This window comes from Dendropsophus ebraccatus, chromosome 1, assembly GCF_027789765.1.
Source record: "Dendropsophus ebraccatus isolate aDenEbr1 chromosome 1, aDenEbr1.pat, whole genome shotgun sequence".
NCBI lineage: Eukaryota > Metazoa > Chordata > Amphibia > Anura > Hylidae > Dendropsophus > Dendropsophus ebraccatus.
Window position 1 is genome coordinate 110,823,601 of NC_091454.1, and position 248,927 is coordinate 111,072,527.

The following is a 248,927-nucleotide window of genomic DNA, read 5'->3' on the forward strand; positions in this document are numbered from 1 at the left end:
GCAGCCGACAAATCTGCGGCAACTGTGTGATGCCATCATGTCAATATGGACCAAAATCTCTGAGGAATGCTTCCAGCACCTTGTTGAATCTATGCCACAAAGAATTGAGGCAGTTCTGAAGGCAAAAGGGGGTCCAACCCGTTACTAGCATGGTGTACCTAATAAAGTGGCCAGTGAGTGTATATCATCCTCAATACTCTTTCATATGCCTCATCCAAGAGATGATAGACCCTACATGACATAGCCACAATAAAAATCAGAACACCTATCCATCCCATTCACAGGTAAGTATGTATCCAAATGTTCATAAGGTATTCATATGTAAGTATGCATCCACCCTATTCACAGGTAGGAATACATCCTCTATTATTTAATGTGTCCTGTCCGACCTGTCAGACCACTTGTTTGGTGGCCCCACAATCTGCATTTGTTGATATTACATCTATTCTAGGTCAATACCTAGTAAGCAGACAGATGTCCCCACAAATAGCTAATATTCTTTAGTTCATCACTGTATAAACTCACATTTCTACAGTGAATATAACCAAAAGGTCTATGTGTAGGCTCACAATATGTGCATCCTTACAGGCTTTAATAGTAATACTACCTGCATAAATAATAACATATAGAGAATAAAAGAAAAAGAAAGAAATGAGGATAAATTAATCAATTATTGAAATTGTAACAATATCTACAAAAAAGCCAAGAAGGAAAAACCTTCATTGAGTCCCTTTGGGCTCATGCTAGTTAGCCTATGGATCCATCTAGCCTCCTCACGCAGTAACAGCTTGTCCAAGCAGCCCTTCCTTGGCCCCAATCTTGGTTGGGAAATACCCATAAACCGTAGGGATTCACATTTCGAATCATGAAAAGCTCGCATATGTCTGCAAATGGGTGCTTCATTTTTACTCACAAATTCACCCTAGTTTGCTGTAAAATAGAAGAATGGTTTTTGGTAAGCAGTGATCAACAAGCCAATGAATTATCTTTAAAGTATTTGGGGTTTGACCTTTGGGATCCCCAGGATCATAAACCAACTTTTTCTCAATCTTTATGTAATTCAACCCTTACATGTTTCCTGCTGTGGAATGCTTGCTTTTTGTTCTTTCTGATCACTTTTCCTGATAAAATGCAAAATATCAACAAAACATTTTTTTTTAATATCAAAGGACATAAAACAAATATTTGTGTGCAACGATAAAGATCATAAACTCATTCTATTACAGAACAACTGTATAATCTCCAGAACAGATCTAGGTCTCTTTCCAAGATTTCTGGAACTGGATTGCTATGTATTTTATTGCTAAAGAAAAAACATGGATTTTTTTAATTAACAGAATTCGAAATGTCATATTCATAATGAAACACCATGAGTTCATATTCAAATCAATGGGTGGCTCAAGCTATGCGCGAATGTGTCAGGTGACTTAGAATTAAAAACTGTCTGGGCCATGATTACTCTGCTGTGACTAATGGATAAACAATTATCTAAAATGGGATCCTCCATCTATTTAACCCCTTAGCATCCTATGACGTACCTGATACGTCATGGTGCCGCGGGGGGTGTTCAGAGCGGCACCGATCCCGGCTGCAATCTGCAGCCGAGCAGTACCTCTATTAGCCAGCGTGGGTCCCGTTGCCGCGCCGGCTAATTAAGCACTTCAATGCAGCTGTCAAACCTGACAGCTGCATTGAAGTGCTTTGTACTGCACGTCCCTGGTGTCTAGTGGCACGGATCTCCCCCCCCGCGATGCGATCGCGGGGGGGAGATCCGTTCTTCTGGCCGGCCCGGGTCTCAGCGTCGGAATGACGCTGATCCCGGCTCGGCAATAGATTGCTATGGCCTGCATCACCGATTACAATGATCTTTGCTGTGTATATACACAGCATTGATCTCTATGAGAGATCAGTGCTGTTTATATACAAGTCCCCCAGGGGGGCTTCTAGTTTATGTAAAAAAAAAAAAGTAAAAATGTGTTTTAATTAATAAAAAATCCTCTCCCCTAATAAAAGTCCAAATCACCCCCCTTTTCCCATTTTATAAATATAAATTAATAAATAAACAAATAAATAAACATATTTGGTATCACCGCGCATGTAATCGCCCGAACTATTAACTAATCACATTCCTGATCTCGCACGGTAAACGGCGTCAGCGCAAAAAAATTCCAAAGTGCAAAATTGCGCATTTCTGGTCGCATCAAATCCAGAAAAAATTAATAAAAAGCGATCAAAAAGTCGTATTTGCGCAATCAAGGTACCGGTAGAAAGAACGCATCATGGTACAAAAAATTACACCTGACACAGCTCCATAGACCAAAGGATAAAAGTGCTATAAGCCTGGGAATGGAGCGATTTTAAGGAACATATATTTTTTAACAATGGTTTGAATTTTTTACAGGCCATCACATAATATAAAAGTTATACATGTTACATAACGTTGTAATCGTAACAACTTGAGGAACATGCATAACAAGTCAGTTTTACCATAGGGCGAACGGCGTAAATGCAAAACTCCCTGAAATCAAAACAAATTCGTTTTTTTTTTTCAATTTGACAGCGCAAATGATTTTTTTCCGGTTTCGCAGCATATGTTATGGAAAAATAATGCCTGTCATTACAAAGTACAATTGGTTTTGCAAAAAATAAGCGCTCATATAAGTTTCTAGGTGAAAAAATGCAAGCGCTATGAAAATTGGCTTTGACCTTAAGGGGTTAATCAGAAATCCCTAATAGGAAATTTGAAAATAAACCAGACAATGCATTTGACTCCTTTGTATTGTCCTGCTGGGGTCTAGTTGCTAAAACTCCTGGGGAGACATTTATGAATGATACGCCTGAGGCATACGCCAGGGAGAAGGTGCAGATTCGTCCCTTCTCCTTGGCGTACGCCTTCTGTATGCCCAGCTCGCCTGATGGGCGGGCTCGGGGAGCTTGGGGGGGCATGACGAGGTGGGGAGGAGGCGTGGCCCCGTTCTGCACCTCATTTATCATGTTTTACGTCGCAGGCGTAAATCATGATCCAAATGTACACCTGCTTGGAAGCAGGTGTAGATTTAGTACGCTGGGCGCAGGTTCGGGCGTCCGGCCAGCCGGAATCGCTAACAGGCGTGCCAGAGCCCATTGCTCTGGTAAAATGAAAGCAGGTCCAGTCTCCTGAAGGCAGCTTTTTAGTCTTGTGCTGGTTGGAAAAAAAGAGACTAAACACATCGGAGGAGATTTATCAAACTGATGTAAAGTAGAATTGCCCCAGTTGCCCCTAGCAACCAATCAGATTCTACCTCCAAGTAATCTGTGAAGAAGGAAGAGTGGCATGTGATTGGTTGCTAATGACAAGTGAGCCAGTTCTACTTTACACCCCTTTGATAAAACTTCCTCATTAAGTTTGGCCATTGCAAAGTGTCACGGCTCAATGTGTCCATCAATCACATGACTGTCTTCTCTGTAAGCTCAGATGGCCTGGAAAACATGGGACTTCCTGTGTTTAGACTCTTTGAAAAAAATAAAATGTCAGAAAACAGGAAATGCTGTGTATTCCATGATAACTAAATAAAAATAATGAATGTAAATTTCAAATTTTATATCACATCTATTGTTAATTTAGGTTTTAAAAGTTATAACTAAAGTGATACTTTAAGACTGGCATTTCACATGCTGACCATTAGTAAAATCCTGCTCTCATTGGATTTGGCAGTATTGTATGCAGGGGCACAGTGTGTGGAGCTGGTATAGCTTTATGAGGATCTTATCTTCGTACAGAGGATGAAGATCTGCTGCAACAGGTGAGGAACCAACAATGTGTTGTCCTAAAACTTGCAAAGGCAAGATGTAACTGGAAGAGGTCATGGTGGTCTGGACCTGATGGAGAAGAAAGTAAGAAGTACAGAGAAGAGATCAGCTGTAGGTCACTGGTGTCATTGTGTTTCCATATACATCCAAGAATAGAAGAAGCACTCCAAGCATACACTTACCACTGTTTAGGTCTTACTGGCAGCTGTAGTTTGAAAATGTAAAAAAACAGCTATAGTATGTTGAACTGACTGCAGTTTCCATATTTGATTATTATAGTAGAAATGATTGTCTCCAATGCTTGGCACTGCATACATTCATCATGCCAAGTAGGCAACTTGTTGTTAGAAATGTTAATCTCACCCTTGTAACATGGTGGGAGTCTTAAGCACAGCAAAGAACTGTTGGCAACACGGCCCATGCTATCAAACAACAGCAGCTGTCTTTTTAACCCCTTGGACAGAGCCAAGTTTCATTTTTGCATTTTCATTTTTTTCTCCTCTTCTTTTAAGGGCCAAACTGCTTCTATTTTTATCTAAAGGGCCAAGGAAGGACTTGTTATTTTTAGGAACAATTCTTCTTTGTAATGGCACCTTTAAATATACCATAAAATTTATGAAGAAACCCCAAAAATATTATTTATTGGGTTAAAAAAAAATAAAAAAAAGCATGTTTGCAGCCTTTTGGGGAGCTTTATGTTTACAGAATGCACTTTACTGTAAAACTGACATATTATGTTTAATTCATAGGTCAGTGAAATTACAATGATACCCATGTTTAAACAGCTTTTCTAATATTTTACTATTTTTAAAACAATAAAAGGGTAATTTTTTTGTTTTTTAGAATTAGTTAAAATAAAATGGCCCTATTGTGACTTCTATTATGGTTTTATTTTTTTACCTTTATTTAGGTTCCTAATTTTTGAGGACCCAGCTGCTGATAGCAGCCAGTCATTACCCGCTTTGAAGCAAGCTCAGCTCGTTTCATAGTCTCATAGCAAAAGCATGACCTACATTTACGCCATGATGCTTGAAAGCCCATGCACCCGTAGCATAAATGTTATTAGATGTTGAGAGGTTACAAAGAAAAGTGGCAAAATATTTTTATAAATCAGTTGCACTGAAACTACAAACTGCTTTTGCTCACACAAATGAAAAGCAGTAGTGGTCTTGGGCACCAAGCATCCCACGCAATTGCTCTGGTGCCCAAGACCGCTTTCCCGCTGCTGCGATCTTAACTGTAACTATGTGCGCTCATAAAGAGCACACATAGTTACAGGCAGCAGCGGCACTGACAGGGTGAGAGCCATTGGCTCCCTCCCTGTCTGTCACTCTTGTGGCCGCAGGAAGTGTTTTCCCTTCCGTCACAAGACGCCGCTCTGTGTCCCTGGTGCCGGCGCTCGTGGCGTCACTGGAGCGCCGGTGCCATTACAACGGGAGAGCGGCCTCTTGTGACCGCAGGGAAAACACTTCCTGCGGCCACAAGAGTGAAGAGAAGAGGAGACGCCCGGACCCAGGTGAGTATGTGTGGTTTTTTTTTTTTGTTATACACTATATAGGAGGGGGAGCACACAGCGGGGGTCTATATAAATGGGGGGAAACGCACAGGGGGTCTGTATACTTATGGGAGCGCACAGGGAGGCTATATAAACGGAGGGGGGGAGCGCACAGGGGGTCTGTATACTTATGGGAGAGCACAGGGGGGTCTATATAAACGGGGTGGGGGGTAGCGCACAGGGGGTCTATATAAATGGGGGAAGCACACAGGGGGTCTGTATAAACGGGGAGCACACAGGGAGCTATATATAACTCGGGCAGCACACAGGGGTCTATATATAACTGGGGGAGCACACAGGGGGTCTATATAAATGGGGTGGGGGGAAGCGCACAGGGGGTCTATATATTTATGGGACAGCACAGGGGGTCTATATAAATGGGGGTAAGCACACGGGGTCTGTATAAATGGGGGAGCACACGGGGGGCTATATAAATGGGGGGAGCACACAGGGGGCTATATGCAAGTGGGGGAGCACACAGGGGGGCTATATACTAGTGGGGGAGCACACAAGGGGTATATACAACTGGGGGGAGCACACAGGGGGTATATACAATTGGGGCAGCGCACAGGGGGTATATAAGACTGGGAGAGCACACAGGGGGTCTATATAGTATACTGGGGAAAACACAGGGGGTCTATATATAACTGGGGCAGCACACAGGGGGTCTATATATAACTGGGGGAGCACACAGGGGGTCTATATAACTGGGGGAGCACACAGGGGGTCTATATAATACTGGGGGCAGCACAGAAGGGGTATATATTACTTGGGGCAGCACACAGGGGTCTATATATAACTGGGGGAGCACACAGGAGTCTATACTACTGGGGGCAGCACACAAGGAGTATATAATACTTGGGGCAGCACACAATCGGTATATACTACTGGCGGCAGCACACAAGGAGTATATACTACTGAGGGCAGCAAAGTGGTCTATATTACATTGGGACTGCACAGAGGTGCCTATATACCTTGCTACTATACTGGGGCACAGAAGATGCCTAATTATTAAGTGGGGGCACAGGAACACCTTAAATCTGTAGGAGCACTGAGCGGTGTAACTACTATATAGGGGCACAGAGGGGTGTAACTACTATTTAGGGGTACAGGGGACCTAACTACTGAATGTGTTGGAGCCTAAAATGTTTCTCTGACAGATTCTGGAGAGAAGATTTACAGCTGGGAGAAGATTTCAAGGTGGCCCACGCTGGATGGAAAGAGAAAGAAAAAGAAGTAAAAGACGCTGATCAGAGAAGACGCCTCCTGTAAATAACTAGATGTAACCGCACTCTGTTATAGGGTCTGTAGTGATAGGGGTCATGGTGTGGCATTATTATGTAATGGTATCATTGGTAATATCTTCCTGTTTTGTTCAGAGCAGTTTTGAGGCAAAAACTGGTAGTAGGGTTGTAAGAGGACTACTGGAGGGGGGGGAGCGCATGTCGAGGGGGGGGAGCCCGGACATGACTTTGCTTGGGGCCCCAGAAATGCCAAGACCGCCCCCGATGAAAAGTTTATGCAGTAAAAATTGTCAAGGGACCTTACACACATGGCAAGTGAGCCCAAAGAACATTTTTTCATGAACGTATTATAGTATTAATGCATGATCCACATAAACTATCTAAAGTCCACCAAAATATGGTACAAATTGATATAGTTCGCTTCTGTACTGTACCACTGATAATAACATCGAACTAGATCATGGAAACTATGCTAAAAAAATGAGGCAAAAGCCTCATTAATTTACAATCTGCTCAGATGCTTGCAAAATGCTACATTGTGCATTCTTAACTCAAACTGCATACACGAGATCAGCTGAAAATGTCCCTGGTGAGAGCTGTGGAAACAGCATAGAGGAATTTATATTTATCCACACCTGGTCGACCGTGTCAAGGTTATGAAACTATGGAAACATGATGGAAATGTGAACTGAGTACAAATAAACAGCAATATCTGTATTTGTCTGCTTATTTGGCATCTAAAACAAGAAATTTACAATGTAATTGTCAGCATTGTGCAGTAACCTGGTGTAAACTGGGCCTGGTTTTTGCATTTATGCGACACACCCGATTCCTTCTCTGCATCCAGCAATGCAGGAGTTAACTAAAGCTCTGCACAACCTGATTACTGCAGCTGAGCATGCTTCTTGACTGACTTGTTCCTCTGCCTGCCTGGAGCCTGGGAGATCAGAGCGCCAGTCCAATGAGGATCCGGACTGGCTCTTGGTCAGCATAAAATAAGCTGAAGGAGTCTCTCAGAGCTGGCAATTAGGTTAATACCTTGGTCCCAGCTCCCCCCTGTCTATTCCTGCGTTTCCCATCCTAACTCCCTTTGCTTGCTTGTTTGTTACCTGACCTCTGGCTTTGACTTTAGACTATCCAACTAATACTTGTTTTTGTACTGCCCTGCCCGTCTGGTTTTGACCCTTGCTATTTTACTATCCGTTATTGTGTTTGTCTGTCTGTCTCGTTCTGTGTGCACATACCCAATGTAGGGAACTTCATCATGGTTGTCCGCGGCTGCCTAGGGCCGTGTGAGGCAAGTAGGTAGGGACAGTTGGTGGGTTCAGTTTCAGGGCTCACTGTCATGCCATGTCCTGCATGCCCGTCTCTGAGAAATGGAGAACTGACATGATGGCATTATAGCATCGAAACACCCACACTTTTACTAAACTGCACATAGAAAACCATAAAAACCTATGGTTAAATAATTTAGCGATGTGTCATTTCCTATAGCTCTACATTTTTGCAGCAAATTCTCATTTCACTACGAGAATGCAGCTCTGGCCCACTTAACCCACCATTACCAGACTAATACATTATCTGCCCACACTCCTGCCTGTTTCTATGGCTCCCTGATGCAGTAGTGGATTATAATAGGCTCAATTCTGGCGGTAGCCCCTGGCCCTGAGCTCCTGGTGGGCCCATGGCCACCAAAAAAGACTTATGTTTTCAGTGGTGTAATGTCTCCTGACTACAGTTTTTTGCAAAAAATTGCTGCAGTCTTACAGCAATTTTGCACAATTCAGAGATTAATGACATTATCTATCCTGTACTATGAACACTACGTTTGTGCTGCCATAGTTACAGTTAGTTGGGGGGTCCAGGCTTGGTGAATAGCCCGGGCCTATTGGTAAAGTCAAACCGCCCCTGCCCTGATGTCCCACTCAGCGCAGGGCAGCACACTGATTGGCCGAGCAAGACGCCAGGGAGCCGGGAGCCAGAGAAGCAGGCGGAAGCAGAGGCAGGTAATGTATTACCCTAACAGTGGCGGGTTAAGTGGGTAGGGGTTACATTGTAAAGCCATAGAAATGAAACTACAGAGTATTACAGCGGATTTTGCTGGAGAACTCGCAGCGTGAAATCTGCTATGATGCGGTGCGTGTGAAACTGGCTTTAAAGGAATTTCCCAGGCATAACATACTGGCATAACTCAACAGTCACTGATCTGTGGGGTGTCGACACCTTGCAAACCTGAGGATCAGTTGTTTGGTGCCTACAATACACTGCAAACTGGTCTTGAAGCTCCTGAAGTCCTGGTCTGGAAGCTCCTGAAGTCCATGTGGCTTGTGCGCCAGAGAACTCCATAACAGTCGGGAGGCCAGTAGTTGGCATAGTCATCTATGTTTGCTTCTTGGGGCACTTAATCAGCAGCAGCATGTCCTTAGTCCTAGTTTACATATATAAGATGCATCCGTTTCTTTAAAACTGATTGCAACTGATATCATAACTGATGGCAAAAAGGTCATCAGTTGTCATCAGGTTTTATATCATTTTTTAATATAAAACCATCAGTTGCCATCAGTTAATATCAGTTGCAATCAGTTTGTTCCTTTAGTTGTCATCAGTTTTTTTTAAATACAGTATATAGGGGGCCATCTATATAGGGGGGCAGCACCAGAACAGGAGATAAAATATCGTGGACAACATTTACATGGGAGTCCTCTAGAGCAGGGGTAGGGAACCTTGGCTCTCCAGCTGTTGCAAAACTACAACTCCCATCATGCCTGGATATCCCAGGTATGATGAGAGTTGTAGTTGTGCAACAGCTGGAGAGGCAAGGCTTCTACCCCTGTCCTAAATGTTGCTGCACTATATAGAAGAGCTGGGGGGGCCAGGGGTCACAAGAGTTTAATGTCGGGGCATTGACAGAGACTTCTCTATGGAGCGCCGGAGGATGCATAATGCATGCGTCTGCACACAGCATGCCTCCGGCGCTCCATAGACTTTAGTGGATGCGGTGCCGGATAGCTGATCGGGCCATACGTCAGAAAGCTGCATGCGGCGTTCTGCTGTACGGCCGGTCCGGCAGCATCAGTTGTAGAACGGATCATCCGAACTGTCCCATTGAAAACAATGGGATCAGTTCAGAGATGTGCTTCTCTACTGCAACGGAGGGAAATGCCACCGGATTGCCGGATTTACAGTATGTAAACTCGGCCTTACCTGCTAAAGATGGTACTACTGTTACCTTTGAGCAGGTGATTGGCCTCTGGTTGTTATACTAACATCCTGTTCCTATATCACTTATTAGATTAGCGTGTCCAGTCTTTATTTCATAGGCTTTACTTGGTCGTTGTGTCTGTCATTTCTTTTTGCTTTTGGTTATATAAAGGTAAATCTAGGCCAAAAATGAATGAGATGAAAAACATGGCAATAATTGTTTCAAAATTAATCTATTATGAAGAAGAAGACAGATCTAGCAAATGTAGAAAATAGTGACTAGCTCACTAAGCTTCCTGCTGATGGCTTAAATGTATATATAAGCGCTAAGATAAAATAATGATATGAAGAATGTTTCCTATGAGACACGACTGTTTCTTCTATAATTCAATTTTCTTAGAAGCTAATGACAAGCCATACACATCTCTTCAATCAAACAGAAAATCAAACATGACTGTGAAATTATTTGTGCCACTGGGAATGAATATTGTTTTAAAAAGAAGTTACTAGCAGCAAGTGACATTTTCTACATGCCAGCAGAAAAAAATGAAAGTTACTGTATGCTAAAAAGGGCAATATTATTATACACTAAAAGAATTTGACTTGTTTAAATAGTGTAGAAACAAACAAGCATTTAAAAAAAGAGAAAAGCTATTGCATTTGCTGCTAGTTATAATTAAATATATTTAAAATTTAATGATGTTTAAAGGGGTAGTTAACAAAAAAAAATCTTTCAAATCACCTGATGCAAGAGATTTGTAATTGTTTTCTATTAGAAAATCTCAAGTCTTCCAGTACTTATCAACTGTATTATGTCCTGCGAGAAGTGATATATCCTTTCTACTCTGACACAGGGCTCTCTGCTGACACTTCTGTTAATGACAGGAACTGTCCAAAGCAGTAGCAAATTCCCATAGAAAACCTCTTCTGCTCTCCTACAACTTCCTTCAGGACATACATCAGCTGTTAAGTACTGGAAGACTTGAGTTTTTTAATAGAAGTAAATTATAAATCTCTGGCACTAGTTGATTTGAAAGATTTTTTTTTTTATGCTGAACTACCCATTAACACATTAAGGACTCATGCCGTACGTCAGGGTTGCGGAACGTCCAGCCCGCGGGGTCCTTCAGTCCGGCCCCCGAGTTAATAGTAAAATGGGCCTGCTGACTTCTTTACTGCGCTCCCTGACTGCTAAGGAGCACGGTGAAAAAGTCAGCAAGTAGAGGTGGGCGGGCGCAACGCCGTCTTCACGCACTGCCAGGCCGCATCAGTCAGTCTCTATGATTGGTTGCGTATGCCGCAGCGGACGGCTGCTGCTGCGTATGCAACCAATCATAGGGAGTGACTGATGCGGCCTGGTGGTGCGTGAAGATGCACGGGTCCACCTCCTCACACCCTCGACTAGCTTATATGTCTGAGTGGGTTTCCTCCCACATTGCATAAACATACTGACAGAATAACTGGAAATTAAAATAAAAGGGGACAGGGACCAATGTGAGTGATGAGAATCTCTGTACATTGTTGTGGAATATGTGAGCACTATATATTGTCTATTCTGTATTTTGGTGATTTATGTGTTAGTGTTAGGAAAGTGCTATAGATTATACATACACTGTTAATTTAAAGCTATAGGACCTTAAAGTAAATGGGTCCCTTATGGGAAACAGATTACTTGGGCCCCCTTAGACAAGGGCTCAGTTGTGATTGCTACCTCTGCATCCCCTGTAGCTATCCTTCTGACAGACACTGAATATATTTCCCTGATTTATCCCTCTACAGTGCTTCACTGCTTCTCTTACATCCTACCAGCAGCACAAGATTGGGATCCAGCAGAAAGTGGGCCTATTAGGAGTGTCTCCCCGCAGAGTTCCTTTGAAAAGTAACTGGACAGTGTTGAAATCATCAGAGGAAACAAGTGCAAGTACCTCAGGAGGACACTTTCCAGTAGGAAGAACATGTAAGGTTCTTGAGCTGAGAAGAATTCACATACATATCACCCAATAGAGGTGTGTTGTTTAGTGTCATGTACATGAGAATTTTGAACAGTAGTAAAGAATCACGTTTAAAATATAACTTTAAATAAATACTACTGTAGTTAAATAAACATACCAAAAGTTCTGGTTTCCAAAGCATTTGAGGGTACCTAAAGTATTAGGCAGCTCTCAACTATCATCAGGATGAACTGTAGTCACCAGTTGGAGATAATGGGTATACAGATAGTATATCTTATATGTAATATCTGATTTATTATCCTAGACTGCCTTTGTTTCTTCCATTAAGTAGCATGAGATGCTCAGGGGGACTCAATATATACCAAACGATATTGGGTGATAAGATACAAAGAGAGTCTGAGGATAATGCTGCTAACAGCACTGGAACGGCATACATAGCTTCCTCCTCTGCGCCCTGTGCGCAATAGGGACAGATTGGTAGGTTAGATTTGTCTAACCTGCCTATAGTTCCCCTGTAACACCCTTAAAACATGGCATGGCAGACAGGAAAGACAGGAGCACCAATTCACCTCCATAGTGAATGTATAAGCCATGGAAGGCCTGGTGGAAATATATGGAAATGAAAAATGAAAATAAATAAAAATGAGAACACCTGAAGTGCAATCTGCTTTTTTTAAGAGCACATGATAAGATTAAGGCTATGTTCACACTACGTATATGTCCGGCCGGACATATACGTATGAAACTCCGGCCGGGACTTTACGCAAGTTGCGGCCGGATACGTACGGAACGCAAACTTACGCCCGTAGTGTACTTACGCTTCCTGAGTGCTCTTCGTAGCGATCTGACAGCGGTCTTTTACTTGGAAATCTTCGCCTAGCCCCGGACACCCCACAGAACCTTTTGGATCGGCACAAAAAGCTTGAAAAATGAAGAAATCACCACTACGTACGGGACCGCATGTTACGCTACGGGCATAAGTTACGGCATTTCCGTCCTGAAACAATGGTCTGGTTCATTTTTTACGGCGCCGCATACGATCCGGGCGTAAGTTCGTACGTAGTGTGAACTGTGCGGCCGTAGATCGTATACTTTACATTGTACGCAAACTACGTAAGTTTCCGGCCGCTTATTCACGGAACGCGCTATGGCCGTAAACTTACGTAGTGTGAACCCAGCCATAACCTGTAAAGACATAGCTCCAGATCACTACACAGTTTGATACAACTACAAGATTGTGGAGCCTGTTACCTGTTTACTGATGTCAAGACTGCACCAGCAATGCTAGACATTACTGGCATAACTGACATTACTGACATCTTCTGAAGATCCCACACTACTTAAAGGACAACTCCGGCTGGACCTAAAAAAAAAAAAACACAGACACACACACAGATCATACTCACCATCCCTCCAGTGACGATCGGCACTTGAATCCCCTGCCGCCTAACACTCCATCACCTCCGGCCGGCGTCTTCGGAATTCCCTCACTTCTGGGTCCGTGTGAAGTGAATGGGAGAAAAAAGGCTTTTCATTGGCTGGAGAGCATCACATGGCTTCAAGCAAGCTCAGCCAATCAGGGCTGAGCAAGCTGGAAGCCATGTGATGCGGTCCAGCCAATAAAAAGGCTGCTGAAGTGAATGTCCCATTCACTTCACCAGAAGAAGGCGAGGAGGATGAAGACCTAGCCCTCCCCCTGCTCTGACGACATCGTCACAAAATGGCGCCCGGGAGAAGAGGACAGGGTCAACCGTAATCAGGTATGTACTTTATTTAACTTCTGGGGGGGGGTCGGGGGCCGGAAGGGGGGGGGATCGGAGCCAGACCGCTTATTTAGACAAATTACAAACTTACAAACTATATAACTTTGTAATGTGTGTTAAAAAAGCTAAAAAAAAGAAAAGCGCTGGAGTTGCCCTTTAATGGGAGAAACTCGTAGAGACAGTATAGAACAATAAATTGTATATTACAAATAGGATATACTATCTACATACCCATTATCTCCAACTGGTAAATACAGTTCATCCTGGTGCTAGCAGGGAGCTTCCTGATACTTTAGGTGACCTCAGTGCTTTTGAAGCCCACATTTTTTAAAATGTTTATTTGTTTAAACTAGTATTTATTTAAAGTTTTCTTTTATATTTTAAACGAGGCTGAGCACTTCTGAGACTTAAAGGGATGGTGTCAGGAAACAAAGAAGGTATCATCAGATGTGCACCACATAAATATGTGTACAGGAGAACAAATGTGCTGTTTTTAGTAAAGTAACTTACATCCCTGTACCATTTATCTTCCCCATGTATCTATTCATTCCCTGGTTTCCTCTCTTAACTGTGACCCTGCTGTTGTCATGCAATAGTGCAGACACTTTCCCTCAATCCCTCTTGCTTGCATTTAGGGTGCCTTCACACGTACCATATTGCAGCGGATTTCCCGCACAAAATCCGCATGGTACAAATAAACGCACATAATATGCTGCTACGGAAATACATTGCCATTGAGTTACATAGTAATCATTATCTCAGCGGATTTCAATGCGATAAACTCGCAGCGTGAAATCCACTGCGATACAGTACGAGTATAGGCACCCTTAAAGGGCAACTCCGGCGTTTTTTTTCTAAGACAATTGAACTGACCATGTGTGACAGAAGTGGATGCCCAGTGGACTTTAACCAAGGGCAACAGATAATGGAACAAAAAAGCGCGTGGGGGGTTTAGTGAGTCTATATCTTTCATATGATACATTTTAGGAAATGCTTGTACATTGGAAATATGTTTTATTTTACATAATATGACTATGTTTACACAAAGTTTTTCAACTGCTGTTATTTAATACTCAAAACCACAGCTGCTTTTTTGAGTGTTAAACCATGGCCGTTGTTTAACATACTATGGCAGCATGTCTGGACAACATTAAATAATGGCTGCTGTTCACTCACTTAATGACAGATGCGAACAGCGGACGTTATTCTGCACATTGTGTGAACTTATGGCTATTGTTTACACAGTGTTTAATGAAAATCATTGAAGACTGAAAACAACGGCCAATATTTTCAATTAAAATGGTTGCCCTTATTTTACAGTGTGTGAACATGGCCTGTGTCAGTAAGGACCCAGTTTTCTTTGTAACACTCTCCCTTTAGCTACAATTTACACTTAGATGCAGGTATTAGGCATTAATACCAATGCACTACACAATGGCTCTCCTTCTGTTCACTTGCGACTTTCTCTGGTCTATGTTAGACGCAGCCTTTGACAAATTTCTGCTCTTTTTTTTTTTTTACTCTATGGACTTTACTGTGTGATCTTCTGTTTGTTTAGCATGCTGCAATACTCCTATATTAAAGGGTTTTATTGCCTGTCAACCAAAAGATAGGTACACAAATGATGACGGCACTTAGCACCAATGTAACAAACTCTAGTTTAGTTCAAAGTGGCTATCGTTACAGAGGCAATGAACAGGGCAACAGCCATTTCAAGGTACGCCTGCTTCTAAAATGGTTAAACCTATAGCATACGTGAATTGATGAAAATAGTTGGCGGGAAGGTGGTGACAAATTAGGGTGAGGGCCTGCTGTAGAATGATTGAATTGGGGGGTCTGGCAGACAAAGATGCCTGCAGATGGACAGTGGTAAATTATATATATATAGGAGGGCTTCTCCATGATATATAGGGTAGGCGCACCTAGAGTGAATAAAGGCAGTGGTAATGATGACACTCGCTCAATCTGAGGGTTAGGAATCATAGACCGAATACCGCTGGAATTGGTTGTGACGAACAGCAGGCCAAAGAAGGTGTATCCTAGGGACCAGAATAGGGTCCATGTAGAGGAAACAACTGGCCTGAAGTTCTGGTGGTATATGTTAGGTACTCTTAATATAAGGATTGTTAGTGTGTAATTAGGTGCCCATGGTCAGACGGGTCAAGTGGGACTCGGGGCAGTAGTGGATTAGGTTGAGATGCTTAGCTAAGTTTGGGGAGGATTAGGAGATTGGGTAACATGAGTACAAGCAGTGGACACGGGACAGCCAGAAGGAACTAATGATGGTGTAAGGGGGCAAGTATGGTAAAACATAAAGGGGGGAATTTATGAAGACCAGTGTACTCGTATGCCGATTTTTAATTAGGCTGCTGAACAGGTTCGCTTTAACCCCCTGCCTCTGCAGCCGATTTTGGCCTTAATGACCAGGCCATTTTTCATTTTTGTGTTTTTTTCTCCTCGCCTTCTAAGATCAATAGCGCTTTTATTTTTTCACCTACACGGATGATTGTGGGAATCCTTTTTGTACCATGAGCTCTCGTTTTTCTTAATAACACATTTGTGTTGATAGGAGATTTTGATTGCTTTTTATTAAAAAAGAAAAATTATAGATAATGTAACAAAAATTCAACAATCCCAGTGTTTTGGTTCTGTTAGGCTAGGTTCACACTGCGTTTTTGCAGTCCGTTTTTTGCAAAAAACGGATGCATTTGTGTGCATCCGTTTTGATCCGTTTTTCTATTGACTTCCATTGTAAGAAAAACAGATCAAAACGGATCGTGTTTTTTTTGACAGACACAAAAGTAGTGTCAGCTACGTTTTTGTGTCCGTCCAAAAAATACGGATCTGTTTTGATCCGTTTTTTTCTTACAATGGAAGTTAATGGAAAAACAGATGCACACGAATGCATCCGTTTTTTTCATCCGTTTTTGGAGAAAACAGATGAAAAAAATGGATTGCAAAAACACAGTGTAAACCTAGCCTTACCGTTTATGCCGATCATTGTATGGGAATAGAAATGTTATAGCTTAAAAGGTTAGACAATTGCAAAGGCTACGATATATATAATGTGTAACAGCACACTGTCCACCTCTATTTGTAAGCTCAGCCCACAGGCTACAGAGACTTCTGGCATGTTCTCCTGAGGGTATATATAGTCTCTACCTCCTCAACTCTTTTCTTAGTTCTTTGTAAGTCAGCAAATATGTCTGTGCTGCTATTTGCTATTTCCTAGCAATCTTCTAGCTATTTGGATCTTAGTCCATTCCTAGTTCCACCTCAACTTCAGACTGAACTATGTCCTAACATTGCATCTGCACTTCTACCATGGAGGAAGTGTTCCTATTCCCGGACTCCAGCACTCCTTCAATTCTTCAGTTGGTGGTCACCAAGATCCTTTCCTGAGGGTAGCGACCTGGGAGTTTCCAACCAGCCTTGCGCCAGGTGCAGTTGAAAACCACACTCCATTCCTCGGTAAAGGTATACCAGCACTCCTCGATGATCCAGGGGATCCACCTTCTCTTGCTTGGACCATCCATTACTGTACAACTGAGCCATGGATCTAATCAATGCTGCCCTTCCCAACTTTCCTGATTTAGCTGCAGAGGTTGCCTGCCAAGATGCTCGCCAGGAATAATTGTTCCAGATGCTCCAGAACATTTCAAGCCATCGCCTGCCACTGCACACAATCTCTCGGGATGCAGGTGGGGGTTTTACATCAAGACGACATTTCTTTTTTTGGCTCTCCTGGGCTCCATTAACACCATACTTCTGTGTAAGCCATGGCTACGGAAACATGAACCACATTCAACTGGAGTACCAGAGAGGTGACACGCTGGGGACAGCAATGCCATGTTTCCTGTCTTCTGCTACTGTAATCACCTCTTTTAGTGGGAGCCTCTAATCTTCAGCCAACTGGCTGGTACCCTCGTCTCTGCCTGCACCCTATCATGACTTTGCACATGTATTCTATAAGAAGCAGACAGAGACTCTTCCACTGCATCGGCTATATTACTGCCCCAACGACTTGATGCCCGGTACTACCCCTCCTCATTGCAGAGTTTACCCACTCTCATGGCCCGAGACAAAGGCAACATCAGCCTATATCAAGGAAAACCTTGAGAGGGGTTTCATTCGCAAGTCGTCATCTCCAACTCGGACAGGTTTCTTTTTCATGGAGAAAAATAGGATGGTTCTTGACTGTATTGACTAAAGGGGACTGAATAATATCACTGTCAAGAACCGATGTCTGCTCACATTCATTTCAGAGCTTTTTGATCAGATCCAGGATGCCTGCAGGTCTCCTGTTGCCACTACCTGTGTCGGAGATTCCATGGTAGCATATTGCCATAGCTTTTATCATTGATCTTTCTCTCTCCTCAGGCTTCTCTGTAATCTGGGTCCCGGTGTACCGATTTTCCAATATGGCACATTTTTCTCCTCTTCTAGGCCTGCCTTCGGCAACCAAACTAGCTTCCCTATTTATCACCATCCATGTGCATAGTGTGCCAACCCATACGGTTCAATTCACCACCAAGTTCCAAATCAAGCTGAATCTGCCTTCGGCCTACCATCCTCAATCCAACGGCCAGGTAGAATTGGTACATCACACTCTGGGCAATTATCTTTGCCTCCTTATGTAAATTTGTCTATTGGGTCCCTCTGCTTCCATGGGCCAAGTTCACTATTAAAATTCCAGCCATTGAGAGACAAGTTTGTGACTTTGCCCAGATTTGGCTTCAAGCTCGTCAAAGCCTTCTCTGAGAATCTGCTAACATCAAAAAGCAATCCGACAAGAAACCCAAGTTTCAACCTGGAGACAAAGTCTGTCTGTCTTCTAAGAATATCCTCTTACGGGTCCTTAGTTTAAAGTTGGAACCTTATTACTTAGGGCAGACCCTTCACCATACTAATGGTCCGTTTACACGGAGCGATAATTCGCCCAATCAAACTATTAACGATTTCGAAGTAACGATGTGTTTTTTATAACGATCAGTGTTTAGACAGACTGATATATCGTTTGAAAAAATCATTATTGCGATCGTTTTAAGATCGCTTGAGCCCATCTCACACATAGGGTGAATCGGTGAAAGACTGTTTACACAAAGCGATCTACGAATTTTCAGTGAGCGACTAATGACGATTTGAGAACTTGTTGAAAGATCATGATGAACGATTTTTCGTTCATCGATTGATTGTTCGTTGTGTTTACACAAGCCAATTATTGCTCAATTCCGATTGTTATCACGAAAATTCAAATGATAATCGTTTTATGTAAATGCACCATAAGACATATGAATCACGTTTCTTACAAGCCCTGTTTGCCTCCATCTCTGTGTATTCCCAACTCATTTTACACATCTCTCCCCAAGGTATTTATCCTTTACTGGTACTCAAAATCACTTCTCCTACCCCAGTGTCTGACACTGAAGATGTCTACGAGGTTAAAGAGATCTTTGATATCAAGCACTCGAGGCAGAGTTTACTATTTAGTGGATTGGAAAGCCAGCACTCCACGGTGATAGAGGGGAACCACCAAATTGTGCTTAGACCATCCATTACAATATGAGGGGTTGTTATTTTTTTATATTAAATGTACACTTTCTTTTAACATTTTTTAAGTCACCCTAGGGTACTATTACAAGCAATCGTTAGATTACATACACTCGTCAATGCTATGCCATTGCATAGCATTAATCAGTGTTATCTGCGATTTTCCCATAGAAGAATGCCGAACTGACTGCACAGAGGTAAGTATTAGACCTCTGTCAGTCAGGGGAGATGATCAGGACTCCTGCAATCACACTGCGAGTATCCCAATCGAACAGTAACAAGAGCGCAGCTCTTGTCACTGTCACTTAAATGCTTCTGCATTTAAGGGGTTAATGGCTTGCTTAAGCGTGATCGCCGTGTCTCGTCATTAATGGTAAGGCGCCGACTGCTGATAGCAGCCAATCCTCACTCTCTATGAAGCAAGCTCACCTCTTGAGCTTACTTCAAAACTATGGAGGAGCGAAGCGAATCTGATGAATTCCAATTTCCAGCGAATCAGGCATTTAATTTGCCTCATTGCGATTCACCAATTTGCTTCACAAATTTGTGAAACATGGCGGCCACAGTAAATTCACATGCTCGCTTACAGTACTGTCATTTTGGCAGGAGCAAGGGATTATCCATAATCCCTTTCACCCTTCCAATTACCAGTAAGCCCCACTGTGATGTCAGCAACCCCCCTCACCCTCTATATAAGGTGATTGGCTTTCTGGAGTCGGGCAGTCGGCTGTGGTTGTAGCTCATGGATCCTCATTTACCAATGTCCACTGCTGTCCTTGGAGAAATTGAGTTTACACTGCTGATCCACCAACGTCCACTGCTGTCCATGGCGGAAATTGAATGACAAGCTAATTGACATTTTTTTAAAACCTACATTTTCCCTTGGTCATTCACTGTACCTATGCATGTAACACACTATGGGGGACATTTATTAAGTCCGGCGTTTTTTACGCCGGACTTATAAATGTCCCCGCATCTCCGGCGCTATAGAGATTTATGTAGAGGCGGACTGCCTCTACATAAATCCCGTGCGCGACGGTGCGCACAGCCGAAAACTTACGCCACCTGAAAGGTGGAGTAGGTTTTCGGCGTATCTTTGTGCGGAAAAAATGATAAATCGCGCAGACTCTGAGTTCGCGCCCCCTGTAACGCCCCCTCCACACCCCTTCCCCGCCCCCGGCGTACTCGGCGGAAAGTGCCGATATGCGAATATTTTATTCGCAAATCGGCCATTTGCGAATAAAAAAATATGCAAATCGGCACTTTCTGCCGAAAATCATCCGTACGCCGGATGATACATGTCGCCCTATGTGTATTTTATGTATATTGTTGAAAACCTAAAACATTGAATTGGGATAGAGATATAGGAGATTTATCAAAGGGTGTAAAGTATACACTGGTGTAAACTGCTGAAAGCTGAGCTGTAATTGGTTGCTGTGGTCCGTTCACACCAGTGAATATTTTACACCCTTTGATAAATCTCCCCCATAGAGTTGACAGAACCTTTAGAAATTGTGTTAATTTCAAACCTATGATTTGGTGACAACTAGCATGGTGCTTTCATATTCTGATAAGTATAACATCTTTTGCAGACTTAAGAAACACTATACACCATAGACAATTTTAAATATGTATCACAGCACCTATAAGCTTATAGTGCTGCACTGAGAAGCAATCACATTTTATATTTTGACCCTTTATTTTTCTGGCTGTAAAGGATAGAATATACCCTACAGCTCACTTACATCTAGGATCGGTTCATTTTTCTTTTCCAATAAATAACCTAATAGGTATGCTGTGCAAAGAAAGTTGTAAAAAACCTCTGGTATTATAGGCACAGGCCTTCTGTACCTGATGATTCATTTCGCTTTGGCGTCTCACATTGTCAGTTTCCACTGGCAGAAAATGAGCTTATTTGAACAGAGATGTGTCACCTTTTACAATGAAAGCTCTTATCTTTCCAAAACAGACTTTCCAGCCCATATCCTATAATATACATATATATATATATATATATATATATATATATATATATATATATATATACTTTCTTACCTTTTACTGTCATTGATATGCAAAAGATTTGAAAAATGTAATGTACTGTAGTTATTTTCACTGAATAACTGTGAGGTTGGATCCATCACATTAAATATTTGTTACTAGTACAGCTATACTATAATATACTATTATCCAAGACCATGCTAAAAATACTTAAAGTTTGAGAAGTTCCTTTTGGCAGAAAAATTAGAGGTCTTATTGTTAAACGACAGATGGTCCAGGTTTTTAGCCAGCTGGGGTTGCTGTGCATGAAATATATATAGTTCCTGTAATTAACTTGGAAATATCACCTACCAAGTTGCCAGCAACACAGCAATTTTATCACTGATTATGGGCTGCTGTGAAATTTTGTAAATTATACCTCAAAGAGGATTTCCCCAAAACCTACAACTTGTCATATATTATCAAATGGTGTCCATGTCTGATTTACTATGTCTATCTTTTTTATTTACTGAAACCTTTTTATTGTCATATGCAGCTGATATTTTTGAAAGAGTGACAGGAACTGCAGCCATATTGGTTGTCAATACTAAATTGTCTTCTCGGGAACTGATGATAAATATACCACTTCTGGTAGAGTATTCTGACAGGATAACAGCTTGTAATTGGTTTCTGAGAAGTTAATTTAGCTGAAACAATCATTATGACTGTACTCCCTATCAGGCCAAAACAGAAAAATGGCAATGTTGCAGGTGCTAAGGGTGTGCTGGAAGTTGGGGTTGAAGATTACTGGTGTGTTGTCTTCAACCAATGCTGTATGCAATGGGCTAGTGAGAGAAGACAGTGTATAAACAGCATTCCAGTCAGAGAGAGAGTTGGAATTGAAAAATTAATTTGGTGCCATGTGAAAGGTTGATATCTTATGTAAGGCCATGTTCACACAACGTATATTTTCGTAAAGGTATGGCCGTTGTTGCCGATTGCAACAACGGCCATGATTAATACGAAAATATACAGAGCGCCAGAATGTGTACACATAGTATACACCCCTGCCGGGATCTCTAGCGGCGCCGCAAAAAAAACTGACATGTCAGTTTTCTGCGGCCACTATTCATTGAGTAGCGGCCGGAGAGAACCTGTCAGGGCACACAATGAAGCGCGCGGCTCTCAGAACTCAGCGGCGCTAAAGATCATCTGGCCGGTACTGCAGTACCATCCGGGATGATCTTATCTGACACCGGCCGTTACGTGACCCAGCCTGGTCACGAAACGGGCGGTGTCATACAATGTGTGAACATAGCTTAACTGTGCAAATATCATATGTATACAAATCATATATCTATTTTTAATTTCTGGTAGAAACTGAGATGACAGAGGCACAAGCTTGTTGCCGCATCTGTTGAGGTTTCTAGGCACCAACTGTGGGGGTTAATCTTTAGCGATGAAATGCGCAGTCTTGAAACAAGAAGCCCAGGTTTTGACAGTACTGTAGCAAATGAAATAGAAGATACACACCAAAAATACTTTTCAGTTTCTTTATCCAAACAATGTATCAGGATAACAATGCACATAAGGTATATCACCCAACACTCGTGCTCATATGGTTCCGATGCTGTCTGAGAGACAAAAAGTCCTTTTACGGCTCAATCAGAGCACTGCCGTCCTCATGGAGATGATGGGCGTCGCGGGAGCAGACGTCGGATATTGCGACGTTTCGTGGAAGCACTCCACTTTGTCATGCATGCTTTGTCAAGCAGCGCATTATTGTGTACATAGTACTGTAGCAAATACACTTCTTCCCTACTGTTTTTAACAGTTTGAGTGTTCTTTGCAACTTTCCCTTGAGAAACAAAAACTTCATGACGACCCGTAAATACAGACACGAAACTTGCTTTTGCCTCTGCCATCTCAAGTTCTACCTTAAATTAAAAATAGTTATAAAAATAATAAGCATCTGATATTCGCACAGTTACACAACAAGCTATCATGCTTTCATATGGTACCAAAGTCATTTTATAATTCCAGCTGGAAGGGGGGAAAGCCAGGAACTTCTCCCCCCCCCCCCCCCCCCTCATAATTGCTTAAGAGCTTTAAGACCAATATCTTTAAGTACAGTATTTTCCTGCATATAGGACTACTTTTTAGCCCAGGAAAGTCTTCTTAAATGTCAGGGGTCGTCTTATACGCCCAGTGTTGTCTTATAGAATGGGAGCTGAAAATCCTCTGAATTAGACTGGAGAATCTGCAGTCGCTGCATATGGTTGGGGGAGCTCAAAAACGGCCACATCCCTGCCGTATGCAGCAATTGTATGAATGGCAGAGCAAGCTGCAGGTGTCAGGGGGAGGGAAAAAAGAGATACAGTGGTGCTGTGCCCAGAAAAACACACCTCTTTCACCCGCCTGGCCTCCCTTGTATCCTATCGGTATTACAGTACCTCCTTCTCTGCCTCTCAGATCTCGCTGCTTTTATTTGGTGTGCATTGGAGGAGGGGTAGTCTTATACAGCCAGTATATCCCAAAAGTTGGGGGTTGTCTTATATGTCCAGTCGTTTAATATATACCAGTATTAAAGCATAGGGTAAAAAGAAGATTTTTTTACTGTCAGAATACTTTAAATTTAGTTTCTCTCATTTACTTTAACGACTTGCTGAAATCCGATTCATCTTTTTGTAAAAAAAAAAAATGAATAGAAAAACCAACAAGGCACAGTTTCTTCTTTCAGGCTTTGCCTTTTCTTCAGCATGCTGATTAAGTCCCATGTGAATAAAAAGAGTGATTATGTATTTAAGGAGACAAAGCTTTCTATCCCAGCTGTCTGTACAAACCCTTACCTTATTCACCACTTTTCACTCCACCTATTGATTACAAATCTTGTGCCCTTCTGAATTTCCAGCCAATTTACAAATTGTAAAATCAAAGATGTTGCATTTTCAGAATAAGTGTTTTGTCACCATTCCTGCCACCTGCCGTCCCTTTAAGAGGGCTGTAATTCAATGGCAATTACTATTTCTGAAATCTCAGCAATGAAGCTTTAGGGTATAAACCCACACACCGTATATGCAGCGTATTTACTGCTGCGATATGCAGCAAATACGCAGCAAATACGCAGCAGATTAGATCTAAATAACTGAACACAGCATCAAATTTGCACCATCAAATCTGCTGCGTATTTGTTGCGTATCTGCTGCGTATACGGTGTGTGGGTTTGTACCCTAAGTCTTTTTGTCTTATTTTTATTTTGTCTTATTTTATTATTCATATTAAATTCTTGTCACCACCACCACATCTAAATACATTCTACGGCTTGTAATGAGAAGTACTATATGCCTTTAAGGAGGGGAACGATCTCCATCTGCAGCACACTTGATTTGAGATCTGAAAGCATCTCAAGTGAAAAATTTTACATTCATTCTGACCCACTAAAAAAGCAGCCAGTCACCTGGAGGTGAACTCAGAATCTGGATTCCAGACATAGCTTCACAGAGCTTTTTACTGACATGCAACAGCAGTCTCCTGGTGGAAGAATTGCCCAGGACTTAATCTTGCTCTTATTTTTACTAATAGTGACTGTTGGCACCCTTTATTATTTTAGCTGACTTATTTTACAAAAAGAAAGTTAACTTGAGTATGGTAACTAGATTATGAATGTGTAAGTGTTACTAAATAATGGAATATTGAAAAAATATCAGAACACATGTACTGCTCTACAGCAGTACCTTTCAAACACTACATACTATACCCTTTATATGCTTCTATTCCCACTTCTTCTGGTGCCAACTCTGCACTGGACTGGAACAATTACATTTCTCCACAAGTCAATAGATCATAAATTAGTAAAGAAGAAAAGTGTGCATCTTTAATAGGATGGCTCAATGAAATTGCCCGCTATGATACAGCTGAGAGCTGCACATCATTCTTGAGTAACAAAAATGTAGTTAACATGTTTACACAACTTATTTAACATCACCCATCTTAACTTCATCCTTTATCTGTTCAGAACAGATGATATGATGGATGAACTTGGTAATAGAGTAACATCAATATAGGTGGAGCTTCAGACAGAAATAGACAATGTCATTACTGGAATATGTTATAAATGTCCTAACACAGATGAGATGGCTGAGGCTGAACTGTACAAGAAGAAGGAACAGGCTGCCTACAAGGGAAGTCTAGTCATTGTAGGGGATTTCAACCGTCCTGATGTAGACTAAAAATAATTATGCTAGTACAGAAAATGTTTTACTAGTATAGCCTAAGGAAGAAAGTTCCTAAATCTGCTGAAGCACTACCACTCCTCCCATCCTAACAGACCCTGCCATTTGTATCTGCTTGTTGTATTTGGTATGTCGGCAATTGCACTACCACTCCTCCCATCCTAACAGACCCTGCCATTTGTATCTGCTTGTTGTATTTGGTATGTCAGTCATTGAGTTACTATCGCCCTCATCAAATTTTTCTTTGCTGTTTTGTATCTGTTTTGTGTCTAGTATGGCTTCACTGATTTTTATTACCCCTCATTTAGCCTTGTTTGTAACATCCCACTAGCCCTGTGCCCTCTGATAGCCCCACTCTCACCACTAATCACCCCTCCTAAATTGACACCTGGGCCTGACCTCAGCCTTTATGAGTCATTTAATCATAGCCATACAACTATAAGAGTGGGCACACTGGTCTTTTGAATACTCCATCGTTCGTTCCATCGCAAGTGACCTCATAAGTGAACACTTTAGAATTAGACCAGAAGGAAACCATAAGAAACCTGTGAGTACTGCACCTGTATTCCATAGACCTACTAACCACTTAATACATTTTTACTACCTTCATCATGCTGTTTATCTCTCTATACCTGCTAATCCTATGTCTACAGACCTATCCCCCACCCATTCCCCCTGTGGACTCGGTCCACTTCAGCCCCTCTCTCCTTCCGTCACCTATGTACTGCTCACACTCATTTTTTACCTTTCTGAACAGAAACCGTCCTCATAAGTCACTAAATCATCTACTGTCTCTTACAATTCTCCTCCTTCTTGCAGCAGGAGACATTTCTCCTAACCCTGGTCCTCCCTCTTTCACTAACAGCTTCTCTTCACCTACCTCCTTCAGAAACCCCCGTAACCTGGTCAGGATCCGTTGCTTGCCGGATCCTATCAGCATCAACTGTGCTCTCTGGAACGCCCGGTCTGTCTGTAACAAACTTACAGAAGTTCATGATATGTTTATCAATAAATCACTCGACTTGCTGGCTCTCACGGAAACATGGCTACAAGAGTCAGACACAGCCTCACCCGCCGCTCTGACCCATGGTGGCTTACACCTTTCCCATACCCCTAGACCTGATAACAGGCATGGTGGAGCAGTGGGTGTACTTCTCTCCCCAGACTGCACTTACCAGGTCATTCCCCCTCTCATTCTCCTCTTTTGAAGTTCACACCGTATGACTCTTCCGTCCATTTTCCCTGAGAGTCGCAGTCATTTACCGCCCCCCTGGCTCACCTACTAAGTTTCTTGATCACTTCTCTACCTGGCTTCCTTACTTTCTATCTTCCGATATTCCTGCTTTAATCATGGGCGATTTTAACATCCCAATTAACAACCCAATCTCCCCATCAGCCGCTCAGTTTCTTTCTCTAACCTCCTCCCTTGGCCTCTTTCAGCATTCTAACTCTCCCACCCACAAGGGTGGGAATACCCTGGACCTGGTCTTCTCCAGACTTTGCCCAGTTTCCCACTTTACTAACTTAACCACTGACCTCTCTGACCACAACTTCCTCTCCTTTATCATAACAAATTCTCGTCCTCCTCTTGACACCCCGACCTCACTCACATATAGGAACTTACGTGCTATAGACACCCAACAACTGCTAGATACCGTACAGTCATCATTGCCCCCCACCTCTTCCCTCTCTTGTCCTAATCTTGCTGCCAAACAATACCACAACACCCTCAAAACCACCCTGTACAAACTAGCACCGCCTATACCCCAAACAGCCCGACACAGACAGCCACAACCCTGGCACACATCCAGAACTTGTTTTCTTAGACGGTGTTCTAGGTGTGCCAAACGTCTGTGGAGGAAATCCAAGACAACAGCCAACCTTCTACATTACAAGTTTATGCTTAAAAGCTACTACTCTGCTCTTCACTCTGCTAAGCAATCCTACTTCACCACTCTGATCTCTTCTCTTTACCATAACCCAAAACGCCTCTTTGATACCCTCAATTCTCTCCTTAAACCCAAACCTCAGACACCCATCACTAACCTCTGTGCTGAAGACTTAGCCAACTACTTCAAGGATAAAATAGACACAATCCGCCAGGAGATCATCTCCCATTCCCCAGGTAATATTAATCCTATTTCCTCTCACTGTTCCTCCTCATCCCTCTCAGCCTTTGAGCCAGTGACAGACTCCTCTCCTCCTCTCGCCCCAACACCTGCCCTAGTGACCCTATTCCCTCACACCTTGTCCAGTCTCTCTCTCCTGTTGTCATTACTTACCTTATTTAAATCTTCAACCTCTCCCTCTCCTCTGGCATCTTCCCCTCGACTTTCAAACACTCCACCATCACTCCATTACTTAAAAAACCTCCCTAGACCCCTCCTGTGCTGCCAACTATCGACCTGTCTCTAATCTTCCTTTTATCTCTAAACTCTTGGAACTTCTGGTCTATTCCCGCCTAACCCGCTACCTCTCTGACAACTCTCTTCTTGACCCCCCTCAGTCCGGTTTCCGTCCTCACCACTCTACAGAAACTGCTCTTACTAAAGTCTGTAATGATCTCCTCACTGCCAAATCTAAAGGTGACCATTCACTTCTCATTCTCCTAGACCTATCTGCAGCTTTTGACACTGTAGACCACCAGCTCCTCCTCTCCACACTCCACTCTATTGGCCTCAAGGACTCTGCTCTTTCCTGGTTTTCCTCCTATCTCTCTGACCGCTCCTTTAGCGTATCACTTTCTGGCTCCACCTCATCTTCTCTCCCCCTTACAGTCGGGGTTCCTCAGGGATCAGTCCTGGGTCCTCTCCTTTTCTCACTTTACACTTAACCCATCGGACAAATCATCAGCAAGTTTGGTTTTCAGTACCATCTCTATGCTGATGATACCCAGCTGTATACCTCCTCCCGTGATATCACCCCCGCTCTTCTACAGAACACCAGTAACTGTCTGTCTGCCGTCTCTAACGCTATGTCCTCCCTATTCCTAAAACTAAACCTTGCTAAGACTGAGCTTCGTGTCTTCCCTCCCTCTGCTAAACACCCTCCACCTGACATCTCCATCTCTGTCTGTGGTGCGACCATAACCCCTACACAGTAAGCCCGCTGCCTTGGGGTTATGTTTGACTCAGATCTTTCCTTCACTCCTCACATTAAATCTCTTTCACGTTCCTGTAATCTGCATCTAAAAAACATCTCTAAAATCCGTTCCTTCCTTCCTGTCGAATCTGCTAAAACTCTCATTGTCGCTCTGATCCATTCCCGTCTTGACTACTGCAATTCCTTACTAATCGGCCTCCCTTCCCTAAACTCTTCTCTCTCCAGTCCATTCTCAATACAGCGGCCAGGCTCATCTCCATGTCCAGCCGCTATACAGATGCCTCCCCCCTGTGCCAGTCACTACACTGGCTCCCTATTAAACACAGGATTCAATAGAAACTCCTCCTGCTCACCCATAAAGCCCTCCACAGTGCTGCACCTCCCTATATCTCCTCCCTCATCTCTGTCTACCGTCCTACGCTCCTCTAATGACTTAAGACTAACATCCACCTTAATCCGCACCTCTCACTCCCGTCTCCAGGACTTCACCCGAGCTGCACCAGTTCTATAGAATGCATTACCCAAGACTGTCAGACTTACCTCCAATACACAAAGCTTCAAACGTGCCCTCAAAACTCATCTATTCAAGCAGGCTTACCAGGTTCTCTAATTTTGACTGCTACCCCCCCCCCCCCACACACACACACCTACCTACCTCCACCACGCACACATACATACATACATACATACATGCACACATACATACATACATGCACACATACATGCACACACACACCAAGCATTTAAGCACTTAGACCTGTGCATGCAGGCATTGGCTGGTGACAGGCTCACCCACCCTTACCTGCACTGCCTTATTTATAATGATGGCCGGACCATAAGAACAATGAAGCACTTTGCCCCTCTGCCATTTTGTCTCGCACCCCCTCCTGATAGTGTGTAAGCTCATGCATGCGAGCAGGGACCTCACTCCTCATGTATGGATAATTACTTGTTTATCTCTGTAATGTCTATTTTTTGTCTATGTATGTACCCCAGAATTGTAAAGTGCTGCGGAATCTGTTGGCGCTATATAAATAAAAATTAATTATTATTAAGGATAATTTCCCAGGATTGTTGGTAGAGGATACAACTACATAATATAAAATAAAATCTACGCCTACATGGCTTACAAGAAGAAGAAAAAAAAATTTATTTCTTTATCATTGAATAATTTTTTATCATTTAAAATCAATTACATGTCTAAAGATCTAGGAGTTGTATTTATAAACTATGAAGTTAGTAGTAGAAAGTTGAAAGAACATCATTAGGCTAGCTAAAACAGAAAATGAGGAGCACCTGGAGGAAAAATAAGAAAGAAATCCCAATAGATCCAAATATATTAATGGTAAAAAAAAAAAAAAAAATGTCTAGTAAAAATGTTACAACTCAAAAGAAAATGTGCCTTTCAAATCGGGGATTCCAGGCTATTTAAGTTATAAACATGGCAACACAGGGGGCCGAGAGCCCAGATAATCCAGGATATCCCCGAAAAAATATAAAACTTAACTTTTAATATATAACAAATAAGAAAATTGTATGAGAACGTGATGTTAAAACCGCTACACCACAGTCCAACACAGTATATTGTCTGTGTCCACTATACAGTGGTACTGAAATAAACTCAGGATAGCTGCAGACTACCTAAGCTACACAGGACTGTGGTAGTAGAATTTGTAGAAGTGGTGGGGGTGTTCAGATTTTAAATTCTACTACCACAGTCCTGTATAGCTTAGGTAGTCTGCAGCTATCCTGAGTTTATTTCAGTACCACTGTATAGTGGACACAGACAATATACTGTGTTGGACTGTGGTGTAGTGGTTTTAACATCACATTCTCATACAATTTATTATATATTAAAAGTTACATTTTCTACGTTTACGTTTTATAAGTTACGTTTTATAATTTTCCGGGGATATCCTGGCTTATCTGGGCTTTCGGCCCGCTGTGTTGCCATGTTTATAGTAAAAATGTTGGCCCCAATGGGGTGGCATTGCAGGCAGAGCTATTAAAATCTTTTTGTGTTCAAGGAACAGACTGTTTAGAAAAAGCTGCTAGTGACATAACTATTGACTATTACTGTCCTTAAAGGCAGTGTGTCAGTACAGTAGCGCAACAGCTTCCAAGCTCTGGGCATCATAACGAATGATGATACTGGGAGTTCCGAAGTCAGGTCCTGTCTGTATATGTGGACCGTGCAAAAAACGTCTGAATGTAGCCTTAGAAAATGTGAATTAAGCTCCAGTGCCTAATGGGTTACACCCTATTAAAAGCTTTGGTGATTGTAAAGTAATTTTTATTGGAATGAAAGACTCGAAAAAATGTTTAAAGAAATCAACAGGGGTTGTGACTGCAAACAGTTTTGCAATATATTCTCATATACAGACATGGCTTGATATTGATTTACAGCCATTTCTGAGCTCACATGGAGTGGGACAAGTCTTCATGGTGCATGTATACAACTGCTGCGCATCCACATTCAGTAGCAGAGAATCCTGGGGGTGCTCCTATTATATGGTCAGCTCTCCTGTCACACAGCATCAAAACCTCTGTAACCACGCAGTAACATTATACCTACATGCAGGCCCGTTTCTGCCACGAGGCAGAATGAGGATGCCGCCTCAGGCGGCAGATTTTGAGAGCCTGCAGGGGGCGGCAGAATCTTCCCTGCTGCTGTCATTTGCAGCCCAGACCTCCTAACAGTGTGCTGTGTCCCTGTCTCAGCTTCCTCCCCAAGCAGTGTCCAACATCTGTGTAATCTGTGGCAGAGCAGATAGCGTTTTGCAGCAGACAGGGCACCTCCCCGGCTGCAGGGGGCAGTATTCTGAGAGCAGACAGCTGCTCATACAGGCCATCGATCTGTTCCTGGCATGCAGCACTGGTGGGCAAAGTTAAAAGCTAAGGTGAGTGTAATCCCTGACACTGATCTATGTTACAGGGCAACCAGGAGATAAGTCTTGCAAAGAGCAGGAATGCCTGGCAGTAGAGATACAGCTGCCCTGCACTACTGTTCTTTGTTGTCAGTGTCATCCAAGGGTTAACCCCCCCCTCCCTCCCTTCCTCCTAGTTGTATAGAAGGGCTCTGCGTCTCCCATGCAGTTAGTGTGTCCTGGCTCCTATAACATGTTCTCAGCAGTCGGGGATAAAAGAGTAAGAGTGGAGAGTCTGTCCATAGTGACAGGCTGCTCAGTTCTTACAGGGCAGACAGAAAACACAGGCTTAGGACCATAACAATCTGTCCTGTCCTGATCCTCTTAGAAGATCTCCAGCACTTCCCTCACTGCTCCCCTGATTTGTACACAGACCCTTCATCATGGCAGAGACCTCATATGTACAGTGTGTATACCAGTGCATGCACACAAGCTTCAGCTGCTCTATATTTCATATTTGCTGCAGTTTTTTTAAAAGTTTTTTTCTGCTGTAAACTTGCAGTTGTCCTGCTGTCTCCAGAGGGCCAGGCTGCCACTTCATGCACAACAGGTAGCTTATCATTTATTATGTCAGAATCCAGCTCTCAGCTCCTCTGTGCTGTATGCTATGAGGTTCTGTGGCATCTGAGATGTATAATGAGGTTCTGCAGCAGCCGAGGTGTATTACAATAATCTATGTGCATTATGATATCTGTATAGCACTGCTCACCTTTAAAAGTAATGGCCTCTTACTTTATAAAGACATTATCTTTTAGCTGCAATTGTTGTACTACAAGTGCCAGCATACAGCACAGCTGCTGCAGAACATCATAATACAGCACAACATCTACAGACCCTCATAATACAAATTTAATACAATTTAATACAAATTAAAATTTTTGCCTCAGACAGCAGACAAGCTAGAATCGGCCCTGCCTACATGATACACTAGTGAAAGGAAAAATACAACATAATGCTGAGAAAAATTGGTTGGTGAAGACCTTGGTAGGTAATTACAAATGTGGACATTGTAGTTACTGTAACCTACTCAACAATATGAAGTGGATATGATTAGGAGGTCATGAATCTAGGATTAATAAATTGTAGATCAGTGTATGTGGTATATGTCATTGTTTGGGATTGTGGTATGTTTTTTTAGGCAAAACCGATGTTTAACCCATAGCTGCACCAGGACGTTACTGAACGTCCTCGTGCCGCTATGGGAGTTCAGAGGGGGGTCGCGCGGCGACCCCCCTCTGAACTGCCGCGATCCCGGGTGCCGCATGTAGCCCGGGATCACGGCTATTAGCGGGCACGGTCCGATCGCCGTGCCCGCTAATTAAGTACTTAGAAGCAGCTGTCAAAGTTGACAGCTGCTTCTAAATACTTGCTTTTATTCATCCCTGGTGGTCTAGTGGGGGGATCGCCCCCCTGCAGAGCGATTGCGGGGGGGGGGCGATCCCCGCATCCATCCCGGGCCGGGGTCTGCGCCCCCAGGGGGGCTTCTAGTATATGTGTAAAGTAAAAGAAAAATGTATTTTTAATAACACAAAATCCCCTCCCCTAATAAAAGTCTGAATCACCCCCCTTTCCCCATTTTATAAATAAAAATAAATAAATTAATTAATAAACAAACATGTTTGCTATCGCCGCATGCGTAATCGCCCGAACTATTAATTAATTACATTCCTGATCTCACACGGTAAACGGCGTCAGCGCAAAAAAAATCCCAAAGTGCAAAATTGCGCATTTTTGGTCGCATCAAATCCAGAATAATTGTAATAAAAAGCGATCAAAAAGTCATATATGCGCAATCAAGATACCGATAGAAAGAACACATTATGGCGCAAAGAATGACACCTCACACAGAACCATAGACCAAAGGATAAAAGCGCTATAAGCCTGGGAATGGAGCGATTTTAAGGAACATATATTTTCTTTAAAAGGTTTTAATTTTTTACAAGCCATCAAATCAAATAAAAATTATACATGTTACATATCGTTGTAATCGTAACAACTTAAGGAACATATATAACGAGTCAGTTTTACCCCAGGGTGAAAGGAGTAAAAACAACCCCCCCCAAATAAAAAAAAATAAAATTTCTGGTTTCCCGGCACATTTTAGGCAAAAATTACATCTGCCATAGCAAAGTACAATTAGTTGCGCAAAAAATAAGGGCTCATTTGGGTCTCTAGGTGGAAAAATGCAGGCGCTATGGCCTTATATACACGAGGAGGGAAAAACGAAAACGCAAAAATGAAAACTGGCTGTGTCCCCTAAGGGTTAAGAGATGTGAAGAACGTTTGATCTATTAGTAATGGCATGGGATGCCCAGGACTGATTAAACATATACCATATTTTCCGGCGTATAAGGCAACTGAGCGTATAAGGCGACCCCTGACTTTTAAGAAGATTGTCAGGGGTTCGCCTTATACGCTGGAAAATGGTAATCCCTGCAGGCAGGCAGGGGTTAATCGCAGCTAAAGAAAAAAAACAAAACAAAACAGTTCTGGCAGCCGCGCGTCTCCTGTCTTGTTCCCAGCGCAGGCAGTGTGACGTACATGCCTGCACAGAGATCCCTAAAGCTCTCCTGGGCAGCCGAGCGCCTCATCGGAGAACCTTGGAGACGCTCGGCTGCTGGGAGAGCTTGGGGAGAATGACAGAGGCTTCGGGAACTTCTGGCACCTCTGTTATTCTCCTGAAGCTCTCCCAGCAGCCGAGCGTCTCTGAGTTTCTCCGATGAGATGCTTGGCTGCCTGGGAGAGCTTTGGGGATCTCCGACACAGGCAGTGTACATCACACTGCCTGTGCCAGGAACGGGACCGGAGATGCCCGGCTGCCGGAAAGGGTCACAGGTGAGTTAACTGTTTTTTTTTTATAGTGTTCTCCCCATACGGTGGGGATGCGTCCATTTTTAAGCTCCCTCACCATATGTGGCGACTATACTTGGCGTATAAGACAACTCCCGACTTTTAAGAAGATTTTTCGAGGTTAAACGGTAGATACAGAACGCAGGGCAGACACCAATTGTATGAAATTCATGGGCTTAATTCAAGTGAAGAACCCCTCCTCTGGAGGTGATAGACACAAGTAAATGTCAGGGTAGCTTCACACGTACCGGATCCGCAGCTGATTTCACGCTGCAAATTTGCAGCGAAATCAGTTGCGAAACCTGGTAGTGTGAAGTTGAATGGGTCACATACCCGCTGCAAAATTTTCATTCCACTGCCTGTATGTGACCCGGCCCATTTAACCCCCCGCAGCCCGCAGCCCACTGAGCATACATTACCTGCTCAGCGCAACTGCTGTGTGTGAGGCTCCCAGCTCCCCTCGGGCCAATCAGCCAATCAGTGCAATTACAGCTTCTAATGGTGCGTTTACATGTAATGATTATCGTGCGAATTTGCGTGATAACGATCGAATTCGAACGATAATCGTACGTGTAAACGCAGCGAACGATCAAACGACAAACGAGAAATCGTTCATTTTGATCTCTCAACAAGTTATCAAATCGTCGTTCGTCGTTCGCAGATCGTTCCATGTGAACAGTCGTTCGCCGATTTAACCAATGTGTGAGATAGGCTTAAGGATCGCAAAACGATCGCAAAACAAATTTTCCGCACGATATATCGTACCGTATAAACGCTGATCGTTATGAAAAAAAATCGTTACTCCGACATCGTTAATCGTACAATCGGGCCAATTATCGTTTCGTGTAAACGCACCATTAGCTTCTTGTGTTATATCTTGGCTTTGTATTAACCCCTTCCAGAGTGTGGTGCAGGTACAGTGCAATAACAGTGAACATAAAGACACATTTAAACATACAAAACAAAGTTCAATAATACATAACAGTACAAAAGTGCACAACAGAACAACACAGTGCAAGTTAACCCTTTAAAGTACAATAAAGTGACATGGTGATGGCATTCCATTAAAGCAAATGTCCACAATTGTCCATGATCAAAGGTACCCTTAACCCCTTAAGGACAGAGCCTGAAATGGCCTTAATGACAGAGACAAATTTTATGAATATGACCAGTGTCACTTTATTCATTAATAACTTCGGGATGCTTTTACCTATCCGGCTGATTCTGAGATTGTTTTCTCGTGACATATTGTACTTTACATTTCTGGTAAATTGGAGTCGATACTCATAACGAATCTTTATGAAAAAATCCCAAATAACGTGAAAAAATGTGAAAAAATGCATTTTTCCAACTTTGAAACTTTTTTGCTTATACAGAAAGTGGTTATACCACATAAATTATACGTTGAATAGCATTAGCAACATGTCTACTTTATGTTGGCGGCATTTATTAAACGATCTTTCATTTTTTTAGACAATAGGAAGCTTAGCAGCAACATTAGCAGCAAATTTCCAAATTTTCAGTAAAATTTCAAAATCAGATATTTTTAGGGACGGGGGCTGGCTTCACACTATGTATATTTCAGGCTGTATTTGGTCCTCATGTCAGGTCCTCATAGCAACCAAAACCAGGAGTGGATTGAAAACCCAGAAAGGATCTGTTCACACAATGTTGAAATTGAGTGGATGGCCGCCATATAACGGTAAATAACTGCCATTATTTCAATATAACAGCCGTTGTTTTAAAATAACAGCAAATATTTGCCATTAAATGACGGCCATCCACTCAATTACAACATTATGTGAACATAGCCTTTCTGTGTTTTCAATCCACTCCTTGTTTTGGTTGCTATACAGCCTCAAACATACAGCCTCAAATATACGTAGTGTGAACCCAGCCGTATTTGAGGGGCCTGTATGTTAGAAAGCCCCACAAAGCACCCCATTTCAGAAACTGCACCCACCAAACTCTGCAAAAGCATATCCAGAAAGTTTTTTAACCCTTTAGGGGAGTCACAGAAATAAAAGCTAAGTGTGTAAGAAATTTGAAAATTTTAATTTTCTGTGCAGTGTAATCCAATATTTTTCATAATTATAAACCTATTACCAGAGAAATGCACCCCAATATTGATTGCTCCGTTTCTGCAGTTTATAGAAATACCCCATATGTGGCCCTATTGCGCTATTTGACGCAACCACAAGCCTCAGATATAAGGGAGCGCCTAGTGAATTTCAACGCCTCCGTTATATTTGGTCATTTTTGACCGTACCACTTCAGGTTGGCAGAGGCTCTGTGGTGCCAAAACCTAAAAAACACCCCTAAAGGGACACCATTTAGAAAACTACACCCCTCAAGGAATGTAACAAGGGGTGTGGTGAGCATCTGGACCCCACAGGTGCTTCACAGATTTTCCGAACAATATGGCGTGAAAAAAGAAAAATTTATTTTTTACACTAAAACGTTGTTCTAGCCTTCAATTTTTCATTTTATTAAAGGGATAGGAGGAAAAAAAAAGACACAAAATGTGTAGCGCAGTTTCTCCTGAGTACGGAAATACCCCACATGTGGCGATAAAGCGCCAAGGGGGCGCAGGACGAGCCTCCAAAGGGAAGAAGTGCCAATTGGCTTTTGGAAGCTGAATTTCACTGGAAAGGATTTCAAGGGCCATGTTGCATTTACAGAGCCCTCGTGCTGCCAAGACACTGGAAACCCCCCACAAGTGACCCCATTATGGAAACTACACCCCTCAAGGAATCTAACAAGGGGTTCAGTGAGCATATCGACCCCACTGGTGACGGGCACAAATGTGGAACAATGTGACGTGAAAGGGAATATTTTCATTTTTTCACTTTCATGGCACAAATGTGCCCGTCATCAAGGGGTCAAAATCCTCACTGCACCCCTTGTTAGATTCCTTGAGGGGTGTAATTTTCAGAATAGGGTCACTTGTGGGGGGTTTCCAGTGTTTTGGCAGCACGACGGCTCTGTAAATGCGACATGACGTTCATCATCCATTCTAGCCAAATCCAACCTCCAAAATCCAAATGGCGCTCCTTCCCTTCGGAGGCTTGCCCTGCGCCCACATGGCGCTTTATGTCCACATGTGGGGTATTTATGGACTCAGGGGGAATTGCTCTACACATTTAGTTTTTTTTCCCTCTTTTAACCCCTTGTGAAAATGATAAATTCAAGGCTAAACCAACATTATAGTGTAAAAAATTTAATATTTCATTTTCACGCCACATTGTTCCACATTTGTGCCCGTCACCAGTGGGGTCCATATGCTTACTACACCCCTTGTTACATTCCCTGAAGCGTGTAGTTTCCATAATGGTGTCACTTGTGGGGGATTTCAACTGTCTTGGCAACACAGGGGCCTTTTGAATGCAACATGGCCCCTCGAAATCCATTTCATACAAATCCAGCCTTCAAAAACCAAATGGCGCTCCTTCCCTTCGGAGGCTTACCCTGCACCCGCATGGCGCTTTATGTCCACATGTGGGGTATTTCCGTACTCAGGGGAAATTGCGCTACACATTTAGTGTTTTTTTTTTTATCTTTTAGCCCCTTCTGAAAATGAAAAAATCATGACAAGATTAATTATTTAGAGTAAAAATTATACAAAAATTACACTAAATGTTGGTCTAGCCTTGATTTTTTACATTTCCACAAGGGGTTAAAAAAGAAAATGAACACAAAACGTGTAGGGTAGTTTCCCCTGAGTACGAAAATACCCCACATGTGGATATAATTTGCCATATGGGCACAGGGCAAGCCACCAAAGGGACAGAGCGCCATTTAGAGGCCGGAATGGAGGATGGAGGCCATGTCGCAATTACAAAGCTCCTGTGCTGCCAGGACAGTAGAAACCCCCGACAAGTGACCACATTCTGGAAACTACACCCCATAAGGAATCTAACAAGGGGTGCAGTGAGCATATGGACCCCACTGGTGACGGGCACTTACGTAGAACATGTGCAGAGAAAATAAAAGATACAATTTTTTTCATTTTCACCAGGGGGCCAAATCCCCGCTGCCCCCCTTGTTAGATTCCTTATGGCGTGTAGTTTCCAGAATGGGGTCACTTGTGGGGAGTTTCTACTGTCCTGGCAGCACAGAGGCTTTGTAATTGCATCATGTTATCCTCTAATGGCAATGGCGGCCATACCTATTTAGCTGGGGAAAAGGGACAAATCTAATTTATTTGGGGGTATTAGGCCAATTATTAGTTTATAAGGTTGAAAATGACAGGTGTCCATCAAACTCAATCTGTGTTGATCCAGAGGAAAGCAAAAAATCCTCGTGAGGCAGACGACAGTAGCCTCATCACAGGTGAAAAATTTCTTCCCGACTCCATATTGGCAATCAGAATAATCCCTGGATCAACGTGACCCCTGAAATAGGAATAAGGTACAGAATTTAGATAATGTAGAACTCCGATGACGTGTGGTGCGCCTTGAAGCGATCCAGTATGCAGAGGCCGGGGGGATCAAGACAGGTGTCACACTGGAAAATGGTGTCCTTCCTGATCCCCTGTTACCCCACACTCTGCACTTCTTCTGGGGTCTCCCGTTCTCCAGTGTGGGGGACGTCACCTGGAAAATGTTGTCCTGGTGCGATCCGGGGTCCTTCATATCCAGAAGCGCTGGGTCCGCTCCATGGCTGCTAAATATTAGGGCTCTATTACTGCCTCTGATATTTTCGGATTGTGCCGCAAGCTATAGTAGCTCGGGCAGCGAGGGACCGGAAGAGGGGGGTGCTGGTATAAAAGTTATCCCCGTACAGGTGGTAACCTTTATCCAGCAGTGGGAAGATCAGTTCCTGAATGATCTCCCCACTAACTCCGAGGATGGGGGGGGGTTCATCTGGGGGCATCTGGGGGTGGATTTGGGTGTCCCTTCCTTCATACACTGTAAGGGTACGTGCACACTGCGGAATCGCGACAGATAACCCTTTGTGCATTCCACAGCTGGCACCCATCGGCGGAGTGATGCAGGCGCACGTCTCCATCCGTGTCATAGACTCCATTCTATGCACGGGCGGATTCCGCTCTCCGTCCAACGTGCTGATTCTTTGGATGGACGATGGAATCCGCCCATGCATAGATTGGAGTCTATGACACGGGTGGAGACGAGCGCCCGCATCAGTCCGCCGGCGGGTGCCAGCTGCGGAATGCACAAAGGGTTATCCTTCGCCATTCCGCAGTGTGCACGTACCCTAAATCTGTAAGTGTACCCTGAGGTACTCTCACAGAGTTTGGAGAATTTTATACCGTCATCTCTTATTGGGACGGTACTGGCAGAAAACTACGCTACGCTACCCCCAGAAACGTCACTGGATGATGAGGATGAATGAAGGAAAGAAGGATCCCCCCATTCATCCTCACTGGCTGTTTCGGTGTCAGAGGCAATAATAACGTATGCGCCCGACACCGAAAACACCCTGGGGGCCATCTTTATACGGGGATTGGTATATGGGGTATGTAGTGGTGTAGTGTCAAACTTTATTCAATGTAGTGTGGTGTAATGTAGTGTTTTTTACGTGTTTTTTTACAGTAAGTATAAAAAAAAAAACCTACGCCAACAAAGGAGTTGCTGATAAATGCCGCACTTATGCGCAGCACTTATCAGCAGACCGTGGCAGTAGAATATAGAAAAAAAACACCCTACGCCAAAAAGGAGGAGTTGCTGATTAGCAGCGCACTTTCGTGCGATGCTGATCAACACTCAGCGGCGATAGGGTGCGGAAAATAGAAAAAAATTAATTTGGGGAAGAAAAAAAAAACTTTTTCTACATTCTGAACATCCCTGTAGCTGCTGATAAGTGTATTACACATATCAGCCGCTAGAGGGCAGCAGAGCGCAAAATCCGGAAAAAGACGAGGCTGGAGCCGAAAAAAGCCGATGGGGACCGCCGGAAATAGCCAAAGACCCGACAGAAAGACGAGGACGCCGCAAACCCGGAAGACGCCGATCAGGACCCCGGGACAGGTGAGTAATGTACAAATACCTGCTCTGGACCCCTCAGCTACCTAGCTGAGGGGTCCAGAGCAGGTATTTACTATTTTTGTGGACTCTGATCGCCGTGCCACCGGCCCGATCGCCGTGAACGGCGATCGGGCGGTGGCACCGTGACCACCATTACTTTTTACAGTAATGGCGGTCGGTGCCGTCTTCGGATAGCACCGACCGCCATTTTTTCCGGGTCATCGGGTCACCGATGACCCGGAAAGGTTCCGATCGCCGCTATTGGCTGATCTGAATTGATCAGCCAATAGCGGCGATCGTAAGCACGGGGGGTGTTAACCACCCCCCGTGCCGAGAAGCTAAGATGGCCTGCTATGATTTATAGCAGGCCATCTTCCCCGATCGCTGTGTGCGAACACACAGCGATCGGGGAAACATCGGGCGTAAATTTACGCCCTGATGCATTAAGTACCAGGGCCCGAGGGCGTAAATTTACGCCCGATGTCGTTAAGGGGTTAATACTGGTCACTAAAGTAACAAGAGAGATATTTTACTTGTAAAACAATAAATATAGGGATAGCGGTATTAGTTTAGAATGTTCATTAAAGGGGTTAGCCAGCTAAAATCTTTTTCTTTCAAATCAATTGGTTTCAGAAATTTAGATAGATTTGTAATTTATTATATTAAAAATCTCAAGTCTTCTCATACTTATCAGCTGCTGTATCTCCTGCAGGAAATGTTGTTTTCTTTTCAGACTGACACAGTGCTCTCTGCTGAAATCTTTGCCCAAGATCACCAGACTTTGCTTTTATCCTTACTTTTTTGAAGAATGAACACCAGAACAGAATAATACAGAGAATAGTGACTAATTAAGTATTTTGGTTTATTATTACATATTAGTTTGTCCACAATACTGTTATTAGAGCATCAAATTTGTAGGTTCCTTCGAAACAGCCACTGTTTGTTTTTATAACATGAGTAATAACTTGTCCTGGTCATACAGTGTCACTAAGTAAAGAGTTGACCAATTGTCATTCCCAGCTATAAAATTGCTTCCCTTACTCCTACAGATACCTTATAGGTGAGGTCATATGCACATAATAGAAAATACTGTAATATTGATTTTCATTAATTTCCTTGTAAACTAGAATAAACAGTTCTAGAATAAACAGTATCTGTGTACCTCATAGAGCTAATATCAGACTCCCCTCCTCCAGGCTGTGCTGCCCTGCTCTGTGGTGATTCCGTCCATAAGATGGCCAGCATGGAGGAGCATATGACAATGCCCCTCCTTCAGTGTCCCCGAAGAAAATATTCTGGCTCAGTGATAGACACTGAGGGCGGGGCATGGTTACATGCTCCTCCATGTCTGCTATCTTATGGACAGAATCACCACAGAGCAGGACAGCACAGCCTGGAGGAGGGGAGTCTGATATTAGCTCTATGAGGTACACAGGGAGCTGCTGTCAGTAAGTGCAATGAGTACAGTTACTAATACTGTACAATGAACAATTACTTGAATTCCATTGGCAATAATATTCCTGTGAGGAGGGACTGACCAAGGTAGGGAACAGGACACAACAGTAAGACCTAAAGCTAAACCCACCTCCTGTACCTACCTACTTGCCTCAAGACAGTCCTATGCTATACCAAGTGAGACACAAAACGGAGACAGACAAACAATACACAAAGGCCAAGGTCTTCAGTCCGGGTCAGTAATAGCGGGCAGCAAAAGTACAAAATCGTAAGACAGAGAATGGTCAGATACAGGCAGTAAGGTCAGGGCGGGAAGCAGGCAGGTCAGAGAAAAGAACAGGCAGAAGGTCAGAAGACACGGTACAGGGAAAACAAGGAACGCTTAGCTTATTAATAAACTGATAGCCAGCGACTTTCTGCTGACTATGCTGCCTATTTATGAGGTGAAGGAGTCCGGTCCAGATCCACATTGGACCGGCGCTCAGATAACAAATACCCTAACTTGTAGAGGCACCTGCCCTGTCAAGGAACATACAAGACTGCTCAGCTGCAGGAATCAGCTAGCAGAGACAGAGTAAGGGCCCTATTCCACCAGACGATTATTGTTCAGATTATCGTTAAATCGTCTGAATCTAAACGATAATCGTTCGGTTGAAATGCAGTTAACGATTAACGACCAAACAAGAAATCGTTGATTGCTATATAGGACCTGGACCTATTTTTACCGTTGCTCGTTCGCAGAACGTTCGCAAATCGTTCACATTGAATAAGACATCGTTCGGTCGTTCGCAATAGATGCGAACGCATTAGTGAATAAATAGCGAAGAAAAAACAATCGCAATTACGATCATAAGTAACGATTATCGCTCCATGGAAATGAGTAAACGTTTTCAGGTCTTTCGCAATAGTGGTCGTTTGAGATCGTTAATCGTTAACGATTATGCAAACGATAATCGTCCGGTGGAATAGGGCCCTTACCCTATCCTTGCCGGAGGCTGAGAGGCAAGGCGGGTGTGGCTAAACAAATAAAAGCAGAGCCCTGTTCACACCGGGTTCAGTGCCTTCTGCACCCTTAACAGAGGAGTGCAAAGGCACATTCCTGACAATTCCCCTTTAAACTACAGAGCTGTATGTGACTTGATGTGATAGCGTTTAGCCTGTATGGCATGCCCATAGGCCTAAGGCTTAAATATAGTGTTCTTCTAGCAATTTATTTGAGCTAGTTTATGCCTGCTACCTTCAAAGACACAAAACCATGATATATATATATATATATATATATATATATATTGTAATTGCAAAATAACAATATAGGATGCCTGTTCAAAGAGCGCAAAGGACTGAGTATGTTGAAATCCAAAATGTCCATGTGTCCCTCTGACAGCTAGCCCATACACATTTGAGCACCAGCTGGATCTACTGGCGTTTACCCAGAATGTAAAGCCAGATTTAGCAACTGCTAATTTATTCTGTCACAGTTGGCAATAGAAACAGTGCCGATGTAAAGGGCTAGTCCATACATTCCATATTAGATGAGATTTTGTGAACCAGATTCTGACAGAATTCATATTGGATCCACTCACAATCCGTCTCTTATGGCGCCCCTCCCAATCATAAAAAATGTAATTAATACAACAAAGGCATACTGTTCCCGCTTTTAAATAGTGTACTGTGGGGTAGGTCATGGTATGAAGAGTTGTAGTGTCATCCAGGGCCTACCTTAGGTTAGATAGCACCCTTTGAGACTATTTCTGCCCTCCCCAAATGAAAAATGTTAAGATTTTGAACTGTTTGGTCAGTTACTAGAAAAACTCCATGGTTTTTAAATATGCTAATGAGTGGCGCAAGTAGTAAACCCATTTTGCAAAGACTTGCCAGGAAAGACTGCGGACAGTGCTTCCTCCTGTAGCTTCCATCCTTTAGTGCAGCAAAATCTCAAGCATTAAAAGCAGTTTTTCAGCATGCTGCAAAGGAGCAAGAGAGAACTTAAAAACTGTTTAAAAGAATGGCGAGAGCGGCCGGGCAGTGACCCCTTTCTGCCAGGAGGGCTCAGCACCCTGTGTGGCTGTATAGGTCGCACACATGGAATTTCAGTAACATTCTGATGCATCACATGCTTCAGGGAAAATTCAAGTGGATTTTTGTCTGCACTGCAGAAACAATTATCCACATTGAGAAAAATTGCATGTTCATTCTTCCCATGGATTTTGCACATGAAAACTGCAAAATGGCCCTTGAGTATGGGGCTAATCCTTGAGTGAATCTGCTGGCACATCTGCAGCACATCCATAGAAGAAATACAAGTATCAGCCTTGGATTTCTGCCATGGATCCTCTTGTAAAGATTTGCCATAAGCAAACGTGTGATGTGTGAACATACCCTAAAAGGGTCACTTTCATATATCAGGTTTAATACTGTCTCTATTGATCTAATGCCAATTACATCTTGAGTAATAATCATAGGTCTTGCTGCCAGAATGAACGTTTCTTTGCCAACAAAGCAAACACTCCCAATGAATGCGAGTGTTTCCAGTGACTGCATATAGCTTGTTACAAAGGTCTAAATGGTTATTCGATGGTTATTCAATTCTATGATATGCTTTAAGAACTGAAGCTCAGTACATGGCAAACTGTGTGACTAAGACCAAATAAAGTGCATTCATTTTCCTGAGATGGGCAGCTAGATAATTCATCTTTACTCTCACATTTAGAAGTAACCATCAAAAAGCATATGAATAATAGAGATCATGTAAAACACTAAGCTCAGTTTATTTTGGAAAAAAAACAGTCACTAGGCAGCAGAAGCAAACATGATTATGAATTCTTCATAATCTAAGAGCAAAATGAGGAAGTTATATTGAGGGAGACTTTATATAGTTTTGAGTCATACTTGGGATGTAAGATACATGATTATAGCTACAGTATCCATACCAGAAGACTATATTTCAAATTCAAATGTTGCTAAGTCAACAAGAGGGTCATCTCTAGGCAGAACATCATTTCAGTTTATATACATTGCTTTACATAGAGAAAGCACTAATGAGAAGAAGCAGATATGTTGGCATTAGTGCAGTCTTTAGGTTTCTAATTATAATAAGACCATTCCTATACAGCAGCATATGGGTCAATGTCTGCAAAACTGTTGGGATTTTTCACTTGACTGCATGTCAGTAGTCTGCAAGCAATATATCTGACATCTGTAGAGATGTGAACAATCCAGAGACAAAGTCAAATAGAGGTTAGCTATAAATCACAAGCTTGACTGCAAATTATAGTTTACTAACATTTCTCTGTTTAAAATTGTATACTTATCACATCGAACATCTTCTATATAATTTTATGGCATGAAATATAGTGTATTTGCTATTTTAGAAAGTGATCTAATAGTACTCTCTTAGTCTTGCTTTATCTTTAGTCTTTCATTACGACATATGATATGTGATAGCACAGTGTGCACAAAGAAAAATATTTCCTAAAACACCTACAATTGTGAAGCGTATTATGATTCTTGTGTGTCTCTTGGTTTATCCTGACTTTGTGATACACAGTAGGATTTGCATAAAAACATGGGTAATCTCCTTGTAAGAAGTAGGTCATGGGGGATTTGTTACAGTTATTGCAAGATGCTCAGTTCTTTTCTATTCAATACATGGTATTTTCTAAACATCTAATGCATATGTTTGACACTGTCTACAGGAGTGCAGGCTACGCTTTATAGATTATATTTTTAAGGCTATATTAAAAGTAGTCTAATGTTCTTTGGTAACATTAGCTGCTATAAATTATTGTTGACTTTTAGACATTATTAACACCATATAGCAATAAATAAGTGAATGTACAACAAAACATAAAATCTATGGAAATCTTCTTGAAATATTTATTAATGCCGCCATTAATTGACTGTTATTGTTTGAATACAGCAAAGTCTGATTAAGAGAAACTACCGCACAGTGTACACAGTGGATGGGCAAGCTAACATTATAATATTTTATTAGTTTATAAAATGTCCTCAGCGCTATTATTTGCATGCATCCTAATGCTTTACTTCATGAAATAATAACTATTACCAGGGCAAGCCACAGAAACAAAAACAAGCTATGCTGCAAAAATTATTACTTGTCTTCCCTTCATTTACATACTTCTATCTTGTTTGTTTATGTTTATTTTCTTTCATTTACGTAGTTTTTGTTATGCATTACTTATCCATTTCTTTTTATTGCTATGTTCATTGTCTTAAGTAGAAGTAAGCATTCACAATACTGTAATATGTCAGAGTTTTATACAAAAAACTGAAGTAAGATATTTAGCGCTATATTAGTAATATACTGCATATGTGTATAGAATATAGAGAGTACAATAGGTACTCAAAAACTGTTATACTGAATGGGTTTTTGTGGTTCACCCCTTTTCTATGTGGTATAGCATAAAGTGACAGCTATTTTGTCTAAGCACACTAGGGACACTAGAGAACTTACACGGTTTCAAATTTTCTCTGATAATGTTTCAGGCCATGTCAGAACAGATAAGAAGATTAAGTACATGATGACACTGCTTCTGTAAGGTTGGCTTCATTCTTCTTTATAGCTTTTACAGCTGTTCCCCACAGGTATCAATCAGATGTCATTCTGTCACTCTGACACTCAGAAAGAAATTCTCTGATAAAAGTCAGGTATGCCTATAGGAGAGAAAGCACAAAACATAACATAGCAGCCTTCAATGATCAAATTGGTTACCACTGTAATTCTATGAGGAGATTAAACAGACATCCACGTGCTATACACCGCTCCTTTGCTTCTCAGCACAATCAATACTAACATCAGGAGCTAGATTACAATTTGATCAAAGTGTATAAGCCTACACACCATTTCACGGTTCCTGATTAACGAAGCATTGCCGCACAGCGACCGACACAACTACAGTGCCGGCAGAGGGACTGACCTAGTGGTCCAGCAACACAACAACACCACTGCTGCTAGACTCAAACCCCTCATCTTCCCGTGCTCTACGTCTTACCAGCCAACAGCCACCGCACCAAGGTGAAGCAGATTGATAACCTCACATTACGTTCTCAGCCATTTAGGTTAGGGACTCACATGAATCAGAAACCATGAAGTGGTGTTTGGGCTTATATACTTTGATCAAATTGTAAACTTACTCCTTATGTTAGTATTGACTGTGTGAAAAGGCAGAAGATCAGTGTTTACCATGTAATTCTGAGAAGAAAAGAAACAGAAATGGCCACACATCCACATTTGTCATTTGTATATTCTGTCCCCTCTTTTTTTTTGCCTTGGTCACAGCACTCCTCCTACACCCAGGTGTTTTTATTTAGCAAGTATGTGTATGGGTCTGTACCTAGCTCCCTTCAGTCCTCTGGCTGAGATCATAAGGTGAGCTTGTCTGGTTCCATATCAACCAAAAACAAAATTGCAGAACTAATACGTGAATAAAACATATTTCTTTATTTAAATCAATAATATATTACATAATTATCACCATGAGATACACAGAAGTACAAAACTGGAGAGGGGAATGGATGTCAGTGGGGTATATGTGGCTAAGGACAAAGGGTCCCTAACCTAATTGGTGTAGCGCTGGGTGGCTACCAGTGGTGCATCAAAACCAATGCTGCAAGATCCAGCACCTACCCCCCTCCCCCAGGCTCTGGGCCTCACCACTAGAGATGAACGAACCGAGTTCGAACGATCAGCATTTTATTAGTGGCGGCTGCTGAACTTGGATAAAGCTCTAAGGTTGTCTGGAAAACATGGATACAGCCAATGGCTATAACTATGTTTTCCACATAGCCTTAGGGCTTTATCCTACTTCAGCAGCCACCGTTAATCAAATGCCAAAAGTTTGGGTTCGGATGGACTCGAGCATGCTCCAGGTTCGCTCATCTCTAATCACCACCCTACAGCCACCATGCTGCAGCAATAATGGCCATCGCACAGCACCACACAAGTGGAACCAGACAAGAACCCCCAAAAAAGTCTGCCACAAAATAATACGTTTGCAATTCAAATATTAAATCTCAACCAAAGAAAAAATTGCAGAACTAATACGTGAATAAAACATATTTCTTAATTTAAATCAATAATAAATTACATAATTATCACCATGAGATACACAGAAGTACAAAACTGGAGAGGGGAATGGATGTCAGTGGGGTATATGTGACTAAGGACAAATGATAAATAAACAGTATAAAGGGGAATACCCCGTGTAAGGAACAGCTATATAAACAGTATAAAGGGGAACACCCCGTGTAAGGCACAGCTATATATATATAGATTAGATGACCTCCTGTATGTGCAGGGCCAACACTCCTGATGAAGTGAGCGAAACGTACGTCGGGCTGTCTGTGCTGGAGAGTGGTAAGATGTCAGTGTGGTAGCTGGTGCTCACCCCCTTCCTTTCTGTGTTTGGCTATTTTATTTCTCATTCCTTCCGTCTATAATTTGGGCTTGTACTGATTGTTTGCTGGGCAGATTAGTGGATTTACTTTGTTCCACTAAATACACTTGTGTTTGCCCTGTGTGTTGGCCCTGCGCATACAGGAGGTAGAGCACGGGAAGATGAGGGGTTTGAGTCTAGCATCAGTGGTGTTGTTGTGTTGCTGGACCACTGTTGCTGTTCCCCTTTATATTGTTTATTTATCATTTGTCCTTAGTCACATATACCCCACTGACATCCATTCCTCTCTCCAGTTTTGTACTTCTGTGTATCTCATGGTGATAATTATGTAATGTATTATTGATTTAAATAAAGAAATATCTTTTATCCACGTATTAGTTTCGCAATTTTTTCTTTGGTTGATATTTAATATTTGAATTGCAAACGTATTATTTTGTGGCCGACTTTTTGGGGGGTTCTTGTCTGGTTCCACTTGTGTGGTGCTGTGTGATGGACATTATTGCTGCAGCATGGTGGCTGTAGGGTGGTGAGGCCCAGAGCCCGGGGGAGGGGGGTAGGTGCTGGATCTTGCAGCATTGGATTTGCTGCACCACTGGTAGCCACCCAGCGCTACACCAATTAGGTTAGGATACACACGTATCAGGAACCGTGAAGTGGTGTGTCGGCTTATAGATTTGTAAACTAACTCCTGATGTTGTATTGATTGTGCTGAGCAGCAAAGGATCAGTGTTTAGCATGAGGATGTGCGGCCATGTCTGTTTTTTTCTCCTTGTGGTTACTATTGTAAGACATACATGTCTTGGAATATGAAATAAAACAACATAAGTATGTTATTACTAATTGTCATTAGAGAAGAATGAACTTTTTAAAAGTTCGGTTTGACAAATATGCTGAACTTTGAAGCAAATTTTGGGTTTGTCCGAACCAAACCTCATATGAACCTCATTAAAACAGTGAACCAATTTCTGAGACAGCGCAGTAGCTCTCATCTCGGGAGTCACAAGCCACTAAGCCAATCACTGGCCGCGGCGCTGTCCCATCAGTCAACCCTAAACTGAAGCTAGCCCACTTTCCTAGCCTACTGTATGATGGTGATGGTTCCTGCTCTAACTAGGTTCAGGGCCTGTCAGGGGTAGCAATGTCACCAGTCTGGCTTACCGAAAAAAATATATCAAAATGTAAGCTTTCCAGACTATCTAGGTCACTTGATGAGACATTAGACATCAGTATCATGTTATTTATCCCATAAAGTATAAACTGTAAAAAAAAAACAATAAAAAAAAAACATTTTTTGCTCATCCTGCCTTCCCCCAAGAATGAATAAAAAACCACAAAGCCACAGGTACAGTACCCCACAATGGTACCAATTAAAACTGCAGCTTGCCCTACGAAAAACAAGCTCTACATCAAACCAGTTAATAGAAAAATACTTTGAATCACTTAGACCCCTAATACACCAAGAGATGTCTGACAGATTTTTACAACCAAAGCCAGGAATGGATTTGAAAAAGGAAAAATCTCAGTCTTTCTTTTGTCACCTGTTCTCTGTTTATAGTCTGTTCCTGGCTTTGGCTATAAAGAGAAATGAAGCCAACCTTTTATCTGTCACATAATCTGTCAGATATCTGTGTAATAGGGCTCTGCTAGGATAAGCATTTTCTCGCTATTACTTGTAGTGCTCCTGACCCTTTTCCTTATTCTCCGACTTCTCTGTTTTCCCACCTGCCTTGACCTTTCTGCTTGACCTTGACTACCCAATTGCCTCTGTTTTAGTACCTTTGCTGCCTGCCATTTCCGACCAGAACTGTTTACCCCAACAAATTGTGTTTGTTTGTCTGTCTCTGTTTTGTGTCACACCTTATGTTGAACCGCCCTTGTTGTTGTTCGCAGCTTGGGGCTGTCCGTGGCAAGTTTTGTCTGACTGCCCGTGCCACTACCTGTGCTAACACATTCCTGATCTTGCACGTTAAACCACGTAAGTGTAGAAAAATGCCAAATCTCAAAATTGCTGATTTTTAGTCACATCAAATCCAGAAAAATAAGGATCATGTGGGTCTGTAGGTGACAAAATGCAAGGGCTATGGCCTTTTAAACACGAGAGGGGCAAAGCGAAAGCGCAAACATGAAATTTGGCCTGGTCTTAAAAGCTATGATAGCGGTGTCCAGGAAATTACAGGGCTGGTGGGGAAGACCTGGTATGTTTTCACTTGTGTTTTGTCTCCTTCTGACATCCCACATGTCTCCATGGCTTAGATTCTCCCTGGAGGTACGTGAAATCCCCCAACGCCAAACCAGGAAGTGAGAGCAGGGCTTAGCAGAGTTTAGGGAGATAGGACAACCCTTTAAGCCTTAAAGTGTAGAATTCTAAAGGTTATTTTCAAAAAGATATATATCGAAAAATCTTTGAATAGACAACTACAGTATAAAAATAAATTGTAAAATAGTTGAAAAATTAATTCACAGGCGAAGTATATCTTGCACTAGCTCTTCTTGTGGTGTCATTTCTTGGAAATATATGATGTTAAATTTTGTTATTGTATCTACATTTATCGTTTGAAATGACATGTTTTGCTGAAAACAGCAGTTTTTGATGTAGTTAGTGATTATTATTTGACTGCTTACAGATTCTAACAAGCAATCTTGTAGGACAGTTATTACCTCAGCATTAAAATTTATATGTAATGTCTGCAACACTTTAAAAAGAGAATTGTTATGCACTGTATTTCTTATATACCAGAAAATTGCATACTACACTGCAGCTAAATTCCTTTTCATGTAGAAAGATAGCAGACACTCACTTGTGGCTTCATCACACCTGCAATTATAGGGACACAGTCACACAGTACAGAAATTCATATTGTGTGAACATACCCTAGAGGTGTCATCTGCCTGGAAAAAATCTCAGTCCAGTTGCCACCATGGAGCTCACTGTTAAAGGGGTACCCCAGTGGAATTTTTTCTTTTTCCTATTATCTGGTGTCAGGAAGTTAAAAAGATTTGTAAATTACATATTTTTAAAATTCTCATGTTTTTTAGTACTTATCAGCTGCTATATGTCCTACATGAAGTGGTGTTTTCTTTTCAGCCAGACACAATTCAGTGCAATTCAGAGGAGGTTTTTCATGGGGATTTTCTACTGATCTGGACAGTTCCTGTCAGGGAAAAAGTGGCAGCAGAGAGCAGCATGTCAGACTGGGAAAAAAACATACAATCTGTCAGCTGTAATTAATGTTCCAAACTGCTGACACTGTTAAATAGCTGTTAGATCAAAAAGAGACATGGTACTTTTTATATATCAGTCTGTTTTTCCAGAACTTAGAAAAATGCTTTTATTCTTTACTACAAAGCATCAAAGAGGCATTCCTAAGTGTTGCAATCTGTAACTACTCCTCATTCCCCCAACCCATAACTGGCCCTTCTTGGGACTTCCAGGTGTCAATCAAGCAGGGAGGAGGAGAGAGGAGGCATTACAGCTTGCAGGAGAGCAGGGAGTTGGGAAAGCCCCTTTCACTCTGTGTACCAGAGAATAAAAGCATTAAAGTGGAAACCCACATACAGTATCAGCGTTTGATTTCACGCTGCGAGTTTGCAACAAAATCCGCTGCAGGTACCATTACTGTCATTTTGAAAGTCATTCCATACTCGCAGCGGGATTGTCTCCCTGCTGTATGTAAATACCGGCCCCCTTAACCCCCGCCGCTTGGACCATACTTTACCTGATCAACACTCTGGCTGCATCTGAGGCTCTCGGTGGCCCCGCCCAGACAATCAGTGACTGCGGAGGGGCCGTGCAGCCAGAGTGTGAATCAGGTAAAGTATGTTAAGGGGGCTGGCATGTACATACTCACAGCGGGATGGAAATCTTGCTGAGAGTATGGAATCACATTGAAAATGAAAGTGTAAGATTTACTACGGATACTGTATGTGTGAATCTAGCCTTATGCTACATTCTGAAAGCACAGCTGTATATATGAAAGGTAACATGTGTCTTCCTGCCCTAACAACTATTTAACAGTGTCACAGTTTGGAACATGAATTACAGCCGACAGATTTTCTTTAAGAGTTCATCCTCCAGAAAGTAAAAGTCTAAAGCTCAGTGCTGCCAAATGATTTAGCTGTACAGATTAAGGTGAGAATAGCGGAGAAAACACAATGCAGTTCTAGAAAAGAATTGGGCACAAGACAGGCTATAAATCAGCAACTTTGCAAATATTCAAAAAATACCCATACATATTACATTAAGGCTAGGTTCACACTATGTAACTGTGCGGCTGTATTGCGGGCGGTAAATCATCGGCCGGATTTTTCCGGTTCATGCGTACGCTGGAAAGTATACGATATACGGCTGCACAGTGTACACTATGTATGAATCTACGACCCTACCATAAACGGAGCCGTAAACAATGAACAAGACCATTGTTTGCGGCTGGAAATGCGGCCGTGGATTGACAGGCGGTCCGTACGAAGTACTTCAAAAATAGCCGGCAATGATGCCGAATGCCTCTAATAGTTAATATATTAAATTAATAAAACACATTTTCTTTGTGATAAAGTCCCTTTCGTTGTTCAATAATTTAATTCTAACGAATCCATTATTGTGCAATTAAATATACTGTTAAAATAAATATATATATATATATATAAATAAATGTATATTTATATATATATTTATTTTTTGACAGTATATTTAATTGCACAATGATGGATTTGTTTAAATTAAATTATTGAACAACAAAACTGATTTTATTACAACGAAAATGTGTTTTATTAATTAAATATTAATTAGTACAGGAAGCTCCAGTAAGCCGTTAATTCATATTGCCGGCAATAGAGCATTCTGTACTAATCATCACTTTACTTTAATGAAAACATCAAATGTTTCTTCTAATTATGTTATCACAATAGCATTATTAGAAGAAACATTTAGAATTATATGTGCGCTCAGCTGATTGGCTGATCGGCTGAGCGCACATATAATTAGCGGGTCCGCAGCACAGTGACTTCATTGCGCTGCGGACCAGCGAAGAGGCAACATCGGGGTGAGTATAGAGCTCTCCCCACCCCCTCCCCTGCACCCCTCCCAGCAAGGAAGGGGTGTCACTTAACCCCTTCCTTGCTGGGATGGGTACAGTCTGACATCAGTCTGGCCCCCAAGGGGTTAAGGGGGATGCAATACATCCTCCCTTTACCCCTTGGGGGCCAGACTGTAAGCAGCGATCTGTAAAGATGCTGCATACTGTAAGGAGCACAACACCGCTCACAATGATGGGTGTTGTGCTCCTGTTTGTGTGTTTTTTGTGTGTTTCTCCCTTTTTGTTTTTCAGATATCGGTATCCTGTGGATTACTTCGGATTCCGTGGACTACGTCAATGACCAGCGGTTGTTTGGTGTTTTTTTTAATAAAATGGTCAATGAGGGGTGTGGGGGTGTTTTTATTTGAATAAAAAAAAATGTTCACTTGTGTGTTGTCTTTATTTCTTTACTTTATAGACTTAGTAGTGGAAGCCGTCTAATAGACGGAATCCATTACTAAGTCGGGGCCTAGTGTTAGCCGGTATAAAATGGCTAACACTAACCCCCCATTATTACCCCAGTACCCAATGCCACCAGGGGTACTGGGAAGAGCCGGGTGCCAGTGGTCCCGGAACGTCAAAATTGGCACTCCTGGACCGGGCAGCAGCAGGCTGGTAATATTTAGGCTGGGGAGGGCCTAAACCAATGGCTCTTCCCACCCTGGTGTTACCAGGCTGCTGTCGCTTGGTTTTTAACCCGGCTGGTTATAAAAATAGGGGGGGCCCTATGCGTTTTTTTAAATTATTTATTTTAAAAAAAAACCCGCATAGGGTTCCCCCTATTTTTATAACCAGCCGGGTTAAAAACCAAACGACAGCAGCCTGGTAACACCAGGGTGGGAAGAGCCATTGGTTTAGGCCCTCCCCAGCCTAAATCTTACCAGCCTGCTGCCGCCCGATCCAGAAGCGCCAATTTTGAGGCTCCGGGACCACTGGCACCCGGCTCTTCCCAGTACCCCTGGTGGCATTGGGTACTGGGGTAATAATAGGGGGTTAGTGTTAGCCATTTTATACTGGCTAACACTAGGCCCCAACTTAGTAATGGATTCCGTCTATTAGACGGCTTCCACTACTAAGTCTATAAAGTAAAGAAATAAAGACAACACACAAGTGAAAAAATTTTTTTATTCAAATAAAAACACCCCTACGCCCCTCATTGACCATTTTATTTAAAAAAAACAAAAAAAACAACCGCTGGTCATCGACGTAGTCCACGTAATCCGACGTAATCCACAGGATACCGATATCTGAAAAACAAAAAGGGAGAAACACACAAAAAACACACAAACAGGAGCACAACACCCATCATTGTGAGTGGTGTTGTGCTCCTTACATATCGCTCCTTACAGTCTGGCCCCCAAGGGGTTAAGGGAGGATGTATTGCATCCCCCTTAACCCCTTGGGGGCCAGACTGATGTCAGACTGCACCCATCCCAGCAAGGAAGGGGTTAAGTGACCCCCCTTCCTTACTGGGATGGGTGCAGTGCAGGGGAGGGGGTGGGGAGAGCTCTATACTCACCCCGATGTTGTCTCTTCGCTGGTCCGCAGCACAATGAAGTCACTGTGCTGCGGACCCGCTAATTATATGTGCGCTGAGCCAAACAGCCAATCAGCTGAGCGCACATATAATTCTAAATGTTTCTTCTAATAATGCTATTGTGATAACATAATTAGAAGAAACATTTGATGTTTTCATTAAAGTAAAGTGATGATTAGTACAGAATGCTCTATTACCGGGAATATGAATTAACGGCTTACTGGAGCTTCCTGTACTAATTAATATTTAATTAATAAAACACATTTTCGTTGTAATGAAATCAGTTTAGTTGTTCAATAATTTAATTTAAACGAATCCATTATTGTGCAATTAAATATACTGTCAAAAAATAAATATATATATAAATATACATTTATTTATATATATATTTATTTTAACAGTATATTTAATTGCAAAATGATGGATTCGTTTAAATTTAATTATTGAACAATGAAAGGGACTTTATTACAACGAAAATGTGTTTTATTAATTAAATATATTAACCATGAGAGACATCGGCATTACTGCAGAGGATCGCAAACCCCGGTAATAGCAATTCATGTAAACTGTGTTCCCTGCTTTCCCAGATGCATCCAGAGGTGTTTGCATCACTTTCTAAAGATTTTATTTGTTATTTTTAGTTGAACCAGATTTCCAAGTAAATGACCGTATGTTTTCAGCCGCATGTCTATTTTTTCCCATGGCCGTAGTTTCAGCCGCACATTTCCAGCTGCATAAAAAATACAGCCGCACACATACATAGTGTGAACATAGCCTAAAGGAGCAATAGTTGGCCAACATATCTTTTGTTTGGAAATGATCTTTCATAAAGGAATGTTCTTCCCAAAACATTCCCACATTCTTGGATCTTCACCAGGTATTATAAATCATTAGATGTATATAGCTGTCTCAATGAAATGATTGTTAACTTCTGTTGAATGTACAGTATATGGCCACCTTAAGTTGTTCTAAGTTGTAGTGTAGTTCTTTCCACATGAGACTAGAGGCTGGTCTGAAAATGTCGGTGAAGTAGGAGGTTGTCTAAAGTAACATTGAGGGAGGAGACCAAAATTAATCGATATCTTTTTTGAAGGAGCAACATTCTGCCCTTAAACTTCTAACCACTTCAGGCCCTATTACACCAAACGATGTTAAAAAACCCTCATCAGTCGACATACACAATAATGGCTGATCATGGTCTTTAAACATGCTAAAAAAGCAGTGACTGTTTTCTGCGCGGCGCTCCGTGTGATAGGAGTGCAGAAGCAGACTGCCGCTGACTAAAATTATCTTAAGGATCGTCTGGGCAGCCCCTTCCACTGCTCCCCATGGCCCCTTCTGCTGTTCCCCGTTTGCTGTCTGTGCATGTTATAGCACACTCAGTGAGCAGGGAATGAAGGGCAAACGAGTACTAACCTGACAGGCCTGCACTCGCTTCCCTCTTGTATTATGTTGGGTAATACGGCCTTCAGTGTTTCCCTGTATAAAAAAAAAAATAATTGGTGTGGATAAACAACAGGAGTCTTGGGTAAGACAGGGAATTCTAAAGCCACTGCTTTAGTCACCAATAGAGCTTGCCCCATCCCTGACTGGGGGATTACTGCAGTGAATAGAATAGCATTCATATGAGCAATAAAAATATTTAAATAGTAATATTAATAAGAAAAAATCAGTTCCTATCTGTATGCTGCATTTCTGTAGTCTATGAAAAAATGTTTTACATGCGAATACGGACTTGTTGATCTAGTCTTCTTCAGATATCTTGAGATGTTCCTCTTATAAACCCCAGCCTGGCCACAGATATGAAATGTCATTGAGCTTATTTATCTGCTATCAGTGCAAACCTTTCCATTCTCATACAAAATCCTCTGACAAATAGCCGGAGAAAGCTTGTTATTGGAGATAACATTAAACAGGAAAATGAAGTACAAAGAGTAAATAGGATTAAATACTTCTAAATTCTGCCCTGGTAGTGTTTATTTTAGATTACCACAATCACCATAAAAGAATAAATGTAGTATCTTAATCTTTTTTTTACCTACAGTATATTTTATTGCTAGATCCTTATCCAGAAAAAAAAATATATTTTTCTATTATATTTCACAGGTTCCTGGGCAAATAGTACAATTAAAACAAAATAAAGAAACCTATTGAAATATGTGCTGAAAGTTTTTGAGCTGTATAAAGGCAACATAGATAATGATACACTGACTTGTCATACTGATAGAGAGGCAGACATTTTAGTACTATTTCTGACATAAGGGCCAATTTTCCAAGATGAGATCTACCTCACGAGGCGCAGAATGTCAGTGTACAACAGTAAGCAGCTGTCATAAAGGGCCTCTTGTGCAACATATCCTTCTCCTAGTGTATTTCTATTCTGTAAATATGTTGCACAGATGGTTTGCAAACATTATGATGGAAATGGGATTTTTCAGAAACTCCAATTCCTAATGACTTTAAATGGGTTGTGTCATGAAACAAAGGTACAATCAGATGTGTACCAAATAAATATATGAAAAGGAGAACACATTCTATTTTTGGTAAAGTAACTCACATTATTATACTGTTTTTCTCTCCCATGGATGTATTTACTTCCTGGCTTACCTATCTAAACTGTGACCCTGCTGTTACCATGCTACACTGCACACACTTTCCTGCAATCCCCCTTGCTTTCACCACTTACCAGTACTAATGGGACAGATCAGAAGACTTAAGAACTGAGCATGTGTGACCCAGCTTAGTCAATGCTTAGTGTGCCATAATAAAGGCAATAGGTTATCAAAACAAAGCAGGCACATGGGGGATTAGTGAGTTTTTAGCTTTCAAATTAAACATTTTAAGAAATGCTTGTGCATCTATATAATAAAAATGAATGTCCATCTATCCATTCGTCTGTCCTCTATAGACTTCCAAACGCCTGAACCATTTGACCTCAAATTCGGCACGCAGATACCTTGAGTGCCCGGGAAGGTTACAGCGAAGGTTCCATCCTTGCCGGATACACAGCAGAGGAAGAGGATAGGGAAGACTGCCCCATAGATAAAATAAATGGTAGAATGTTCTGGTGATCAGATTTTATCCTTACAAAGATGATGTCAGTGTTTTACCACACCCATCCTCTCACACACTATAAGGCCATGTTCACACTGCGTATGAGACCGGCCGTTCCGTGACTCCGGGCCACGAAACGGACGGTCTTAGCCTGGATCATCACGGCAGGTACTTAATAATGCTATGTTCCACCCTGCAAATCTACGGCTGTAGTTCTGCGGCGAGAACTACGGCCGTAGATTTACGTAGTGTGAACATAGCCTAATGGTAGTTAGAAAGGTATACTGAAGTCTTAGCAGCCTGCACTATTCACTATGGCATCTATGCACCTGGCAATACAACTGACAATGTTGTATACTTTGTTTGTTTTTTTTATTATGAGAAAATAAAATATCTTTAAATTAAAAAACAAAACAAAAGCTGTACCTTTTACATATTTCTGGTGACATAGCCATATGAGGTCTTGTTTTTGAGAGATGGGGTGTCATTTATGGAACCATAACTTTTACTATTTTTACAGGGGAAATGGGGGGAAAATATATACATGATTTAGTCATTTCTTTTTTTGAAAGAAAACAAAAAAGAAAAAAAACTGACAATGTTGTTTATAAACAGGAACAGGCTCTGTTATAAAGGTATTTAGGATGTTTAAAGTTACAATTTCTATAAACAGTGCAGAACTGTCAGGGTATATAGTGTATAGAGGGCTCCTGGTGATTTCCCCATTAACAAAAAAAAAAAACAAGGGCATAGATTGGCCTCCTGGACACCCTTGGAGCAAATCTAGTTAACATACTGACACTTTCTACCTGGGCAGCGTTGGGTACGTTTCCTAGTTTGAAATATATTTCATTTAACATTAAGCATCAGTATAGTCCAGGTTTTCTTTGTGACACAAGCCTTTAGTGATCAATTTAATGGGGCGTTTACACAGACAGATTTATCTGACAGATCTTTGAAGCCAAAACCAGGAACAGACCATAAACAGGGACCAGGTCATAAAGGAAAGACTCGGATCTATTCTCTTTTCAAATCCATTCCTGGCTTTGGCTTCCAAAATCTGTCAGATAAATCTGTCTGTGTAAACGCACCATTAGCCCAACTGATGTTTATTTAACTAATCAATAAAGTGTGATTTCTCTTCCATCATACTTCTGGACATTCCACAGATATGCTTTCTCCTACTCTCATTTTTGTTGCTATTCTCATACAACCATGTTGTGCAGCACTGCAAATTAATATGTTACAGGCTGTGAGATATTTTTCACTTCGACAATCATTGTAGGTACTTTCAACATGTGACCCTTCAGAAACAAGCATTCAGATGTGAAATACAGTGGTGCCTTGGATTACGAGCATAATTCGTTCCAGGACCGTGCTTGTAATCCAAATCCACTCTTAAACCAAAGCAAAACTTCCCATTAGAAATCACTGAAATACAGACAATTGGTTTCACACCCCAAAAATAATGATTTTTCATTCAGAATAACATGTAAAACAAAAGAAACAAAGACCACCCTGTTCAGGCCATGCCCCTGCCCTTCTCCGACTCCCACCCAGTACAGGGAGCTCATAAACCAAAGCAATGCTCTTAAACCAAGTCACAATTTTGAAAAACTGTGAGCTCTTAATGCTCTTAATCCAAATTACTCTTAAACCAAGGTACCACTGTATTGGTTTGCTGGGTGGAATGAAGGAAATCAATGTATGATATAAAGCTAGCTTGATTTACATTCAGTGATCCAAATTTACTATAACCTGATGCACAAGAATTGTGGCTTCAGGTATAGAAAAGGAAAGTATATACGAGTGCTAGAAAAACAAGATCTTAGCAAGCATGAAATGGACTGCAGTAATATTAATAAATAGTAGTATTTATTACAGAAATATTTTCAAGACCAAGAATTTATAAACAATTAACCCCTTCAGGACGGGGCTAATTTTTGTTGTTGCACTTTTGCTTTTTCCTCAGGTTTAAAAGGCCATAGCGCTTCCATTTTTTCCCTAAAGACCCACATGAGCCCTTATTTTTTGCGCCACTAATTGTACTTTGCAATGCCAGGATTAATTTTTGCATAAAGTACACTGCGAAACCAGAAAATGTGTGGTGAAATTGAAAAAAATAAACACATTTTTTAATTTGGGGAGGTTTTGTGTTAACGCTGTTTGCCCTGGGGTAAAACTGACTTCTTATATATGTTCTTCAAGTTGTTACTATTACAACGATATGTAACTTGTGTAACTTTTATTTTATTTGATGGCTTTTAAAAAATTAAAACCTTTTTAAAAAAAAAGAAATGCTCCTTAAAATCGCTCTATTCCCATGCTTATAGTGCTTTTATCCTTTGGTCTATGCGGCTGTGTGAGGTGTCAATTTTTGCGCCATGATCTTTACTTTCTATTGGTACCTTGATTGCGCATTTACGACTTTTTGATCTCTTTTTATTACAATTTTTCTGGATTTGATGCGACCAAAAATGTGCAATTTTGCACTTTGGAATTTTTTACGCTTACGATATTTACCGTGAAAGATCAGGAATGAAATAAATTAATAATTGGGGCGATAACACATGCGGCGATACCAAACATGTTTATTTATTTATTTTTATTTATAAAATGGGGAAAGGAGGGGTGATTAAAACTTTTATTAGGGGAGGGGATTTTTTTTTATTATTCATTACACACATACTAGAAGTCCCCCTGGGAGACTTCTATTATCGCCGCTCTGATCTTTTATGGAGATCTATGCAGTATAGATATACTGCATAGATCAATGAGATAGGCATTCTACTGCTTTCGGCTGCTGCAATAGATTGCTGAGCCAGGATCAGCGCCATTACGGCGCAGACCCTGGCTGGGTGAAGATGCGGGGATTGCTCCTCCGCGACCACATAGCGGGGGGCGATCCCCCCGCTAGACCACCAGGGAAGGGAAAAGCAGCATTTTAAATGCAGATGTCAACTTTGACAGCTGCATTTAAAAGGCTAATTAGCGGGCACGGCGATCAGACCGTGTCTGCTAATTGCCGCGGTCCCGGGCTGCAGATAGCACCCGAGATTGCGGTGGTTCAGATCGGGGTCTCCGCGCAACCCCACTCTGAACACCCCCACCCGCATGAGGACGTATCGTTACGCCCTCATGCGGGAAGGAGTTAAAGTGTACCTGTCGTTATAACTTTCAAAATTTAAATCAACAGTAGATGTCATATAAAGCAAGTTTGCAATATACATTTATTATTTTTTTTGTTATGCTGTAAAACAAAGCTATACTTACCCAAAATCCTGGTCCAGTCTCCTAAAGGCGACTTTTTAGTCTTCTTTTGGTTGAAAAAAAGGAGACTAAATACAGGAAGTCCCGGCCATCTGAGTGCTCACAGAGAGAAGGCAGTCATGTGATTGATGGACACATTAAGCTGTGACTCTCTGTATTGGCCAGAATTCCTGTGTTTGATCTCTTATTTTCAACCAGCAACCAGCCGCCTTCAGGAGACTGACTTTATATCACTGTTGATTTACATTTATAAGCTACAGTGACACCTTAATATATTTGTCATATCTTTGACTATCTGTGCTCCCCTCACTGAAATTGTCAGGAGCTCACATACATTAGAGCTATAACATATCCCAATTTTCTGCAGCTTTGTATAGTCCATTCCTGGCTTTGGCTCGAAAAAATCTGTCAGATCACCTGTTGGTGTAATAATAGGGCCCTAAGTGTAAAACTGACAGGTATAGCACATAGCAGTACTGATTTGCTGCTATGTGCTATACTAGCGATTTAACCATTGCAGTGCTAGGTCACCCAGGGGAACAAAAAAACAAAGTGAAAAAAAATAAATCACATAAAATAAACAATGTGTACAAACATAAATAAAATAATAAAGTGTAAAAACATAAAAAGTGATTCTTCCTGCAGGCATGTGTTATTATAAAAAGCTGGAAAAAAAACAACACATACATATTTGGTATGGCCCCGTTCATAACAACCTGTACTATAAAACCATATTAAGTTTTATTGTGCTTGGTGAACGTCGGGAAAAAAAAAAAAAAAAAAGTCACCAGAATTGCTAATTTTTGTCATCTTAAACACCCAAAAAGTAGAGTACAAATGATCAAAAGATCGACGTATCACAAGTTTGGTATTAACAAAAAGTACAGCTTTTCCCATAAGAAAACAAGACCTCATACAACTATATCAGCCAAAAAATAAAACAGTTATAGCTTTCAGAATATGACGACCCAAAAACGTTTTGTTTAGTTTTTTACAGAATTTTCCAAAACTTATCATTTTACATTTTTAAAGATCAGATGACAAATGACAGGTGGGGGTGCAACCACTAAGACCCTGACTGATCATGTAAGTGGGGGTCCTGAGTGCCCCCTTGAATGGAGCAGCATATAACATCAAGGCTTTATTCACACACTATGAAACTGCTCAAGATAGCTGGACACTGCTCCACTCGTACTTGTTATCAGTGGGCTTCCAGCAATCAGATCCCACTAATCAATTCTCACCTATCCTAAACATGGGTGGTAAGTTGTAGTCTTAGGATAACCCTTTTAAATGTTTTCATTTTGCAAAAAAAAAGTAATACAATTACAGAAAACAATATAAATTTAGCATCTCAAAATAGTCCTAAATTTATGGAGTGCACACATCTCTGGTGGTAAAATTGCGGTGCAATATATGAATTTTATTGTCAAAAATGAAGATTTTAATTTTTATGGCAAAAAGATACTTTCCTCTAACACCTGTGAGGTCTTAATGCTCATTACACTCCTAGGCTATGTTCAGACCTCGTATGAGACCGGCCGTGCCATGACCCGGACAGTCTCTGAAAAGAGACCGCATCAGAACTCCCCACGGCACGCTATGGAGCATGCGGCCTAAGAAGCTCGCTCCATAGTGTGCACTTACAGGGTTTTCTGCGACCGCTATTCACATGTCAGTTTTGTACGGTGCCGCGGGAGATTCCGCCAGGAGTGTATACCCTGTGTATACACTCTGGCCGGGTTCCCTCGGAAGGCAGCACTACGTAAGTTCCGTGGGAATTACGGCCATTGTAACAACGGCCATGATTCCCATGGAACTTACGTTGTGTGAACATAGCCCTAGATGAATTCTATGTGATGTCCAGTTTCCAAAATGGGGTCATTTCTGGGAAGTTCTGCAAACGCACATGGTTCCCAAAAATGATTCCAACAAAATCTGTACTAAATATGTGAGAAGGACATGTTTCCATTCAGAGCCCTGCTGTATGCTCAGTTTGTGTCCCCATATGGGGTACTGCCGTACTCAGGAGAAATTGGGTAACACATTTTTGGTTGTTTATTTCCCTGTCTTTCTTGTGAAAATAAGAAATTTCAAGCCAAAAATTAACTTTACTGGAAAAAATTACTGCTAAATACTTTCCTCAAACACTTGAGTCCTTTTATCCACTACACCCCTGGATGATTACTTTGAGGGGTGTAGTTTCCAAAATGGGGTCGGTCCACTCTGCTGGTACTATAGGCACTGCAAGCGCACATAGAAACTGCTACATCAAAATCTGCACTAAAGTGCTAAAGTACACTCCTTCCCTTAGGAGCCCTACCATGTGACCAAACATCCATTTATGCCCACATATGGGGTACTTTTGTACTCAGGAGAATTTGTGTTACAAATTTTGGGGTGCATTTTTTTTTCTTTTGTTCCTTGTGAAAATATGAAATTTTAAAGTAAAAGAAAATATTAATGGATTTTTTTTTTTTTTAATTTTTAAATCCTACTGAGAAATAATTTCCTCAAACACTTGTAAGGTTAAAATGCTAACTACACCTCTCGATTAAATCTTTGAGGGGTGCAGTTTTCACTATTGGGTGACTTATGGGGGTTTCTAACATACAAGCTGCTCCAATTCACTATGTGGCATGACTAACTTTTTTAGAAGCAGAAATTTTCAGTCATACTTTTATAATTTTTCATAAAATGTTACAATTCCCCCCCCCCACAAAAAAAACACCTTATATATTGACCAATTGAATACATAATGTAACATAATAAAACATTGAATACATAATATAACGTACAATGTGTCATGGGAAAACAGTCTCAGAATAGTGAGCATACGTTAAAGCATTGCAGAGTTACAATGAAAAAAAAAGAGACAGGTTAGGTTATGAAAAATGAGCTCGGTCATTAAGGCCAAAACAGGGTGCAGAGGCAAGGGGTTAAACATATAAATTAAACGGACAGCCTTAAGAAGGTTGACAACCAATATATATCTCTGAGAATAAGAAGTGATAGGACAATGTATGGAGATATCAGACACTTATGTTTGTGATGCTTCAAGTGTTTTATCGGAGGTCATAATCAGTGGTGTTACCCATGTTCTGTACCTAACACGTTTCTCACCATGACCCCTTAATTTAAATTGGTTACCTCACTGTTATCATTATCATATTTATACTGTATTGTTTTGACAAGTATTGTTTTGATAAGTCTCCTGATGATCCCAACTTGAAATATTGGGTGAAACGCATCGAGACGAGACTAAAGAATAGGATTTGTACCATCTTAATACCTACGTTTTGATAGGTGGATATCTATGAGGTTACATTAATCTGGGTGTGCCTTCTTTTGTAGTATTCTATTCATTTTTCGTTTTTAAACATATATATTAAAGGTTAAATTTTAATACGTGGTTCTGTGAAATAGTGCTCAATATTTCCCAAGGAAATTCTCACAAACATCCTAGAAGGATTCACAAGCAATTTTCTCAGACCCCAGTTGTCGTGAGGCTAACCAAACATATCAGTGTTGTTTCCATTTCTGACCCAAGGACTGCAACATCTTCATCGGCTGCCTCCTCTAGGCTATCATGTGGTAGTGGTCTCATAGCTGATGGCAGATTGGGATATTGGTTAGACAGAAGAAACAGCTGGTCACATGATCCTTCTGTTCCAGCCATATCATTGGGACAGCAAAGGGTATTGAAGGGGTACTCCGGGCAAAATGTATATATATTTTTTTATGTATTTTATTACATATGGAAAGTAATCACTAATGTACACTATTTATGGGAAATGCACATAAAGTGCTATTTCCCTCAATTGAGTAGATCAGGAGCGCTCACCTTGATGGGACTGAGAGGCGGGATGAGCGCTGAGGCACAGCGGGGCACGGGGCTTCAGGGGCTGAATGACAAGATGGATTAGGAGAACAGAGGGGACAAGAGGAGGTGCCAGAGCGCTCACCCCGAACAGGACCAAGAGGCCGGGGTGAGCGCTGAGGTGTAGAGGGGATCGCAGGGGCACACGGCAGACGGGAGGAGGCGCAGGAGCTCTAACCCCAATGGGACCGGGTGGTGGGGTGAGTGCTCCTGTACGGGACCGGGGTGCGGGGTACGGAGCCGGAGGGGGTCATAGAGGATAGGAGGGCACAGCAGCGTCTTGGAAGGAGGTGCAGCAGGGTGAGCGCAGATATGCATCGCTCAGCCCCTCAGGGAGACAGAGAGATGGGAGGGAGGAGGGACATTGCTAGCAGGAGAAGGGAGGGACGGAGGGAGAGAGCACTGCACTTCTACATAGACGTCTATACTTCTACATGGGCCCCCTGCTGGACCCTGCCGGAAGACATGCACTTGAGACGTGACATCACATTTTTTTTGAGGAAGTGAGCCTACCTGATCTACTCAATTGAGGGAAATAGCACTTTATGTGCATTTCCCATAAATAGTGTATATTAGTGATTTGTATAACTTTCCATATGTAATAAAATGTTAAAAAATACATTTTGCCCGGAGTACCCCTTTTACTTTCAAGAACCTCCGAGCCAACCTTTAAGATTAACAGCACATCTTCTATTACAGATGTGGGGAGCCCAGGAGAAATAAAACTAGTTCTTCTCCAAAATACCGGCACCAGGAGAAAGGCCATGTCAGGGCCCCAGAGGGCAAAAGACAGACAGGACAAGTGGGCCTTATGGCTAGCAACGCCCCCCCACACACACACGCTGTTCCTACCTACTTGCAGAGCAGGTCCTAAATGACCATCCACAACTGAGTGTCAGTCCCTGCTTTGAAATAAGTGCAAAACACAGAGACAAAATACAGGACACAAAATATATAGCACAAAAGGGCCGAGGAGAATATCAAACAAGCAAGGTACGAAATCAGAGATGGTAACAGAGAGGGCAAACAAGTTACAAAAGCAGTAGACAAGGCAAAGTCACAAAGACACACAGAAGGACAGGACCAAGAAGGCAGCAAGGAACGAAGGACCAAACAAATGGAGGTCCAAAGCCAGAGATACAACAAGGTAAATGGTGAAGCAAAAGCCAGAGAAAGTAGCAAGATGAACTGAGGACAAAGCAAGGAACACTGAGGACGAAGTGAGGCACACAGAGGACTAAGCAAGACAGAGAGTGGAAAGAAAAAGGCAAAGGGATCAGGAAACCAGAAATACAGACTACAAGGCAAAAAGGCTGGATCTAGCTGAATAGACAAGCTGCACAAGACTATAAAGAGAACAGACTGAAAGGAGAGTGATGCTTATAGGGGGAGACCAAGTCCCGGACACAAGAGAAACACAGAAAGCCAGAGGTGAAGAGACCTGTCCATCAGAACACAGAAGAGACGAGACAATCAGTGAGGTAAGTGCAGGGAGAACTATGAAACATGGACCGGATCACAGAAGACATAAGCAAAGAACAGAATAAAACCAGGAATGTACTTAAGGCCATAAGCACAGTCTATGGCGCAGAGGTTGAATCTTCGCCGCAGAGGGTGGCACTGATGCCTTTTTAGGCATGATCATTACAGGCCAACCCCAAACCCAGACATGGCGTGAGGACCTGTACAACATGGTAGCGGCGGTTTAGGGGTGGCTACATGCGGGTACAGATTAGCTTCAAGCATGTACTCTCCACAAACGTAACACAGTATTGTGACTGTTCCAACACTGCTGTGTCATTTTAGCTATATCAGATCGTACTTAAGTAGCTTATGGTTGCTTAAAGTGGTTATCCAGTGCTATAAAAACATGGCCACTTTCTTCCAGACAGCCCCACTCTTGCCTCCAGGTTGGGCGGGGTTTTGCTGCTCAGTTTTATTGAAGTGAATGGAGCTTAATTGCAAACTACACCTGAACTCGTGTTGTCTCTGAAAGAAAGTGGCCATGTTTTCATGTTTTTCTAGCACTGGATAACCCCTTTAACCCCTTAACGACATCGGGCGTAAATTTACGCCCTGATGCCGGTAAGGGAGTTCAGAGCGGGGCCGCGCGGCGGCCCCGCTCTGAACCGCGCCGGTCCCGGGTGCCGCGTGTAGCCCGGGACCGTAGGTATTAGCGGGCACGGTCCGATCGCCGTGCCCGCTAATACAGTAATCGGATGCAGCTGTCAAAGTTGACAGCTGCATCCGATTACCGGACGCAGCGTCATCCCTGGTGTCTAGTGGGGAGATCGCTCCTCCGGGATGTTGTCCCGGAGGAGCGATCTCCGCAAATGAAGCCGGCCGGGGACCGCTCCAAGATGGCGCCGTCCCCGGCTCGGCACTCGTTTACTTCCGGCTGCAGCAGCCGGAAGTAAACGAGTGCCTATCTCATGGATCTCTGCAGCATATCTATGCTGCAGAGATCTCTATGAGAGATCAAAGCACTTATACTAGAAGTCCCCCAGGGGGGCTTCTAGTATAAGTGTAAAAGTAAAAAAAAAAGTGTTGTTAATAGTAAAAAGCCCCCTCCCCTAATAAAAGTCTGAATCACCCCCCTTTTCCCAGGTTATAAATAAAAGTAAATAAATAAATACATAAACAAACATGTTTGCTATCGCCGCGTGCGTAATCGCCCGAACTATTAATTAATCACATTCCTGATCTCGCACGGTAAACGGCGTCAGCGCAAAAAAATCCCAAAGTGCAAAATTGCGCATTTTTGGTCGCATCAAATCCAGAAAAATTGTAATAAAAAGCGATCAAAAAGTCGTATATGGGCAATCAAGGTACCGATAGAAAGAACACATCATGGCGCAAAAAATGACACCTCGCACAGCCCCATAGACCAAAGGATAAAAGCGCTATAAGCCTGGGAATGGAGCGATTTTAAGTGTTGTATATTTGTTGACAATGGTTTAAATTTTTTACAGGCCATCAGATACAATATAAGTTATACATGTTACATATCGTTTTAATCGTAACGACTTGAGGAACATATATAACAAGTCAGTTTTACCCCAGGGCGAATGGCGTAAAAACACATTTCCCCCAAATAAACAAAATGCGTTTTTTTTTTCAATTTCACCACACTTAAAATTTTTTTCTGGTTTCGCAGTGTACTTTATGGAAAAATTCAGCCTGTAATTGCAAAGTACAATTAGTGACGCAAAAAATAAGGGCTCATGTGGGTCTCTAGGTGGAAAAATGCAAGTGCTATGACCTTTTATGCACAAGGAGGAAAAACCGAAAACGCAAAAATCGAAATTTGCTCTGTCCTTAAAGGGTTAAGCCCCTATTACATCGGCTGCCGGGGGGCTGTCGGCTGATTGTTGTCTTCTATTACACTAGATGATTATCAGCCGCAATGGTCAATATCAGCCAAATGCGGCCTATAATAATTTCGTGTTATAGGGCATTTAGGTTTTAACTAACTTGCAGAATCTTTGCAAGCACATTTTACAGCCTCTGCAGGCAGCGTCCAGACATGTCTAGGTGCCTAGTCTGTACCAATTGCAAAGGAAGTCAGTCAAATCCACTGTGATCCTGTGTTCTGTCCTTTTCTAATGCTGCGTTTACACGGAACGATTATTGTTCAAATTTTCGCAATAACAATTGCATTTGAGCGATAATCGTTCCATCTAAACACAGCAAACGATCAAGTGACAAGCGAGAAATCGTTCATTTTGATCTTTCAACATGTTCTCAAATCACTGTTCGTCGTTCACTAAAAATTCGCAGATTGCTTAGTGTAAACAGTCTTTCAAAGATTCCCCCTATGTAAAAGATCGGCTTAAGTGATCTTAAAAACGATTACAATAACGATTTTTCTTACTAATTTTCTAACGATTTATTAGTTTAAACGCTGATCGTTATGAAAAAACAAATCGTTGCTTCAAAATGGTTAAACAATCGATTTGGCGAATTATCGATTTGTGTAAACGCAGCATAAGGCTTTTCATACTCTCAGTGGATTTTTCCACTTAACTTGGCAGCTGCCGTGCTAATATGTTACCTACCCGCACTCCTGCTTGCTTCTCAGGGAGCCAGGAGCCCGAGAAGCAAGTGGGAGCTTGGGCAGGTGCCAGGTTAAATGTAAAGAGGCTTTACATTCTCGCAGCCTAATTTTCACACTGAGCAAATACAGCGGGATTCTGCGGTGGATCTCTCCGCCGTGCTCAGTGTCCCAATGTGAGTGAATGAGAGGGTGCACGCTCCTTCGCTGCCACTGCTCTCCGCTGACAAGGGACAAAAAGCGCTCTCCCATAGATAGGCTATAGCACATTGAGGCAAGTGGGATTCCGCCTGATTTACCTATTTGTGAACATACCCTAAGGCAGTGATTTTCAACCTTTTTTGAGCCGCGGCACACTTTTTATACTTAAAAAATCCCGGGGCACACCACCAACTAAAATGGCACAAAATGACACTAAAACAGTACATATTATACATATAGTTAATAATATAGATTCTAAATGTATTTATACTCATGCCTGTTTTCTTCTCCCCCCCTGTGCTTCTCTCCACCATACTTCTCCCCCCTACTTCTCTCCTGTGCTTCTCTCCACCATACTTCTCCCCCCTGCTTCTCTCCTGTGCTTCTCTCCACCATACTTCTCCCCCCTGCTTCTCTCCTGTGCTTCTCTCCACCATACTTCTCCCCCCTGCTTCTCTCCACCATACTTCTCCCCCCTGCTTCTTTCCTGTGCTTCTCTCCCCCATGCTTCTCTCCCCCCTGCTTCTCTCCACCAAACTTCTCTCCCCCCTGCTTCTCTCCCCCCTGCTTCTCTCCCCCATCCCCATGTTTCTCTCCCGTTTTACAGGGGCATCATAGTTTGGGGAACTTTCCCCGCGGCACACCTGACCATGTGTCGCGGCACACTAGTGTGCCACGGCACACTGGTTGAAAATCACTGCCCTAAGGCATGGGTCTCCAAACTGCGGCCCTCCAGCTGTTGCGAAACTACAACTCCCATCATACAACTGTCCAGGCATGATGGGAAATATAGTTTTGCAACAGCTGGAGGGCCGCAGTTTGGAGACCCATGCCCTAAGGGTATGTTCACACTGAGCATATACGGTGGATTCCCGCCGTGCTCAGTGTCCCGATGTGAGTGAATGCTCCGACATGTCACTTCTTTGAGCGGAGAGCGTCGGATGCGGAGGAGCGCACACTCTCCCATAGACAGGCCATGGCACATTGAGGCAGGCGGGATTCTGTTTGATTTACTTATGTGTGAACATACCCTAACCGCTGCACACCACTGGCACCTCACTGGAGTCATGCGGACTGCAGTTGTTGCTCTATAGTAAAAACTGATGAGTGTCCCTACAAAAATGTCTCACGTATCAAATATCATAGATTGAGTGAGACATTTCATGACATATCCTATCAGGGATAGAGCACCACGGCCATGCACTGTACAGAGAATTCAGCCTCAATCCCGTCATGAGGTAATCGCTGTACAGACGGCCGGGGTGGATAGAACAATGCGTCCCACCCCGTGTGTAGGTGATAATACCCCAGTGAGGGGCAGTAAGTGGCGGCTCTTTTGTTATGGATGGTGCAGGCAGTGAGGGAGAGCACTGAGGGCGCCCCCTATCTCTTTCCCGCCCCCCACCATTCCTCCGCACGGACAGGCTGTAACCCGATCCTGAGCCGAGGGGAGGAGGAGGAGGAGGACTCGTCTCTCCCTCGCTCCCTCTCTCTTTTCTCCGCTGGATTTTTTTTTTCTGTTTCCTGTCTGGTATTGTGCTGGGGAGCGGATGTGTGCATCGCCCACAGGTGTGTCTGTGCCTGGCTCCTCTCATCCACCAGAAGGGAATCGCCGCACACAGCTCTCCGCTGAGCTATGGGCGCCGCCGGCTGACTGAGGCTGCACTACGGGGACACGGCTGTGAGGCGGGTGAGTGAGGCTGCTGTCACCTGTTGGAGCTGCGGGCAGCCGTGTTGGGGGAGCTGCTCCCGCTTTCCTTTCTGGACTTTGACATGAACTTATAGTGAGCAGCCCCGGGCTCGGGCGGGGGAGGAGGAGGAGGTGGGCGCCCACTCTGCAGCCATGTAAGTTCTTGTTGTGGCTCCAGTGACTACTTACCTGCTCAGTACATGGGGACATGTATAAAGTGTCTGGGTGTGGGCGGCTGCTGGCGACCTTTGCTCACCTATACTGAGCCATGCTGAGTGGTGCCCGGCTCCGTGCCCGGCCATTGTGCCCTTATCTGGCGCACAACTTACACTCTGTCTGCATGTGAGGAGAAGTTCCCGTGTGAACTAAGACTTGTCACCATGCTGCATACATGTAGCACTTACAGGCTGTAGAATTGGATTGTTATACAGTATCTGATGTATCATGTATTCCTGTCTGATCATATTGCTCAGGATCAGCATTATAGGGGATTTATTGGGGGGAATGGTGACCTTAGGGGGCTGTGCTATATGGAATGATGGGGTGTGCTGCTACTAGGTGTCAGACTGAGGGTGCATGGGCTGTGAACATGGGGGTGGGTGTTGTCAGATTGAGAAGACCTGTGATTAGTGATTGATGGGCACACTATTGTAAGGGCTGCCTAATGAAACATTATTGGCAGCATCTAGTCTGCCCTTTTAGTGTTTCCTCTCATTGTCTCAGGATAGATATGTGTTTATGACATTGTATTATTCAGTTATTGTAGATTTACCTACCACATCTGCTGGAAGTTTGTTCCAAGCATCTACTACTTTTTCAGTAACTGTTCCATGTTGCTTATAATCTTTTCCCCAACTCACCTCAGACTTTGGCCTCTTGTTTGTGTTCAGTTTCTTATTAAAAACACTTCCCTCCTTAACACTAACATATCTATAGGTTTTGATCATGCCTGCCTATACAGATTTATCTTCTTAATAAAGAGATATAGGGGAAGAAAGGTATACAGTGACAAGGAAGGGGTACGGTTAGAAGTGGTTGCTAGAAAGATGGCTGAGCATTCTCTCTCCATACTGTAAAGTTATGTTCACACAGGACAGAAATGTTGCATATTTTTGAATTCCCTATTACAATTAGTGTGAGAAATCGGCAGCATTTCAGTTATGTGTGAACATATCCTAAAAGGAAAAAGCCGACTAATAATGAAGGTTTGTGATCTGTCTCCTTGCAGTATTTGTTTTGGAGGGCAGGGGAGAGGACATCTGTGGCTGATCTGTGTAGACATGTTGGGTCCTATTTGTTTTTCACCATAGCTGACGTTTGACCAGCCCTCTCCATTCTAACTTTGCGGTGTGATGAGAACAGGTAAATGAAGGTGTGAACACACCCAGGGTCACCTCACTGTGGCGGAGCCGGCAGCTCCAGGAAGAAGAATCTCTTCTGCTGTTTCTTGCTTTGGAATGTTAGAATGTTCTGGAGCCGGCAGTGTCTACAATGTAGCCAGGCTCTGGATCTCTAAGAATGAGAGCTCTAGATTAATACCAGATTTTATCCCCTCTAAAAGGTGGTCTCATGAAAACAACTCCTTTCCGCATGGTTTAGACCACGTCTTGAGAAGGCTGTCATATACTGTGACTGTAGCCAAGGTTGTGGTGTACTAGTGGTCAGTGTGTATTTCCAAAGGCTAGTCTCATAATTTATCATTCTGTCTATGCAATGCTTATTAGTTTCATTGATTTTACTTGTAAAGTAAGTTTGGAGACTCTAAATGCTTACAGTGTGTTTGTACTTTGTATTTACTTGATACTGTGCAATCTAATCTGCTACTAAATTCCACCCAGCTTTGTTTGTGTTTTCCCTTGTCTTATTGGGGGATACATTACATTACACAGGAGATACACTAACCACAGTGACTTTCAATTAACCTTTTTTTGCTGTAGTCTTCTCAATGTGGTAAGTAATTCAGGGTGTAGAAAAGGTTTATAGGTAGTATGAAATAAGGAAAGGTTGTCAGATTATACTAATGTCTCACAATTCTTTAATTTAGCAGTGTTGTGTCTCATCCTCATGTATTCACCCTGATATTCTAAAGCTATTTTCACCTCCACTATTTATTACCACAGAAACCCCCTCTGTTCTTAAGAGCAAAAGCTTCAGGGTAGGTACATACACCACCGAGTTATGGTATGTTTACACAGAGAGATTTATCTGACAGATATTTGAAGCCGAAGCCATGAACAGACTATAAACAGAGAACAGGTCATAGAGGAAAGACTGAGATTTCTCCTCTTCTCACATCCATTCCTTACTTTGGCTTAAAAACTGTCAGATAAATGTGTAAACGCACCATTAGCTACAAATCTTTGGTGATTCCACTGTAAATGTTTTACATGCAGGTATCCCTGCTACATTACAAAGGGTAAGAGCCACTGTAAAGCAAATGGCTGAGATTGGTAAAACACTTTGTGGAAAAAATCCACACAAACATCAGAGCATGCTGTAGATTTTCAGATTCCTGTCCAGAAAAGCTGTTGATTTTCACAGTGCATTTCACCCTTTAAAAGCATACAATCTAATGTCTTCCCAGTGCAAAATCCATGTCTGATTTGCATCCACAAATTTCTCTGCTGCATGTAAACTTACGCTTAGTTGAAATCACAAACCCAATTAAAAATTTACAGCGTGCTTTGTTTTTTTTCGGTACGTGTTTATAATGTAAATTGCTGCAGAATAGAATCTACACCACATGTCCACCATGTCTGAACCTGACCTTATGGCCCATCTACACAGGCCAATGGGTGCATGATGAAAAGCACTGACTTTTATGATCATTGCCGTTTTACATGACCCGATATCGAAGATAAGCAAGATAGGCGCTCGCTTGCAGGGCCTTTACCAGGCACAATTATGCGGCCAGGCTGCACAACGTTCTCTGTATCTGCAGCTTGTTTGGTGGACAGCAAGCAATGATTTTTGTTTTTAAACTATGGGTACTTTGATGAGAAAATAAATTACTATGAAACGTCATTATTGCGATTGTAGTTTACATTTGTGTATATACTGTGTTCGTAATTGTTTTCGTATCTATATACTTTGAACAGCGAGTGTTCACACTAAAAGACTTGAACGGTTTTGTGATTTTGAGGTCAGTTGAAAAGATGCGATCGACATATGAACTGATTTTCATTTGTTGTTTGTTGCCATGTTTACACCAAAAGATTATCACTTAAATTTTTGCATGATAATCGGCCTGTGTAAAGGGCCTTTTAGACAGAGGTGCGTCCGATGATGATTTTACTGCTGCCCAAAGGTTTAAATCAACCAACAAGCGAGATCTGCTTGCTCGTCAACTAATCGCTGACCCTTTTACATGGGCGTTCTTAGGAACGCTTGTTAGCAATAATTGGCTTATGTAAAGCCTTCACACATTGGCCACACATCACCAGTATAGACAGGGTGATGTGCGACTGATAATGATCGCTAACCCTTTTAGGCCTTATTCACACGTTCCGCAAAGTTGTCTGTAATGGCGCATCCGGAATCACAGTTCAACTTTAGTATTCATTTATTTTTTTCATAGGGCTATTCATACAGTTCGTTTACATTTTGATGTGCAGTCCGTTCCGTAAAAAAATAGGACATTCTAGTGCGGATTGTGGTAGTGGTTATCAATAGAAGTCTGTGGGATCTGTGTTTTTAGCGGACGTCCGTTAAAAATGCGGATCAGATCTAAGAATACTAGAGCACACTAGTCCCTTTTTTTTTTTTTTTTTTTTTTTTTAACCAGTTCAACATTTTACAAAAAAAGATTTTATGGATGCAAATACAGATGATTTTCCACAGATCACGGAGAAAAAATAGGGTATTTTGTGGACCTGAAAAATCGCTGATTGTGTGAATGAGGCCTTACACAACCTAGATATCAGGAATAAGCTTTCCTATAAACGCTCGCTCAGCCAATAATTTGCCAGTGTAAATGGGCCATTATTATGGTCCTGAATGCAAATGTACACAAATCAACATTTGAGCTCAGGGCCTCTTTGTCTTTTTTTTTTTTTTTTTTAATTTTTAATTCTCCACTCTGTTGTTGTTTTCACTGTGGTGGTACTCTGCTTTACTTTGCAGTTCAAATGAGACACAGGCTATGAAGTTTGTGAGTTTTATTGAAGCGCTGTGTTGCATGCATTATATATAACCCCTGCTTCTTCTTTATAGTCACAGGACCACTGACAGAGGCATTTCATAGTATTTTTTTTATTTGCCTTGAGGGTCTGCCTGGTCTTTCTTCATAAGTAATAAATAATTCTGTTTCCAAGATCATAATGTAACATTTGAGATGTTGCACATGTCTAACTTTTATAGTTGTAAACGTGTACTTATTTTTGATTTTCAACCTATGTAGGAAAGTTAAGTGATATGAAGGCTGCTTTCATCTAGAGGGGCTCCCAATATACAATCTGTTCCCTTTGCATAAGTTTTTATTTTACTTGCTGGTTTTACAAAAACATAAGACACACCCCTATTACAGTGGCCAAATCAGGCTTCACGGTGGTCCTATACATCCATATGATTCCAGGGATTAGACCTGTAAACAGGCCAGGACTGGCAGATACAACATTGTCAATAAATGGTGAAATGATGCTAAATCATATATACATTTTGTTAGGACAATAGGACATAAAATTAAAGGGGTTAACTGTTTGGGGAAAACTCAGTTTATCAATTGGCAGTATATATGAAAAAAAAAAAGAGGGCTTATACTTACCTCTCTGTTCTTAACCCCAACCCCACCCCAATGTCCTTCTAAAGGGCTCTGGATGAGACGATTCCGCCTTTACTTTTGAGACAGACTTGTCTTGGGACTGAAAGTCCCCTCAGCCAATTACTGGCCACAATGCTGTCTCGTCTCAAAAGGGGGGAAAAAAAAAAGTCAGTCTCTGAAGTAGAGGCGAGAACATCCATCCTGGCGGACATCAGGGGAGCGCAGACAGATAAGTATGGGCTCTCTGTTGTTTTTTAAATACTTGCCAAGGTATAAACTGAGTTTTCAGAAAAAGCTGTTGGTCCTCTAGTTAGAAATGCAATATAGTGTTAAAAATTTAAAGTTTATGTAAGATTTAATATAAATGTAACAAAAATGTAACAAAATAAAAGATATAGATACAATTCATACGGTCCTAAAATGACACATAGTTAAAATATGCATCGAGTTGTAACAATGAAAAAATTAAGAATTGAAACCGCTTGGACACACATCACATAAGAAACTGCATTAGTTATCAGAAATGCTCTCTTCAGCAACGGGAACATTTTTAACATTATCCTGAGCATCATGGGGACTGCCGGGATCTAAAAAATGCTTATGCACCAATAGGAAGGAATGAGATCTCACTAGTTATACATAGGATGTTTAAATGCAGATGTGTGCCCATTCATATTTTTTTATATTTCAAAGCACTGTACATATAAGGAGTAAATGTTAAAATTGTAAAGTAAAATAAAGTATACATTACATGAATAAAGTAAATGACAGACTGGTACGTAAGGAGAGTGGTCTACTAAAGTTACAGTTATAGTATACCTATGCCTTCCAAATTTTATTTGTCACTTGTGTCACTGTTGTTTCAAAAAACTTTTTGACATGTCATGGAGACGTTTCAAAAGTTTTGATCGCTCAGAACACTCAGACCCGGACCAGTTGTTAGAACGAGCGCTGCAGCACGGTCCGCTCCCCTCTTTGTGTCAGTAAAAGAGTTGGGCTCCATAGACTTACATTATGAGCCTGACTCACTATGCTAAGTGCGGTCTTCTCCTGGCTTGTTCTCACAATCGGTATGGGTCTAAGCACACATTTGAAACAGTGACACTTTGTCTTTTTTTCTGGCTGTTATTTTAAAACCGTGGACGTTATTCCACAAATAATGGGCGTTATTTTGAAAGAACGGAAGTTATTTGGGCTTGAAATGATGGCTGTAAAAAAAAGCAAAAAAAAAAACTGCCATCAAACATGCAAAAAAAGACGGGTGGTCGTAAGGTGCTATTCTCCCCCAGAAGCATGGAACACTATATAAGCTATGAATCTATAGTACAGAACGACAAAGACTCTTGGTCCCACCTTCTAGCCTCCTGCACTTGGCTCTGCACTCTGCGTGAGGTCTAAGGGAGTACGTAAATTGCCCAGTGCTGGCAAGTTTCCTTTTTAGCATTTCTGCTACATTTCTATATAGTCATTTATCTTGGATATGAATGGCTCCTCTGCCAGTGTTGCTTATATTTGATTAATCCGCAAGGAAACTTTGTTTTGATGCATTCACAATCTGATCCATTATTGGCTTCCTGACAGTATAATTTGTAAACCTTTGCACTTGTTCAGCTCCGTGGGAGCCTTTTAACCCAAGGTTTAATTGTCCTGTGAATTAAGTGCATTCACATTACTATTGTATGAAGCTGGCCGAATCAATACATAGTGTGCATTCCAAAAGCTTTTTATTCCTTGCTGTGCAAACTAGCTGAGAAAAAAAACAAAGTTCTTATTAGAGTGAATGTATTTGTGTTTGTTTTCTGTTTAAATCACATCCGTCGTCATTTGATCATGAAGAGAAACATGATTATATTATAAACTGGCCAAAAAAGTCAAACTCACTGGTGCCTGGATGTATCTAGTTTATAGATACTGTATATCAGCTTGTTGCTTATTCTTACTAAAGTTAAGAAGAACTGTGGAAAAGTCATAATTTTCTTTAATTAGCCAATCAGTGTCTGCAGCGGTGTCCCACCCCAGCAACTGACTGGCTAAGTGGGCAATCCATCAGCCGAGTCATGACATCCCTTTAGAAGCAGCTCCAGGAGCCTGGTAGGAGTTCCTCCCCACCTCTGTCTCCACTGGAAAATTATGAATTTCTCCAGACTTCTCGTTTACATTAGGGTTATGCAGTGGCTTGTGACTATGCTACATAAAGTCATAAACACATGGGCAGTATATAATGTAAGTCCTAACCGTTACTGTAATTTCTCTGTTTACTTAAAAGTAAACCTATTTATATTCAGAATGAATGAAACAAGCATGCCGGTCTTATATTAGGCCCCGCACCCTTTTCCCCCGAATCTGCGCCGGCAATCTAAATCTACACCTGCTTCCAGCAAGTGTAGATTTGGATCATGATTTATTAATGATAAATGAGGCACGGGAGGAGGCCACGTCTCCTCCCCGCCTTGTCACGCTCCCCAGCCAGCCCATCGGGCGAGCGGGGCGTATGGCAGGGAGAAGGGGCGAATCTGCACCTTCCCTCTGGCCTACGCCTCGGGCGGGCCATTCATAAATGTCCCCCTTTAAGTTTGAATTTGATATTTTAAAGCACTAAAGCAATGTTTAAGCCCATAAGAGCTGCCCTGCTATTGGTTACAGTATGTCATCACTTTAATTTCAGCTGCCTACATGCTCCTCTATTAGGGCCCTTGCACACTTACGTGGGCGAAATTTATGAGCAGATTCTGCTTGTCATTCTTCCTGTCCTATTGCTTCAATGGGATTTCTGTTGCACCTCTGCTTCTCTTTTTCAAATATTTTCAAAAGGAATATATACAGTATAAACAATACATCCATCACATCAGCATGTAGGAAAAAGTACACCTTCAACATAGGTGTACTTTGTTACTGTACGTGTGACTACAGCCTTAGGATTACATGGGATTTGAAAGTCCCCTTCTGGACATAGGTGGGACCCGTATCTATCAAACAGTTATGGCATATTCTATAGACATGACATAGTTGGCAGATATGGGAATGCCTCTTTTAAATGCTGTACTGATATAAGTGCATGTACTGAACATTTGTTGTGAGTTCAGCATATAGAAATTTACAGAAAAAACTTCTAGAACCTGAGGTTGGAATAGAATGGTCTAGAATTTCCTCTCCACCCACATTCCTTCTCATGCTTTATTTCCCAACACTGAATCAAGGACGGGCTATCATGCGAATAAAGGCAAACAACCAAGAATTCACTTTCATTTTCTAATCTGCCATTACCCAGGTAAAAGTTCATGGCTTACTATGCTTCTATGATAAGTTGCCTCTTTTAATCAGTTTTCTGTGTGAGTGTAGTTGCACCCTTCAAGAAGCTCTAAACTAATCATAAATTGTATGAGTAAGAAATTATGAATATCTAAAACTCCGAGAGCTGCTGCAGTATTCAGAAACATTGACATGGATACAGGTAAAAATCACTTTCTCCTAGGTTGGATCTATATGGCAAGATTCAATTGTGTGTTTTGTCTTTATTTACCATGCAGCCACAGCAAAATCACAACATTTTTGTCCTATTTTATAACTTAATGGGAAAAAAAACAACCCAACTTTGCTGCACTGTGTACTTACCGTTCTGTGTGTTGATCGGCTTACTTTACAGATGTCTAGACTAGGTCCCTTGTCAGACTACTCGCGTTACCCACAGAGAATTTCATTTACTTAACAGTAACATCACTTGTTTTGTAATGACAAAAGGCCTCACTTTTTAGCTGTTAATTAAAAATGGCCTTGTTCATTTAGATGGGTTTGAAACCCAGTGTGGGGAATAAAAAAAAAAAGTGAAATGTTTTATAAAAACAAAATGATTTAACCTTTTCGCAATTCACTAATAAATGTTTCAAATGAACAAAATATTCAAATCGGGAATCTTTTCATTGAAATCTTATTTATTCACTGTAGTGAGACAAGGGAAACTGAGTGGACTTCATAAACTTTTGGCTTATGCACCTGCACCAGGTAACATATGTGTGCACTGTAATATTTATGAATAATCTGCATGCAAGTGTGATACCTCCATAAAACCAATGAGAAAACAGATTCGTCCAGTCTTCTGACAAGATGGCTTTGCGCCATACAAAAATATCAGTTCTGTTCTGTGTCATGTAAAACGAGGTTTGGGTTCCACTGTTAACTCTAACATGTTCTATTGTTAGTTTTCTATGTGTTCAGAAATTTCACCATTTAATTTAAAGCGACTCTGTACCCGCAATCTGACACCCCCCTCCCGCTAAACCGCTTGTACCTTCAGATAGCTGCTTTTAATCCAAGATCTGTCCTGGGGGCCGTTTGGCAGGTGATGCAGTTATTGTGCTAAAAAACAACTTTTAAACTGGCAGCCCTGTGCCCTACGGGAGTGGCCTATATTGTGTATGCATTAGGCTGGTACACCCTCTGTCCCTCCGCCCCGCCCTCCTCATCATTAGGAATGCTCCAGGCAGATTGCCTCCTATTCGTCAGCTGTGAGAGGACGACACATGGGCTGGATCGTTAAGACACCTGTGCAAATGTTCAGCATGGAGAAAATGTTCCAGTGGCATTCCTAATGATGAAGAGGGTGGGGAGGAGGGACGGAGGGGTGGTGCAAAGTAAGGGGAACAAAAACTCCCGGGGCTGCCAGTTTAAAAGTAGTTTTTTAGCACAATTACTGCATCACCTGCCAAACGGACCGCAGGACAGATCTTTAAGCTGCAGTGTGTACTTGGGTGAAGAACTTGTATTTATTCGGTATTTGTAAGAAAACTTTTGGATAAAGATTTGAATTGCAAGAAGAGACCTTTGAGGGTGTGCATTTGTTATTCTTGTGATCAGTTTGGGTCTTAGTGGTCTGATTTCCCTCCACCTTTAAAAAAAAAAAAAAAAGTAGCCCTATAAAAATTGTACCACCTTTTTAAAAATGTAAAAACTTTGCTTAAAACACAGGGGGACATTCAGCTAAATGAAGGAGCCCCCTCCCTTTGACTCGTAAATTACAGTCATGGCCAAAAGTTTTGAGAATGATACAGATATTAATTTTTATAAAGTCTACTGCTTCAGTTTTTAAAATGGCAATTTGCATTCACTCTAGAATGTTATAAAGAGGGATCAGCTTAATAACACCACAATGAAAAAACAGTGATCGGCACTATTGCAGTATAAATGAAGTCCTTTGGGAATATCCCGTAGGTGTTTTTGCCCACAAAAAAGGAGTTAGGGGTGCTCCTCCCCGTGAGATACAGTTCCAATATTATAGTATAGGTACAAAAGATGATAGGGGGGGCACTCACCATAAAACTTGACTTTTATTTTAATTCCATTAAAATGAATCCATTCTATCCGGGCGACTAGGATGCCAGCACCATGTGGTAAACATATGTGACGGTCTGGAGAAGCATGCTGACGAATGCGAAACAGCTGTCGCATATCTTTACCACATGGTGCTGGCGTCCTAGTCGCCCCAATAGAATGGATTGATTTTAATGGAATTAAAATAAAAGTCAAGTTTTATGGTGAGTGCCCCCCTATCATCTTTTGTACCTATACTATAATATCAGCTTAACAGCAATTACTTGCAAAGTCAATATTTGCCTAGAAAATGAACTTTATCCCCCAAAACACATTTCAACATCCATTGCAGCCCTGCCTTAAAGGGGTAGTGCGGCGGTAAGAAATTATTCACAGAATAACACACATTACAAAGTTATACAACTTTGTAAAGTATGTTATGGATGTGAGTGGACCCGGAAGTGTAGTGCATTATACATACCTGATTCGTGTCGACCCCCGCCCGCCGTCTTCTGACAGTGATGTAATCTTCGGGAGGCCGGCCGACCCGCTCCTGCCGTCCCTCATGCCGACCCCCCTCTGCCGCGTCATAACTATGCTCAGCCGCGAATCAGGGTCGACACAAATCAGGTATGTATAATGCACTACACTTCCAGGTACACGGCAGGGGTCGGGGAACACGGGGAAGGGGGCCATTCACATAACATACATTACAAAGTTGTATAACTTTGTAATGTGTGTTATTCTGTGAATAATTTCTTACCGCCGCACTACCCCTTTAAAAGGACTAGCTAAGGGTGCGTTTACACAGACAGATTTATCTGACAGATTTTGGAAGCCAAAGCCAGGAATGGATTTGAAAAGAGGATAGATCCCAGTCTTTCCTTTATGACCCGTTCCCTGTTTATAGTCTGTTCCGGGTTTGGGCTTCAAAGATCTGTCAGATAAATCTGTCTGTGTAAACGCACCATTACATTGTTTCAGTGATTGCTCCATTAACACAGGTGTGGGTGTTGATGAGGACAGGGCTGGAGATCAATCTGTCATGATTAAGTAAGAATGACACCACTGGACACTTTAAAAGGAGGCTGGTGCTTGGCATCTTTTCTCTTATGTTAACCATGGTTATCTCTAAAGAAACACGTGCAGTGATCATTGCACTGTACAAAAATGGCCTAACAGGGAAGAGTATCGCAGCTAAAAAGATTGCATCTCAGTCAGCATCTCAGTCAACAATCTATCGCATCATCAAGAACTTTAAGGAGAGAGGTTCCATTGTTGCGAAAAAGGCTCCAGGGCGCCCGAGAGAGACCAGCAAGCGCCAGGACTTTTAAAAGTGTTTCAGCTGCGGAATCGGGCTACCAGCAGCGCAGAGCTTGCTCAGGAATAGCAGCAGGCAGGTGTGAGTGCATCTGCACGCACTGTGAGCCGAAGACTCTTGAAGCAAGGCCTGGTCTCAAGGAGGGCACCAAAGAAGCCACTTCTCTCCAGAAAACACATCAGGGACAGACTGATATTCTGCAAAAGGTACAGGGAGTGGACTGCTGAAGACTGGGGTAAAGTCATTTTCTCTGATGAATCCCCTTTCCGATTGTTTGGGACATCTGGAAAACAGCTTATTCGGAAAAGATGAGGTGAGCGCTGCCAACTGTAAAGCATCCTGAAACCATTCATGTGTGGGGTTGCTTCTCAGCCTAGGGAATCGGCTCTCTCACAGTCTTGCCTAAAAACACAGCCATGAATAAAGAATGGTACCAGAATGTCCTCCAAGAGCAACTTCTCCCAACCATCCAAGAGCAGTTTGGCACCTTGCCATAAAGCAAAGGTGGTAACTACATGGCTACGGGAACAAAACATAGAGATTTTGGGTCCATGGCCTGGAAACTCCCCAGATCTTAATCTCATTGAGAACTTGTGGTTTATCATCAAGAGACGGGTGGACAAACAAAATCCAACAAATTCTGACAAAATGCCAGCATTGATTGTGGAGGAATGGACTGCTATCAGTCAGGATTTGGTCCAGAAGTTGATTGAGAGCATGCCAGGGAGAATTGTCAATATAAGCTTTTGTTACTCATAATATGATTGCAATTATATTTCTGTATGTGATAAAAACATCTGACAAACACACATAAAAACCAGAGGGCAGCAGATCATGTGAAAATATAATTATTTTTGAAAATATATTTGTGTCATTCTCAAAACTTTTGACCATGACTTTAGATTCCATGGTTGCTTTTGACCATAGTCAGGGGTGTCGCTAGGCATAAATGGGCATTTTCAAGCCTGGTGTAAAAAAACTCTGGACTTAAATGTCCACTAATTACTCTTTTCCACTCACCATAGTGGAAAAGTGAGAAAGTTATGTCTCTTGAATTGCAAAAATTTGGTCATTAGGAATTAGAATAGCTAGTTCACTAAGGGGTTAATCATGTGCATCTTAGTTTCTGACTACTTTTAGCTGTTTTTTTTTTTATATAGGCTTGTTTCTGTAGGAGTGTCTTTAAACTGGATTCCTTAACAGAATGCCAGACAAGGCAGGGGATTTCCAGATGGAATGCACTTACTGGGTTATATTATGAAATAGCCATTCTTGTACTTGGGTAGGGCGAGATATGAGACGACAGGCCTGTAAGGACATGCCTGCATTTTGTATTCCTAATTCATCATGCAGTTCTAGGATTTTATAGTATTTTTAACCATCCTGAGATTTTTACAATCTAAACAAATTATTTATTGCCTTATCTAATTATTGCTAAATGATGGAACGCTTTATCAGATATTAGGGAAAAATATTAAGTCTGTATTGATTTTTTTTGTATTTGATTTTTTTTTTGATTGGTATCCTGACATGTTGCTGTGGATTGTACAAATGAGCAGTGCGGCTAGAGTTTGCACACTCTTGGGAAATTGCTGAACCAAATATGACCCTTTGTGTGTATACATACCCCATTCAGTTACTGGATCTTTGTCTGTGCAAGTTCTGAGCAGTAGGAAGAAAACGGTCTCATGGTACATGCAGCTACCTATCCTATAAACCAACAATTAACCTCGTATGCAGCCTTAAACCAGGGATTTAGGACACCCCAGCACTTGGTCCTGGCAGCCACTTGAGATCCAGCATTGTAAACGTGACCTGAACTTTAATGAAATGTGCCTTTACACAGAGAGATTTATCTGTCAGATATTTTTTTAAACCAAAGCCAGCAACAGACTATAGACGGGGAACAGGTCATAAAGGAAAGACTGAGATTTCTCCTCTTTTCAAATACATTCCTGGCTTTAGCTTCAAAAATCTGTCAGATAAATCTGTGTAAAGACACCCAATGGTAAGTCCAGGTGCTGTCTGCAATTATCGGTGGAGTTTGTAGGAAAACACCCAACGGACATAAGAGATGGTAAGCCCAGTTGCCAATTTAATCATACATTTCCATGAGGGATTACTGAGAATATGGTATTCTATATAGTATGGAGTTCTAAGGAAAGATGTTAAGCAGATATTTCAGTCAATAGCTTATAAAGACTGAGAACAAATTGAAAAGGTTTCAAGGTGATTCATTCATGAAACTATAAACTCTTATGTAGTAAATTGAAGGGGTAAATTCCAGTGCTATAAAATGTTGCACTTCCTCCAGAAGGCCACTAATGTCTAATCAACTGTTCCAATGAGTCTTGGCTCTGACACATTCTCAAAGAACAGGGCGGGAAGCCATGCGCCAATAACTGTAGTGGTGGAGCAGGGTTACTGGAGCTCTGCTCCCATTGAAGTAAAGTAAAGACAACACTGTGTTACCTCAAACCACTGGCAATTGACATACCACTATGACAATTGCCAGGATAAGCTGCAATAAACATTGAGGCTACAGAGCACCATGGCCCCTTGAAATGACTGACCAGCAGGGGTGCTGGGAATTAGAACCAATGCCTCAACTCAATGGCTATCATGAGGATAAGCTTTTAATTTTAGGGCCAGATATTCCCTTTAATGTCATGTTTTTGGTGTTGCCCTTTAGTCAGCCTGATCATTTCTCCATTCTTGTGCTTATTTAAATAAGCACTGTCATAAAATAATTGAAACTTCACATCTGAAGTTTTAGACCCCTGTACCTATTGTGTAGTTGTGGCATGAGTTCCTGCAGCTCAACTCCTGTTCAGTTAAAGGGGTTATCCAGCGCTACAAAACATGGCCACTTTTCCCCCTCTCTTGTCCCAAGTTAAGGTGTGCAATTAGGTTCCAAACCCTGCCCAATCTGGAGAGAAGAGAGGGGATAAAGTGGCCATTTTTTGTAGCGTTGGATAACCCCTATAAATAGGAACTGAACTGCATTAACCTGTGCCACCACTACGCAGTAGAACGCTCAGAGCTTCCGGCACCATTTACTCCGCCAAACAGCTGATCGGCTGCGGTGCTAGGTGTTAGCACCCCGTGGATCTGACATTGATCACCTCATAAATATTATAGACCTGAACAACCCTTTTAAGTCTGTGTTTCCACATATGTGTTTGGAATTTGTTATTCCCAGCAACACCATGCAGCTATTTGAGGGAGAACTGGGATTGTGGTTTCCACAGCATTCAAAACGCATCCAAAAGGATATGTGGAAATCGAACCTCAGGCTGCATTCACACGTTCATTTTTTTTTTTCCTGTTTTGTGATTCTGGTCTGCTAGCTGTCTCCGTGATCCGTGCAAAATGTCTGTGACTGCCTTTTTTTCATGGATCTGTTTAAACCATTTTAAATTACATTAATTACATCACATCCATGTTTTTCACGGATGACCACAGATGTCACATACATGTACATCCATGAAAAACACGGATCTCATTGATTTCTATAGGGAATCCTTTCCTTGCATCTGTTCAGAGTAATGACGTGTCCTATTTTTTAACGCCACTGATCCGTGCAGACACGGAACGTCTGAACAGCCCAATAGAAAGCAATTTGTGTCTGCAACTTCACGGAACGTGTGAATGCAGCCTAAACTTACACAATGCATAGTGTCTGTAGGATGCTAGAAATCTTTTTCTGAGTGCTCTCAGGTTGCAGTTTGGCCAGCTATGCAAATTAGCATAAACTCATCACTTCTGGGCCCTATGTAGTCTCTACTCATGCATATGCAATCGAATAGCAAACCTTGAAACAGTCTCTTCACAGTGGTAACACTGACAGTTTGTTAACACAATCTGTAATCTGATGGATTGACTGCAGCTAGTTTAGAGTCAGGAGTATGCAGTCCCGAAAAGCCTGGTTAATGATCGACCCGAGTCAGCATGTGGCCATGTGGATCGCCATTTTACAGGAGGTAATTTTATTTGTTTTTAGTTCATTCTAGAATCTTTGTAAATCCAATGAACATGCTCATATGCAGCTTTTGGTATTTCAGTAAAAGGTAATATCTGCTTGGTCAGTTAAATGAAGCTTGTTATTCATATAGAAATGCTCAAAACAGATTTATTTTTATGTTTATTTATCTACCCCACTACAGTTGTGACTGTGGCTACCCAATGCACAGTTGTCTGGGTTTTTTTTGTTTTTTTTCCTTGATGTGGATGTCGTCTACAGTATATATGCTACTCTCTGGAAAAGCATCATGTTGGTGAGAAAAGTCCATTCCCCTGCACAAAATGACAAAGTTGTGGCTTAAAGGAGTGCTATAAAGAATTCAGCTGACTCATGAATACAGAAAACTCATTACTATAAGTAGAGGAGTGCTGCAGTATATCGCTTTAATCGTGAATACAGCAAACTAACTTTCCTGTGTTCTCTTTTTGCCTCTATTAACCAAAGGGCACAATTTTATTTTCCAACTTTTTGTTGTAAGGCTGTGTTTATATACCTAACAACATTTATGTCAGAACCCAAGCCCCCATATGTTTACCAGTAGCCATGCAAACTTGGCAGGATTGATCAGCAGCATTCTACGGCTATTGGTGACCCCAGGGCTGCATGGTTTCTGTTCCTCGGTATGTGAGAATACAGGCTAATAGTCCAGCAGCGTACCTGTCTGAATAATAGCCTGCCCTGATCCAGATGCATCAACACTAACACACAAGACAGTGTGGATTACAGCTTTGGACCTAGGCATGGTGAGGTGGATCAATGGATGCTAAGCCCCACCTCTGTGACAATGAATGGAATAAAAAAAAAAAAGTTCATATTCTAAACAGCTGACACTGTTATATACTGTAGCTGTCAGAACAAGGAGACCTATGGTACCTGTCATATATCCGTGTGTGCTTCTATAACAAAGAAAAAATATTTTATTCTTCGGAGTAAAGAGTCAAAGAGCTATTCCCAAGTGCCTGAAGTGAAAGTGCTGGGGACAGTCACATGTCCTCACTCCCCCTCCCACCCTTATCCTTGCTTGTCAGTCAGGGTCTGGAATGGGAAGAGGTTGTACAGCCTGCATCAGATCAGAAGCTTTGACACCTTGCACTGAAGAATAAGACCTTGTTTACACATCTGCACTGCAGTCCTCATCCGTGGACCCATGGCCCTGAACTGCACTACCAATGTGCATCAGTAGAGCTCCGTGCTTCATGGACCACTACATAGAAGATAGTGATCTGTGCGGAAATTTTGGGTCTACACTAGGATGTGTGCTTTTTTTTTTTTTCTTTGCAGTATTGGTCATGACCCTGTTTACACGTGTGGCGCGCTGTAATGAAGCAGCCCCGCAACCCTGTCATTACAAGGTGGCGCATATCTGTACAGTTCCCCCGCTCCCAGCATCTTATCACAGATGCTGCCCAGGCGGGGGGAGAAGTCCATTACAGGCATTCCACGTCCATGCTCCATATGGAACGTCTGAATGCAGCCTAAGGCTCATTGATACTACACTAGTTCATGTGTGAGAACAGACCAAATGGGATGACACTGATTCACAAAATGGGCAGCTAACTCCAGATTACTTTTAAGTGTTACCCTTCTGTACTGTATATTTATAAATCTATGATAATTGTTTCATTTGATCATCTCCCTTTACAAATTAGAGGGATTTGGGCTGCGGGTTGAGGACATGTGGAGGAATTGAATTCTTGTGGCTGCACATCCCTGTGGGATCAGTAGAAATTATGACCTATTTATGACACTTTTTTTTTTTTTGTGAATTAGAAAAGCAGAGTGGATATGGTGCAAAAGAATATAGTGGCTTTGTAGGCCTCGATGTCAGGAACAACTGAACTCTTTTATCCTGCTTCCATTGGAGTCTGTAGTTGGCTGCTTTGGGCTCTGTTGTGGATACTTAGTGCCAGTAGTAGAAATAATTTCTATATGCATGGATGCAATTTAATATGTGCTTACTACTGTTAAATGTTTACTAGTTTATGCTGTCCCAATGGGCTGATAAACATCAGTGTTGGTGTCAAGTAAATACAGTACACATTTGGGAAGGCAAAAAAGTTCCCAGGCTCATTTGCTGAAATGATGCTCTTGTACAGACGCTGTACAGAAATAGCCCTATATCATGAGAACTGTGGAATTCCTATGAGATATCCTTTAATTATAAACGTGGCCTATAATTTGCGCCCCCCCCCCCCCAAATGCAGTTTTCTTATTTGTTAGTATGACATTTTATGGTTGAGTTAATCTGTAAAGGGGTTATCCGGGATTAAAACAACATAGCTGATTTCTTTCAGAAACAGCACCACCCTTGTCTTTAGTGTGTGTGTGTGTGTATGTATATGTGTAATATTTCAGCTCCGTACCATTGAAGCGAATGGAGAAGAGTTACCACATCCATTCTGAGGACAGGTGTGGTCCTTTTTTGGGGAAAAAGTAGCTATGTTTTCTTGCTGGAAAAAAAAAGTAGCCATGTTTAATGCTGGAAAACCCTTTATGCTTATGTCTTGCAAAGAGGTGAAATTCAGAGTTCATGTATGGCTTAGTTATTCCAACTCCATGTAAAGTAATTTTATAGTGTCATTTGTTATGTACTCAAATAGAAGATTGGCATTAGGAACTGCAAAACTGATCTCTTGCAACAATAAACAGCTTTTGCAAGTGGTGGTTCTCTGTCCAGCCCTGTATTATTCTACATTGTGACCATTTCATATTATTTTTCAGCCACGCATTGTCCCTTTTAATCCAGAGTTAAAGGGGTTCTTACTGAGCATAATTTACATGAGTGGGTTTTTGCTACTGTAATGCCGTTGTTTCTTTTTGACATTACTTTTTATCACTTCAAAAAGGTTGGATCCCATAGAGTAATTTAGAATTTTTAAGACCGGAAGTCCTCCATCCATGTTGTAAGACAATACTTGGCGCTGCACACTGTTGAATCTCTTCAGGTTGTGTGCATGGACTTTGATTTACACCGTGCTCTTGGCACGTTAAATACATTTACTAGGTTATACATTAAACGGATCAACCCTTTCATGACCAACGTCCTCTGGTGACTGACTAAATGCCAATACATTTCATCTTTTAAAAGGACATTTTCAGGTTGGAAAAGTATTTTGGTGGTTTTAGCCAGAACCACCAGTGGATCCAAAACCTAAAAGGGGCAAATCTTTTCATTATAGTTTTTCTCCAGGTTTTAGCTGAAGGGTGACCAATTGATGACTAACTGTAGCTTGTGCTTTCAAAAATAGATGTGGTAATAGTTTTTTTTTTTTTAAATTAATTAACAAAATGCACAGTGAATGAACAGAAGAGAATTGTAAATTACATGAATATTTGATGTGACTGCCCAGCATCGGTTCTTCTAGGCATATTTTCACACAGTCAAATATCTTGGAGAACTAACCACAGATCTCTGTGGTTGTAGCTTTGCTCACATCCTTATGTCTCTTCATGTAATCCTAGACAGTCCCAATTTTAAGAACAGGGCTGTGTGGGAGCCATATCATCATGTCCAAGACTATTTGGGGGACATTTACTAAGAAGACTAATTTGTGTGACTCTTGTAATGAGGATTGGTGTATTTTTTTTCCAATATTTTGTGACTGATTTATTAAAATGTAGCCCTGCTATAGTGAATGTATCTAAATAAAAGGTCACAAAAAGGCAAAAATTGTTCAAGCAAATTCACCTGGTACTGACCAGATGTAGGCCTACACCAGTTTGTGCGGCTTTTTGAAAAATTGCAAATGATAAATTGAGCCCTAATCCCGGAATATGCATATTTTTGGGTGAATACTCAGAACAGGCAGATTTAACAAAGAGTTGGATCTAAAAAATATTCCCCCGTTAAATACTGGTTCATAAATAGAACTTAGATTTTAAAAAATGGTCGAAAAATCCAATTGTTCGCCTAAAATTAGGTGCAAAGCCATTGCTAAATTTCCCTCTTTGTTCTTTATACTACAGTTTTAAGGGTCCATTTGCGCAGAGATTATCTGCCAAAGATTTGAAGCCAAAGCCAGGAATGGATTTAAAAAGAGGAGAAATCTCAGTCTTTCCTTTATGATCTGATCTCTTTATAGTCTGTTTCTGGCTTTGGCTTCAAATCTTTGGCAGATAATCTTTATGTGTAAATGGACCCTAAGATCCAAGGTGTGCAGAGCTTTTGGATAAAACTGTTTACTTGTGTACCAGCCAACTCACCCATGACAACAGATGTCGGGGCAAAGAAGGATCAGTAAGGGCAGCATAATACACCATAGACATAGGGCAACACTGTTAATGTCCATAATATCTACAGGGACTTGTATCATTTCATAGATTTTTGTACTTGTAGCATAGGTAGAATATAGTTTGTAGTAAAGTGCACCTGCAGATTAACTTTTGACGTGTCCCAAAACATTTTTGATCTGTCAAGGTCCATGTGTCCAGACAATGGCTGATCAGTAAAACTAGCTACTGCATCCCTCTCTCCCCACTCGGTGGCTATGTGAGCAAGACGGCCCCGTAGATGTTATGCCCTCTTTATGTGACACAGCCGCGAAAGAATGTGTTAAGAGCGCCCTTCTCCTGACTGAATTATGATGCTGTGTCTCATCAAAGATAAGTGTTCAGTCCGTGATATGTGGCCAGCACATTGACCTTATATTATGGGCTACACACAGATGTATAGACAAGGCCTCTGTCGCCCCACCCTCTGTCTAGCTGCTTGGTTGAGAGATCTTTCCTTTTGCACAAAGCGAGGAGACACCTTTGCAAGAAGTTGAGCTGGACTTGTAGGAAGCTGGTGAGACTGCAAGAAAGCTAGTTCAAGATGTGCCAGTTAAGCAAACTACAACTCCCATCATGCCTGGACAGCTAAAGCTTTGGATTTGGCTGTCCAGGCATGATGAGAAATGTAGTTTTGCAACAGCTGGAGGGCCACAGTTTGGAGACCCATACTGTAAGCAATCTAACAGTTTTACAGCCTCAGACATCACAGGAGACAAAGTGCATCATGGGAAACCACAAACCAGGATGCGAAGAAAAAATGACACCAACTGGAGCTTCAGTGACCTGCAAACAGCGGGAAATTCAAACGGAGACAAACTTAAGAGGGAAGGGGATATGTTTAATTGATTTTTTTTTTTTTTTTTGTAATCAGCGCCGGAGTACCCCTTTAAGCCTCAAAATGTGTTGCATCTAATGCACTGTCCATGTGCCCTACTCAGAAGTCTGTACCAGTCCTGAAATGCGGCAGATTTCTGGTGTAAGTTATGATATAATTAGAGATGAGCGAAGCTAGAGCATGCTCGAGTCCATCCTAACCCGATCGTTCAGCATTTGATTAGCGGTGGCTGCTGAAGTTGAATAAAGCTCTAAGGTTGTCTGGAAAATATAATTACAGCCAATGACTATATCCATGTTTTCCACATGGCCTTAGAGCTTTATCCAACTTCAGCAGCCACCGCTAATCAAATGCCGAACGTTCTGGTTCTGATGGACTCGAGCATGCTCGAGGTTCGCTCATCTCTAGATATAATTATAGTCTGGTACCCCATACAGAGAACATCTATGGTGATATCATTAAGTCAAGACCTGTTGGAAGTAGCTGAGGATTGGGGTTAAGAAACATTGGCGTAGGGGACGCAAGCAAAAAGCTATTTCATCTTTGCCCAAAAACTTGCTCATAAATCTATGAGCCGCATTTATTAAGCTCTGTACCTAGCGCAAACTTAAAAAAATTGAAAATTGCCTTATGCATTATATGGGTGCAGAGAGGCAGGGCATTGTGTTAGGTGTGTCATCCCAGTGCGCAAAATTTATCAATTTTTGCTCCCAGATTGGCCAAAAAACAGTGCCTGTGAATTGGGCAGCATGAAATTCATGATGTGGTTATTGTTATTTGGCTAGGTGATCTCTGGTCTTCTGTTCATATTTTTGTAACTTGAAAATCTTTAATAAAATATTTGTCACAAAAAACAAGCTCATGATAGGCTCCTTAAGACTATAAACGCTTTTTGATACTGTTCACATTTTCCTGTGTTTGTATGATGAATAAGAATAACTTAGAAGTTTCTGTTAAAATTTTATTCAGTGTGAAATTATTTTGCAAAGAAGGTAGAACCAGCTAGCATTTTAAGATAACCAGTCATTCTGGTTTACAAAATGTACCATTAATTGCCCAGTCTGACTAATATTCAATTATAGTGTACAGCTGAAACTTCTGTACCATCCATGACCAAGCTATACCCCTCCCTCCCTATATAATATAACTGGAACTATATGTTAGAAAGAGGATAATCTTATTATCCTGTACTTGGGAATACATTTGAGGATTTCATGCAGTGATTCATTGGAGTGACCTTCATATAAACACAAAAAAAGCCTAAAAGAATATGCAATACAAGGTAAACAAATGTAAGACCCAAATTTATCTTTTAATAATCTGTAATTTCTTACAGAACAAGTTAAACCTTCGTGCCTCTTTTTAGGAACTGTGATTGCATAGATCCTTCATTGCTCCCTTCTGTGAATTTTATTATTTGATTTCCTGGGAAGTTGAGTTCGTAAGGAGATCATTTTCCTGAAGTTCAGTATTAAAGCTGGAAGTCAAGTAATTTGATGTTCAGTGATGATGCTGGGCTCCCATTGTTGTGAATGGCTGTTCTTAACAGCTGATCATGGGGGTGCCAAGATGGACGTCAATCATTTTAGCCTAGAATCCCCCTTTATTATGTGCAAGGGAAGAAAGGGTGTTATGTATCCTCTAGTTAGCCATTAACAATCTGAGTATACCATACACCAGTAGGATTTGTATTGCTAGTTTGTGTACAGTTTGACTGTATACGTTTAATTTAAAAATATAAACCAGGACTAGGCTGCTATTGTGTAGAAATCCTTGATGTGACACCCTCCTTTTGTGTGCAGAATATGCCCTTTTTATTTCCAGATTTAGTATCTCTCCTACATCACCTGCATTATGTAGTTAAGCTTGGCACCTATAATTTCCAGCCTGAAGACTGTGGAAAGTGTATGATTATTATGGCTGCCAGCTCATGTCAAATCAAGTGCTGCTCTCACAGGGATGGTGGGAGGCTTAGTTAGAAAAGGTGTGAAATTGCTCTTCCTTTCGGAAGTGAGAAATCATCATTTTTATAAGCTTCAAATTGACATGACTGATGAAAATGGAGCTTCCGTTTATTGCTTAGGAGTCTGACAGGTTTTCCTTATTGTTTGGTCTCCAAGCAAGAACTTTTAGAGTATGGTCTTAAGGCCCTTTTACACAGGCCGATTATCACTATTAGGGTAGGTTCACACTATGTAAAAATGATGTTTGTCTTTAATATCAAAGGCTGTTTTTAAATAACGGATGTTCTTTCCACAATAGTGGCCGCTGTTATGAAAGAAAGATTTTTATTCTTTTTTTTTTTTTTTTTGCAGAAATCAGTAGTATAAGTGATTTTAAGAAACTCTATAATAGGTTTTATTAGGCAAAAAAAAGCCTCTTTCTGTACTCAAAAAGCAATTTCCAAGCCTCCCCCCCTCCCCCCCTCTTACTTCTTATCTGTGCATTATCAGGGAAAGCCGTCTTCATTACAGAGAAGCCAGTGAAGACTGCTTCTGCTGTGTCCATTATATCCTATGGAGGGGGGAGGGGCCGAGGGAGCAGAAAGAGGAAACATGAAGGTCAGCTGTTTGTAGACTGTCTGGGCACCTAAACCGCAGGATTCTGGGGTCAGAAAGGTCAGTGCTTATCTATGAACTTACTGAGAGAAGATTGCAGGGTGTTGTGCTGTGCAGGACTGCTCCGTGCTCACTTCTCTCAGCCCCTCCCCTCTGCATAGACACATAATGGATAGATATTATTGTTTTCAGAAAAATTACCCTGAAATGACAGTTACACTTTAAGCATTCCTTGGAATGCTTATTTGCCCAATAACTGGCCTGCGATCAGCCAATGAGCGAGCAAACGCCTGCTTGCCAGCTGATATTTTTGTGCGGTCGGTAAAATCATCATTATCTACAAACAACAATATATTTAAATAGCCATACGATCATACAGCGACCACACTTGGCCAAATATCGGGTTGCCTAGTTTGGCCATAGACTTTATCTTGATTATAGGAGTTAGCCAGGGTTTTAAAGGGCTTATCCATCGAAAATCTTTCTTTCAAATCAACTTGTTTCAGAAAATTATATAGATTGTAATTTGCTTCTATTTAAAAATCTCAAGTCTTCCCTGCAGGAAAAGATGTTTTATTTTCAGTCTGACATCTCTGTGGCCGAGACAGGAACTGTCCAGAGCAGCAGCAAATGCCCATAGAAAACCTCTCCTGCTCTGGACAGTCCCTGACATGGACAGAGGTGGGAGCTGAGAGTGCCGTGTCAGACTGAAAAGAAAACATTTCCTGCAGGACATACAGCAACTGATAAGTATGGGAAGACTTGAGATTTTTGAATAGAAGTTAATTTTCAAATCTATATAACTTTCTGAAATCAGTTGATTTGAAAGAAAAAGATTTTTGCCACAGTATCCCTTTAAATTTAATCTCCATCAATGTTAGATTGGTGGTTGTCTGACTTTCAGCCCACCCGCTGATCAGCTGCCTAAGGGGCTGTGGTGCTGTTTAGCACTGCAACCTTCTCAATGTTTACATGTGTTCATACTGTTACCGGCTGTGCTAAGTTTTGCAGCTATATCTCTCATACTTATGCTCCAGGGCATATGCTCCAGGAAAATGTCATATGTACTAGGCTGGTGTCACACAAAGCTGTTTTTTTGGAAAACGGTTGCTGCAGCTTTTGAGCCGAAACAAGGGCTGAGTGGCTGTATTGCTAATAATTACCAATGGCAATGGGCCAAATGTCACACATTTGTTCTATACAGTATAATGGGAGCATGTTATACAGTACTCCAGTTGTCTTCTATAAATGTGAGCATAATGAAATGTAATTACCATCCAACTAAACTGAGATCTCTTGCAGTAACTACATTTCAAGTATGTGATTTTTGGGTATATAGCCATTATGACTGCATATTTACCCTGTGTAAAGTGTATCCTTCTAACCCTAGAGCTGAAGCCAATGTGTCATTTATTTTTTTGCGTTGTGATCATAGTTGATCATTTATCTATAAACACTCAAAGCTGCCTGTATGTAAATATTCTTCAGCTTTATGCGGTCTGATAGGTGGGACCTACTGTTATGTCTATATTCACACGGTCATTCATAAGGTTTTGTGTTTCATACTTTGTGGAACTGATAGTTGTAAGCCTAATTCTTGAAAATAAAAGTAAAGAGATACAGTAGCTCATGATAAAGTATGAAATTGAATAATATTGGTCAGCATTTGGCAGGTTCACTTCCTTTTTGTGTGATAGCCATGCTAAGGACTGTATTACATGGCCTGACATTACAGTGTAAACAAGATCAGAACTGCTAGATCAGCCCTCAGTTACCGAGCCCATACATGGCTCGATTATCGTGCAGCAAGAGCTCCATAGACATTGTTAGTGATGTCCGTTCAGCCCTTGCTTTGGTGTAAAAATAATAAAGACACGTACACGTACTTGCCTGTCCAGGCACCTTAGGTGTCCTCCAGCCCTGTTCCTCGCTCACCGCTTCTTCAGCTTATCTTTATTACACAGAGTGATAATCGGCCTGATTCGGCATATAATCACTCTGTGTAATAAGGCACTAAGGGCGGTTTATTATTTCTGACTTCTGTGTTGCAGACAAGCCTTGAAGAGACATTATTGTAGAGTGTCCCACCGAAGGTCTGTGACTTTTTATTAGTTCCCATGAACCCAGGAAATAGGAACAGAGATTTATTTATTTTATTTTTTTTTTTGCTTGGTCATTTTGGGAAGTCTGTTATTTGTAAAACAAGCTATTAAGTATTGTAAACAGGAAGCCTGGGTCATACGTATCATCGGAGACTCTTTCATTTGTGTTAAGCTTGTGGTTATGAAGTGAATAGTGCAGGCTGCCAGACACTGACTAAACTTGTTTACAGTGGCTAATTATCATCGGGATCCACTCTCTTTGGCTACTGTGAATGCAGGAGAAGGTCAACAACACGGCGCAAAGGGCAGTCCTGTGACATACCCCTTCCCTCCCATTATAAGGAATTTTTCTGCCACGTGGTGGATGGGGTGTTAAAAACTCTTCCCACATGTATTCAATTAGAATCGGCACGGCAAATCTGTCTGTCATGTCTGACCTTTATGTTCACACAGAGTAAAATAATAATACCTAAATACAGCCACAGTTTTGAGGTAAACATATGGCCGTATTTTCAATATACTAATGCGCTTCATTGAAGTCAGTTGGAAATTTGCTGGCAGTGCACATACAGTACAGAATAGCGTCTATAATTAATTACAACCATCCAGATATTGAACGGGCTCATTATTTACCACCTGCTTTTGCAAAATACAGCCTTGTTTTACCTATTCATTCACAGTTTTATTTTCACTCAAAGTTACAGTGGTATTTTGCTTTTATTTTACGGTGTGTGAGCCTAGCCTTAGGGTGTCCTCCCATGTTGTAGTGTTAATTTTGTGCATGATTTCAATGTATTACACCTCACCAAAAGTTATATAGCATTCTTATGACTGTGTATGGTGAAGTATAAGGGTATGTTCACACCTGCTGGAATTACTGACTTAAAGACTTGCTTTCCGGGTTTTTTTTTATGGAAAAATGTAGCTTATTTTTTTTCTGTGGGAAAGCAAACGGAAAATTTTGGTTAGGATATGTGCACGTGGGGTCTTTTCCCCCTAGCAATGTGTACCATGAAATAAACAGCATCTAAACGTAGACATGGGCGCCTGCTGTATACCTTTACTCTTGCAGCAGTTTTGGATGCCTGGCTCTGCGTCATTTCTGGTGTATTTGAAATAGACTGAAAAATATACACTGCAGTGAAACTCATTTTGATGCAAAATACATGCAAAAATACTGTTTTTGTTTGAAAACGGGCGGCGGTTGTGAAAGGTAAAATTCATTGCTTGACTAGTAGATGATGGGGCATAGCCTGTCAAAGGGAAAAATCTGCAAATTCTATGTAAAGTAAGAGTCAGATATTTTTTCTAATAATTTGAGAGATTTAGTTTCTCTGTGCATTTATGTGCTCTAAAATAGTTTTCTGTGCCCCCTCCCCCTAAAACAAAGTCTTTTTGTGTGTTGGCATATAAAGTATTCCAGATATAAGAATCCACTTGAAACCCAAACTGTCTGAGATTGCCCGTAAACAACCAGTGATATCTTAAAGGTGGATATCTGGGCTCATAAATAAACATGTCCGCTTTCTTCCGCTCTCATCCTCAGTTTGGAAGTGGGTTTTGCAGCTTAATTCCATTGTTGTGAATGGAGTTTGTTTTACCACACACAACCTGAGGATATTTGGGGGGGCTGTTTTTACAAGAAAGTATCTGTGTTTTTTCTAGTCCTGGATAACCCCTTTAATAAGCTTTGGAAAATGAAAGCTGAGCTGGGATTGGTTGCTATGGGTAAAACCTGATCGTTTTAGCTTATGCTGGATTTATACATTTGGGCTATTATATAGCTTCTCTACACTGACATTTTTGCAGCTGTATAGTTTAGAAAAATATATATTTGGGCAGGTGCAATACTTTTACTTTTTCTTTATTCAATTTAATTGGCAACAATCAGTAAATCCTCTTACATGCGTGATGAATGGAACACTCCGATTTGGTAGTAGAGAGTTAACAGGGAGCTGTGTTACTGTTCTGTTAATCTGCTAAAGGCAAGGGAGAAAATTGCATTCACTTTGTTAAATTGATTCCCATTTTGTCTGTCTGGTACAGTAGCTGTAGTGTTGAATAACAATATTCCCTGATCTATAAATCAGTCGTCTATCATGAATGCGGTTTTGAAGTGTTGCCGAGTGATCTGTTTGCATTTGATGTGTGTCGTGTTCTGTGAATAGCCAGGTGATTCCTTTTGATACCACCGCTCTTCTCAAGTAAATGATGTTACTGACCTCAGTGAGACATAGTGTCCTTATTGCGAATGCATGAGATCTCTAATTGGCTTTCATTATGTTCTGCTTCTTGTGCTGGAAGGTTGTTTAGGTCTCTGCTAAACGATTCTGTAACTTCTCCATTAGATTATCCCCCATTAATTAGACTTTTTCAATCAAATGGGAAAAGATGAGAATTCAGTAATGATGGCTTGCACTCATCTTTTACATTTTCTTCCATAAGGAAAAAAAATCTGTTGGATATCATGGTACAAAAGACCATCTGATCATAACTTTTTTTTTTAACCATGTAGGATTAGGTAAATTAACAAACATCAAGACAAAGGGATGGTGCTTAAATTGGAAATAATTGCTCAGTGGGTGCCATTTATTATTGTGCCCCCCTGACATACCCCCTACAGTGGCTGTAACACTAGCTATTCTGCAGCAAAATGTGCTGTTTTAGGAGCTGTACTATTCCTTACATGTAGCTACAATATGCACTATGCTTTCCAATGGCCTTTGCAAACACTAATAGTATGAGCACTTGTGGTCTATATTTCTCCCTCATTGCACTGATTATTCACTCCAGTTGATTGCTAAAAATCCAGTTAAGTCCATCGAAATAAATGTGGACATGTAAACGTCTCCATAATGATCCACAAGTATTCCGCCATATACATTGAACACAGGGCATAAAACACATGTCAAAATACCCCAAAAAGTAGTAATGTAATAAGTTTGTCATTAGTAGTAAGGAATGCTTTCGCTCCTTGTTTAATATAGCACGGCATAGACTGGAATAAAGAGCAACCAACCATAAGTGTGATTGGCAGAGGTGAGAGGCCTCCTTCACAATCTGCGCACTTCAGAACACATTTAAAATTTCTTCGTAACATTTCCTTGCTGCCAATAAAAAAAATTATAAGGTCAGATAGACACAGACAATTATTTTACAATCATTACATCAATCTGTCAGTCTTCAAAGCTAAGACAAGCTTAGTGTGATACCAGTATGGACCTTCAGCTTAGATGCTCTTTTCAAGTTTCTCTACTGAAGGAAATTCTGTTTTATTATTCATAAAAGCTGTGATCCTTTTTAAGGTTGTGCATATGGGAATTTAGTCTTCTTTCCAGCTTTGGAAATGTATAAATTCTTGGGTAGTGATGTGATTCACATTGTAATGGTTAAAGGCGTATCTCTAGGATATGCTTTCAGTTTATAATATTTGAACTCCCACTCATTGAAAATAGCCCTATCAATATGGCTGGCTATTTAGCTTTGCAGGGATCTGCAATGGGACCTTTTTCAAGTTACTGCAGATGCCTGCATAGCCTGGTGGCTTAGAGTGCTATTATCTAGGGAACAAAAAACTCTGAATGGGATGCAGTGCTGCCTCAGTCTATGCATAGTCCCCGAGGGCACTTCCCTTCCCCATGGATCATTGTGTTGGAATGTCCTAGCATTCGGCTGTTACTTTATAAGATGGGAGTATCCTTTTAGAGGGGTTGTTTAGTGAAGGTAACCTGATAAGAGGGTCCCTTGCTTGGGTCACCCCTCCATGAGCCATAACAGAGTGCTAGAGCCATTCTTGTGCTACTTAAATGGCCACCATGTAGTACTACATTTTCTCTATAGTGGTTGCTGCAGAGGTTTCCTGTGGCTTCGTATGCAAAAATCAGATGGATTCTGGCCTCTTTTTCTTCTTGTAGCCTACATTTATTATTGGGTTTCCCTCTCTCCAGTCTCCCATACAGTGCATACAGAGAGGAGATTCTGATCCTGTAACTCTCATACACTCCAAGTACTGTAAAGGCTCCAGTGGGGTGAAGGATTAAGTGGATTTTTCATCTGTATTCTATGGGTGGTATACCTACAGTGTATTACAGTCCCAGCAAGGTAAATTAGAGTTAAAAAAAAATTCTCATCCACAGGCTGCAGAAAAAAGTGCTTTGAAATTGACATTATATGTCAGCAGTTTGTCAGCTTATGTTGTGGATACACTGGATTTGATGTGGATTTTCTTTTAACTTTAAAATATGCAATGAACCTGCAGTATAGTGTAATGTTAGGGATTTTTACCATGATACATTAGGAATCAGGCTATAATGTGAACATACTCTTACCAGAAGCAGTATCTATGTGTCTGCCTCTATCTGCAACTGTTCCCTCCTCCACTTCTGCTCTTTAAATGTGTAATCAGGCCGATTTATGGTCAGTTTACACAAAGCGATAATTCGCCCAATCGATTGTTTAACGATTTTGAAGCAACGATTTGGTTTTTATAACAATCAGCATTTAGACGAATAAATCGTTAGAATAATCGTTATTGCGATCGTTTTTAAGATCGCTTAAGCCCATCCTATACATAGGGTGAATCTTTGAAAGACTATTTACATAAAGCGATCTGCGAATTTTTAGGGAATGACCAGCGACGATTTGAGAACATGTTTAAGGATCACAATGAACGATTTCTCGCTCGTTGCTTGATCGCACCATTAGGCAGATATCTCTCCATGTAATAAAGAGAACGATCAACCAAGAAGACGATCACCGGCTGAACATTGTCTTTCAGCTTGATATAAAATCATTGCCCATTGACTGCATCGCCCTGTGAAGTAGTTGGTGCATGGTTGGCAGCTGATTAAAGTATTTAAATAATAGTTAAAAAAAAAAAGTTTTATACTTGCCTGTTCTGACTCCCCTGATGTCTTTTACCCGTTCACTGCAACCCCCACTGAAGCTTCTACACTCTTCTCTGAAGTGACAGGCTGCAATGCTGTCCTGTCTCAGTTTCCTGTCTAGCAGGGAAAAGCTAGGAGGATACCAGGGAGTGTGGACAAGTAAGTATAAAACTTTTTTTTTAGCCAGCATAATAGGGCTGTGTAACATGGCCTTTAAAGACATCATTTACCTAAAAAAATTAATGCAGGTTTCTTTAAGTTTTTCTCCCTGCTTGTTCTATAGTTTTTTCTTTAACCATGATAAACGTGTCCATAGTGTTAACTATAATCCTAATGTCTGTTAGCTTTAGAAAGTTATAATTTGAGTATATGTGAACAATAGGTCCACAATAAGGAAACGTCAGCTGTTATAAGTAGATGTTCTAAGTGGGCAATGAGGTAAGGCTGCTGATAGTGAATCACCAAATGCCTACTGTTGACCACATTGGGTAGGCAAAAAAAAGTACCTAGTCATAGACCCTGAGCAGAAATGTCACAATGATCAGCAGTGTCTAGCAGTTTCTAGTCCCTCAAACAGAGATTGTCAACCACAGAGACTCTGTATCCATATATGTATGAATGTGCCCAGGGAAAGGCTTGTTCTCCTCCTATGGTTTTCAGAACATTCCCAGGAAGTTCATTATTTACCAGTTATCATTGGTCATATATATGTATTCAGGTAAGGGTGATCTCATTACATATAATGGCATAGGTCAGTATGAGATCTATCTTTATGTCCTACCGCAAACTTTACTGAAGTCTTATTAAGATGGAAAATCCATAAGCGGTTGATATTTTCCCATTCTATTTGTTGTTTATTGTCTCTGTTACTGCTTGTAGCAAGAGCACCCATTGTGGCATGTATTGTTTAATGAAACTAGTTCTTTGGAGTAGAAGTGGGAGAAAATGGAGTCAGTAATTAGATTGTCACAGCATTGATCCGTAAAGAACACTGCACAGTATGGAAATAATGAATTAATTCTCATTTTTGTTAAGCACTAGCTGGGGCTGCCAGTCTTGTTACATAGCTGTATGGAATGGTTATGACTATTAAGTTTGCACTCTATCTCTTACAGACATACGTTTTACATAGTTAAGTGCTCTTTTTCTTTCTTGGCTCCCGCCGTACTTTACATGTAGTAATTAAAGTTCTGATAAGTGACACACACAGGCAATCTCATTAGTCAAACATGGCTGATAGAACACAGAAACAGCTGAAATAAGAAATGTGCCATAGTCTGTGTGTCATTTGTTTTAACTTAAAATGGCTTTTATTGTATAAACAAGATTAAAATCTGAATGTAAAGTCCCTGGACCAGTCCTGATGTGGTGGTAAATCTGAGCCCAAAGGTCAGCACTGTCGACAACTGATATAATCCACATGTATTTGTGCCAGAAATTGTTGTACACAAATAAGTGGTCCAACACAGGTGTATAGGGGCACCTACACATGGGGGCTGACTTATCCTTTTTGATCAATCTGTTAGTATGCTATTTTTTGGTTAACCATTAGCAAAATAAATAGTTTGTTTCCCCCCCCCCTTTAAATGCTACTTCTTATGCAGCAATATAGAAACATAGCTACTTTCTTCCAAAAATAGCTTGACACCAGAGGGGTGTGTGTGTGTGCGCTATGGCAACTGGGGTCCATTTACTTCAATGCAACTGAGCTGCAAAACAACAGAGTGAGTACAAGAGTGGCGCTCTTCTGGAAGAAAGCAGCTATGTTTTTTTCTAATCCTGGTTAACCCCTTTAATAGAAATAGTAATGCTCTGTTGCTTCTAGAGGTCAGCACTTTCTAGATAACGCTCTTGTGAAATGACTTGACAGCGCAATTTACATTACCTGAGTATGCATATTATTATCACTTTTTACTGTCAAAAGTCTTGTTTTCTGACCTGGATGCTTGATAGATGAAGAGAAGGTTTTGTTTTTCTAAACAATCAAATCTTACCTTTATATATATTCAGGAATTCTTTTTTTCTCCCACTGACAGGTTCCGCCACTGTTCTGGGATTTTTAACAAAGCCATTTTTTTTTCCTATTTTGTTTATATAGCTCAGGGTTATAGAGATTTTTCCCTGCAGAATACAGCTTCCCCAGTCTATCACACTAACTACAGTACTAAGGTGTAGTATTTATTTTGTGTTTCAGCTTCAGCTTATGAAGGGAAAATCTCTCCGACTTGCAGTACAGTTGTGCCATGTCTAATAACAATTGCTTTGTTCAATTGTTTTGCAGAGAATATATTCTCTCTTTCAGTCCCTGCAATTTGTAGAAACAAAGTAATACCCAGATAAGTGTATACCTGTGCCTGAATGATTTCTGGTATTTTCTAGTTGGTATTGATAGACTGAGGGAAAGACACTTTAGTCCTTTGAACAAGTTATTGTTAACGATATCAATACATAATATCACTAAATCACCAAATGTATTTTATCCATGTATTAAAAATGGATTAGTTTTGGTGCTTGACAACTAATACCACTGGTGATAATCCTGTATGTAATATAGATTTCCTAAATATTAACTATGTCATTTTCTGTACTTCTCAGGTTTTACTTTATGTAAGGATACTTTTATACAGTGCAGTTTTGTGGAGCAGCTTTGAAGCCAAAACCAAGTGTGGATCATAATTAATGGGAAACTGTCAGGAGGTTAGACAAATCTATCTATTCCTGATATGTACCTTTTGTGTACGGGCTGCTGAGGATGAAGGTACGCTTCTTACCTTTATCTTCTGCACGTTTCTGTATAGTTTGTAGTTATATCTTAGGGGAATCAGGCGGTTTGAAGCACTGCGATTCATTAGGTGGGGATGGACAGGAGCGGATCGGTGCTCTGGGGGCTCCAAACTGCCCAATTACCGCAAGGACTTCTAACTACACGGAAACCTACCTTCATCCTTAAAGGGGTAGTGCGGCGGTAAACAATTATTCACAGAATAACACACATTACAAAGTTATACAACTTTGTAATGTATGTTATGTCTGTGAATGGCCCCCTTCCCCGTGTCCCACCACCCCCACCCGTGTACCCGGAAGTGTGGTGCGCTATACATACCTGTCATGTGCCGACTCGTCTCCGATCTTCAGTCAGCGATGTCGTCTTCGGACGGCCGGGCCGAATCCCTCCGGGCGTCCTGAGTGCCGGCCGCCCTCTTCAGCGTCATCAGATGCTCAGCCGCAATTGGCTGAGCACAGTTTGGCTCAGCCAATCGCGGCTGAGCAGCTGATGACGCGGCCGCGTCATCGGCTGCTCAGCCTTGATTGGCTGAGCACAGTTATGCTCAGTCAATCGCGGCTGAGCAACCGATGACGCGGCAGAGGGCGGCCGGCACTCAGGACGGACGGAGAGATTCGGCCGAAGAAGACATCGCTGACTGAAGATCGGAGACAAGTCGGCACGTGACAGGTATGTATAGGGCACCACACTTCCGGGTACACGGGTGGGGGTGGTGGGACACAGGGAAGGGGGCCATTCACAGACATAACATACATTACAAAGTTGTATAACTTTGTAATGTGTGTTGTTCTGTGAATAATTGTTTACCGCCGCACTACCCCTTTAAGACTTGGGGAGGAGAAATCCTCTATCTAAGTATCATATCGGCAGTTCTGTTCTGGAAAAGACTTCAGAAGAGAAGGATTTAGGGGTAGTGATATCGGACAGCCTTAAAATGAGTCACCAGTGCAACCAGGGAGTGGGGAAAGCAAATCGTGTGCTGGGCTGTATAGCTAGAGGTATAACCAGTAGGAAGAGGGAGATTGTGATCCTGCTGTATAGAGTTTTAGTGAGACCACATCTGGAATACTGTGTCCAGTTCTGGAAACCTCACCTACAAAACGACATTGATAAAATAGAACGGGTCCAAAGATGGGCTACAAAAATGGTGGAGGGTGTCGACATAAACCATATCAGGAAAGACGTAAGGATTTGAATCTGAATAGTCTTGAGGAAAAAAAACTGAGCTTAAGAACAAGAGGACACGGTGAGAGTTTAGTTGGGGGAAAGATCTGAAGCAACGTGAAAAAAATATTACTTTACTGAAAAAGTAGTAGATGCTTGGAACAAACTTCCAGCAGAAGTGGTTGGTCAATTTACAATAACAGAATTTAAACATGCTTGTGATAAATATATATCTATCCTAACATAATAAAAATGGAAATGTTAAAAGGGCAGACTAGATGGACCAGGTGGTCTTTTTCTGCCTTCTATGTTTCTAACACGCAAAAGGGACATATCTTATAATTCATTATGATCCACACGCAATTTTAGTTTCAGAATCTATATAACTTGAAGTCGCAATCTGCAACAATTCCACAGTGCTGTCATTATAGTAAGATTCAATTTCAGATGCATATCCTGCACTAAATATGCATAATTTGGTTCAGATTTCTTGCTGCATGGGGCCATATCTTACCTGCCCACCTATTTTCTGTCTGGAAGCCTGCCAATCCATGTAAACATAAAATAGGAATATTGTAAAACTTGAGCATCCATAGATGAAACTGGTAAAGGTCCCTAGACTAAGATATAAATAAATAGATAGGTAGATGGATAGAAATAATACAATAAATGCAGTACTCCAAAAAAACAAGAGGTGGTGCCTAGTGGTGTGTCCCCTATGCGATCATCGGGGACCTCAATGTAGAGATGGTCATTGCAGCACTCATAGTAAAGTGGGGGAAAAAACTGTGTTTATTTCATCCACGCAACTCCACCTTTGAGTCTTGCAATCTAGATTGATTGATGGTCTTTTTAAGATCCTTAAAGCGACTCTGTACCCACAGTCTGACCCCCCCAAACCACTTTGCATAGCTGCTTTTAATCCAAGATCTGTCCTGGGGTCCGTTTGGCAGGTGACGCAGTTATTGTCTTAAAAAACAACTTTTAAACTTACAGCCCCGTGCCCAACGGGCGTGGCTTAGAATATCTGTGCCCTAACTTTGCACCACCCCTCCGTCCCTCCATCCCACCCTCTTCATCATTAGGAATGCCACTGGAACATTTTCTCCATGCTGAACATTTGCACAGGTGTCTTAATGATCCAGCCCATGTGCCGAGCTGACACAGCTGACGAATAGTAGGTAATCTGCCTGGAGCATTCCTAATGATGAGGAGGGCAGGGAGGAGGGACAGAGAGTGTGTGCCAGCCTAATGCATACACAATCTAGGCCACTCCCGTAGGGCACAGGGCTGCAAGTTTAAAAGTTGCTTTGTAGAACAACAACTGCATCACCTGCTGAACGGACCACAGGACAGATCTTGGATTAAAAGCAGCTATCCGAAGGTACAAGTGGTTTGATGGGGGGGGGGGGCAGATTGTGGGTACAGAGTCACTTTAATGTTTTTCTTCAGACATTGGGTGTTTTTGCCACAATGTAGGTGAAATTTATGTGATTTTGGCCAAAATCACAGCAAAAATACATAAAAGGGCAGTGAGTAAACACAGCCTAAACTACTACAAAAGATCAAGTTATTTCTTTTGTTGTATTTTAATGATATATTTCGTTTACTTTTTAACAGCGTAAGCTGAAGCCATGGTGCCAACTTACAATCTGCCTGCTAGACACCTGTTGCATTTCTTTATGTACTGTTTTTTTATGTTGAACTTAAATGGCTTATCATACTGACTGATATTAATTTGATATCATTTTAGGTTTGAGTTGAGCCAATAAAACCTGGGTTGAACGGATCTGCAAACAAAATTTGTGGAATTACTACAGGTAGGTGTGTTATGTTTTTTGTGTGTGTTTTTATGAAATCCACATAAGGGTGCGTTCTCACTGCGAAAAAACTGTCAAATTCCGGACAGAAAACCTTGATCGGCTTCAACCTGGGAATTGATTCTAACGGAGCTGCATCATAGAGGGGACAGGGTGTTTTCACACTGGGGAGCGCTTAGCCTGCCTCCAGGGCCGGCCGACGAACGGGATAAGACCAGCGCGGTAAACGGGGGGCCTTTCAGAAAAGAAGAAATAGCAATGCACCTGATGGTACATTCGCTTTGAGTCTAAAAGGCTACAATTTTGTATAAAACACATATATTCATATCTAGCACATATTGTGGTTCATGATGTGGATTTATAGGAGGACTTGTATATTAGTATGTACTTGTGTATGCCCTGCCAGTCAATTTAGACAACATTGTAGAGCCCACAAAACTGTGAATGTGGATACACAGTCGAAGATATACAAAATTAGTTGGCTTATTTGTGTTTGTCAGTCTGAAGGCAAGCTACAGTATATTACTCAATGGAAGTGTTGTATTGCAGAACTTTGCTAATGTGAATAGGTTGGTCACAGTATGTAGTAATGTAACAAGTTGTGCATCACTGGTTTCCATAAAGTATGTCTATTATAGTGTCATTATAGTGTCATTAAACGCTATAATCTCTATGGCTCTAATTAGAATTGGAACTATACACAACTTCCACTTATTTAAGAAATTAACAGGGGTTGTGATTGCGAGCAGTTGTGCAATGTACTTGCTTTAGTTTTGTGTTTTCTATGTTTAAATGAACGTTATAGATACGGCCTCTTTGCAGATATTTGCCCTTATCAAAGAAAGTGACCAAACACAGGTCCCAAGTCCCAGTCCCCGGCTTCCACATGGCAGTACCCAAAGTATGCATGGCAGTATGCATTTGAATTTAGGCCCCCCCTCTCACTTTCTTTAATGTCCACAGTGTTGCCAAGAGTTCCAGCAACATTGCGCAGCAGTGGAGAATGCAAAGAAGCATGGTTTCTAACACATGCCTTTGCATGCATGTGGTATTGTAGCATTTTGTGGGGATTCTTTCTCTTAAGGAAATATGAGCATTTTAGATTAAAGTCTGAAACCTTTTGGAATCTTGTCAAATTCTTTTTCTTAAACTGTTTAGATCAACAGCATTTGCTGCTATAAAATAGTCTGTTCCTCTCGTTCAACCATGTAAATTGATCTTGGCTGGGGATATGAAATTGAAATACCTCATTTTCTCTCACTCTTGGTGGTGAAATGAGGGGACTTAAACAGCTGGGACATCTTGAGAGTGAGAGTCTGGCAAGTGTAATGCTTTAGTCAAGGTATTTCTCATTCTAGCTGGGAACACATTTAAGGTACAAAGGTTAACACATAACAAAAAATTCTTTAATTTTTAACCAGAGGAATGCTGATAGTTGATATCAAACATTCTTTTACACATGACTTGGTTAAAAATCAGGATTCTTGTATCGCTGCGTATTTTCTATTGACAACTTATTTGTAAAGGCATATTACTTTTATTGTTCATATTACGTCTTAAGGAGGTATTCCTGCCTGGGGCATTTATAGCGTGTCCACAGTCAGATAGCTACGGGTTCTACTGGGATGCACACCTATGGGGAGATCACAGGCCCCTAACCTTGCTGTCTAGCTTGCGGCAGCCAGCAGTGGTCAGATTTTTCAATTAACTGTCAGGTCAGGAGCGGCCCCGCTCTTAAGATCACAGGGGCCATGGCTCTTAGAGACCCCTTACAATCAGCTAATTATCTTCTATTGATCTGGGGGGTAACTTTGTCAGATGGGAATACCCCTTTAAATAGATCATGCATTCTAATAGGCTCTTCTATCTCAATGGCCAAGTAATGCATTAAAGCATTTTTGGTTTTAATTATTTTTTTGCTTCATGCAGTGCTACAAAAATACTTGCTCAAAGCTTTTTTTTTTTTAACATATTTTTGTTGGATTTTTCATTTTTATTTTATACAAAACAAAACAACATATACTTAAATGTAAAGATAAAGATGAAGAGCCTCTGAAAAAGCGATCAGAGTTCGCCAATTCTAGGGAGTATACAGTACAGAAATAAGATGTTCCATCACATCTTCCTCCCTAAACTTGGCTTCAATTTGGCATCTGAGAGGCCAGTATCGCCCAATCAACCAGAAACATAACAAAGCTTTTTACAGAATGCAGATCCTTTAAACTAGAGGGCTCATAAAAGTAATCCTTGATATCTTTGACAAGCATGCAGACACTTGGGGACTATAGTAGCTATTTACTGACTATAACAGATTCAATTTAAAGCTATAGAAACAAAGTTTGAGTTCCGATTCTCTTTGACGGCTGAGAAAAGAATACTTGGTTGTTGTTGGTGCTGTTATAGAGCAGGGGTTGGTGCATAATCTGTGTATGCTTCTGTTTTATTTCACAGTAAATATATATGCCTATAAACAATAGATGAAAACTGTATGACTTTGCCATTTGTGGCAGGATCAGGCAACTAACTAATGTATATAGCTGAGTCTCAGGCTTTTTCCGACAGAAGATGTTGAAGCAGAGGGGAAAAGGGTTAGGTGCATTGGTTTTTAACATGTCTGATCATTTTTATTCCTGAAGGAGATGAGCTTCTCGTCCATGAACGTGCTCCTAGAACACTGGGGCAGATTAACTATTGTTAACACGCTAGAATTCCAGAATAAATAGCTTGTGCTAAAAAGTTTGCTCCGTATTTATTATAAGATTATTATGAGGGAATTTTCCTGCTTCTCTGCCAATCACTTTTATACAGGCTGATTATAGGCTGAAGGAACTTTTCTAGCTAACGCTCCTGGTCAATAATTGGCATGTGTAAAAGGCTTTTGAGCAATTTTTCTATTACGTGGCCAACCCCTTTAAGGGGCCTTAATCTAGAGTGGTAAAGAACATATCATGCGTGGGTGCCTTGTACCTTTCTGGATTAGGTGCTTGGCTACTTTAATCTGCCAAGGGAGGATCTTCTCTTTGATTTGGTAACTGGTTTTCCCAATGACACTATTAGGGTCTGGGACTAGGAGACCCCTGTACAGCCAGCCCTGGCTACCTAACAAAGACCTTAGGCTTTCTGTTTTGTAAGCCTGATTTTTGGGCACACTAAGGCTGAATTCACATGTCCCATAAAATGCACACACACACACACACACACACACACACACACACACACACACCCTGTCAGCAAGACAATTACTCCACCCGTGCTGTTGAGCCGGCCGGCACAGGGAGTGGGCAGGTAGTTGTCTTCTGCGCTCCTCTTATCTGTGCTGCTGGGCAGCAGGGGGGGCTGCACTTTCGGGGATCCGTGATCCTCCACGATACTCCTCCGGTCATCGCGGCACAGATCGTGTGTTTACATGGTGAAAACGGACTTCGCAAATCTGCTTTTAAGAAACGTTTTAAAGACCACCACCATATACATTTGAATACAAGTAAATAAATTATAACTATTAGGTATCCATCTTTAGTAAAGAAAATGAAACGTTATCGAAAACATAAAATTCTTTGAGCAGTAGATATAAAATTACTGTTTTAAACAGCTGAAAAAAGGGATTTTTTATTGCCGTGTTAAGAGAGACATTATAGCTGCCTAAATGCAGAGAGGCAAATATGAATAGGTTAAAATGTAGGGGCAGACCTTAATGTGACAGATGAAACCCACGCTTAAAGAGCGATAGTACAGTGAAACGTAAAAGAATTTTGTCTTTTTATGGGAGGGAAGATATCAGTGATAATGTATACATGACCTGTCTGCAGCCTGGATTCCACAGTTAACAAAAAACATCTGTCCAGCCTTGTATATACCACTACAGCTTTGCAATATCTCTTGCAGTCAGGATGTATACTCATGAATAGCTTCCTGTATTGTTCAGTTCCTTTGTCTCAGAATTCTGTATGTGTTTTTTTTTTTTCCTCTTTCAGTAGAATGGATGTAGAGTAAATTACAATGCTCCTGTGATTTGTTGGAACCACAGGGCGCAGGCGAATATTAATGTGGTGTTTTTGTGGTAGAAAGTTGCAGCTGAAAACTACTGTACAACTGCAAATTTCCACTCACTTAATTGCAGTGTTAAGCCTCTTCATTATCCCCTGACAAGTAGCAATGATGCTCTGACTTCCTTGATAACATAAGAATCTGCTCATGATAATGACCATTAACTCGTTTGACAGGGTGATAACCAGATTATAGGGTTCACTTTCCTTTTTAAAATTTGGGCAGCACATGTGTTTCTGAAGGCGACAAGCTGTAATGTTTTTGCAGCATTGTGTGACTGGTAAAACAAAGTGACATTTATGGCTGTCAGCTTTCCTAGGCTTTTTGTTGTGGAAAATCAGTTTGTCCCTTAAAGGAACATTTAACATAAAGGCAGTAGCATTTGCTTTTTACTGGGGTACAATTTTATTGTTCCCTGTGTGCAGCTATTCCTAGTGCAGTCTTCTTCAGCCCTTTGCAGATGTTTTTGTTTTTTAATATGCCATAACACACATTTTAAATAAGGTCTTATCATATTGTTATATTCTATGCGGCACAGTATTTAAGGACTAGAGCAGATGAAAGGATATTTGCACATTTTTGTGCAACCCACTGCCTGCCCAAAAACCTCAGACTTTTCTTTGGTGTGTTTCACGCTTGTCAATTGGGTGGGAATGGGGAGGGGTGTGGCATTGTTCAAAAGGGGATGTGGCTTCCCCATGCACCTATTAAAATTACAAACAGGCAGCCTCAGATATGCTGGTTTTATTGAGAGGCGTGCACCTCTAAATCCAGTGGAGCAGATGTGGCAGAATTTCACATAAGTGGTGCTCAGCTTGACGCTCCGTAGCATCCTTTGCTCCCTTACTATGCAGATGCAAAAGTCTGCATAGAAGTTGTAGACTCATAACAACAATAGGACAACAATGATCAATATAATTGATAACGTTTTACATGTATGGAGACACTAAAGAAATTTGGTTGTGAACGTGCAATGTGTACGTAAAAAAGTTACATAAAAAAAATTCTATGGGCCCATCCTGTGCAGCTAACTACTAGCCCATGTTGAATGTCCCCTTCATCTTTAAACTACTGGAACGCCTGGTCTGACTGGCTTTCAATGTGGTTATTCTTTTCTTGACTCCTTAGTCTTGTTTCCACACTCTACATTCCTCAGAAACCACTCTTAGGCTTCATTCACTTGTATATTTTGCGGACCTACAGACTGTGAATGGCTGTCCTAGATTATTGCCCGGCATGATAAACTGACATCAGCAGGGAAACTGTTCAAATCTCTGCGGAACTGCAATCACAGAGCCATGTGGGTCTGTCACTACAGTGCTACGGAGATTCAAACTATTTTCCCGGGAAACAATCTAGGACAGTCATTCACCGCCTGTAGGTCCTCAAAATATATGACAAGTGAATGCAGCCTTATTAAGGTGTCCAATGACCACCTGCCAGCTATATTTCATGGCAGCCAGGCTCATCTTCCCCTTTAGCTGTTAAACTCATCACTCCCCCTCTGCCATTCACTGCACTGGCTACCCATCATATTCAGAATACAATAACAAACTTCTCACCCCACAAAGTTCTCCACAGTGCTGCACCTCCTTACATCTCCCTCATCTCTGGCTACCATCCCACATGGTCACTACATTTTTATGATCAAAAACTAAAATCCTCCTCAATCCTAACTTTTTTCCCATCTCCAATACTTTGCTTTTGCACCAGTTCTCTGGAATGCAATAACCAAATCACTTAGGGTGCCTTTACACAGAGAGATTTATCTGACAGATTTTTGAAGCCAAAGTCAGGAATGGATTTGAAAAAAGGAGAAATCTCTGTCTTTCCTTTATGACCTGTTCTCTGTTTATAGTCTGTTCCTGGCTTTGGCTTAAAAAATCTTTCAGATAAATCTCTGTGTAAAGGCACCCTTAGACTCATTCCAGTTACCCAGAGTTTAAAGCGTGTCCATTATCTTGTTAGGCAGGTTTATAACATTGCTTGAATAGCTTTCCTTACCCGCTGCTCAGTCAGCAGTGTTTTCCTATGCTTTATGCACTTTGAATGTGCACACACACACAGTGGTGGCCGGCTCATCCACCTTTATGTGCATGATCCTATTTATATATGATGGCTGGACCATTATGCAATTATACACTTTCTGCCTTTTGTCTCAACCCTGCTCCTCATAGATTGTAAGGTTTAGTGAGCAGGACTCTCACCCCTCCTCTTGTTTCAATAAGTACTGTGTCTTTGTGGAATTGTAAAAGTTCTGTTTTGTATTGGTGTTTTGTATTTTCTGTATTGGTACTGTATAAATATCCTATCAAAGATCAAATTGGCTACGCATAGCTAACACAGCTTTTACCATTCACAATATGGATACACCTAACATCCTCCTCCCCCTCTCCGCACACTCACCTCTACATATCTGTTAGAGAATGCCTAGGAGTCCATCAAAGTCTTTTTGCTTTTCTGTGAATAATCTGACCCTGCTTTGTGCAATAACTATACAGACTTGTGCAATCCTGAGCAGATCATATATAGGAAACAAAAATGTTCCTATTCAGGTGACCGTAATACAAAATAGTGTGCTGGGCTTGGTTTTTTATGGAAGCTGTAAGGCCTGGTATACCAGCAATCATTTGTAGTGACATTAATTTGTAGCATAATATAGTTAAGCCTAAGCTGGAAATTAAATGTCATTTAGTAATAGTTATTGATTTGGCATCTCCTTGGCCGTCCCTTCTACTCTTTCTTTTTTTTTCATTTTACATTTCACAAAGCTACAAATTAATCTAAAATTTTAGATCCAAAAACAAATATAATTGTTTTTCTCCCATTGAGAAATATTTTTTTTTTCTTCATTCTGTTGAAGCATGTTAGTCCAGGGCTTAAAGGTGCTTGGAAAACTATACAGGAAAGCAGATTATTTTATTTTTTTTTTCCCTGTAAGTGCTCAATCCTTTAATGATAAAAAATTAAGAGCTCTCAGTAGTTGATACCTTCTATTTGCCAACTGGAAGATATAACTTTCGATATGGCTTTCGAAGCTACAGTACTGACCTCTTAATCAGATATGGTGTAACACAATATCTGAAGAATCACATATTTATACACAAAAGGACACTGGAATAGAAAGTTAAATTAGCCAAATGGTGGAAAGCAGAAACCGCAATATGTTAGGGGGAAGACTAAACAGCGGGACTGTAAATTGTTTAAGTGCAATTACCATTTTGAAAAAACTTCTGGCATATTATAGCGACATGTCAGAAGTGTATATTAATCGGGGTTCGGCTGATAAAAACCCTGCCGATAGTGAGAAAGAAATGGCTGCCACTGATGGGAAAGCGCTCTGCCCCTTCATCTCTGCTACAGGGAGCTGAAGTTTTGTAGACTGCTCCCCTTCATTCTAGCTCTCGGCGGAGTTCTCAGGAGCCAGACCCTGACCAATATACCCTTATGACATTGTGATGATGTCACGACTTGGGGAATATGCCCATTTTGGTTGATAGATTTCACACCCAGCCAATCAGGGACTGCGGCAGTGTCCCGCCCCAGTCACTCACTGGCTGAATGGGCAATCAATCAACTGGAGATCCTGGAGCTCCTGGGGTGCCAGAGCAGCAATCCAGTGCTGGATAGGCACGGGTAGAGGTGAGATGAGGACCTTTTTAGATACGAAGTGTGAAAGTTTTAGGATCCTTTTACACAAAAAAACTATTAATGGCTGTACACCAGTGCTGCCAAGGGCATTCTGTCGCTCGGGTCCCTGGTGTCCAGCCACTTCCTGGTCTTTAGACAGAACCTAAAGAGGTATTCCTCCAAAGAGCTAAAAAAAATTAAATGCTCCCAAACCTAGCTGAGCTGGTCTTCGCTCACCAAGTCCCCCCTGAGTATATTGAGCCATCTCTAGTCTTTATTGCTGGTGCTTTTCCTAAATGACATGGTTTTCTAAAAGCAGGTCTGTGTCCAAGATGGTGCTGGTCAGGAAACTACATCTCCCAGCATGCATTGCACCTAAGAGCTAACTGCCAAGTACCCAATGTGGCAATGTGATTAACAGGAGGAAATCTCTACATGTTAATTACTCTTGTGGCCAGAGGCAGCATTATGCCTCTGGCCACAAGAGGTCGCTCTCTCCCCCAGTGCTGCAACGCACTAGTGATGTGTGGGGGGTGTAGGAGGTGGAGTTGAGATTGCAGCCAGAACACATACATGGAAACAGCCTTAGGGTGCATACACACTTTCTATACACGGTCTGTAATTACGTACAGTGTGCTACAAAATGGAATTTAGATTTCCTAACATCAACATTCTAATGCTACTGTACTGACATGCTCATAATTATGGTCCATAAACTGAACATGTGATTAGCCCCAACTTTTACATAATTGATCAACACTCATATCGGGCAACTGTCTGAGTAATAAAACCCCAAGGTTGTGTTGCCACATTTTTCATCCGAAATTCGTTAGAAACTCTGATGAACCCACGCCCCTATTTCTTAAAGAGGATGTACCATCTGCTTCCCCGTGACTGTGCCGTTCTATCCCTGGGTCATATTAAGGAGGAGGTACCTGATGGTACATCCTCTTTAACAAATTTCTATGTGAGACTACTTTATACACCTGTATTTTGAGATGTTGCATATGTGTAGTCAACATTCAGGTATTTCTACACACATTTTGTGGAATAATCACAGTGGTGATAACATGCAGACAGAGGTTGGTCACAGACCATTGTTGACACCTGTGGATAGATATGTCTCCTGCTGAAGATTCTGAATTGCAGTACTCTGCTGATGTAAATGGAGCCACTACCACACATTGTGCTGCCTAATAACACTGTGTCAAGGGATCAGCGAATGTGGAGCCAGTTACAAAATATGTAAATAGAACTTAGGCTTCCAGTATAACAAAGCTGACATCTGGCACATGGAATTTACTGCAAAGATATGTAAATTTGTTGAAATTAAACTGGGAAAAAGGAATTATAAAAAAAAAAAAAAAAAAAAAAAAAAAAAAAGTCATTCTAAAATTTTGACACTGAAACCTTTTTGTCTGAATACACCAATACTAAGGAATCTGGAAAAAAAACTCATTAGTGTAGATGGGAAAAAATAAGAGAGCCTGAATTTCAGACAAAAGATAATGAACAACATAAAATAGCTGTTTTAAGGGGTTTAATTGCCACCAGTAAGCATTATAGAAATGGACCACAAAATGCGGCAATTCAAGCAGCATTTCATTGAATCCTATTGTATACCGTCAGGTGACACTATTGAGCCTTTTTCTTTATATATATAAAGTTCACAGGGCGATCGCCCAACCACTGCTTTTAGAGTTTTTTCTAAAACATTCAACTTGACAAGCCTTACAAACCCTGAAAACTATATTTAAGATGAGAAAAACACCCTTATGGTGCGTTCACACCTACAGGATCTGCAGCTGATTTTCTGCAGCAGATTTCATTTAAATAACTGAACACAGCATCAAATCTGCTGCAGATCTGCTGCAGATCCTGTAGGTGTGAACGCACCCTTAGGGTGTGTTTACACGTGCAGGATCTGCAGCAGATTTGATAGAGCAGATTCAATGCAAAGCAACTCTGGGCCATCAAATCTGCTGCGAATCTTCTGCAGATTCAAATCTGCGCCATTAAATCTGCTGCAGATCCTGTACGCGTGAACGCACCCTTAAGTTGTAGTTTACCGTAGATTTGCCTTTTGCCTCTGGATCCAGTAGGATCTTTTATGATAAACTCTACTGCATTTGGAACTTGTGGCACAACTAAAGTATATCTCAAAAGTGAGAGACCTATGCAAAGCAGAAGTTTGTGATACATCATATGAGATGTTGAATACTACTACACAAAGCATTACTGAAGCCCACAGTTTTACAGTCTGGTTGCTGACTTGTATTTCTTCTGTGGTCCAGTGATGGAATGGAGACTTTCTGGTGTATTAGGGCTATAATTTACCAAGGGATTGCTGACCTTTCAGCATAATGATTGAGTGGTAGAACATGCTTTTACTGCTTCTGTTCAGAGTGGTAAAGACTGTTTCTTTATACCACACACTGATACAGAGCAAAAATATTGCCAAAAATTCTTAAAGGGAAACTAGCAGCAGGTTAGACTTCTAGATGCTGAGAATTAAGGTTGTTTATTTACCTTTTAATCTCGGTGCCGTTGTGGTTAAATCTCCTGTTTTTATTAATATGTAAATTAGACGGTTTGGTGCATTGGGGGACAGGACCTACAGCCAATCCATCCTTCTCTCCTCATAGATATTTATCCGGTGCTCTGCAGTGGTAAGCGGCTGGAGTGACTACAGAGCGTAGCTTCTATGTTCATGAAGAGGTAGCTGGTAGAGTGGATCAGTTCTGTAGTACTAACCTGCCAGCTGTAAGTTTTTCTCTTTAAAGTGAATGGACCCCTTCACCTATGGAAATATTTTTTTTATATCACTTGTTCGACACCGGCACATGGATCCCGGTGGCATGCCATTTTTAAAACTGCCTCACAGTTCACACCATCTGCACCAGTTTCTAGATCTGTAATTAGATCTTCTCTGTGTACTGTAGCCCAGTGCCCCCAATTCACCAATTTCCCGTCCCCTCAGTGACATGCCTCCTTAAAGTGACACCGTCACCCCCTTAGTGCATTCTGACATCTCTACACAGGTGTAAAGGGTAAATTTTGTGTTTTTCATATCTTATTTCATATCATACGTCATGGTGCTTGTTCAAGTAAAAAGTGTCCTTTTATCAACTGCAGATTGTATTAAGTGGGCGTGGCCTCGCGGCACTAGCGCCACATAACCCCGCCCACAACGGCACGGTTGGCCCCGCCCCATTGACGCCCATTGGTTGTCCAACGTAAAGGGGGTGGAGTCTAGACCTTTCGGCCAGCCTGTTCCAATGGCCGGCGAGGGGGCGGGGCCAATTGTGCCGTTGTGGGCGGGGTTATGTGGCGCTAGTGCCGCGAGGCCACGCCCACTTAATACAATCTGCAGATGATAAAAGGACACTTTTTACTTGAACAAGCACCATGACGTATGATATGAAATAAGGTATGAAAAACACTAAATTTACCCTTTACACCTGTGTAGAGATGTCAAAATGAACAAAGGGGGTGACAGTGTCACTTTAAGTATCAAGTCTGGCCACAGCACGAACAGCGGTTTCAAAAATGGACTGTGCCAGCCCCCGACCAGGTGATATAAAAATGGTTTTCCTGTAGGCGCTTTAATGTCTAGTGTTGATGTCTTTGTGGTTCACTGTATAGTTTTTACATATTCAACAAGGATAAAGAAGTAGTCTGCATTTCTTTCTGCCTTTTTGGCATTTACTAGACATATAGACTTCGTTATATGGTTTCCTTTTAGTTTGTGAAATGGGTATTACCCTGTCAGTCCGCAGGCCAGTTGTGAATCTAACATATAGCATACGATATGGCCTTTTGTAATGAGATTGAAGATCGGCTCTCCATCTTGGCCTATTACAGACTGGCTCTTTCTACCTTATAGTGGTTTTATAATGACTGCTTTGCAGGGTCTGGTTCTCTGTCTACTTCCCTATATTGGTGCAGTGTCTGTCATGCCTTGGGAGACCCTCACAGATTACAGTTACAGCTTTGGTTACTGATGAAGGAAAAATCATTTTCTTTTTTGGCAAGGTGGAGGACAAATGGCAGCCTGATTAAGCCAAGATAGGATCGAATAATAAGTCAAGCAAATAACTCTGAGACTAGAATGGTTTTGTTCAGGAGGCATCTATGGTTAGAACTTCCAACCAAGACCTTTGTAATAAACTGTAGATGGACAAAGAGCCTTGCTTACATTGGGGAGTACAGCGCACTTTATTGCCTGTGTCCTTGTTTACTGCCAAACAATGTTAAGAGGATTGTATGTATGTTGTGCACTCCATGAATGGGTTAACACACAGACTTACTCATCTAGTTGTTTTGCTTCTTATTGGCTCCCAGTAGTATTGAAGCTTGGGAAGTGTGAAAGTCCTTCCTGCAGTCTGCTCCAGTGTGCTGCAGATCCCTCATGTCTGCTCGGCTTTCTCCACCCAAAACTTGTTGTGACACATCTGGTATACATCGCAGAGCCTGGTATTCCGTGAAGCCGGCCTCCTCCACTTCCCCCTCTCTCAGCAACTTTCGTTTTCTACAAAGCCTCGGTTTCTGGGAACACTGGCTTTTTCCTTTGCTCCGGCAGATGTTACGGTCTTGTTTTTCCCTGTTTTCCTACAAGGGGTTATGGCTGTAAGCGAAGAAGGTAGGTGTCCTGCTGTGGGTGTCCTCCTTCATATCTGAGATTCATTTTCCTAGTAGTTGTTGCTGATCTTACAGTTTTGCCCAATGAATGTGTGTAGCCGGAGGCAGAGCACTGAAGTAGCTCTTTCTGACTTGTGCTCAGCCTTTCCTTTCATGCTTGGAATTCAAGCTTCAGGGGTGGCAGAGGTCAAGGGAAAATATTCTGCTCCCTTTGCCTACTGCTCCCTTTACACAGTTGTGAAATGTAGTACTTGAGGATCACGTGATGATGGGGTGTCATAGGAATAGCGTCAAACAAATGGGAACTTAAGGGAATTTGCTGGCTTGTTTATCATTTGATAATCTGGCGATTTATATTACTGTTTCTCTTATGTGTTTGTACAACCAATTTCACTTTGCATTTAATATTCCAGTCTATAGTCAATGTTCCCAGATTAAGCAGATGCAACAATGGATTGTTTCCTATACAAGTTGTAGCATCCTGGCTATTGGTTGTGGTGTGACTACTTGAAAACCAGTAGAGCAATGGAGAAGTGTGGATTCTACAGCTGAGGTATACGGTATATAAAATCCCATCTTCCCAGCCAAGAACTTAAAGTTTGACTCCCCTGCTGTTTTCAGACACTTACTTGTTTCTCTACTTATTACTTACTGGCTATAAAAATACCAGGGGGTTGTTGCCCTAGTTTCTGGAGCCACAATAATTTATCACACAGTAAGGGGTAAAGGTAGGGGGCAGCTTTTTAGTGTGTGTGTGTGTGTGTGTGTGTGTGTGTGTGTGTGTGTGTGTGTGTTTTTTTTTTTAACTTCATGGGTTAAATGTCTGCTCATTCTCTTAACCAATCTTGCTATATAGTGTCTGTGTATACATACGATAAACCCCAGCTTTGTCTGCAGAGCAGGATTGTAACAAAGCATTATTACTCATTTTAAAAGTCCATAGGAAATTCCAAATGCTGCTCGCACCATTACCTTTGGAAATACCTGCATGTGACTCAATGACAAGACCTGCATTGCCATTTAAACATTCAGCACCCCTGGTTGGCCGCATCCATTGGTTCCCTGGGTAGTTTTTCTGTTCACCTGTGTTGTCAGATTAAAGGGGTTATCCAGCGTTAGGCAACTTTTAATATATTGCTGCTGTTATGTAGAGAGTGACAGCCCTCTCAGCCAATCACTGGCTGCAGCACTTTCCCATTTCAGTCAGTGAATGGCTGAGCGGGCTGTCACTTTCGAGACCTGTTTTTTTCTTGGTAGTGGGGACACTGTAGTCAACAGAGGATGCTGGGAGAGCGCAGACAGGTAAGCATAGGCTCTTTATTGTTATAGCAATAGATTAAAAGTTGACTAATGCTGGATAACCCTTTTCTCTCCATCAGAATTTATGCACCAAGTGATAAATTACAACAGTTTTTGCAAGTATTTTTGGTGATGTATTTTGTTTGTTTTTTACCATGTAGATTTGATGTTGATGTGTGAACTGTGGTATAGCCTTTATAGCTATACTTTTGCATTAGAGGTCAGCAGTACACCTCTATTTCATACACTGAGAAATTTGTACAGATTTTCAGGGAGGTTTCCACTCTAAGGCTGGGTTCACACTATGTATATTTCAGGCAGTATTTGGTCCTCATGTCAGGTCCTCATAGCAACCAAAACCAGGAGTGGATTGAAAACACAGAAAGGATCTGTTCACACAATGTTGAAATTGAGTGGATGGCCGCCATATAACAGTAAATAACGGCCATTATTTCAATACCACAGCCGTTGTTTTAAAATAACAGCAAATATTTGCCATTAAATGATGGCCATCCACTCAATTACAACATTATGTGAACAGAGCCTTTCTGTGTTTTCAATCCACTCCTGGTTTTGGTTGCTATACAGCCTCACAAATACAGCCTCAAATATACATAGTGTGAACCCAGCCTAAAGGTACCCTGCATACAAGTGAATTGGTTTCCAGCTACATTTACATACAGAGAAGACGATTTGCACAGTTGGGGTGTCTGTGGAGTTTTTTTTTAAAGTGAAGGAGATTTTCAACACAGTCTAATCTGCATGTAAGTCCCCATGTTGGTAAATTTTCTGCTTTCAATTGAAGATTTTCTGTGTTAATTTACCCTTAATATTCTCTTTCTAATGCTTGCTCCATCAGATTAAAAAAGGACATATAATCCATGGATTGTAGCATGTGCTGGCACCAGATGTTGCCTAAGCATTACCTGCCAGTATCTTGGACATATGTACAGTAGCTTATCAAGCAGTTTGCGTAGTAGATGAGACTTAAGTTAGTCTAAGGCTAGATTCACACCTAATGGATCTGCAGCGGATTTCACGCTGGGAGTCAGCAGCGAAATCCAAAATCCCTTACTGTTGTTCTGCATAGGGTAACATACAGCAGAATTTTACATTCCGTTGCGAGTATGTAAACGTCCATCCCCTTAACTCATGGCGGCCTTGTGCATATTTTACCTGGTGTATTCTCCGGCCTCCTCCTGTGACTCCTGCCATCCTGGCATCCCACTCAGCCTATCAGTGCGCTGTCCTGCCACAACCACTGGTTGGCTTAGCAGGATGCCAGGAGTGTGGGCCAGGTAATGTATGCACCCGGGCCACTGTGAAAATTCTGCTGCAAGTATTGTAAGCCTATTCAGAATGACAGTAAGGGATTTGTTACGTGTGAATCTAGCCTTTAGGTAGTGAATTAATTATTAGGATATACTTAGTACTGAGCAACTGCTCAACCAGTACTATTCCTAGAATGCATTGCTCTTCCTCTGCTGTTTATCACCCTTCCTATTCCAATCCCACAGCACTCCAGTAAGTTCTCTGTACAATCAGAACATCGCATTTCACTGCAGACTATTGCACGATCAGTGAGGTTACGCCACCTGCTGCATACATTCAGCACAAGGCAGCATGTTGTAATCTCACGTCAGACTCCCCAAATTACATTGGTAAAGCATATAATAGTACTGACACTGCTATATTCACAAGGGACAGCTGCGTAGAACATTATGGGGTATGAAAAAGAGGGAAACCTTGATTTTACCTTACAGGCACAGTGTGTACTAAGAAAGCAGACAGGCTCACAGATTGCTGGTAAACTGCCTAGGCATAGATAAGCTCTACCTCTTCCTGTTTTCTGTTTTGGTTTCTCTGTTACTAGAGATGGACTGAGTCTAACAACATGCAGTGGACAGTAGATTGAAAGGAAGAGAAACAACTGGAAAGGGACGTTGTTTGAAAAGAAAGTGACTGCATAAATATTTTTATATAGGGTGCCAAATTTACTTTCTAGTTTTTTTGGACTAACCGAATGATGGTAAGAATAGACCATTAAAGGGGTTATCCAGCGCTACAAAAACATGGCCACTTTGCTCCTACTGTTGTCTCCAGTTTGGGTGGGGTTTTGAAACTCTGTTCCATTATAGTAAATGGAGTTTAATTGCAAACCGCACCTGAACTGGAGACAACAGTAGGGGGAAAAGTGGCCATGTTTTTGTAGCGCTGGATAACTCCTTTAATAACTTATTGGTGGGGTGCACCTTGCACCTGTATGGACACAGTAAACCAGTGGGGATTGAGCACAGGACCCCAGCCATATGAAAGAAAAGATAATTTCTGCATGCTAGAAACAATGCATATTACTTTATTTTTGGCAAGAAAATTATCTTTTTTAGACGTCTCTTTAATACAGATATCTGAAAACATAGAAAGTGCTTTGTGTTAGTAAATCACACTAATCACTCTCATGTAATGGAAGGAGCTCTTTGTTCCTCATTTCAATGTAAGGTTGGATGATTGGGAAATGGTTTCATTTTCTTGCAGTTTTACGTTGTCTTTAGTAACACTCTGAAAGGTGCCAGACAGAATACAGATGCAGTGTTGCAGCAGGAACACCTGCTCCTGGATGACACACTGAGCCTGGAGCTAAAGAGCTTTATTCTAGCACAGACTGTACAAACAATTTCCAGGTCTTCAGCTGAAGAGTGTGCTGCTGCTTGTTTCATGTGAAATCGATCAGAATATTATTTATAGGATCTTTATATTCTATAATTAGCTGAACAGTGTTATATTAGAGAAGTTTAGTTACATAGTTAATACGGTTGAAAAAAGACACATGTCCATCAAGTTCAACCAAGGAGGGGATGGATACAGGGAAGGGGGAGGGATGATAAGTTCTATACATATGCATTTATATTATTTTGCTCTAAGAACTTGTCTAGGCCGGTTTTAAAGCCCTCTACTGTTTTTGCTAAGTTTAATAACACAGAGTATAAATTTACAGCAGTCAGTAGTCCTCATATTAGTAACATATGTATATGTTCTTACTGTATGAAAAATTCTGTGGAATATGACATATACAGAGTAACAAACTAATATTCTAATAAAAGAAGTCATAGCTCTGCTCACAAGAGCTTACATCCTATGAGTCTTCATGTGGTATGCAAGCTACAGTGTCACAAAGGAATAGCCCATTCATTATATACACAATATGGAAGAAGCATGTATTTCTTTTCTGACAGTTTCCTTTAGGCGGTGCTCATATTACTCAGTCTCTGTTAGATGTCATTAAAAGGTTACTATAATTTAATCTGGTGTACCTCCACTTTGGAGTCGCTTAAAAAAAAAAAAATCCCTCAAAGTTTAACTATTGTTCGTAAAAGCTTCTGACATGCCAAAGCAACATGTCAGCAGTGCATATGGGTGGGGGTCTGGGTACTGAGACCTTCCGCCGATCACTAGAATGAAGGGGCAGAAGTGCTTAGCAGTGCACCCTCTGCCTCTATCTCCGCTGTAACTGCAATCTACGGAATTATAATGGAGCCTGGGGAACTTCCGGACAGAAGTTCCATAGGCTCTCATTATAATTGCGTAGTCTACGGAATCCATCTCTGTATAGCGGAGATGAAGGGGCAAAGCATGTGCTGCTGAGTGCTTTTGTCCCTTCATTCTAGCGATGGGCGGTGGTCTCAGCACCCAAACCCCCACCAATACGCACAAATGATAGTTACTTTAACGGGAACCTGTCAGAAGTTTCATTAAACAGGGACAAGCTCCATTCTTATAATGAACTATGATGTACTCAGATAATCTGCAGTATTTCAGAGAAATCATTGATTTAAAACTGGCTATGAACAGGATTGTAAATGAGTGGCATGGTCCCAGTTGGCCTCTCCCTGTCCTGCTACACTTGATGCATTGGTCTCTCGGTAGAAACAGAGAGAGATCTACCAGTCATGCACCGAGGCTGGTGGCTCTCAAACAGTTTTAAAAAATTTTTTTCTATGAAATGCCACAGTGTTCTGGTCAGTATATTTCCCCAAAATCACAAGTGGGCTCAAAACACAGAAAAGGGTGCAGATCTTTCCATCACAGTTTTTGTGTTGTTTTTACTTATTTTGGCTAAGAATACTGAGCAAAATGAAGACCAAATACTGATGAAAATACTGTGTGTGATCCCAGCGTTAGCCACTTATACTCAAAGGGGTACTCCAGCGAAAAGCTTTTTCCCAGTAATTGAAACACATTACAAAGTTATATAACTTTGTTGTATGCTTCAATCACTGATCTGCCCCCCTTCCCTATTTTTCCCCCCTCAATCCCCCACCAGGAAGTGAACTCATTCTTACCTAATGACCGTTGACCCCAGGCTGCTCCGTGGCAGCCATTTTGTGACACTGACATCATCAAGAGGGAGTCGGTTTTAAGCCCTGTTAAGCCAGCCTTTTTTGTCAGCTGACACAGGTTCCTCAGCTCTGATTGGCTGAACAAGATGTAAGTCATCTAACAGTTTTACAGAGTCAGTTAGACATCACAGGAGACAAAGTGCATCATGGGAAAGCCCAAACCAGGGAGTAAATAAAAAATGAAGCCACCAACTGGAGCTTCAGGAACCTGCAAAGAGTGAGAAATTCAAACGGAGACAGACTCAGGAGGGATGGTAAATGTAAAAACTGTAAAAACTATGTTTATGATTGATTGATTGATAATTATAAGCGCCAGAGTACCCCTTTTAATGTATTTGGAGCTACATTATGTAATCTGGCAAACCTTTCCTAAAATGCTGTTTGTGCCCTACATACCTATTTTATGTAGGAAACCATTGTATACCGTAGTTGTCCATAAGAATATATAAACCTACATGTAAGTTTCATGTAACTGTCACAAGATATATAGATCTATGAGGAAAAGAGGTGACAGGAAAATCATGGCTGATATTGAGGGTTTCTATCTCTGGGACCACTGCCATTTAGGTAGCTTAAAGTGACACTGTCACCCCCATTATTCATTTTTCAATCTTTAAAGATGTGTGTAACCCGCAAATAGCTCTCTGCATACCTTTTCGTATTTTTTTTTTTTCATGAGGCGGGTTGCTGAGAAATTATAACTTTGCTGAGTGTCTTCTAGCGCCACTGGGCGGGGCTTAGTCCCTGAAGCGCCACATAGCCCCGCCCAGTACATCGCCGTTGACCCCGCCCCCTTTGGCACGTCATATTTCCCGGCCGACGCTCACAGTCTTGAGTACTCCAGGACGTCAGTGACGTGCGCGTCCACATCCCCCTGCGTCCGTCAAGTGATGCGCAGGCGCAGAAGGTGACCACCGGATCACCCACATCCTGCGGATTATACCAGCCCCTCGCCGTTCCGAACGCTCCTGATCCCTCGCTGCGGCTGTGAATCTCCTCACAGCCAGCAGCGAGGTGCAGAGATAGTTTGCAGACGCACTGCGGCGTCCACCTTGCACTGCGCATGCGCCGAAAAGAACCTCTGCATCTCCGCGCCTCGCTGCTGGCTGTGAGGAGATTCACAGCCACAGCTAGGGCTCAGGAGCGTTCGGAACGGCGAGGGACTGTGCGGCTGGTATAATCCGCAGGATGTGGGTGACCCGTGCGCATCACTTGACGGACGCAGGGGGATGTGGACGCGCACGTCACCGACGTCCTGGAGTACTCAAGACTGTGAGCGTCGGCCGGGAGATATGACGTGCCAAAGGGGGCGGGGTCAACGGGCGATGTACTGGGCGGGGCTATGTGGCGCTTCAGGGACTAAGACCCGCCCAGTGGCGCCAGAAGACACTCAGCAAAGTTATAATTTCTCAGCAACCCGCCTCATGAAAAAAAAAATACAAAAAGGTATGCAGAGAGCTATTTGCGGGTTACACACATCTTTAAAGATTGAAAAATGAATAATGGGGGTGACAGTGTCACTTTAACTAACTTCTGAGAGAAAGAGGACTTGCATGGCTCCCTCCATTAAAGTCAATGGGAGATATAGAAATCGCCAAACAAATGAAAATAAAAGAGAACAATCCACTGTAGAGTGTGCCTGGCAAAAATAAATGTAAACCAATCAGTCTTATGTGATCTTGTATATCTAGTTAAATGAATAGACACATTTTAAAAATGTATTTTCTTATAATGAGGGGGGATTAAACATTAATGACAAGTTCTTCCTTGACCATGAATGATTTTACATGAAATCTAGGAACACGTCGACCGTGTTAGACTTGATTCATATTAGATAACCCATGAGCATTCTTTGTGCTGGCGAGCACATTTTTGTGGGGCCAGCAGGGGTGTGCGATTAGTTATCCTTGATTTAAAATAGCATTTATTATGTTTATGTAGCATTTGCTTTCAGTACTACTACCATAACAGGTTTACACTTATTATCACACATTTGTTAATTTAAGGAAAAAGCAGGGAAATCACTATAGAGAACGGGGCGTAATAGTTCTTTGAGAAGCTTTTTAGTACTGAATTTTTATTTCTCTTGATCACACAAAGCAGGAACAATGTAATATGATAGAAAATCCTAAATAAATGTGCATTCGGCGTTCTCTTTGGCACATTTGGTGATCTGCCATAGTTACCCCTTGGCGTAGTTTAGAAAATGTTGCTACAGGTGCTTTTTCAGTGCAGAGAGGACAACAATACAATGTGGGATTCAATAATACTGGTAACACAGATACACCTTTCCACTCACCTGTAAGCCCATCTTCCCGTCTATAAGCCCCGCGATACACCTCTCCACCTGCGCGCGCACACACACACACACACACACACACACACACACACACACACACCCTGACCTGTTTCTTCTGGTCTGCGACAGTGCTTTTGCTCTGGCTCAGGCTGGGAGAGCATGCTGGGTTGGGCTGACAATCAAATAACTGCCTTGCTCAGGCGTGCGCATGAAGCCAGGACTTCTTGTGTCTTGACCCCCCCCCCCCCCCCCCAATTATGAAAGAGTTGAGATTTCAGCCAGTGTAAAAGTGAATTAGAAATAATGCAAACAGCGCCCCCTGATGTTAGAAAGTATAGGCTAGGTTTAAAACACATTATGGCAAAATATTTAATTAAAGTATATTACAAGTTTGTCAGTAACACCAGGATAGGTTTAAAAAAAAATCATAACAGGTACTCTTTAATGCAAAATTGTGTATCACTGACTCTGAGGAGAGGTGAGAGGGTACAGTGCTCAACTGACAGATCCTACCCCTTCTAGTGACCACTAGGAGTCTTGGCATCTGGACGCCCACTGATAGCAATGTCTGACGTTTTTCTATGTCAGAAGATTTTGCAAACGTTGCAGCAAAAATGGTGCTGTTTTATCTTTAGTGGACACTTTGCAGCAAAATGGCTAAAAATCCACTGCTCAGACACATGAATAAGTGATTTTTCGCTATTTTGCTGCATTACTTTTTGTCTTACACCATTATGTGGTTTTTATTGCACCCTTCTTCTTATTGATTAAAAAAGTTGACCTTAAGAAACCCAGGGATCATCTTCAGCGTTTCTATTTGGTATTTGGATTCCACTTTGATAGCAGTCCTCTGAAGTTTCCACATCATGACAGCATGTTTTCATGTTAAAAGCCAAATACATTTGATTTGCATTGCTCCTTAGTTTACCATAAAGTCATTATGCATGAATAAAAAGCAACACCAGGCGTGTAATTAAAGCTTGATGTAGGGGTTAAAAAGGCATTATTTCTGGTAATGATACATTTGTAAGGCCTAAACAAAGGCTTACACAAATATGAACTTAAAACGGCAATTTGTCTGCTCCAAGTCTTTTCAGCAGCGCTTGCTAGCTGCCATCATTGTTAATGAGTCTGCGCTCGCGGGCAGATGTGCTCCAGCTCGGTTTGTTTTAGCAGAATGTGGAATTATTATTAGTGCTAACTTGAGAAACGTGTAATTGCAGCTGTCTAAATTGCCATAAAATCAGCCGCACGTGTAAATTAAACAGTGCGCATAGGGCTGGACTGCTTCACAAATATTTCAGCACAAAAGCAACTATTGTGATATGGTTTCCTTTATCTGTGTTTCTCAGTTGTTGTAGGTACGATTAGATGGGACACTGTGTTTGGGGGTACTCCCTACAAAAGTAAAAAAAAAATCCCTGTTCTCCTTGCTCAGTGTTCTGCTTTCTTAAAGGGACCATTCAGGGTTAGAAAAAGCACAGCATCTTTATTGCAAAATCAGAACCAACCCTGGCCCCAAGTTGTGTGGGGTATTTCAACTCCGCTCCATTCACTTCAAGTTAAAAATGAGCTGCAGAACCACATCCAAACTGTAGAAAAGGGATGTGCTGTTTCTGGAGGTAAGTGGCCATGTTTTCTAAGCCTAAATAGTCCCTTTATCTGTGAGTTTTCAGGCATTTTTAGCACACTATTAAATGTTGGATTAAAAAGCTCCTTCATTTCTAAGAAGCCTCCACTAAATCTGACGCATTTACAGAAGGATATCTGGGCAGTGTTGGCTGTTCTCACATATAAAGAGAGAGCAGAAGATGGCCTGTTGTTTTTCCATTCTTTCAGAAGTCAGAAGCCCTGTGTGAAATGCCAGGAATGAATAGATTCCCAGGGAACATAAAAATGAGCCTGATACAAGAGATCACTAAAAGTCTCCACGCTTCCTAATATAGACTTTACATTTCAATGAGTAATCTCTGCTAAAGTAAAGTCCACGTGGGGCCGAGGTAGTGTTTACCTATATACTTCTTATTTGTATGGTTGCTGTTTTTTTTTGTCCGAAGTAACACTGCATTTCCTGACAGTGTCACAGTGGGTTGACAGCTATATATACATACATACATACACACACACACACACACACACACACTCTTGTGGTATATGTCAAACATGTTTAACCTCTTAAGGACCCATGACGTACCGGCACGTCATGGATCACTGTCACTTAAGGACCCATGACGTACCGGTACGTCAGCCCTTTAAACGGGCGCCGCGGCCGGCCGGGTCCCGATCGGGGGAGATAGCCTGCTATAATACATAGCAGGCCATCTCTCCCTGTCGGCATGGAGGGTTGTTAACCCCCCCCATAGCGGCGATCGGAACCTTTCCGGGCCATCGGTGGCCCGATGACCCGGAAAAAAATGGCGGTCGGTGCTGTCCGAGGACGGCACCGACCGCCATTACTGTAAAAAGTAATGGTGGTCACGGTACCACCGTCCCGATCGCCGTGAACGGCCGGCCGGCCGGCCGTTCACGGCGATTAAAGTCCCCACAAGTAATAAATACCTGCTCCGGACCCCTCAGCTAGGTAGCTGAGGGGTCCGGAGCAGGTATTTGTACATTACTCACCTGTCCCGGGGTCCTGATCGGCGTCTTCCGGGTTCCCGGCGTCCTCTTCATCTTGTCGGGACTTCGGCTTCTTCCGTGAGTCCCGATCGTCTGTTTCCGGCTCCAGCGTCGTCTTTTTTCGTATTTTTCCGGCTCCAGCGTCGTCTATTTTCGGATCTTGCGCTCTGCTGCCCCCTAGCGGCTGATAAGTGTAATACACGTATCAGCCACTACAGGGATGTTCAGAATGTAGTAAAAAAAAATTTTTTTTTCCCAATTTTTTTTTTTCCTATTTTCCGCACCCTATCGCCGCTGAGTGTTGATCAGCATCGCACGAAAGTGCGCTGCTAATCAGCAACTCCTCCTTTTTGGCGTAGGGTGGTTTTTTTTTATATCCTACTGCCACGGTCTGCTGATAAGTGCCGAACATAAGTGCGGCATTCATCAGCAACACCATTTTTGGCGTAGGTTTTTTTTGTATACTTACTGTAAAAAACACGTAAAAAAACACTACATTACACCACACTACATTGAATAAAGTTTTACACTACACCACTACATACCCCATATACCAATCCCCATATAAAGATGGCCCCCAGGGTGTTTTCGGTATCGGACGCATACATTATTATTGCCTCCGACACCGAAACAGCCAGTGAGGATGAATGGGGGGTCCTTCGTTCCTCCATTCATCCTCATCCTCCTCATCATCCAGTGACGTGTCTGGGAGTAGCGTAGCGTACGCTGCCCCCCAGACACGTCTTTTCCGCCAGTACCGTCCCAATAAGAGATGACGGTATGGCGTGAAATTCTACAAACTCTGTGAGAGTACCTCAGGGTACACTTACAGATTTAGGGTACGTGCACACTGCGGAATGGCCAAGGATAACCCTTCGTGCATTCCGCAGCTGGCACCCGCCGGCGGACTGATGCAGGGGCGCGTCTCCGCCCGTGTCATAGACTCTATCCTATGCATGGGCGGATTCCATCATCCGTCATTCCATCAACACGTTGGACGCAGAGCGGAATCCGCCCGTGCATAGAATGGAGTCTACGACACGGACGGAGACGTGCGCCTGCATCAGTCCGCCGGCGGGTGCCAACTGCGGAATGCACAAAGGGTTATCCTTCGCGATTCCGCAGTGTGCACGTACCCTTAGAGTGTATGAAGGAAGGGACACTCGAATCCAGCCCCCAGATGCCCACTCCCCCCCCCCCCCCCATCCTCGGAGTTAGTGGGGACATCGTCCGGGAACTGATCTTCCCACTGCTGGATAAAGGTCACCACCTGTACGGGGATAACTTTTATACCAGCACCCCCTCTTCCGGTCCCTCGCTGCCCGAGCTACTGTAGCTTGCGGCACGATCCGAACATATCAGAAGTAGTAATAGAGCCCTAATATTTAGCAGCCATGGAGCGGACCCAGCGCTTCTGGATATGAGGGACCCCGTATCGCACCAGGACAACATTTTCCAGGTGACGTCCCCCACACTGGAGAAAGGGAGACCCCAGAAGAAGTGCAGAGTGTGGCGTAACAGGGGGATCAGGAAGGACAACATTTTCCAGTGTGACACCTGTCCTGATCCCCCCGGCCTCTGTATACTGGATCGCTCCAAGGCATACCACATGTCACTGGGGTTCTACATTATCTAAATTCTGTCCCTTATTCCTATTTCAGGGGTCACGTTGATCCAGGGATTGTTCTGATCGCCATTATGGAGTCGGGAAGGAATTTTTCCCCTGTGATGAGGCTACTGTCGTCTGCCTCACGAGGGGTGTTTGCCTTCCTCTGGATCAACACAGGTTGAATTTGATGGACACCTGTCATTTTCAACCTTATAAACTAATAATTGGCCTAATACCCCCAAATAAATTAGAATTGTCCCTTTTCCCCAGCTATATAGGTATGGCCGCCATTCCCATTAGAGGATGCCATGATGCAATTACAAAGCCTCTGTGCGGCCAGGACAGTAGAAACCCCCCACAAGTGACCCCATTCTGGAAACTACACCCCATAAGGAATCTAACAAGGGGGGCAGCGGGTATATGGCCCCCTGGTGACGGCCACATTTGGGACGTGAAAATGAAAAAAATGGTATTTTTTATTTTCACGGCACATGTTCTACACATGTGCCCATCACTAGTGGGGTCCATATGCTCACTGCACCCCTTGTTAGATTCCTTATGGGGTGTAGTTTCCAGAATGGGGTCACTTGTTGGGGGTTTCTACTGTTCTGGCAGCACAGGAGCTTTGTAATTGCGACATGGCCTCCATCCCCCATTCCAGCCTCTAAATGGCGCTCTGTCCTTTTGGTGACTTGCCCTGTGCCCATATGGCAAATTATGTCCACATGTGGGGTATTTTCGTACTCAGGGGAAACTACCCTACACGTTTTGTGTTCATTTTCTTTTTTAACACCTTGTGGAAATGGAAAAAAATCAAGGCTAGACCAACATTTAGTGTAATTTTTTTTAAATTTTTACTCTAAATCATTGATCTTGTCTTGATTTTTTTTCATTTTCACAAGGGGTTAAAAGATAAAAAAAAACACAATGTGTAGAGCAATTTCCCCTGAGTACGGAAATACCCCACATGTGGACATAAAGCGCCATGCGGGTGCAGGGTAAGCCTCCAAAGGGAAGGTGCGCCATTTGGTTTTTGAAGGCTGGATTTGGATGGAATGGATTTCGAGGGGCCATGTTGCATTCAAAAGGCCCCTGTGTTGCCAAGACAGTTAAACCCCCCACAAGTGACCCTATTATGGAAACTACACCCCTCAAGGAATGTAACAAGGGGTGTAGTCAGCATATGGACCCCACTGGTGACGGGCACAAATGTGGAACAATGTGGCGTGAAAATGAAATATTAAATTTTTTACACTATAATGTTGGTCTAGCCTTGAATTTATCATTTTCACAAGGGGTTAAAAGAGAAAAAAAAACACAATGTGTAGAGCAATTTCCCCCGAGTCCGTAAATACCCCACATCTGGACATAAAGCGCCATGTGGGTGCAGGGCAAGCCTCCGAAGGGAAGGAGCGCCATTTGGATTTTAGAGGTTGGATTTGGCTAGAATGGATGATGAACGCCATGTCGCATTTACAGAGCCCTTGTGCTGCCAAAACACTGTAAACCCCCCAGAAGTGACCCCATTCTGGAAACTACACCCCTCAAGGAATCTAACAAGGGATGCAATGAGGATATGGACCCCTGGATGACGGGCACATTTGTGCCATGAAAGTGAAAAATTGAAAATTTTCACTTTCACGTCACATTTTTCCACATTTGTGCCCGTCACCAGTGGGGTCCATATGCTCACTGTGCCCCTTGTTAGATTCCTTGAGGGGTGTAGTTTCCAGAATGGGGTCACTTGTGGGGGGTTTCCACTGTCTTGGCAGCACGAGGGCTCTGTAAATGCGACATCTCCCTTGAAATCCATTCCAGTGAAATCCAGCTTCCAAAAGCCAATTGGCGCTCCTTCCCTTTGGAGGCTCGTCCTGCGCCCGCTTGGCACTTTATGTCCACATGTGGGGTATTTCCGTACTCGGGAGAAACTGCGCTACATGTTTTGTGTTTTTTTTTTCCTTTTATCCCTTTGTGAAAATGAAAAATTGAAGGCTAGAACAACATTTTAGTGTAAAAAATACTTTAGTCTTTTTTCAAGCCATATTGTTTGGAAAATCTGTGAAGCACCTGTGGGGTCCAGATGCTCACCGCACCCCTTGTTACATTCCTTGAGGGGTGTAGTTTTCTAAATGGTGTCCCTTTAGGGGTGTTTTTTAGGTTTTGGCACCCCAGAGCCTCTGCCAACCTGAAGTGGTACAGTCAAAAATGACCAAAAATAACGGAGCCATTGAAATTCACTAGGCGCTCCCTTATATCTGAGGCTTGTGGTTGCGTCAAATAGCGCAATAAGGCCACATATGAGGTATTTCTATAAACTGCAGAAACGGGGCAATCAATATTGGGGTGCATTTCTCTGGTAATAGGTTTATAATTATGAAAAATATTGGATTACAATAAAATCTCTGCACAGAAAATTAAAATTTTCAAATTTCTTACACACTTAGCTTTTATTTCTGTGACTCCCCTAAAGGGTTAAAAAACTTTCTGGATGTGCTTTTGCAGAGTTTAGGGGGTGCAGTTTCTGAAATGGGGTGCTTCGTGAGGCTTTCTAACACACAGTCCCCTCAAATACACTTTAAACCTGAACAGTTCCCTAAAAATATCTGATTTTGAAATTTTACTGAAAATTTGGAAATTTGCTGCTAATGTTTTAAGCTTCCTATTGTCTAAAAATAATGAAATATAGTTTAATAAATGCCGCCAACATAAAGTAGACATGTTGCTAATGCTATTTAATATATAATTTATGTGGTATAACCATTTTCTGTATAAGCAGAAAAGTTTTAACCCTTTGAGGACCAGGCCCAAAATGACCCAGTGGACCGCGCAAATTTTGATCTTAGTGTTTCCGTTTTTCCCTCCTTCCCTTCTAAGAGCTCCAGCACTCTCAGTTTTTTATCTACAGGCCATGTAAGGGCTTATTTGTTACAGGAATAGTTGTACTTTGTAATGGCGTCTTTCATTTTACCATAACATGTATGATGGAATTCCAAATATATTATTTATGAAGATATAAATTGGTGAAATCGCAAAAAAGAATGCAATATGGTAACGTTTGGGGGGTTCCTGTGTCTACGTTATGCACTATATGGTAACAGCGACATGACACTATTATTCTATAGGTCAGTCTGAACACAACCATATGCAGGTTACACAGATTCTCTAATGTTATATATGTATTTTTTTATGAAATCCTTTTTTTTGGCAATTAATTATAAATAAAATGGGACTATTGTGACGCTTATAACGGTTTTATTTTTTCACCTACGGGGCTGTATGGGGTGTCATTTTTTCCGCCATGATCTCTAGTTTTTATTAATACCATATTTGTGAAGATCGGACGTTTTGATCACTTTTTATTAATTTTTTTATATATATAATGTAACATAAAATCGGTAATCTGCGCACTTTTTCCCTCTTTTCGTGTACGCCGTTTACCGTTCGCAATGACACTTGTTATATTTTAATAGATCGGACAATTACGCACGCTACGGTATATTATATGTTTATCTATTTATTTATTTTTATATGTTTTATTTATATAATAGGATAGGGGGGTGATTTCAACTTTTATTGGGGGAGGGGTTTTGGGGTAGTGTATTAGTGTTTTTAACTTTTTTTTTTTTACACATTTGAAGTCCCTTTGGGGGACTTTTACATACATTAGTTTGATTTCTACACTGATGAATGCTATGCCATAGGCATAGCATTGATCAGTGTTATCGGCGCTCTGCTCATTGAGCCTGCCTGTGCAGGCTTAGAGTAGCAGAGCGCCGATCGGACCGCATGGAGGCAGGTAAGAGACCTCCAGCAGTCCGTTTTACCGAACGGGACCCCCGCAGTCACATTGCGGGGGTCCCGATCGGTAAGTGACAGGGGACTCCCCCTGTCACTTACACCTAATTTACACCTATTTAAGGGGTTAATGACACGCGGCAGCGCGATCGCTGCAGCGTGTCATTGCCGGTGAGGTCCCGGCTGCTCACTGCAGCCGGCCAACCACCTCCTATGAAGCGCGCTCCGCTCCGGAGCGCGCTTCATAGCGGGAATAACACCCAGGGCGTACAGTTACGCCCTAGGTCGTCTGGGGACAGACTTCCATGGCGTAATTATACGCCCTGGGTCGTCTAAGGGTTAAAGTTGGAAAAATGCATTTTTTCAAAATTTTTCACGCTATTTTGGGTTTTTTCATAAAGATTCGTTATAAGTATCGACTCCAATTTACAAGAAATGTGAAGTACTATATGTCACGAGAAAACAATCTCAGAATCAGCCGGATAGGTAAAAGCATCCCGAAGTTATTAATGAATAAAGTGACACTGGTCAAATTCATAAAATTTGCTCCGGTCCTTAAGGCCATTTCAGGCCCGGTCCTTAAGGGGTTAAAAATTTGTCAAAAATGAGTTCAAATATGATGTATGTTTGTATACTTTTTCATGCATATCACAAAATAGGTGGTATACTTTTATATAAGTTTTCAATGTATCATACATATAAAGTACATCTAGGTTAAGAAAAAGTATACAAAAGGTTAGCCCTGGGGAACATCTGACACAACGTTTAGTGTCTCCCCAGCATATAAAAACAGATATGCACATTGCTGAGGAAGAACTGAAAACAGACATAAAGATATAGAGATAGATATCGAACAATAGATAGAGTTGGGAAAGACCACCAAAGAGATGGTGAGAGACTAAATAACAAACAGCGTTACAATCTGCTGGGCAGCCTCTGACGCAGAGAGAGGAGTTTTGCAATTGGCTGCCAGCGACTTGCTTTATCTCTCTGCTCAGCCACATCCCTTACTGGTTTGGTGCCAAAGTAAATGAGTTTGTATTTTTATTTATTTATTTTTTTGACATGTATAACTTTGCGTTTTATTAGGTCTATAATACATTTGAGTGGGGAAAAAACATATGCAGTACGTTTGTATCCTTTTCTGTGGCACAGAGAAGCGTAGTTAGTAGGGCTTTTCTATACTACAAAAATTGTATGCAAATGTATAGGAGATAAAACATCACCAAAAGTGTTAAACTTTTACTATGTTATTTTCCATTAAAATCTATTGGGACGCTGGGTTAATACTTCATTAAGCAAATGTACCATCAGGTACATTCACTTTAAGTGTTACACATGAATAGAACGGGGCCTCGCACGCTGCCGGTCTGTTACGGAGCAGGGCTCTGGCTGAAGCACTGGAGGCTGGATGGCCCACCCCCAGTGGGAGGAAACCCCCTCCCCTCTGTGATGCAGCTCCATTAGAATCAAAGAAGCTGCGTCATAGAGGAACAGGGGTTCCTTCTGCTGGGGGCAGGCCAGCCCGCCTCCAATGCTTTATGCTCTGTAATAGACCAGCAACGTGCGTGGGAACCCGGCCGTGGCTCAAAAAAGGACTTTCCCTGTGCCAGCGCCATTATATTCATATGTTTATTTACTTTACAGCTGGTTTCACACACGCCAGTTTTTTGTTTGTTTTTTTTAAATTGCCACTGCTGGGTTTATGTTAAAATCTGAAGTCGATTCAAATGGGATGGGAAATATAAAGGGAGGACTTGTAGTTTTCTGTTGAATCCACTTCTGGTTTTGGCACATAAACTGCCATGTGTAAAACCAGAATATGTGTACTAGTGTGGGAAACTACTACTATCAGCCTCCCCCAATAGGCATATAATGCAACTGAATAACTTTTTTCTTAGATACATAGTTAGTATGCTTGAAAAAACACGTCTATCAAGTTCAACCAAGAAGGGGATAGATGAAGGGCCGGGGGATGGATAAGGAGTGGATTCTATACATACAGTATGTAGGGAACCTGCCAGATCATTCATGATCTGGGTGGTTCCTGGTGGCTTCTGCTTTCCCTGCCAGGAGGGAGTAGGCAGGGTTGGAGGAAAGCAATATTTTCTGTGAATTTTAGTACTGAGCAACTGTCCAGCCAGGAAGTACAAAACTGACACCCCCAAAACAAATGGATTTCCAAGAGTACTTAAAATAACCTTTGACATGTTGTCAGGCATGTCAGAAGTTATTGACTGTAGTGGGTCTTAGACTTGAGCCTCTGCTGATACCTGCTTATCAGAAGATATAGCAGGGGAGAGATCACTGCACCCATGCAATCCACTCCCCTGCTGTATCTCCTGATCACCTAAGGTTGTGTTTACACAAATATGACAGATTTTTGAAGCCAAAGCCAGAAACAGACTAAACAGGGAACAGGTCATAGAAAAGACAGATTTCTCCTCTTTTCAAATCCTTTCCTGGCTTTGGCTTCAATAATCTGTCAGATACATCAGTCTGTGAAGACGCAGCCTAAGTCTATGAAGCTAAAAAGATGGCAATAAACTGTCATGTGTGACAGCAGTCTTTGGTAATCATAAAGTTTGTTTGTACCGTGCCAAATATTCCACAACTCTTTACACCGGGGAAATAAACACACTGACGTATAATGAAAGGAATGCAACAAGTATAACTGCTGAAAAGAACTGTAAGAGACGTCCTTGTAATTACTGTATCTTCCATTCACTATTTATGTTCTATTATACTTATCGCTAATGTTCTGCAGGGAATTAAGTATGTTGGTTGGTTAAATGTTTTTCCTCCATGCTGCTGTATACCTTCAAAACCATATAAAATGTTGGATTGTACTGAATGCTAAAATCCCACATACAAACGGGATTCACATCCAGACTCTCCCAAGTTTTTGAAGTTGATCCCAGTTTCACCTCTACATTGTATGTGATTTACAGAATAAAATCTTTAGCTTTTTCCTTCCGCCTACCATGGGAAAAAAAATTAGCGCCTCTCAAGGTTTTGTAACTGTTGTAATTGGATCTGCGTGTTGTGAGTCATGTGCCTGGTATGCTTTGTTTTTACTTGTACCATGTTCTTTTGGAATGGTAAAGAATGAATATTATCAATGCCATAGCATGTAGAGCTGAACACGAAGGGGCATTCCAGGGAGAAAAAGGTGCCCCTAAATAAACACATCAGAAGTTACAATAGTATATAATGTGCAATAATTTATGAAAATAATGGCTCTCTGTTTTTCAGTGCACTTGCCCTCCTCCAGAAGTTCTGTAGTTGTAGCTTTTTTTTTTTTTTTTTTGCTTGCAATACATCACTGGAGCTTGTGTATGTACCAGCGTTTTTGGGCTGTCTGCCCAAGATCACGTGGTGCAAATAAACTTTATTATATACCTTAGTGAACCAGGATTTTTTAAAATCTATAATTAGTATGTATGCAATTGCTGTGCCTGTGCTATGCAAAGGATGTATGGTCATACAGGGTGACAGAGAGAGAATGATGATTTATCATGCTATTTAAACATAGGGTGTTTACCCAGTACTGAAGAAGTGGTGGCACACTGGTTTGGACGGAGAATGGTCAGCAAGGCTTTTTACTGGGCTGGGAGGAACAGAACAAAATAGTGCATGCTGGGATTTGTAGTAGAAAACAGTTGCTGAAATGCGCCACATTCGGTGACTGGGCGAAATGGGCTTCTGAAGTATTAAAATTTTTATTTAAACAAAAACACCATTGGAAAACTGGTAAGGGTCCTATTCCACGGGCCGAGGAGGGCCTGATCAACGATGTAAACGAGTGGCGATCTACTAGATTGCCGCTCGTTTACTGGGCCTATTCCACGGCCCGATGATCGTTGAGCGAGGGCTGCAGGGACATTGTTACCGATGTCCTTGCAGGATCATACATTACCTGTCCAGGCTTCTTCTCCGCGCTGTCTTTCTCCCCGGTTCCCGCGTGCTCTATCTTCAGAATGGCCGATTAGCTGACCGGCCAAACTCAGCCAATCAAAGGCCGCGGCGGTCCCGGCCTGTGATTGGCTGAGCGCTCCGTCAGCTGACCGTCCATTCTGAAGATAGGGCGCGCAGGACCCGGGGATGAAGACAGCACGGAGAAGACCTGACAGGTAATGTATGCTGCTGCAGCCTGTCAAATCGTCGGTCGCCCGCCGCGCACCGCTATTCAACCGTAGCGATGCGCGGTGGGGGAACGATAATTTTAGGTCTGGCCCTAAATGAACGATCAGCCAATGACACGATCATCGGCTGATCGTTCTCTCTATTTCACCAAACGATAATCTGCCGAATCGGGCCAAATGGGGCCGATCCGGCCGATTATCGTTACTGTGGAATAGGGCCCTAAGCAGTGTATAAAACTTTTTTTCCCCCCTTACATGGCGTCAGATAAACCCTTTAAGTTGACAGTGTGAGAAAAGAAACAGCAGCTTTTGTTTATCTCTTATGAAGAACAACATCTGTTGCACTTCACAAGAGATTTCATAACCAATCTGGAGGAAACTAACAAATCTGTAATCTCTTTTAAGAGGATAAAGTACATTTCTTATGCTCAATCTGTAGTGTAAAATGGTATAATATTGTCCACAGTGACTTTTTGATGGCCTGCATATGTTACTGAGGCTGATGTGTGCATATGCTTTTGTACTGCAGATTTGCTCTCCGGCTGTCCCCACCAGCTTGCCTTTTTCCTATAGTGCACCTTTGTGACATCACTTCCCCAGGTAAGGGACAGGGTTCATCAGACCACACCACATTCTTCTGTTGCTCCTTGGTAACTGTCTAAAGGTCACGTTCTTATTGCCCCACCATGGGAATTCTGACTGACTGACTGCTTTTTCTGATAACTTTATAGCCTGCTAAAACTTTTTCGGTGACTTGTGCTAGAGGAACTCTTCTGTGACATAGGAGCAGACAGACTAGCCTTCATACTGTATGTGCATCTCTGAGCCTTAGGACGGGACCGATGTGGCCAGTGATTGGCTGAGCGGCCTGTCAGTTAGGACAGGCCGCTCTGAATCTGCAGCGTGCGGGACTCGGGGAGAAGCTGACCGCAAGAGGAGTCCTGGACCCGGGATAGGTAATGTATGCCAGTTTAGCAAGGGCTTCAAGGACATTGGTAACAGTGTCTATGCAGCCCTTGGTAAAAGATTGTCGGGCCGTGTAATAGGCCCAGTAACTGAGCGCCGATCTAGCAGATCAGCGCTTGTTTACTGTTATTATCGGGCCCCCATCGGCCCGTGTAATAGTACCCTAACACTATATATCAGGCTGCTCAGCTCCTTCTGCTTGATATAGTGATGTCTGCAGACTGGACTGTATTTTCAACATGACTGGTTCCCTTAGCAGGTGTCATTGTCACAAAGTAATCAGTGTTCACCTCGCCTGTCAGTGGTTTTAATGGGATTCAGTTATGACATCAATAACTTTACTGTAACTTACAGCATTCCTGAAGCTTATCTGTATATCGTAAGAACATGATGCCTGAGTATTACTGGGGTTGTCCGGGGAGCAGAAGACAGTTGAAGTCTTCTGCTTCCAGCGCTCACTTCCTGTGAATCCTGTGATGATTCCTAACCAAGGAAAATGAAACAAGTTGCTTTTTATGTAAAAGTGCATTGTACTTATTAGTGCATAGTACATTTAGGGCCCTATTCCACAGTAACGATAATCGGCCGGATCGGGCCCATTTGGCCCGATTTGACCGATTATCGTTCGGTGAAATAGAGAGAACGATCAGCCGATGATCGTGTCATCGGCTGATCGTTCATTTAGGGCCAGACCTAATATCATCGTTCCCCCACCGCGCATCGCAACGGTTGAATAGCGGTGCGCGGCGGGCGACCGACGATTTGAGAAGAAACAGCAGCAGCATCATCATACATTACCTGGCTGCAGGGCTTCTTCTCTGCGCTGTCTTCATCCCCGGGTCCCGCGCGCTCTATCTTCTAAATGGCCGGTCAGCTGACGGAGCGCTCAGCCAATTACAGGCCGGGACCGCCGTGGCCTGTCAGCTGACCGGCCATTCAGAAGATAGAGCGCGGGGGACCCGGGGAGGAGACGGAGCGGAGGACAAGCCCTGCAGACAGGTAATGTATTGCTGCAAGGGCTGCAAGGACATCGGTAACTATGCCCTTGCAGCCCTCGCTCAACGATCATCGGGCCGTGGAATAGGCCCAGTAAACGAGCAGCGATCTAGCAGATCGACGCTCGTTTGCATCGTTGATCGCGCCCTCCTCGGCCCGTGGAATAGGACCTCTTACTAGAGTTCTCTTTAAAATACCATATAAGATAAGGAAGCAGCCAGCGCAGTCACTAAGTGACTGTAGGCGTCATTGGAATGAGTAGTGCCTTCTGCAGTACTATTGATGTACTGCATAATAGCAGGGTTGACCTAGCCTAGTATGTGCTTGTGTCAATTGCCATAAACTTAGTTGAGATATGTTTTATAATTTTGGGAGGGCACACACACTCTGGAAATCAATCGATCCATCTATGAAACACAATAAATGTATCCTCTTAACTGACACCTGTATGGGCAATATTTAATCTAACAAGACTGCCGTAATGCCTGATGTGCCAAACTGGCATGTACCGTGATGTGGGGTAGTGCAGCCAGAAAAAGCTAGTCTACAGCATTGTGTGTTGAGTTTGTATGTTCTCCCTATGCTTTACCCCTGAACTTGGGAGCACTGTCAGATAAAACTGAGGACAGGCCTCATTGAGGTTTTATACCCTTTCAAGCTGGAAGCAATGAGTGGTTTTAGGGTTGTTGTTTTTTTGTTTTGTTTACTGACATCCAATGTGTTGTCAGAATGGAATATAGCCATAGTATTGTTTTGTCATATAAACTACAAAACTTTGATTTTTCAACAAAACAAATCCAATATGGAATCTTTTGTTCAACTTCAGGGAACTTTATAAGAATTAGAAACATTTTCTTTGTTAAATATTTAAGCATGCCACTTATGCATGGATTTTTATAACCTGTATAAATACATTAGCAGCCTCTGGTACAAGACAGTCTACAATGGCAAAGTACTTTAAGGGTGGTATTATTGTCAACTCGTACAGTAGTGCATTATAGAACTGATCATGTTTCCAGGCTTTCCTTAATCTGGTCTGTGATAGAATACCCAATGTATAGAAAAAATGCCATTGTCCCCTTTTTTGTACATTGTTGTTACTAAATATATAGTCTCACTGGTATAATTCAGCCCTAATTTTAATATTAATATTCCCTTGGGCTCCTTAGATAATAGAAGGGAAAAAAAGCCTACTTACCAAGCCCCGGCCTATATCAATGCCAGTGGCCTGGTTTGAAGCCGAAGGGACAGGCTGACTTTCTTCAGGTCAGGAGTTGTCATTTCTTGAAGATGAGAATTTGCTTTTTCCATGTATTGACAAAAGCTTGGCAGACGAGCAGCTAGTGATTGATCTCGGAGTGTTCAAAAGACAGACTTTTATACCGAAATAATGAGCTGCCGTGGAGAATGTATGACACAATGCATGTCAGAGGGAGATTTTAAACAGATTTACAAAACACATTTCTCACTTGGAAATGTCCTTTTTGTTTTTGAAGAAAAGAAAACATTCCTCCTACAGAACAAACTGTGTAGGATCAGTGGCGGTCATCCAGTGACCTACTGACTGTAGTCCTGAAAGATGAATGCCTAGCCTTTATTTCTGAAAAGATCTAGTTGTTACAGTGTTATTGTTCTTTGTTCTCTGGTTAGGAATCTATTATAATTACTTATTTCCTTTTTTTCCATGTTTTATGTATATACCATATAATGTATTCATTTAACTATAAGTATATATTTTAAGACTAGTATCTTAAAAAAGGTAAAGAAAAAACAAAACTACCCAGTGCACACCTGCATTGTCAATTCCGTTGAAGTTGTGCAACAGGCACCAACAATATTCATTTGACCCTATTGACTTATTTCCTTTTTACTGAGCTTAGTTCCATCATGGAACCTAGTATACATTATATTGCGTTTATTGCCCTGTGCAGGGGTGTGTGTGTGTTGTTGTTTTTTAATTGACAAGATTGATAATTGTTATATTAGAAATGTTCTATGCATTGTATATATTTGGTGATAAATATAGAATACTGAGCGTGTTGACTCAATTCACCATTACTTAATGCATTGTCTAAATCCATAACATGCATCAACTCCTCGGCAGAACCAATGGCATTAAGCGCAGCCATTTGGCATGATAATGAGCAGCTCTGCTCCGTGTATGACTGACATAACCATTAGACAAGGGCTATTTAGCTTCTGAATTGTCTGCTCGGAGCTCTGCAGCTGAAGAAAATGGTTTGTGAAATAAAATAACATCTGCAGCCAACCTTTCTCCAGGGAAGGCTGCATGGCCTCTGATATGTGCGCTGGAATATGTTTCACTTTTATTGGGCGCTTCTGAAGTTACTGTTGTGACCTGTGGTATCTTTAGAGGATATACTTTAACTTTATGGCACAACGCAAGAGTGGAAAAGCTTACCAAGCAGCGTTCAGATCCACAGGGGATGTGGTCATTGTTCAGTGCATGCTGGGTGCTTATGAGAAGTAAGTGTCCCGGTTGTATGGTAGTGTTACTGATGGAGTAGGAACAAGCATTAGCATAGTTTAACTTTTGGATTCTATTTCTCCTTCTTTCATAGTAAAAGATTATTTACACCACACACTTCCAAGGGTTGTCCAGAACATACATTTTTTTTATTTTATTTCCTGCCTTTGAGACGAGCCATCTCAGAAAGACGCCATTCACTGACTGAGACAGGACAACGTTTAGGCCAGTAATTAGCTGAGGAGACAGTTCCTACTAATATACTTCTGCTTTCTGCTGGACCACTTTGGTTACACTGCCTTTGGCTCCAAAACTCCGGAGCTCCGATCGGGAACAGAGGGAGATTCCTCCCTCTCAAACCCTGCTAGATGCTTCGGACGCACTGACCAGAGCATCTATAGAGTTAACGGTCAGAAGCAGAGGACGACTCCAGTCCTGACAGTTGCAGTGGATGCCCAGCCATGAGTGACAGCTGGGTCCCACCACGGATGACATGGGCACGGTTTGTGTCCCTGGTTTTTCTTTGTGTCTGTAAGGTGTAATGATTGCTAACAGACGATAGCTTATGGTGCGTTTACACAGAGAGATTTATCTGACAGATTTTTGAAGCCAAAGCCAGGAACAGACTATAAACAGGGTGCAGGTCATAAAAGAAAGACTGAGATTCCCTGTCTTTTTAAGTCCATTCCTGACTTTGGCTTCCAAAATTGGTCAGATAAATCTGCCTGTGTAAACGCACCATTAGCACACAATTGGGAGGCCTTCACAGCTTCTCATTAGTTGTGCTGAAATCAGGTGGTTTGACTTTCATCCCATTTGTATGTCTAGCTTAGGTCAGACTTTGTCACTGCTGCACAGAGCAGTATGCAAACTCTAGTTAAAGGGGTATTCCTTCAGGAAGGTTCGGTGGTGGGGGAGGGTTGGAGTGGGCATGGGATGGAGGGTATGCCCTTTCGGGGTGTTTTGTTTGCACGGGGAGATAATTTGTTTGGAAAAATAAATTTCAATAAAAAGGATTTGCTTTAAAAAAAAAAAAGGGGGGTATTCTTTCGAAATAAAATATTTGGAACTCAACTGGGCCAGAAAGTTATACAGGTTTGCGTTCACATACAGCAAGCAGTCCAGCTCCATTGTTTTACCAGAAATTGATGGTGAAAATGCATCAGTTGTCCTCAGTTTTCCTATCCTTTTTTCAGTACCCATCAGTTGCTGGACTTGAAGAATGAAAGAATGCTACAAGATGTGTTCTTCTGTCCTTTGTGTCTAGCGATCAAGTATCTGGATACCTGTGCTGGATTGTTTGCACTGCTGTATGCACTGGAGAAAGTTGTGTAGTGTCATCTAATCTGACAGAGTGCTACCTGCTGTCACATCTGGTCATTAACTGGCTAGTGCAGGAGTAAACCTCTGCTCGAGTACTTTTGGATGTGAAAGAACTAGACAACACAAGGGAAACCTGCATCTCACCAGCTGTTGGAATTATAATTCCTATAATGATTGAACAGCCAGAGCTTTGGCTGTCCAAACTTGATAGGAATTGTAGCTTTGCAACAGCTTGAGGGCCCAAGGTTTCCCTTAATTTTTTAAAGTAGCATTAACTTACATATGTGTATAACTTTCTGTCAACAGTTAATTTGGAAATAACTTTTTCCTCCGGAGTATCCCTTTACTTACAGTTTATATTGCCACACGGCCGTATCGGTTAGCCCCTACCTGCTCTGGGTTGCACTGCATGGTGATCATGTCCCTTTCTCTAAGCTTCTGGCAGCTTCTCTTCTTCTGAGCTGCTTACCTGGAGGATTAGGCTCCCTCTAGTGGCAGACATGCGCCTGTATTTATAAGCACAGCCCACAGCTGTGGAGTCTTCTGTCATGTTCTTCTGACACTTTTTGCTTAGTTTTTGTCAGTCAGCAAACACATCTGTGCTCCCTGGCTATCCGACACTTCCTAGCGATCTAGCGACAAGTTTGGATCTCAGTCCATTCTTCATTCCAGTTTAGCTTCAGTCTGAACTACGCTCTAACGCTCCGCCCTGCTCTTCTTCCCTAGAGGAAGAGCACCTGGTCTCGGACTCCAGCACTCCTTCAGTTCGTCGGTCGGTGGTCACCAGAGTCGCCCTCAGAGGGTAGCGACCTGGAAGTTTCCTGCAGGGGAGTCCAAACGGTCATGCGGCGGGCGCTGGTAAAAACCAGGAGCTCCTTAGACTCTTCTCCTTGGGGAAGGATAGCCAGCACTCCTCGGTAATCCAGGGGATCCTCCTCTTCGTGCTGGAACCATCCATTACACAGAGTTTCTATTTTCACATTATTTTTACCAAGTAAAATTGCAGAAAATTATCATTTGCTTGTCCACCATGACAACCCTGCCTTTACATTTTATAGCTACAGATATGGTTCTGCACATCTATAGTTGTCTTTTCTGACCTCATGTCCAGGCTGTCTGAATGTAATAGTAATAATGCTTGTTGTGTTGATCAAATTGTAATGAATTTGCTTTGCCCAGCTGTTTAATGTCTTATTCTTGCTGTGACTTAATTTAGAGTCTGTAGGGTTTTTTTGTGTGGAAACTAATTGGAATTGACTGGTTTTTCAAGAGCTTAATTTTAAGCTGCAAATGATTCATAATTGCGCTACCATTTTTTTTTTTTGTCTGAAATTGTTTTTGTCACCTGCTGATCGAGTTCATTTTTTCCTCTATGCAGTCAATCATGAAGTTTCTCAATCTGATTAAAACTTTACCCATAGACCTGATGCAGTAGAATTTACAATAGTCATTCCCATGAATGAGAATCGCTTGTAGCTTTAATGCTGGGATTAGATGCACCAGTTTTTCTTGTGATCCGATTAATTTCAATCCTATTTAGTGATAGTTGCTGCGTGTAAATTACCTGAAGCTGTTTTTCTCAGATGACAATCATTGCCACGTAATTTAAAGAGTATGTAATGTTTGCACATTTTCTTGGGCATTTATTGGTGAAAATTAAGTAATTTTTTTTTTTTTTTTTTTTCCAGAAACAATGAGAGAGATTGTTTGGGTGTTTTTTTCTGGTGATTTTGACTTTAGGTGTGAATAGATTTTTTTCTGCCTTTTGGCATTTTTGCATGCTTACAGAAGTGGCGTTTTAAGGACGAACATAAAAATTTCATTAAACTCTATAGAAGAGAAACGCCACAGTTTGCAGAAAAAAGCCACAGCCTCCGCATGCTGTGTTTTAAATAAACTGCCACAGAGCCCCAAAAAAACGCCAGAGAGGAGAGGAATAACTATTTTTGCTCAAACAAACACCATGGTGAGGTTTTTTTTACCGCTTTTGCTAAACTTAAGCCTAAAGGGGTTGACCAAGGAGCAGAGGACTGCTAAAGCCTGCTGCTCCCCAGCGCTGAAACTTTTTCTTGCCCTTTTGAGACTTTATAGGGACTAAGTTGTGATCATCAGGTGTGAGGGCAAAACACACAATGTCGAAAGCACTGAGCAGCTATTTCACATTGTGACTGAGCCTGGCCCCTGAGGTATGGAATCTCAAGTGAATACCAGGGAGCAGAAGGCTCCAGCTGTCTTCTGCTCCCCTTTTAAGATGTTCATACATCTGTTTTTCGCCATGTGTTTTGCCACGATTTTGCAGTGATCTTGCCAAAGTCATAGCAAAACCCATATAGTACACAATGTAGGTTTATTTAAGTAGTCAAAGCTCCTACTTGAGAGCTCTAACATGCATTACTTTAGATGTGTAATCAGCCGATTACAGGACCAAGAGTCGAATCCACACCAGCTATAATAAGCGCAGGAGTATTCAGATTTGCACACAGCGGTGCAACCAGGGATCATCCAGAGGTAGATGGCATAGTAAACATATACTCTTTCTTCTCTTGCAATAAAGAGTATATGTTTACTATACCTCTGGATGATCCCTGGTTGCACCGCTGTGTGCAAATCTGAATACTCCTGCGCTTATTATAGCTGGTGTGGATTCGACTCTTGGTCCTGTAATCGGCTGATTACACATCTGCATTTGCTTCTCCCACCGTCGGTGGTGACGTCCCCCAGTACAGCTGCGGAGTACACCCCTTTATGCTGCATATAGAGTTGTGCCTAAATTTTGCACAACCTATCCAGGTGAGTGGATCCCTGTAAGACCCTGCTACCATTTACCTGGTCATCTTTTATCACACGAGAAGCCCCCCTGTTTCTCTCTTTCTCATGCTTTACTTTACTTTCCTTTAGGTTCCAAGTTTGTTTTATTTTATTTATTTTGCAGTAATACAAAAACAATGACATCTTTGCCTAACACATATTAGCCCAACCTCCCTCCAAGAGTGAGGGGGGAAAAAAGTCTTAACTGATAGAGGTCACTCCTTTACTGCTCATTTTCACTAAATATTTTTGTATTTATCACCCTTAAAGTGTAACTGTCATAAATGTCACTTTGCAGAAATCAATAATTATCAATAGTACAAGCGATCTTTAGAACATTCATCACCCCCCTCCAGTATCTCAGCATTTCTGTACACTCCCTCAACGCATGTAATGGTCCTTTTACACGAAGCAATTATCGTTCAAATCTGCACTATAACGAGTATTTAAACGATTATCAGCTTGTGTAAACACGGCAAGCAATCAAGTGACGAGTGGTAGTTCCTAATCATGTTCTGTCAGCATGTTCTCAAACCGCTTGCTGATAATTTGCAGATTGCTTTGTCTAAACAGTCTTTCGCAGATTCACTCTACTGTGTGTTGGCCTTCGCTTTAAGCGATCTTAAAGCAATCATAAAAACTGATCGCCATAAAAACCAAATTGTCACTTCAAAAACATTAAACAATCGATTAAGAGATTTATGGCTCTGTGTAAAAGGACCATTAGTTACTTGCATTCAATTCCTAACACTTAGAGCATCTCACTCCCTCCATGCCTCTGGTCTGTTTAATAGCTCTAGATAATAATGTAATCTATGTATAATCTTGAATTGAGCTTTCTGATGGTTTATGTTTAAAGAGACATGCTTCTTATTGCTTATGATGTCATCCCATTCTTCTATTGATATCAGGCCCGTTTCTCTTTCCATCAAAGTTCAGAGCAAATAACATTATTGGCTATGTAGTATAGAATTCCTGTCTATGGTTGCCTACACCCCCTCCCCATTCATCCATCCATCCCTCTTCTGTCAATCATCCTCTGTCCTTGACTAAAGGGGTTGTCCAATGAAAAACTTTTTCTTTCAAATCAACTTATATCAGAAAGTTATATAGATTTGTAATTTACTATTAAAAAATCTCAAGTCTTCCCATACTTATTAGCTACTATATTTCCTGCAGGAAATGTTCTTTTATTTTCAGTCTGACACAGTGCTCTCTGCCTACATCTCTGGCCGAGACTGGTACTGTCCCGAGCAGGAGAGGTTTTTTATGGGGATTCATAGAGAACCGAGACAAAAGTTCCTGTCTCGGCCAGAGATGTCAGCAGAGAGCGCTGTGTCACACTAAAAATAAAACAACACTTCCTGCAGAACATTCAGCAGCTAATAAGTATGGAAAGACTTGAGATTTTTTAATAGAAGTAAATTAAAAACTATATAACTTTCTGACGCTAGTTGATCTGAAAGAAAAAGTTTTTTGCTGGACAACCCCTTTAAACTTGATTGACGTGCGCCTTTTTTTGTGAATGTGGGAATCAGGAGAGCATTCTTTCACCAGAGTGCTTGGCCTCCAGCTATTTATGTGTACAGGTACTTTTTTTAAAAGTCAGTTGTTGTTTTTTTTTTTTTTTTTATTCTTGTACAAATGTAAACCATCTCTATTGTGCCTACATTGTAATCGCTAGTTTCTTATTATATGATATATAGAAGAAAAACAAAGTCTTTCTTACAGACAACTTTCTTGTAAAAATAAAGTGAACTATAAGAGGTGTCACATTAGTTGGCAGATTGGCGGAGGCAGCTGAATTATACTTTGTGCCATAAGTTACGCTTTGCACATTGCCTCAGTTATTAAGCAATACCATTGTAATTATCCGTTGTGAATTCAATCCTGCGTTCTCTAAAAACCCTTTGTTGCATGTATGAAGTACAGATTGTTAGTAATGTTCACAAAGTATGCTTTTTTTTCTTCACTCTCAGTAAATCTGTCTAAAAAGGGTTATTTATATTTTATTTTATAAAAGTGGCAAAATAGCTTCTGAGCTGTGCTTTATTACCCAAAAGTAAAAAATAACCTGTGATTAAAGGCCCAGTAAGACTGAAATCCTGAATGATGACTTGGAATGGTCTCTTTTTACATTTAAAAATAGGATGAGATAAATATGATTATTCCTGGGGAAGGTAAGCCTTTACTGGAGAAGTCTAGAAGCAGCTTACTCTCATTTCTCTAACACTACTGGACCCAACCATACATTCTTATGGTGGTGATAAGAGAAATGCCTTGCTGCAAAACAAGTATTTAGCTGAGAGCATCTCATGGTTTTAGACTGTTTTGCACACGTTTTTGCCAAGCACAGCCGTTTCAGTATCTCTGTCTCAGTTTGGTGTAATGCCCAGTTCACACTGAGCAAAAACGACAGAATCCCGCCACGCTTGGTGTCCTCCAATGTCTGTAAATTCTTTAAGTGGGGAGTGGTGTGAGCAAAGTGGAGCGGAGGCGCGCGCGCCCTCCCATTCAGACGCTGCAGGACACTGAGCCCAGCGGGATTCCACCGTTTTTGCTCAGTGTGAACTGGGCCTAAGGTCACTTTTACACAGACTGATAACGGATATGATCACTGTTTAACCATTTGACACTGGAGAGGACTATGGAGATAAGAGAGGTTTGCCGATATCCTGCTGATTAGCTATAGCTATTGGCCTGTTTACACCCATGGTTTCTTGCTGACAGGTCCACTTTTAAGCTTGCTGTAACACAGATATTGGGTTAAGCGCCTTTTACATTGGCCAATTATCGACCAGGACCGTTGCTAGAAACAGTCCTGTAGAGATGATCAGCTTGTGTAAAAGTTAAAGCAATCAGCTGAGGAGCAGGAAAACGCCTGATCCTCAGCTAATTGTGTCTTTTTGAGCTTGCTTCAAAATTTATCACTGCACACCTTCATGTGTAAACAGGGTTATATGCGTCTGATATCGATAAAGGGAAGCTGTGCATTTATGCGTGCGGTCAGTTTCCTGATCACACAGAAGTACATACTTGCCTAGTGCGCGGCTTCTGTGATCAAGCATCCTGTTCTTCAGAATCACATCCAGGTGCTGTCTTTGGGCAATGCCTTCTCAAGAATGATTATTAGCCGGAGGAGGCAGGGCCTGAACAGATTGCTGGATCACAGCAGCACTGCTAAGTATGTACTGCTGTGTGATCTGGAAACTGACAGCACAGATATATGTATATCCGTGCTTTCAGTTTCCATGACTGCACGAACAATACAAGGATCATTTGTGCAACCCAATCACTTGATTTCTCCTGCTGTGTAAAGGCACTGCAAACCGAGATCAGTGTAAAAGGACCATTAGGATAGAATAGCACAGTCCTGATCTTTACCATGAAGTTGTGTGCGGCAAGCCATTCACTAATTTACCTATGTCAGGTATTTTCTGTCTCTGCCATTCTAATGAATGGCATTATCCTTCATATGATCAGTCTAAAATAGTAATTGTCAAGTTGAGGTAAAGGGAATGTGCCATCAGGAGATTTATCAAACATGGTGTAAAGTAGAATTGTCTCTGTTGCCCCTAGCAACTAATCAGATTCCACCTTTCATTTTTCAAATGTGAGGATTGAAATGTGGAATCTGATTGGTTGCTATGGGCAACTAAGACAATTCTACTTTAAACCAATTTAATAAAGCTCCCCCTTGGTGTTTAATGTTTTTTTTATGTTAAACTCATTTTAAAATAATTTTTGGGGCCTTTTTTTTCCATTTTCTATCTATATTCTAAAATCTATAGGCTAAAACTAAGCTAAGACTTCCTGGTGTGTTTGTGGTGATAAGAGGAGGCTGCTGTAAAGTGATCTGTACAGCACTGCAGCAGTTGGTAGAGGAGATAATAGCAGCTCCCTGAATAATGATCTCTTCAAAGGTCACAGAGTAGTAATAAAGAAAATTTTGGTGACACTTTCCCTTTAAAGAGCAAAAATAATTAAAGAAAAAATAAGCTTTATTTTCTGCCTTGATATTGTAGTAATTATGGCAAAAAATCCAGAAAGCCTAGCTTTTGTGCACACATCCCTGATGGTCTGTTTATTAAGTCAAAATAATTTGTATTATAGAATTAGTGTCACTTAAAGTAGAGAAAATTAAAAAGTAGGCTCTGAAGTCTTATAATTACAAGCAGTTTTCAGCATGTGCAGGCTGACAGGGGAAAATTAGATGCAAATGTTACTATCTGCATTCTAAATTTAGTACCCATTGAAATTTGTAAGTCTCACAATGCTTAGCTTTGTGAACAGAATCTCATCTTAGTGGAAAAAAATATATATCAGTGAATAACATACCTGAAGGTTTTGAAAGATTGCTGTTGTAATCCTAGTTTGCACTCACCAAGGCTCAAAATGTTTTTTACTGGGGGTCTCGCATTCCACTAGTAGTGATAGGCTATTATTAATCTGTTGTTGTCACGCTAGTCAAGTGTTGGCTTCTCATACTGATGACAGCATGTGTAAAAATAATCAACATGACTGCGGAACTTTTTACATAGTAGAGTAGTAGTATTTTGTAAAAGTTTTATTTTGTGGGAACTTCTTTATTGCAATTGTAAGATCTGTTCAGCAAAATGTGTTAATGATAATTGTTTAAAGGGAACCTGTCACCCCCCCTGCATCGGGGTGAAGGCCGCCTGACCCCCCGCTAGAGACCCTTATACTTACCCCTTCTATCCAAGTCCTGCGCCTGGAGCCGGTCCCGGGACGGAGATATTCCCGTCAGAAACCGTGCGTGCGCACCTGAGATGGGTCTGACGCCCATAGAGAATAAATGGCTCCATTCATTCTCTATGGGCGTCTGACTCATCTCAGGAGCGCGCGCCGGGCTTCCGACGGGGATATCTTGGAGAGAAGGGGTAAGTATAAGGGTCTCTAGCGGGGGTTTGGGCGGCCTTCGCCCCTGCACGGGAGGTGACAGGTCTCCTTTAAATATTACTTTCTTTATGGGATATTAAAGACATGGGTTCAGACTTATCAATCTGTGTAAAAGCTCAAACAGGCCACAGCAACCAATCACAGCTCAGCTTTCATTTTACCAAAGCTGAAAGCTGGGATATGACTGGTTGCTGTGAGCTGTTTACACTGGTTTTAGATTTACACTGATACATCTGGGCCATGTAGTCTCTTGAGAAGGTATGTACTTTTGCTTTCTGTGGGCCTATGACAGCCTGGTAAAGTACTTGTGTTTTCTTTGCAGGTCCTGAGTACTAACTGGGAAAGCTAAACTTAAGAAAACAAACTTTGTAAGTATCTGAACATTACAAATTCTAATGTAAATATTTTTGTGCGGTCCCTCTTATCATAACTTTTTAAATTATTCAAAAACTAAGGCATATTTTTTAATAGATTTAAATAGATGGTTAACAGGAGTAACCAAACTGCATACAAAGTAGACTGAAGTGAAGAGAGCTAGTCCTAGACTTGAATAAATCTAAAAAGGTGGTCTTCAAGGCACCAAACCCAACCCTATTTCAGATTGAATACCCAGATGTTTTTTGGGGGCCCCAACGTTATTGTAAGTGAAGGGCTGTATGAACAGTTGCTGAACTCTGTGTGGCCTTTCACTTCCACTTTTACAAACTGTTTTTTAGTGCTGTACGATTTCAGCAAGTACCATGTTTTTCCCCCAAAAAAGACAGGGTTTTATTTTATTTTATTTTTTCTGTAAAAAAAAAAAAAAAGGGCTAGGGCTTATTTTCGGTGTAGGTCTTATTTTCAGAGGGACACAGTATGCCCCTACACTGTAGCCTCGCTCTATATGGTAGATAGTAACCATACTGTATGGTCTGACTGTTAGGGCCCTATTACATGGGAAGATTGTGTGCGAAAAAACATATATCATTCGAATTTTAAAGATTATGGTTCTGTGTAATTGCTGGCAACGATCAAAAAATAGTTTGTATGTCGTTGATTTAGATCTGAACCTGAAATTATCATTAATCGTTCGCTGTAATTCCACATTCGTTCGCTCAAGTTCCACATTTTTTCACTAATCGTTGAGTGTAATTGTGGATTGTTCATTGTTTTGCTGGGATCAGAAGGAATAAACAATAGTAGTAACAATCGCAATAATGATCGTAGTAACGATTGTATCTTCCGATTATCGTTCTGTGTATTATGGTGAATGATTTCAGGTTAACGATAAACAATCTCATTTGTGATCGTTAGTCTTATAAATAGCTCTGTGATAGAAACCTTAGGCTTTTATACAGCAAGCTGCCCTGTTGTTCAGCCTCCATACTGTATACCTGCATCCCCCCTGTAGTTTTCCCTCCATACTGTATATTCCCCCCCCCCCCCTCTGCAGTAAGGACCCTCATACTGTATACCTCTCTCCCCCTCTGCAGGTACTCCCCATTCTTATTTCTGGAGAAACACTGTAGCTGATGAACAAGCCTTTCCTTTTTCTTTAGCTGTCCACCAGTCATTTACGTGGAGCAATAATTGGTCCGTTCAGCCATTTATCACTCCATTTAAAAGGCACTTTAGCTCTACAAAATTACTCTTATCAAGAGAACTAATGCTTTCTTAGGAATGGTCCCTAATAACCATGAGACATCAGAACGATGACTGCTATAAATTTTCCTTCTTTGGCTGGTTTCCCTGAGATCAGTGATTGTTTGTTTTACTGTGGTGGTCTACTAAGCATTGCTCCTGCCTAGCCCATAATCCTACTCCACACTGATAAGGGTCAATCCCACGAAAGGGCTGTCTTTGGATGGATATCTGGCTTTAGTATTTCCCTTGTTGTAAGAACAGACTCGTAAAGAGTTGGATATTGACTTAAAGGGCCACTTAATGTGGTGATTTTGGTGGTCTCCTTACAGGAGCCACCCCTAAGCTAGGTCCTTCCCTGAAGGCATATCTGGCTATTCCCATGCCTTGAGATTCCTAAATCAGTCTTTTTGCACATGGGCAATGCACCTAGGTTTTCACTGTGTCACACACTTTTACTGGCAGCCTACAGTGTCTTTTTTTAGCTGGTCTACCTGAGATCATTGATTATTTTACTATTAACTTTTCTGCTTTTAGCTTAAGGAAAGGCATTCTTTGTTAGCCAGGACAAAGAAATATTAAAATTTGAGTCTTAGGTATTTGACACATTTTTAATGGCTAAATAAAAACAGTGTTGATAGAAAGCATTCATCACTACCTAGGCCCTTAAGTAATGAAGAGACCAAGGTTGTCTAGAAAAATTGCCATTTGTTATGATCTATTAAAGAGGTACTCTGGAGACTATTTATTACCTTCATATACATTGATTTAATAAAGTTGTATTACTTTGTATATAAATTGATAAAAAAAATATATAATTTTTTTATGTACATTCTTCCATTGAATGGCTGCAGTAAGGAGCAACACGGCCCCCTCTGCTGCCACAAACATTTGTTTGTCGGACACTGTAGGGCTGTAAGCCCTACGGTTCCATATCCCCTGCTCTGTTCTAGTGTACTTTTATATTCTTAGCAATCACCACTCGCTCTTCTGGTATAGTGAGCGGTGATGGCAAACAAACTCACTGTGCAGAGCGTGCCGGACACAACAACTTTGTCAGGCATCTTAACAGGACACTGGGTAAAGAATTTTATTTATTTATTTTTTTAATAGTTATACTACAAAGTTATAACAGCTTGTTTTAAAGATAACAGAGGTCTGGCATGGATTTTTATTGATGCCGGACTTCAATCTCCACAGACATCATCTGTCGGGAGATCCCTGTACCCTACATGGTGTTGAGTGTATGGAGATTTTAATGCTGCTGCTTTAGTTTCCTCTGCTAGGTGACTGCTATTTTTTTACCCTACCTCACAGTTGAGCCTCTTTGTCATTGTTGTATTTTAAAGTGTCACTGTCATTAAAAAAAAGTTTTTGCAGAAATCAATAGTACGGGGGATTTTAAGAAACTTTGTAATTGGGTTTATTAGCAGAAACATGCATTTTTATCATGAAAAAGCAGTTTGAAGCTCTCCCCCCCCGTCGTCATTGTTCTCTATGGAGAGGGGAGAGATGAGGCACCAAAACAGGACAACAAAGAGTTAATTTACAGCTACATCACCAGGCTCTCTTCTCTGATGTCAGCACTGACCTCTCTGACCTCTGAATAGGGCTTTCAGTGGCTCCCTGTGGTGTAATCCTTTGTTCTCTGCTCTCTGCTGCCGAGTAATCTTCCTCCTTCCTCCTCCCCCCTCCCCCCTCCATAGCACAGACCGGATCCGACTGATGTAAAACAGTCGAGATTTCCTGATTCTGAGGAGTGGATGACAGAAAGGAGAGGAGGGGGGGACCTGGGGAAAGGCTTTTAAATGCAGGTAATGGCATATTTAGCTAATAAACCCAATTACTAAATTTCTTAAAATCGCCTGGACTATTGATTTCTGCAAAAAGAAATTTTAACGGCAGTGACACTTTAAGGCTGAATTCATGTTATTTTTTTATTTATTTTTTTGCTCTATAATGTCCGCAATTTATTTCCCTTGATGCACGAAAATGCATTGGCAATGCAACATAAGTATTTTTCTGCAGATTCTTGAAGTAGGAAGTTACTTGTTAAAATGTCTGCCATTAAGAGCTACAACTATGATGTCAGAATTACGGATCCGTATTTTGCAGACTCTCCCATAGACCAAGGGAGCATGTCTTTATTTAATTCACAAATAAAACCATAGCAAGCATACATAGATACATCACTGTCCATCCATTAGCATGTTACCTTTGTTCTGCAGGTCACTGCTGAAAACTGGACATACTAAGCCAAGCAGTATTTTAGTCCTGTTGTGAAAGCCCTGCTTCTTATTCACCGTGGGAGGGGATGTTGCCAGCGAGATGGCACAGCAACACGGGCATAATCAGTGTTACAGTGATGCCACTGTGACAATGCACAGAAAAATAGTAAAAAATAACTTAAAGCAAATAACTTGCTAAAGTATGAGCAGTGAGCTGCGCGAGCCTGCCTGTGGTTTTAAATGTGAATCAGAGGTGACAGTTTTCCTTTAATTCTTATTTCCAAAATTACCCATACAGCTATTTGGTAGTTACTGGTATTGAATATCCTACTGGTAATATTGTATAATACACCCATTTTCTGTGTGTCTATAGAAAGTTTTCAGAACTTTTTTTCTTTCACATTTTTCCCACCTTTGTCAAACAATAAGTCTTGTTGGACTGGTTTCTATTTGTGTAGTGAAGAATGTCTGTGTATGATTGTCTCTGGGAACGGTGCAGCCCAGTTTAAAGCTAACAGCAGATGCAATATGCAGCAGCATTTTGCATTCTTATAATTCTATCAAGTGGAGGTTACATCTATACTACCTGACATCTGGATTCCTGATTTTAACAATTGTGATTCCACTAGTATAAGTGTCATATACACTTTTTGTATTTTTTCGGTTTCTGCTAAGTGAAAAGCAACCTCCTCTGCGGTAAAACCCCTATTTAAACAAGCACAAGTATCCCTCACATCCGCACGACAGTCACAACTGTTATTATTGCACAGATTTTTATCCGTGTTTCTGGCCTGAAGAGGTATTTAGAAAGTGTATTAGTATTATTTTTGCAGCACTCAGTTTAGTGGTAACTTTTTTTGGCCACCTTTAAGCTTTAGTAAAGCAAAACAATTATTGCTATTTTTATACTCTGATGGGATGAGAACAATAAAAGTTACTACTCAACCAGCTAGTGCTGCAATTTTTTTTTCTTCTTATATACTTAATATGCGCAGAGTTGACTATTGCGATTGCACCCCTGGTGAGATTTATTAGCCAAGTAGATTTAGCCATGGATTTTTACTTTTTATAACGCTTGTGTGAAAATTGTGGCAAATTCTGCTACAAATTAATTGCGGAATAGGCTGTAAAGTCGGTAATCCAAACTTTGCTACTCCACTTATTTATGACTCCTTCATACATGGCTTGTGTAATAAAATTACTAACAACCATTTCATTACTTTCACTTTCATTCCTGTGGGCTGAAAATTATGTGCATGTGATACATTACTTGTGTTTACTGTGTAAGTAGGCAGGAATTCCCCTTGGATCCTTGGCATTGCTTGTAATCTGTTGCCCTATAGGCCTGGACTAAATTTAGAGCTAGCATGTTCTTCACTCTGGTAATCTTCGGCATTTTACATTAAATTGCACTTTTCTAGCTTTTAGTTTTTTTCCCCCATGATTTGATTTTTATAAATACATTTATCCACAGCTTTGTATTATACACACTAAATAATGTGAGAGGTCAATATATCAATGGACTGAAAAGTGCATATACTATTCATATACAGTGTAGAAGGAAGCAGCAGCTTTCTTGTAGGTATAGCAGGGAGCATTATTTCTTTTACCAGGTGCTGCAAACTGTACATATTGCCATATTTTTGTTTGCCCTGAGTTTCTCTGATAAAAGTTTAAGAATACAGTATTACTGTTTGTGAATCTGTCTGATCACCACAATTCCTGGTAGAGATATTTTGTTGTTGAATGGGTTTTTTTTATGATCACATTGCCATAATTTGAGGAGCCTTTGCGCTTTGTAAATTTTTTATATCTTGCATAATCCAAATTTCTCAAACCCACCCCAAGACTTTTCTCGTGCTGCACCAGTTCTCTGGAATGTGACACACAAAACACTTAAGGCCCTATTACACGAAATGATTATCGGCCGATATCGACCATTACGGCCGATAATCATCTTGTGTAATAGAAGGCAACAATCAGCCAACATGAACGATGTCAGCTGATCTTTGCTGTCGTTTGTCTTCCAACATGTTGAAAGACAAACGATTAATCTAGCAGTGATCTGCTGCTGTTGCTCCCCGCCCCCCCCCTAACTCACCCGCTCGCTGACGACTTGTGTAATAGCGCTGGCAGCAAGTGGGGAATGAGCACAAAGTGAGCGCTGATAGTGCTCGTTTGCTCCTCTGTTGCACCATGTAATAGGGGCTTTCGACTCTAGCCTCACCTAACACCCACAGTTTCAAGCGTGCCCTAAAAATTCATCTCTTTGGGCAGGCTTATAACATTCCCTGAATTACTTTCCCCACCACCCCTCACTTTACAGTGAGCAGCAGTGTTCCCCTATGCTTTATGTACTTTAGATTTGCACACACTGGCCTCCTCCCAAGTGATGTAACTCTTCTATTTTACCATCAACCATATGCCATACGATGACTGTTGGTATTGAGCCTGCCAGCAGCTCTACTGTGCTGCAGGCGTGACTGGGTACTCAGGCATTCATGTCAGGCCTGTTTAACTGTCGCAGCATGTAAAGGGTTAATGTAACAGCAATAGTGGCTTCTCTAGACCTGATAAATACCTATGTTTTTGTAATCCTCAATAAACCCCTTTAAAAACGTAAATGCCCTTGAGACCCAATGTTTTCTCACTGCCTGGGATCTCCATTATCATGCATTGCGAGCAGAATTGCTGTGGGTTCCGGCCATACATTGGTGTTGAATCAATGTACAGATCTGGACAGAATCCACACATTTCAGCATGGTGTGAGGATATCATGCAATTTGTAAGGGTTAGTTTGGATTATTTAGTGAACAATGGGGATGCTATTAATATTAAAGCCAAAAAACAAGTGGTATACTGATCAATATGATGAAACCTGTGTGCTTTCCTCCTTCTATCTATTTCTCTACATTTTTGTTGTACTCTGAAGAGATTTATATTCTACAACATGCATCACTATGGTTACAGTTTAGAGCGAGAGGAGGAAAAAGACACTTAGCTTTTGGCTGTATACTGCTGTTCCTAAGAGACCATTTGATGATCCGTACCTTCATGCGCTAATAATAGTGGGGCCAGTGTAAACTGGTAACATATAGTAATGCTCTGTTAAAGAAGTTTGTTACAGGATGGGTGATAAAATGTATGACTGATGTTACCGCCTCCAATTATGAGTACTTATATGAATAGAACAGTAGTGGATACGAGATCACCACTTCAGTTACAATCTACCGGCTGTAGGAGATGAGAGCTTAGCGTCTCGTAATGTTTGGAAGTCTCATAGAGAATTAATAGAAAACTGGCCCTGCAAGGACAGTGCTGTTCCATTTGACTAAGGTAAACAGTTGTCTTCCTCCATTAAAAGAGGATAACTGTTATCATGGTTTAGAAAAACATAACTGAACTTCCAGAAACTTCCAGAAACAGCACCACTTTTGCCCCCTGCTCTGGGTAGTTTAACCTGTTATATGCCGCTGTCAAATCATGACTATAGCATGTAACCAGTTCTGATAGTGTGATCACGTGATATTACCCATTGGAAGTCGAGTAGCATAGTTTGGCTTCCGATTAATCTCTATAGCAATCCTAGGGGTCTTCTGAAGACCAAGCCAGGGGCTTGGCATGTAGATTGCCTGTCATATACAATAGACTGCAGTACAGTGGTAGTGCAGTGTATTGTAACAGTAATCAAAAGATCACTGGTTAATGAACACTTGTGAAACTAGTGGAAAAAAAAGTATAGGAAGAAAAAAAGACATTCTTCCCACAATAATAAAATTACATTTTATTTCCCATACAAAAATAAATTCTTACATAAGAAAAAAATACAAGTTTGGTATTGCCGTGTCCGTAATGACCTAAGCTATAAAACTTTATGCAGAGTGGTTTCTATTGTGCCAAAGTGGTAATAGTTAAAAAATAAACAAAATTTTTTTATCGCTGTAATTGTAGTGACCAATTTAATGTTATTTTTATTGCAAGCTGAATAGCGTAAGTTTAATGTAAAAAAATAAATACATTTTTCCATTCTCCCAAAAAAGTCAGTAAGTTACATGAATCCCAAAAAGACGCCAATAAATTTTAATTTGTCCAGCTATAAATAAGCCCTTATATGGCTACCGCAGCCAATATAAGACAACAGTATGGGGGGTATTTATCAAAGGGTATAAAATTTAGACTGGTGCAAACTGGCCACAGCAACCAATCACAGCTCCTCTTTTCTTTCACCAGAGCTGGAAGCTGAGCTGTGATTGGTTGCTGTGAGCAGTTTGCCCCAGTCTAAATTTTACACCCTTTGATAAATCTCCCCCTATGACTCTTGGAGAACGGCGATGAAAAAAGTATGCAAATTGCTTAGTCACAAAAACCCAAGATAGGCTGGTCACTAAGTTCACACTTAGTTGAGCTGGTCCTTGCTTAACTTTGAGCAAAGCTTCCTGCCACAGCACAGACAGCTGTAGAAAGAGAGAGTACACAGCAGTAAGGCAGTGCACAGGAGTGGGAGAAGCCATACACACAGTGTCATTACAGATCAGCTATTCCCTGCTGCAGCCTATTCTGTTGAGCACGGGCAGCAACAGGGAATAGCAAAGCAGCTCCTATGCTGATCACGCAGCTGTTCCTGATGTGCTGGGAATAGCCAGGTAAATAGTGTAGGGGCCATTTTACTATAAGGCTTTGTTCACATGTTTATTCTTCAGCGCGGCGAGATGAGACGCGCAAGCCTCCCATATACTTCCATTATGACACGGAGGCCAGTCTTACTCTGCGTAAACGAAGCTTTAAGCAGTATGAGAAGAAGAGGGCGACAATTGTGTCTGCAATGCTGCTCCTGATCCTGTGCTTTGCCTTTTTCATGGCCGGTAGCTATGCAGAATCTGTAAGCAGGTAATGTGTACAGATTCTGCATGGCAATGATTATTTATGATTGAGGGAATTCAGCATTCAGCTGATTTTTTTTTTTTTTTTTTTTTTTTTTTTTTTTTTTTTATTGAAAGCAAGCTGAACAGATTAATAAAATACATTGCAATAATTTTTAAAATCACTTACATTTTTCAATAATTATTAAAAAAAGATGTTTACACTTGAAAGCTTTTTTCCCCGCCCTCTGTGAATATTCTACTCAGCAAGATATAGGTGTTTTGCAAATGAATGCAAGTAAATGCCATGTGAGATTGGCTTTTATAGCTGTACTAGTGCATCTCTAAGGCATTTGAGGCTGTAAGAATGAAATATGATCATCATATAATTATTATTATATTTATAGAGGTAATTAGCAAAACTATAATTTGCCCAAATCTTGCTATGAATGATTTTGGAATCTGATTATATGTATTTCCTAGAAATTACATTTATGCCTTGCTGCTTAACATGAAATGTTGGCACTATGTAGTGATCGTTGCTCAAATGTAGTTCTGTCTAATTAGGCACTTAAATTTATTTTATGTACTTTAATGTATGTTTGAGAAAACTGTATACATAAAGATGAACGTATGGTGGTAATTTTAAAAAATACTGGACAAAATAGCGTAGCATCCAGTGGTTCCATGCATGCATACAGTCCCAGCCTGATCGCAGGCCTAATGGCCTGACCTGACAAGTCACCAATCACTGTGATGCTTTCAGTTTAGGTCATGCAACCTGCTGTCAGGGCCAGACTTGTGATAGTAATATGAATGCACAAATGCATCCATATTATAGTTATGTTAAACAGGCCTGAGTTTGTTTCTGTACCTGCTACTTTAATCTATTTCTTGTTTCTCTCTTGCAGAATGTATCCAGAAATGGCCACATGGATTCAGCTTGTAAACCTCATTATCTTTATTGCTCAAGGGTCAACCATAGAACATTTTCGTTCTTTTTTGAGCGACACAGAGTTAAACCACCTAAGAATTAATGAAGACACAGGCGATGTGTACATAGGGGCAGTTAACCGGTTGTACCAACTTGATGGTACCCTTAATTTACGTTTTAACGTTACTACTGGACCAGAACCTGATCACAAGAAGTGTACACCGCCTATTGATTTAAACCAGTGCCCCAATGCAGCCCCAACGGACAATTATAATAAACTTCTTCTACTTGATGTGCCAAAAGAAAGGATAGTTGTTTGTGGTAGCATATATAAGGGAATATGTTCTTTGAGAAAGTTAGGTGACATATCGTCAGAACATTTATTTTATGATGATAGCAGAGGAGAGAAGTCTTTTGTTGTTAGCAATGATGAGAAGGTTGAAACTGTGGGATTGGTAACAGACATGACTAAAGATGGCCCTCGGGTTCTGTTTGTTGGGAAAGGTACAAGCCAGCATGATAATGGTATAATTATCAGCACTCGAATATTGGATGAAGCGGATGATAAAGGCCCATTTGAAACATACGTGGATTCTGCCACCTTTAAACATGGTTGGTCATCTGTGAGCACACAACAATTTGTCACTGTTTTTGACGATCCTCAACGTGTTTATTTTATATCTAGCCTGTTGGACAAAAACAATGGTAAAAACCGGACATTCATTACCCGTCTCTGTAAATCGGATTACAATTATTTTTCCTATGTCGAGATGGATCTTGTATGTACAGATGGCAACATTCCGTACAACATCTGCACCTCTGCCTACCTTACAAGCCCAGGACAAAAGTTGGCAAATGCAATGGGGATCACCAAAACTGATGACAAAGTTCTCTTTGGAGTTTTTAGCACTTTTGACAACAATCAGGAGAAATCTGCGCTTTGTATGTTTTCTCTGGACAGTATTAACAAGAAGTTTGAGGAAAACAGAGAATTATGTTACACCAGTACAACCGAGCCAGTGAGTGATGATGGCGAGAGTATTTTCTCCAAACCATTTGGCGAAAAGATGACAGGCTGTGGTGGAAAAAAGGTATTTCAAAAGTGTAAAAAGTGTGTTGTTGTTGTTGGGTTTTTTTTATGTTTGGTTTGTTGCAGAAATTTCTGCTAAACAGCCATACCATACATGTGTCTGGTGTTTCTGTAGCATGTGCATGGGTTTCTGCAAGCCTTATTCAGATGAGTGGGGAGATGCAGGAATATCTGCAACAAATCTGCTGCATGTTAACGTGAACTTAAAAAAATGTATCTCCATGATTACTTGCTACAAATGTGCAGTCTGATTCCATCCTAATCTCCTCAGTGAGAGCTGCTTCGTGCACATGTGCAGTAACAAGCAGCCTAACTATGCATATATGAATATGCATAGTGTGAGGGCCAGGAGGGGGCAGGCTAGGCAGGCCGAGCAGGTGCTCCAGGTGTATGGGAAACGCCCCAAATGCTCCGAACCAGCTAATTAGCATATAGGCAGCTTTCAGGTGGAAGTGAGTGCTGACCGGATGGGCCACTTGAATGATCCTTAAAGTGACACTGTCACCCCCTTTTTGCATTCTGACTCCTCTACACAGGTGTAAAAGGTAATTTTAGAAGTTTTCATACCTTATTTTATATCGTGCGTCATGGTGCTTGTTCAAGTAAAAAATTATCTTTTATCAACTGTACTTGTGCTAAGTGGGCGTGGCTTCACAGCAACAGCACCACTTAACCCAGCCCACAGCACTGCCGTTGGACACACCCCTTTGTGACACATTGGCCCCACCACCTCTAGGTCGGCCCATTCCAGTCAGCTGTGGAAAAAAGGATGTCCGGCTCCAGATATCTAGTATTTGAAGATGAAACAGATACTCCTAGTCCAAAGGATCGACATGTTTCGGGCTACATGCCCTTACATAGCTGCTTTCAATCCAAGATCTATCCTGCGGTCTGTTTGGCAGGTGATGCAGTTATTGTCATAAAAAATTACTTTTAAAATTGCAGCTTTGTGCCCTATAGGCGTATCTTTGCCCTAACTTTGCACCACCCCTCCGTCCCTCCTCATCATTAGGAATGCTCCAGGCAGATTGCCTATTATTCACCACCTGTGTTACCACAGCACATGGGCTGGATCATTAAAGGAGTAGTGCGGTGAAAAACATTTCCCCTCATTCCCTCCCCACATGCAAAGTTATATACCTTCATAATTTACATTGGTAGCCAATTCCAGGTCCTTACCCCAGGCACTCCCTCCCTGCTTGGCACGCCTCTCCTACCTCCCCAAGCTCTGCGATTGGGTCCTGCTTCCCTCTGCCTCTCTCTCTGTACAGCTGTCAGTACTATTAGAACTGCAAGCCCCAGCGCACCCGATGGTGATACACATATCAGGCCAGTGTGTATGACCATCGGGTCTGCTGGGACTTGCAGTTCTAACAGTACTGACAGCTGTGCAGAGAGCAAGAGGGTAAAGCAGGTCATACACATACAGTCCTGTACGACCGTCTCCCAAGGGGAAAGTGGGGTAAGGACCTGGAATTGGCTACCAATGTAAATTATGAAGTTATATAACTTTGCATGTGGGGAGGGAATGAGGGGAAATGTTTTTCACTGCACTACCCCTTTAAGACACCTGTGCAATGTTTAAACAGAAGTAAATGTTCCTAATGCTGAAGAGGGTGGGGAGGAGGGACGGAGGGGGTGGTTCAAAGTGCACAGATACTACCGTAGGGTACGGGGCTGCAATTTTAAAATTAATTTTTTATGACAATAACTGCATCACCTGCCGAACGGACCCCAGGACAGATCTTGGATTAAAAGCAGCTATCTGAAAGTACAAGTGGTTTGGGGGTGGGGGGTTGGGGGAGATCAGATTGTGGGTACAGAGTCGCTTTAAACTTGATACACATTCACAATGACAAACCCCATTTAAAAATCTGTCCAGGCGGGATCACATGTGTAAACACCCCTCCCTCTAGGATACAATTAAACATGGAGAAATGATCCATGTGCTATTAAAGTCAGCTGTGGTCTGCTGCAAACGCTCCTGTTACACGGAGTCACTGACAAAATCGTGATCATTCAGCATGTTGAAAGACCTTATGCATGTTGGCTAATCATTGCCTTTCAACATGTGCTATTACACTGAATGATTATTGGCCTGAAGGGCCCCCAATCGGCCAACTAAGGCTGATAATTATTTAGTGTAATAGGGCCTTTAGCCCATAAAGAGCAGATATTTACATGAACATCTGTTGAGCAACTCCTGGTCTATAACATGAGCCTACAGTTTAGAATGTTATGACAGTCACTTTTAGGGTGCCTTAACACCTACAGGATCCGCAGCGGATTTTCATGCTGCGAGTTTGCAGTGAAATCAGCTGCGGATCTTGTACTGTGAAGCTCAATGGGTCCCATACACGCAGCGGATCCGCTGCCTGCATGGGACCCGGCCCCTTTAACCCCTGCGCCGCTGCCCGCAGCTTACAGCCCCAGCCCCCTTAAACCCCCGCACCACCCGATCCATTACTTAGAAGGAATTTTTGATGACCTAAGTATTGATGGATTATGATTAGAATCAGCCTAGAACATCAATGTCAAATTGGTGGGAGCCTGACTCCTGGCACCCTCGCCAATCTAATTGAAGGGGCCATGGTACTTATCACACTGATCTGATATTGATAGTTTATCCTGAGTGTTAAAAATGAAGAGTGAAGTAACTTTGAAAGATTTTGTGGCTGGGTGGGTAAAAACAAATATTGTTGGCAATAAAACCACCAAAGGGGGTTGTTCAGCTAAGGTATGTGTTTCATTAGCCTGAATATAGTTAGTTAATAACTACCTTAGGTCAATTCTCACAACATGTATGTGTTTGTGCTTGGACCCAAAAGAAAACATGTGTTTACTTGGAAAAATTACCTGAACTTAGTCACTAACTAGGATTACGTCATTAACACCTTCACGTCAAAAATCTGTATGTGTGTGTATATATATATATATATATATATATATATATATATATATATATATATATAATAATGTTCCTACTGCAATAGGAATGTGTATAGTTATAGAGTAAAAGCTGCACATCCAGATATGAATGGGTGCTTGCTAAGTAAGTCCTTTGGCTAAGGATGCCAAATGTATACAGCAACAATCTGCAGCACCCCAGGTAGTAGCAAATGGTGATGTGTTCCATCAATAAGGTGCATCCTTATATATATATATATATATATATATATATATATATATATATATAAATAAAATATTAAAGGGGTAGTGCGGCGTTTTACTTTTATTCACTAAATAACACACTTTATAAAGTTATACAACTTTGTAATGTGTCTTATTTAACTGAATGGCCCCCTTCCCTGTGTTCCCCCGCCACCCCAGAAGTGTGGTGCATTATACTTATGTATTCACTGTCGACCCTGGCTGCCATCTTGAGTCCACGACGTAATCTTCGGGAGGCCTGCCAGACCGCTCCAGCCGTCTCTCATGCTGGCCCCCCTCTGCTGCGTCATCAGCTGCTCAGCCGCGATTGGCTGAGCATAATTCTGTACAGCATATGTGGGTATAAATCCCTGTTTGGGCACAGAGTGGGGCTCTAAGGAAAAGAGTGCCAATTAGCATTTTCAGTGCTCATTTTGCTGGAACATTTTCTGGGTGCCATGTGTGTTTCCAGTGCCCCTGTACTACCAACAAAGTGGAACCCCCCTATAAGTGACTCCCTCAAAGAATTCATATAGCAGTGTAGTGAGCATTTTGACCCCATGAGTATTCACTATTATGGTGCGTTCACACCTACAGGATCTGCAGCAGATTTCATTTAAATAACTGAACACAGCATCAAATCTGCTGCAGATCTGCTGCAGATCCTGTAGGTGTGAACGCACCCTTAGGCAGTAAAATTGAAAAAAATGTTTGTTTAGTTTAAAACTTTTTAATTTGACAAGGTATAGGAGGGAAAATACACCACAAAACTTTTAATGCACATTTTCCTGAGTACAACGGTACTTCATGTGGGCATAAACCACTGTTTAGGCACACAGCATGGCTCAGAAGGGGAGGAGCATTAAAACTGAAAAAAATATAAAAGTGATCACATTTTCTTTTACACCAATATTGTACTGATAAAAACTATAGATCATGGCTCAAAAAATTACCCCCCTCCCCCCCCAACCAGCCCTGTAGGTGGAAAAATACAAGTTATGGCTCTTAGAAGACGAGGAGGAGCATTGCTTTATTGTGACCCCTGTGCATTAATAACCTTTGATCTTGAGGGGGTTAAAATCAGTGAGGTCTGTGCCCCCTCCAGAAGGCCAAACCATGATGTGAATGCACGTTAATAACAAGCAGGAGGCTTTCTTTCTCTTCCGGTGCACTTTGCCAGCATGTTTGCACTTTGATAATGACTCAGAGGTGATCTGCTGTATGTACTGGGGACACCAAATTTGTGTAACTTAACTCAATTTCAACTGATCACAAATGATTGCCTATTTTCTTACTACCCAGCATCCGATTGCGAATGAATCAGTCAAGTATCCTTGTGGATCGGAGCACTTGCCTTACCCATTGCAGAGCAAGAATGGTGTAGTAGCAAAAGCTGTTCTTACACGTGAACATAACCCCTATACCTCTGTAGCCGTATCTGTAGCAAATGAGCACACTATAGCGTTCTTGGGAACAGCTGAAGGAAAACTAATAAAAGTAAGTATAGCTCAGATTTTAAACATTTCTATCATTTCTTGCATGAAGAATATTCATTTGTTGAGGGGGGTTATATTTGTCTTTTTCTTTACAAGCTACAGTACAGGCTATATGTACAGTATTATCCATTATGCCTTTTCTCTAACCCCCCCCCCCCCCCCCCTTGTTAGATAGAAAGACAATTCCAAAGCTAGAATAATATAGGTTTGTGCAGGCTTCTTAGATCAGTCAGTTTGATGGTACAAAGCAGGCTCCATTGCATTGGTCAGCCTTTGAGAAGCATAGTTTTTCTCTTGATCCCATTTTCTTATCAATTAAGCTCAACTTTCTGGTAAAGTCTTTTGCAAGGAAACTTTTTAGTTATGTATTGCAGCAAACGTCATTTAAATTGTTTAAAATAACTTTTTTATATACCAGTAATTTTTTTTTATATAACTATATACTTCTAGTGTATATCATCTAAAATAAGTATGTTATAGGCCTTCAGTAAATAATTCAGTACCGTGGTATTTATCTTAAATTCCTTTTCTGTGAGGTCCCTGAGAGAGAAAGTGAAAACTATAATTATGCAGATATTCCTTTCATCCCACGTTCTGCACACTCCCTCTGTGTGCCAAGTACTAAACATAGAATTTTGTTGGCACCATTCACACACACAGTCCTTGCTTTATGCCTAAAACATTGTGGGATATCAGCAACATACTTTTAATTTCAATTTTACTTGTAGCACTATAGGTGAAAGACACTAGTAAAGCTTCTGATGCTGTTGTTTTGTTTAAAGTAATTTTTTTTTCTAATGTCACTAGTTTTTAGTTTCATCTTCGACTTGAAATATTGTTCCCTGTTGTAGGCTTTTCTACATGAGCCATCAAGAGAGTACAGAGCTGTGTCATTTGATACCAAAAGTACAGTCAAGAATGGAATGGTTTTTGATCCTGCCAAAGAACATGTCTATGTCATGACTAAGAAGAAGGTTAGTACAGTCTAAAGTAACACATGGACAAGCTGCAGAATAATATTCTTTAACATTTAGAATTTGAAAAAAAAAAAAGTGAAAATGTAATCTGGTCAGGAAACAGCATCACACGTGTATACTTTTAGTGTACCCCGCATATAACTGACAGCAGTCTGAGGCTGTGGTTCCACAGTTGCGTTTGTGAACTGTACTAAGGATATGCAAAATAGCTCTCACACCTCTTGAGTAAAGAGATATCCCTTCAAGTAAAGTCTCACTCAATCTAGGGTCCTATTTCACGGCCGATGGGGGCCCGATCAATAATGTAAACGAGTGCCGATCTGCTATATTAGCGCTCGTTTACTGGGCCTATTACACGGCCCGATAATCGATTAGCAAGGGCTGCAGGGACATCGTTACCCATGTCCTTGCAGCCCTTCTTTAATCACCATACATTACGTAAACATGTTGCAGGGCTTCTCCTGCGCTCCTTCTTCCTCCCGGTCCCGCGCGCAGCAGCAGCTTCGGTGTGGCCTGTCTGAGCTGACAGACCGCTCAGCCAATCACTGGCCACGGCGGTCCCGGACAGTGGTTGGCTGAGCGGTATGTCAGCTAAGACAGGCCGCACCGAAGCTGCTGCTGCGTGCGGGACTGGGAGGAAGAAGCAGTGCAGGAGAAGACCTGCAACATGTTTAGGTAATGTATGGTGCTTCTGAAATCGTCGGTCGCCTGCCACGCATCGCTATTCCGCCACGCCCGATGATTTTAGATTGGAAGCTAAATAAACGATCAGCCGATGACAAGATCATCGGCTGATCGTTGTCTCTATTCCACGGAGCGATAATCGGCCAAATTGGCCCGATTGTCGCTCCGTGGAATAGGCCCCTTAGAACATTGACTGGGGATTTTATGCCAAGCCAAACAATCTCTCCAAAAGCAAAAAAACACAAGTTAGGCTAGTTTTCCGCTGCCTTTTTTGTTTCTGTTTTAAAGGGGTTGTCCGGCGATAAAAAATTATTCACAGAATAACACACATTACAAAGTTATACAACTTTGTAATGTATGTTATGTCTGTGAATGGCCCCCTTCCCCGTGTTTCCCCCCACCCACGCTAGACCCGGAAGTGTGGTGCATTATACTCACCACATCTCGTGTCGTCCACGGTCTCCGATCCTCAGCAGTGACGTCTTCTTCGGGAGACCGGCGGATCTTCCCGAGTGCCGGCCGCCCTCTGCAGCGTCATCCGAAGCTCAGCCGCGATTGGCTGAGCATAACTGTGCTCAGCCAATCGCGGCTGAGCTTCGGATGACGCTGCAGAGGGCCGCCGGCACTCGGGAAGATCCGCCGGCCTCCCGAAGAAGACGTCACTGCTGAGGATCGGAGACCGTGGTCGGCACGTGACAGGTGAGTATAGCGCACCACACTTCCGGGTACATGGGTGGGGGTGGTGGGACACGGGGAAGGGGGCCATTCACAGACATAACATACATTACAAAGTTGTATAACTTTGTAATGTGTGTTATTCTGTGAATAATTTTTTATCGCCGGACAACCCCTTTAATGTATGTTTTAAAAGTATGTAAAAACAGGAATCTGTTTCCCACTTACACTAACTTAAATTATAAAGAAAAAACCTAAACAAAATAAAAAAAAAATAAAAAATGCAGTGTGAACCTAGCCTTAGAAAAATGCATCTGCTTTCTATGATGTGCATTTATGAGCAGCCTTTGCATGCAAAACATGATTTTGCACCAGCCTTTCATTGTCATAAAGGCTTTGATTAAGGTGGTGGCGTCACAAAGCAAACCAGGTATAATCAGATGTGCACCATATACGTATATGTAAAAGACAACGAATATGCTGTTTTAAGTTAAGTGGCCTACATCATTGTACTATATTTCATCTCTATATATCTGATTGCTTCCTGCTTTTCTCTCTGAGCTGTGACCCTGCTGTTCCCATGCAACTGTGCAGTCACTTTCCCACAATCCCCTTTGCTTGCATGTGAAGTGAAAACCAACTGCCAGTACTAATGGAACGGATCATGTGACTGCGATTTAACTTAGTATGAGTGACCCATGAAAGTGGATGCCTGTTGAGCACATGGAGGATTAGTGAGTCTATATCTCTCAAACGATACACTTTAGGAAAGGCTTTTACATGTAAACTGTTACATTTAACATAATGTATCACTATAAACGCAGTTTTCTTTGTGACACCACCCCTTTAAGCCTGGCAGTGCCGATCGCATTGCAAAGACAGTTATTATGGAAACAAAGAAAGACAGCAAAAATGCAACAATAAGGCAAATGAGGAAATGACGTGGAATAGTTATTTGGGCATGTGCTTGTTTTATTGATTTCCTAGTTTATACATGCGTTTAAATGGATAATTTCTATTATGGTTATATACTGATCAGCAATAAGATTAAAACCAATAAGAAGTATAGCAAATAATGATCTTGTTTTACTTGCACCTGTCAAGGAATCGCATGTGTAATACATTACGTGGACAATGTATAGATCTGAGTGAGGCAGTACAGTGGGTGAAGCCACTGCTGTACTACTCTGCGCAGGCGCAGTACAGTAGCGTCTTCTCTGGCCGCACTGCGCATGCGCAGCATAATAAAGACGTGCCATGCCGCCCCCCACAGTGATGTCAGCATGCGGCGCTTTCCAAACACGCCCGGAGGGGCGTGATTACAGCCCTGGAGCCGGGCAGGGACTGTAACTACTTGAACAAGCCACCCGCCCACCGTGACTACTTGGCTGGTAATTTACGGGAGGTTTGGGAAGCGTGCTGGGTGATGTACCAGCACGTTTTCTTAGCTTTATGGCCAATTTTAGTGTGATTGGTTCCCTTTAAGGTAATTTAAAAAAAAAAAAAAGAAAAGAAAGAAACCCCCTGAACTTATCTGCCTAGACCAAGAAGTCCTGTGCAGTGGGACTGGTACCAGCGACACCAAAGCAGACGAGTTTTTTAATTTTTTATTTTTTTTGCCCAAGACTGAGGACATTTAACTGTAAAAGGTTTACAATTATCCAAGGTTGTGTCTTGTCTGTACTACATTGTAAACTTTGTGTTAACTTATTTAAAAAAAATAACAAAACAAATGTGTGTAGGTGCATCGTGTTCCTGTTCAGGACTGTTCCCGATATTCAGACTGCAATGAGTGTACTCAGGCAAAGGACCCTTATTGCGGGTGGTGCGTGATAGATGGAAAGTAAGTAAAGATGATTTTGTTTTATTGACAGCAGTTAAGAAGATTTGTTTTATTACACAAACTATGGCAGTCACAACCATATATACTGTAAGTGGACAATGGTAAAAGCTCTTTTGGAGTACAGTGAAGCCATTTGGTTGAACGTTTAAAAGTATAGCCCAGCTAGAGTAGGTTGTCCTGGGAAGTATTTACAAGCTGAAATGGGAAAGACTCTGGAAATATCAGTTGTCGCGTTGCTGTACTGGTAGCAGCTTGATGACAGAGAGACAGGATTGCTGCTGAGAAAACCTCAAAATTCATCTTGGCTACAGTTACCCCAGAATGATGATGAAGTGGAGAAAGACTGTGCGGTCAGATGAGACCAAAATTGTACAAGCAAAGTCCCACAAGCCAACAGAAACTTACCATTCCCTCCATACAAGTTGATGGCAGCATTGTGGTGGTGGTGGTGGTATTTCCCTGCAGCAGACTATAGAGAAAAATATGAAAAGAAAAAAATACAAAACAAACTTGCTGCATAAAAATTTAGTAATTTATTGAAATGCTAGAGATCCCCTTAATGGCTTCCAAAGTTTCAGCAGCCAGACTGTGTCTACTTGCCTCCAATTGAGTCATGAAGTAGATACATTATAAAATATTTTTCCTGATTATTTGCCTTATCCCTAAAGTGTTCAGCGCACAGCATAAATGAGTACACCCACAATTTTAATCAATATCTTACTGAACACAAAAAAAGTTTAAAAAAAAACATTTATTTAACTCAAAGTAAGTTTGATATGCTGTAACTTGAGTTACACGATCTTCAGTTTAAGATAAGTTGAGGCAAAAATGTCTACATCTAGTACTTTGAATAACCTGCACCAAGTGACTGCACCAAGTACCTTCTAGGCATGTTGGCGACATTGCAACATCAATCTTTTTCCAAGAACAACCTCTCTGAGAGCCTGGATGCTGGATGGAAAGGGATACGCATCTTGTCTCTTCAGAATTCCCCATAGGTGTTCAATTGGTTTCAGATGAGGAGACATACTTGGCTACTGCAGCACTTTCACCCTGTACTGTTTAAGGAATTCAATTGTGGCCTTAGATACTGTATTTGTTTTGTACCATTGTCATGTCGGAAAAGTGCACAACAACCAAGGGCATGGAGAGATGGTAGCATCTTGTCTTTAAATATTAAGCAGTGCATATGTAGATTCATGATACCATCAATGAAATGCAGTTCCTGACACCAACAGAACTTTGCAAAAGAACAGCATAAGGACACTGTCACCACCATGCTTCACTGTGGGCACCATGAGTCCCAGTAGTCCTTATCTCTTTCAGCATAGGTCATGGCAAATTGTGGAACCCCCCCCCACATCTGCATGCCATGCCTCTGCTGTGTACACAGTATTGTCAGTGGAAGCTCTTGCCCCATTTTGGCTTTTTACATCTTTAGCAAACTGCAGTGAATTTACATAACAATTTTTTTGACCCCCTCTGATCAGAAAACACTTCTGTTTAGGTGTTAGCTTTCATGGACGTCTCTGTAAGATGGTTGCAGTTCCATCTTTGTCAAATTTTTGTCAAGTGTTCCAACTGATAAATAAAGCTTTGATGATTTTGTAGTCTTAACCTTTTTTTTTTTTTTTGTAAAGAAATTACTTTTTCTCAGCCAGGTCATGTGGTGCCATTGCTGACAGCATGGATTAGGAGGGGGTTATCTTTGTGAAGTAATAGTCACCTGTCTGCTGAACACCTGTGTAACGAAGAATTATACTCTCCTATGCTTGAATTCTTGTTAAGCTTTGCTCCTAAGACCTTTATTGGGGTATATGCATTTTTGCTACAAGGTCTTGAATGTATTTGGTGCTAAAATATACTTTTTTTTTTGTTTGAGCAAATTAACAAATTGTGCTTTCAACCAATGTTCCACATGTGTGGGAGTATTTCTGTGGTATGGTATCTTATTAAAAATGTTGATTCTGAAAAGAATCTTAGTTATTTGACAAATCCATTGGGGTGTACTGTTGAGTGCTGAGCACTGTATTTTGTTCCTGATTTTTTTTTTTCCTCTATACCATCACATCTTTATAATCCCTTTTTAGGTGCACCTTAAAAAAAGACTGTGATCGAGCCAGTGAACCATATCACTGGCTGTGGAGTCCTGATGTTGTCTGCCTGAAGATTGAAAGTGCACAACCGAGTAATATGAGTGTTAAATATCTTAGTGACGTAAGTAGCTCACACACGTACAGACTTGTACGCCACCACTAGTGTACTGTTGGTAGGGTGAAGGCTCCTTGATAGACCAAAACAGATAACTTCCTAGTTTTTTCTAGCAAAGCTCCTATAGAAAGAGCATTTTACCATGAAAATGCTAGTTTATTTTTCTTAATGAGAAATGTCAAGGATGTCCGTCTCGCTCACACACCCAATAGCCAGTTTTACATACTCCACTAATATATTTTTGGTGTGTATGAAAGCATAAAAACGACTTGCATTCTGTTTTTTTCTTTTGCTAAGTTTGAGAGAAAATCCCAGCACTATAGACATTCATAGTCATTTCTGCAAAATATACTGGAGGTGCTTGTTAAGAGGGGTTTGCAGTCTCATTCGTTATCACAGCTGTAGACTTCTTTGGTCATAAAGTACTTTTTTTTTTTTTCCTTCTGCAACAGATTATGTTAACTTTTGCACCATCAATCAATTTGCATGAAAGTGATCATCTGAAATGTAACTATGGAGAAAACAACAAGACAGCCATTCTAGAAGATGATGGATCTGTTTCTTGTCCTCACCCTGATAGTATACCCACCACTGTAACTGGCCAGGGTAAGTAAAAATGACTTTCATTAAAATCTTTAAAAATACTTTGTTCTTGAGAAAAGTAACATTTCCCTTTACAATCTCTATTTCGATACAGATTATGTTAATGTCACTATCAAACTTTTTTTGACGAAAAATGATGTGTTTGTTGCTGATTACATCTATCAATTTTACAACTGTGAGGAGTCAATGAATCTTTCAGAAAATTTACCGTAAGTAGTTTTAGTATAAGCTAGCTTGTAGCTGGATTTGCCTCCACTTCGGACCATAAGTAATACTGAATATGTCTTTGATCCACAGATGTATTTCTTGTGTAACTACCCAATGGAAATGTCAGTGGGACATAAAAAATCATAAATGTGTCGATTCATCTCCAAGTATTGAACCCAATACAATCAGCCTGGTAAGATGCTTACAGAGATAATAGAGATGTATGAAGTTTTGCTCTAAGGGTCCTATTATACGGAGTAATTTTTTAAATGATAAACGATCTTAAACAATATTACAGAGAACGATGATCGTTAGTTATGATCATTACTACAATCGTTATTGTGATCGTTACTATGATCGTTTAGTCCCTCTGATCCCATCAAAACAATGAATAATGGGCAATTACACTGAATGGTTAGTGAACAAATGCGGAACTTGAGGGAACGTGGAATTACAGCGAACGATTAACGATAATTTTAGGTTTAGATCTAAAACAACGATCAACGACATACAAACAATTTTTCGAACATTGCCTGCAATTACACAAAACGATTATCGTTTAAATTCGAACGATACAACGATAGGGCCCTAAGTGTACTGGGTCTGCATTCCAACCAAAATGTATTGAAATCTGTCAACCTTGTTGTGCTGGTTTCAAAATTAAAATAATTTAAAGAGATTGTTTAGGGATATATATATATCAGGTCCTCACTCTGTTGCGAGCTTTAGGACCTAAATAGGGAAACACCAGGGTGGCCCCTGTGAGTCAAAGTCTAACTCTGTGACGAGTATAACGACATAAGACAAGGGTTACCAAGGCTAGGCATCCATCCACAGACTGCAGTTTCGGGGTATTTGCCCCTCGTCAGTGTGGAGCAGGATTCTGGTTACTGGGGCAATGATAAATAGACCAACAAAACATAACAATCACTGAACTCAGGGAGAACAGTGAAAAATTCCAATGGAGTACTCATTTACGAGTCTCCATTGATTGTCCCATACAAAATTTAAATATGCAAAAAAGGGGTCCGTGGAGCCTCAGTTACGAGTCTCAAAACACGGGAATAGCCAGATATCCCTCTCTCCAGAGAAGGAAGCCCATTGCCAAGGGGTGCCTCCTAGTGGGGAGAGCACCAAACCACCCTGATACGTAGTCCCTCAGGTGTTTTGAGACTCGTAACTGAGGCTCCACGGACCCCTTTTTTGCATATTTAAATTTTGTATGGGACAATCAATGGAGACTCATAAATGAGTACTCCATTGGAATTTTTCACTGTTCTCCCTGAGTTCAGTGATTATGTTTTGTTGGTATATATATATATATATAAAATGTATGTATACATTTATGCTTATTATTGCCTGCACCATTGTTAATGTGTTTAAGGCTCTCTGTTTACCCTCTCTTCTTTTACAGGAAGATGATTGTCCACAGTTCTACCAACCAGTCCCATCATTTATCCCAATGGAGCTAGAAAGTACAATACGATTTTATGGAAAAAATCTGGAAAAACTGGAAGTAATGTACCATTTAAATGATTTTAATTTTTTTTACATTTCACGCTAAATAGAAAGGGCTAAAGAATGTATGCTTATAAAAAAAAAAACTGGGGCAGATGACAGTATGATGTAAACTGCAAAGTGTTTATTTTTATTCTAAAACTATGCACAAACATGGGTACTTGTGAACTTTACTATATGCAAATTATTATTATTATTTTTTTTTTTAAGATAGTGGTACCTTGGTTTAAGAGTAACTTGGTTAAAGAGCGTTTTGGTTTAAGAGCTCACAATTTTTCAAAATTGTGACTTGATTTAAGAGCTGCCTGTACTTGCTGGGAGGCGGAGCGGGGGAGGGGCATGGTCTGCATAGTGTGGTGTACAGCACTGAACTCTGACCCAGGAAGTCTCCCTCACCTTCCAAATCATAGCAGATCCACTTCAGGCTGGGGCTTACATCAGGGGACAAGACTGTGGAGGTAATCTCTCCATAGCTGTAACCCCATCTCTCCTCGGACAGAGAGTGCTGCATGTATGTGCCAACATCTGCCCTGCTCATTCCTTCATACTCCCTGCAGTCTCTGTCAGCCCTTGTGTTTCCCATACTCTCCATTACTGTACAGTAACTTATAAAATCACATATTCTGCTATTTCTGAATGTTTGTTTCATTAGTTTTACATGTTATTCAGAATAATCATTATTTTTGGGGCGCGGAACCAATTGTCTGCATTTCTATGATTTCTTATGGGAAAATTTGCTTTTGTTTAACAGTGATTTGGGTTACAAGCGCGGCCCCGGAACGAATTATGCTCGTAATCCAAGGCACCACTGTATTATAATTTTAGATATAATTAATTATAGATGCATGTCTAGTCTAATGGGCACTGTCTTTAAAAAAAAAAAAAAAAAAAACTAGTGACATGTCAAAAGTTTTGATTAGTCAGTGTCTAACTGTTCAGACTTCCAGGCTCTCAGCTATCTTCCTACTTGTTCTCCTTAATCAGTTGGGGTTCCTGTGATACATAAAAACTTTTTCTTAATGACGGGTTGGCTTTAAGTAATGTAATTCAGGCTCTCCAACGTAGGTATGGAAGATACTGGGCTCAGCAACATGATTTTCTATAATTTATTTCAGTATTAGGGATGATCCGAACCCGCCGAGGTTCGGGTTCGGCTGAACCCGAACGCTCGGCATCGGATTCCTGCTGTCTGCCCGCTCCATGCAGCGGGCGGATACAGCGGGAGGACCACCTGGAAAACTGGGATTCAGCCTATAGCTATGGCTGTATCCCAGTTTTCCAGGCGTTCCTCCCGCTGGATCCGCCCGCTGCACGGAGCGGGCAGACAGCGGTAATCATTGCGTATTTTACTGTAAAACCCTGTTAGGGTACGTGCACACCTAACAGATCCGCATCGGATTTGATGCTGCGAGTTAGCAGCGAAATCCGCTGCGGATCCAGTACTGTGAATTTGAATGGGTCCCATACACGCAGCGGATGCGCTGCGTGTATGGGACTCTGCCCCTTTAACCCCTACGCTGCCCGCAGCCCCAGCCCCCCATCTGGCCGCCCCGAGCATACATTACCAGCTCTGTGCTGCGGCTGTGTGAAGCTCCCGGCTCCCTTCACTCCTCCAGCAAATCAGTGCACTGATTGGCTGAAGAGGAGCAAGGGGAGCCGGGAGCCTGAATCAAGCCGCGGCACCAAGCTGGTAATGTATGCTCGGGGGGGCCGGGCTGCTGGCTGCGGGTGGGCAGGCTGTCGGCCGACGGCGCAGGGGTTAGAGGGGCTGGGTCACATACACGCAGCAGATCAGCTGCATGTATGGGACCCATTCAAATTCACAGTACTGGATCCGCAGCGGATTTCGCTGCTAACTCACAGCGTCAAATCCGCTGCGGATCCGGTAGGTGTGAACGCACCCTTAAACTACTAAGTGAACTCAGAGAGAGAACCTGAGAAACTCACTTCATTACATTTCTAAATCTTACTCATAGTGGTTTTCAAAATTGTGTATCTTTGTTGGAGTATCATACTAATGTCATTGTGTCAGGTCATTTAAATTGGTTAAATGCCAATTAAAAGTCCATTACAGTCTTAATTTATTTGGGGGTTTGAAACTCTATTGCCCTGTTTTTCCTTTCCTTTTGTATATATTAAATATACTCCTTGTCTTCAAAATGCAGAGTGAAAGCTTTATTGCTGGCAATGATAATCTCAAGTTCACGGCTCGTGTAGTAAAAGAACAGGATTTGTTCGCAATTTCAATTCCAAAGGTATTCAAGACATTTGCCTTACATGATGCACTGCTGTAAAGTAACCCTGTCTTTGTTGTCCATAGCAAACAAATAGAGCTCAGCTTTCATAACTTAAAGGGGTATTTCAATCAAGAGCTAAAAAATGAAAAGCTCTCAATTCTTACTCACCAAGAACCCCTGAGTATTTTGAGCCATTTCCCTTCTTTCTAGTAGCTGCCTCCTGTCCCTGAATTACAAGTTTTTCTAAAAGCTAGTCTATATCCAAGATGGCGCTGATCAGGAAACTACATTTCCCAGAATGCATTGCACCTTAAAGCCATCTGCCAAATATCCCCCTTATCTTGTAGTATCTGTCCACTGCAGGCTCAGTCTGCTTTTGCTTTACACTCTACACAAAATATCTATCTATCTATATTAGAGAGATATGAAACAACTGTGTTTCCTTTCCTCAAAATGCTCTAGAGGCTGTCATTGTTCTGTTGTCAGTGGTGGGTGGGCTTACAGAGGTGTTACAGCTTGCCTGGTTACAGAAGAGACAGATCATGTGACTTTGTTCTCAGAAGGGAGGGGGAGAACAGAGGAGTGGAGACAGAGTGGATCAGGAAGTGAGGATTTTCCGCAGCTGTAAGTCAGGATGTGCTGCAGACAAACTGCCCAATTTATGTAATGGAAACCTATCAGAAAGAAGCTTAGATTATAGGTGGAGATTGAGCAGGGTTAAATCTATCTTAGGGTGAGTGCACACTACGGAATGGCGACGGAAAACCCGTCACTCATTCCGCAGCTCGCAGCCGTTCAGACTGTGGCGCGAGCGTGTCCGCCCAGGTAATCGACTCCATTCTATGCACAGGCAGATTCCGTCGTCCATGAATGAACGCCCGTGCATAGAATGGAGTCTATGACAGGGGAGGAGATGTGCGCGCTGGTCACAGTCTGCAATTGGGTGTTACCTGCGGAATGCGCAACGGGTTTTCCATGGCCATTCCGTAGTGTGCACGCACCCTTAAGTGGAGTACCCATTTCGACTCCATTCTATGTACGGGCGGATTCCATCATCCATCTAAAGGATGAACCTGTTCATTCTTTGGACGGACGACGGAACCTGCCCGTCAATGAACCTGTTCATTCTTTGAACAGACGACAGAATCCGCCTGTGCATAGAATGGAGTCTATAACACGGGCAGAGACACACGCGCCTGCCACAGTCCACAAGCGGGTGCGAGCTGCAGAATGTGCGACAGGTTTTAGAGGTTGGAGGAGGACACGGCTTCTTCCTGCCTTGGTGGTCTACCAGGTGGTTTATGCAAAAATCTGCATCTTTCCATGGCATATGTGCCCTTGGTGCATAGAAATTACATATCCTCTCTTCCATGGCTCTCTAGAGTTGCAAAAATTTTTGTGAGATAATGGCATGGGGCTGCCTTTTCTTGCTTTTATTGCTTGTAACAACTGTTAATCTTAAAGCATGCAAAGATAATTTAGGCTATTATATGCTTCCAACTTTTTGGCAGCTGTTTAGGAGAAGCCCTCGACTTTGCATCAGTGCACAGAGCGAGGTCTATGAACACATGCATTGACATGTTCAGTGTAGAGGAATGTAAGTGGCCTGCACAGAGGCCTAAATATTGAACATATGCACATATTGAACATATGCAGTTGCAGACTGCCTTGTCCAACATCTGGGCCTTTCCGCAAAAAAAATCTAATCACCAAATGGGTGCTAATTCCCACAAATACAATACAAAATCTTCGAAGAGAATGCTGGTATAGTTGTAAAAAGAGGGCCTAACTCCATATTATGAAAATAGTTAAAACTGCCAACCAAACACACTGGGCTATTTTCATAAATCTCTTTATGGAATACCCTTTAACATTCTTATTGTAGTTCTTGATGTGTTTTTCTACATTATCTGATTGACATAACATTTCTTTATTTACAACATTAAAGACTATGAACACAGAAACCTGTATATGTCTGTTACATATACAGTACTCTGTACAGAAAACTGGTCTGTATAATAATATGAGATTACCTAATGCTTTCTTTTATTTGAAGCTTTTGTATGGCAATATGTAACTTGTCGTCATTGTTGTTTAGTTACCTTCTCAAGATGAAGAATCCACTGCCCTTGATATATATATTAAACGGAACAATCAGAAGATTGACAGTAGACTGAATGGTAGGTTTATCTTGTCATTTTGCCTGTAAAATTTGCAGAATTAAGATGACCCGTAGGGTAGTGTCTTTTACATGTATACATATTCCATAAACTAATTATATGTGTGGAAATATGCAATTGTAATTTATACAGTATAATGATTGGTATAGATGTTTATATAGAGATTATTAGTCATCATTATTCAACCTATATTAAAATGATCATCAATTCAGTGGTTGTGATACAATTCTTTTAATGTCATGATATGTTTTTACCTTTTAGTAAACGTGTACAACTGTTTTTTCGGAAGAAGTGACTGTAGTCTGTGTCGAGCTGCCGATCCTAAATACCAGTGTGTCTGGTGTAACACAAACTGTGTCTACAAGGATATGTGTAATGTACCTTCTGCAATGGAGTGCCCAAATCCCTCCATCACAGATGTAAGCAACTTTTCTAGTATCTTTTTATTTTATTATTCACTATCTTTATTAAGGTTTTCATTTGGATAACGTGCATTTTTTCAGTAATTCAAAACCATCCTATACAAATCAATCCTCCTTAACTCCTTAAGAGACTACAGGAGAAGAAAAAACACATTTTAGTATCTTTATTTACTGTTAAATACTGTTATGTGTTTTTGGATATATTTACTTTTCCCATATAATAATTTACTTACATAAGTACCTTATTTCACTAAGTGAGCAGAGCCTCTGTTTATTTATTGCAGATGATTAGCCACCACCTCCATTAGTGTTGTATTTATATAATTCAACGTGTCACTGTTATAACTTTCAAAATCTAAATAAGCAGGGAATGTGATATAAAGCAAGTATGCAATTTTCAGGGTTTTTTTTTTAGTGATAATGCTTTGTAACAAAGCTATACTTACTTTTATCCAGGTCCAGTCTCTTAATGGCAGCTTTTTAGTTTTGTGCTTGTTGAAAAAAAAGGACACTAAATGCTGGAAGTCCTGACCAGTATAGAGAGTCAAACACAATGTGTCCATTAGTCAAATTACTGCCACGCTGTGTGCAGATGACCTGCGACTTTTTTGCATTTTTTCTTTTCTTTCAAGCTCAAGCCTTAAAAGCTGTATTAAGGAGACTGGACCTGGATTTCAAGTTGAGTATTGCTTTGTTTTAAAAAAAAAAAAAAATTGTAAATTGCAAACATGCTTTCTTTCTCATTCTCTGCTGATTTTGATTTTAAACGGTATTACCTTATCAGTGACAGTTTAATGTATGTATTACGGTTTGCGATATATTATGTCACCTTTAGTTTTGTTCCCACAAATTAAGACTTTGTTTGCGTAATGTATGTAGAATAATCTGTTCACCTTTTTCTATTTTTTGTGGTTATCTGTGCTGAAGATGCTATTCTGGAAGTTCTTTTTCTGAAATAGTTCTTATTGTAAATAATGAATGCAGAGTTATGTTTTTCCATTGAGCTTTCCACATTTCCCGGCCTGGGATTTCCACAGGCGAGGAAGCTGAATTTTGTTTAATTTAAAGCCGATCAATACAGTTGCCTGTTGATAAGTAGAACAAACTTAAAGAACCACTGCACATCATTTATTTCACAGTGTCACTGTAAAATTATCGAGCTGGATAACTTTTTTTTTTTTTTTTTATTTATATTCCATGTTCTGTAAAGCTTTAAATAGAAAATATGACAACTAGAAACACAATCATTAGATGATAGCATATTTTACATTTAGAATTCTCTGTGGCAATATTTCCTGAACCCAAGTCTTGTAGCCATGGATATGTTATGAACTATTCAGGCCTGAGTTTACGAAGTTGTTTTAATTGGTTACCAAATATTGTAAGTTTTAGCTGAAAATAAATGTATAAATAAGCTCACTAGGTAGTGTGTGGCTTACAACTTGTTACAATTTTGCAAAAATGTAATGGGGTGTGATCTGTTGTACCAACCCCTCACTAGCGCTGCACTGGAATGCTGCTAAACGTCCAAAGTGAACACCCGTAGGTTCACTACAGTGTAATAATAAAAAAGGATACAAAAGGGTGACGTTAAGCTCAAAAAATGGATTCCCCAATATTCCTACTGACAATAGTGATGTAACATTGCGGGTATACTGTTAAAATAGAAGAGGTATAATGTTAAATGGTGCTAAATGAATGTTGCCTACACACGGAGTATAAGTGATACACATAGATAGTGATAGGTTGATGAGTTGATGAATTCTGTTACCTGTTAGTAGCCGATGGTTGTTCTTTGTAGTGCTATCCGTAATGCCGATTGTATATGCCGTTGTTGCTGCTGGATCCACTCCTTTGAAGATGTTTTTCTTCGATATGGATTCAGAATGAAGATGAAATGTAGATCCCGCTAGAGGCGCCCCGGCCGGTGGCGCTACTCCGCAGTGAACTACGCTAACAGTTCAGTTCAAATGTTCCCGGGAGGTTTAGTGACGTCACTTTTGCTACGTGTGCTTGGTGGAGACAAAATTGATCAACGCGTTTCGGCAACAGTTCCGGTTGCCCTCGTCACTAAACCTCCCGGGAAAATTTTAACTGAACTGTTAGCGTAGTTCACTGCGGAGTAGCGCCACCGGCCGGGGCGCCTCTAGCGGGATCTACATTTATCTTCATTCTGAATCAATATGGAAGAAAAACGTCTTCAAAGGAGTGGATCCAGCAGCAACAACGGCATATACAATCGGCATTACGGATAGCACTACAAAGAACAACCATCGGCTACTAACAGGTAACAGAATTCATCAACTCATCAACCTATCACTATCTATGTGTATCACTTATACTCCGTGTGTAGGCAACATTCATTTAGCACAATTTAGCATCATTTAACATTATACCTCTTCTATTTTAACGGTATACCCGCAATGTTACATCACTATTGTCAGTAGGAATATTGGGGAATCCATTTTTTGCGCTGAACGTCACCCTTTTGTATCCTTTGTTACAATTTTGCATATTAAATTATACAAATATAGATGGCGAAAAGTCTGGTCGTTTTGTTAACCTATGTCATTGTGTTCTATTCACCCTTGTCACTTCTGTCTCCATTTTTATTTTACATACACAGCCTCAGAGTGCAAATTAATAAGTGTGAACATGTTTCTACATGTCTCTTAACGGAGATGGAGAAAATGAATCCATTTTTCTGTCACATTTGTTATATTTACCACAAATTGGTTGGAGTTGATTGAGGCTAAAGATACCCTGTTACATGTACATTCTCTTTTAAAGGGAAAGCGTCTAACCTGCTAATGTGTCCCTATAGCACACAGGACACTAAGGTAATTTTCTTACCTTGATCCTCTGCGCAGTTTTTGGGAACTTTGTAGGTATTTAGATGTGTAGGGACTGCCCCCCTCACTACACCAATCCGCCTCAGCTGACCCGCCATCTTAATGAATGTTGGGGCAGTGACGTCGCTCCGGCACTTATCACTGCAGAGCGCCAAATGTTCATTAGGAGGGCTGGCCGGCCAAATCAGTGCTCTAAGGGTGGTAGTGCAAATTTACATATCTAATAAACTACTAAATTCCCAAGAGTGGCGCTGAGGATCAAGGTAAGAAAATTACCTTAGTGTCCTGTGTGCTATAGGGACCCATTAGCAGGTTAGACGCTTTCCCTTTTGTGCGATATAGGGACCTATCAGCAAGCTTCTAACCTGCTAATAGTTTACCTTTAAACTCATAAATATGGTTAATACAAAATTTTGTCTTTTAGTTTACACCAAAAGCTGCACCCCTAAATGGAGGCATACTTCTCACTATAATGGGATCAAACTTGGGAATAACATCTACTGACGTTGAAGAAATTAAAGTTGCAGGAGTGAACTGTACATTTAGGCCAGAGAACTATTCTGTTTCCACCAGGTGAGTTTATCTGAATTTCAGTTTGTAGAAAGTTTTCAAACTATAGAGCCCCCCAGGAACATCAACAAAACCCACTAGAAATGTCCATCGGGTGCACATTTGCCTAAGCCGCATTCCTTTTGAGGTGTGTGTTGCTGGACAGTCCTGGAAAAAGCAGGATGATTGGAAAGGTATAAATATGTTTAGTTGTATCATATCATAAAGGTTACTAGCAGCATTGCTTTTAACCTCTTACCACATATTCACATGCACGGACGTCTAGGGTTGCTGCACATTAGTACAACCCCATGTACATGCACATGAATGAGTTAAACTTTCGGCATGCAAAGCTTTTTTTGAGTGGTGATAGGTTCCAGCAACCTGTTATGGACTTATCACCACTCGCTTTGGCCAGGGATCGCTGTGATTTGTCCATTATTAGGGCGGGTTCACACTACGGAATTCTCGCGGACAATGTCCGCGAAATTCCGTCAGCTGTCCGCCCGCACGGGCACACGCTTTTCCGCTGGCTCCATAGACACCATTCTATGGGCCGGCGTATTCCGTGATCCGCTAAAAGAAGTGACATGACACTTCTTTCAGCGTATAGCGGAATACGCCGGCCCATAGAATGGTGTCTATGGGGCCGGCGGAAAGGTGCCCAGATGTGCAGGCGGACAGCTGACGGAATTCCGCGGACATTGTTCGCGAGAATTCCGTAGTGTGAACCTGTCCTTACAGGCAAACTAATTGCAGTGTAAAGGAGTGTCAGGTGGGGCTGGCCTGTGGCAGCTTTCCCGGCTCTGATTTCCTCCTCTCTGTGTGGGTTCAGAGTCAGGAGATAAGAATAGCCCTAGCCCAAAGCATACAACTAACAAATAACCCCTTTGTACACTGATCACCACCCCTGTCCCCTGTTGCTGTACCTGATAGTTATCCCAGTTTCATGTTGCTGTACCTGATCATTGCTCCTGGTAGTGTACCGGATTGTTGCCACTGTTACTGTATTGAAAAAACTTTGGCTAAACTTCTAAGCCTTGTAAAAAAAAAAAAAAATACATAAAAAGTAAAAGAAACATGCACATTTTATTAAGATTTTGAAGTTTTTGAAGTACATTGTCACAAAAAAAACTCTGAATCACTTGGATAAGTTTAAGTTCCTTAAATGGGTATTCCAGGTTATTTTGATATGAACTGTACTGATTTGTATTGTAATATAATTAGTATATCTCATTGGTTTCTATTAGAAATTTTGTCTCATTCTCTCAATTTTTACATTAGTCACACGGTTCCTTGACGTCAGCGGCCCAAAAGAGTGTGGGGACTTCCCCGACTCAGCCGACCTCTAGCTATTTATGTACTTAGAAAGCTACCAGAGCCTTACAAACGGCCCTCCCTGAGCACGGGATGTCACATGATGCCCCTCCCCCTTGAGTCGGGGAAGTCACCACACTTTCGGGCCGGTGACGTCACAGAACCTGGAATACCCCTTTAAGTTTGTTAGCACACAAAAAAAGACAGGTCAGATTTAAAAAATAGGGCTTGATCCTTTATAGGGTAACTATCAGCAGGTTTGAACTTGATATGTACCTGTTGCAGCAGAGCTCCTCATTCCGGCAACAGTCGTCTTATTTTTCTTAGTGGTCCCAGTTGGAAAGAATTTGTTCCAAAATAAATATGCCCATTAGTCCATTTGATGCTCTGGGGGCGTTTCTCAGGCCCTCAGTGCATCGGCCCTTCCACTGGCTCGTACATCTCCTTCTACTCTCTCTGAGGAGAGAGACGTGGCTACCTATGCATATATGAATATGCAGTAGCATAAGTAGGAGCAGACGTACAAGCCAGCGGGCAGACACCAAATTGACTAATTAGCCACCAAGAACAATAAGACTTGCACCGGAATGAGGAGCTCTTCAGCGACAGGTACATATTGGTAGGATTGAATGTACAAACTGAGCTGTATGTAACCCCCTCCCTGCTATCATCTCTTAACAGTGAGAGAGCAGGTTCAAATCTAAATTAAAGACTATTTAGAAAATGTCTTCATTTTTACATTCAGGAAATCAACATTTAAAAATGGCAAAGGTGTCCATAGCATTTAATGCTGTCTCTAGAAGGGACCTACCTAGCCTCTCTTAAATTAGGCCTAGTTTACATATATGTTGCATCCGTTTCAGTTTTTTTTTTTTTTGTACGAACCGGACTACAACTGATGTCACAACTGATGCCAAAAAGGCATCAGTTGTCATCAGGTTTACGATCCTTTTTAAAGTAAAAACCATCAGGTGACATCAATAATATCAGTTGCCATATGTTTAATTCATTAGTTGTCATGAGTTTTTTTTCCTCTACAGCATATAGGGGGGACATCGATATAGGGGGCAGCAGGATTACAGGAGGCCATCCATATAGGGGGCAGAAGCACACGGGAGCCCTCTACTCTGGGCAGCAGGACATGGGGACATCTCGTATAGCAGGGATAGGGAAGATTGGCTCTCCAGCTGTTGCAAAACAGGCGGGCGGTTGGCAGAAATTTTTTTTTGTGAACTGCTTCTTTAAGTTGTGTCCGTAAATGTGACATAATTCTGGGGCAGTTTCAGCCAACAAATATTAAAAATAGTTGGTCTGGGCTAAACAGTCTTAAGAGCTGTTCGGGCTGTGGCTGCTGGAGAGGATGATGGCAGAGGGATGCTCAGTGTCCCTCCAGTGCCCTGTGTCCCTCAGTGTCCCCCGGCCACCATCCTCTCCAGCAGCCACAGCCCACACAGCTCTGGGAGTCATGTAGTGACATCACCGTTTTATTCAGGAAATGAAGCCTTAATGCAGTAGTAAGTGCAGGGAAAAAAGCACTGTATAAGCATATTCCCGTATATTTCCCGTAATTAGTGTATGTTGGTGATTTGTATAACTTTTGGGGGGCAATACAATACTTTAACAAAATCTTTCGCCAAAATTCTCTTTTAAGTATAAATAATATGAAAGCCAAAGCCTGGGTCAGCAATAAAGGGATTCACATAGCAGCAGCAAGTGTGCAAAAAAAGAAAAAGAAGAATTTCCTACATAACATACTGCAGCTGATAAGTATGGGAAGACTTGAGATTTTTTTTATAGAAGTAAATAACAAATCTATATAACCTTTTGATATCAGTTGGTTTGAAAGAAAAAGATTTTTGCTGAACAACCCCTTTAATACGACACAGTTCCATTAGATTGGAGCTCTATTGGTCTGGTCTGCTGCAGACCAGATCAATAGTATACCAAGCCATGATCAGCTTCTTTCCAATGCTGAGGCCCGGGCCAGTTAGATGAAGGGATCCCCCTCTGCAATTGCATCGTGGGGGGGGTCCCCCCACTAGACACCAGGGAAAGGGCCATAGAAGACTTTTAAATGCAGCTGTCATGTTTGACAGCTGCATTTAACGGTCTTAATTAGCGGTAACAGCAATCGGCCGCACCTGCTAATAGCTGCAACAACAAAAAACATTTAACATAAAAACATGACTGTAAGCTTCAGCAGTCCCTAGTTCATTTGTACACACTAACCGTTTTTGCTTTCTCCTGCAAATATTAGACACACATGTCAATGTTATGTACTCTAGAGAAAGTGCTTCTTGTTAAAATTTGGCTGAATTTAATGTCTGCCATGCTTTTAGCTAAATAAATCATCTTAGCTGTAGACTGTGGGCTTTTCCTTTGTAGCATGGAGTTACACAATAAAAAAAATAAGGTGTCAATGAAGAGACTGAATAACTTGGTACATTTTCAGGAGAGGATTTACCGATATCTTGCTAATTGTGTAATTTCTGTTGGGAATAACTTTACAGCATTTCAAAGTGAGAGACACTGCACTGATCTGGGAGCTAACACCTCCAGAACTGCAGTCTGTCACTGATATATTTGTTTTTTGTTAATGAGCTGCTACTATTAAAATGAATAGAAATGTACGATAAGAAAGAAATTTGCTCATTGCTAAAAGCTAAACAAAGCAAAGGCGGAAATAATGAGCATTGTATTTGACTTTGTTTTGTGGTTTTAGTCATAAATGGCACAGCTATGACTTAGCCCAACTTTACAGCAGCATAGAGGATTCCCTTTTTAATAGATCAATAGATCCTTATTAATGCTATTGACTTTAGTGGTAGATTTGTAATATGTCTTATTACAGAAAAAGCCCAATATTCACTACCTTCCTCTACCTGCCTCATGCACTGACAGGACCTGATCACTCACTGCCAGATCACTGGGAAATTCTGTCTTCAGGGAATCAGTGATGAAGAGACATTCTCAGATCCAGAGAGATCAGGTTACATCTGCTGCCCATAGAAGTCTATAGAAAGGGGGTTGCTTTAGAAAATGCAGAGAAACACAAACGCTGCTGTTAATAAGTGTTCTGTGGTGTTAGGAGAGAAGCTGCCTCCCACCCAATCCCCACAGGACCCTCAGACCCTTTTTCAGGACACCGACAACCCCTAAACCTCAGAAAAAAACACACAGGGCTACTTGTAGTCCCTTGAAAAGATTCAATAGCCTGCAAGGGCAGAACTCCATGTTTATGGGAGATATCAGCCAGTGTGCACCTTGTATGGAGTTGATCTTGGGTAAAATTAGCATTTACAGGTGGAGTTTGCAGAGGGGGCAACTTGTGATAAGTGCAGGTAAAAAGTATGTAATGGTCAGAAACAGCTCATGGGGAATCATTGCAGTTGTTGTAATACTGTGCATTGTGTATGACGATGTTATACAGCATGGCTGTGTTTCTATGTGTTTAAAAGATTTCATATCTTGTATTTTATGTTCAGCAGCTTTATATAATCCTCTTTTTATCTAAAGGGTTATATGCGAAGTTGGACCAGCACATTATGCACAGTCTGGAGACATTAATATACTTGTAAATAAAAAGAAAGGAATCTCTCCAAGCAGTCTTACTTTTACATATCAGGTAATATAGGTGATGTATGAATGCCATGATGTTAGCTTTCTGATGCCATCTGGAACAATTATGTTGAGTTATTTTTATTCTAGTTATTTTTTAACTGTTTGCTGTTACATGTCACCAAAGAATATAATTTCTAATAGAATATTTGTAAAGCTTATAAAGATGTTGCTCTGTAAATCATCCAACCATCTTGAACACCTCATATACTCTGTAGTTTTCCTATACATTAGAAATTTGGTAATGTCCGCTTTTACTGCATGTCTGTATTTGCTTTTCATTCTTTATTTGTTACCGCAGTCAATGTTACTGACTTATTCATGTTCCATCAAAGGTTTGTAATGTAAAACTTGAGCAATTGAAAGTTAGATTGTTTAGTATAGCGGTCCTGTTTTATCTTTAACATTGCCTGAGAAAATGACATTAAAGAATGTCCCATGATGTGATCTGTGATGATCAAGATTCAGCTGCAGTAACACTTCCCAAATCCCTATCATAACTAGAGGCAATGCAAATGAGTATGTGAGTTGCAGACTGATGCTGACACCACTGCAGTGGCTGCTTCCGATCTAAGCTCTGTGCATCCTTTGTGTCAGAGGATACTGTCAGCTTCAGATGAGGGTACCAACAAGCTGTCTACTTCTCTTGGCTCCCTTCCTAGTACATACAGGAAGTGTGGAATTTCTGATGCTGTCTGGCACGATAGCTTCAGATCAAAGCTGACATCTGCCCTTTTGGGATTGCTCAAAGCTTCTGTGTACCTCTTCTTTCATTTATAGGATATGGTAATACCGTTGTTTCTAACGTCTATGAAAGTTTTCAATAGAATGCCTACACTTTTTCTCCACAGAGAAATATGGATATGATGGGGAAAACATGTAGTTTTATAATGTAACCTATATATCAAACCAGAGAAGTGAAAAGTTTCCCTTCCTTATTGGTTGGTTGGATGCATTCATTTACTATCTATAATTAAAGGAGAAGTCCGGCGAAAAACTTTTTTCCCTATCTCGCCCACATAAGAAGTTATATAACTTCTCAATGTACACTCATTACTGATTATATCCCCTTACCAGATTTTTCCTGCTGTCTCCAGCCACCGGAAGTTGCATTCTTCCTCTTTTCTTGCCTACATCACAACGAGTCCCTGGTCCCCTGCACCCTGCTGGGTCGTGACGTTCCTGAGGCGTTCCTCTGAGCAGTCAGCACGCCTCCCAGCTCATACACATGCAGGCTAGGCAATCAGCACGCCTCCCAGCCTCATGCTTATGCTGGCCAGCCAATCAGCACTTCCTGCTTCCTGGACCTCCCATTTCTGGTCACATGGTTCTCAGGGCAGAGAAAACAGCTCTGAAAACCATGTGACCGCTCTACCTAGCCAGGAGCAGCGTTTTTATTATGGTGGGCCAGAGTGAGCTGAGGTCGGCAATGCTCTTCCCATCCCCCCCCCCCCCTACAGGAACCTACAGCAGTGTTCACTAACAGCAGCAGCAGGGAGATCAGTGCTGGGGTCTGTTCTCAGTGTTATCGTCAGCTACATACACTGAATAGAACAACCTGCAGCAGTGTGGACTGACAGCAGCAGCAGGATACCTCCCAGCTTCAGTACTGATAATCAATACTAAAGCTGGGAGATGTTCTATTACACCAAAGTACACTGCTGCAGGTTGTTCTATTCAGTGCATATAGCTGAGGAGAACACTGACAACAGACCCCAGCACTGATCTCCCTAATGCCCTGCTGCTGCTGCAGTGTGCCAGCCTTACACCTGTGCAAATCTCTGTTTTTGAATGTACTGAGTATTGCCAAACTCAAAGATAAGCTGTTGCTAGCACTGGTGTATATACATATATACTTGTACTAGCAACAGCTCCTCTTTGAGTTTGGCAATACTCAGTACATTCGAAAACAGAGATTTGCATTGAGGTGTAAGGCACCAGACCAGGGGTGGGAGGTGAGGTGGATAAAGGTATGACAGGCTTATGCAGGCACTGAAACACCTCCATCTGTTCACTGATCATAAAGTGAGAAAGGGGGAGGGCTGGGGGAGATAGCCTGGCAGCCAGGCAGACACTGGACAGAGGATGCAGGGGGCAGGGATATAGGCTAAGAAGAGGGATATGAATATTCAGAAGGTGGGTGGGATAAAGAGGGGAGGGGAGTGTACAGTAGGCGTGACAGAGGAACAGCAACAAGGAAGAGGAGGTGGGAGCTCAGACAGGAAGTTAGGAGAGACCAGGTGATAATCAGAACAGGTGATGTGGGGGTCAGAGAGTGGCGATTATGGGATAGAACTGTTACTATACAAAAGGTAGACATGATCCCTTGTTTTTTTGGTAATTGGTTTTTTTGAACAGACCCCGGAATTCTCCTCTAACACTGAAACAGACACATGACTTCACATGTTACAGAATAATAGTACATATGAGGGAGGCATTGAGCAGAGAATATACACATCAGTAGCATCCAGGAAGAGACTTATAGAACACCACTTTATTTTACATGCACAAACTTTTTTACTGTAATACAGCTAAAGCTTTAGGGTGTTTTCACACCTACAGGATCTGCAGCAGATCCGCAGCAGATTTGATGGTGCAGATTTGATACGGTGTTCAGTTATTTAAATGAAATCTGCTGCGGATCTGCAGCAGAAAATCAGCTGCGGATCCGGTAAGTGTGAACGTACCCTTAGTCTGGAATATACAGAAAACTACTATATATTTTTTAACTACCTGAAAAGAAGGAAGAAATATCTTAACTGTTAATTTAGTTTATAAAGTGAATTATATTACTATTTGCTATGACTAAAGGCCTTTTTCTCCACTTCAGGAACCAGAACCAATATCTGTGAGTCCAGACAAAGGTGTGCTTGCTGGAGGAACATCCATTACGATATCTGGAAACAATTTAGAAACTGGATCAAAAAATGATGTTAAGGTGTCTCTGGATGGTTTCCCTTGTAAAGTGTATGTAGTATCTAAAATAAGTTGCCTGTCATTTGAGTCGCAAAGTTTTTTTGTAATACTACCTTTCGTAGCTTGTTCTGATAAAAAACAACACAGATTTTAAACTTAAAGATCAATAAAGCAAGCAGGTGGAAGCATGCATACCAGGAAGGCTGCATATATGGGTCACAGTCTTGCTGCAGAATCTTGAAAAGGACATGAGAATAATTAGGAGAGAAGGGAATTCACTGACTGCCTAGCTAAACAGAGACGAGGAAGAGGTTAGAGCCCTGTCTAGGGTAGATTACAATAGAGATTGGTGCCACCCCAGATGCCTGCCAAATTCTGTTTGAAGGGCTACACTAATCAGGGCAGCAAATTATGAGCATGTCTGACACTCAACTAGAAGGGAAATAAAACTACAACTACTTTGTAGACCTAGTTTCTTCATAAATTTTAACTTTCCTATGTGATAGTAAATTATGTCTTTAATGTCTTTAATACTGTACTACATAAGTATCTAGTATTGCAAAAGATCTCTTTGGCGTAAACAAAGGAATTTTAGTTTTAAGGGTGGGTTATAATTACAGTGAAGTGGCTTCTGTTAGCAATATGGCCATGGCTGTATTTTAAGAGTAAAGTTGATGCATGATTTAGTTAATTTTGAGAGGGTCAATAGCTAATTAGAATGCTGTGTGGATGAAGGGGTTACTTTGCTGCTCACCAGAACCTTTGACTTCAAGCTGTGCTAGAGAACTTGCCAAATTGTTCCAGCTGTCCCTGTTGTATTCCGAAGCTTTGCTAAGAGATTTGCCAATTTGGCTGAAGAGAGATACAGTGATTAGTAACAAATGCTCCATGATTTTCAATTCCCTTTTAATTTTTTAAAATTTATAAGTAACTTCAGCCAATCCCCCACTACAGCTAATGTTCAAGTCTGCAAATCAAACAAGGTATTTTATATACTCTGCTCTCTAATATGTATGAGAATGTACTGATTTATTATACTTGTCTGCAAGAGGAAAAAAAGCTTTCTCATACTGAATATGAAAACTTTATTTGGTACAGTGACACTACTTAATCCAGCATGCCATTACCCAGAAAGTTCTATAATCCAGTTCTCATTCTCAACTGAGTACAATGTTAAATCAGAATACGGAGCATAAAGCTTTGAAAGCTATTATAATAGTGTATAGTAGGGATATGTTTTAATAGGCTTTTATTTTAAGGGGGCTTTCTTCTGTACTCATTTTTGTATCTGTTGTAACAGATCCCTTTTAAAATATTTACTTTTAATGTACAGAAAAACATGGTCAACTATGTTTTTGTGTACGCTAAAAATGTAACAAAATTTAAACTGATCCGTTTCAATCATATTTTTATATAATGTCAGTCAATGAAAAATAGATCCTGATGAATGGCATACAAATGCATCCCTTGTTGGACCCAATTTTCCCCATTAAAACTGATACTTAAAACAGACATCAAAAACGCGGTGTGAACCTAGCCTAAGGAATGGTTAACTTGAAAAGGAATAATATAATAAAATAATCATTCTAAAAGATTCTGTCACGTAGAATTCTTCAGGGACCACAGTGGGTAGTCAGCTGAGGGGCTTAATATTAATACTGTCATGCTCCAGCCAGTTGTTGGTTTACAGCCAGACACTGGTTTAGAGTAGGTGAATTTTTTGTTAGCAGACACAAAACTTTAGGATACCTAGCGTATATTAATAGATTATTGGTGTATGCTTTCTAGTAGCTTATGCATCCCTTTAAGAGTCTGATAAGGATTCTGATCAACTTAAAAGTGACTAAGCAGACATTCTTTTTCAAAAAGTGAAAAAATCACCCTGGAGGCATGGCCTTAGAGGCATTATTTATTCTTGATGCAGATTCTATAATGCAGATATACGGAGGGGGTGGCGAATTTGCTCATTAGGAGACAAATCATTCCTGGAATTTTGTATTCTGCAATTATCCAAGCAAATTTTGAGGACATATCAGCTGCCGTATGGTTTTTCTTTTTTGCTTGTGGAAGACATGAGGTTGCAGATATTTATTGCCTAGTGCTTATTCACCACTCTTTTTTTTTTTTTTTAAAGAGCCTTACTTGCATACCATAACCCCTCTGATTTTTTTTGTTGTTTTTTTCTTATAGCATTTCATTTGGGGACGAAATAGTCTGCATTACAAGTCAAGCAAAGCAAGAAGGAACTTTCAGAGTGAGGCTGTCGTATGGTATGAACACGGTAAAAGAAGCTGGGAAATTTACATACAGAAGCAATCCCAAAATTGTTCAGTTTAACCCTGATCGCAGTTTTGCCAGGTATTTAACATTATCTTTCCAAATATTTACAGTAAAATGTTCTGTATAAAAAAGAGCATGGAGTTCAAAATCAAGTACAAAATCATTATACCTTATTTTATTTGCCTAAATGCAAATGCACTAAAAATACAACATGTTTCAAATCAATAACAAAATGTATCCAGTTTATGTTAATCCTTTACAGGCAATACAGAAAAGCAAATAATAGGCTGTTAATAAAAATAGCAGTATTCACATTTTTCTCTGCAAACCTAAAAATTTAATTTATAAACTGAAAAAATGTTCCAGATTTTACTTTGGTAAATTACTGAACTAATAAGTGGCATAGCCATTGTGTCTGAGAACTTCTTGACATCTTTGTTGCATGAAGGTGACCAACTTCTGATAACTCTTAACATTTGTCCAGTCCATAAAGATTGGACTACATTTCACAGTCCTGCATTTTTTTTTAGTTTTGCCTTCTAAACCACATTTTTATGTCACCTCATGGGATTAAGTTCTCTATGGGATTGAGGTCAGGGGATTTGACTGGACACTCCATTGCCTTAGTCCTGTTTGTATGTTACCAAGATGATGATCGCTTACTGGTGTGTTTTGGGCGATTTCAAGACTATATTTCTTTTTCGGCATAGGGTGACATGATCTCCTAAAGTATTTTCTTTATTTAGTCAAACTGATCCATGATCCCTTGCACGTGATAAATATATCCAACAATGCTCGGGAGTTGTCTGACATACTGCCTAGCTTTACATACAGTTTAGCTTTTACTAGTCCACAAAATGTTATTCAATTAGTGTGTTTTTGAACAAATTTTAACCTTTTCAGGACAAGTTTGCTATGTTGGCTACTCTTCAATCCATTAGAACAGTAGTTCTCCGCTTCCTTTTATATCTTTCAGGGTTTTTTTGTCACTTCAAGGTGTATTAGATCATTTTAGCTGAGTAACCTATAATTTCCTGCACTTGTTTTTCACACTCCAATCAACTTTATAAACAAAATATATTTTTTATTAAAACAATGTCTGAAATGACCCATTTTCCCCAATATTTCAGAAGAAAACGCACTATAACCAATGCATGCAAAATGTGCCACTCCCCTGCCTTAAAGGGAATTGGTCAGATTCACCTTTCGAACTTATGACACTCTTAGATAGCTGTTGTGATAAGGAGGCACATTGTACCTTTCATATATCTATCTATTATTGCATAACTTTAAAAAATGTTTTTATTAGTCAGGGCAAAGAATCGAGATGCTTTCCCAGCTCCTGATCTGCTGCAGGCTCTTACTCTCCCTCCCATCCTTGCCCCTGTTGTCAGTCAGCTCGAAAATTAGTATTGACTGACAACCATTTAAAGGTGTACTCCAGCAAAAAAAAAAAATTCTTTCAGATAAACTGGTTTCAGAAAGCTATATAGATCTGTAATTTAACTTCTATTTAAAAATCTCAAGTCTTCCCATACTTATCAGCTGCCTTATGTCCCACAGTAAGTGATGTTTTCTTTTCAGTCTAACACAGTGCTCTCTGCTGCCACCCCTCACCGAGACAGGAACTGTCCAGAGCAGAAGAGGTTTTCTATGGGGATTTACTACTGCTCTGGACAGTTCCTGTCTTGGACAGGGGTGGCAGCAGAGAGCACTGTGTCAGACTGGAAAGAAAACACCACTTCCTGCTGGACATACAGCAGCTGATAACTATGGGAAGACTTGGAATTTTTAATTACAACTCTATATAACTTTCTGAAACCCGTTGATCTGAAAGAAAAAGATTTTTGCCAGAGTACCTCTTTAAGCAAGGATAGGGATGGGAGGGGGAGTGAGGTGGTGTTACAGCCCTCAGCACTTGCACTTCAGGAGCTTGGGATATAGGGAAATGTGTTCAATGTGGCCAATAATCTTGGCTATTGGGGGAGAGCTGGGAAAATGGGTTCCACCTTGTCTAGAACGCATATGTGGAAACACAGCTTTATTCACTTTGAGCAGTATGCATGTCCTCATAGTAAACAATTATCATTTCTATCAAAACAATTGGTTTATCGGGTTCATGATGGACTGTGATTTGTTTTAACACAACTGTAAATCTTATATAAATGGAGGAAGAATAGATTAAATGTTTTTTTCACTGTGTACTGTGACTTGATAGCACTCAGACTAGTGAATTTAATGGTGTGAGTAAGCAGCCAGCTGAAAAGTTTACTTGCAGAAGGATTATTGTACCTTCAGAGATTTGCTCTGGAAATAGAGCTGGTATGATTGTGTTATGTTTGGAGCTTTCCTCCCTCTTCTGCCCTAATCATCCTCTTCAGGTAGGTAAACCAGTTGCCTAGGGTAGGGGACACTCCTAGGCCTTATTTGGGTCTGCATATAGGGTCCACTGTTTTTACTCCGTGATCTATGAAAAATGGTTCTTAATTGCACCCATAGTACATCCACTAAAATTGTAGAGCTCTGGTTAATAAAGTTGAACTGGTATAAAAAGAATTTCACTAGCTTTCTAATATTTAAAGCAACTCTGTACCCACAATCTTCGACCCCCCCCCCCCCCCCCCTAAACCACTTGTACCTTTTGGATAGCTGCTTTTAATCCAAGATCTGTCCTGGGGTCCGTTCGGCAGGTGATGCAGTTTTTGTCCTAAAGAACAACTTTTAAACTTGCATCCCTGTGCCCAACGGCCGTGGCTTGGAGTGTCTGTGCCCTAACTTTGCACCACCCCTCCATCCCTTCTCCCCACCCTCTTTCCTATTCCTCAGCAGTAAAAACTGCACAGGTACCTTAACGATCCAGCCCATGTGCCGTGCTGACACAGGTGAGGAATAGTAGAAAATCTGCGTGGAGCATTACTAATGGTGGGGAGCAGGGACAGAGAAGTTGTGCCAGCCTAATGCATACACAATCTAGGCCATGGCAGTTTGGCATAGGGCTGCAAGTTTATAAGCTGTTTTTTAAGGACAATAACTGCATCACCTGCTGAACGGACCCCAGGACAGTTCTTGGATTAAAAGCAACTATCCGAAGGTACAAGCGATTTGGGGGGGTCAAATTGTGGGTACAGAGTCACTTTAATCCGCGTTTTTCATGTTCCTATTTTCATGTCCTATTTTTTCATGGAATGCATTGTGGATCCGTGAAAAAGCGGAATGTGTTTATGGCACAATAGAAATCAATGGGCACTAATTTGATCTGCAATTACTGACAACTTTGCAAGATGTGTGAATAAGGTCTTATTGCAATACAGTAATAGCACCAGGGGCTCAGGAATGCCTAGGACACGAATCATTGTAGATGCCTTGCAACAATGCAAGGCATTTTTGTGCAAGGTAACAATTTAATACTAGTAGTGATGCATCCTTTTCACTTTTCATTTCTTTAGTGGAGGAAGAACTATTACCATCTCTGGGATAGGATTTGATCTAGTTCAGAATTTCAGTATGATGGCCTCATCACAATCAAAAAGTGTAAGTACTTACCATATCAATATGTCACAACTTAAAGTGTGACTGTCTTTATAACTTTCAAAATCTAAATCAACAGTAGATGTGAAATAAAGCAAGTTTGCAATTTACATTCATTATTTTTTGTTGCTACCATGCTGTAAAACAAAGGGGAACTTACCAGAAATCCAGGTCCAGTCTCCTGAAGGCAGATTTCCTGACATTTGCAGGTTGAAAAGAACAGACTAAACACAGGAATTCCAGCCAGAACAGAGAGTCACAGCTCAAATCAGTCACATGACTGCCTTCTCTCTGTGAGCTCTCAGATGGCCTGGGAAACTCAGGACTTCCTGTTTTCTGACTGTTTCCTGTTTCTTGAGAAAAAAATAAGTCCGAAAACAGGAAGTGCGTGTTTTCTATGATAACTAAAAAAAAATAATGTGTAAATTGCAAACTTGGTTTATATCACATCTATTGTTGATTTACATTTTGAAAATTAAAAGACAGTGACACTTTAAGTCACAAATATTGTAATGTGTTTCTGAAGGGCAAATGCATGGAGTCTCATTTTGGCATATGTTTAACAGGTTCACCTCTTAATATTATACTGAAACTAAAGTGTAACCTAACCATGGCATTCGTGACCACAGATTCTTCTGCTTTGGCCTTGTAAAAAATGCCAGAACTCCCCACAGACAAAAACATCACTGTAAGGGTATAAACCCACACACCGTATACACAGCGTATTTACTGCTGCGATACGCAGCAAATACGCAGCAGATTAGATCTAAATAACTGAACACAGCATCAAATCTGTACCAACAAATCTGCTGCGTATTTGCTGAGTATTTGTTGCGTATCTGCTGTGTATACGGTGTGTGGGTTTGTACCCTAAAAGTGATAACTAAAGCTCTGTGCACTTTGATATCAAGGTACCTTTATAAACAAAAAAAGTGTAACACACACCTGGATGCATTGCCCTATAGACACATGGACACTTAACAGGCTCTATCTGATTCTAACAACATGCCTGTCATTTTGGAAGTAAAAGTCACCTCCCATGCAGATGTGAACAATAGCCTTTAAATTGCTGCATGTCCTGTTGGCACTATAACTGAATAGAAAATGCCAGCATCTCTAAGATAAAAACTATCCTGGCCTACTTCAGAAGCTTGATGTATCTTTCCACCCTGTAATCAGAAATGGTTTGACAATAACAAATTGATTGAGTTGGAAAGCCAATGCTGGTTAGGAGCCTTGTGCTGATGAATACCAGGCGGGGGGAGCAGCAACCAGGAGTAAACAGATTGTAGTGTGCATCTATGTATGGGGTGGTAGACTGCAATAAGCAAGACTGCAGGTGCCTATGTGACTGATAGATAGAAAGATTGGCACTTTATTTATATAAAGAGACTGATTATACTGCCTATTATAGATGCAGTCTCTCTATAATATGTCTCGTCATATAGTTGCATTTTCTCTTTATTCTTATTTAGTGGTAGTCTGCCAATCTGCACTATGGAATGGTGGAAAGATCCATTAACATTCAGGTTGTATTAGTTCAGGGTCCTGAGTGGGATTACAATTCTTGCAGTAATACTAGTGTATATAGTAGGGTTAAATAGGGACAGGGCATGTTTTAGCCACTTTCTGAACTGAAGTTTTGGTTTATTACTGGAGTTATTCTTATAGGTGCTTTATGTGGCTGTGTAAACTTTTATGAGACTCTGTGCATGCAGAATTTCATCATTGTATTTCTGAATTAAAAACACCAATATCTTACGTCTCAGTAAATACATTATAGATATAACAATCAGATGCTTACAACTTTTATAATTTTTCCTATTTTTGACAATAAACTCGCCATTTTAAATACTACTACTCCTGCTGTAGTTTTTTCATGCTGTTCTGTATATCCCACCTCCAAACAGGTAACTTACTGGTAAACCGGTAATGTAGTGCTTATTTGCTTTTACCCAGGGATTTATGTTGCCTTTATAGACTTTTCATTTTGTCATATAGATGTAACAGTCCCTTTTTTCCCGAGCTCCATTACCTGTCTATAAATGTGTAAAAGTTCTCCATATGATGTTATTTGAGAGGTCAGTGGTTTTCTTTCTTTATTCTTTACAGATAGAAAAGCAAGACATCCTCAAAAAAGTCAATGACACAGTAATAATATTCTCTTCTCCTCAAGTACCGGAAAATTACCTGAACTCTGAGGTTACTGTAATGATTAAAATGGATGGGTTTGAGACACCTCTGGAGACAACTGACCTCTCTTTCAATTACGTCCCTGATCCTACTTTTGATAACTTCACAGATGGTATCAAGAAACAAGTGAACAATCTCATTAATGCCAAGGTAACTAGGCTGATTACTCTGGTGACTGCGGGTACATTTGTGTTTGTGAGGATATAAGGAGCTTGGTGTACATTATTTAATGTCTTTTTGCTGACAGACGATCTTTGTAAACTTGTGGTTTAATTATCAATGGTAAAGATTCAGTTTTGTTATCCATCATATCACACATTAATGTTTAAATTAAATGAAGATGGATAATAAACTTTCCCTTTGTAAAGGCTGCAACTGGATAACTGTTAAATTTGCTTGTAGCACCCCCTAGTGTCCATTTCTTATTAACGTTTACATACATTTTTGTCAGTAAATAAAAAAGTTACATTTGATATGGAGATATCTATCTATTTAGATTTCCACTAGAAAGCAGCACATCAAACTTCGTTAAAATAAGATTGGGTGCCAGCAAAATAAGACCTTGATACACTAGTCCAACCTTCAGTATCCAGAGAAATTTGTAGCATACCTCACATGAGAGAAAGATGCACACACATACACACATGTCTGTACATACATACAGGGATGGACAAAATAAGTAGAACAGCTAGTCACACACACATCAGGTGCACATCAACAATAATTTCCCTTTGGAACTCTCAGGAACATGATATGTCAAACCTAAGACAGCTTTTTAGAACTGCACAAGTAGTAGTGTTTATCAACTGCGATATAAGCAGGGCCTTTTCTGCCATGAGGCGACATGAGTTTATTGCTCAGGCAACAGATTTGTAGAGTCTCTGAAGGGCAGCATGTTTTATAGAGTGGCCATAAATTATTATTTCAGGTTTTGCCTCCAGCAGCAGAAAACCTAGACTCAGCCCTGTGTATAAACTACATCCCTGAGAAAAGGGGGGGGGTGATGCTGGTGATGACAATAAGATGAAATCCGAGTTTACACCTATTTTGAATAACATCATGAACAAAATGTATTTTGGACTCAAAAGAAAAGTCTGATTTTCCATTGATGAGTTATATTATAAGACAGTAATCACTTGATCATCTTAATTTTTAGGGCAATAAACTGAATGATGCTATGACCATAGAAGAGGCTAAGGCTTTTGTTGGTGAAGGTGTTTGTAAGATAAACACATTAACTGCAACAGACCTGTATTGTGTTCCACCTGAGGAACAACCTCCACCCAGGAGGCGCCATAAGAGAGACACCGCAGACAACTTGCCTGAATTCAGGGTATGACCGTCATTTGGTTGTTAGTGTGATTTTTTTTTTCCACTAATGTTTCTATATGGTAATAGACATGTCAATTTTTTTCCATGGCCGTACCAAACAATGGTCATTGTTCAATACTCTGTGTGAACGGCCGCTGTTTGCATCGACTCCAGTGCAACACATTTCTCTAGGACAGGAAACGGACGTTGTTTTTATTGCAAGCAACGGCTGTTCTTGTCATAAAAAATATGTTGTGTGAACTTGGCCTCTTATATAACTTTTCTGTTTTTTTACTCCCCCTGCATAGGTCCAGTTTGGAAACAGAGAATGGATACTGGGAAAAGTAGAATACGGACAGTCCCCAGCAATTCCTTTACATATTATTATTCCAGTAGTCCTAATACCAATGATCTTAATAATTGTCACTGCTGTCTACTTCTATCGGTATGTAGTGTTTCAAAGTGTCCTGATACAAACAAGTAACCATGTAAAAAAAAATAGCACCCTTGAGTGAAACAAGCCTCATTGAGATATCCTTGTAGTGCTAAACTACAGATATTTGCTTAAGAGGCATATAAGTGTTTTGCTACCCTTTTGCCTTTGAGGTGACTTGTAAAATTTGTGCTAATTTATACTTGAGAGAAAATGACAAGTCTTGCTATAAAAGTTTAAACCTGAAGTCAAAATTATTTGTCATTTGGGATCCACAGTAATGGTAATGAAAACCAGTGGCTGCTGTTCCAGTTGAGTGATTTAGCGTTTTTGTTTCATTATGTATCTGATATATGGCCTTATGTCCAAAGGAGGAAGAGTCAGCAGGCAGAGCGAGAGTATGAAAAAGTAAAACAGCAACTGGAGGGATTAGAAGAAAGTGTCAGAGATCGCTGCAAAAAGGAATTCACAGGTAAATCAATGTTGTATTGTGCAAGGATTCTATATAGTTTTAATCTAAAATGAAACAGTATGCGTTGTTACTTTTGTAATCTTATTGGTTTTCACATAGCATCCAAATTTCCTTTCTGCCCATGTGTGTTCCATTGTCTCTGACTGGAAAAAAAAATCAAATTTCTCAAGTTTTAGATGCTTCCCTTTCAGATACCAATCTTATTCTTTCCAAACCTCCTCCTATAACAAGAACGCTTATCTTTGTTATTAGATTTAATGATCGAGATGGAAGACCAAACAAATTACCTTAATGAAACTGGAATTCCATTTTTGGATTACAAAATGTACACAGACAGAGTATTCTTCTGGCCTTCCAAAGATGGGGAGAAAGATGTAATGATCACTGGGAAACTTGATATTCCTGAAGCAAGGAGACAAACCGTAGAGCAGGCATTGAACCAATTTTCAAACCTCCTGAACAGCAAGTCTTTTCTCACTATTGTAAGTCTAGTCTTTATCATGGTATGCCTAAGCAATTTTTATTTTTCAGGTTTTAAAAACTGTTCAAATACTACTTACTTTTCCAGAGTGTACAGAATATCGTAATATGTAGTAGCAAAATGTACACATACATATGTTTAGGTTTTATAGACTCCTTCTGTAGAAATACTACTTTAGTAAGAACATGGTGTGCACTCAAGTTTTGTTTCATTAATAGGTTTTATTCTTTTCTAGTTTATCCACACTCTAGAAAGTCAGAAGGACTTCTCTGCCAGGGAAAAGCTTTATTTTGCCTCCCTGCTTACAGTTGCCTTGCATGGGAAGCTGGAGTACTACACAGATATCATGAGAACTTTATTTGTGGAGTTGATGGAGCAGTATGTGGCCAAGAATCCCAAATTGATGCTCAGAAGGTAAAACTCAGAAGCTTTACAGTTCCTGTGTAGATAAGGTTCTTTGATACGTTTTTTACTTTTTGGTTGATATAGCACCAGCCTTATGATCTGCCCTTCATACTTGCACATTGTCCCGGTCCAAGATGTTTATCTTTGATGCAAAAATGTCTTTGTTTTAGCAATTAAATTCATTTAGTAGGAGATTGTTTGGTTTTTGTGTTAGAACTTTTACTATACAGCATCTGAAGACTTTTAGATGCATCTAGTAATGGTGATTTTGCAAGTGGCTGTCTGTATGCAAATAATATATGCTCACATACTGTTACATCTGACATTTTATACATGTACTTTCACTTACTGTCTTACGAATTGCCTTTCACTTTTCACTTACTAGAAAAATAATTCTGTCATCTCAGCACTGTAGATGTATTTAAAAAAAATTAAGAGCAGTTTATGACTGTTGTACTTAAAGTATAGCCAGTAGATTAGACAAAGCTTTTCATTTCTTCCCAGAAACAGCATAACTATTGTGTTAGAACTGAGCTACACTATTAGAAATAGTCCATTATCTAGAGTGGCACTATTAGTGAGCAAAATAAGGCTAGTTTTATCATAGTTCTTTAATGGGTTTTCCTGCTAAAGCAAGTGGCAGCATATGTCTTGGCTCCTTATGGTGTGTTTACACAGACAGATTTATCTGACAGATTATTGAAGCCAAAGCCAGGAATGGAATTGAAAACAGAAGAAATCTGTCTTTCCTTTATGACCTGTTCTCTGTATATAGTCTGTTCCTGGCTTTGGCTTCAATTATCTGTCAGATAAATCTGTGTTTCTAAACGGACCCTAAGAATTACTGGTGGTCACTTCTGGTCAGGGATGAAACACATTGAGTGGGCGAAACTACTGCTGTGCATAAAATGCCAAGGGCACTGCTGCCCTTTGTTTTCCAAATCTGATTGTATCCTAGAGATTAGAACCCAACTAATAATAATATGGCATAATCAACAATATACATAATATTATAATTGCAGCCATGGGGGCTAATAATTTCGTATACAGTTATGTCATATTTCTGTGACCCTTCCATTGGATGTCTTGTTTGGATGAATCATGGGTTATATGAAAGCTACAGGTGTATTTATACTTTAGCTGATGAGATCAGAACAATTCATTTTCTCACTCTCTCATATTTGCAGATCAGAAACTGTTGTTGAGAGGATGCTTTCAAATTGGATGTCTATTTGTTTGTATCAGTACCTAAAGGTAAGTAATAGATCTACAGTCACAGCAAAATGCAGCCTGTAAGGTCAGTTTAAGTATTTTAATACGTCAGCCCGATAACATGCTGCTATTTAGAGTTTTGTTATATTGTATACCCATGCCAGTTTAGAGGCTGTTTTAAAGCTTTGGCTTCAGCTTCTACTACCGTAAACCAGTTGCTACTCATGCATGATCGAAGAATACTTTCCACTGGAGATGGAGATTTGAGATGTTAACTGTGTCATTAAAAGCTATTCCTAGATCTTTTAGAGGACATGTTTTTCTGCATATTTTAAATACAGGACACAGCTGGTGAGCATCTATACAAACTCTTCAAGGCAATCAAACACCAAGTAGAGAAGGGTCCTGTGGATGCTGTGCAAATTAAAGCCAAATACACCCTGAATGATACTGGATTACTGGGAGATGACGTTGAATACACACAGTTGGTAAGTGGCCTCTTTTGTTAGTAAATAGGTACAATTGCACAATGGGTTTGTACTGTTGACCAAAGCAACCATTGTGAAAAAAGCAATGGGGAGAATTAGATCTCTAATTCTGGGGAGAATTAGATCTCTAATCTTTTAGAATCACTTGAGATGGCAGTAAGTGTAGCGCTAGAAATGTTGATAACTTCTGTTGAATAGTTAAATCACATTTTAAAACTAAAATGTATAAAATGCCTTAAAAGAACTATTATTTTCTAGGTATGTTATAGTAATTGCTAGTTATGATCCCTGATTTTTGGTTAAATTGTGTCGCACACCTTTAGTAAACATGTTGGTCCACTGAAAATGGACAAAATCGGACAAAAACCAGACAATTTACTGCCAGGAACACCTTAGTAAATCAGGCCCATAGTTCCTTGGTACACTTGTAAAGTCTTTAACCCCTTAGCGACCCATGACGTATCTGATACGTCATGGCGCCGCGGGGGGGGGGTGTTCAGAGCTGGGTCCCGCCGGGACCCCGCTCTGAACGGCGCTGATCCCGGCTGACACGTGCAGCCGGGCAGTTCCTCTGTTAGCCGGCGCGGGTCCCGTTGCCGCGCCGGCTAATTAAGCACTTTAATGCAGCTGTCAAACCTGACAGCTGCATTGAAGTGCTTTATGCACAACATCCCTGGTGTCTAGTGGGTCGGATCTCCCCCCCGCGATGCGATCGCGGGGGGGAGATCCGTTCTTCTGCCCGTGCCGGGCCTCAGCGTCGGAATGACGCTGATCCCGGCTCGGCAGTAGATTGCTATGGCCTGCAGCAGGCCATAGCAATCTATGACCGATCTCATGGATCTTTGCTGTGTATATACACAGCATTGATCTCTATGAGAGATCAGTGCTATTTATATACAAGCCCCCCAGGGGGGCTTCTAGTCCATGTAAAAAAAAAAAAGTAAAAAAGTGTTTTTATTAATAAAAAATCCCCTCCCCTAATAAAAGTCCAAATCACCCCCCTTTTCCCATTTTATAAATATAAATTAATAAATAAATAAACATATTTAGTATCGCCGCGCGCGTAATCGCCCGAACTATTAATTAATCACATTCCTGATCTCGCACGGTAAACGGCGTAAGCGCAAAAAAATCCCAAAGTGCAAAATTGCGCATTTTTGGTCGCATCAAATCCAGAAAAAATTTAATAAAAAGCGATCAAAAAGTCGTATATGCGCAATCAAGGTACCGGTAGAAAGAACGCATCATGGCGCAAAAACTGACACCTCACACAGCCCCATAGACCAAAGGATAAAACCGCTATAAGCCTGGGAATGGAGCGATTTTAAGTGACATATATTTGTTAACAATGGTTTGAATTTTTTACAGGCCATCCGATACAATATAAGTTATACATGTTATATATCATAGTAATCGTAACGACTTGAGGAACATGCATAACAAGTCAGTTTTACCATAGGGCAAACGGCGTAAATGCAAAACTCCCCGAAATCAAAACAAATTCAATTTGACAGCGCAAATGATTTTTTTCCGGTTTCACAACATATTTTATGGAAAAATTATGCCTGTAATTGCAAAGTACAATTGGTTTCGCAAAAAATAAGCACTCATATAAGTCTCTAGGTGAAAAAATGCAAGCGCTATGGACTTTTAAACATAAAATGGAAAAAGCAAAAGCGCAAAAACGAAAATTGGCTTGGACCTTAAGGGGTTAAAATCAACCTTGAGATCAGCTTTATTTAAAGAGGACCTGTCACCCCCCGTGCCGGAGTGACAGGCTCCCGACCCTGTTAGATCCCCCTATACATACCTCATCGCGCCAGGGCCCGCTTCCTGAGCCGGTCGGGTGACTGAGAATTCAGCGCCTGAAGCCCGGCGCGCGCGAGCTCACAGGAGAGTCAGATGCTCATAGGTATGTATAGGGGGATCTAACAGGGTCGGGAGCCTGTCACCCCGGCACGGGGGTGACAGTTTTCATTTAAAGACATAGTTCATAGAATGTGTCCTTATATTCAGAATTACATCTCAGCCAAAAGAGTGCGCAACCACAACGACCAATAGTATATGATGCATATATACAATAAATCACTGTGGTGTTAAAGTAACAAAGACCTACTACAAACAAAGACCCTCTTTTAGGGCTTTATTCCACGGGATGATTATCGTTCGTATAATTAACAATAAATGATCTCAAACAACTGCTTTAGCGAGCTTCTTGGGATCGTTCACACAATCCAACGGATGGTCTTTAATTCTAGTCGTTCTTGCTGTCGTCCTGACCTTGATCATTCGCTTCAGAGTGATTCCACAGAACAATGAACAACAGATTATCGTTCAAGTAGGTAGGGAGAGTCATTTTTTTCTTATTCTCTTTGCCTCTGGTGGGCGTATATTTTTTCTTTTATATTCGTACACTATGTGTGAATATTATAAATGTTCACACACAATATATCCTATTATGTTAAAGTTTGCGAAGCTTTCTTATTTATTTTTTTCTTGCCAAAAGAAAATTTATATTTGGAAAAATTAGCAAGAAGAGAATTTTTATTTCATATATTTAAGCTATTTAGTGGTGTCCGTCAATCCACAACTATTTTATTAATAAATAGAAATAATTGAATATTTAATAGAATAATGAATAGAAAATGCTAAATAAAGTTTTAAATAGAAGTATCATCCCTGTCAATCAATGTGTTTAGCCAATAGGATTTGCACTATTAAGCTGTTGAACGTACCCTCTAACGACCAAGAAACGACTGAACGATGTTTTGTTACACTGAACGACTTGCGAACGATGTACGAACGAGCAACGATAAAAATAGGTCGAGGTCTCATAAAGCGATCAACGATTTCTCGTTCATCTTTTAATCGCTAACTGCTATTCAACCTAACGATTATCGCTTTGCTCCGAACGATTTAACGATTACCCGACTGATAATCGTCCCGTGGAATAGGGCCCTTAGACTGTGTGCAAATGAACCCCATAAGCTAGAGAAATGGAATTCACCGGCAATTACACAGAGAAGTGAAAGTATAGTTAAATATAAGAGTGTGTGTTTTTTAAAGTGACTCTGTACCCACAATCTGACCCCCCCCCCCCCAATCAGATTGTACCTTTAAATAGCTGCTTTTAGTCCAAGATCTGTCCTGGGGTCTGTTTGGCAGGTGATGCAGTTATTGTCCTAAAAAGCAACTTTTAAACTTTCAGCCTTTTGTCAAAATGGCGTAGTCTAGAGTGTCTGTGCCCTAAGTTTGCACCACCCCTTCGTCCAAACACTGCATGTATGCCTTAACTATCCAGCACATGTGCAGTTTTCAGACAAGTGATTAATAGGAGAAACCCTGCCAGTGGCATTCCTAATGGTGAAGAGGGAAGGGAGAAGGGACAAAGAGGTGGTGCATGCCTAGGGCACAGACAATCTAGGCCACACCCATTTGACACAGGGCGACAAGTTTAAAAATTGTAATTTATAACAATAACTGAAAGAAAATAATATATATATATATATATATATATATATATATATATATATATAAATATTACGTGTGTGTGTGTGTATATATGTATACATACACACATACACGCACATATATATATATATATATATATATATATATATAAAAGACAATACTTGTTTGATTACGTTGGTGTGCCAGTCAGTTGTTCTCTATACTTTGTTCTTGTGCTCGTATCACAGCAGGAGATAAATAAAAGTAATATATAAATGTTTCTATGTTTTGTTTTTAGACTGTTAACGTTATCGTTCAAGATGAAGGTTTGGAGCCTGTACCAGTGAAAGTATTAAACTGTGATACCATCACACAAGTTAAGGAAAAAATTGTTGAACAGGTTTACAAAAACCTTCCTTATTCACATCGACCAAAAGCAGACAGCTTGGCATTAGGTGAGAGCGCACTGCATAGTATGCTGTCTGGCAACATTTTACTTTAAGCTCCTGCTCTTCTTGCTTTTACACATTATAATGCTTGATCATTTATGACTGTTTTGTGTCTGGTTAATTAATTGAAGTCTCTTTACCACCATCTATTACTAATCCCTTACCACATTTGCCATCCTATTTTCTCATTTACACAAAAATGACAAAAGCTAAAGCCAGGAATGGATCTAAAAAGAGGAGAAATATCAGTCTTTTCTTTATGACCTGTTCTCTGTTTATAGTCTGTTCCTGGCTTTGGCTTCAAAAGTCTGTCATAGAGTCTGTGTGTGTAAAAGCACCCTTACACTCTATCTGTTCTGACCACTTCAATACACATAAATGTTTAGCTTGGCTGAGCATTCGTGTGTGTTCTTCTAAATGTCCCCAAGGACAAAAGGATTGTGCAGTTAAAATCCAACATGCCTATTCATGTTCTCCCCCAACACTTGTCATTGGAGGAAAGTCAGGAGTGTACCATTCTCATTTGATGGTTTGCCAATCCTACTGAATCAAGGGGGGAGGGGTTCATCTGACACGTGTCTGATGGCCAGCTTTAGGCCACTTTCACGCAGCAGTAGTATTTGGGGCAGTATTTAAATCCTTATTTGTAATCTCCAAAACCAAGCGTATGGCGCCATTCTATTCACAGGCACTGGGCCCAGTGGGGGAGTACTGGAGGAGGGCTAGCCCACCCCCAGGCAGAGAAAAACCCTGCCCCTCTATGACGCGGCTCCATTGATTCTAATAGAACAACGTCATAGAGGGGCAGGGGTTTCCTTCAACTGGGGGCGGGTCAACCCACCTCCAGTGCTTCACCCCCAGCCCGGTACATTCGCTTTAAGGAAATAGGTAAGTCTAATATGATGTTTTTCTAGTTTCCTTTGGTGTAATGAGTTTTGAAATTGTGTCAAAGCATACATAATGTTTAAGCTGCTTACCTATAGTATGCTGTCCTTTTGAACATTTTCATTTGCCAGATATTTTAATGCAAAAAAAATCTATAAAATACTACCAAATGTACTATGATATTTTATTTAACCGGAAATATGTTTTGTTGAACCCCAAGTGTAAGTTCTAATTTATGCGTTGCTTCCCTTCTAGAATGGAGACCAGGCTCAACAGCACAAATACTGTCTGACTTGGATTTAACATCACAGAAGGAAGGCAGATCGAAAAGGATTAATACACTAATGCATTACAATGTAAGCAAGTTTTACTATTAATGCTGATTGCATTACCTAGACCTACAAAAAAGTTGAGATTAGTTGGGTTGTCTCTTTTACCCATGTGGTTATGTGCATATGACGCATTTCTCTTCCAGCTAGTAACCCTTCCAAACATTGCCCTTAAATTTGTAGGTTAGAGATAATGCCACACTTATATTATCAAGAATTGGAATTTCCCAGCAACAAGAAGAAAATCACCAGGACCTCCCAGGAGAAAGTACGTCTGCTTTGTACAGTATTCCTACATAGAACATTATATGAAGCAATGTATTGCTAGTATTTCTGGTTTAAATCTTATTTCTTAATTCTTATTTCTGTTTTGAAAGCCTTAGACAAAATTTACTTACCCACGCCCCCGTGTTGTTTTCACTCTATGGAAAAAGAGAGGGGTCACCATGTGACCTATTCTCCAGCCCTCCGAGCCAAAAGGCCTTGCATGGGTAGAGGACCAGTGAAAATTTTGCTAATATCATTTACTTGTATGGTTTTAAATTGTTCTGAGGTTTTTATATTTTCCCTTTCAAAAGCAAGTACAAACAACTGCAGAATAGGTTGCCGATATACATATAATGAACAGTAAATATTTAAGACATGGTATTCTGTCACTGTGTTCAGTTGCTTTAACCTAACATTGTTGCAACTGATTGGAGCTCAGGTTTCATTATGGGAAGCTCAACTCTGTTACTGGGAAGCTTTCTGTTACTGTATGCAAACTGTGTCATAAAAGAAACATTGAATTTAGTACCTCCTTCTCTAGGACATGCACTTCTAGAAGATGAAAACAAAGTATGGCACCTTGTACGTCCAGCAGATGAAGTTGATGAAGGGAAATCCAAAAGAGGAAGTATGAAGGGGAAGGAGCAGACAAAGGCCATAACAGAAATCTATCTGACAAGGCTTCTGTCTGTCAAGGTAAAGTTCCTTTATGTGTTTGTTTTCTTTTCCTAACAAACTTTGTGTGTTGGTGACGAGCTGATTGCATTTATTTCTTCATCTAGGGTACACTCCAGCAATTTGTAGATAATTTCTTCCACAGTGTCCTTAATTCCAATCAAGTGGTACCCCCTGCTGTTAAGTATTTCTTTGACTTTTTGGATGAGCAAGCAGAGAAATATGAAATCAAAGATGAAGATACAGTTCACATATGGAAAACAAACAGGTATGAGATCACAAGGAATGGATATGGAAAAATGGATAATCATATATATATATTTTTTTCAATTATATAGTCCACACTTTATGAATATGGTGTGGCAGCTGTGGTAACATTTGGGTAGTGTATGGGACTATAATAAAGAGTTTCCATTACCATATTATGTGAGTAGGCACTGTTTGCAGGGCATTTTTACAGTACACAGCCCTTTAGGACTTTTAGCAGTACATCTCGTTTTACTGTCCCAGATATAGGAGGGATACTAGAGACATCCCTTGTCCTAGGTTTTCCACTAGTTTTAATAAGGCTGTGCAGTATGTCATTTATGTTGGATTTGGGACTTGTATAGGCTATGCCTTTATAGGACACTCCTTTAATATTGAGAGCTCTCTTCTCTGGAGTGCTTCTTCAAAGCTGCCCTTTGGACTTTGTAAGAAATACTCTGGTATCATTAAAAAACGTTGTTCTGTTACCAAAAACACTAAGTACTCCAGACAGCTGCTGATTATGGATTTTTTACTTACAGTTTATCGCTACGGTTTTGGGTTAATATACTGAAGAACCCTCACTTCATCTTTGATGTTCATGTACATCAAGTAGTGGACGCTTCCTTGTCCGTAATCGCACAGACTTTTATGGATGCTTGCAGCAGGACAGAGCACAAACTAAGTAGAGTAAGTGAATTGACTCATTGATGTCTGGTATCAGGTTTTAATTCCCTCATTACTATAATTCATGAGAATCAGCAGATAAGTAAAGTAGAACCACTTCCTTAATTAGGAAGACTGCAACATGTTACATCCTCAGTGACAGCACCATGCAGTGCACACTAAAGACGACCGCTTGTCTAAGGGTCCTATTCCACGGGCCGAGGAGGGCCCGATCAACGATGTAAACGAGCGGCGATCTGCTAGATTGCCACTCGTTTACTGGGCCTATTCCACGGCCCGATGATCGTTGAGCGAGGGCTGCAAGGACATTGTTACCAATGTCCTTGCAGCATCATACGTTACCTGCAGGTCTTCTCCTCCGCGCTGTCTTCATCCCCGGTCCCGCGCGCTCTATCTTCTGAATGGCCGGTCAGCTGACACGGAGGTCCCGGCCTGTGATTGGCTGAGTGCTCCATCAGCTCACCGGCCATTCAGAAGATAGAGAGTGCGGGACCCGAGGATGAAGACAGCGCGGAGAAGCCTGGACAGGTAATATATGATGATGCTGCTGCTGTCAAATCGTCGGTCGCCCGCCGCGCACCGCTATTCAACCGTAGCAATGCGCGGTGGGGGAACGATGATTTTAGGTCTGGCCCTAAATGAACGATCAGCCGATGACACGATCATCGGCTGATCGTTCTCTCTTAATCGGCCGATCCCGCCGATTATCGTTACTGTGGAATAGGTCCCTAAGCATTGTTTTTGCTGCAGACAGTTTGCACATTTTAAATGACTGCTCAGTGACCATTCTGTCCCTATAATTAAGCGTAACTTATCTTTTTATACGTTTAGCATAAAAGCAAAAAAATTTTAACATTGTAAGTTAATACATACAACTGTAAAGGTAGGTTCACATGACAGGTTTTTCTGGCACAAACCTATGGTTGGTACAGACTCATTGGGTATTGCACCCCAGCTATGTACAAAGGGGTGAAATCCACAGTGAAAATCCACAACTGTAAGGGCGGGTTCAGACTACGGAATTCTAGCGGATAAATTCCGCGGAATTCTGTCGCCTTTACACACTCACTGCCGCACGCCTTTCCACCAGCTCCATAGACACCATTCTATGGGCCGGTTGATTCTGCATTCCGCCGAAAGAATTGACGTGACAATTCTTTCGTCGGAATGCGGAATCAGCCGGCCCATAGAACGGTGTCTATGGAGCCGGCAGAAAGGAGCGGCGGCCGTGAGCGCGTACAGGCGACTGAATTCCGCTGAATTTATCCGTGAGAATTCCGTAGTCTTAACCCACACTAATTGAGTAAAAAGAGAATGTTTCAGTATCAGTAAAAAAAAAAAAAAAAAAGTGATACATTCCCTTTAAGGCAGTGCTTCTCAATTCCAGTCCTCAGGCCTCACCAACAGGTCATGTTTTGAGGATTACCCATACAAAGACACCTGTGATAATACCTGATGCACTGAGTATAATTATGTCACCTGTGAAATACTAAGGAAATCCTTAAAACACGACCTGTTGGTGAGGCCTGAGGACTGGAATTGAGAAGCACTGCTTAAGGAATCTACCTGCACAAATGAAAGTTAAAATAGTTAAAATCAAAAGCATTTCCATTGTTTGATTTACCCTAAAGTTGTATTTGGATCACTAAAACAATTAACAGAGCTAAATTATTGTAATGCGCACATGTTGTCTTTTGAAAAATAGAATATATGATTTTCAGTTATAACACAGGAAGACTAAATAAATATAGCAAATGTAATAATGGCAATCTTTACCACAGTAAAAATGGGCATGGTGTCTGCTGTATGAAATGTATGACTCACGTGGTCAACATGGTTTTTATACTCTAATTTTAATGTCTGCAGGAATCCCCCAGCAACAAGTTGCTGTATGCAAAGGAGATTTCTACATACAAAAAAATGGTGGAAGAGTAAGTAATTATATTGCATTTCTATAATTTAAAAGACATCTCAAAGAAAACCTAAAGGTTAAGGTTTCGCTCAGGAGTGGGCAGATTGTTCAAGTGGTGGGCATTGCCTGATTGACCCGGAGCACTAGTAGGGCCCACAGCCACATTTCTCGGAGCTGTGTTCACAAGCTGCAGTTGATTTGCAGTTTTTGATATTCTTAATTGTAAACGGGTTTGCAGTAGTCTAATATTCCAGTTTTCCAAGCCAGTTTAAAATTAAAGGGGTGCTCCGAAGAGTATTTTTATTTTTTTTATACATTTTCCCTAATAAAGTTCCATTTCTTTGTAATCTAATTTTATTAAAACAAATGTATATATTTAAAAAAAATTATATACTATTTTACATGGCAACAGTAAGGGGTGATATGAGCCTCTCTGCTGCCACCGATGATTGTGTTGGGAACTGCAGGGTTTACCCTTCCCCCTCTGTGTTAAAGGACTGCTACTACTATATAGCCCACCCTCCTCCCTTGTACTGTGTATTTTTATGCCTTAGAATATACAGTACACTAAGGGGACATAGCTGTCAGTAACGCTTCATGCTCATCGACCTCTGCAGACCTCTGCTAATGGCTCTAGCAGGGCAAGAAATGATGGTAATTGGCAGAGGCCCAGTGTCAGTTGTGTTGTGGACCCCAGCAGTACTTGATTAGAGAGGGGTGGAAGGCCCAGGGCTTACAAATAGAGATGAGCGAATCTGGTTCGAGTCCATCCGAACCCGAACAATCGGCATTTGATTAGCTGGGGCTGCTGAACTTGGATAAAGCTCTAAGGTTGTATGCAAAACATGGATACAGCCAATGACTATATCCATGTTTTCCACATAGCCTTAGGGCTTTATCCAACTTCAGCAGCCACCGCTAATCAAATGCCGAAAGTTTGGGTTCGGGATTGACTCGCGCATGCTCGAGGTTCGCTCATCTTTACTTACAAAGTAATATAATGTTATTCATGTCTAAAAATGCATTTTACTCTCCAGAGTACCCCTTTTAAGGCAGTTAAAAGTAACTTATTTTAACTGCAACATGTGAAACCAACCCCCAATGTTATAGGTGTTAGAGTTATGTTTTTGATGTCAGAGCTTCTGTTCTGCTTTAAAAGCCCTATTACATGAAGCAATTATCGGCCGTTACTGAAGATAATAGTCTTGTGTAATACCAGACAACGATCAGCCTACATGCACAATGTCGGCTGATCGTTGTCTTTTAACATGTTGAAAGTTCAACGATCTAGATAGCAGCAATATGCTGCCATCTCTCCATGTAATAGGAGCGGCAGCAGCAGACTGCCGCTATCTTTTATGGGCTGCCAGGACAATCTAGCGATCACCCGGGCATCTCCCTGAGGCCCCCCTGCTCTTACCCGCTCACTGCCGACACGTGTAATAGTGCCAGTAGCATGCGAAAAATGAGGAGCAAGCGAGTGCTGACCTGACAGGTCAGCGCTTTTTTGTTCCTCTGAATCGTCCCGTGTAATAGGGCTAAATTTCTGTTCCGCAAAGTCTTTTTCAGATGTTTTATTTTTAATGGTTTAATGAAACTTTTTTTTATACCTAAATCTTTAGCTATTACAAAGGAATCCGTCAGATGGTACAAGTTAGTGACCAGGACATGAACACACACTTAGCAGAAATTTCAAGGGTATGTTTAATTCATATTGCATTTTGGCAAGTTACTTACATTTTGAAGTTTTGCTGTTGGGTAGGTCTGTCTCAGCTGTAAGTGGATTTGTCTGTAAATGTACTATTTTTATTTATTTGTTAATGGTTTGGTCTATTCTCCACAGGCACACACAGAATCATTAAACACAATGGTAGCACTACACCAGCTCTATCAATATACAAAGAAATATTATGATGATGTAAGTATAAAAGTGTCGTATTGGTATATGTCACTGTTACATTTTATATTTTGGACTATAAGACCGTAATACACAGCTTGTGCTTATGGGTGGCCCACAGATGTGCCGCCTGTAGTCATGACCTGGCAGTTCAGAGGGGAATTAAAGTCTATGGAGCCTGGACCTCAAAATGGTCCATATAAGTGCAGGTACTACTTTCCCAAAATGGGGAAATGGGAGCTGAAAGACTTTCTCTGATGTTACAGTCACATGATTTGGAGAAGCGCTTGCTCTAGATACTGTGGGTAGGCACTGTTTATAAAATTAGTGTGACACACTAAGCCAACAGCATCTGTCTGTTAACCCCTTTATCAACCCTAGACCACCAGAGTTAGTGACTGACCCCTACACTGCCTTAGATCACCAGGGAAGGTAAAAAGGTTATCCAGTGCTACGAAAAATGGCCACTTTTCCCCCTCTCTTGTCTCCAAATTGTGTGGGATTTGAAATGGAACTTAATTGCAAACCAAACCTGAACTGGAGACAAGAGTGGCGCAAAAGTGGCCATGTGCTTGTAGCACTGGATACCCCCTTTAAATTAGTATGAAATATTCTTTTTCTTTCTTGTGTTCAGTTGTCTAAACCAGGGGTACTGAAGGAAATGTATACCACATACAGAGTGTCTAACCATTACATATCCATCTCCAAACAAAAAGCACATGCAAACAATATATCAGAAAAACTATTTAACCCCTTAAGGTCAAAGCCTATTTTCGTTTTTGCGCTTTTGCTTATTCCATTTTAAGTTTAAAAGTCCATAGTGCTTGCATTTTTTCACCTAGAGACGTATATGAGCGCTTATTTTTTGCGAAACCAATTGTACTTTGCAATGACAGGCATTATTTTTCCATAACATATGCTGCGAAACCGGAAAAAAATCATTTGCGCTGTCAAATTGAAAAAAGACGAATTTGTTTTGATTTCGGGGAGTTTTGCATTTACGCCGTCCGTCCTATGGTAAAACTGACTTGTTATGCATGTTCCTCAAGTCGTTACGATTACTATGATATATAACATGTATAACTTATATTGTATCGGATGGCCTGTAAAAAATTCAAACCATTGTTAACAAATATACGTTCCTTAAAATCGCTCCATTCCCAGGCTTATTCCCTTTGGTCTATGGGGCAGTGTGAGGTGTCAGTTTTTGCGCCATGATGCGTTCTTTCTATCGGTACCTTGATTGCGCATATACGACTTTTTGATCGTTTTTTATTACATTTTTTCTGGATTTGATGCAACCAAAAATGCGCAATTTTGCACTTTGGAATTTTTTTGCGCTGACGCCGTTTACCGTACGAGATCAGGAATGTGATTAATAGTTCAAGCGATTACGCGCGCGGTGATACTAAATATGTTTATTTATTAATTTATATTTATAAAATGGGAAAAGGGGGGTGATTTGGACTTTTATTAGGGGAGGGGATTTTTTTATTAATAAAAACACTTTTTTACTTTTTTTTTTTACTGTAACTAGAAGCCCCCCTGGGGGACTTGTATATAGACAGCACTGATCTCTCATAGAGATCAATGCTGTGTATATACACAGCAAAGATCGATTAGATCGGTCATAGATTACTATGGCCTGCTGCAGGCCATAGCAATCTATTGCCGAGCCGGGATCAGCGTCATTCCGACGCTGAGGCCCGGCACGGGCAGAAGAACGGATCTCCCCCCCGCGATCGCATCGCGGGGGGGGAGATCCGTCCCACTAGACACCAGGGACGTGAGGTCTGAAGCCTCTAAGTGCAGCTGTCAGGTTTGACAGCTGCACTTAGAGGCTTAATTAGCCGGCGCGGCAACGGGACCCGCGCCGGCTAATAGAGGCACTGCCCGGCTGCACGTGTCAGCCGGGACCCCGCTCTGAACACCCCGAGCGGCACCATGACGTATCAGATACGTCATGGGTCGCTAAGGGGTTAATGTAAAGGTTCAATGCAACCAAGCCATTATCACAAAGGGTTCATATACTAATTAAAAACATTTAAAAACCACCATATACATACCATGATAATAATAAAAGCAGGATAACCCGCCACCTAGTCCTTCCTGTCAATGGCTATATAAAAAATTAAATAGATCAAGAATTTCAGCAATAATGCAGTATCCAGTGGTGTAACTACCGCAGTAGCAGCCATAGTGGCTGCTATAGAGCCCACCACATCATGGGGCCGGGGCAGCCTATGTAATGTCCCCTGGTTAGCTGTTCAGGGCATTTGTCCTGACACTAGCTAACCAGTGGAAAATGGTGTGTGTACAGAAGGCAGGGCCAACACTCGCTCACATGGGGTTGGCCATCACAGGCGTCGGTACCTAGTATAGAGGGAGAGGGGGAAATAAAGCGTCGGTGCTTCCCTTCCCTCTCTTCCATGGTCACAGTATAGTGGGGATATTCAGGTTTGGTATGGCAGTGTTAAATATGTATTGTCTGAACCAAGTTTGCGCATTAAATGATCTACATATTGCCTTTAGTTAGAATCACTACAAACAATATGCAGATTATTTAATGCGCAGACTTGTTTATATTTTAAGCAGTTGAAAACCTGGTAGAAAAAAAGATTCAGACAATGCATGTGGCTGAAACAATGAATCCATTTCTTCCCTAGTAGTTGTGTGCTGTTACCAGGATTATTGACTATGCGACTATTGGATACCGCATGTGGGTTTGGTTGCAGCTGCATGTAGTGACACGAATGTGGCCTAAGATCAATTATCAATATGATTGTTTATAAACTAGAAAATCACAATGATGATTGGTGAGTGAAAAGGGAGCATCTTCAGGTTTGCACTACCTGGTGTGGGGGGTGTTCCAGGTGCCATTATTGAGGACTGACCGGGCGTTGGGGGGGGGGGGGGGGGTGAGATTGTAAAGTTTGCTATGGAGCCCAGCTGTTTCTAGTTACATCCCTGGCAGTATCAAGTTATAAGTACAAAGTAATGTGGACCAGTGCGGAACAAATACTCCACACGCTCTGCTGGCTGTACTGGCTTCATCCTGTACACTTGCTTCCAATTTGCATATGGACAAAAAAGGAACTGGAGGGGACAATTACAAAATCAAAGGTATGCTCAGAATTAGGTTAACAAACTATATCTACCCATGGGTTTAATTCTGTATCTGAAAGACGGCTGACAGGTCCTCTTTAAGAATTAGACAGTTTTCTTTGAATCTGGGCTACGATGTTTAGAATTTTGAATGTGAATTCTATATGAATAAGAATTTTTAATAAAATCAAGCTATATATAATACAATTAATATGTTAAGAAGGGTTAATGGCATCCATGAAACTATTGGTTTTTATTTATTGTAGATAATAAATGCTCTAGAAGAGGATCCCAGTGTACAGCGTATGCAGTTAGCAATCCGGTTACAGCAAATAGCAGCTGCATTAGAGATTGAAGTCACTGACCTTTGATTGTGATGGTGGAAGAGAAAGAAGCGTGGAAATGAAGACTTTTTTTTCTTCCTAAGGAACAGAGTGTTATATTTTTGAAATGCCCTTTTTTTAATTATATGTATTTGTCTTGCACAGATCTGTTTTTACTGTAAATGATGCCTCAAACCTGTGTTCTATGTGGGACAGTTTTTTTTTATAGGCAATGTAATTACACAATTCTGACGTTCTGCCATTGACATTTTTAAATTCATTATGCAAACATACTACATTTGTAATGTCATTTCTAGTAAAGCAATACATATGCCAAGCAATCATTTCAACACATTAGGACAAAGTTAATCCTATGCTTCCCCCTGTTTCAACAAGTGGACAAGTAATGTGAATCAGTGACTCAATTTCCATTTCCCACAAAGTGCCATGAGGGATCGGGCAATGCAATGTATTGCTTCCCAGCTTTTAATGGAGTTCTGAATGCTGCCAATAGGAAGCACAAACTGAAATGAGTTTTGGTTTGGTTTGGTTTTTAATATTCTGAAATTTATTTTATATAAATATACATTCTAATGTGCCTTACATGTACCAGTTAATGAAAGACTGAAGATACATGATTTTGTAAAGAATATAGAAAATTTTATTTATGTCACTGATTTTTTTTTTTTCTGTGACCAAATGTAATTAATTGTGTGTGTGTCAATGACGTACACATTGACATGATTACTATGTAAAGTTTTAATATGTTTATCATGTATTAAAATGTTACCGGAATTTCACATCTCCATCTGGTAACTATTCCAATAAGCACCTTTTCATTGTATCTCTACATTAGGAATGTAAACTGCTATATGTGATGTTAGACCACAACCAGCATCTGATTGTACATTTCAGTACCCAATAAAGAGAGTCTTACATCCCTATTTTATTAATGTAGCATCTGCTCTAGTTATGTTGCTTGCCATTTGTGCATTTTGTCCCTGTCTCAACACAAGGAAATCACTGGCTGAGGTGGATTACCACTGCAGTCAGTGATTGGCCGTGTGGGAATGTAGGGAATGTGTCGAAACAGGGAACAGTAAGCGAGGCACTTATCTGTAAACATTAGACACCAACTTAGTAGTGATCCTTTCATCTCAAGTGATTTAGCATCACCGCAAGCTCTGAATGATTCTTTTTTTCTTATTTCAGGGAATATGTATATATAAACAGATGATATTGATGTTGAAGTTTAATCTTTATCTTTTATCTTTTCCTTTCCTGTCCATGACTGCTGATCAGCAGTAGACAAAGATGGGGGATCTAAGGGCCGTACTAGTCAGCCTGATAAGCGGGTTAAACGGGCGCCTATCTGCTAGATCGGCACTCGTTTACAGAGCCTAATAAATGGCTCAGGAATCGTAGGCACAGGCATTGTTAGCGATGTCCGAGAAGGCCTTGCTTTATATAGAAAATAATAGATTATACTTGCCTGTCTACACTCCCCCGGTGTCCTGCTTCCTATTCCTCACTGAACACAGCCGCCGCTAAAGCTTCTGAAGCTGTCTCTGCTGTCATTTAAGAGACTGCTTCAGAAGCTTTAGCGGCGGCTTGGAGAAGGCAGGAGGACCCCCCTAGGGAACGTAGACAGGTAAGACTAATCATAAATATTTTCTATATACCTTCAACCATGGGCCCTGCATTACCTATGACACAGAGCAATGCACATCTGTCGTTGAAAGACAGTGATCAGTCGATGATTGGCTACTCAAGGGATTGTTGTCTTAATTACACGGAGCAATATCTGCCTGAAACGGCGTGATTCAGCAGATAATCATTCCATGTAATAGGGACCATACTAATGCAGGTTTATTTGCTGCTACCATTACTGGTACTTATCTAACATCTTTAAAGCAACTCTGTACCCACATCCTGACCCCCCCCCCTAAACCACTTGTACCTTTGGATAGTTGCTTTTAATCCAAGATTTGTCCTGCGGTCCGTTTCGTTCCAACTTTTAAACTTGCAGCCCCGTGCCCAACGGCCGTGGCCTAGAGTGTCTGTGCCCTAACTTTTCACCACCCCTCCATCCCTCCTCCCCACCCTCTTCATCACCCCTCCATCCCTCCTCCCCACCCTCTTTATCATTAGGAATGCCACTGGCAGGATTTTTCCTATTCCTTTGCAGTAAAAACTGCACAGGTGCCTTAGCGATCAGCCCATGTGCCGTGTTCACAGCTGATGAATTGGAAAATACCTGCCTGGGGCATTCCTAATGAGGAGGAGGAGAGCGAGGAGGAGGGACAGAGAGGTTGGGCCAGCCTAATGCATAGCCACTCTAGTTTAAAAGTTACTTTTTAGGACAATAATTGCATTACCTGCTGAACAGACCCCAGGACAGATCTTGGATTAAAAGCAGCTATCTGAAGGTACAAGCTGTTTTAGGGGGTCAGATTGTGGGTACAGAGTCAATTTAATGGCAAGGAAAAGAGAACAAGATAATGGCATTTTTTTTAATAAAACTCCAACTTGCAATATCGCCTCAAATCTCCTCACAAAGCTGGAGATGCTAGTAGAAATTTCCAGTTCCTAAGGCCCCCTTCACACGTCCGGAAAAACCATCCGGATTTCCTATCAGGAAATCCGGACGGATTTCCGGACCCATAGACTCTAATTGGTCACGGACACCCTTCCGGATTTTTCCGGAAGGGTGTCCGTTCCGGAAAATAGATCCGGAAAAAATAGGACATGTCCTATTTTTGTCCGGAATTCCGGCCCGGACGCCCCCATAGAAGGCTATGGGGGCGCCGGAATCACGGGCACTTTCCTGATGTACATCAGGAAAGTGCCCGTGATTCCGGATGACTGAGAGGCCGCCGAAGACCCCCCCCCGCTCCCCACCACCGCCCGAGCATCAAGCCGCGATGACCCCCGCCCCCCCGACCGTACATCAGCCGCCGCCGCCCGACCCCAACCCCCGACCCCCAGCACGGACATCGGGACAGGGCTGCCAGCCGCCCGATCATCCCGCCGCCGCAAGCCGCCCCCGCCGCCGGACCGTCTCAGCAACTCACCGGCTCCGCCATCGTCCGCCTCTGTCTCCGGCCATCAGCGCCACCGTCCCTCCTCTGGAACGGAGCAGCGCCAGGGATCACCAATTCCGGCCCCCCGGACCTTCAGCGCCGATTTCCCCCCCGAACGGAGCAGCGCCGCCGCCGATCTCTACATCAGGCCCGGACAGGTGAGATGGCCATCATGACTCCCATCATAACCTGGCAGCAGGTCATGATGGGAGTTGTACTTCTGCAGCCTGTGGCCATGCAGGTTGCAGAAGTACAACTCCCACCATGCCCTGCTGACAGGTGATGATGGGAGTTGTGCTTCTGCAGCCTGTGGCCATGCAGGTTGCAGAAGTACAACTCCCACCATGCCCTACTGACAGGTCATGATGGGAGTTGTGCTTCTGCAGCCTGTGGCCATGCAGGTTGCAGAAGTACAACTCCCACCATGCCCTGCTGACAGGTGATGATGGGAGTTGTGCTTCTGCAGCCTGTGGCCATGCAGGTTGCAGAAGTACAACTCCCACCATGCCCTACTGACAGGTCATGATGGGAGTTGTGCTTATGCAGCCTGTGGCCATGCAGGTTGCAGAAGTACAACTCCCACCATGCCCTGCTGACAGGTCATGATGGGAGTTGTGCTTCTGCAGCCTGTGGCCATGCAGGTTGCAGAAGTACAACTCCCATCATGCCCTGCAACCTGGGTGGCCACAGACTGCAGAAGTACAATTCCCATCATGACCTGTCAGCCGGGAATGATGGGAGTTGTAGTTCTGCAAGCTGTGACCATCCAGTTTGCATCTCCCATAATGTCCTATTTTTTTCTTCTCATCAGGAAATCCTGAAGGTTTTTCCTGATGGTTTCCTGAAGGTAAAAACGGATTACTGTCAGGAAATCCTGATACTATCCTGATGACATTTGAGGTTTCCTGATCAGGATTTCCTGACAGTAAAAACTGACACGGACGTGTGAATGGGGCCTAAAAGGGTATTCCAAGAAAACTAACTTTTCCCCTATCCACAGGATAATTATACAAGGTGCATCAGGTATTATCACAGGTTCTTTGTATGAGATATCGTCAAAACATGAGGACTGGAATTAAGAAGCACTGTTCTATGTGAAGAGACCAGTACTATAAATGACATGCAATATTTAAGGGCTTTGTTATGGTTTACAGTGACACTTTGCATTCTAACTAGAGATGAGCAAACCTGGAGCATGCTGGAGTCCATCCGAACCCGAACTTTCGGCATTTGATTAGCGGTGGCTGCTGAAGTTGTATAAAGCCCTAAGGCAATGTGGAAAACATGGATATAGTCATTGGCTGTATCCATGCTTTCCAGACAACCTTAGAGCTTTATCCAACTTCAGCAGCCCCCGCTAATCAAATACCGATCGTTCGGGTTCGGATGGACTCGAACCCGAACCCGGTTCGCTCATATCTAATTCTAACAAGTTCTTACGCTTTAGTGACCTACAGGATATTCCCATCTCAACTAACATAGTTATACTTGAAGGCCTTGTTAAGTTATATATTTTTGCATATACATTCTTTTAGCAGACTTGCCCCCTCCTGATATGCTAATCTTTCTCTCATATTTGTTAATAACTTCTAAGTTACTGACCACCACTCTACTAAGTGTGATCTGGCTAGTGTATATACAGTAGGTAATATGGATATTGAACTAGTCACCAAATAAGTAAATAAAATTCTAAAGGTGCTATTGACATTAAATTGTCACAAGATGTTGGTACTAACTGGATGTGAGCACAACTCGAGCATGCGCGAGTCCAAAGATTCGGCATTTGAATTACCAGTGGCTTTGGCTTCAAAAATCTGTCACATAATTTTTCTGTGCAACTGTAATAATGAGAAATGACAGGGAAGAAGTGATGAACACACTTACTGAAATGTATTTAAAACACCATACAAAAGCCTCTATTAGTAATGGCAGCCTCAAAACACCACCTGTGTGGCAAAACTAGTTTCATGCTTTACTCAGGTGTGGTTTGGGCCCAATCTTCCAAACAAACACTCTTCAGATCCTGGAGGTTCTATGGGCTTCTTCTATGAACTTTAACCTCTTAAGAACATAGGACGTATGCGTACGTCATATGTCCTCACTTGCACTTCAAAGTGGGGCCGCGCGGCGGCCCCGCTTTGAAGTGCCGCGATCCCGGGTGCCGCGAGTAGCCCGGGACCGCTGCTATTAGCGGGCACGGTCTGATCGCCGTGCCCGCTAATTAGCTAATCGGAGGCAGCTGTCAAAGTTGACAGCTGCCTCCGATTACCGGAGGCAACGTTTCCCTGGGGTCTAGTGGGGGAGATCGCTCCTCCGGGACCTTGTCCCGGAGGAGCGATCTCCGTTACTGATGCCGGCCAGGGACGCGTCCAAGATGGCGCCGTCCTCGGCTCGGCACTCGTTTACTTCCGGCTGCAGCAGCCGAAGGCAAACGAGTGCCGATCTCATGGATCTCTGCAGCATATCTATGCTGCAGAGATCTCAATGAGAGATCCAAGTGTATATACTAGAAGTCCCCTAGGGGGGCTTCTAGTATATGTGTAAAAAAAAAAAAAAAAAGTGTTGTTAATAGTAAAAAGCCCCCTCCCCTAATAAAAGTCTGAATCACCCCCCTTTTCCCAGGTTTTAAATAAAAGTAAACAAATAAATAAATAAACATGTTTGCTATCGCCGCGTGCGTAATCGCCCAAACTATTAATTAATCACATTCCTGATCTCGTACGGTAAACGGCGTCAGCGCAAAAAAATCCCAAAGTGCAAAATTGCGCATTTTTGGTCGCATCAAATCCAGAAAAAATGTAATATAAAGCGATCAAAAAGTCGTATATGCGCAATCAAGGTACCGATAGAAAGATCACATCATGGCGCAAAAAATGACACCTCGCACAGCCCCATAGACCAAAGGATAAAAGTGCTATAAGCCTGGGAATGGAGCGATTTTAAGGAACGTATATTGGTTAACAACGGTTTGAATTTTTTACAGGCCATCAGATACAATATAAGTTATACATGTTATATATCGTTTTAATCGTAACGACTAGAGGAACATGCATAACAAGTCAGTTTTACCCCAGGGCGAATGGCGTAAAAACACATTTCCCCCAAATAAAAGAAATGCGTTTTTTTTTTCAATTTCACCACACTTTGAATTTTTTTCTGGTTTCGCAGTGTACTTTATGCAAAAATTCAGCCTGTAATTGCAAAGTACAATTAGTGACGCAAAAAATAAGGGGTCATGTGGGTTTCTAGGTGGAAAAATGCAAGTGCTATGACCTTTTAAACACAAGGAGGAAAAACCGAAAACGTAAAAACGAAAATGGGCCATGTCCTTAAAGGGTTAAACTTTAGGTTCTAGCAGCTTTATTTTTTCTCTTATACCAATTGAGAGTTTACTTGGCTTTGTGTTTGAGATCTTTGTATTGCTGAAATGTCCACCCTTGTTTCATCTTCATCATCTTGGTAGATGGCAGCAGATTTGTATTGAATGTTTTGGTACAATAGTGCATTTATTCTCCTTCAATGACATCAACTTTGCTGATGATATGCACAAGCCCAAAAAAAAAATGAATGGCTGCACATCGCACCCAAGAAAACTTGTTCAGCTACATATAAAAACCAACATCAAAAGTTAGTATATAATTTGATCACACCATATTGCCCCATGTACCAACGTGCAGGTCTCTGATACACATCCCTAACCAAAAAACATCACTGTGCCGATCAGTGAACACATACCTCGCAAAGCGTGCGCAAGCAGAGAAGGGGGGGGGCACAGAATGGCCCTGCAACCCCATTGTCACAGGACCAAACCCCTAAGGGCCCCCCCCCCAGAACCCCGCCAGCGGAGATAGTGGACACCAAGTGACACGTGTGAACAAGCTCTTACCTCTCTCCATTGCTCTTGCAGGTAAAATGGAAGAAAACTAGAAGTTCCTCCCCATATGTACACAGGCCTGGCCTACCTTCCCTGCATGTGCATGCTTCGTGGGGTTGACGGTCGCTGACCGACAGTGTGGAGTTAGCGTAGGGACCCGTGTGAACCAGGGGACCTGGTACACTGGGCAATATGGTTTGATCAAATTATATACCAACATCCTGGCGTTGGTTTTTAAAAATAGCCTAGTGGCATTAGTATCAGCCATAGGTGGTATGTGCAGCCGCTCCTTTCTCTCCATGTCGTATTTTATAGTTCTCCCTTTTCTGAGCAGCTGGCACTCCCCTTCATAAGACCCACATGACCCAAATTGGCAGGATATACCTGTGCTCACATGTCAGTACCTTATGTCTTTTCCATTCTGTCTGCAGCAGTGGTGGTGAGTGCAATACCATATTCATACTTGTGTTGTTTGGGGGCAGGCTTCCCCGCCGGTGGTGCCGGCTGGGTTTTGGTGGGGCATTTTGGGTTTGGTCCTGTGACATTGGGGTTGCAGGGCCATTCCATGGCCCCCCCCTTCCCTGTGTGTGCACGCTGACTGACACAGTGTGGAGTTAGCGTAGGGACCCGTGTGAACCCGTTTGATCAAACTATATACGTTGGTTTTTAAAAATAGCCTAGTGGCATTAGTATCAGCCATAGGTGGGATGTGCAGCCACTCCTCTCTCTCCATGTCGAACTTTGCCGATGACATGCTGAAAAAAACAGCCCCACACCATAATGTTCCCACTTCAAAACCTCACTGTTGATGTGGTGTTTTGGGGGTGATATTCCATGTCTTTTGGTCTCCAAAGATGGTGTGTATTATAGCATCCAGGAAATTCAATTTCAGTCCCATCTGACCAAGCTCTATTCATTCTAGCAGTATTTCACAGGCTTGTCTAAATGTTGTTGAGCAAATTTTAAACGCATGTGAACATTTTTTATTGTTCAGCAATGGAGTATCATGTGGTGAGCATGCATACAGGCCATGGAGTTTGAGTGCATTACTTACTCTTTTCTTTGAAACAATTGTACATGCTGATTCCATGTCTTTCTTTAGCTCTTCACATGTGGTCATTGGCTCTTGGACAACTCTTCTGATTATTATTTTCACACCTCCGAAATCTTGTGCAGAGCACCTGGTTGTGGCCGGTTTATGATGAAATTATGTTCTTTCCATTTCTGAATAATGGCCCCAACAGTACTCACTGGAACTATGAGTGTCATCAGTATGTTTTGCAACAATAAGGTTAAAAAGGTCTTGTAAGAATTTAATGTCAATAGCACCTTTAGAATTTTATTTACTTATTTGGTAACTAGTTCAATATCCATATTACCCACTGTGTATACACTAGCAAGTTCACTCTTTTTAGAGTAGAGTGGTGTTCAGTAACTAATGGTCCTTTTACACGGAGCGATAATTCGCCCGATCGCACGATTAACTATTTTGAATGAACAATGTTTTTTTATAACTATCAGTGTTTAGACGGAACAATACATCGTACGGAAAAATCGTTATGCGATCTTTTTAGCCTATCTCTTACACAGGTGAAATCGTTGAAAGAATGTTTACACGGAACGATCTGCGAATTTTGTGCGGACGACCAATGATAATTTGAGAACATGTTGAAAGATCAAAATGAACGATTTCTCGCTCGTCGTTTGATCGTTCGCTGCGTTTACACGTACGATTATCGTTCGAATTCGATCGTTATCGTGCAAAAACGAACGATCAATCGTTCTGTGTAAAAGGACCGTTAGACACAGCTCACTGGTTTTACCCATCATGAGACACCTTTTTATAGGCCATCAGTTGAACCAGCTGAAATTATAATTTTTTGTACATTGCCATCTAGCCTGAGCTGTTTTTAACAGAATTTACATTGAGGACTACAATAAACAATCTGCCCCCTTGGGATGAATTACTGAGCATACTCTGTGACCTTTAAAAGGTAATTACAAAGGGAGCTGCTATTGTCTTGAATTGATGCTTTCTACTGGTGTCGGTGTCACATGTTACTGTAATGCTGTACAGATCACTTTACAGGAAGCCTCAGCTTAGTATAAGACTTAAAGCCCTATTCCACGGGCCGACTGACATGAGCAAAAGAGCGCTATTAGCGCTCGTTTGCTCCTCGTTCCCTGCTCGCTGCTGCAGCTATTCCAAGTGGCAGCAGTGAGCGGGTGAGTCTGGGGGGGAGCTGCGGGGGGGGGGGGGGCTGCCCGGGTGATCGCTGATCGTCAGGGCAGCCCATAGGATACAGCAGCGTCTGCTGCCTCCGCTCCTATTCCACGAAGCGACATCAGCAGATCGTTGCTGTATCAGTCCTTTGTCTTTCAACATGTTTGAAAGACAAACGACACAACGATCAGCCGACATGAACTATGTCGCCTGATTGTTGCTGTCAATTCCACGGGACGAGTAACGGCCAATATTGGCTGATAATCGTTCAGTGGAATAGGGCCTTTAGTGGTGAGCAGGGCTGTGGAGTCGGTAAGCCGCAACTCCAACTCCGATTCAGACTCCTGAATTTTATCAGGACCGACTCCCGCTCCTTCATAAATGGTCGGTCATATACCAGGGGAGTTATTTATCACACCGGCTCAGCAACTTTTCCCTAATGTTCTACATGATCCTGGGGCGACTTTTGAGGGAATAAGGAAAGATATAAAGCAGCTTCTCCTGTGTGGGCAGTGAATGCAGCCAGTCTCCAGCCTCCATGTCCTGAACTATTCACTAGACTAGATGGAGCAGGTGGTCTTTTCAGGCTGACAATCTTTTATATTTCTAACTAAATATTCACCATACACAGAAACACTGCTAACAGTGCCAGATACCTGTAATATAGAGGTCAGCCATGGTGATAAAGAGGGGGTCACACATAGTGATATAGAGAAGTCACACAGTGATATAGAGAGAGGGGTCACACCAAGTGCTATAAAGAGGTCACACCTAGTGATATAGAGGGGTCACTGTGGGTGTTCGGGCATGCCACAGCCTGTTGCAGCCTTAGCGCACTGAAGAAAAACACCACATTGGGGACAGAGGTTACTGCTACACTACTTATGTCTTCTCCTCCTCCTCCTCCTCTATATTACACAGGATATCTTCAGATTACATTGCTGCTCATATACAGTCATCCAGCATCCAGGAAGAGAACAGCATAGATCTCCCTCCACACAATGGACTCTTCCAGCTCAGAAACAAACTGCCAAATAGTGACCGACAACTTTTCCCGACCACCCTTATCTAATAGGGACAGTGTCCTATTAGAATGTTGCTGATAATATATATTGATGAGCAAAAAAAATTCATATCAAAACACAATTTGAAATTGTTCTAAGATTTTTTTTTTTAAAGCTGGAGTCGGAGCATTTTCTCCAACTCCAGCCAAAACTAGACTCCGACTCCACAGCCCTGGTGGTGAGAATGAAAACTGCAAGATTTCAGGATAATTTTATAACATGCAACAAATAGGGAAATACCAGGGTGGACCCTTTTGCGTCAAAGTCTAACTTAGTTGCTAGTATTGCAACATGACTAGGTTCTACCAAAGCCAGGCATCCATCCGCAGACAGCTGTTTTGGGGGATTTGCCCCTCGTCAGTGTGGAACAAGATTCTGGCTAACAGGGGCAATGAATAATAGACAAGCAAATCACAGCAATCACTGACCTAAGAGAGATCAGTAAAAAGAAATCCAACGTTGTACTCATAAAGAGTATCCATTGATACATTGCCGCCTATAAAATATGAAGATGCAAAAAAAAGGGTCAGTGGAGCCTCAGTTGTCTCAAAACACGGGAATAGTCAGATATCCCTCTAGGGAAGGAAACCTGTTGCCATGGGGTGCCTCCCAGTGGGGAGGTCACCAAAAGGGGCCACCCTGGTATTTCCCTACCTGTGTCTCAATACTCGAAACCAAGTGGGACGTGGACTTAAAGGGGAACTCCAAATAAGAAAAACTTTTTTTCTATTAAAAGTACATTTAAAGTTTTATAGACGTGTTTATATAATGTATTACCATATCTGTCCGGTTCTGCCACACTGGTAGCTGATTGACATTCAGGAAGTGAAGAAAACTGGCCTTTGTGCCAATTCACTTTGTCCACTGCTCCCTCTGCTCTCCCCCCTCAGAAGACACAGATTACACGCCTCTGCCTCACAGTGTGTGTGGGTTTGCTAGGCTAAGGCTGATGATGCAGGAGACTTTGCTGGATCCCCGAATTCCCTGAGTAATTCACCATCTCTGACCAGCCAGAAGCAGCTGCTGCAACTTCACTGATGTTCTTCCCCTGGAGTTCCCCTTTAAGGGGCCACGTATCATGGTGGTTTGTTAGTAAGGATGGGATTCCCCCTTTTAAGTATTCTACTGTCTAAACTGTATTCAGTATTCACATTTAGCAGATATGTTGCAGAAATCTTTGACTGTTTTAAGAATTTGAATGGGTTTATAAATCCACACCATACTGCAGAAATGATTCCATTCAGTTGTAGAATATGGATGAACATTAAAGTGATTTTGTCACCCCCCTTATTCTGTGTGGTTCTGCACACCATCCACAAGCTTAGATGCTGCACATTTCATATAAACCTGTATAACACTTGTCTGTGTATTCTTTCTGCTCTAAAATCGCTTCATTTCATTGGTAGACAGTGTCATCTAGACAGGCTTCACAGCAGTAGGGCCATCTCTCTCTTACCCAACCCTTTATCTCACTCCAGGATGTGGAAGGCGCACTTCTGCTACCAGAGGGTACCATGTCACTGGTACCAGCTGGCCTAGCGAACCACATGGTGACAGTGCATAACATTAGTCAGCCAGGCAGGTAAGCTTTGTCTGCAGTTTAAATCATACAGAGAAGAGTCAGAACAGTATCCATAGAGCAGAAACATAGTCCAATACAAAAAAAAAGGGGGGGGGGGTGACGTTCAGCGCAAAAATTGGATTCCCCAATATTTCTACTGACAATATTGATGTAGTATTGCGGGTATAGAGGAGACGAGGTATAGTGTTGAATGTTAAATGATGCTAAATGGTGCTAAATAAATGTTGCCTACAACCGGAGTGTGAGTGATAGTGATACACATAGATAGTGATAGATTAATAAAAAAATGATGAACTCTGTTACCTGTTAGTAGGCGATGGTTGTTCTTTGTAGTGCTATCCGTAATATCGATTGTATGTGCCGTTATTGCTGCTGCATTCACTCCTTTGAAGACGTTTTCCTTCGATATGGATTTCAAAATGAAGATGAAATGTAGATCCCGCTAGAATCTACATTTCATCTTCATTTTGAAATCCATATCGGACAGTGTTATTTACCTACATAATGCAATAATAGAATAAACCATGCAGCAATAGAAAACACTGTTTATAGTAAACACATAAATTTTTTTTTAAAAGTATAGCCATTATAAGTTAAACAGTTTACAGTCACGGAAGAATAAAAAGTTATTGGGAAAAAAAGGCAAAAATACACCCAGATGATAGAACAGGGATGTGGCTGTAGTCTGAATGGAGCACATTCCTTTGAAATATTTTAGCACTTGAGAATGCTACAAGTGAATACAGGAGCATTTCTCTTCCAAACCTAGATCCAGCACTTCTCTGCTGACACCTGCAGGATAACATAAGTTCATACAAGCAGACTGAAATATTCTAAACTACAGATGCTGTGGGAGACTTATTGCATTTATACATAGTTATATCTTATGTATGCCTGTCAAATAGGAGGTATGCCTGTCCAGTGGCATCAAGCTAAAGTCATTTATGAAATACTTTGGCTGTACTATCTCTAGAAAATAATCACAGATGTTAAACAAAACAATGGTGACTAGCTGATTATTCTGACTGTGAAAGATACCTCCAATAAATGATAGTAAATTATCTGAATTAATGGCATGTACGGTTAGAGCTGTATCTCACATCAGGAGGCAGATTCCTGGGTCTGTAAGGGGGCAGTTCTGTGGCCTACAGTGCTGCCAATGGACAATGGTCCCCCCCAACCCCACACTGTTAAAAAAAACTCAAGCTGTACTTATAAGCTGTTGTAAGTGGTATATTCTATCAAGTCTGACACAATGCCCTCTGCTGCCACTTCAGTCCATGACAGGAGGAACTGTCCAGAATAGTACAAAAGCCTCCTAGCAAACCACCTCTGTTCTGAACAGTTCCTGACATGGTCAGAGGTGGCAGCAGAGAGCACGATGTCAGGCTATGTTCACACTACATAAGTTCTGTGGAAATCACAGCCCTTTTTTTTTACGGCCGTGATTTCAACAGAACTTACGTAGTGCTGCAGGCTGAAGGGATCCTGGCCAAAGTGTATACACATGGGATACACTCCAGCCGGGATCCATAGCAGCGCCATAGAAAACTGACAGTCCACACTATGGAGCGTTCTGTAGTGTACTCTATAGTGTGCTGTGGGAAGTTATGATGCGGGGGCGCACGGATGCAGTACCAGCCGAAATTATCTTTTCAGAGACCAGCCGTTCCATGAGCCGGCTGGGCCATGGAACGGACGGTCTCATACATAGTGTGAACGTAGCTTCAGACTAGAAAGAATATACCACTTTTTGCAGAACATACAGCAACTGATAAGTACTGGACGGCTTAAGTTTTGTTAAGATTAAGTTAGTTACAAATCTGTGTGACTTTCTGAAATATTCACAAATATTTTGCATGCAAACCTTTACTGATATATACTTATGATAGTCAACAGGACAGAGCCTCCCCCTCTGAGTTTTTTTTATTTTTGCCTTAAAGCGTAACTGTCATTTCAGGGCCATTTTTTTTAAAAACATTAAATATCAATAGTACAAGCGATTTTAAGAAACTCTGTAATAGGTTTTATAAACCAAAAGAGTTTCCTTCTGGACTGAAAAAGCAATCTCCCAGCCTCCCGCCTCACATCAGATAAAGCAGGATTTCTGTCTCCATTATGTGGCTATGAAGAGGGGAGGGGCTGTTAGGAGTGGCTGAGCACGGAGCAGTCTTGCAAAGCACAACACCCTGCAATCTTCTCTCAGTAAGTTCATAGATAAGCACTGATCTTTCTGACACCTGAATTTAGCGTTTTAGGTGCCCAGAGAGTCTACAAACAGTTGACCTTCATGTCACCTCTTCCTGCACCCTCATCTCCCTCAGCCCCTCCCCCCTTCATAGGCTTACAATGGAGAGAGCAGAGCCCGTCTTCACTGGCTTCTCTGTAATGAAGACGTGTTTGCCTGATAATGCACAGATAAGAAGTCAGGGGGGGAGGCTGGGAGATTGCTTCTTGAGTACAGAAGGAGTCTTTTTTGGCTGATAAAACCTATTACAGAGTTTCTTAAAAATCGCTTATACTACTGATTTCTACAATTAAAAAAAACATGACAGTTACGCTTTAACCCCTTAGGGACCAAGGCTGTTTGGGCCTTAATGACCAGGCTCATTTTTCAAAATCTGACCTGTCTCACTTTATGCGCTTATAGCTCAGTGATGCTTTAACGTATGCTAGCGATTCTGAGATTGTTTTTTCGTAACATATGGTACTTTATGTTAGTGGCAAAATTTGGTCACTGTCTTGTGTGTTTTTTGTGAAAAACATCAAAATATAATGAAAAATTGGAAAATTTTGCACTTTACGAACTTTGAAATTCTTTGCTTCTAAAAAAAAAAAAAAAGGCACGTGACAAAAATTAGTTAGTAAGTCACATTATCAATATGTCCTCTTTATTCTGGCTTCATCGTAAACATATTTCACTTTTTTAGGGTGTTACGGGGCTTAGAAATGTATCAGCAAATTATCAAATTTTCATGAAATTTCCAAAACTGATTTTTTTAGGGACCAGTTCTTTTTTTAAGTTGATTTAGGAGACTTATATACTGGAAACCCCCATAAGTGTACCCATTTTGGAAACTAGAAACCTTAAAGAATTAATCTAGGGGTATAATGAGCATTTTAACCCTACAGGGGCTGGAGGAAAGTATTCACAATTAGGCCGGAAAAAAATGGAAAATAGAAATTTTCCAATAATATATTTGTTTAAGATTTAAGTATCTCATTTTTATAATAAACATGAGAGAAAATGCACCCCAAATTTTGTAACGCAGGTTCTCCTGAGTACAATGGTACCCCATATGTGGGCGTAAACCACTGTATGGGCACACAGCGGGGCTCAGAAGGGAAGGAGCGCCTATTAGCATTTCCAGTTCAGATTTTGCTGAAGAAGTTTCTGAGCGCCAGGTGCGTTTGCAGAGCCGCTGTAGTGTCAGCAGAATATAACCCCCGCAAAAGTCACCCCATTTTGGAAAGTACACCCCTCAAAGAATACATCTTGGGGTGTGGTGACCATTTTGACCCCACAGGTATTAGAGGAAAGTATTCAAAAGAAGACAGTAAAAATGAAAAAATAGAATTTTTTCAATAATATGTTTGTTTAGTTTGAAATTTCTCAATTTCACGAGGAACAGGGGAGAAAACTCACCCCAATATATGTAACGCAGGTTCTCCTGAGTAGAACGGTACCCCATATGTGGGCATAAACCACTGTGTGGGCACACAGCGGGGCTCAGAAGGGAAGGAGTGTCATTTTAGTTACAGGCAATATGTGGGTGTTTACTGGTTAACTGGGGTGGTAATGGACAATCTCGGGGTGTTTACTGGCTATCTGAGGTGGCAACAGGCAATCTGGTGGGGTTATGGGCAATCTGGGGTGGTAACGAGCAGTCTGTGCCAATCCGGGGTGGTTACGGTCAATCTGGGGTGGTCACGGTCAATCTGGGGTGGTTACGGGCAATCTGGGGTGGTTACGGGCAATCTGGGGGTGTTTACTGGCTGTATGGGGTGGTTATGGGCAATCTTGGGGTGTTTACTGGCTATCTAGGGGTGGTTACTGGCTATCTGGGGTGGTGACGGGCAATCTGGTGGTGTTCACTGGCTATCTGGGGTGGTGACGGGCAATCTGGGGTGGTGACGGGCAATCTGGGCTGGTTGTGAGCAATCTGGGGTGGTTGCGAGCAATCTGGGGTGGTTACAGGCAATTTGGGGTAGTTACAGGCAGTCTGTGGCAATCTGGGGTGGTTACGGGCTGTCTGGAATGGTTATGGGCTATCTGGGGGGATACGGGCAATCTGGGGAGATTACGGGCAATCTGGGGTAGTGACAGGCAATCTGGGGTAGTGACAGGCAATCTGGGGTAGTGACAGGCAATCTGGGGTGGTGATGGGCAATCTGGGGTGGTTATGGGCTGTCTGGGGTGGTGACGGGCAATCTGGGGTGGTTATGGGCTGTCTGGGATGGTTATGGGCTATCTGCAGGTGGATACGGGCAATCTGGGGTGGATACGGGCAATCTGGGGAGATTACGGACAATCTGGGGAGATTACAGGCAATCTAGGGTGGTTACAGGCAATCTAGGGTGGTTACGGGCAATCTGGGGTGGTTACAGGTAATCTGGGGTGGTTACAAGTAATCCAGGGTGGTTACGGGTTATCCAGGGCACTTTACTTTGGTGACAGGAGTAAAAATGCGCCGGCACCATAGTATATACCGCTGATCACTTGTACTGGGACCACATCGGGTGGTCACCAATCGTTGCCCCATGCTCTCCGCCACTTCCGGTGGTGGAGAGAATGAAGCTTTGATCATTTTTAGGAATCCATCACTGTGAACAGAGTCTGTTCACAGTGATGGCGGCGGCCATCTTGGATCAGACGGCCGCCCAGGGAGGGGAGGGTCAGTGACCAGGTCCCTAGGGTTAATTCTGGGGACAGGGGGGGACATGTTCTCATCTCATCTCACTGTGGATTCACGGTGAGAAGAGATGAAAGCGTTTAGCTGCACTGCCAATGTCTGTTACCGGTGGCCGCCGTTATACTGGTAATAACAGCGATCGCCGGTGAGGGGACTGGCCGGGACTGACCAGGACTGACCCCACATTCTACCCCAACCCCTCAGCTACCTCCGATAGCTGAGAGGAGGGGGCTGCGGGCATTACCGGCGCCGCTGCACTATTCTGCACCATCGCCATAAAGAGCTGATGGCAGCAGAATAGAGCCCATTAGTGATCGCCGTAAAAATCCGTATCGGCGGTCACTAATAACATAATACATGCATTCTCTGGGTCACTACGGTTACGGCGATACCACATTTGTGTAGGTTTTTTTAACTATTACCACTTTGGCGCAATAGAAACTATCTTCCTAGCAAAAACCCACAAAAACTGTTGCCACATTGCAAGATCCATAGCGTTCTCATCTTTTGCGCGACAGAGCTGGTTTTGGGCTTATTTTTTGCGGGAAGATCTTTAGTTGCTATTGATACCAAGTTTTATATGTATATGACTTTTTGATCTCTTTTATGACGTATTTTCTAAAGTGGATTGATAAAATACAGCTATTCTGGTACTGTTTTTTTTTTTTTTTTTACAGCGTGTGTCGTGCAATAATTATTGATATAGTTTTATAGATTGGGTCGTTACGGACGTGGCGATACCAAATATGTATAGGATTTGTGTTTTTGATCACTTTTATGTCACGTTTTATTGGGTATAGGAAATGTAATGCATCTTTATTATTGGGGGTTGGGCTGTGTTGTGTTTGGTGCACACTTTTTTTCACTTTTTTTTACTTTTACACTAGTGTACATTACTGTACACTAGTGTAAAATACTTTGATCACTGATACAATACATTGCAGTACCTGATGTACTGCAATGTATTGTATCATGCCTCATGCTGACAGGCAATAGCCACGGCCACCCCTGTCAGCATGAGGCATCTCCATGGTGACCCTGGGGACCTTCATTAGGACCCTGGGATCACCATGGAGACATCGGGACCCCGTACGGGGCCGCGGGACATCGCGATCGAGTAAGTGACCCACGGCGCCGTCCGGGATCCACTGGGACCCGTTAGATGCCGCTGTCATGGTTTGACAGCGGCATTTAACGGGTTAAACTGCCCGGAGCGGAGAATCCTCCTCTCCGGGCAGTTACAGGAGGGTGTCAGTGGTCACACTGACCGCTGATCCCTCGTCCTGCAGCCGCCAGGCGGTAATTTATTCCGATGCGCCCGCCGTTAAAAGGTGTACGCATCGGAATAAAGCCCATTAGTGGCCGCAGTGAATATGCGTGCGGCGGTCACTAAGGGGTTAAGCAGCAGAAAAGCTAAAATCAGCCCTGTGTGCAGTTTGCATCTCTAAAATAAGCACTTTCACAAGTTTAAAAATGTTACTAATTATTAGTTCTATGTTTAAGTTATATCCGGGGTCTTATCTTATACCGTAATACTCCTAATTTTGATCAAAAATACCCTGTCATTGTTCTGGTTCTCTGTTTATGGTATGACTCATGTCATTTGTAAAGTCTTCAGCACAAAATTTAAAACAAGTGGAAACTGTTATAACTTGTAAACTGTTGTAGACAGCTTGAAAGTTGTTTTTCATGTTGTCCTTACTATTAGGACCTGTGTGTCCATGTTTAATGTACTGCCGGAATAATGATATTCATGCTACATACCTTTTTTCCACAATAAAAATCTTTTTGAAAAAAAAACCAAAAACCTTTATTTATATAGCACCAACATATCCCGCTGCGCTGTACAAAGCTTGCCATCACTCAAACTTATCCCTTTCGCTGCTGCTGCTTTTGTGTCAATGAGAGACAATATGGTATAGAGTAGCAAGAGGGAGCCTAAGCCTACTTGAATATTCAGGTGTTTAAGGGAAAAATACATCCAGAACAATACTGCAGTGACAGTTTAGTTTTCATAAACTATTGTAAGTGCCCATATTTCCATATATTAGATGTTTATTACATCCTTATATTGAAAAAATGGATTCCTATAAATGTAATTGACTATATTCCCCATTTTGCTTTTTAACACACAGGTTTTCAAACTTTTCAAAATCTAATTCCTGTATTCTGTGCATGTGGCCATCTGATGGCATAAGTATTTAAACATCAGAAGTAATCTGTCCTATAAAAACATTTCAGAAGAGGCCCAAATGCCATAAAATAACATAGAAGATCACGCAGCAATTATTGGATGCATGACAATCTGATAACAAAGCAGAGCAGAAAGAAGTAGTATGCATGCCTAGGGGTGAACATTAGCAATACTTTTCCTTTAAACAGAACACTCTACTACACTGATTTTTTTTTTAAGTGCTGCATATTGATGTTAGCTATTGAAGGGCTATTGAGTGCATATACCTCAGTGTTTTATTTCCATCGTTTAACTTTTATTACATTTTAACCAGATTTCTGTATTTTTGGCTTTATCTCTGATGTTCAGTTGTCTCTAAGTCAATGGGTAGACACTAGCTGAAGAAACACAGAAGAGATTATTCTGCCCTGCCATATCTCTTATTCACTTGTACTATTGATGTATGCAAACATTATTGAAATGACGGTGCCTTATGGTGCGTTTACACAGAGAGAATTATCTGACAGATTTTGGAAGCCAAAGCCAGGAACAGACTATAAACAGGGTGCAGGTCATAAAGGAAAGACTGAGATTCCTCCTCTTGTCAAATCCATTCCTGGCTTTGGCTTCCAAAATCTGTCAGATAAATCTCTCTGTGTAAACACACCATAACTAAAATCAATTTGGTCTGATCTTGAGTCTGTTAACATCTTTTTAATACATTTTAATAAAAACGACACTGTAAAAAAATCTGAATTTACGATAAAAGCTGAGCTGTTTGTTATGGACAAAGTTTTTGATTATATCCCCATGATAATTTTTAACACCAAAACTAGGAGTGGAACCTATAAAGAGAATTTACATTACATGGACTTGCATCTGATTTGGCTTAAATAGACCAAAAAGTGGGCAATTTCCCAGGGCCCTCATCCACATGTGAGCTCTCCTTGGACTCTGGACATTTGTCCTAGGTTCCCAAGGATTCATCACTTTCAACTATCTGTATTATAATAATGCAGATACAATTTAAACCATTCTCCAGTCCATAGGATGCTTACGGTCTGCTGTCTACAAGATGACAGGACCAAGTACAGGATGTCTGCATCACAGCCCAGGCAAGGTCATTGACTTCATAGACTAGAAAAAAAAAACATCAGTTGCTTCACTTATTGCTAGTTTGTAGTTCAATGAGTATTAATTTTATTTTTTGGGCAAAAGACAATTCTTATCCACAGGATAGGCCATCAATGTCCAACCAGCTGGGGTGTCAACCCCCAGCACCCCAGCCACGGCACTGTGTAAATGTTGCATAGATGTTCTGGTATTACAAGTTTAATAAGAGCAGATAATTCCAAAGGCGGTTGCGCGCATTACTGTCTCATGGTGTGTTCATAGCCATTGAAGACCTGAACGTCTGGATTAAAAGAGGAAATCTCTACTGATCGGCAGCAGTCCATCATGGCAGGTATGCCAGGTTCAGGCATAGCAGATTTGTTGTAAATTGTAAACCAAAAATCCACAACAGAGCAGGGCTATACATAAACTGGGTTTTCTAAAGCTCAGTTACATCATAGATTGCTCCCCCATGGGGTTGAGAATTTATAAATCAATATTTCTGTCCCAAGGCACAACCCATATGACATTTGCCTTATACACAGGTATAATATTATTATAAATCCTGTTTTCCTGTTTATTTTAAGTTGCAAATTCCCCCAAGTTTTAGGCTATTTTCCCACAATGTTTTTTTTTTGGGGGGGGCCGTTTGAGACCAAATATCAGCCGTTATTTCATAATAACAGCCGTCGTTTGTCCTCAAACGATCAAAAAAGAGGCATTGTGGGAGCATAGCCTACTGTGTTTTGTCACAATAAATCAGAGGTCACAAGTAGCCAAATAAACATATTGCAACATACTTCCTGACTACATAATGTTTGTCCGTATTACAGGAAATCATTAAAACAGTGCGTGAGATACAGAAAATCTTGGCAGACATTTGGGAAATGGAAAGTTCACAGTCCTTGTTCTACATCATTATATTATTATGTGGTACCCTGCTTTCTTCACTGCAAAAAATAAAAGTCTTAAAAACACAAAATCGGAGCCTTTGGAGAGAGATTACTATGAGACAGGAAGTGAAATGTGCTACTGTGCACTCCTCCCTGCTCGTTATGATTTGTTGGAATCTCAGCAGTCTATCAACACTTTTGAACTTGATATGTGGACACTACCACTCAAAAAACTAATGCAACACAACAATAGGTCCGGATTAAAGAAAAAACAATGCAACCTAAGCAATCATGTAAGAAACAAATAAACCTTACATTCAAATACTAAAGGTCCGTTTATAGTTTATACTTTTGTCAGTGCTTACCCCTCCCCTCCTCATAGAGACCATAGGAACGATTGCCCACAATGAATGTTCCTGGGTATGGGGAGGATGGGACAGATGACTGTTATAGAAGGTATATGGCCACCTTTACAATATACTTTACTTAAAGACTCCTTAAGAATAATCCACTGTTATATCAAAACAGAAAATGTCCACAAGGACTGCTTCCAATGTACTGACTGCGATATGTACTAATAATTAGCCAGCAACTCATCCATTCAATTAACATAATCCACGTACTGAGTTTAGGCATTATTCTTCACTAGCTCCAGGAGGAGAGGGGTTTAATTCAATGTCTTTAGGAAATCGCCCTAAATTTCACCCTCAATATCATGTTGCAGAAAATGAATGTCAACTTGCAGATGGTCTTTCTCAGCTGTCAACCTGGCTTGACAAGTAGCAATAGCCACCATAATTTTATCAGTATCCAGATGGACACTCTCAGCAGATTCATCCCATAGGTACATTATCCGTTTGGTTCATCACAGTACCCGTGCAGCAGGGTGTAGCATAAGAGGGAGATCAAAATGGGCCTCAAGGCCACATGGAGATCTGGGAGTTTAGCCACTGCTTTGTCTCAACTATCCACTCTGTACTGAACCACCGTTCATCCAGATGAGGCAGGCACAGTTATTCTACCAGGGCAATCTACCCCTTCCACGGTCAGGTGCTCTGATGCTGCAGTGGCACTGAAGAGGCACTGGGGCCAGCCTATAGCAAAGCTGGGACACAGGGTAGACAGTGCTGAAGCGGAGAGGCCGTGGAGGCATCAGGCAGGTAGCGGTGCACACAATAGAAGCCCTGTGGGCAGCAGGGCAAGGGTAAATGCAGCAGAGAGTTATGGCCTGATATTCTTTTCTATTACCTAGGCTGAATCCCAGAATTCCAGGCGGTATCCGGGCTGTCTTCAGCTTCCTCACGGACCAGGAAGGCATCAGGAATCAAATGCGGAAGGTCCCGCAAGGTTCAAGTTCGATCGAACCGAAGATTTTCGGCTGTTTGATCATCTCTAGCAAAAATATAGTAATACATGCGACCCCTATTGGAACAGAATAGGGGTTGTGCACATTACGGTCTTGTGGCTAACTAAACATAAATCCATTCTCTCTCTGTAATAGAGGCATATTTGTATGAATTTCTGTTTAGTACTAGTCTTTCTCTCTTTACATATAAAGGCTTATGCTGCGTTTACACTGAACGATTATCGGTCGAATTTTCGCAATAACAATTGCATCTGAGCGATAAACGTTCCGTGTAAACACAGCAAACGATAAAGTGCCAAGCGAGAAATCGTTCATTTTGATGTTTCAACATGTTCTCAGTCGTTCGCTTAAAATTCGCAGATCACTTCGTGTAAACAGTCTTTCAAAGATTCACCCTTTGTGAAAGATGGGCTTAAGCAATCTTAAAAACGATCACAATAACGATTTTTTTAACGAATTTTCTAACAATTTTTCTGACGATTTATTCGTCTAAACGCTGATTGTTATAAAAACCAAATCGTTGCTTAAAAAACGTTATACGATCGATTGGGCGAATTATCGCTCCGTGTAAACGCATTATGGCCCTATTCCACGGGCCGACTGTGAGGACCAAACAAGCACTCTCGTTCCCCGCTCGCTGCCACCACCACTACACGCGGCAGCAGCGAGCGGGTGAGCGCCGGGGGAAAGGGGTGCTGACCGGGCAGCCCATAGAGGATAGGGGCGGTCTGCTGCCGCCGCTCCTGTTTCTCGGAGCAATGGCAGCAGATCGCTGCTATCGCAGTCGTTTTTCAACATGTTTGAAAGACAAACCACTGCAACGATCAGCCGACATGAACAATGTCAGCTGATTGTTGCCTTCTATTCTAAGGGACGATTATCGGCCGAATACGGCTGATAATCGTTCCATGGAATAGGGCCTTTAGGAATGTGCATAAAGGAAATATATGATGTGCAGGTATCAATGTCTGGTGAGACAGCTAACAACGGCACCACCACTGCAAAAGGTCAACCCAGAAAACAGAACTGGGAACAGTAGGGACCACTATTACATCAATGTAAGATATCTCGGACTTTACTATGGATAAGATGCTTATTTTCCGACATACTGTGTAAATACAAACTATTTCTTGTAAAATAACCCCTTTAGCAGTTTTTTTTTTTCACAAATATTCCTGGAAGGCTTTTAGACTGTATATGATGGTTCTACAAGAAATCAATGGAAGTTCTTTCTATTCCTACACTACATTTTCATTTCAGCATTGGGTTGCAAATACACAACATTAAATGAAATATTGTAAGTAATTGAATACCAGTCGCATGCATTAGTGTTCATTGATTGCATCAATGAAACCTAATCCAAACATTTTTTGGTTTTCTCTACAAAACCTGTTTTTTTTCTTATAAGACCTTTTAGTTTAGTAACAGCAATTTCTAATCTGTTGCCACATTGGGTTTCATAGATTAAAGTCACTCTGTTCCCACAATCTGACCCCCCCAAACCACTTGTACCTTCAGATAGCTGCTTTTAATCCAAGATCTGTCCTGCGGTCCGTTCGGCAGGTGATGCAGTTATTGTCCTAAAAACAACTTTTAAACTGGCAACCTCTCTGTCCCTCCTCCCCATCATTAGGAATGCTCCAGGCAGATTGTCTCCTATTTGTCAGCTGAGTCAGCCCGGCACATGGGCTGGTTTGTTAAGGCACCTGTGCAATGTTCAGCATGGAGAAAATGTTCTAGGGGCATTCCTAATAATGAAGAGGGTGGGGAGGAGGGACGGAGGGGTGGTGCAAATTTAGGGCACAGAGATTTTAAGCCACACCCATTGGGTACAGGGGCTCTAAGTTTAAAAGATGTTTTTTAGGACAATAACTGCATCACCTGCCAAACGGACCACAGGACAGATCTTGGATTAAAAGCAGCTATCCAAAGGAACAAGTGGTTTGGGGGGGTCAGATTGTGGGTACCGCTTTAAAATTACTCATAGCAATTTATCTGACAGATTTTTGAAACCAAAGCCAGGAACAGACTATAAACAGAGAACAGGCCATAAAGGAAAGACAAAAATTTCTCCTCTTCTCATATCCATTCCTGGCTTTGGCTTAAAAAAATCTGTCAAATAAATCTCTCTGTGTAAACACACAATAAAAAAAATACTAAGGGTCCGCTATACCTTTTTTTTTATCTAAAACTATGCTCCTGTCTGTACAGTGGTACCTCGGTTCTCAAACTTAAAGGACAAGTGCCATGAAAAACTTTTTCCCAGTAATTGAAGCACATTACAAAGTTATATAACTCTGTAATATGCTTCAATCACCTATCTGCCCCCCTTCCCTGTCTTTTCCCCCCTCCACCCCCCACCAGGAAGTGTCCTAACTCACACAGACCTAATGACTGCTGTCACCGTCACCAGGCAGCTCCTTCTTGTGAGGATGCGTCATCAGCAGGAGGGCTGCTCTAGGTCCTGTTACAGCAGCCCCCCCTCCCCAGTCCAAGTGATGGCTTGCAGTTGTTCAGCCAATGGGAGCTGATCAAGCCTGTCACCTGACAAGGCAGGGGAGGGGGGAGGCTAGTGTAACAGGAGAAGGAGCTGAGAGAAGAGCTTGGTGACGGTGACGACAGTAATTAGGTCTGTGTGAGTTTCTTACACTTCCTGGTGGGGGGTGGAGGGGGAAAAGACAGGGAAGGGAGGCAGATAGGTGATTGAAGCATATTACAGAGTTATATAACTTTTTAATGTGCTTCAATTACTGGGAAAAAGTTTTTCATGTCCTTTAATTGGTTCTGGAAGGCAGTTTGAGAACTGAGCAGTCTGATAACCTAGCAGTGTTTTCCCATAGGAAATAATGTAAATGCAACTTGTATAACTTTTATTTTATTTGATGGCTTTTAAAAACCCTTTAAAAAAATTATATGTTCCTTAAAATTGCTCTATTACCATGCTTATAGCGCTTTTTTATCCTTTGGTGTATGGGGCTGTGTGAGGTGTCATTTTTTGCGCCATGTACTTTACTTTCTATCGGTACCTTGTTTGCGTATATGCGACATTTTAATCGCTTTGTATTACAATTTTGCCCTTTGGAATTTTTGGTGCTTATGCTGTTTACTGTGCAAGATCAGAAATGTGATAATTTAATAGTTCGGACGATTACGCACGCGGCGATAGCACACATGTTTATTTATTTATTTTTATTTATAAAATGGGAAAAGGGGGGTGATTCAAACTTTTATTAGGGGAGGGAATTTTTTATTAATAAAAAAAAGTTGGTTTTTTTACACACATACTAGAAGTCCCCCTGGGGGACTTCTAGAATGACTACACTGATCTCTCATAGAGATCTATGCAGTATAGATATACTGCATAGATCGATGAGATCCATGGTCTCCTGAGGTCCTCCCAGACCTGGACTAAAGCATCCACAAACTAATGCACAGTCTGTGGGGCAACGTGACGGTGGATGGCGTGAAACATGATGTGTTCAATCGGGTCCAGGCCTGGGGAACAGGCGGGCCAGTCCATAGCTTCAATGCCTTCATCTTGCAGACATGAGGTCTAGCATTGTCCTGCATTAGGAGGAAACCAGGGCAAACCGCACCAGCATATGGTCTCACAAGGGGTCTAAGGATCTCATCTCTGTACCTAATGGCAGTCAGGCTACCTCTGGTGAGCTGTGCGGCCCTCTAAAGAACTGCCACCCTACACCATTACTGACCCACTTCGAAACCGATCATGCTGAAGGATGTTGCAGGCAGCAGATCGCTCTCCACAATGACTCCAGACTCATGTCTTGTCTGTCACAGGGTGCACAGGGTGCCAGTGGTGAATTTGCCAATCCTGGTGTTCTCTTGCAGATGCCAAGCGTCCTGCACAGTGTTGGGCTGTGAGCACAACCCCGATCTGTGGACATCGGGCCCTCATACTATCTTCATGGAGTGGGTTTCTAACCGTTTATGCAGACACATGCAAATTTGTGGGGTGCTGGAGGTCATTTTGCAGGGCTCTGGCAGTGCTTCTCAGGTTCCTACTTGCACAAAGACGGATTTTGATTTCACAGAAGTTTGATTGAGATACTTTCATTATGGTCTATGGCCCTGCATTCTGAAAATCCACTGCGAGAATGTAGTGACCGCCATATATAACTAATTAGTTGCGGTAAAAGTAATAATCAATAAAGGATAAAAGGAGGCACTCACCAGCAGTGTATTTAGACCATCCGGCTTTTATTGCTGTGCGCAGGGGGAGCGGGGGAGACAAGGTGGGTACCCACCTTGTCTCCCCCGCTCCCCCTGCGCACAGCAATAAAAGCCGGATGGTCTGAATACACTGCTGGTGAGTGCCTCCTTTTATCCTTTATTGATTGTTCATACAACATGTTTATTTCAGACTGAGCACCACCACATACCGGACCCAGCCTAAGATAGTGCCATCTAGTGGAGAGCCAGGCAGTGCCATCACTTTGTCTTTCTTGTTGGGTAAAAATAATAAGCAGAAGCAGCTGCTTACCTGCCCGCACTCCCTCATCACACTACTCCTTGAGTCTCCGAGTCTCTGCACTCAGCCAATCAGTACGCTGTCCTGCTGCAGCCTGTGATTGGCTGAGCGGCCATCAGTGAGCAGGGACCCAGAGACTCAAGCCGGAGCATGGGTTGGTTATTATTTTTACTGTTGTGAGAATCCAGGGCCATAAACTATAATGGTACTGAGTACTGCAGCGGATTTGCTGAGAAACTTGTAGCATGAAATCCCCTGCAAACTTTTTAAATGTGAATGCATCCTAAAGGAGTTTTGCAGCACCTTTTTTCTCTGTTTGATCAGTCACTGATGCTACTGCCCACCAGCTGCCAAAGCACACATCCACCACCTGGCAGGCACTGTACACACTTCCTATAAGGCAATATGCATGGTACCTGCATTGGATGGTTTGCTTGGCAGGTGTGCTACATGGCGTGCCACAGTTTCTCTAAATTCCCAATGTCAAATTGGGCAGAAAAGAGTGGCGCCGCACAGCGGTATTGTCCCTTATCCAAACTTCTAAAATTGCATTGAGAGACCACTGAAATTACTTGTTATAAGTGGGTGAAGCATTTAGTAGTGCACTTCACTCCCTGGCTGATTCATTCACTTTACAGACTAGGGATCACACCTTGCTAGGGAGTGGCGCACACTACTGCACACATCACCTGCTTATAGCTGTTGGGTCGCTGAATGACATGTCACAAGTTAAGACAAATGACAGCACCGCTTTAATACCTCAACATATTATAAATATAAAACAACATACCTTATACAGTGTGTATATACAGTGTATATATATATACATATATATATATATATACACACAAATATATTTTGTGCCACTTCTTATAATACTTATGTAATGAGGCACTTTATTTTTACTGTATATTGAGGTGTTGTTAGCCAGGTGCAATCTACATTGTACATGAACGACCACACACACACACACACACACACACTTAAACACATTATTATGCATAAACATACATACCATACACATTGAATATACATTATATAACAGTACACCCCCCATACACATTGTATAACAGTACACACATACATACATTCTATACTAGGAGCTGGTAGTGGATATTACAGCAGCTGATGGGAGGGCAGGACTGGGAGCTTCATGGAGCTGCTGCTGACTTCCTCCTCTATTTCTTATCCCAACTGCCAAGTGGTAGGGTATGTGCACACTACGGAATCCGGGTGGATAACTACACGACCCCCCTCCCCCCCCCAATCTGTCTGAGCATAGAATGGAGCCTATAGAACAGGCAGAACTTCAAGTGGGAGCGCGGAGGATAGCCTGTGGCCTGTGCTGGGGATTAGTTATGTCAGAGCAATGCTTGCCCCCCACCCCAATGCCAGTTTTGCATGTTGTAGCGCAGATCATAATTGCAGCACATTTCCCCATAAATATCTATTGGAGCCCCCGCAATCCGCAAACCATCTGCAAATGCTGATCACAACACAACTAGTTGAAAACACTGAACAATTTCTGGGTATCAGCAAAAAAAAACAACGATGCTATGGATGTGCACTACCGATGGTTTTTAGCAGATTGCGAATGCCAAAATGCGGAAACAAATATCAGTCAGCAAAAATATAATGACGTGTGAATAAGGCCTAAATGTCGTATTAGACGGCCTGATCATAAACTGTAAACCAGCGCTGATCTGGTAGATCGGTGCTCGTTTACTGAGCAGTTAAAAGTGGCGACTATTGAGCAGCAATGGCTGCAGGGACATTGTTAGCGATGTCTGTGCAGCCCTTCCCTTTGGTGTAAAATAATTAAGTATTAACTTACCTTACCACATTCCCTGGTGTCCTCGGAGGTCTTCCCCGACATCTGCAGCTCTGCCTTCTGTTGCAGTCTCTACATGACAGGCCGCCAGCCGTTCAGCCAAGCACTGGCAGCGGCCTGTCTCGGCCAGTGAAAGGCTGAGCAGCCGTGGCCTGTCAGTGCAGAGACTGCAACAGAAGGCAGAGCTACAGATGTCGGGGAAGACCTCCGAGGACACCAGGGAATGTGGTAAGGTAATACTTTATTACTTTATACTACAATTATCAATCGTCACCCGCACATCGCTTTTACACATAGCAATGTGCGCCAGATGATTTTAGGTCTGGACCTAAAGAAATGATCCCCCGATCGTTTCATCAGCTGATTGTTCTCTCTATTACAAGGCCAATTCAGCCAATTATCATTCCATGTAATAGGGCCCTTAGACTCTATTCACATAACTGCAAAATGCACAGTTACAGACAAATAAGGCCTTCTTCACAAGCCCGAACTGTAGCCTGCCTCTGTGTAATGAACATGCATTAGTAGTGCTCCG

General features: G+C 41.5%; 1 protein-coding gene across 5 annotated transcripts; it reads left to right on the forward strand.

Moving 5' to 3' along the window:
* The first annotated feature begins 70,585 nt into the window (after window positions 1-70,585).
* PLXNB2 (plexin B2) lies at window positions 70,586-220,737 on the forward strand. Of its 5 annotated transcripts, XM_069976770.1 has the most exons (39): window positions 70,586-70,761; window positions 106,525-106,591; window positions 139,599-139,669; window positions 152,893-152,938; window positions 162,189-163,302; window positions 167,754-167,948; window positions 168,799-168,921; window positions 172,026-172,126; window positions 174,217-174,343; window positions 174,790-174,943; window positions 175,035-175,149; window positions 175,238-175,340; window positions 176,562-176,663; window positions 178,831-178,920; window positions 181,001-181,082; window positions 181,344-181,501; window positions 184,781-184,929; window positions 189,739-189,847; window positions 192,671-192,807; window positions 194,947-195,114; window positions 198,483-198,567; window positions 200,677-200,907; window positions 201,914-202,090; window positions 202,377-202,513; window positions 202,873-202,973; window positions 203,226-203,455; window positions 203,690-203,868; window positions 205,047-205,113; window positions 205,413-205,559; window positions 209,308-209,464; window positions 210,599-210,699; window positions 210,856-210,940; window positions 211,481-211,635; window positions 211,722-211,882; window positions 212,403-212,550; window positions 214,414-214,478; window positions 216,082-216,157; window positions 216,303-216,377; window positions 219,728-220,737. In XM_069976770.1, exons 5-39 carry the CDS (start codon window positions 162,190-162,192, stop codon window positions 219,830-219,832), a joined length of 5,508 nt encoding a protein of 1,835 aa, XP_069832871.1. In that variant the 5' UTR covers window positions 70,586-70,761; window positions 106,525-106,591; window positions 139,599-139,669; window positions 152,893-152,938; window position 162,189; the 3' UTR covers window positions 219,833-220,737. The 5 variants fall into 5 exon arrangements, with proteins under 5 accessions (XP_069832871.1, XP_069832862.1, XP_069832887.1 ...); XM_069976761.1 differs by lacking the exon at window positions 139,599-139,669; XM_069976779.1 differs by lacking the exons at window positions 70,586-70,761; window positions 106,525-106,591 and adding an exon at window positions 118,710-118,907.
* Window positions 220,738-248,927: the final 28,190 nt, after the last annotated feature.

What these genes read in the sequence shown, in the direction of transcription:
- PLXNB2 (XM_069976770.1), top strand. Translation starts at nt 162,190, where the DNA reads ATGTATCCAGAAATGGCCACATGGATTCAGCTTGTAAACCTCATTATC. An exon ending in CCTGATCGCAGTTTTGCCAG is followed by an intron (nt 195,115 to 198,482) that starts GTATTTAACATT and finishes TCATTTCTTTAG; the next exon opens with TGGAGGAAGAACTATTACCA. An exon ending in CAGAGCACAAACTAAGTAGA is followed by an intron (nt 212,551 to 214,413) that starts GTAAGTGAATTG and finishes TAATGTCTGCAG; the next exon opens with GAATCCCCCAGCAACAAGTT.